Raw genomic sequence first — 243,793 nt, 5'->3', positions numbered from 1 at the left:
CCGCGGGAGAGGGGCCGCGGCGGGCGGGCGCGGGCCCCTGGGCCCCGAGGCGCCCCGTCCCCCTGCCCCGCCGGCCGCGCGGCGGCCCCCGACCCCGGCGCAGCCCCTGCCCCACAGGCCGCGCCCGGCGCCCCGCGGGCCGCCCAGGCCGCCGCCGCGGCCCAGGCCGCCGCCGGCGCTGCCCGCGCCCCCCGCGCGGCGGGGTCCCCGGAAGGCCGGCCAGCGCGCCCGCTCTCCCCAACAGGAAATCCTGGCTGGGCTGGGCGCTGCGGAGGGAGCCGCGGCGCCGGGTTCCGGGGGAAGTGGAATTATTTTTTACCAGCGAAGAGATCAACTTCCACATCCGGTAACAGGGCCCTATACAAAGGCGCAGACTGACCTGGAAAAGCTTGGCCGGCCCGGGGGGGTGAGGGAGAGACGGGGCGCGGGGATGGGGCCTTACCGTGCTGCCGGCTCGGCCGCCGCCGCCGCGACAACAACCAGGGGCGCCGGAGGCCGCCGCTCATCGGCGCCCAAAAGCCCCACACAAAAGTCCCCGCTGCGCCTGGCGGAGGGACACGGCGAGCGGAGGGGAGGGGCGCTGCGCCGCGCCGCGCTGCCCCGCCGCCAGCTCGCGCCCGGGCGTGAGGCGGCGCGGGCCGCCCGCGCGCAGCGCATCGAGGGGCGCCCGGCACTTACCATGGGGTGCAGGTATTATCTTATTACACAAATATCCCCGACAAAAGGGGCTTGGCGGAGGGATACGGCCTCTGTGCCGCCTGCCGCGCATGCGCGGCAGCGCGGGGAAAGGCGGGGGAAGCGGGGACTGGAGGGGCCCGCCATGTTCTGTTCCGTCCCGCTTCCCGCCCGGCGGGGGGCAGGGCGCTGCCCGCCCGCCTGCCGCCCTCGGCGGGTGGAGGCGACCTGTTAGCGTGCCGGGGGGGATCCTCCCGAGAAGCAGCTTAAAAAATAAGAAAGGCGGTTGCCGTCCCGCACGCCGGCCTTCTTGGGGCTCCTCTGTGCCACAGGGCGGCGGGGGTTGCTCTTCCCGCCTCATGGCTGCTGGGGCTCCGGTTGTGCACCCAGGCGAGGGTGCTCTGTCTGAGCAAGGACCTTGCTGCCTTGCCTAGGCAGGGCTTCGGCTATGCCTTGGCATCATAGAGACAGGATTTGATGTGGATGACAACTCCAAAATGATCCTAAGCCCTTGCTGCTCTATGGGAGAGCTGTGGCCTTAAGCCCCAAACTGGCATTGGACCTGACTTCCCAGCCCCTGAAATGTTTCTCCTGGTTTTGTTTCAACAATGCAAAATGGTCACACTCACATTCTCCCCAAGGCTGTTCGGAGTCACAAATCTTCTGATACCACCATAAAGCACAGATCAAATAATCTACATCCTTCAGCAAAAGGTATCAATCACAAAATTCCACTCTGTTATTTTGGAGTATCTACTAGATAATCAGAGGAATACTTGTAACAACGTTGTTTACAGATCCTTTGTTTGCCCTCGACTTACCTAACACAGCTTTGGGGAAAATACAAATAACCAGATTCCAAAGAGCGAATATCACCTCCCAAATATGGCAGAACTGAATCCTTGAGTTATTGCTGAAATAGACCCCTTCGGTCCAGGAGAGAAAACTTATTTCCCGCACGCAGCGGCAGAACAGCCCTCCTGGCTGAGTGCGATGGTGGGGCTTACACCACCCTGGCTGACGGGACTCTCTCCAGTTCTTCCAGTATTTTTGCTCTGACTTAGGCTGCAGGGAGAAATTCTCCATGTGCTTTTTGGAAAGCCAGTTAATCCTTCTTTACGTGTTGTCACCTGGCTCGGGGACCTGTTGGCTTATTTTTCTAGGAGTGATCATCCAGAAGGCGGCACTAGAGAACAAGTCCAGACACCTCCTCTTGGGCTGTCACTTGTCACCAGGATACAGAAACCTGAAATCCAGCCTTCATCGCATCTTTTTTCCATTGTTGGAAAGTGTTCTGTCTCTCTCAACAAGCATTTAGCTTGCCATATTATGGGTTTTCATTTACACAGTAACAGTAGATACAGAAAATGTTACAGTGTCCTCACAGGCTTGTGCCAAGGAGCAGGAATGCCTTGTGACATTAGCTGCAGTGCTATGGAAAAGCAAAATGTTCTGTATTATTGAAAGTCTTTTATAGAGGTGAAGAATGCAGCCTGCATTTAGTCCATTAGCACTGTATACGAGTTTTCATTATTATGATCACAACTTCCATCTTTAAAACAATCATGTCTAATGTTGGGTTTTTTGACAGAATTCACCAAAAGTACGTTTAAGGGAGAGACATTTGCTGTCTGATGTAGGCAAGTCAAAACATGTTTCACATTGGTAAAGTACCTGGTTTCTTTTCCTTTATTTTACCGTGCTTTATAAGATAGTAATTCATACTTTTTGTTAACTAAATAATCTAATACATTCTATTAAAAAGCACACGGATTTCTACTGTTTAAAGTTCTTTCTTTATTTATTCAATACTGCTACACAGTAAAATACGTGCTGATAGGAAAATGTCTTTTAACCTACGGCAACACCACAGCATGTTATAACACAACCAACATATTAGCATGTTTCAACGAGTTCTTGAATATGGTAAAGCTAATTGTACAGGCAGGTCTTCCTCGACACCTTTCTATATATGGTTGGGGTTTGCCCATACAAGTAAGACCAAAAGATTTTATGACACAATTTCTTCATATAAGAGAAACAGTAAAAGGGACATTTGTGAGTCCAGTTTGGAGAGCAGCTAGTATGATACTCAACATTAATTTGCACACTTAGATCCCAAGCCTTGATATCAGTGGACTTACTGCTTTCATCTTGTCCTAACTTTCTGGCATGACCCATCTTGGCTAAAACGAATGGAGCAGTTCTGAAAAAGGCACTTAGAAGAGCATTGTGTTGTTAGTATTATTCAGTTCAGTTTAATGTTGTTAGAGTGTATCAACTTACTTCGGTATTAACCTCTCTGACTGTACAATATAGAAGACTTAGAGCTGTACTCGTTTCTCCCAGAATCTTTTACATGTCTGATCACTTATATGCACCACCAGTTAGAGATGGAGGATACTGTTTGAGCCTTTCATGTACCCAATACCAACCAGTATTACGGTACTGCTACATACTGTGATACAATTAAGCCTCTTGGGCAATGAATCAGCAGTATTTTGGAAGGCTACATGAAGACAGGCATCTTTCTCATTTTGGCTTCAAGACCTCCCTGCTTCCCAAAGTGGCCAAGGGAAACTGCTCCAGTTCACAAGACATTTCCATTGGCAAAATGGAGCAGTAGGTTAAAGTACCTTAATTGAATCCCCCACCTTGACACAGTTAGGGGACAGAGTGGGACTGTGGCAGGACAGAGCATCTTTCTGTTTCTGTAAGACCTCGATGACATGACCTGCCTCACCAACTGACTGTAAACAGGCTCAGTGCTACCCTCCCCTCCCTTCTCCCATGTTTTAAATCCCAGTATGACTCTATGGGCACGTCAGCACGTACCTGCCATCCCTGAGGTACGATGCTCGTAGTAACACCACAAGCTGCAGAGAAAACACAGCCATCAACAAAAAAACGAGATCCAAACTTACAATGTCCCCAGTCAATGCAGTTTTCTCCCGGGAAAAAAAAAGGATATTTTCGTAAGAGGAGGTGCCTTGCCTTCCCACACCGGACTTCACAGTGCCTAAGAAGGGCCAGTTTAACACCCCGTACAAACGCTGGATGTCCCACAAAACGTCACAGACCTCAGAGCCCGCTTTTAGTGCCTTGGCCTCGATAACACAAAGCGCCCGGAAACGCAACGAGGAGCCAGGCCAGGCGGGGCGCCAGGCCCACGGGGGGCTGGCAGGGCGTCCTCGGCCCTGCGGAGCGCCCGGGTGGCAGCCACGGCGGGACGGGGCTGCGGGTAACCCCCCGCTCCCTGTGAGCCCTCTCCAGGGCTGATCCTGAGGAGCCAGCGCGGGTGGCGTTGATCTGAGGTGACCTGCCTCTCCCTCCTCCTCCTCGCACCACCCCCAGAGCCACCCCCGGCTCCGAGGGAGCTCCACGGCGGGAGCGGGACCCCGCCCGGCCCGGCCGCGCCCCACAGGTTCCGCAGGACCGCGGCTGGGCGCCAGGCTCCCGCCGCGTCCCCCCGCGGCCCGAGCCCGGCCCCGCCGTCCGGATAGGGCCGCGGAGAGTCCCCGCCCCCGCGGGGGAGCGGAGGCCCGGGAGGGAGGAACAGCGCCGAGTTCCGCCTCAGCAGCCATGGCCGCGTAGCGTCTTCTCGGCAGCCGCGCTCGGACATGGGCCTGCCCCAGGCCGGCGGGCTGAGGCAGCGAGTCCCCGCGGCGGTGAGTACGCAGCCGGGTCCGCCGCGCTGGCCGGAGGCGGCGCCGGGACCGCCGGGGGAGCGAGGCCTGCAGGGCAGGCGGACTCGCTTCACCTCCTCCTCCTCCGGCCGCGGCGGGAGGGGGCGGGCGCCCTTGGAGGGGAGCCCCGGGCCCGGCCCCGCCGTGCAGGGGGGGAGGCGGCCCTCAAGGGGCTGTGGAAGGTGGGGGGAGTCGGGCTGGGCTGCGCGGGGGGGAATGGGGCCGGGCCTGGCCCGGCGGGCAGCCCTCCGCCCCGGTGCCGGCGGTGTGACCTTGGGCAGCCCGCAGTCCGCCCCCAGCCGCAGCCCGGCCGGGGCGACGCCTGAGCTGGGCTGGGGGAAGCCGCCCCGGAGCCCTGGAGCGGCCGGAGGAGGATGGCACGGGGGCCGCGCTTCCCAGAGTGCACTCCTCCGGCCGGAGCGGGCGAGGCGGCGAGCTGCGGTGTCATGGAGACTCCCACAGCCCCGGCCCTGCCCGCGGCGGCGGGGTCCCGGGCCCACAGCCGGGCGCCGCACAGTTTTAACTGCCCAGTTAAAAACTGGGAGGAGTTCTCAGCCTCTCTGTCACCGCCCCGGCTTCTTACCACTTACACTGTTTGCGAGCACTTTGCGAATTTTCATTTACCTAAATAAGAACACAAATAGCTTCACGTCTTACTTAGACTGAATAACTCTCAAACTTGCTGTGTAATAGCCAACTTATTTTTTTAAGCAACTTAACTTTGTAGTGTCCTCCCTCCCCATCAGTATCAGTTAAACTGTCGGACGAGTGAACCGTCAGAAAGGATTTTTCTCACTGTGCGAAGAGAGTTGTTCCCAAGCTGGGCGGTGCGGGCAGTTTCAGCATGGTACACGGCCAAAGACTGACCTGCGACATGTTACTGCCGTGACGACGGGTGGTACCCTGCAAAACGATGAAAGTTTGGGTACTCTGTGTGAGCATGATGGCCTTGCTGTAAGAAGCCCCAATAGTTATAGTCAGCCTGTGCACATTAAGTTACAGGACCAAGGCCTGTAGTATTAACAGTACCAGAGCCTGAAAGAAGGCTAGAGGGCTCACAGAGATAAATAGGCTGATTGTATAGTTCGGTCATGTTAAAATACCATATCTCTACATTAGTACTGATAATCTTAACAAAACTAGCTCTTGTGTACAGAGTACAGACAGTAAAGCTTAGTTCCAAGAGAACTGAGGAACTTAATGCTTGTGAGAAACCCATTTCTCATTTGGTCAAGTCTGAGACAAAAATAAGTAGATGAATAATACTTTATTACATACCTGAATTGTTGATGCACAGTGCTTAGCCTGTCAGTTTATTTCAGGCTGTGTTAGTGTATGCTGCTTGCAATATAACTGCTGCTGTGCGTTGTTCTTGCTATGGTCATTCCATTTAAAGCTTACTCATATCCTTAGTGAAACAGGCATGATAATTAGATGTTGAAAAACCTGTTACCAACAGGTATGTTTCCCTGTCAGTGTAAAACTATCCATTCTAAGTATTTTAAATGCCCATAAACATCCAAGCATGACTTCTCTTACATTTTTAGGATATTGGCCTGGTTTTCAGCACTCATAAGTATGAAAAAGGAGCCCGAGATAGTACCTCAGCTGGGGGCGGAACAGATCCATGGTTTCAAGTTTGATCTTAATTTTTAAGAAGGAAGTTGACAAACCTGAAATAGGTTGTTTTCTCTTCCTCACAGGGTTGACTAATAGTAGATTTAACTATTACAGCTTCTTCAGTCCCTTGTATTTATGGTTTTATGATCCAGTTCTCTTTTCTTGCTGGGAAAGAAGATAGCTCTCTTCCATAGAGATGCAAGATCCACATGTGTAATTGGAAGGGTTCATCGATGCCTCAGTGTTGCCATTGTATTGATACGGTCATTATAAGTGTGGAGGGAAATGGAATGCTTGGCAAAAGTGAGCACAATCTAGTCAATACAGCCTGGAGCAGCAAGAGTTTATCCTGATAAAATGGATGTGATTTGATAAGAAATTACAGTTCATTGCAGCTCCTCTAGTGGAAACAAGTACAGACCTCGTACAGAACTTGCAGTAGCTGTTCTATCTCCATGCATTTTGCTGCTGTATGTTAACTAGTCCTGAACGTCTCTGCTTGTGCAACTTACTTTACTGGGGGAACCATTGAGATCAGGTCAGTTAGGAATTGGGTATCTGCAAAAATTTAGGTTCAAAATCAGCTGATTATATTTATATATGAAGGAGCTGATTTGGATTCTGACATCAGTGTCTTCCGAAAGCCAGCTCAGAGAAGGAAAAAACACCCTCATTCATTTGAGTATAAGGGAAAAATCAAGTTACAAGCACATCTTAAAATTTAGTAGAAGCCTAAGGAGTTTTAAGAGTTCTTCTGAGCTAAAACTGAGCTGTCAGCTGGCAACTAGTGGTCAGCCTCTAGGTTATAGTTAGAGAATTTCTGCTGCATAAAACTGAAAATGCTCGTTATAGTTCCATAGTTGAAGTTCTGTATAGGTGAATGAATTGGAAACTGCAACTGAAATCTCATATTAACTTATGACATATGCTGTTTGTAATTCTGTTAAATAGGCTGTTGAGAATTTGATTTTTTTTTTTAGAAAATGTTATTCCTAATCCATTCTTACTCATTTTACTGCAGCATATTGTATGAATTATGGTGTTGCAGGAGGTGAAAGAGTAATACCTTATTCATCAGATACTGTGGTTAGTAGCTCATGTTTTGTAAAAAGGTATAGAATTTTCTTCAGATCAGGAAATAAAGGTAAGTTCAGTGTTGAACTTGTCTGGCAATTTAACGACCTACCGTTATAACTTACTAACCATAGCAGAAAAACACGGAAAGCCAATTTTTGTTCTGGGCCAAAACTCAGATTTGGCTTTTATCCACTAGTTCTACATTTGTGTAGGTAAGGTTCCAGAAGAACTGCCCATGTCAAGGTGTGTCAGCAACACTTGAGAATTTGCTAGCATCTTTTGCCTTCCGTTAAATGGTTCATCTTCCACATAATCACGTTTTTTTTTCCTCTTACGCACACAGACACAGTAATGTTATATTCATGTCTTTTTCAAATGACATTTAGTTATAATATTCTGTCAGAACACAACCAAATGCTGCCACTTAAGATTAAGAAAATACTGGTTACATAACAGAGCAAACATTGAAGATATATTTGGAAAGGACTTAGCTTCAAAGAAAAAGTCTATTTACAGTTCCAAGGGGAAAAAAAAGGCAAGGTAAAGACATGCTCTGAAGGCAGGATTAGACAAGCAATGCTAAAATCTTAGTAAGAGTGAAGCTTTTCTTTGTAATTCTGCGAGGTTGTAAAAAGTACGTCTTTGTTTTAGGCAAAAAAGCTTTTAGGTTGGAAAGGTCCTTTACTTCGGGGCAGGGCGTGTGTCTGTGTTTTGTTTCTACTGAATGCAGTTGTTCTAATGAATTTTCTGCCTTGTTTTCAGCACCAAAATATCTCCCTGAAAATTAAAGTGGAACATAAGACACCTTATATGAGGAAGACAATGTTTTAAGATGAGTGGGGTATGGGATATATTATTAATTTTATGTATTAAAATCAGTATTTAAGGACGTTATTATGACTTCCTAGAATTATCTGAAAATTAGTCTCCTAAGGAAGGATTTTTGACAAGTTTATCAACTTTGAAAAGTTGCTATGCAATTGGAAAATTAGCAAGTACAGCATCTGTGTTTAAGCAGTAAGTTACCTAGCTGGATATTGTTTAGTCTGACCTTGACAAGCCAGACCTTAAACCAAAGACATGTCATTAGACATGTATCGTATCTTATTTTTGCATTTATTTCCAACATAGACTTACCAAAGATTTGGGTTAACTTAGTGTCTTTATTTGATAACCAGCTCCTACACCAAGAACAGTCAACCTAGGGATACTATAAATGCAGTGATACTTCAAAGAATAACAGCTATGTGCCATGGGAGGGGATCACGTTCCATCTCTCGGCTTCTCATTCTTGGCTGCACACACCAAGTGCTCTCCTTGCACAAGATGTGTAGCCATTCTGCCTCTTCAGCAAGCTGAATTGGCTCAATAAGAGGTTGGACAAGCATGAGAAAGAGGGAGGGAAATCAGGACCACCTCATTTGGCAGCAGTCAGCTACAGATCAACTCAGTTCTGTGAAACTTCACTCCCACTCCGAGGTCACTGGCTGATGGTTTTTTGGTCACACTTGTCCCCCTGATCATCACCTTGAGGGTGGAAGGGAAACGCCCTACCTTCATCTCATTAAAGGCCACGTGGGTTTTCACTACTAGGAAATAATTTATTTGTTGGGATCATTTGAGCGTCTTTCTTCTAATTAGTTCCTCTTGATTTCTTCGGTATTGCTAGCACCTTAATGTCTCACCGCTTGAGAGCGAGCTCAATTCCTCCCCTGCCACCACCCAGGGCTAAAATAGCTTACCGTGTATTAGATTCGAAGATTTTTAGCTAGACTATACATATGAGACTTAATGGACTGCTCTATGCAGAATATTAGATGAGATGATGTAATAGTAGTCCCTTCTGGCCAAACTCTGCTTAACTATATCATGGCTACCTGGAGAGCACTTCCAAATGAAAGCAGAAAGACAACAACACTGAGGAGTTTAAGACCTACAGTACGTCCAAGAAGTTTCAAGTTGACTTTAACAGTAGGAACCTTCCTTTTCTCAGCGTGTCTCTTACCAAGACATTAGAAGTCACACTTCCATGGGTGTAGTGTGTATTTGCAGAGGTTTGTGCTAAGGTAGCGATAAAATAATTATACATTACTAATTTCAGAGTACAAAGTAGTCAGCTAATTTTTCGTAATATACTATACTTACTGGTATAATAGTTGAACAAGTTTGCTGGATATGATTATTTTGAACATTCTTAAGTCAGCATTTCTTTTCTTATTATTTTCTTATTCTTCTGTTAGCAACATATTGCTAACATTCTTGATAAATTACCCAGAGTGGTTTCATGTCATTCTGTCACTTTGGGAGGATTAGTTTACACTGTTGTTTGCATCAGTAATACTTAGAACTGATACAAGAGGACCCTTATGGATAATTAACATTTAAATAATTGCAGTTTAAGCAGCTACATTATTCTTCTAAGTTCTGGCAAAGAAGTTTTCTTTGACTTCTGGAAATACTTTTTTCCTTTTATGCTTGTATTACAAATAATTGCCCTGAATAAGTGACAATTTTTTTCTTTTTGCTTTAAATATATATATATCTCTCTTTCTATGTAAGTAATTCTGGCTTAATAGTAGTAATATAGATCAATATCCAAGACATAGGTGTATTGATAAGTACTGATGCTGTAATATTTTGCCAGATTGTAGTGGACCAGATCAGGTACTACAGCTCCAATTCATTACTTACAATTAAATTACATTTAGAATTTTTCATTATAACTTAATCTTTTAACTGCATAAATTCCAGATTGTTTTATACTCATGCTAATTCACATAAAGTGAGATAGATTAGGTAATAACCCCATACAGGTAACTATAAATGCATTAAGAGTCATTGGAATATAATTGAGTTCTCCCTACTTTTTCCCCCCCCCAGAAAAATATTGATAGAGACTTCTAAGAAGCCGTACCATCCTAGACAGGACGTAAGTAACAACATTAACATGCCTGCTGTGGCATCTGTACCTAAGGAGCTATATCTCTGTACTTCATTGAAAGATCTCAACAAGAAGACAGAAATAAAACCTGAAAAGACAAGTACAAAGAGGTATATATATTTTAGTTGATTTTGGATTAATATTAGAAGTATTAGTGCTACTCTGCTGAGCAGGTTCCAGAACAACTATGTTGTGGATCTAAATTTCCTCAATTGTTTTGTTAGATATAGAATCTTTGATAGTCTTATGTATAGATCTGTCAACTATCACATCGGATATGCTTACTTTCTACAAAAGGCAACTTCACACTGCCAAAACATGACTCGGACAGAGCACAATGCCCATGAAAATTTTGTACTTTGAGAAAAGGCTGCATAAATGCAAATTCCTAAAAATGATAAAAAGTTTAGCAAATGTGTGAATAGCAAATATTTTGCCTTTAGCATTTTTAGACAATCAGCAATTTCATTTTATTATGAATTAGTTTTTTCCTCAAAAATATTATTTTTGGAAGGGAAAAGTACTTTTTTCTGTATCTCAGTATGCTATTTCATTATGGAAGATTTTATATAAGGCTAGTAAACAAACTAGCAAAGAGAAACATTATTTGGAGGATCATGATTATAATTCATATTTAATTAAAGCCTTATATTAAGATGGTAAAATCAAATGCTTAATACCTGGGCAGAGGCTGTGAACACTTAACATGGCATCTGGTAATGAAAAGGTGTTTGGGGACAAGTCAACAATCACATGCTTTAATCTTCTTTTTTTGATTTCAGTTATGTGCAGAGTGCCCTTAAGATTTTCAAGGCAGCGGAGGAAAGCAGATTGGACCGAGATGAAGAAAAAGCTTACATCCTATATATGAAATATGTGACTGTTTATAACTTTATTAAAAAGAGACCTGATTTTAAGCAGCAACAGGTATAAAAGCTTTCTGACTGACCTTTTCTGCATTGGTAGAAGTATTAACAGTACAGAGAATTACACTAATGCACATTCAAAGGATTACACTGGTATTAAGTAAACTGTCTCACTTAGGATGATATTTTTTCCTTCCTATTTTTGGCAAGTCTATTGTTAACTGCTTTTACAGTTTGCCTTTAAAACACATAAGGTATATAAATCGTCAGATCTGTGAATATTTTTTCAGGGAAAGGTATTCCTGTCAACTTTCCCATTCATACTTTTTTTGATGCAGTTGCCTTTCCTAGCCTTTATTTATTAGTGCTATGGAACAATTTTACTTACAAACTCATGTTTGAGAGGAAAATATTTTGATCCAAAACAGTTCCTTGTGTTGGCATTAATATCATTATAATACCAATTCTGTGTACATTAGCAGCTCTTGATATGCATGGGAGTAGGCATTATTAAGCTGTACTATTAATATGTGGGGTGATGCTTGTAATTCTAGGATTATTTTCATTCAATTCTTGGACCTACAAATTTAAAAAAAGCTATTGAAGAAGCTGAAAGACTCTCGGACAGCCTTAAACTCAGGTACGTGAAAATAGTTAATGGATAAGGTATTATTCATTATACCTGAAGCCTGTAAATGTGCAATTGCAGGTTTTTATGCTATTTACTAGTAAGGGATTGCACTTGAGTGGACCTTACATACCCCAAAACTTAAATTGTTTATCCACAAAAGTCTGTTATTAGAGATAATTTTCATCATCACATCCTCCAATAACTTGCCACTGTATACATTGTCTCTAATTCTTGGTGACTGTGATTAGTTGATATTGTCTCCTATTTCTATTTAATGACTAATAAAAAGAAACCACAAGATAGAAACTATATATACACTAGAGATGATCAAGAGCCATTTCCTCCTTACCCTTTTCATCATAAGGTCATCTGAAACCAAATATACTAATGAATGTTTCTTATATTTACGTAGGTTAAAAAGTCCTCCTAGTGTGTATTTAGTTTACACTAACAGAACACATTGTTGATTCTTTAGCTAGCTGCTGCACCTTTTCTCTACCTCTGCGACATGCAGACATATATATGGAAATGCATAGTTTTGCCAGTATGTAACTGAGCTGATGCTAACGGGCTTTTGGGTTGCTCATTTGCAACAGTTAAGTTACATGCCTTTGTGCCATAAGCCACGAAATTGTGTTGGTAAGAAGTTGTAAGGTGATACTTAGTGCAGTATATCTTGCTTCCAGCATTATCTGCTTCTGCATCCTTAGCGATTATCTTTCTCACCCTTTTAACTCTTTCCCTTCAGCTAGGCACATTTCCTTTCCCTTCCCATGTCGCCTGCCTGCCCTCTGTCCCCCCCCTGCCTCCCCAGTATTATTGTGAAAGCACCCTTTGAATTACTTAATCCATAAAGTTAGTTCAGGTGAACAAGGAAATAAGAGTGTAGTTACACATATGTGGAAAGAGACTTTCCAAAGTCTCATGATACCATGCATGAAACAATCTTTACATTTTCTTCATGTTTAGTTAAGAGTCTTATAATTCAACAGAGCTACAAATTCACTGTAAGAATAAACACTGATAGAGTTGTAGAAAACGAAAATTGTTTGGAGACTTATTGTTGAGTAACTTGTGGCTTTTTACAAAAGGAACAGAGTTTTGAAAGTTGACACAATTAATAAATTCCAACTACTCTGGGCAAAATGTATATTTATTTAAAGAGAATACAAATGAAACATGACTCCTCTGTAACTACAGAAGTGGTTTCAGGGAAATTATTTGTATAATGTCTTCGCCAGGAAGTAGGCCAGCAGATAGCTTAAATACTAATTGTTAACTAAAAGTGGAGCTGCTGAAACATCATTTGTATAGGAGCGGGAATACCTACATGAATGACCTACTATGTGCTTCAAAGGCATAAATGGGAAATTGATGGGCAAATATTCCATATTGACTGAATGAAATTAAAATCTGAAGTATGCTTTAGTGCTGTTAACTCCAAACGAGAACAAAATGCTCTATTCTAACTTTGTCAAATCAAGAAGCCTGTTTAAAAAATAAAATTAACAGGCTTGCAGCCTCCTTCCTATTAATGGCCAATTAGTGGCATAGATTTTGAGGCAGAATTTGATTTAATGATCTAGTTTATTAACACAGTACTCCTGATATGACATAGAGCTGTATTGTGGTTATTTTAATCATGATAAGGCAATATCTGATTAAAATGAGCAATTTCTAGTACAGTTGAGTGTTCATGTTTCACTGCTTGGTTCAGTCATCAAAATTGTTAGTTCAAAACATTTTTCTTTTTATGGATCACTAGTAACCCTTAAGCTTCTCAGTTACATTAAACGTAATGTAATGCTATTTAACAGTGATGTAACTATACAAACCTGCAGTTGGTGATCTAAAAGCTGGAGTTTGGAGGCCACCAGTTTACAAAATTGTGATTGTCCTTACAACTGCAAAAGGCTGGGAGGTTAATTCTGAAGTCCAAGGCTTTATGAAAGGACAGCTGTATGCAAGACCTAGGTCCACCAAAGCTCTTGAGTATACGTGATTCTTGCATTGACTTCACTGTAGCCCCAGTGTTTGAAACAAACAGGAGGGACACAGGTGAGGACATAACTATTATAAAGTCAGCTTACATCGTGAAGGTGACTGCTTCCAAATAGGTAGTTCTGATCTGACTTCTCAGAAAAAGGAAATTTAGGTAACTGAGCTAACTTATTCCTGTTATTGTTAGCTCTGTTGCAAAACCAAAAAAAATACCTAGGATCATTGTTACAATATATTGAAGTTCACCCATAAGTCACCAATACTTACTCTTTCCTCTACAAAATGAAAGACCTATTACATTTAGTGACACCATAGCTAAGCATGACCCCTGGTTTAGAGAAAAAACTTAGCGTTAAGAGCAGTAGCTATGAAACAGGACCCAAAACAGGAATTAAGAAAACCAACCCAAGAGTGGGAGAAATAATATCATGCAGTCACAGAGGAAAATGGGCTTTGTTGGAAATACAAAGATTGACAATACTTTAACTTTTTTTAAATTTTAAATACTTTTCCTCCTGAAGACTTGATGATTCTAATGTTAATTATCCAAGGCTAGCCAATAATGCAATATTGAAAAAAAAAAAAAGCTTTTTTCCCCCCCCAATAGATATGAGGAAGCTGAAGTTCGGAAAAAACTTGAAGAGAGGGACAGACAAGAGCTGCAGAAAAAGCAAGAACCAAAAGATGATGGAAAGAGTTCAGCCAAAAACTCCTCAGAAAGTGCTGTGGATTCCAAAGGAAAAAGCCAAAGGGTAATTGAAGATGTTTACAAACTCTCTAATTCAGTCTAAACATACAGTTTTAATCTAGCATTTGATCTCTACTAGTAGCTATTTCCAGCTCAGAATCATGTTTTTTAAAATTAGTTTACAATCCCCATAACCCTTCTGTGAAATTTCTTTGGAAGATGTTGAGTCCTACCAACCTCTCAAGTCGTAAGATAGACTAGTTTTTTTGTGAACTCAAATTCTATTTTATGATAGAACTAGCTAGTGTAAGAAACCCAAGGTAATGATGATAAACCAATGTTACGGATAACATGTCTCCTCTTTATGAGAGCTGACTTTTCAGCAATAGTGTGGAAAGAAACTTAGTTCTCTGCAAATGCTTTATGAATTTCATCTAGCAGATGATGCTGTCCTAGGTTGTATTGCCTTTTTAACTGTTTTCTGTCTAGGTCGGGCAGCAACTTTTGTATCCTTTTAGTACATCTGTCAACACATCTTTAATGAAGCTTCCTTTTTCTACGTTTCTTCCTGTGGCTTACAGTCTGACCAACTTCCTTCAAGCTCTATGAGAGTCAGTGTCTGTTGGCCCCCTTTGTTCTGAGTATTAGATATTAAACTAACTTTTTTTTCCCCTTACAACACAGATTAATGGTGAGAGGAAGCATTCACTGGAAAGAAAGGATCAGTCTGACAGTCTGAGTGGTAAGAGATGCAATGTTCACACAGGTGTGAAAAAGGTCTCCATATACCTATGCACCTTAAAGGAACTGCAGCTGCTTAAGTGATAGGAGTTATTTCACAGTCAGAGTATTTTGTTGACATTCTTTGTCTCCTCAACTGCTAAGAAAAAAATTGAGGCAAGGCTGAAATGTGTCAGCTTTCTCAGTTAAATAAGAAAATTCTCCTTTCCCTTACCAACCTTCTGGTTTTTGTTCCTGTAATAAACATGTGACGACGTTCTTTAGAGTTCTTCACTGGAGAGGAACATCTGCAGTATGTAGTTTACAAATGCTTGCCTATATAGCTTGATTTAAATGAGACCACAAAAAGTTAAAACTAGTTTATCACTGAAGTGTTGGACTATTGTCTAATTCAGCAGATAAGGTGCTAATCACTACAGTAGTAGGAGCAAAAGGGCCAGTGTGTTTATTTTCTAGTGTCTCATTTCCATGATTTCTGGGACTTTTCTGTTGTTTCATCTGTTTGCAGTCTTGATTGCACCAGTCAGATGTGATCATAGCTATCTCCATTTATCATGTAGCTTTTTGCATCTAATAGCTTCTGTATTTCAAGGAGCAGTCACAGCTGAGAAACTGTTTGCAATGATGTCGGACAAAAATATTGAATTGATTATAATGGATGCTCGAAGATTGAAGGATTATCAGGAATCCTGTATTCCAAGATCTATCAGTGTCCCAGAAGAAGCTATCAGTCCTGGGTATGAAATAACATTAAATGATAGTGAAATAGTTAATTTTATAAAGTGACTGAGATAAGATTATATGCCTTTAAAGCTTGTACACTCAGGTTCGGAGTCCCTGATATATAGAAGTGGGTGAGACTTATCTGGACAGCTCTGTTCTTGCATGTACTGACTTCAAGCCAGAGCATATATATTTTATCCAAGCACATAAACATAATATGGATTATATATTGTACAAAATGTTACGTGTATATTTGCCTTTAAATGCATGATAATACATTTCAGAGTTACTGCAAATTGGATTGAAGCTAGACTCCCAGAGGATTCTAGAGATCCATGGAAGAGGAGAGGATACTTTGATTATGTTATACTGCTAGACTGGTCTAGTTCTGCCGAAGACTTAAAGCTGGGAACAACTCTTCAGAGCTTGAAAGACGCACTTTTTAAGGTTGGCAAGTTTTACGTTTTATATTAATTCATCTCAATAAATAAGAAGGTCTTAAGGCACCTGTAATTACAAAGTACATGGAAGACTTATTGACACTTTAGGCAAACACTAGGTAGTCTGAAGTTTCACGTTCCCATGCTTGTGCTTTAGTAGAGGACAGTATAATTTATTAAATAGGTAAACAGCAGAACGATTCAACTCCCCTCCTCAACAGCTAGCTCATAAACTTAGAGTTCTTGGAGTTATTTGGGAAAGTACTTAGTACTGTTTGCCAGAAACATTGTCACCCTCTTTCCTGTATTAGCAACTGCAATTTCTTACTTGTGGAAGCTGGCTGGCCACCTGCATAGGCAGGCTAAAGAAGGGTAGCTTCTTTGCAGTCCTATCAGCCAGGGACTTTCTAGAACGGAGAAGTTTTGTTGAAGAAGATCCCAGAAATATTTTGAGCATGGTTAACTTTTGTGCATTATTGAAAACAACTTTTAGAAACATGAATTTAAATTTGAGTTTCATCAGTGCAAAGAGCTTATAGACTCAGTATTAAGCAGATGCTCAACATTTTCAAGTCAGAACTCTGGCTATGGCTATGTTGTCCCTACCCTTTATATAGGTGGCTCTTGTGAAAGACTGCACATCTTTCTGTTACATAAGCATTCAAGACTGGGGTTCAGAGATAGTTCAGGTAGTTCCTACTGTTTATTGCTTTACAGAATATTCTCTGAACCTCTGTGCCTTGCTCATGTTCTAATACTGAGGACCTCAGGAAGAGGCCAGTCTGGAGCCTGAACTCTCAAGGGTTTTTCAGAAAGTTAATGTTACGCTTTCTAAAGCCAATGCTCCTAATCACTCAGTAAACTTATCAGATAAGAAACTGAAGCAAATACTACAATAAAGATATTTTTCTACATGGAGGATCGTTACCTGAAGTAATAGTGATTCTTTTTGTACTGGAAATATTCACACCCTGTTGTAGGTAGAGCTAGGAGCCTCCCTATGTTGGGCATTCTCCAAACACAAATAATGTTTCCTGTTCCCTAAAGGGTTTTTGCAGCCTGTTTAATTCTTATTTAAAAATATCAGAAATAACCTTCTAATGTAGTGACTAGACACAGAAATTTCAACAACACTGTTAAGATGTAAAAGTTTCTTTCCTATTTTTAAATCATTTAATTTCAAACTTTTTTTTCTTATAGTGGGAAAGCAAAACTATACTGCAGAATGAACCTTTAGTTCTAGAAGGAGGTTATGAAAACTGGCTCCTTTGTTTTCCTCAGTACACAACAAATGCTAAAGTAACTCCACCCCAACACAGCAGGAGTGAAGCAGTGACTGTTTCTTGTAAGTATAAAGGATGACCCCTCCTCCCCCTCAAGTGTTTATAATTACTGGATGTATCTTGAATTCATTAAAATATGTTTGGGATAGCCTTGTTCTGGGCTAGAGCTTCTATCTAAGTTTTGGGGTCTGGTGGAACATGGGGGTTATTTTGCTTTTGTGTTTTTAAGAACTCTCTCATGCTTCCCTCCTCTCCCCGCTCATAAAGTGGATTTTACATATCCATCTCTGGAAGAGCCAGCTCCTGTTCCACCTATTGTTGCTCTAAAGCCATCTCCAACAGAAGTGATTGAAAATGAAGAAATAGGAGATAATTTGGAAGAGAGACTAAAATCACTTAACAGACCAAATGTACAGGATGCTTCTGTTCCAAAATCTGACAGTTCATTTGTAGTTAATCCAGTACTGATTACAAGAAGTATCCCTGAGGTAAGCTCTGTTTTCTTTTTTCAGCATTAGTATATGGTTACTCTACTAGAGACCCACCGCACGCAGAAGCCTAAATCCACAAAGAAATGTACTCAGTATTTAAGGCTTGTACGCAAGTATATTGGTACAGAGACTATTGGTGGTCTGTGAAGCCATCATAACTACTCTACAGAATTTTATGCAACTGAATATGCTTAACATAATTGCAGAACTTTTCATGAGTATTTTGTTTTAAGTACCTGAGAAACTGAAGGTCAGCAATTGATCATTAATTTAGAAAGTCTATAAGCAAACTCTCCTATTGAAAACATACATATGAGGAAATATAGGGAGGGCAGTTAGGCCATGGCTTACCTTGGCTATTCCAAAGGTCTGCTTTCTAGCAGTTTTATCTTCCTTCAAATAAAAAAACCATTTAGGTGGCTTGTCACTCTTGGCCCAGTAGTGAGAGTATACAGATTTGTTTCTTCCTTTCATGGGGATAAAACTTTCTAAAGACACCTTTGGAGAGTCCTTGCACTAAAATAATGTTTTCCTTAGGAGACAGGGCTAAAGTAAAAATCTTCCCTTTCACCTTCTAGATACTGCCTTTAATACAGATTTCAGCCAAGGGACCCTCAGCTGTAAAAAAAAAAAAAAAAAACCCGTATTTCTGTTCTTTCCTGACCTAGACTAGCTTTTATTTCTTCAGAACTTCCACTCCAGCATCAAAACCAACTTGCTGTCCTAGGTTTGAGCATAAGCCATTCTTAAATACCTCTTCCCATGAAGCAGATCTGCCTTTGTCACATGCTCTGTCACATGATTGAGAGTGCCAAGCCCAGTGTAGGTTGCCTGATTACCCTAAAATGTTCACCTTTGAAAGCTTGAAAATAAAGAGTTGTAGTAATCAGCGCTTAATGCTGTCCTTATGGTTCTGTAGGGCTTGTTGATTCTTATTTCACATCTGGAAGTTAAGTGATTACCTACTTCTACTAACAAGCACTTTGAATTACCAGGTTTAATGAAATTGAAAGTTCACTATCTCTCTGGCAGAAGTCAACTTTATATAATCTTTATTCTCTTATAAATCTCATTTAGAAAAAGCTTAGCTAACAGAGCAGTAATAGCTATAGTGAATTGTTGTGCCACACTTTGTGTTACAGGTTGATCGTACTAAAAAGCCTTCACTGAAAACCCTTGATGATAACAGACCAAAATCTGAAAGTACTGTCAGTGACAGCCAGCCTGTTGAGAATGGAGGAATAGTTCCGGACCGGTCCACAAAGCCATTACGTGATGGAAAGAGCATTCTGACAGAAGAAGAAAAAAGTCGTGTACATGCAGAAACTGCCGCTCTGTTAGAGAAAAGCAGACGGGAAAAAGAACTTCGTGAGAGGCAACAAGAAGAACAGAAAGAGAGACTTAAGCGAGAAAAAGAAGAACAAGAACAAAAAGCAAAAGAACAACAGAAAGAAAAGGAACACAAAGAAAAGCTACAGCAATCTAAAGAGGACAGAGAACAGAAGGAGAGGGATGAACAAATAAAAAGAGAACAGGAAGAAAAGGAGCAAGAAAGAGCACGCAAAGAAGCAATAGAAGCAAAAAAGCAAAATAAAAATGATTTAGGAAGCAGTGATGGAAAAAGGATTGAGATTGACAAAATATCTATGGAAGAAAGAGAAAAGGGAACTCGAACACCAGAAATGCAGAGACGGGCACTGGGTGATGCATCTCAGACCTTTGTGGCTGTTTCAGGCAAGGTTAGTGAAAAAGAGAAAATCATCACCAAATGTGGAGTAATTATTCAGGATGATTCGTGAGTGCATACATATCTAAAAATTTTAAATAGATCATTGGATTTTTATTTAGGCCATTTTTACATAAACTTAGAGGAGAAAGTTAAAACCAAGACAAAGATTTTTTTTTTTTTTGGCAATACAGCCTCGATTCTTGCTTGTAGGTGGGCAGCATGGAATCCCCACAGGATAACAAAACTTGCCACTGACATGGAGCTAGAAGGGATGGTTCATAGGCTGCAATCCTCTATTTCAAAATTAGAGGCATGGAGACATTTTCTCTTGTACCAGCCCAGTACTGTATATTATACTGTTTTAACACATGCTAGGGACAGAATTACATTATCATAACAAACTCTTTAGTGCCCCCAGCTGCATAAACGCTGATATAACAGGATTTTGTTGACTGACATAGGAAGTAAAGCAGTACCCTAATCTAGTATTTTCACTGAGAACAGTCCAGTTCCAGCTCTTTTTTGGGTGGGGAGGGTTTGCAGTTCCTTCTTTCCTCAGATTCTTGAAAAAAAATTGCAAAATTTCTGAGAGTGTAAAAATCATCCGATCATGAAACAGGAGCCATTTGTGAAGTGGCGTTAATAATGGAACAGTTGTCTTGAAAACCATTTCTTAAGAACGTGCATTAGGATATTGTTCTATCTCTTTGCAACTTCAGTTGTTATTTGACCAAACTTTGATGCTTGTGTAATGCAGATGCACAAGGAATCCAAAATAAGTCTTCCTGGGCAACCTTAGCACAGTCATTCTTGAGCTTTTGTTTGACGGACAGAGCAACATACTCCCAAAATGACTGCCCATGATAAAATAAATTCATAATGTTGGCTTCACAATTTGCCTTTTTCACAGAGAGGCTCTGTCACAGTGAGAAGTAAAAGGGGAAAAGGCTTTCATTTAAAAGCAGATTGTAAAACCCACAGCTTTTAGGGGGGGAGAGTAGTGTAGGTGGAACTTCCGCACTTCATTTCTGAGCTCTTGAAACTACATAACAGACTGTCTTATGTAATACAACATTCAGCTACAAAAGCTATCCCAGCAAATTGCCTATAGTATAGACTAGGCAGAATAAACATGTTGTATAGATACCTGCTCTAACCACTTCGTTGTGGCACATGCATTTCACAACCAAAAAAGAAAATATAACTCTGCTTTTCGCCTATTTTGCTTTATCAGCATTCTTTACTGACATTGCAGATGAAAATTGAAAGCCTTCTCTCAAAATCTTTTGCAGCAAACTGGGGTTAAAGGACAACCAGACAGTGGAGCTCAAAAGCCAGGACCCCTTAGAGAGGATTCTGAACAAGATACTGAAAGACTTAAAGTAAATACAATGTGTTGTATGTAGCCAAAACCAATCAAGCGCAGATGCTTTATGATTGTGATATTATGTTAAATTCCACCTCATTTCAATTTTTAAAGTCATCATCTTAAGAAAAGACTATGCCATGTTTACAGCTGTTTGTTTACTTTTTTCATTTGTCATATTCATTTGAAAAAATATTTGAAACTTTCACTAGAAATCTTCATGTGTTTCTGATGGCATTAACAAGCATTCCACACTTGTTCGTCATCTCACACGTACTCCTTCGCATACCAGTTTGAAAGGGAGACGAGATCATCCATATGTGTTTGAGAAGCACATATTCCTAATAAAGTAGCTGCTTTAGGGAAAAAATTGAGTATTCAGACCTTTGTGAGACTGAATTGTCCTTTTTTTTTCTGGAGCGTGTCAACAAATGGGTTTTGTTTAGATCGAGCGATACAAAATAGTAGTACTATATTACTGTAAAAATAAATTGTATTTCCAGCTATAATCAAGAATTTCTTATTGAACTGTTTTGCATTAAATAATGTAACTATATAGGGAAGGTCACAAGCAGCTTGCTGCTCTGCATAAGTAACTATACGTACCTCACATTTCTGTTTATTTATTAGTCTCAGCGGGAGCCATTAATGAGAGCACGAAGTGAAGAAATGGGAAGGATAATACCAGGACTGCCTCCAGGCTGGGCAAAGGTAACTCTAGCCTGATGTTATAATCAAGTTGCCGTGTGCAGTTTTGTAATGCATTTCAATGGTGTCTTATTTCGAAGTTAGATAATTTTATTTTTTATTTTTTTCCCCTCTTCAACTTCCACACAGTTATTTTCTGAATTTTAACATTATTTGCAGTGAAACTAGGAGAACTCATTTACCGTTTCTGGTACTAAGCAGTTGCTGTTTAATATGCATTTTGGTGAAAGTAGTGTCTTCCAGTAAATTTAATCCATTAAGTATCGAGGCCAGTCATGACAGTTAATGTCTCAATGTTTGAAAAACTCATGTGCTGTTCTTACAGTAGTTTAAAAATAGGTAAGTAAGTTAATGATGGAATTTTACTTGTTTTTGAAACAATTTGTTTTTTTCCCCCCAAGTTTCTGGATCCAATCACTGGAACCTTTCGTTACTATCACTCGCCAACAAATACTGTTCATATGTATCCACCAGAAATGGCTCCTTCATCCACTCCTCCATCAACCCCTCCAACCCATAAACCCAAGCCACAGGTGACTGTTGAACGAGAAAGAGAACACTCCAAACTGAAGCGCTCCTACTCTTCCCCAGATATAACCCAAGCCATTCAGGAGGAAGAGAAGAAAAGAATTCCTGTGACTCCTGCAGTCAATCGTGACAATAAGTATGTTCAATAAGTTATACCACAACTTATGCGATGTGATAGCATATAGGACTTTCTTTGTGTCTAACCAGCTGAAATTCATTAATATTTTCTAAGTAGGTTTGCATTCTTTTGCAAGAGTGATAGACTTAAACTTCATTGCTAATAGTTCAATGTATAGGGCAGTTATCTTTTGAGAATTAATGTAATTGTTATATATTAACATTCATCTCAGAGGTAACAGTAATTGGACAATAGTTGCTTTTTAAGGAATGGTATTTGTGTTAACATATTAAATGCCAGTCTTCTGAAAGCTTGTGAAATGCAGACTTTTCAGTTTTTAAACTAGGTTAAATCAACAGCTAATTCTTCATCTGTGAATACATAAAAAAAAAAAAACTACAACAACTGATGGAGCCTATAGCTCAGCCTCATTATAGGCCAGTGTATATGGCTTTCTCACTGTTGCGTTGACTGGTCTTTGGTATCTTAAATGATGGCATTTGGTGATGTCTTGTGCCAGGATATTTCATTCCCTGTGATGGAGGGTGGTTCTGTTGGCTTACGTGCACAGCCTTGTCAAGTCTGAGACTCCTAAAAAATATTTTCTTCCTTACAGACCAGTCTGTTACACTAAAGCAGAAATTTCAAGACTCTCTGCATCACAAATTCGGAATCTTAATCCTGTGTTTGGGGGATCGGGACCAGCTCTTACAGGACTTCGTAATCTAGGGAACACTTGCTATATGAATTCCATACTACAGTGTCTGTGCAATGCACCTCACCTGGCTGATTATTTTAACAGAAACTTGTATCAGGATGATATTAACAGGTAACAATCTCTTATTCTCATCCTTTAACTTATAATTGAAGGAAAAAAATCTGCCCTTAACATTGTTAATTCAAAAAAATTACTTAGTGCGGTTGGGGGAGGGTGTGCGTGTGTGTTTTTTTAAGTAAGAGACAAATGCTAACTTCTAAGTGTCTTGACATTTTCAAAATTTATGTGTGTGACAAAATAGGGTTTACTGGACAGTCTTAATTAAATTGTGCTTACCACACTCATAAATATAAGTGTACTAGAGCCTTCTAAAACCAAATAGAATATTTAAATAGCTGTTTACAAAACAAGCTGGGAGCAACTGTACCTTCCATCAGCCCAGTCTTGAATATTGAACCAAATTACAGTGGCAAAGTAGACAAAAATTTTAGCTTAGACTAACAACCAGTTTTTCTTGGTCAAAGAAATTACTTTGAAATTCGGATAACGTCTTTATTAACAATAATATTTTAAAAAAGAGAGTAATTTGAATGGCTCACTATTTTTTTTTCTTGTCTGTTTAATTGTATAGGTCAAATTTCCTGGGGCATAAAGGTGAAGTGGCTGAAGAGTTTGGTGTAATAATGAAAGCTTTATGGACAGGACAGTATAAATATATCAGTCCAAAAGACTTTAAAATTACAATTGGGAAGATAAATGACCAATTTGCAGGATATAGTCAACAGGACTCCCAAGAATTGCTTCTCTTTCTAATGGATGGCTTGCATGAAGACTTAAATAAAGTAAGCAATACACTGTCAGATGATCAAGAGAAACAAATTTTAAAAAGACCGTCTTAGTTCATAAGAAGATTATGTTATTGGAACCTCATATACAAGGAAATGCTAGTATTCAGAATTAAAGTACGAATTTATTTTGAAACAGTATAAGGTACTGAAGGAGTAATGGGAGAAGCTTAGCTAGATACAAAGTGGATGGCTACACTGCCATGTTTCAATATCCTTGCAAATATTCAATAGTATGCTTGCCTATAGATGAGACTTCCTATTTTTATATATGTTAATATATGGCTATGATATTTAAACTTCTGTTATCCAGGCTGACAACAGGAAAAGATACAAGGAAGAAAACAATGATCATCTTGATGACTTCAGAGCCGCAGAATTAGCCTGGCACAAACACAAACAACTCAATGAATCCATTATTGTGGCACTCTTCCAAGGCCAGTTCAAATCTACAGTGCAGTGTCTTACATGTCACAAGAAGTCTCGGACCTTTGAGGCTTTCATGTATTTGTCGTTACCACTTGCATCCACTAGTAAATGTACACTGCAGGTACGCTGGCACTAGACAGAAACAGTTCTTGAAGTAAAAACATTTCTCTGTGACTTGATTATGATGTTGCTTCTGCTCAGCCTCTTGCTGACGGAGTTGGTCAATACTCCAGCTTTATTTACACTAACCTGAAACATGAACATATGTGAGTCTTCATTATTTTTTTAGTTCTTCTAAAGTTTAAAAAAATTGTTCATTCCTTAAAAGGTTTAAAGTACAAGCAGGATGAAAATACTTAAGCCGCAGTAGTAGAAAAGACATGTATAGTATTTGTTTTTGTAGGTCATAGTATAAATTTTTTGTGTTTTTAAACAAAATATTGTAAGTATGTTTTGAAGGACTTGCAGCAGATTAATATACGCAGTAAAATTTACCTCCACACATGGATTTAACTCACTTTTCTTCATCTTTGTAAAACATAGTATGCAGATAATTGATGCAGGTCAACAACCAAATAGGAAACAGACATTTTTGCTACACTTGCATAAATACCTGCCCTTCAAAATCTGTGTATGTATTTTGTTTTAGGAATGCCTTAGGTTGTTCTCCAAAGAGGAGAAGCTGACTGATAACAACAGATTTTACTGTAGCCATTGCAAAACTCGGAGGGATTCTTTGAAAAAAATAGAAATTTGGAAATTACCACCTGTTCTTCTTGTGCACTTGAAACGGTAAGAGGAACGGTGATCAGTGAAAATTAATTAGGATGAAGTGACCAGGCTTTGATGGAAATTGATTGTTCCAGTGCAATAGCTAACCATGTTTAATTAGAGAAAGTTCTGGGTATATTTCCAGTCGTAATGTTGCAAGAATCTTTTTTTCATCTGACACCTGTTTTATTAGATGAAGCGCTTCTGCAAGTAATCTCTTTTCATTTGAGCTAAGAAACACATATGCAAGTATCAACAGAATTGGGGGCCAAATGCTTTAGTTGAGATCATGTCCTGGTTAAAAGCAGGGAAAACAAAACGTGCTTAACATTCTTAAATAGCTTGTGAACAACCTGTAACTAATAATGATGCTTTTTAATTCTCTAGATTTTCCTATGATGGAAGATGGAAGCAAAAGCTTCAAACTTCTGTAGATTTCCCATTGGAAACACTTGACCTTTCACAGTATGTCATTGGTCCAAAGAATAACTTGAAGAGATACAATCTGTTTTCAGTATCAGTAAGTAACCATGTCGCATTTCAAAGTTCAGCTGGTCTTTATGCCAAGACTTGGGTTAGCCTGTGTGGTTCATCTAGGTTTCCAGGCTGCTGACCTAGTTGCAGATTAAGCTGTATTCTAAAAAGAATGATTGGTATTTAGTAAAAAAGCTCACATTATAGTTTATTTCCCTAACCAGGGAAGAAAGGGCAGCTTTTGAGGCCATCAATTCTTTTCTTTTCTTATGTTTACAGAATCATTATGGCGGGTTGGATGGAGGGCATTATACAGCCTACTGCAAAAATGCTTCAAAACAACGCTGGTTTAAGTTTGATGACCATGAAGTATCTGAGATCTCAGCATCATCTGTGAAATCCTCAGCTGCATATATTCTCTTTTACACTTCTTATGAACAGCGAGCAGTGGATATGGCCACATAAAGTAGTGTGGGTTAAGGAAACTGGTTTTCTTTTTATAAGAGCAAAGTAGGTATGGGAATGCACATGAATATGCAAAACTATGACAAACATAGTGATACACAGATATGGGGATGGTTGCAGCAGCCTTTCTGCAAGCAAACTCTTTCTGGTCAGTACCAGTGCTTAAAATTAGAAGACTGATTAATAATGCTTGTGGTAATACTGCCATCTGTGAAACCATTTAAAAAGCATACTTGCATTACCATTTATTTAAAAAAACAGCTATATTTTTAGTCTGCTCCAAAATTAAATTCTAGCTTAGTCATCTGAGATCTATTAACAAGTAGTTTAAAATGTCTTAAAATCCCAAGGCATATCTTGATTTTTTTATTTTTTTTTTCTTTCACTGTTATGGCCTTTTCACATTTCTAACCTTAAGCTTGATTCTACTGTGAATACTCTAGAATGATGTAAACAGTTAGGAATGTAAGTGTACATATTGATTGCATACTTGCACATCAGAACTATGTATATAATAAAATGTTGTCCTTTTTGTGAGAATCTCTAAGACTCAGAGGATTGCGTTTATTTGCCAGCTCTAAGTAATTGCAACACTACTTAATAAAAAGCAGAGCTGTATTTTTTTTCTGTTAGCTTTTGTCAATATTTGTGCACTTCAGAGTTGTTATTCTAAACAAACAAGATTTTCCTTTTTAATTTTTTAATATAAATTTTCATGTACACATGCATTAAAAACCTTAATGAAGAAATGATTTAAATATATATCCTGTTAAATGTATGTTTGGGTTTGGTGTTTTCATTCTCAACTAGTTGTGTAATGGTCAGGATTCTACATAATGACAGTCTGAGTCATATGCACACAGTTTAAAGGTTCTTCAGATGAAAAAAATACTACTTTGTGTAGCACTGACTAGTTTAGAAACTATTTTAGTTGCATCTTGTGTATTTCCCTGCTCTGGATTTGGGTTAGCTTTCCCACTGATTAGGTTGGCATTCAAAAATCTTAAATCCTCATTCTGAGCTTCTATACGTTTACGTGCATGTGTCTTGCTGATAGAGTTAAGACCAGGAGTGATTGTTTTCCAGAAGCTTACAAGCTGCAAACAAATTTGCAGTGCTAGAGGGACAAAAATGACAGTACTATAATAATGCCTTTTTCTTTCTCTTAGATTAATGGTCACTTCATCCCCTGCTCTCTTCTGAAACATATACCCTCAGTGGTCTGGTCGTTGCTTTCACCTTAGTATCCTACTGTCAGTTTCTGAAAGGCAGCTTAAAACAATGTAATTTACTTAACCAACAGAGAAACAGGAATTTTCAGGTAAGTGCATCTATATGCTCAGCATTTGTGTTCTTCTGAGGGATGTATGAGGTTTGTCATGGAAAACGACCATTAGACCTTGTACAGACGGAGCAGATGCATGTTCCTTAACAGACTCTGAAGCTGTAACTCTTCTCTCTAGAAATTGCTTCCTGAAAGACCACAACAGATGATCGGTAATGCAAATGCTCTAGTTTATTGATGAAACAGGACTTCGCTGATGCTGCCAGTGACTTCTAATTGCTGGCCTACTCACTGTTCATTTTCCACGGCTAGCGGATTTTTAACGGGTGCAGAGAAGGCCTTGGCAGGTGTAGAATAGGAGATAAGCTGTGTCAGTCTGCACTGAGGAGCTTGGGACCTTGGTGATCTGTGTGTCATTAAAGCTGTACCAGTTTTCGGTGAGTGAGTGCTTGCAAAATGCGGTGTAGTGGCCGTCATCCAGAAAACCAGAGTGGTTCTGTAACAAACAACACAGTCTGTTAAAACATAAGTCTCTCTCTCCTTATGGGCAAAGCTAGGACTTGGCAATCATTCCCCCTTTTGGGGAATCATATCCCCCTTTGGCCTACAGTGAAGAATATTAGTTCAAATAAATGCTTTAAAACAAGAGCAAATAGATGATGATTATGCTTTGCTATTTTGCAATATTAAATTTGCAACCCAGCTACTAGCCCCGATACGGGTCACTATAAGCAGGCCCCACTTGCAGCGAGTGATGGAAAAAGAGATCATTTAGTCCTTATTTAGAGACAGGATCCATGCCGGATCAGCTTGTGAGTTTATGCTGAAAATGCTGAGGAGGCTCCTCTCAGGTATTATGTGCCAGGAGAGGCTCCAACCAGGTATTATGTGCCAGGAGTGCATGCTTTTTAAAATCGGGATGTGGGGGGAAGAAGGAAAGAGAAGTGATAACTTCTCCTATCTTCTTTGGTTACATACTGTTACTGCATTATGTCCATGGCAGGTAAAAAAAATAAAGAAAAACACTATGTATAAAGTCCAAACTAACACAGGCTTCATCTGCTCAAGGAGGCAGGGCATTATGAATAAAAGCAGAAAAGGCAAAGCTCACCACTACAGCACACAGGCTGTACTCTGCATCCTTGGCGAAAACTGGGGAACTGTAAGGAGAGAGATCCAGATTGCTGAGTGGATAGAAGATGTCAGTTGAGAGTTTCCTTTTGTGTTTGCTTTGCCATTCAAACCTGAAATAAAATGTTGAACTATTTTAAATAACACTCAACTTTTCTTGTATTGTTGTGCTTGCTTAACTGACTTTCCTAGGGCAAGGGAAAAACAACTGACTACTCAGCATTTTGAAGTAAAGATCTGTATTGAGTACTACTGTAAACTGACAGAAAATGCACTAAACCCACAAGAGGTGTCCAGCAAGAAAAGCAAAGATCTTGCTTCATGATCCTTCTGTCTATTAGAAATGGCAGAAGCCAAATCTCTGCACCGCTGTCACTGTGTCCTAAATGTTTTGGACTGCACTGTTGTCAGCTCTTCTTTCATGCCAGGCTCCACCCCTCTTTCTTCTGTAACTTTTAGTACAACACTATACTTTTAAACTTTTATAACGTGGCCAAGGGCTGCAGCTGAGGACAACAAGTTCATTTGAGTGCATCAAGGAAAGCAGATGCTGAATGGAAAATTAAATAACTTTACTAACACAGTTCTGGGAAGCCAAATCCTCCCAGACTAACTTTCTTCATAGGTGGGAAGTTGTTAAGAAATTTCAAAGAATAAATTTAGCATCTGGCCATGCGTGACTAGTAAAGTCTGCTAGTCAGAAGCTCTTACACTGATGCAGTGCTCTGTTTAGTAGACCCAGTTGCTGAGACACGATTTAGTTAAGGGATAAACAAAAATACAGTGTTTCAGCTGCAACAGTGACAAGCAGAATGCCCTGTTTCAGTCCTGTGCTGAGAACCCAAGCCACAAGCTCTCCCACTTGCCCCAGGACCTTGTATTCACAGGGATGGCTGACCATATGAACCGCCGTACTAATCTGTAGTCAGTCACTCCTCAGTGGAGTTTTTCTTCCCTTTGGAGAAGAAATCCCAAATGTTGTGACTGGAATTTGGTGGGCTGGAGTACAGAGTAAGGCAGAACACATTTGAGTTTTCAGCAATGCAACTTGCATGTTGGACAGGTATATTTCTGTAACTGCCCATGTAGCTTCCAGGTATCAAAAGTACTAAAACCACCCAATTGCAGTGATTTTTTTCTTTTATACAAATGCAAGTGACTGTCCTTCATGTCTCACAAAGCTTAAGAAACAGCCATGTCCTACCCCATATAGACTGTACCTCTTCAGGTGAAAAATAATGACCTGCGGTGCCTTGGTTATGGTGCCCTTTACTGCAGCATCTTGTTTAGTTCCACATGAGGAACAGTGGATTTGGTTGTTCAAAGACAGCGTGTCTTGCTGAAAGAAGCATTTGAGACAGTCCTGTAAAAAAAAAAAAAATTCATTTGATCAAACAGATTTCCACACCTGAAGATCCTAAGCAAGGTAAGAGAAGGGTTTGCCATATTTTGGAGCTCTCTTCCTAATTGAAGTGTGATGTAGCAAGGCTGACATTACAAATACATTTGGAAGAGAAAGCAGCCAACATTGGCTTCCTTTTTCCCCGAAAAATGAGGAAATACTTTGATGAGTGAAAGAAACCCTCACGGTTGCTATTGAACAATCTTAATATCCCTGATCCCATGGCAACTCAGGAGCCTTGCACCTTACAAGCCTCTGTGGAGCCCAGAGCAGTGCAGAAGCCCCACTTCTCCTAGGAGCAGCTCAAAGACTGTCTTGTCCATCAGTGCCCAGGAAGCCAAAGTAACTAGAAACCTGCATCTTTTTAACAACACATACTAGCCTCAGCCACCTATTCCCACACAAAGCAGAAAGCAGCAGGGATGTATTAGAAGTCGTACCTCCAGCGAGCACACGGTCTTAGAAGGGATGGGCAGGGAAAGAACAGTGAAGCTCTCGGGTCTATCAGTGGTGGTCTTGCATTCCAGACATGTGATACCGTAACTGAGTTGTCCCTCAAATAACTGCGTGATAATAGATGTTTCACTGACACTCTGTCTGCTTATTTTTGCATCGGTTACGCATCTTTTGCTTGACTATATAGAAGAAAAAAAAATTAATAAAATGTAGATAACCAACTGTTTCAGAAGTGCCTTCACTGGGTCTTAATGGTCACTGCCCACTGCCTGTGTAGGCTAGTAGTCTTGTCACAGAACTTGGCTCTAAAATGCTATTACTTTACTTGATGCTTCATACATGCAAAGTAAGCTAAATTCCTTTTCTGAAAGAAATTAAACAAAAATAGAGTATTCTGGACATTAGACAGGAGTGATTTAATTGCTAGACAAGCTCTTTATCAGTGGATCTGAAGAGGAGAAAGGCAGACATGAAGATGTCAGGCAGATGAAAAAGGGGAAGAATGTAAAGCGTGGAAGGAACAAGGAGAGGGAGAGGTGAGGATAACGGAGCTACAGACAGCATTATCATTTAGATGGGGGCTGCAATTTGATGTAGCATTAGACAAGAAGCAAATGAATTGTTGTGGGTATGAAACAAAGGAAGAAAATGACAATTTTTAGCAGCCACATCACGTAGTTCAAAAGAGGATAGGCAATTATTACCTAGAATGCTAAATCACGAAATGTAAAGAGGAAACAGTTACAGTCCCCAAAACACCACAGCTGGGCTCTTACCTTCTTGAGAGCCTCGTGGAGCTCATTCAGCACACAGATCAGAAACTCCTGTGCGTCCTGCTGAGTCCTCTCGCTAAAAGTTGGGTACCGCTTCCTAAGGACTGAATGAAAAACCTCCGGGGAAACACAGTCGAACTCTCCAAGCCACATATCGGACATCAAACAGCCAAAGGCAGTCACAGACTCGCCATTCTCCCTTGGAAAAAATAAACATAAATTTCAGGTAAAGTATGAAAAGATGGTGGCTCTACCTTCAGATGGGAGCGTAATCCATAAACTTTGAAAACATATGCAGATACAGAATGGCTCTGAGAGCCTGTCATTTGGTTTGAGGGACTCTGCAGATACTAGAAAGTAGCAGGAATCATCATGGAGACAGCAATGACAGTAACTGGTATTACCATCAAAATGACAAAAAGGAAGTATAATGCTTAAGTTACCCAGCAAGGAAAAATGACTCGGGGTCTCAGGGGAAGGAGAAGGAAACCAGCTTGTAGCCAATTTGACTATAACTGCCTGCTGGGGCGCTGGTAGGTGGCTGCCTCGGACGTTCTCATGGCAACACGTAGCTTTTGGATGGAAAGCGGCACTGCCAAGCAGAAAAATATAAGTAGCGTGAATAAATCAACTTACTTGCGTAGGGCTGCTTTGTACTTTCCTGAGAGGAAATACTCCACAAGCGGTGGCACGCTGCAGAGGCACTGCAAAATTGCGTTCATGTAGCATGTGTTGCCCAGATTGCTCAGGCCGGTGAGCCCTGGGCACTGGCTGTTCATCTCCATCGGTTTCTTGCAGGAATACTTCACGCTTTCCAAGCAAATGGAGCCATACTTCCACCTACTAGGAAAAAAACCCACAAGAGTGGAAAACTAAAATGCTATGGTGCTTTTCATGTTATGTTTTTTAGAAAGCGGTACTGTCTTGAGGAGACGTTTCCTGCCGTTTCAGGATCTTCTTCATAAGTCACATTCACATTTACTTTCATCAAGCTAATACTACAGCGATAGAGTCTCTATCTCCCACCGTAAGCTCTTCCCAACAGGGTGAGATACATCATTAAGAAGTATTATTTCAATAGCTGGGGTTTTAAAGTTATGCCTATAATTCCACTCAGTCTTTGACTCCATCCACTATTACTCAAAAACTATAACCAGCTGTAAATAGCTATCTTACGCATTTCTCCCTACAGAATGCATATTGTATCTCATTTCCTCAGTGGTCTGGTACTTACATGTTTTCTAAAAACCATAGGTTGCAGTCCAGATACTACTATAAACAGGTTGTTCTTTAGACTTTTTCCATAAAATGTTACTTAATTCATGTTAAGAAAAATTTAGTAGGTTTGTTTTCTTGCTGCACAAGTCTGTCCTGGACCAAACTGTCCCCATCCCCAATTAGGCAGAAGAGAGGTCTGAACACAGACCTTGCACAACCCAGATGTGCTTGCTGAAGTTGAATTTTTAAAAGCTGCTATTTTATTCTGATGTGGAAGGAGGGAAAATTCTGAAACCTCAACAATGTTTGTAGAACAAGAAAAGCCATTTCTTTCCCTTCAGCTCCACAACATTTGCCCATGTTCCTGTTTCCGAAGACCTCCCAGGCCGGCAGCCGTTTTCTACCATCTGCTACCTACAAAACTACTATAAAACTGTTTCTTCTTAAATTTCAGTAACAGCAGAACTAACGTTTCCAAGTAGCTCTGCCTATAGACCAACCTCCTATGAAAACGCTTAATTCTATCTTTTATAGCCATCTCCGATAAACACCGACTCGGAGGAGAAAACACAGGACTGCCAGGTACGGAAGATGGCTCGGACGCCACTGGCAGCCTTGCAGGGAGCCTGTGCTTGTCCCAGCTCAGGGAGGCTGCTCTTACCCTCTTTTCTTCATATTATCACCTCTTCCGTCCGGTTTCATGGCACAACTAGCACGGTCCCACATGTCCCGTCCCGTCTCCTGGGCTCCCCTCGCTCCATCACTTTGTGACGCCGTTCTGTTCTGTCAGTTCTCATCCAGGGGAACGTGCCCAGCCCGACCTGCCTCCGTCTCCTTCCTACACACCACCCAAAACAACCTTGGGAAGAGACGGGCACCTGCCGATTCCACCGGGCAGAGAGTTTCAGCCTGACCTACATTTATTCATATTTGCTCATACTTGTATTAGCGTTTATTATTGTCATGCTCTGACGGAAGGGCAGTGACAACTGAGGGTGTTGAACATAAAAAGTTGGAACTAGCTCAAAACATCATGCTAAATTAGTTCATTGGTGTTAAGAAAATTTTCCTGGGGAAAAAAGGGTAGTGGCAGAGAAGTGTCTTTTTAATTAGCTAATGAGACAGTGTAGTTGATCTCTGAATTTCATACACCGCTGAAGAGCAGCAGGTTTTCCCTATTTAACATACAATTTGGGAAGTAACAAGTATCCACAGAAGAGACCCAGGAATCCATTAAAAAAACTCCCTAATTATCTTACTACTTAAGCTTCAAGCAAAGGATGTCTCCCAGTGCTCTTTGGACAGCTTATCTGCTGTCACTGCTACTGATCTCCCAAACTGTGTATCTGCAAACTGAGATATAAAAGCAACACCACCCCCCCCCCCTTTCAAAATCTGATCTACATTTTGGTAAATGCAACTGTAATATTGTACGTACTTTACCAAGAGTTTCAAATGTTTTCAAATCTAAATTATAATCCCGTGGGTTAAACCTAAAACTTTTAACGCATATGTACAAATGACTGAATATGTACCAATACATAAGGATATTCACAGTTGGTTTTTTCCCCACCCTGAAATATTTCATTAAGTTTTGTTGACAAATCTCAACTAGCTAGGAATTCAATTCTGCCTTTTTCTGCAAATTTATTCAGTTCAAATATGCAAGGTATAAGGTTGAAATGCAATGCGTCTTCCCCCATGGGGCTGTGATTGTTTGTACCTAGATGGAGGTACTTCGTCAAAGGGCTATAGGTAAAACACAGAGGCAAGTACATGTTGCAGACTTATGAAAAGTCCTGCTGCAGAGCAACTGCAGTTGCTTGTTTTGCTTTGGATAATTGAAATACACCAGACATTCCCCAGCACACATGCAGAGTATTTATGCACTCTTATTCTTATCTCTGTGCAGGTATAGATTGAAACCTGTAATACATCTGTAGTCTGTACAGAAGTATAGGACTTCTGTAAATTCTCTGAAAGCCTATTTTGATGGACCCTTCATTCTCATTTCTATGAGAGCACCTCCAATGTTTCTGTGGTTCCAAGCCCCTTGCTTATTCCTGCAGCCCTTCAGGGAGAAAGAAAGTATGAATGAACTTCTAATAATGTACACATACAGAAATAAAATTAAAACGGAATTAGGACAGTTGTAACATGGGAGAAAATATCAAAAAAGGACAGGAATAGTCAAGAATTCATTTTACTTTACTGGAATTTAGCCACTTACTTAGATAAATTGTATTCAATGGGATGACTCTCCATAGTTTCCTGGTTTTATCTTCTTTTTGACAAAAAGAGTCATGGTAAGTACCCGTTCCTAGTTTGGAATACAGGGTACACTGCCAGCAGCTTGCATTCTTCTCCCAGTTAATGGATGTTAGATGCTTTTGTGATTTTTCTCAGTGTCTCCTTTATCCTTGATTTTAGCAGCTTTTCCAGTCTAAAAACCAAACCAAGACAAGTCAAAACCGAAATTGTAATGTTTTAGTGATGGGATGTATAGCTTCATATTTTCTTAGGGTAAGAATGGGCTAACGAGGCTTTGGGTCACTAGATTACCTGTCATGCAGTTATAAATATCCCTTCAAAGAAAGATAACCAATAATATAAATTGGTTTTATTCTTCTGTCTTCCCATGAACCATTTTTGTCACTGGCAACTGACATAAGTGCTTCCAGTACTCGTCTATCCATGTTCCTCATTGCTCACGGCACATCTCTCCTACCCCTGGTCTCTCTCACGACCGGCAGGTTTGATTCACAAAGCCGCATCCTGGTTCCTGCTCTACACTGCTGCTCCTTTCCCACCACCCGTTCGGACTCAGGAGATCTCCCTCCCCAGTCTCCACACGCAAGTGGAAGAGGAGTCAGATGATATTAGTTATCAAGTCTTACTTAGAACAAATACCTTATTTTCTACCATGGACTTAACAGAAGGACATACTGACTGATTGATACTCATGTAGGATGGAGGAAGTCAGATGTTTCATGCAAGCTTAGGGCAAGGCTGAGCTAAGGCTATGGCAGAGGCTGAGGAATGACCACAAACATCTCACTTGAAGAAACAAAATTCTAGCAAATTTCTGCAACAGATCTGCTCAGTTGCAGCAAGGGTGTGAGGGATGTGGAAGCTTCCTCCTGCCTAGCGTCACCTTCCAAGGGCAACTTTTGTTAGAAGTTAATTGCATTTTTGTGGAAACAAGAGGAGAGAAGGCTGCCGCTGGTTGCAATGGTCATTACTCACATCTTCTGAAAAGGGAAAGCCTGAAGTTTCAATCTCAGAAAATAATCAGCTCGCCATTTTTCTTGACTCCAAAGCTCCCTGCAAGAAAGAGTTTTTCAGGTACTGTTCAAAAAGCAGTTTGTCCTAATCCTCCTCTTCCTGCTCTGGAACACCCCTCAGCAATTGTTGGGGCTTAGTTTCCACTTCTACTACTACTTATATCACTATCTGTATCTCGTACTTAGCACAAAACCAACAATCTAGCAGCACAGTACAAACATGGAAAAACACTACCTGGAATTTTTTAAAATTTTTTTTTTTTTTAATTAACTTCTGGTGTAGTGCAACAACACATGCTGACATGTCTTCACCCTTCTACGTGGTTAAATAATACTAAGATATATTTCATTATTACTAACGAAACAGTAATTAGCCCTGTACCCCCGGCGTATCTTACCCTTCCTGCCCACTTCATCTGGAATTTCCATGTCAGGAACTTGCTCCTCGATTTTCTTAGTAAGCTCCTGTTACTGGACTAAATATTCTTATCATCTGCTCTAAAAAAAAAGCACATGGCACAAAAATAAATTACAACCCCAAAGGCTTAGCAGCTACAAATTGTTCACGAGCTTTATGTTTACAGTGATGTGCTAGCGCATGCAACCACAGTGTTTTCTGGAGTAATTTGATGCACTTAAGTTCTGCCCCCACCGTAATGGACATGAAGGAATTGTGTCTTGATTTCACTCCATTAATGACAAGCATGAGCAAAGCCAACTATTTGTTTAGAGCAAGAGCACCAAGTAAGGTATGTTGTAAAACATGCTGAGAAGAGTAGACAGAAGGAAGGAACCAAGTAATTTGTTTTTCTTATACAGGACAGAGAACAATGACACTGCAAACTACTTAACAGTTGGCAGCATTAACGAGAGCTGTTTCAACTTCTTACCAAGAGTCCTTGTCTTCCTACAGAAGGGGAACACATTAAAGAAAAGAAGGAAGATAACTTGAAGAGACATATTGAAAAGTACTATGGTCATATACAGGCTGATGGAAGCATTAAAAAACACTCTTTGAAACCATTATTGGGAAACAGTAAGTTAAATTCAACCTGTAATAGCTGTCATGCAGGTTGAACAAAATTTGTATTGAAAACTATAAATCACTGAAATCATTAAATATGTTGTTGGTATTTTTAAAAGACTATAAATCCATGTAGCTGAATCTTACTCTTGGTACTAAAATCAGCAATGCTAACATGCATCATTCAAGAAGGCAAAAGCATATGCCTATTCCTACTTTTTGCGAAATCCGAATCAAGACCTTGATTTACTATTTTAACATAACACAATATACAAATCCACATCAGTGCTACCTAGTGCAAGCTCAGGGGCTGAGAATTAACTTACCGTTACTCTCACCACAAAATGGATTACCTGCAAGGAAAAGTGTTAAGTGTAAAAAGAAAGATTAAATCATCAGAAGTCTTTTCAGAAGCACTGTTATATTTAAAAAAAAAAAAAAGTCTTTTTTTCCAATTGATCTTTTAGGAACATTCAACATGAACTGTTATTATCAAGTTTTCAGCATTTCCCCCCTCCAAACTCTTGCAGTGTTAAGTGTTGTGGCATTAAGTGAGATGCAACCACAAAGAACGAAAGTGTAGGAAAGCCGCCGGCTTAAAAGGCAAATCCCTCCTCTTCCGAATCACATGGGTGCTGAGCAGCAGCTAGGAAACCAGCTCCCCAGAAGACTCACCTTTCCATATCTGCCACAATGTATTTGGGATTGGTTTTCTCCGAAATGTTTCAACACCTAAATACTGCAAGAAAGCAGTTAACAGTGCTAAATTGGCTGGATTAATTAAAAGATTAAATTAGCGCACTTGTATATTTGAGGATTTTGCATAAAGAAGTATTGATGCTGGAGGAAATTAAAGTGCATTTTAGAACAGAAGTTAGATAAGCAACCAACACTGGTCTACAAGTACGTGATATTCAGTTTAACCTGTTATTCAATGGTTTTTCTTCTAATGAAAATATCCTGAGGATGGTAGTAGGGAATCAAAACTATCTGTCAGGGAAAACAATGTCATACCTATTTCCCTAGATGAGAGATACTCTTACCCTCTTAGTAGGAAAGTGACTGAAGTATTTCAGATTTCTACTAAAAATAATTAGAGGTGGTTTGAATTATATTCCTGTACTTAAAAACTAGGCTCTAACAAGATACACTGGTATTTTGGTTTTGGATAGTTAACAGAAGTTCCAGTGCTGCTTCTCCTTTCCTCTTCTTCAGTAATCTAAAGGCAATTTAAAAGCTAAAGGATCACAAGTCTTCTCTATTCATAGAGCACTTCAAGAGTGACAAGGCTGCAGCAGAGGAGTGACACTTGATGTTCTCAATCAAATTAAATTACATGAGGTAATCTTCATGTTCCTACAGCCTGCCATCAATAGGAGATGGTATTATCCTAACACAGTCAGGCTACTTCAAACCAACTTGGGTTTGTTATTTTTTTGCCACCGCCCCTTTCCAAGGCCTTCCCTGAAGGACACTCACATGTATAATTTTTTTCTGCTAGTGTGAAGGAGAATTTGTTAAAGTTGTAATTTTTACCCCCCTCAATTTAGACATAGGCTTCTCATATGATTCTAGCTGTAAGTCTCACAGAGTAAGCTAGAACTCATGCCAGAAGATGTACAGAAATACGTACAGTGTTAACCACTTCAAGTCTTACATACATTCCCCAACCCTATTTGTCCCTTTTGGTCTTGGAAAGGCTTCAGGCCCTTGTCACTGCAACACGGGGCAGAGGGAACACTCCCCACTATCACACACATCATAAAAGTTGCATCTGTTTATTTTGTTAAGAAACGAGTCACAGGCAATACTACTGAAGGCCAGTATCATGGTCGTAAAAAGTAACTGTGGGTTGTTAAGTATTTCTCAGGAAACAAGTTTCCTAACTTTTACTTGGAATTTTCGCAAAACGTTTTTCCTATTTCATACACTGAATTTGGTCACATTTTCACAACACCTGAGGCTCCTCTAGAAATCCTTCCCAATTTGAAAAGCCAGTCTCAGCTTACAGATTAACTGCTGCTGTTACTTGGCTAAGAATATAGCATTAAAAAAGTGTAAGTACATCTTGAATAACTGCCCGTTACCTCACAGCAATAGAAGGGGATGCAGACAGGCATCCACAAAGCAGCTCCTAATTCAAAACAAACATTGTGAAGAGCTTTAAGATATTTCTGTCTCATTTACCCATTAACCCCGTCACATATGTTTGTCTACTGTGAGAGTTTTCACTTCTCCCCCCCACTAGTTTCTGGTGTTAGCCAAAGTTGAGATACCTCAAAGGTAGACAACTGCTTTGATCCAGCATGGCAAATTCTACTTTTCCGCATAAAGTGTTACTTAAATCCACCCAAATAACCTTTCAGACTAAGACGGACAGCAGAAGTCTGTAAACAAGAATAAATTTATTTTAGATTCTTTAAAGATTTAATGATATACAAAATGTATACAGTATTATACCCTTATAACATTTTACCTTTCCCCGTCAAACATAAAACACCATTTAAACAGCTATTGTGTTCGTGCCTTAGGTCTGTATCTATAAGATACACTACTGAATAAAAAATTTATAGAGCTATATACTGCCCTTTTAATTAAAAATTACAAATTAGTACCTATGTAAAAAAAAAAAAATCGCAGCATGAAACTTCAGTTGGACGACAGTTTTTTCTTGCTGAATGCTCAACAATATTTGGGACAGTTAAATTACATTTTATTGGCATGAAGGTGCATTGCAATCTCCCGTACTTTACATAATGCTAATCCAACCCTAGTCTCTCTTAAATAAGTACCACAAATAACATAACATTAAAGATGTTTTCTACACAATTTTAAATACATTTAAAAGTTATGTGTACATTCGGTTTTGATATACTGGTTTTACGAGATCTTTGGAAGGCATAACTTCTGAAGCAGTCACTACGTACGAGGAAAAGCACTTCCAACTTGTGTTCTTACAAGGCAACTTATTTGGACCAGTACATACTATTTCTTCTATTAAATATGATTATACCAGTCTATCATGGCTTTGTTACTATTCGATGGTGACTTGACAAAACTGAAATGTATAAAACAGGAAATTTCATTATGCACAATTAGGGCTCTATTCCACAAGGGGGGGGGGGGGGGAAGAAAACACAATAAAACCCAGCTTTACAGCCATGAAGCTGAATCCTGATTCAGGAGACTTTCTCTCTCTATTGGAACAGATCAAGTTCCTACCTTCAACCTCAGCCTACTGGCATCATACACACCTCACTTGGCTCTGTCCTCTTCAAAAGGCCAGGTTAAAAGACATCTGGTGAGAAAACATTAGTGGAACACTTCCAAAAATGCTTGAAGTATACTCTGGCATTACAGAGGTAGGTACTTTCGCCTGTCTTTTGCTGATTGACAGTAAGACAGCTGCCAAACAGACAAATGCTTTACCTTAAAACATCAACTACCAAAATCCTTTTGGTTGAAGGCATATTGCACACCACAGGACTACAGAGAGAAAAATCCTCCACTAAACCAAAACAAAATAAAAAAAAACCTTCTGCTAAAAAGCCCCTTTAAAAACGTATCTTAAATACTTGTCATTATTCCACCTGCAAAATGGTCAGCCGCCAAGCTGTTCTCTGTAGATGGTTATCACAAGTTGTTAGGTCCTTAGATTATGGACCAGCCAAAATTCCACTTAGACAGCAATCCTTGTTTTGACATGTTTCTTTTAATTATAGTGAAGGAAAGGTAAGTGACAACTTTGTGACATTCCACGAAGTTTGGATGAAGCCACTGATTTGGTCACATCATTAGAGCATCAGACGAATAGAATTAGCTGAATCGGATTCTTTGGTGCAGCTTCCAGGCTGAATTGTCAATTCAGGGGAATCATCCTGAGGAAATATGATCTTGTCAGGTGTGTAATCATTCCTCTTCAGATCTGTACAAACAAAATGAAGTCATATTGATTACTATTTCTTGACCTAATAGAATCAATGGGGCATAAAAGTCTTTCAAAGAATTGGGTATACACATGTACTTATAAAGAAGAATTCCTCAATATGCCCTGTGTCAAAAAAAGGATGTTTTTATCATACATGTAATCAGAAGCCTACAGCTCTGCTTTAAAAAGTGATGGAAACTTCAGAATTATTTTATTTATAGATATTATAGCAAGTATTGAGTCAACTTTCCATGAATCTGTTTTGATGTTACCAGGATTTACAACTCAAATTTAAAATAAATTACTTCTCTTCCTGTGAGAAACAACCTGGAAGAAAAATGTGAAACAGGCAGGAATCATGCAAGCTCCTTATGCTGTTCTGCTGGAGTCTAAAAGTCTGATACAGAGAAACCATTTCAAGGTTTGAGATGAGTGTAGTGTAGTCCATGCAGCAGAAATATCTGGAATTAGAAGTTTTTAACAGAATGAATTTCTACAGACCTAGACATGTTTTTTTTTAAAAAAACCCCAAACAACAACAAAAAAACAAACAACAAAAAAACCACACAAAAACCCAAACACCACAAATAAAAAAAAAAACCATAGACCACAAAAAAAACCCCAAACCAAACACAAGCCTGAAGGTTTGCAATCATCTTGACCTGCTTTTCCTACTTTTTCTAGGAACCTTCATTTTTTTACTGTAGGTTCTGAAGTCTTGATCAATCTAGTCTACCTTCCTCAAATACTGTGCATATGGATACAGAACACACAGACATTCTTAATTCCTTCATTCAGGATTTTATCTTAAAATGGCATATCATCTTAAAAGTAATATGACAAAACTGCTGTTTATTACTTACTCCGCTTTCACAGCATGACATAACTATTTTGTTACATATCATACATTTCATGACATGAGTGTCGCAGAAGAAGAACTACAGCAACTCTTACCAGGAAGTTTAAGCTTCCTGCAGCAGGAATTACAGTGATGCTTCGCTCTGAAGTTTTTTATTGCATCCTCTCCCAAATTGGCTGGACCGAACACCATATCATATGACCTTAGAAATAAAATGTACATAAACATGGGTTGCATGCATTTTCTAGCGAACATTTTATACTACTTCTCTTTAAACCCTTCTTTAACCTTACCTTTTTTCTCCAGCTTTTATCACAGAGGGATCTGTCAAATTTTCACCAACACCTTCAGACAGCACATGAAGAAAAAGTTAAATCTGATACATTACGTAAATGCATTAATATTGAAAAGCCTTGGCATCCTTAGCTATGACTTCTCAGCTTCCCCAAGAATAAAAGCAGGGGGGATCAAATGATATGTGATACTCTTTACCCTTCCAAAAATTGCTCCTAAACAAGCACTTCGTACTTCTCAGGTTTCTTCTACCTATTTTTACATCTGCCTGCAATTCCTAACTTTAGTTTTCACCCATGAGAAAGAAGTTTCCTATATAGTTATCACAGCCAGAGTATCTGACACACAATTCAGGAAAAACACAGCTTACCATACTGGCACCATACAAATGTGCCAAAAAATAGACCTTCTTATGGTGCATACCTTAGGAAAAGATGTATGCATTTATATTCCCTGTGTTGCTGTAAGATTTAATGCCATATTTAATAAGACAACCATAGATTCAGATCGACTAGACCAAGACACACTAAATAATGCTTGCTATTTATTACAGGCATATGAATTCTTAATAAAATGCTATCACAAGAGAAAAATCCCCATACATCTACCTTGGTCCCAATCCCAATTTTAAAATACAGACATTACCTTGCAGATCTAGTACTAACAATTCTCCTCTTGTATACTCATACGTCCAATGGCTGAAAGCTAGCATAACCTCCTCTAGCATGTTAGTTGGAATTATTTCATCACCATTATTGTTGTTGTATTTTCTAAACTCTCCAGTCATGCACTCTTCAACTGCAAACCACTGGCCAGCAGAATGGCAATATAACAGGAAAACTTCCAGGAACCTAGCAAAAAGCATACTTAATGAATGTATTTCCAAAAATAAATGGCACATATATCATCACTACTAGATTTTTATTTGATTTACTAATAATTTAAATAATTTGCAACTCTTACACAAAGCCATTTATATTATCACACTAGGCTAGAATTGGTGCAAAAAGTATCAATCAAAAATACTGCCAAGGATAATTCTGCTTGACACATTCATAGTAACGTTCGAAACATATATCCACATATCAGTACCCTAATATACTTGATCCATCTGCTAACAACCCTGTAGGCCTTCTTCTGTGTCAAAAGGATGCAACACAATGAAAGCTGAAATACACTCACCTGGGAGAGTATGGAATGGATTTGGGCTTCATTTGATTGAAAGCAAAGGTGAGCTTCTGTGCCGCCCTCTGCTGTTGGATTTCCTACAATTCAAAGCCCGTATTCCATTAGCTGCATTTTATGACAGGGAACATGAAGGAGCCAAAAAGGCAGCAGGAACAGTAAATGTCTATTCCCCCAAGACAGTGTAACAAATGACTGACTTCTTAAATTATGTCTACGTTTTAAGAGTTTGAGCTCTTTGATGAAGTAAACCATACTGGAGCAGAGTTTTTCACCCTTTAGCTCATACAGAACCCCAGACTAACAATTACATACTAGTTGGGGGTGGGGGGGATCCTTTTTAATGTATACTGCCTACGTTTAATAAGTGACAAGGATAAAACTTACTCTCAAGCACAAGTGTAACACAGTGTCCTCCTTATAAATGCTTGACCAAGTATTCACAACTTCAGGAAGGAAAGACTTGATGATATAAAGATGTCCTGATTTCAGGATATCATATTCTGACCACGTGCATACTACTTTAAGAGCTCGACGTAAACCTCCTCCCATCTCCTCTTTACTTAAAAATTCAATTTTAGCACAGAGTCCTAGTTGTGACCAGGAAGACATGCTGTTGTTCAAGATGCTGGGAGAACTTTCTTCAAGGCGATACACAGTGACTGGTTCACCTATGTTACAACACAAAAAGCAATTACTGCATTTCATTTTCCAAGTTTAAAATTAAAAGCACTGAAACCCTATAGTTTCTTAATATTGCAGCATATTGAAATCTAAGTTGTTAATAACAACCTGAATTAACAAAAAAATTTAAATTACCCAGTGGGAAGACCCCTCTCCAACTTCTTTCATACAGCAGTAAAGTAGGACAGTGGTTTTGTCCTCCTAATTAGAACTATTAATGACACTGTTCAAACAGCATTAAGAACACTGAATAAATGTTTGTTTACACTTTATTCAAGTCAAGACAACTTAAAGGGATCCTTCCAGAATAGTTTGTTATAAAAACTGTTAGTACAATACTATCACCACTGCATCACCATTTCTGAGGACAACAACAATTAGATCTGGATTTCATAATCAAGTGAGCTGCCCTAGAAAAGGTGTCATACTCATTTATATTTTTGAGTGCTGCAAGACAGACACTAGACTTCTTTTAGTTCACTAAAACTTTAGTTTCACTTGCCGTGAGCAAGTGTGAAATTTGGCTTGATCATTCTATATTAGAAGGAATCTGTACAGAGCTTACTGTGTTTTCTTCCCCAAAAGACCACAGTGAACCAGAAACAAGAAGTACAATTCTTACCTCTGGGAGGCACAGGAGTGAATGGAATGCTCTGTGATAATCTCATCAAGTTATTTCTTTCTACAGCTAGACAAAAATTACAGCATTTATTAGAGTTTAAGGATCAAATAAATGTTATTAAAAATATGAACATTAGTTCATAAGAGGAACTGACCTGAGTAATAGTAATTGATGTCCATGATAGGCTTGAAAGGAGAAGCAATGCCTGAAAGATTAAAAAAAGAAAAAAGAGATACTGCCTGCTACCTATATTGTGTATTAAAATTACCACATGCAAAGAACACTTGCCAAGTAACTAGAGTTTGAAAAAGATTTGCGGTGCAGAAAGTTATGCATCATGCTTAGCTCTTCAGTATTACAGGGGGAAAATAAAAATTAAAAGACTGTAGTGCTCAATGGTAGGCTATTTATTTAAAAAAAACCAAACCAAACCACGCTATTATCTGTCCATTAAGTTCCAACTTATCAGTAGTTAAATACATTCTCACACAAGACCCAAACAGTTGCTTATATGAAAAGCTCCCAGCTTTTTTATAGCAGAGACAAACTTACCATTCAATGCATCTTCTTCAGATGGCCTGTGAAATGCCACAAAACCAACAGTCATTGCTTCTTAAAAAAATTATTTTGTATTCACCGATTTTGACACTTCATCCTAGGTCACCTTGTTAACCTCACAGTACTGCTTTTATCCTATTTTTTCAAGGGCAGTACAGGTTTCTTAATTACGGAACAGTAACGGAAGGCTGTTAAGTAATCTCATGTTTTTAGAGCTATACTTTAAATACCACCAAGTCACGCACATTATGTAAAGTTTGCATCACAAGAGCTCATTCCCACAGAGGTGCTTTAATTAAAACTTGTTCACAACAGCTTAACCTTCTGTTATCAGATTAATAAGGTAATGGCTTTAACAGTTAACTCAGGGGATAATTGTTAACAAGAGCAATGTCTGCACAACTTCAGAGAAGGTTTACAGTTTGAAAGGTTGGGTAAAGACCTTTACCAGGAAGCTAGCTCCTTAGTAAGTGTCAACACAGTCATTTTCATTTAAGGGCATGTTTTGCCCTCTGACATGTGACCCCATTAATCTAAATAGAACCTGTCAAAGCATTCCAGGGAACACATTCAGTTATTTATTAGAAAAAACCCTTAAACCTTGTTTTTTCATTAAACACAACTGAATACCACTACAGCCAAAGACAACAACCAAAAAGAAAAACCAATCAAAATACAGAATAATAAAATTGCTCTATTAGTAGAAAGCTCACTTACATTTGACTGCTGTTTGAAGGTCTACCTTGTAACCAATCCTTTAAAACAAAGAAGGTTTCAGTTTTGTAAGGAAAACATGGTGTATTTAATTGGAGATGGGGTGGTAATATGTTTTAAGATCTTGCAGTACAGCCTGTTGTTTATCAGAAATATTTCACCAGGCTGTACTGAACTACAGTTGAATGGAAAGACTCAAATACAACTGAGGAATGGTAACTACAGTTAAAATAATAGATAAGGTTAAAATCATAGATAAGGCTATTATATTCACTACTGTTTTACGGATTATATAAATAGTTCTTTTCGTAAACAAAAAGTTTTGGTTTTTTCCATAAACAGGAGGCAACACGTTTTTATAGGGAGAATATGCACGATACATAGTAGAGAACATGCACAACTTCTTCCCTCAGTCAAAACAGGTCTCCTTCTGTTGCCTCCTTGAACAAATGAGTCCACAAATCAGCATTATTCTTTACACAATCTGTTCCTTCTCCTTTATTTGTTCAGTTTCAATTTCTGCTTAGCAACAAAAAAAAGAGGATACAAACCGTCAGTAAGGCTGCTTTAGAGTCTACTTGCTGAGTGTCTTCACTCGATGCTCTTCTACTCTTGCTATATACTACGAATGAAAGAGATCCATAACTGGGCAAAGAATGGCACGTGTCATTGTCACTTACTTATTTTATATCAGAGTGAGCAACTAGACAGCTTAATGTGGCTCTCATAAAAAAGTCTGATCCACAACTAACTGATCTTTACAAGTTTCAGCACAGTCCTGACTAGATCACTTAGCTTTTTATGACGCTAGCTATCTGTGGCAAATGCAAGGTAAGAGAATTAAGCTGGCATGACTAGAAGAACCATGCAGGGGCAGATACAAGTAGCACCAATCACAAAAATATTTCAAGATGCTTTAACTTTGTGTGTTTCCTTTGCATTATCTTAGAGTATGCATTATCAACACAATTTAGAGATAAAATTAGGTCACCTGAAAAGACGACACACTTACGTTGTTCTGAATGGACTGCCAAAGGGTCAGTAAACCCACCGCAAGAACTAGATTGTCTTAGACCACAGTCAGTTTGAAGACCCTACCAAAAAAATACATGTATCATTAGTCATCGTTATCATTGTTTTCAACTGGTACTATTTTGGCATACCACCTGCCCAGTTTTCTTTTCTAGGACTATCTAGGATTTTTTTTTTTTTTTTTTTAAACTTCTGGATGTACCTCAAATACCTTGCTGCACAAAAATGTACAAGTTGAGTGTATAATTCAGTTGAAATGCTCTTTACAGTAACCATCAGCTCTAACATTTTCAGGTGCATGTTAAGACTACTGGCCCATACTGAAAGAATTCCATTAAAGAGAACGTTACAGTAAGATACAACTACAGAAATGTACATTACGCTGGATCTCTACAAGCATCAAGTTCAGCTATTCTGTAACATGCCTTTGTTAGCTATCAATTCTCATTCAAGAACTTGGCTCTGACAGAAACTACAGTTTGGTTTGAGCCCACTGAAAATAGGGAGAGAATGTAGAGAAGTCCTGCCACATAAAAACCTAGAGTTTATGAACAGAATTTCCTCATGGATGCATTCCTTAGTAACAATTACATATTTTCTGAATATCTACTGAGGTAGTCAGCTTTTGACAACAAAATATTTCTTTTGCAAAAAGGAGAAAGCCAGCTTCATCACAAACTAGAACTACATGTAGACTGGCATAGGGCTGGAATACTCCTCACAATCAACGTAATAATTTCAATGGTTACCTGAATAAAATGTAAAAATTCAAGATTTTAAAGAACAAAAACTAGAACTTGGAATACTATGCCCTGCTTTGATTCCAAGATATAGACATATATAGATAGATATATATATATATAAAAGAAAGACTATTTCTTTAGATCCCTAGACATAAATACTTCACTGGAATGCAACACAGAGAATGCACCTGCTGACCGTGTCTTCTGAAGTCCCTTTTTTGGGTCTATATGCATTTCAGTGTTCAGCATACATCTTCACCATCTTACAATCAATGACTGTAGTGCCTACATGAAAGGTAAGAATCAAACCAGTCCCACCAGTTAAGATGGGACAACTCTTATTACTAAGTGTCTAAGAACAGTGGTACTGTCTGGAAATGCTACTGGAGTTTGCATCCCAATAGTAGCAAATCCCGGAACTATTTAGACCTACATCAAGGAGACATCCAGCTGTATTTGTACAAAGGTTCAACTGTACAACTTTTTTTTCTTTTTTTTCTTTTTTTATATCATGACCAGGGTTTATCTACAGATAATGATATAAAAACAATAGAGTTCTCTGCCTTTGCTGTAAAGAATACATTCGGTATCTGGTGAAAATAATGTCTCTAATAAATAGAAACCTTCTTTACTTACTTGAAGTCTGGTTGTCTCTATGCCCTCCAATATAGCTTTTTTGAAGTCTTCCTGTTGCTCCTATTAAAAAAAAAAAAACCACAAAGCAAATTGTAAACATTGTTAACAAAAAACCCATGCCAAAGAATACACACACAAAAAAATCTTTTTGGTCACACAGTATACTTATCAGAAGGTCCAGAAGGAGCAACTCAGCAGAACACTGACATTGCAAATGGTCATAATGCAATTCTCAAGTCAGATTCTCCCCCAGATGAGGGATAACTGCAAATGGTAACTTGAATTTATTAACTAATCTTAACAGCTACAGTGAGAAAACTAGTTTTTTTTATATATACTACAGCACTTGGAGGACAAGTTTGTTATGATTAATCACTTTCCATTTAGTTTTTTTAATTATTCTTTAAGAAAACGGAAATTATACATCATTTTAGTTTATGACAAGTTTATTAGAAAGGCTTTTTCTTCTTGGAAGCATAACAAACAATTTTTGTCACTTTTTAAAAATCAACCTTGCTCTATAAAATATCATGTAAATCACTGACCTCCTCCTAAACACTGATCTTGAAATTTATGCGTCAACCGTTTCATTAAACACTAATTATGGGATACATAATTTTATCTTAATTCACAGTTGTAGTCATCTCAGCTTTCATAACCTCAGATCTTGTTTAATATTTCATTGGTATCATATCATGAAGCAACAGTCCTTGATGTGTAGTTAAAGTTGCATGAGTTTTCACTAGATTTTTTTTTTTTTTTTTAATCATAAAACAGATGCAAAATGCATCCTGGAAGGAATGTGTAAGTTCTTTGATTATATTTGCTCTTAAGACTTTTTCAAAACTTATTGTGATGTTACAGTTAAAAAAACCCAAAACTTGTCCCCACTAATATGTTTGACAAAGTCTTCCATGCTTACCTCAATATCAGCACTTTTTTCTTTAATTTTGCTTGCTGCCTCTTTAAAACGCTGTAACTCCATGCTGTCTCTGTGACCTTTGACACAGTGAATTGAAAAAGAGTATTCAAAATCAAAGGCAACCTCCAATGTTCTGACCGTGCCAATAGTTTGCATCACCATAGCAAAGGGTTACAAACCATCTAAGTTCTGTGTGCCTGTTTGCACTAGAGAAGACTTTCCAAACACACTGAAGTAAAAATCAGTGTAACAAAATATTATCTATGAAACTATTGCTTTTCCCGCATTAAGGCGTGGATTACCACAACTCAAAAAGTAAAAGTAACATTTTAAAATTTTACTCAAGCATATGCTCCTCACATGAAAGGAACAGGGCAGTCTGAATTACAGTATTTTAATGCAGGTATGACAAATGAAGGAAAAGCAGACAGTTTTCTTGAGGTAGCTTTTACAATATACCCTTCATCCTCCCAGTTGCAAGAAATACGTTCAGAATTTTACCAAGCATGTGGCTTTATAATGAATGAAGATCTACTTGGCTTCACAATGGAAAGCTGCACTGCATCACAAGTTTTATAAAACATGGACGGTAAGAATGAAGAGTATGTTCTAAATGCTAGAGATGTCAGAAAACCATACACTAAAAATTTGGCTCCAGTAAAATAAGTATAGTTAGTATTCAAAGTTATTAGTGGTGAATTACATTTAAAGATTAGATAAGAGTTATACAATCACTGTCCATTATTTGTTTAGTCTTGCTTTCTGAATTTAAAAAAAGTTTTCTTTTTTTTAAACCATGAGGAAATTATAAACAAATAGCTAGTGAGTGTACAAACGTGTAGATACTCTTTCCTACGCATACACAAATCTAACAATGCTAGTGCATGTAGGTAACTTCTTAGAACTCCAAGTTTCACAGCAGTAGAATAAATTCTGGTCTAAAGATTCAAATTTTTACATCCTCAGCAAACCTTTGGAAAACACTGAGACATCCCTGAACAACTGGGGCAAGATAACACCTCTGCAGGCAACCTGACAATTCCAGATTGTGATCTTCTGCTATACACTAAGCATACTTAAAGTATTATCTACTTTACAGAAATCAGTTAGTAAACCCACACCTGTGTTTTGCAACGAATCTGCCACTGTTTTACCATTCAAATACTTAGGTAACTAACCAAAAACGTGCACCTTTTTACTGTTAGGCAAAACTTGAGGGGAGGCATAATGCTGTATTTAATAAAAGGACTTTGAAAGCTTCCAAAATGTCTGTCAAAAGATAGGTTAGCCTAGGCAACAGTGGAAGATCCCAGTTACAACAGTGTTTAGAAACATAGTATAGGAGGATCCCTCAGCTTGACACAGATACCACAAAGATATTTGTCCAGGATTCCATCAGCCTAAGAAGTCTTCTGTAATTACGTCAGGAAATAGACAATATTTTTAATTTACGCAATGAGACGGTAGGAACTTTATATAATGAGTCACAAAAAGTTTGTCTACAATGCCCATACCAAGTTGTAGAGCTGCTAATTGCACGAAACTGCTGTACTCAACAACTGGCTCATGTTTTTCAGAAAAATATTGTCTATGTGACAGAATTATAAAGAAATGATAATTTAAGTAAAAAAAAAATTCAAGCAACATAGGGAAATTAGAGATGTTAAAAGCAAAAAAAAGCAGAGCAAAATGGTAGAATAAAGTCACCTGCAACCGGAATACACCCAAAATACTATACAATTCTTGATAAGTCAAACCTTGTGGCTTAGATTTGGTCCACAGTTTATGAAGTAGTCCCATAAGGATGTTAGAACATAAATCTTGGTTTTGTAGTTCCATTGCATTGACATGCTGACTTTTGGTAAGTTCATCTTTAATATTCAATTTTCCATGTGAGCCGTCACAGTTGACTGTTGATGTCAAGTTGCCAGTTGACAAAGAGAACTTCGTTTGGGGGTTGTTCTTCGATAAGTTGACAGAGGACTGGTGATCACATTTGTCAACTCTGCAGCTGTAGTTATCATTAGTGTCACTCTCATCATGAATAAAACCACAATTAATGTATCCTCCGTTTTCAACACAAGGTTGGGTGAAAGCAAGGCAAGCAGAGCCAGAAGCAAGAGGATAAGAGCAGCTAATAATGACTTCAGGACATTCAGAATCTACTTTGTTATACTTACCCACAAATGCACCAAATTCTACATTATTATCTCCTTCTGTAGCCTTAGAGAAAACAGTCTCTTCATGCTTTGCTGAAGAATCCAGCTGACTTTTGCAACTGGGCCGAGATGGAGTGCTAACAAAAAATTTAGCTGTTGGGGATGTTACATGAGGCATGCTGTTGGACGAATTGCCTAATTTTTTACTTTTACTAATACATTTTGAGATCTCTGTAGCCTGTATTCGTTGGCGAAGTTCTGGAGGGGAAACAGCATTTGAAAGTAAGGCACTGCCTGAGGAACCTGCCTCTTGAAAGTTTTTTTCTTCTCTTCGGGGAACTGGAGCTAACTCCTGACCAATTGTCTTCTGTTGGACTTCTTTTTCATCACGTATAGAAATGTTACAGAGTAAAGCATTATTACTTTCAAGGCCTCCTTGCGGAAAAGAACCGAAGACGTTTCCAATGCTGTGCTTTTTCCACACAGAAGATCTTAGAGAGCCATCCTCAATGAGGTTTTGTGCCAAATGTTTTGAAATGCTCAATTCCCGTGTGATTTCATTATGAACCTTGCTGGCTTCTGAAGCTTTCTGTGCAGTCAGTGTTTTCAGAGTATCCACAGTTAGAGCAGAGAGATCCTGTAGGTGGCCAATTTGTGAATCTAAAGACTGTAATGACCGTTTTATGTAGTTGACACGATCACCAACTTCCTTTATCTGAATGCACATTTGTTCCACCCTAAGAAAAATCAAATTATGAAGTAGCTATAAAAGGTATTTTTCTCAATATGCAAAAGAAACATCTTCACAACCCTTTCTGCCCATTTAAGGAAAAGACCTCTGAAATTTCAAGATGGTATACACTATAGTGTTGGACTGTTTTGTAATACAACATTTGTACATACTTCTGAATCACAGAATTAACATGCATATCAATAGAGACCCTACAGCACTTGTTCAAATTTATCAGTTTATTAAAACATCATGAGAAGCTAAGTATTACAATTGCCTCAGCTTACTGAGTGCTGCTACAGCTCAGGAAGCATCAATCACATTATTAGTTTCTGCAAACCAACGGAAAGACATTATCTAAAGTTTGCATAAATACTTATTTTCTTGAGCTGCATTGTAACCCCCCTTAAAGCACATTTCAAAAACCTGCAAAAGTTCTAAGCTTCTTTATTCAGAAATTTTATTTGTAAATATTTTACCGTTCAAATGTGACTCGAATCCTCTCCTCACTTCCAGAATGAAATTTATCATCCTTTTCATTGAAATACATCTCAACACACAGCTCTTCAAAATCATGAAGTTTCTTTTGATCTTCTTCTGTCAGGAAGAGTTCTAAAGAAAGATTAAACAGTTAAGAAGATGCATATGTAATGAAGTAGAACAGGTGCTGGAAAATAATTGCCACAACTTTATAAAGGGTGTTAAAAAATAAAAAACAAAACAAAAACAACAAAAAAACCACAGTGCCACCTAAGACCCACCCTTCCTCTCTCCTTGCTAGAAAAAAGTTCAAGGTCAAATATTTCTGCTAAAACAAAAATCAAAATAGTAATTCTGAGAGGATCTGTGCACAATATTATCATTCCTTACACTCCTACCCTCCAATCCCTTTTTCTTTGAGGCAGAAACTAGTCCTTAGCTGGATTTTATCATCTGTGGAACATTTTTTTTTCTTTTTAAATTTTCAAAGGGTTCGCAATAAGAACAGAAGTTTTCCCGAAAGAAAAGAAATCTTCCCCCATCAACACCAACATGAAATCTAATCTCGGTTTTTTGTTTATTTTTGTCATAAGTTAGTTTGACTGCAGATTTCTAAGGGCTGTGCATTATACCCTTCATAAAAACACTGGACTTTGAACAGAATTAGAGTCTTACTCAGTATTAAAAACATGGAAAATTAAGACCTACTTCGACTTTCTTGAGAATATACATTATAACCAAGAACATAGCACTTTTCTGACAGTTTGCTTTAATCATATCAAAAAAGTTACAGCAATTTTTTGCGTAATAACTGTTCATACTTGGTCCATCTGAAGTCTTGTCCGTCTTTCTTCTTTTACATATACAACAGAACAGGGAAGCCATGTGGCTAAGAATAATAAGTGGTGGAGGCAGAACAGGTTTTTCGTGGTAGGCCATAATGAAATGATAGCGTTGATACTTCCACACAATGTTTGAAATTGCCTTGACTTGTAAATACACGTTGCTGAAAGGGAACAGAAAAGCATTAACACATCAAGGCAGGGGGGAAGCTGGGCAGCAGGGGGTGGGGGGCTGTTTAGGTGTTTTTGTTGTAGTTTTGGGTTGGGTTTTTTTTAGACACTTTGATAAGAACCTTGAATTCTGAAGCTAGTTAAGTAAGAGACAAAAGCACATACTTGTCTTTTACTGCAAAATTATTTTAGTGGAAGTTGGAAACACATTCAAGAAAACACCATGATCCAAAGCAAGGAGAGGGTTAAAAAATTCTCTCATCTGGTATCTCAGTACCTTTATTATTATTTCTAAGTAACCCCAGATTTTTGTATCAGACCACTTAATTCTGCAGCCTGCCATTCTTCAGAGTTAGTGAGCTGCTTATTCCTATATATCAAACACTTGCAGAGAACTGTAAAGGACTATTTAGTCTACAATTCAACTCAATCAACTAGAGAATGTTAACTGAATTTAGGAACAACAGTCAATATAAAGATGCAGAAACAATTTTGTTTGTTTTCTGACAAAGAGAAGTTACAAAGTGCTTTCGAATTCTCTTAAAACTTCCAATTTCCCTGGCACATACCAGTCACATCACACACTTCCCTACTTAGTCACGGGCTTGCAGTGAGGAGGAGACCAAGACCAGCCTTAGAACCTGAAAATACTTCCAGCAAATGGGATTGCTTTAAAATGGCATCAGTTGTTCTTATCTTGTCATCTTATTGCAGTGAAATAGAAACTTACCAAAAGATTAGCAAAAATTAACAATTATCCATATACTTACTTGAAAAATGCAATAAGAAGATTAACCATAATTATGTACTGTACAAAGAGGTAGACAGCTTGAAGAAATGGGGTCAACCATGTTCCTGGGCCACAGAGATGAGCAACTTTTTCATCAGAATTATTTGCACATACTGTGTTGGGGAAAAAAAGACATAGAGAAAATACATACAACTTTTAGAACTCCCAGCGGGGCCGGGGAGGGGGGTGGGGGGGGGTGGGGGGAAGATCACTTACAAAGATTGCAACAACCAACTATCATGCACTGGTTCTGCAATTGAAAATGTCTCCATGCATTTAGGAATATGGTAGAAAAATAGAGGAGACTGTTTCTGGTTAATACTGCGGTATAATCATATTATCGGATTAAAAAAATAGCATAATACACCACCACAGCCAAAATTTTTGCATGACAGCCATGGGCGAAAATTCCAAAATCTTGCTAGGAATAGCGTTATGAGAAATTCTGCTTAAGTAGAGTTTTGATTCTAAGCCATTCAAGCTTTAAAAAGAATAATGAAAACGTCAATTCAAGAAGTTACACATCTGCAACCCACAAAGAGGAGATAATCCAATGAATGGAATCAATGTCAACAATACTGGGCATTTCATTTCATAAAATCAGAATTTCGTAAGACCTTGAGAAGATGTTATCAGAGTAAGTTTTCTCCTTGCTTGCTTCAAAATTGCAGTGTCTTACCATCAATTTCATAGGCATACACTTCACCAAAAATCATCCAGTATGGATGAAACACAATATCTCTAGCAAGAGTCCAAGAGGGTGCCTCATCAGGATACAATATTGCCTTCCTGGGAACACCAAAACTAAGTAGTACAAGTGCCATAATCACCACAATGTAAAACATGTTGGCCACCTATTAACACAAAAAAAGTCAGTTAACCCACAAGGTCATAATTACGATTTCACAACTTTAAACACTTCTACAGTGTCAGTGTAAGCTTGATGAATTCTATGTATTATATAAGGAAGAGGGTCTAGGACACTTATATTTCAGTCAGAAAATTTTGTTAAGTGACAAACCCTGTAAAAAAATTTGGGTTTTTTCTGTCCTTTCTTACAACAGTATTTAGTATCTGCAGCCAAAGGCAACTAAGAGTATTTCCTTTGTAACTCAAATACCTATTATGTGGATGAACAGCAGCTGATAAAGAGAAACATGCCTTCCTAAACGCACTCAATGGTTGCACAAAACAGAGGTAGTTTTCCAAGGGCTGAAACACAGAACCTATGCCTCTTGCAAGAAATCAAAGTGAGAAATGAGCAACTTTATGCCCTCATTTTTAAGGAATGACACGGTTCAACTTTGTAGGAACCATTTTATAGGGGGAAGAAAAATAAACACCCCTTCCACCTTCGTATGTACAGTTCTCAAGCCTTAAAATCTTGTTTTAGTTTTACTGTCAGTGAGCTATTCTAAGTTTTTTGGTTTTAAATTTAAACAAGTCGAGTAATTTCTGTGTGAGAGAAGACAAGAACAGAGCCACAATCTATTCCCAGTTTTCCACAGCACAAAATACGAAGGTGCTTTAGGACACTAAATAAGTTAAAGTCTTGCACTAGACAGCACAAAGGCAAGAAAACCAAAACTATAAACAAATCTCAGACCCAAAAGGGAAGCAATGCTAGATGAATCAAGAAAAAGGCACCATCATATTCATTCAAGTCTCTGACATCTAAGAACAAAACAGACCAGAGAAGGAAGATTTGCCAGCTTTTTACAGATATGTGACAGAGAAAGCTCCATAATAGAGGAAGCCTTCTAATCAGTGCTTGTTTTGAAACACATTAAGTTATATTCCAGCTAGCTAATTCTGCACACCGAGTCGTTGATATATCACACTAGGATAAGCAACCTTTTTCTAAATAAAACTTTGAGAAAATTTGTAAATGGATGCAGCAAGAAAAACATATTTCAATTGGGGAAAAAAAACAGTAACAAAAGTAGTACTTACCATTTTCCCAATCATCATAACATAAGGGCCAGCCTGTTGATTTACAGCTAGAAAATCCAGTAATCGCACATACCAAAAAATTATATTGAGACAGTATGTTATTCTTCCAGCAACAAAGACATAATTTTCTCTGTAAGTGTTTTCACCAAAATTCCCCTTTGCTCCAAATCTTAATGCAAACCCGATGAAGAAAGTGACAATGGCAACTGTGTCGCTGATATTGAAGTAATCACTGAACCACACTTTAATCTTCTGATTAATCTTCCCAGCCTCTGACATAAAAATCTGCAATAAAAATGAAAGTCAGGTCTGCCCACATTTATTGCACATGGACCAACACTGAACTATCTGAATCAGTAACATTTTTATACCTGCAAAAATAAAATGTCTATTCAAGTTGGTAACTGTTTTACACTGAAGAATCAAAACCAGTGTTTAACTGTGTCAGCTTCACAAGGACACAGAGGATGTATGTTTCCTTCTGTCTGAACAATTTATGAAGGAATTTTGGTTTTGGCCTTATTTTGGTGTTGTTTTTTTTTCTTTTGAGGCAGTTACTGTTACGAAAATGAGCCCTACCTTTCCACCCCTTCAGCTGTGCCTGAGGTACCAGGTTAATGAACTAACTTTCTCTCTCTCATTTAAAAACTCTTATAGAACTTCTCAAAAGTTTAAAGTCTCTTGCTGACCAGCAATGTTGTAGTTGTGATAGCTATCCTGTCTCGCTAAAGCTTTTTTTGTTTTGTCATCTCAGTCATAGCATAGCGATAGAGTTTGACTAACACTAATAAATAAACACACATTTCACCCCCCAGAAAAGTAAGGTTGTTTATTTCATTACAACTTGTAGTCAGTGAATTAAAGAAAAAAAAGTCAACTTGGGAGTAATTTAAAAAAAAAAAAAAAAAAAGACCAGGATGTCATTGCCAGTTCCTTGCAATTAAGGAGGAAAAAACCCACCTCCTTTTAATAGACCTCACCTCTTCCCCACTGGAAACAGAAGAAAAGCAAGCTAAGTCCAAGCAGTAGGCCAAGAAACATTGGTATTGAAACTAGCAGCCTATACCAAAAAGTTTAAGATAAAGGTCATCATGCACTCTGATGCTTGAAGTTTCTCTTTTTTATAAACACAGTTTAAAGCATACTGTTTTAATTGACAAAGAAAACTAAAATCCCAGATTGTTACAGGCATACCTCACGAATTTTCTCAATTGCTGATGTGAAAATGTAAGCAATAACAATCCACTCTTGAACAGACGGTAATTCTTCCATTTTTACAAGAACCACAAATGTGTAGAGCATGAGGAATCCTAAGTATGCCAACTAAAAAAAGCAAAGAAAATTATATGTATAATTACTGAAGGGTTCTTCATAGATGTGCATGGAATCATTTGATGTGGTATACAATAAAAGCTTCAAGTAGGATTACAGTACTATATTTACCCCTTTAAGTAGACAAGTCATTATTTATAAGGGGATACAAACATTTTCTTCTTAAAAGAGGAAAAATAGCTGTAATAAACTCTTTATTATTAGCAAAGCTTTGTTGTTACTACAGCTATTTTTCCTTTAATACAAACTTTAGAGTTTCTATTACAGTAATTTAAACAAAGCTGTGCATGAACACTTTGGCCTAATAAATTATTATAGAATTCCTGCTACCAACTGATGAAATTAATTACTCAGGCTAGAATAAAAATGTTCATGCTAATTACTCTCTTAGCTTTAAAAAAAAAAAGGGGGGGGGGGGGGGGGGGGGGAAGTACTTCTCAAAGTCAACACCATGAACTTCAAAAAAAACCCCAAACCACAAAGCACTGCATGTGCATATGCAGTTTATCAAAATCAAGTACTTGTCTTTTCCAGCTTAGCAAGGTAAGGGGTTTTTTGTTTATTTTTTAAAAAGTGCTTAAACTGTGATTCAGGTCACAGAGCTACATGTTGGGAAAAGAACACAAAAATCTGCATTAGATTTCCAAATCAAATATGCATTACACAGAAAAAAACTCACCGTATTAAACCAAAACTTCACAATTGGTGCATGATAAAATGCATAAAATTTCTGTGTAATTGGAAGTCTTTTAGGTTTTGCTGGAGTCTCCATATCATGCTTTTCTGAGGTACTGTCCAAGATCCTTACTTCTTTAAACACCTCCTAAAATGAAAGGACTGTTAACCTCACATACAGAAATACATGTTTTTAGACACTCATTTTAACTCTTGCTTTAAATTTAAAAATGTAATTAATTTAAGTTAGAAATATTGTTTGTAATATCTCCCTCCGCCTGACTTTACCATAGGTATTTCATCTGCTGCATTCTGAAAGTTGTTTTCACTGTCATCCATTGCCATTTGATGTGCATCCTGAGATTGAGGAATATGTGACATTTCAGCCTTGGTCTTATATTCCAACAGCAGTATAGCAGGAGGGAGTAAAATACTCAGTATCACCTGGAAAAGATGAAGACTAAGTGCAAATAGTTCATAGCTACATTAAAGTATCAGAATATACCAACACACAGAATATCCTCTGAAAATACATTATCCAAATTTCACTTGTTTGTTATTGAGAAAAAAAAAAATGTAGAAAATAAATTAGTTGTTATTACTTATATACACACTTAAGAAGCTAAGATCACATATACAGAGTGTTCCTTGACTTGAAGATATAGGAAAGGGGAAGAATCAACAAATTCCAAAACTAACAGCCACTAGAAAGAATGTACGCCAAGCCTGAAGATTCAGAGATGTTCTGTTTACACTCTCTTCTTTAATCCACTCCCAGAAACTCTGGAATTGTGTACTGTCAAGGTGTATTTAAAAAGCCTATACAAGTCGCGGTTGTGGCTTTGTTGATTTTTTTGGGGGTGGGGGTGGTATTTTGTTTAGCTTTGGTTTGGGTTTTTTTTCCAACTTACAGTAGAAAAATCAGCTAAGGTATGCGTAAAGAGAGTAAGTGAAAGCTATTTATGTCATTAGCCTGTTACAAAGCAAGCAAGAAAATGGTTAATCAGTTATCAAAGAGGATTTTAGTAGGTCACAAGTTAAATGATGCTTGTAGATATTTTGTAGATAAAGTTTTATTTCATTATATTCCTAGCAACAATTAGGTTTTGGTACACCATCTCAAAGAAATATGCAACTCCCATTTTGGTTCAATTGATCTATATTAGAAAGGGCACCTATCCCTGATTTGCCTACTCGTTTCATTCTGTGCCCTGCTTTTGCTCAGTTTCTTCCTCCAAAATAGGACATACACAAACCTTTTCTACATCATGTCGTATACGCTGCCTGTAAAAAGCCAAAATGCATGAAACTATATTCTTACAGCAAGTTTTCTGTCTGTTAACGTTTTTTACCACTATGTTTTTAGTAGTGGATTAGTATTCACATGATCTCTTTAAGCCTCTGATTAAAGGCTACTTGCCTGGTTTTTGCCTTCTATATTTCTGTACCTTATTTGAAAAGATAATAGAGTGTCAAAAGAAGAGTTAACAATAAATACTTCCAGTTTTGATTATGTTATAGGAGACTGGTTTACAGGATTTATTAACATCAGCTACTTTTGATAGCTTTATATTAACAGCATTTAAACACATGCTTTCCTTCCATTTAAACATAAATTCTGTTGATCCTTTTTACACCAATAAACTGTGACAATGCTTACTTTGTACCATGAATTCTTCCTCATGTTCAGCCTTCCCATCCACATATCTGATAATAACATCTGTGTACAAGTATGCGCTACAAATGGACGAAGCCTTGATGACACTGCTAGCTTCAGACAAGTTGAATTGCTCCAGTTTTTAAGCTCATAGGTTAGTAATTTCATTGCCATAGTTTCATCTTGTCGGAAGGACTGTTCTAACAGTTCAACTGCCAGTTGACCAAACTCACTAGAATGAAGAAAAACCAACAAAACACAATTTAGTAGCTATAGAAATGACCTTGAGTTTAGGTTGAATTTTCTTGTACGATCAAATTCCCAGTAGCACAACTTGAAGGGACTATAACCTGTCCTTTCTGTACAGATATACTGTACAGTAATTTGTAACTATAACATGTGAATCTGTGACTTCTATTAAAAACATATGCAGGCTACAAACAGCTATTACAACATGCAAGGAAATTACATGGAAGTAAGTAAATGGCACATTCACTGTCATTTTAATTTAACTATAAATCATGACTGTTACAGCTCTCAAGAGAGAGCAATATCTTACATAAAACTTCTACTAGAGTGCCACTTAATCCTTTTTGCAAAAAGGAATTGTCTTCAAGTGTGCTAATAGAACAGTTTGGGTTTTGTTCATATATAGCCCACTACTTTTATTGTAAATTTGAAGAAAATATCTTTAACTATATAAATGCAATTTACTTGGAATACTGTTTCAGTTCTTCTGAAGTATCATCAACAAGGTCACTTTGTTTTGCTTCATATGCCATTGAACGATACACTTTGCAAGCAACTAAGGCTTTCGCCATGGACTCCTCCCCATGCTGCCAGAAGAAGAGGGCCATCTTCTGCCTCTTCATTAACACCGCCCAAAGTAACAGCTCATTGAGAGGATAAGCAAAGCGTCTCGTTTCAGGATCATCTATGTCTACTATTTCGTCTTTGGTTCTTTTCTTTTTTCCCTCTTCTGCACCAGTGTCAATCTTAAAAATAAAATGAGAAAGTTACATTTTAAATCTCTAAACTTGGTCATCACATAACTTGAAATAAAATGCTGAGTGTTCCAATATCAAATTGTATGTAATTATTAAAAGAAAAATTAATTTCTGAAGACTTGAAAAGCAGCTGGAACTTCTGTTCAAAAACTTCAGTACCGTCCAATTCATTTTAGTAACTGGGAGACTGAATTACTTTGATTTAGAGATCGGTTCAACAAGGTCAAGTGCTGAGTCCTGCACGTGGGTCACAACAACCCCATGCAACGCTACAGGCTTGCAGCAGAGTGGCTGGAAAGCTGTCCAGTAGAAAAGGACCTGGGCGTATTGACTGACAGCCAGCTGAATATGAGCCAGCAGTGTGCCCAGGTGGCCAAGAAGGCCAACGGCATCCTGGCCTGTATCAGAAATGGTGTGGCCAGCAGGAGTAGGGAGGTGATTGTGCCCCTGTACTCGGCGCTGGTGAGGCCGCTCCTCGAATCCTGTGTTCAGTTTTGGGCCCTTCACTCCAAGAAGGACATTGAGGTGCTGGAGCGTGTCCAGAGAAGGGCAACGAAGCTGGTGAGGGGTCTGGAGCACAAGTCTTGTGAGGAGCGGCTGAGGGAACTGGGGTTGTTCAGTCTGCAGAAGAGGAGGCTGAGGGGAGACCTCATCGCTCTCCACAATTACCTGAAAGGGGATTGCAGAGAGGTGGGTGTTGGTCTCTTCTCCCAAGTGACAGGACTAGAGGAAATGGCCTCAAGTTGCGCCAGGGGAGGTTTAGGCTGGATATTAGGAAAAATTTCTTCACTGAAAGGGTTGTCAGACACTGGAACAGGCTGCCCAGGGAGGTGGTGGAGTCACCATCCCTGGAGGTATTTAAAACCCATGTGGATGAGGTGCTTAGGGACATGGTTTACTGGTGGACTGGGCAGGGTTAGGTTTACGGTTGGACTTGATGATCTTAAAGGTCTTTTCCAACCTAAATGATTCTATGATCAAAAGAAAAGCAGTAACTAACATACCTACATACAAATGAGGAAACTCATGGACACTACTTATGGTAACACATGGCCAAATCTTGCTCCAACTACAAAGCCATGTGAGTCCCCCTCGTTGCTAGAACTGTGCCAGAGATAACTTTTTGGCTCCCTAACATATCAAAGCTTACCCAGAAGACTACTATACAGAAAGATAAACACTCTTTACAGAATCCTGTAAGCATGCTAGACGGTTTATAAACAAGTACAAAAACAGGGCTGAAATTCCAGCTTTATCAAAGTCAGTAAAACTGCTGCTACTCACACTTCAGTGGCACCTGGATTTCAACCAGGTTCTCCACTCTTAACTACTTAAAATAAACCCCACCATGCTCCCCTTACACATCTGTACCTTTGGTTTGTATGGCTGCGCTGTTTTGATGAAGTGATTATGGCGCATTTTTTCTTTCTTGTCTGCCCTGTTACCAAAAGACTCATGGCTTTTACACATCTGAGGAGTAGTACTTGAAGGATTTCGCCCAGATCTCTGTAACAAGAATAAGTGGAAGGAGTTTGGTTTGGTTTCTTTACTCTTACCTACTAGGCATTGTAAAATCATCTGGTTTATAGCTAGATACTTAGTTGAGCAATTAAACAGTTACTTTGCCACTGAAATGGTGATGAACTTATCTAACACCAACAACCAGAATTTTCACTGGATATTTAACAAGTTTTTGTTTGCCCTTTTTTTTTAAAGAAGTCACAAAGTAGGCAGCTACACTTGTTGCTTTACAAGAAGCTAAGATATCTGCATCCCAAGCCTTGGTGAATCTGCATGTTTAGTGCCCATTCTTCCCTTATTAATAGCAAAAGGGGGAATTACAGAGAAGGAATTTAGATGTGCTAGAATAAGGAGCAGGGGGAAAAAAAAACAGTAGTTTTTTTTAATTGAGAACACATGAATTAGCATGTCCTATTATCCAACTGCCACATACCCGATTGTTCCCACTGAGACTATTGTATATAGCTCTAAAGCGTTTTCTTGTATAGGTGCATCTATAGGTTCCTCCCATCAGATACTCAATAACCAGTCCCACATCAATCAGGTTGATTTTATATCCCGGAGGAAGATTTCCCTAGGAATACAAAAGGTATTTTTAGTTTTTCAAATTATATTCTTAAATTTGCTGAAGAGTGTTTCTACATGTTACATCACAGCTCTAAATAAAAAACTAATTAAACCTTTCATGATTAAAAAAAAAAAAAAAATCTACATGACTCAATATTTATCAGTTTCCAAAAAGACAAGGTTATAGCTTCTTTTCTCTATGATCTCCCCCAGCAGGGTAGGTATTCATTCTGTTGGGAGGGGTGCAGACAGGTTTTTGTCTATTGTTTTAAGAGCCAAAATTGCTCCTAGCTGGGACTATCAGCTTTCAATCCCCCCAAAAAGCAAAACAATCACAAGTAAGATGAAAAAGACAACAATCATTGGGTTTAATACCTTTCTGGCAGCAGGACACTATATTGCAGCAAGTATTGGAAACAACAGAATGACTGACGAGGTAGCTTACTGTTTACCATAAAACCTAATTAATAAACCTAAAATTAAATTGACACTAAAACATAAGAAATCATCACAAAACTAATATTGTTAATTTGACAGATTTTTACATTTACAGCGTACCTGTTTGACATCCCGAACAAGATGAAAGAGTGTTGGGTTAGTTGGGCCTTGCTTCTTTATAAAAAAAGAGGGGGGAAAAATTTGGAATGAGAAATTAGAGCGCAATGACAACATGAGAAGATTACAGTAGAAGCCAAGTATCTCTGCATATTGGCTCAAGAAAAAAAAAATCCCTAGTTTTTAAACAGTACCCATGAAAGAAATGCAAATATTTCAAACTACTGTATTAGCTATAGACTATTTCCTTTTTTTTTTCATTTTACTTCTGTTTTAATTTAGGATATAATTTATACACCCATAGTTTGTCCAAAAATAATGATAAAAAAATGCAAATAGCAGCATTATGGGTCTTTTATATTATTAACATATAATATTATAGAGACAAGCTTTAACAAGTAAACTTTTTAATTTACAGGAACACACACAAACTGATATTCGTGTTTACAGTATTGCAGAATCCACAGTAAAAGCTCCCTTACTTTTTACATTTTTAGTCTGAACAGTCCCTCTTTTTACCCAAGTGGATTTTTCTTCCTTCTCTGATTTCCTGTGAGTGCATGAACTGTTACACTTTTGGACATATGGTTACCCTAGCTCCCATACATAACTCAATCAAAAGCACATCAAGTTTGTAAAAGCAACACCATAAAAGGTTAATTTAAAAAAACCCAGCCACAAATAACAAAACCTGATCACGTGGGCTCCTTTACAGAGCTTTATTAGCTAAAGAATTCCTTCTTTTTTTTTTTTTTTTTTTTTGTTGAAAGCAGGTAATGAGAACGTTAACGTAAGCCTAAGTCATATTTGTGTACTACTCACATTAGCTACTTTTTGGTAGAAGGTTTTTTGTTTTGTCCTGTTAGATACTTAAGTGTTATATAAAACTACCTTAAAATTCTTAAATCAACACCTACAGCAACAAAATTTTTCTAAGTAATATTTGTAACTATGCAGGTTCACAAAATAGACTACTTTTACAATTACTATAATATTAACTGCTACAGACAGAATTAATCTTATGAGGCCCTAACAATACTATCTATAGACCTCATATTTTGTGCACAAGTTTCACCCGTCTGACTTCCTCTTGTTCTCTTCACCGCTGTAGTTTACACATTTCATATGTTCCACAACAAGGCTGCAAATTTCTGAAGAGCCAGAAAGCAGCTGTGGCACCACAAAGCAGTCAGACAGCATGCACTTCTCAACTCTAACCTCACATCAGGAAGCCTTCCCTATCAACAGCCCATGGCCTTCAGACTAGTGCACATGATCCAGTACACAACACACTGAGCAACTAAAAAGCTGTTCTAAAAGTAGCTTAAAAAGCAACCATTCACTTACTGTGTTGTAAAGTTCTTCCAGCCTGGGAATTGTAAGAAATTTGTGCATGCTTACTCCATTTTCAATCAGAAGTTTCACAAATGCAACTCTATCCATCACAAGGGCATCTAACATAGCCTGTTCCAGAGAGCCAACCTACAACAAATAAGTAACAAGGTAGAGCCTGGAAAGAACCAGTAAAATGGGGCATCACAAAAGTAAGTGTACTTAGATTACATGTCAATGTCATTCGTTTACAGGGCTGGGGAAACCTTCTGTGTCTACAAGTACAAAGATGTCACCCTTGGTTCAGAAAATCCCCTGAACTTCACACAATTACAGGATGAGAGAATATTCTGAAGACTTAATCAGCAAGTCTGATACTCGTCCATAGGTATCTCCTGCTGACACAGTACATGGGACTAAGTAGACGTTTGGTTTAACATAGTTAAGCTGTTCTCATAGATTGATATTGGATGAAACACAAAGACGTAAAACATTTAAAGCACAATATGCTTCAAAGACAAACACTCAGAACCATCATTGCTATCAACAAGCCTTACACTATGTACTTTTGACTGCACACTCATGTAAGATGGTGTTTTATCTTTACAGTAATATGGAAAAAAGGCAAGATCCACAAGGTAGTTTTCAAACTAATTTGCAGACTACAAGAAACAGACCTTTCATCCTCTCCCTCAAAAGACACTGCAGTGCTGCCAACAGTGCATTTTACTAGATGTTTCTTAAGAACTTTCTATGACCATGCAATTGTAAGGAAGAAAGAGCATCTGACTAACATGAATTCAGCTTCCACCTTTTGCAATGTCTTTTCTCCCCTAGTTATTCACAACACTTAGCACATTTCTAAAGTTTTTGGACCATTTTCAACTACACAATAACAAAACAGCTGTAAGACTATGCAGTATGCAAAAAATACTGTCGGTATTCTACAGTCAAAAGATTAATTCTTTACAGTAAGTTGAGTTTCTTGACTTTAGAAAATACCATTTTGCTTAATCAGACCATTACATACCAGCCATTGTTGCCCATAAACAAAAACATGATTTTTGGCTATGTCAACTCTATCCCACGCAAGTGTAAGAACAAGCTGGTCAAATGCAGATGCATTCGTGCCTTAAGAAACAAAAACAATGAAAAAAAATTTAAAATTAATTAAAATAAGATAATAAACATTCTTGCTTCCCAGAATGGCCAAAGCAAGCAATTCACCACAAAGTTATACAATATATTTCATCATTTATGACACATTATGGTATTATACAATGAGAAAACATAGTAGATAATTATTTGCTTAAAAACTAAAGATTCCTACAGATTATAGTATTTTATAAATAATCCATCATATAAACACCAAACAGCAATAGCTGCGGATTCCAAATGCTCTTAAAAGTCTCACCTTTTAACAATGCTGTAAGTATTGCAACATCAATGTCCTGATGTTCGTCTGACCCAATATGAAAAACCGTGATCTGTCCAAAAGGGTAAAATAGCGAAAACATGTTTTATTTTCAGGCAAGGGTGATTGGCTCCAGTCTTTTATGTCAGGAATTTAAATACATTAAACAGCCACCTTATCTTTGATGCAATTTAAGCCTACGCTCAATTTAAACCTACCTTTAGTGTGCATTCTGTTTTGTTTTTCTAACTGGGTGCCACACAAGACAATCCTTTATGAGAAAATGCATAGCAGGTACCCTTTACACTCTTCAATCAACTTGAACTTCTTTTCCCACTATGATTACAATTCTCTATTGTCAATAAACACCACAGAGTACTCTGTTTACACCTCCAATTAATTCTAGATTATGAGATTAACCTGCCAGCAAACACATTTAGCCAAATATAATAATGTTAAACACCAGAACAGCACAATATGATGTCCAAATGAGACAGCAGTACCTGAACTCAGGCTACATATAATGCTCTATAAAGAGCTTTTGCTTTAAGCATGCAGTGATAGTAGACCTTTGTCAGTACAGTCATAACTAAAAGATTAAAAAAAAAAAGCAAAAAAAGTCCCAAGGTTTTCAAAAATCAAAGCAAGAAAAAAGGACAGCAACCCAAATACAAAATACATGCACACTATAAACAAATGAGAATCCTGTCATCTGAAAACAAATAGGCTTGGCAACAACAACAAACTCAGATTACCAGAAATAATCACAAGGATTAAGTCTCTCTTGGCCATGAGATAAAGTATCTTTATTAAAGATAAATACAGATGAAAACTGTATTCGACTATCTTCTATAACTAGAAGATCCACTATGTCCAGAAAGGATTTTTTAATGACTCCTGATCATATACAACATTAAGATACAATTTAATATTATATCCACAAATGCATGCACCTTGCATAAAAACACTTTTATGGCAAGATCTACTTACAAGTTCTTTTTTTTTCATGCATTCCAGCAGCGTCTGAAACAAATGAACTGCTTCACTTTGACCAAAGTTAAATGTCTTTTTGATGGTTGAAATGATTTCAGGCTCAGCACCCTCAGGAACATTCCTGAGATTGAAACAAACAAACAGGAAAACACATTGTTATACATGAACAGTAAGAACAACAATGCATTTAATTAGTTTCAACATGTCCATTCAAAGTCCTGCTATCTATAAGCTTATTACTGTTTCAGTGGCAACAACTTGGGTAACCTTTAGGAAGAGGTATAGGTTGCTTAATCTACGACTTTCTACTACTGACTCCTAAAAGTAACTCACCTTCTCTCCCTTTCCTTCCCATATCCAGTTCTGAGATACTCTCAACTAAAAGATTCTAACACGAAATACTAAGTACTCACCCCTCTGAGTAAGACCTGCTTCTGATCTCACTATGGACAAAGCTATTTTGTTTACTGCTATGTTAGATCCCTGCCTCCTGGTTCTGAGACAGTCCCTGCAAAAACGACCCAATACGTTTAAGGATTTATGCAAGTCTGACAACTAACTAGAAATCACTAAGTAATGTGGAGCCCAAGCACATCCATTTATTATTTGAAACTACACTTAAAACAGACAAGTGTTTTCTATACTAAACAGAAGTGTGTAAGAAGTTCAGTTTTAAGACTACTCAGAAGAAACAATACAGCAATTCCTTGTGAACCCTTTTCTGAGAAGTTACTACTATGCAACAGCTAACTCCATGAAAATATTTCCATTCAATGTACTCAAGTGATATTTTCAAGCAGTTTGGTAACATACTATTCTCTATGTTATTCTCACATCTCTGGAAGTTCTGGTCAGCTCTGACTTCTGTTGAGCAAAACTGTATTGCACACACTTAAGAACGGTCACATTTATCACTTAAGTTACTGTGGCTTAGTCAAAATTTGAAGTTGAAGCAGACAGAGCATTTAAACTGAGAGTTGGGTCCTCCAGTTATAAATGTGCAACAAAATTACTGCACATAACTGAAGTTACACAAGAGATGTTTCCCCTAATTTAGGATATAGGTGTGTACAATTTTCCTATCCTTTTTGTACATATTGCTAAAGCAAGCATACACTACAGAATTTGGTGCAACTGGTACAAGGTATGTGGGATGAACCTAGAACTAGAAAAGAAGGCTTGGTCTTCAGCCACAGCTATTATTGCAGCCAACCTGGAAAGCTGCATTGCAGGCAAGATTACACTCTCCACTTTTAGCCTCAATCTTTCCACATGTAAAGCTCTTGCACAAATTCATTAAGGAATGGTCTCAAAACCCATCTGTGTACGACCGATAGTTTGGCTAGCAGTGCTAGGACTTACCCTCCCTCCTCTGTTTGCTTGTGAACATACGCCAATATGTCTGCAGCTCTACCAGTTCCTTCACATACTACCACCGGCACAGGAGGACTTTCTTGAAGGAAGTCTAAAACTGTGAGTATGACGTTGGGGCCACCTTCAAATACAAGTGCCACCACAGGCACACCTTGGCCAATTCCTATAAAGTTGCGAATAAATAATAAAAATCAGATAATGTTGTAAGTGTATAGGGAATGCTAAGATTGATTTTACAGATTTAATAAATCAAGTATATCCCTTCTATGGAATAAAAATTAAAATGCTGCCTGCCAGACATTTTCAGTGTTGCTAATGCACAGTTTCAAGCACTGTTTATACTGTGGGCTGGGGGGAAAGCATTGCAAAGAAACTGATAAATACAATGGAATGCAGTCTACAAAACAAGAGATTCTTCACAGACTTATTCCTGAACTAATGCAGAAAAGTGAACATTTTTTTCTTTAGGGAACTCCCCTTCTACCTTCCCCCCCAAATAGTTTCCCAAGATGACAACACATATACAATTTGAACATAGTTACATGGAAACCCTCTACTGACAGGGAGTATTGCAAAAGCATTCCTAGAAGAGAAAAAACATACATATGTTGCTCTGTAATTCGGAAAACACCAAAAGAAGTCATGGCTTCTTTGCACAAACACAGATGATGTTTTACAAACTCAATTGCCCTATTGTGAAACTGCAAGTGATCAGTGTCAAAAACATCAATCAATCAGACCAGTAAGGCCTGATAACGTACTAATAACTCAAGTGATTTACATTTGCTTTATCAAAGCAAAATTGACAACTTTATTCAAAAGAACCCTCCTCTCTGGTCCCAGAGAAATCCTAAATCTAACAGCAGTACCTAGGGTCCAAAGCAGCAGGTGAAATTTGCAAAATAAACAGACTGGAAACATAAACAAAAGACTAATTTTTCTATTTTCTCATGCGAATGTTTGGTGCAAGCACCTTTTTCATTAAAGCATAGTAACGCTCAGCCCTCAGGCATCAGAATTACTTACTTGCATGGATCCGTTGCAAATTAATAGTTTTTTCCAGTTCTCTCCGCAATTTAACTTCTGCTCCATACTTTCCAACTGTTCCATCATCCACCAGAATGAAATGGGAATGGAGGTTATTTAGGACATTTAGTTTACTTAATGGGTTTAACAAGGTTTGATATGGAGCAACCACCTACATGTAAGCACACAACAATGTATTTTACTTGTAAAGATTCAAATTTGTTTCTGTGAAACTTAACTTTTTGTCTAGACACAAGAATTGATGGCTCAACAAGAAGCACTGACACATAAGCATGCCTTGGGTCAAGATACACCAACTTTGTGCAGGAAAGCAGGTAGCTGTATCACAAAAGAATTCTGCTCTGGAGGATAACAGAAAAGATCCCTTGAAAAGGTGTCTTTGGGGAAAACTTGTGACTGCTTTGGCAAACAGTAGCATTGAACACTCTGCATCAAAATTTTTCGACTTATCGTCCTCTGTAAATGTGAATTCTCTGTAACACTCTGGCATTATTGTTATTTGATTCAGGAATATCGGGGGTGGGGGGGGAAAGGATTAAGAACTTGAGAACAAGCTCCCCCTCTAGCACACTTGCATTTTGCAACTTATTTACACTATTGATCTTGCATAAGTCACTGATGTCAACGTATCTTCATAGTAAAGCAAGTATTCCTATGATGTAAAGCAAGTGAAAAAACACGCTTGAGCAGATTTGTCAAAAAATAAGTCAGGCAAATCATTATTTCAATTAGGTAACTTATCCTTACATCTCTTCCAACAAGGTCATTTCTGTTTTCAATCACTCCCCACGGAGCAATCCCTATAGTGCAAATCTTTCGAGATGATCTGGAAGCATGTTCTCTTAGAGCATCACCAACATGTTTTGCAACACCTGTTTGCGCACAAAAAGATTTCCATGTATTGAATGCCGCATCTTATTAAGAAATACAACTGCTTTATTAGTTAACTAGGTCTTTAAGGATCTGGGAACTTATCTGACACAACACCAATGAAAAAGCACCATACTACACCTACTAGAAGGAAACAAAGTACTATGTATCAGTAATTCAACAACATAAATATTAGCCTAGTAAGAACTAAAGAGTTTCCAGTACATTATTGTACCCAAACCCAAACACACAGCCCCACACCCCACCCCCCCCAAACCCAATCAAAAAAGCCTAAAAAACCCCACCTTTGTGTTGTTTCTCTTTGCAGGACAAAACAGCAGTCCACTTCCAACTACACATGTTCAAAATGTATTATTTTAATTTCACTTGACTAATTCTCACTCAAATTTACTTTAAAATGAAGCTGTGCATCCATTAAATCTTTTGGCTCCTATAAACCATGATCCAATTAATTATGCACATTCATTGGTACTTTTTTACCTGTGTTCACTCCTCCAGTTATAATCCAGGCTCCTGTTGTTACTGCAGCTTTAATAAGACCTTTGCCAAGCAACTGTTTGATGCGTGGGTGAAGTTCAAATTTCTGCATGCCCCCATGTACAGATATAACAAGCTTTGGCAACTCCATCTGCCATTCTTTAAGCATAAGTTGCAGAATAGCTTCAGGCTTAGTGTCATATGACAATCGCACATACTGCAGACACAAGAAGAGAGTTAAAAGGTTCTTAAAAGAAATCATCACAGAATCAATGAGCAAAAAGAACAACCAGGACGTATTTCAGGATACATTATCCTATTCCTCGCTATGGAAAATGTAATTCACTTTCTCAAAAGATAGCAGATGCAACAAATGAACAAGCTTACTTTATGTCCTCCAGAATTAAGGACAAGACAGTTTTGAAAGCAAGTTTTGGAAAGGGAACAACTATAGAAAGATTATGTTATTCCATCCTACTGGCACAGTGACCTAGTAAAGTAATTCTTTATGAAAGCATTGGATGACCTCTAAATTAGATGAAATTCAGAAATATTTAAAAGGTTCTGCCATCTACTGGAGAGAGGCTTGCAAGAAGTTTTACAGAGAGACAGTTGCTTGTTTTTCCTTCTCTATTCCTGGTGGGAAGGAAAGCTACATTCTTTAATAGAAAACTTCCAACCTAGCAGCTTTTTAACTTGCTACCTTTAACAGCGTAACATTAAGTAGATGATTGATCTGTTAAAAATACTGCTACACCTTTAGTAAGAGCTATTCAATAGAGGAGGGGACATTATGCTGTAATTAAGCCCTTTGTGAATCAAGTTTTAACTAAAAAAACATCACTATTCCAATAAACTGGTTTTAGCAACCCCACTAGCACTCCGCAGAAGCAAGCACAGAAATAGGCATGGGCAGCTTGTTATTTCTGTACTCCTAGAAAAAGATTTGCACCAATTTTAAGCTATACCAAGTGTACAAAGGAACACATACACTGCTATTACGAACATCAAAGAATTCTGTTAAGAGCCCTTCTCTTCACAGAGATGATCTGACCTAGAGCACTGGACTCTCCTTGGAGGCTCTGCCGGCTGCATAAAGAACACAGCTCTCTCATTCAAGAACTTCAGTTTGGCCATAGGAGCCACACTGTATCTGAACTCCTTGCAGCTTACAATTGCATGAGCATTGTATCATTTCTACCACAACTAGAAATCCTTTACAAAAAGTTTGTGGAGAATATGTAAGAATTTCCAGTTTTCCAGCCTCTCCAGTACATGTGTACTGCTGAATTAAGAGTTGGCTTCCAAAATTTCAATTTACTGGTATGCTTGTTTTTAACTAACCCCCTCTCTCAAAAAACTTGGTTATTTTATCAGTATGATTATGCTTCAATAATTTTGAACAAATCTACTGAAGAAGCATATCCCACATCTGTCCATAATTTTAAATGATTTTTCAGAGTTTGAAAGTTATGAATAGAGGGTTAAGATAGCAGATGTTACATAACAGGTCCTATAAAAATTTAACAGCAGTGAGTAAGCAAGCAGCACAGATGAGTAAGCTGTATTTTCATGAAGTCTGAAACAGTGACACTGAATTCTTAATATAATGTTTTGCTAAAATGGTTATGAATTCTTATCACCATTTGCAATTTGAAGGTAACCCTGTACATGAATACGACTAATTCTGATAGATCCGAACAACTTTTGTCATGAAAAATAAATTTAAAAATTGAAATCAGAAAGAATTCAGATCACGATAAAAAAATACTACAGTAGTAGAGGGCACTGGTTTCTCACAATATGGGTGAAGTTTTCAGCCTTCAATTTCAAAAGTTAAATGAAGCATCCACGATCTCTATCAACATGCTTAGAGTAAGAAAAAAAGAAAATGTCATACATGCCTTAGCCCTGTAAGAATGAGAGCCACCTTGAAAGTTGATGACACCATAAGCATCAGTAGAGGTCTGTTCTGTATGTTTTTCCACTGACCATTCTTCTATTTCCTGATTATAGTTTTCACCCAGCTTCACATCGGAGTATTTCATAGCAAGACTTGCAGTAAAACAAGCATGTTGTCTGACCAAGCGGCCACAACAGCACCTGCACCCAACCATATCATTTAGAATACTTGAGTAAATACTATTATTAGAAGACAAGAGAGAGGAACTTTTTATCTATAACAGACATACGTCAGATTTAGACAGCAAAGATTCTGAATATTATATAAATCTCTTTTCCAGAGCAAGCCTTGTTGCCATAAATATTTATAGCAAGAATTAATTACAACACATAATTATTATGCAAAAAATTGAAGCTCACTGAGAGCGCAAGTTGGAGGCCAGAAGAAACTGATTCTTTGAAGCCAAGTAATTTATATAACATTTATAAATCTGTGTTCTACATAATGCAGACAGTTCTTTATTAATTTGTTATATTTGTTTTATACCTAAACTTTCACCAACTTGTCATTTGCAATATTGATCAAAACTTTTTAAAACCCTGTTATGAAAGCACTATTTAATGGAAAAAATATTCATAAATATTGTAATTGCAAAGAACTCTTACCTGACAAGCTGCTGACAAATCTGACATCCTGGAAGACATCTATAAGAAATATTGAAAGATATGAGTAAACTTCAGCTTCAGTTTGGGGGGGTGGGGGGGGGGGGCAGGGACAGACCACTCACACCACTTCATGTGCTTACAGAGAGATTAGTGAACAAGAGAGATCTCCAGTAAATGGAAAACATGCTGCCTAAGTTTGCCAGTTTTTAGCATGGTAACTTGTTTGTCTTTATTTTACATGACTATAGGATGCTTGGCAAGTAAAAACACATAAACATGCAAAAGCTTTAGTCCTGAGACATCAGATGGGTTTTCAGGCTTTGAACCATCAATATCTGAAGCCCAAGAATACTTCAGGCTGGATTATCTGCAGTACTCAAACTGAAACATTTTGCCAGATGCTGAGAAGTTACTTACAGAGCAGCATTTTCTTGGACTCATTCCAACTATATATTGTTGCATCTATTCTACAAATTCATCCTTCTAATATACATCCAAGTTGAACTGCCTGTGTGGGAAGGTTATTTGATCATTTTCGAGTTGCATGTACAGAAAAGATATATTTGAACAAACCTTATACAGTATTATATAAAAGAATTCCTCATTTCTACCTTCTTCCACCTTAAACATTTTCCGTGTTTTCCTGCTAACAGCTTTCTTAACATTTAAAATTAGCACAGCAGATAAATTTATACTGCTGTTTTCTGTAATTTTCATAAGCAGCTGTTAACCAATTATGGTTAAGAGCTAGTATGCAAAAGCATACAAATACAGTTGTTATACAGTAGTCTTAAACTGTTTTCAGACTTTGAGCATAAAAAATTTAATTTTGTCCTCTGCAGAAGTTACACTGCTATTAATAATCTGTTTTAAACACTGAACTATAGCTTTAGATCTTCCTTAACAGTTATTAAATTATAATTATCTATACTAAAAGGTACAGATCAACAAAACATACTGAATACTCCCATCTACATTTGATTCATTTACAAATAATTCACGAATAACAGTAAGTGATTCTTAGAAACTGAAGGACAAAATCTGATGGGGGAGTCGTAAAGTCCATTGTATGCTACAAATGGGTTAAACTAAAAGGGCAAGTGTTGAAGATCATTTTGTTCCTTGTGAAATGTTCTGGAAATTTTAACAGCTTCGTAATTACTTTGTTTGCATTTGCAAATTTTCCATTTGCTACAATCATGGCTATAAATTCTAAAAGCTTCTCATGTCACATGGTTTCAGGGAATGTGGTGAATTATTTACAATAACTTTAAAATTCTACAGCATTTACTTTGTTCTTTTTCTGCCTAAAACCAAAGTTCTTAAAAGAAAAATAATACTCTGCCCCAACAGAACAAAAGAGATTTATAACCTTTTTTATGGAAAAGACTGAAATAGATGTTTTCTGAAGTTCAGAAGAAAAGGTTTCTCAGCTGCTCTCAAATACATAAAGGTAAAAAAAAGCTGATCTGAAATCCATAATAACAATAGTAAACATTTTGGGGAGACAAAACTACCTTAAAATACCAGTTTTGAATCTATTTTCAACTTTACTTTATTTAATCTGTGACACAGATGTCATAATTACGCACATCAAATTCAATCATTATAGGAACTCTTAAATTATACCTATAACATTTAGTGAAGGTAAACGCTACTAACTAGATATGTTAGAGGTATCACTACCTTGCTTGATTTCACATCTCTAATTTAGCATAAGGTAAGAGCAGCACATGAGATATGCAAAATATTCTTCATTAGTCTCAGCCTCCCCTCTAGAAACATATTTCCCCATTTTTCAGTCTTATTTTTTCCTTACAGAATTTAAGGATGAAAAATTACTGGATTCCACATGAAATCTTTTGATATCCGAACTGTTCTTATTTTATCTATCTTCCCTGGAAGCAAATATTTCTTCAGCCTTAGTTTTGTAATCTTTTTCTCCCACCATGATTCCTGTTTTTCTTTATTCTTCTATGAATTCTTCATCCCTTTTTCCTGCACTGTCAGGTTTATTTTTACACTTCACCCTACACTCACACTGCTGTTCTTTAAATTCCAATAGAGGATGTCTCTATGAGACTTTCTGACTTCAGAACTATGCCACCAAAAAAAAAAATTACAAAGCCCCCACACTGTAGACACACCACAGACATCACTAGGAAGACTGGTAAGAAGCAACAAAGAAAACAGGGAAACATTTATTAGAGATTTCTGCAATGCCAAAGCACTTACAGAAAAAGAAAAGAAAAAAAAAAAATCCAAGCTAGACACAAAGAGTGACAATGCCCAGTCATGGAAGAGTAAACTAAAGACAGTATTTTATACAGATAGTTAGTCCGAAAACCTATTATACACTCACTTTACAATATTGACATTTTTTAATTTTAAAAGAGCAGCAATGAGTTCTTGCATCATTTCTCATTTACCTGTGGGGGTCTTTTGAACTTGGTATAATATACACACACTCCCTCTTGGTGAAAGTATTTTCTATCCAGGATTTCTGGGACTGAAAAATAAAAAAAGTGCAACAGTATTATAAAATACAAATCATATAACTTGGCAATGAAAAATGTTTTTTAAGGAAACAAGAATAAGAACACAAGGGTTTTTTCTAATTTAAAGATGAAGACAAGTAGTGTTTAACATAAAGAAGTTAAATTGTCATTTAATGTTTTGCTGTCTCTCAAAAACTAACAAAACCACATATAACACTATAAAAGCATCTCACACTGCCTAATGATTCTGGTTATCTCAACTTTTACGTAACTTATTTTATACACAGATCCCTCAAAATCCAAAGTAATATTTTTCAAAGCTAACATTTAAATAGCAAAAATTTGCAATATGCTAATAAAAATGTACCAAAAAACCCAAACCATTTCAAAATATACTGTTTACCTACCTTGCTAAGGGAAAACAAAAAGAGAAATCAGTCAAAATTTTTAAAAATTAACTGCACTACACTGAGATAACAGTAATTTCATCTATTCACCTCTAATAAAGTAAAATTTTTGTCTTGAAATTGCTGGTAAGGAAGTTCTCTAACAACACTGGCAATCTTTTCTAGTAGCAATAAATAGGTCATAACCTTTGTTCTTCCTCAAGAAACTTTTCATTTCAATAAACAAATTCAATTAGCAACTCTAAGCTGTGTTTTAAGCTTAAACATGAAAAATGTTCTGAAACATGACGTGAAGGAAGTTTACTTCTTCAAATGCTTACCTATTGTAATAGCTGGACATTTCATTTCAGTTGCTTTAAACAACCATTTTATATTATCTTACATGATAATCTCAGTATTACATGCTAAACAATATGCATAATGCCCAATGTCTACATCATGTTTCAGCAATACATTGAGAAAGGAACTCAGACATGATTTTTAGTAATTAAAAACAGGAAAAAGTCTTGGGATGCCAATTTGCACCTTATGCAATATTGCTTTAAATCCTTATTGAGATTACATTAAAATGTCTTCATTGCTAACAGCATGCACTGTTCTACATTTACATTTTACCTTTAGAAAAATTTGCGAAATTTCATACCTGTCCTATTTTACAATGAGGAGGAAAATAAAGACTGATGTATACTATTCACTGGTATCTAAATAGAGGCCTGTGGAAGCTATGAAGAAATCAAGATTTATTTTTTTTTTTCAGATCTATTCTAACAGAAGATTCAGTAAAGATGGATGTTTTTTCACTCACTGCAATTTCATCAGTTTAAGATAATACAGAGAAATTATTACAAGTAAGAATGTACCAGCTAGTCTTAATATAGGCCCCGAAAACTCCTCAACTGCCCACCCTCTTTCAAAACATTTCCCAGACTCAGCAGATCTTTCCCACATTATTCATTATGATATCCTTCCAGTATTTTGTTTTAGTGAATTTTGACTATGAATCTGTCAAGACAGCAACAAACTGCTGCTCCAGTTTCTGTCTTAATATTAAAAGGGCCACCAGTCTCTCCCAAGGAGTATGGGAAGTTGCAGGCACAGGCACTTCCCAAGAGAGCAAGGAGGGTAGGAGAAAGGTAGATGCACAATCCACAGGGAAGAATCATGGAGGGGAAGAGGAGCTGTAAACAACAGAATGAGCACTCACACTAGATATTTTGTATTTAAATTAGTATTTTTCAACACCTGGAATAAATAACCAAAGCCATTATTCACTACTGTCCTACTTCCTTTTCCTATACATAGGAAAGAATGGTGTTGCAAAGGAGAAGGAAAGAAGGCCTAGCAAGGGAAAAGCAGGCTATTAGACATCATATGCAAACATGGTGTTATGAAGGATTCTATTACATTTATGGTGCTTTTCCCTCCGTTTTTTTTGCCCCTTCTCCTCTGGAGCCGAAGATTGAAGTACCTGACTCTGAACAGACTTGTGAATGAGAAGATCTCTTCCTCTGCTGCCTGCAAAATTAATCTCTAATCTTTCAGTAGCTTTCTCCTCAGTTCTTGGATAACAAAACAGAAGCACATCACTTTCCACGACGGAGCTGGGTATTTTCTAGGACACTTGTGCCTTACATGAGCTGGGCTTAAAACAGCTTTATCTCCTCGCTACTCTTATCAGAAGATTAGCCGTGTTACAAAAATAAATTTGATATATGTGTATATGTACATTTATGTATGTATATTCATACTATATATGAAAATATACACATAGTAGGTAGTCCAAATTTTTAGCCTCCTCCTCTCATAGTATTTTTTTTAACACTATTAAGCCTTAAGCCTTTGTGATATGAATCCCAGTTCTGGAAGTTGCTTTCTGCTTAGCTGAGCGTCCTCACTGTTTATATGGGTATGTAATTTTTTAATTCATTTCTTAAAACCGAGGTCTTGCATAGATCATTACTTTAACATTGCAGTAGTTTAAGCTTACATACAAACTCTGCAGATCCTCCAGAATATAAAGAGATAAAGAACAGTAATTTAATACTTAAATGTTTTAGTCAGCTGGCTAAAACCACACCTTGAAGCAAGCTATCACAGGCATAACATGCTACATACTGAAATCTGAAGTATATAAACCACAAGTAATTGCATGAATTGCTCCATGCAATACTGTTTTATCATTAAGTGGTGATCAAAGCTGCGGACAAGGAACATTGGCTCACAATGCGCAACATCACTTTTCATAATAAATGGTTCTGAATATTTTTTTAAAAAATTATTATTTTTTATCTTAAAGAATGTACAGTTTTAAACACTCATCAAGGATTTCTCTCTATTCTTCAGTAGTGAAAGCATTTTCAGTAGTGCATGGGTACATCTATGCTATTCACGTGGAAGAGGCTCTGTAATGTTATTAAAACGTACCTGTAACTTTTTATTTGGTAAAATTAAATTCTCTCCAGAAGCACTCCTGTATGCTGATTAATCTTTATCGCAAGAGATTTTATACAGTACTTGCTAATTACAGAGTCTTGTTTTCAGTTGAGGAGAAGCGAAAAGATAAAAAAAAAAAGGCAAACCAAGAAGAGAACAGAGTGAGAGACGCTTCCCATAAATGGGTAAAGATCACATTAAAAATGTAGGAAGAACTGACACACGGTATTGCCTTCCCTGTAAGTAAGAACTATTATTACATAAAGTTCCTGTGATGACCAGAAAAAGGAAGACGACGTGATGACACAAGATAAATTAGTTGCAGCAATTACCTCTAAGAAACACTTCTTTATCAGCTAAAGATTAAGTTAAAACAGGAGATCAAGTCAGTAGTCAAAAATCAATACACAAGTTATCAGACTGTTTTTTAAAAATTGCCTACTCTTATTAAAGCTTTTTAATCACCTCTACAGCATACACAACTACACCACTTAAACTCTGCTTCCAGTAATGGGGCAACTTCTGCTGATGGGAGCGATGGTGATCTGTTTTGCTAGTGTATTTTGGAAGGCAAACCTTACATGATGATTACAAGCAACACGGATCAGGAGCTCTCAATACAGTGAGCTCTGTACTGCTGCCAAGAAAAAGGAAAGAAAAGGGGCAGGGGGGGAAAAAGGAACTATGAACCCTCCCCAAAAAACATATGGTCTGATCTTTCTTCCACAGGTGAGTTATCTATGAAAATTTCACCACATTAAGACCTCTATCAGTCAATGCTGGCAGGATCTCATCTGCACACCAAAAAAACCTTAACTTTTACTTTTTGGAAGATGTACTACAGTAACTACTAACTCCTAGTTCTCAAGTGGCCAACAAGGCTTTTGCTCAGTCTTTAAGCTGTAGAGAGTTATGCAAGATACCTTGTTCTGGTTGCACTGATTTCTGAGCAGACAAAGTTCACTGTGTCTTTCAGTACTTCTGAAAGAACTTCAAGAAACAAAAAGCACATAGATTTGATTCAATAAACTAGAAGAGATACACTCACCCCGGGATCACGATTAAAGGAAATACTTCAAACTATTTCCAATAACTAAGTCTTTTCATAACAGTTTCACATGTGTTGAAATAATTATAATTGCTATTTCAAACAAAACTTACACAAGTATTTGCTGAACTACAAACTCAAGAGAATGTGTCCGACCACAGTATTTCTGACTTCTGGAAGTATCTAAATGCTATAATAATCCCACAGCCTTTTACAACAGGTGGAATTTTTACCATAGCCACGTTGGTATCAGCTATTTTTGAATCAGCCACAGCATTAGCACTCCAAAGCATCGATAACAGAAATTATTTAAGTGTACCTGCTCAAGATGCAAGGAATTCCTCATGTTATCTTTACTGACATTCATGGTGGACATTTTTAGCAAGTCCCCTTGCAGAATAAAACTTTTAACACAAAGTTAACTGTAATTTAAGGTTTTGCATATAGCAGGTTACAAATGAAAAGAAGCAGTCAAAGTACAGTATGAGATCAGGTCTCAGAAAAAAAACCCAACCACCTACCACTCTCCCCCTTTCAACTCACGTAAGTGTTTATAAGAGCCTCTTGTTCAACATATTAAAATAATAAGATGACTAAGTTCTAGCAGGGCAGTAACTGATAGACAACAGTATAGCAAAGCCTTACCAAACTATTGTGAAATTCTCTGAGTTTATCCAACAAGTTTAGTCTGAATTATTTTCTGCATAGAAAGTAAGCTTTCCTGTTTGGTGAGATCTCAAATTAATTTACATGACTTTCAATGAACACGAATATGACAGGTATAAACATACAGTATAGCTGACAATCATGAACTTGTTCACATACAAAAGGATCCTACGTTTACTCCCTCTACTCATTTGTGATACTGTATAATGTTGGAGGCTCATAAGTTACAGAATATTTGTTACAAAACTAAACTTTAACTTATCCTAAATATATCGCTCTCAAACTTGCAACACTGCACACCATCCTAGCAGTTCTGCTGACAACTTTTCTATGAAGCTGACCTGCTGAATCAGGAAACTGACCTGGATTAAAAAAAAAAAAAAAAAATCATACTCCAAACTGTGACTTTCGTGGAAGGCTGATAATAGAGATTCCAATTACTGATTGCATAGACCTCTGTTTCAAATTTAGAAGTCGTATCACTTTCTATGGCACCTCATATTTCATCTTTGAAATCTTTGCTTACACCATATGTTCAATATATGCAATAGTTTTTTAAAGGAAAAGATCTTCCAATTTTCTTTGTGCTTTATTTAAAAATAAATAGACCCTACATCCTTTCCCCATTGCCTCCAATTTTCCAAAAAGCTTAAGTTTCCATTTGGGCAGAAGAAAATACATGGAAAGTTTCAGCAAGCCTGAAAACAAGAAGATACAGTGGAAACTGCCTGTAGCAGGAATACTCATGCTAGCACTGCCATAGAGCAGTTCTATCTGTCTAGGTCACCTACAACCAACAAGATAAATTTCAAAACATTTCTAAGAGACACTTTGTACTAAGAACGTCCTTTAGCTTGTCTATTCAAGGAAATGTCTGCTGACAAGCTACTGCTTCTTATATAACTATACATACTGCACAGACCCTTTTCATGATTTACAAGAGGATCTCTTACCTAAGAAACCCACTCCAGTAGCCAAACACGTGCTATACCATGGGACTGAACTGTGATCCCTGTCCAGCTAACTAACCCCTAACTGACCACTGGGCTCCTGCAGCTATAGCTGAAAGGCAGAAATTCCAAACAAACCTTTATCTTATTACTTTTATACTCGATACGTCAAATAAAACCAAATAAAGCCAAACAACCAGGATGAATATGATATCCAATTAAGTTAATGCACATCAAGTAGTTTAGCATTCATAAAACTTCTTGTGCGAAGAGGTGCCATAAATAAAATGCGTGCTAGCTCTCACTGCAAATATTTCCAGCAGGGGCTTCAAACCCTTAAGGCAGGAAGAACCATGCTGCAGGCAAAGTACCTGGACTTGTTCTTAGTTCAAATTAACTGAAGGATACTGAAAACGTGCATCCCAGGATGAGCTACATAATTAAGCTGCTGTGCATGGGGTGGAGAGTTACCTGAAAGACAGTTATGCCTACATTTCTCAAAGAAATTACCTAAAATTTTGTATTAAAAATGCTAGCAGAGCACAACTCAGTTCCTCAAGGAAACATATATCATTTGAGGAAAGTCTTCAGAATTTCAGCTAACATTGAGTAAATAAGCAGATAGGGGGAGAAAGGAAAGTGTAGGCAGTTTGTTGCAATATCATTGCTAATGTTTGTTTTAAACTCTTGGCTCAGCAAACCCCAGACATTTGATTTACTTTCTTTTCTTGCAATTTAAAATTACATACCTCTAATTACTATTTGGGGATTTTGTTTTGTTTTGCTTTTTTAAAGGGGGGGGGGGGGGGAATAAAGCATTTAGCCAGCTAGTATTACAAACTATATTTAAAAGACTCTATGCTGAAGAATAACAGCTCTGTCTGTCCAGAGAATGCACAACATATAAAAAGATTACAAAATTTCTTCCTGAATCAACAGAGTACTAGTCAACCTTACCAATTTTTTAAGTAACTTCTATAGAAAGTATGGATATGTGCAATACTAGAAAGACAAAAAGGCCCAAATATTATCACAATGCCAAATGATATTTATACAGAGTGCTTTAATGTATCCCTGTGAAGTATATCACTCTAAATGAGAAGGATTGTGCATTAAGTTGTTGTTCAATCCACTACAAATGAAAATTTTTGCAAGGATATTTTACCTGCAGTCCACATCAGGATTATTTTATTATTATTCTGAAACAACTATCAGCCTCATCTACAAGAAAAAGTTGTTTCATTTAGTTTTTCCCAAACCCACTGGGGCACCTGTTGTCACAGAACCCAAACAGGTCAGACACAGACAGACCCATCGTGCCCGGAAGGTGTCCCTGCTATGTTGAAGATCCTGTTCTGAGCAGAACCATTCAACCTGGCTTCACTTGGCTCGTATGAAACCAAACAGCTCTAGTTTTCTGGGTTGAAAGACTTCTCTAGTGAAAATATTGCTACAGTCCTGAAAATACATTGCTCAACAACAAAAGAATATTGGGTTTATTTTAAATAAAAACTGTTGAGGAAGAAGGGGAGGAAAAAGGGCAGTGAAGGAAAGTCTTCTGTCAGTTCTCCTGCACAGTGTATTCAGAAGCAGACCTCAAATGAGCCAGCAAGCAAAGATACGTATCTTCCTATCAATGGCTCCCTTAGTGCCGAAAACAAACCTTCAACAATCCTATTCTTTATTAAACAGTTCAGGAGATTTGCTCTGAACAGTTTTCACAGCAATCCAGGTCTCTAACAGAGTAGCTATTGTTTCATCAAGTTCTTCTCTGACGTAACGCAGTCACCACTGAACTCACCAAATCCACGTGCAGTTTTGGATGCAAAGAATACTTGGGATTTGTCAAAAGGGATTTTTACAGCTCTCTCAAACTTGACAAAAGTTATTCCAATGTGCTATTTGGAGAGTGCACTGGTTCTGTGGGAATTTTTTCACCAAACAATCACAAAGCATAAAATTGTTTAGGGATTTTTTTGTAGATTCATTTAATTCATAAGACTATAAATTCATATACAGAATTTAACATTCTGCAGTTGTTATTTTTAATCCTGATGCACCAGAATAAAACCCACAGGCCTAATATTTTTGGGACATTTTTACTACATTCAGACTCAATCCACTTTCCCCACATTGGGAAAGTTAGAAGGTAACTGCAACACAGGTCTTTCAGTAGGAAATTCAGAGCAAATCCAACATGTGTTTAAATAGATTTTAAAAAATTGCTGCTTTAACATCTATGTGAAGGTGCATGCTGTTCTGCAGTTAGACCAGTCATAAAATTACTCCTCCTCTTTAGAAAGTATTAAACCTTAAAATGCATACACCATCCATACAAGGCATAAAAAAATATTAAAATAAACCTAGAAAATATTTCACAACTGATTCTACAGTATGAGATATCTCAGGTCACAATGGAATAAACCATCAGTTGATTCCAGAAGACACGTGTACGCTGGTGTAATTCCAAAATGGTTTTCTCTTAACTGAGATAACAACAAACACCTTCAGAGTTAAATGTCCAATTAACAGATATAGTAATTAAAAGAGACTTGCCACAGCCAGAGATTCTTTATAAGACACTGTCAGCACAGCACATGGCACGCTGCTCCTGAACATGCCTTCAGAAAAGCAGAGTATCCTATTTGGGAGCAGTGGGGGCAGGGAAGAAATGTATTTTGCATTTTATTTCCCAACTCTCATCAACAGCATTTGGAATTTTGGTAGGAAAAAGAAAACACAGAAGAAGGTAAACCAGTTTCACTGCCATAAACAGGAGTAAGTAAATTGATTTCTACATAGTTTACATTTGCAATCCTCACGACTAACGAAATACCAAACTAAAAAATTTTAGCCCTTCTAAAGAATCTATAAATGCTTTCTATGAGGTCCCAGACCAATCAAATTTCGATGCATTCCATAAAGTATTTCAAAACATACACCAAAGCTATGATCTAGAAGCAAGAAACCAGGAATTAGTCCACTGAGTTTTCAAAGAAGATGAAAATAATTCTTTACCCCCTAAAACTTACAACCATGGATGAAAGAAAAGGATAGAAAGGGAGCCTGTGGTAATAACTCCAAGGAAAATATACCTACAGCTTTTCAGCTAGCATTTTTAATTCTAATACCCACTTTACTTTGTTCAAATGAAAGATTCCAAAAAATTACATGGAAGAAGTACATAGGAATGTTTTCAAACCTGTCATACAGTGCCTGCTTCTTTCTGCCAGGGTCCCTTGTTCAAAAACAATTCTTAATTATGTCAAGTCACCAATATAAACCAATCCCAAATCTCTTACATTTTTAAGCACACAGCCTACTTTTCCTTCCTTATCTACAGTGATACAATTGCACAGTCTGCATGCTCTTCACCTCTCTCAACACCAACGATTTAGCTGCAGTCTAGAGGCGTTCTAATCTTAACATTGATGCAGATTGCAAGCCTACACACTCTCTTAAATAAGACCAGCAGGAAGGTAGAGTCAGCATACCTACTCACCAACACACAACAGAAACGATGCCAAGCCTTCTTAAGCGGGTCAGATAATTTCTGTGAGTATCAAGGATGGCCAGTCAACCTGGTCCTTTCCGCAGGGACCAACGGGACACACTGTGCACGGCTGCTAAAACCTCTGAACTTCCTGGCTCACCACATTTACTCCACGTGAAAGAATTAGTTTGATTCATACCCCACATTTCTGGCAAGTGCTGGGCTTACCTCGCATGTGCCACACAGGGTGTACCAACAGTCAATTCTATAAACTCCGGGTTTATTTTTGGAAGGAATGAGGCTTGGGACATGCTACTAGAGGTAAAACAATTCACATAGCCTGAATCCGCTGGCTGTCCTCCCCAAGCAACTTCCAGTCCCTTCCCCATCACAGAGGGAATACAAATCACAGATGCGAGAAAGGAGTTAGTCGTGGCCACCTCTGGAAATACAGCAGTGGGAAAGGGCTCCTGCCACCAGCCAAGTAATTAATCCTACCCTCAATTTGCTTCCGATTTGCTCCCAGATGAAAAAAAGCTCAGCTCTGGCAGCTGCTATTCATAGGCAGCATACAGGCTCCAAGTTCACTTCACCTAGTGCAAAGGACATATTTCAGTTTTATTTGAGCTGCAGATTTAAAGAAGGTCCTCCCCTTTCTGGTCCATGAAGTGCAGGGACATCTGATTAATGCATTATGTGCTGAAGCACATTACAACTACAAAAGCAAGCTGGAAGGGCAGATGTTGTTGGTCTTGCTCTACCACTTTCTTAGCCTGTTCCATTTACAGATCTGCCTTAAAAAATTTTAATGTAGTACAAAGAAAGGTACTTCTCTATCATCACAGCAAAGATTTTGGTGCCTGCTGTGTTAAGTAGGCTATTATTAACTCACTGGAGCAATGGAAACTTGTTATCACTAAGGGATTTTTGACATAGCTAACCTCATACAACCCTTTGAATATCTAAAAAAAAAAAAAACCAAACCAAAAAACGACCAACAGGAAGCCTTATGCCCGCATTTAAATTATTACAGATCAATAATATTTCTCTGAATAGCATGGGTGAGAGGGAAGAGCAAAAGAACATACCAGTGGGCACGTGAAATAGGTGACCACTGCAAAGGATGATGAAATTTCGCATAACTTATCTTTAGACACAGTATCAGGGAAAACCAATTTATTTTTATAATCAAAACTACTTATACTAGGAAAGAGGCCCATCAGCAAACATGCAATCAAAGAACCACCTGAAACAGATCTGGAATTTTGTTCACTTTAACAGCGAGTACCGTAAAAAAAAAAAAAAATCACTTTGTAAAAGTTATTTTCAGAAAAATAATTAATTAATAATAATTAATAATATTAATATTATTTCAGAAAATTAATATTAGGCTGGTTCCAATGCTAGTATTAAAAAAGTCAGCATTGGACCTGATGTCTGAAGGAGGCAGACGATAGTCATACAACCCCTGAACTGCCTTCGCTTCCTTGGTAAGGGTAATATGTGCGTTACTCATGGACAGGATTGTGGAGGTGTGATGGCGTACACTGTCTTTGCTCGTATTCTCTAGGTTCTCCCTGCCTGTACACACGTGCACACCAATGTGACAGTATTTGCTAGCTATAGCAGGGGAAGCGAACATTTTGGTCAGCTGTCTACAGTCACCAGTGTTCTTGGGAGATTAGAATAGGAGGGAGAAAGTAGGATGAGCTGGGAGAAAAACAAGCCAAAACAAGAATTTGCTATAGTATAGTTCACCTACTGTAGAATTACAAAGACTTAAGTGTTTTTAAATTCAGCTCACTAAAAAAGAGCTACTGGATTCAGTTACACTTTCATTGCCTGTCAAGACAGAGAACTAGCTCGGTCCACAGTTGCTCAAGAGTACACGCTGACTACAGCCCTCATGTCCGGGCATAAGTAGCCTGACAGCATTCTAGAGAGATCCATGTACCTAAACTCTTACCAGAGGATAAAAGTTCCCCACCAGAACTATTTAAGCCATTTCTGTTTACTCTAGAAAAGCACAAAGAAGAAACTTAACTGGGTTTATTTAGGCAAATGTGAAAACAGCTAATTACAGTCTGAAATAATACGGAACGCTTATTTAGGCACTTAAAAATTTCCACCCTCTGTTTTTGAGGGGAACAAACAGTTGTTTGAGCTACTGTGTCTTACTTTGTTGATTTCTCATGAGGCTAGTCTTACATAAAAATTGAGCTTTCCATCACAACCTGATACTGACTGCTGAAATATACTTTTACACTGATTTTCCCATTAGCATTCAACCATTTTATTATTAGCAGGTTTTGAAAGTGTCAACTACACTCTTACATCCCTCTTCATTAATGTTTCCTTTAAATATTATAGCCAGAGCTGTAAAACCTACACAATGCAATGTATTCCTTGCAGAATTAACCAATTCAGATGGAAACTGGGCAGAAAACTAAGGCACAGGAAAGGACCACATGGCCATGATCAGGGCGGATACAAGGGAAGCAGGACATCCCCTTTGGTAGCAGTAAGATACTGCGTTAGCAAAACAGCTGTAACTGATCTAAGCATACTGTCTAGGTACATCAAAATAATCCCCCAAAGCACACTTACTCTAGGCATACAGGAAAAGACTACAGATCTGTCACACAAAAAGGCATTCTTTTTAAGCACCTGTATCCTGATGTTCAAGAAGGAAAGGAAGCCAAGACAGTACTTCTTTATTTCTCGGAGAGCTGCCAATGAAGCAAGAACGTATTGCCTAAGGTCACATTTTAGGTAAGCAGCTACCATGGGTTTGAGAATAGCATCCATTCTTATCTGCCACTGAAGATGTTTTTTCCTAATTCATGGTACAATTAAAACCCAACTAACTCCTAATGCGTTAATTACAAAAGATTTTTCTTGTCTTACATGCAAGGTCTTTACATTTGTCAGGAAAACCCTGAAAAATCCAGTAATGCCACCCAAGAGGATAGTCAGAAAGACTAACCTTATCTTAGCAGTGCTAATTTTTCTACATCCTCTCTGCAGAGAGAAAAGAGCTGCTCTGAATCCCCCTTAGTCTCCACTGAGCAAGCCTAGAGACTCACTGCCTAATTAGCTTTTATGAATAATCCTCCCCCTCTCTGCGAAGTCTACCTGTATTCTGCAGAGTGTTTTCTGGTCCCATGCATGTAGACATTTTTCTACAACCCAAAAACGGGAATCTTCTGAAGGCAGAAAAGCTTCAGTGTTGCACATTTTCTATACCAGGAAGAAAGCACAGCCCAAAGTTTACTATATCACGTGTCCAGCAAAGTACTGATTATATTAGTACCAAGTATTTCTCTCATGGGCTATGAAACACCAAGCACAACCAGACTGATGCATTTGAACAATGACTTGTTTGTTAGCAGCCTTCATCGCTGCAGAACGTTCACCTGTAACATTAGCTGGCAGCCCAAACACGACAAGGACGATGAGTGTTTTCTGCCCTCTTTCTCTGTATAAGCAACATAAAAAGACCACATGGTTTCACTAATGCATTTGAAACAATTATATAGAATTTAACAGTGAAGAGTCCCTGAGCTCTACATACAGAGGTAGGATTTATACAGAAAACTGCATGCGTACAAACTGCCTTTTTCCTACAGCTGAAAAGTAAAAAAGGATTTTTCTGCATAAGATTTTTATAAAAGAAACCAAGAATAAGACAGACCAACTGCTTAACGAGGCAAAGGCATAAACCCTTATCAAGAGCATTTCTGAAGGGGCACAAATTAAAAGGACAAAGGTTAGTTAACGGGGTATTTCTGCTTTTCAATGCCTCTGGCTGCAAAGCCAGTTAATGTCAGTTTAAGAAGTTAATGTCCATGCCAACCTCCACATTTTTGCTTAATGCCCCTCACACAGGCCAAGGTAGGTGCTGGCAGGGCTACTGCACGGGTTAGTCTGCAGCATAACCCCATGAACATTTTCAGCAGCACAATTAAGGAGTCAGTAAACTGTAGCTTGTGAAATCAGGAGGAGTGAGCCTCTTCCAACTAGTTCTGCATCCAGAGGCATTGCAACACCAGGTGATGCTAAGTTCCTAGAAAGTTGTCTAGGATGTTTGTCAGCTATGGTATTGGTGATTCATTACTCTTTCCCTAGTGTGAGATTACTACCATGAGCAGGAATTCCTTCAAGATCACTCACTCAAACTTTTTGCCCAGAAGATCACCCTCAGCCATGCACTCTTCTAATGCCTTCAGTTCAAGTTTTATTAAATTTGCTGTTTAACAGAATTCTGCAAACTACAGTTTAGACAATACTGCAGCCAGGGAACACAAGAGAAACTGGTAAGACTTTGACTTTTAAAACACCATTAACTGCACCTACTCTTGTAGATTAACTGATTTTTATAATTGAAGAGAGAGTTGATTAACAGTTCTGTAATTACACAGCTGGTATTTTTAGGCTTCAATCATGCGTCACTTAGGCACATGCATAATTTAACCTATTCAGGTGACTGAAATTATACCCAACTAAATACTTGCATGACCACAGCAGCCACGGGGACAGGCTTTGAAAGGAAGCTGAGCTTTTTCAGACTGGCCCTAGCCACAAACTAGTATACCGCATTGAGCTTACTACACAAAGCCAATATACTTGCAATTTTAACTACCTTGTACATCAGCATGACCGTCTTTGAACCTGGCCACATGGCTGCTGTGCTGAGCTCTATCAGATACGTTAGTAGAATGCAGCTTCGCTCCCTCCTACCCCAAAGGAACAGGTTCAGCTTCTTGGGAATGGGAATAGCACTAAAAAGCAAATAAGCAGCATGTTAAGAACATGGAGAAAAAAAATAATCTAGCACTATTGTGTTATGCGAGACAAGTTACAAGCAGTGGATCATTTGCCAACAGAAATAACTTGATGGGAGGGGTTAAACTCATCTTGATGCAGCTCAGTTCACAAAGACTACAGCACAGCATATCTGGTAAGAAAGTTATCTTAAATCCGGCAGCACACATTCAGAAAAGAAGGTCAATGAAAAACATCCTCTGTAAACAAGAATTTAGATACAAAGGTATTGAAACATAGCTACTATGTGCCTGTAGTACAATTAGACAAGGTCTGCAATGCAATTTGGTTTATACTTTGAAGAGGCTACAGAACCTGCCTTGTGATGGCACAGCTCCATCCATGCCTGCACACAAGGCTGTAAATATTAGAAAACACTCATGCAGAGTGGATGATACGCACAGTAACCGAACACTTACTAATGTGATGGCACAAATCAACTCTCAAGCACCTCAGAGCAGGCTTCCAAACCAGCTTCACAGCTGCTGCCAAGTTTGGGGTGCCACAGTCCCGTTTTCCTAAGCCTCTGCACATGATCCCACCCTATCTCATACCAGCACTGGTATTTATGCAGTCACGTGGAGAGCCGATTCAGGGAAATGACCAACAAAACAATTAATCCTCAGAAAAAAGGAGGCGATTAGATGTTTATTCAATTCAGATCACCGAAACAGTGACTGAGCACAGAAGGAAGCACAAAGGGACAGGTGGAAGGGTGACAGCCAGGACTTAGATGAGTTTAGACCGGATTACAACCACACCTTTAAGAAGAGTTTTGGCAGATTCGGGAGTGGCTAACAAAGATCCTATGGACTTGAACATCAACCCTGCCCCATATCTGAGATTATTATCCCACAACAGACACATCCACACCTGAAGCACTCCAGGTCAGTCTTGGGAATTATATTGTCAATGAAGTGAGTCATAGTGGGAAGACCTGGACTGCTAAGTAACACTAGCTCTAAAAGTGACCTAAGTCTAGAAATTTTTAGGGAATAAGTGCTTGTGAAATACAGAATTCCTAAGAGAGCAACTAGAAATTCATTTGCAGAAGGCATAAATATAAATTAATTTTTTTACTAAATTTAAATTTTGAAAGTCAAGTTTGTCAAGTCCACATTTCACAAAAACTGATTATCACTTTGCAGTATTAGGATTAGGAGGAGAAGAATTTAGCAGGTATTAGGATAAGAACTGTCAGCCAGGGACGTCTTGCAAAATTCCACCCAGCACAAGTCAGGGGACTACAAAGTGAAAACATCGTTTCTGTTGTCTCTTAGCAAAGGTGGCAAGAATCAAGTAGATAAGATTAAGAAAATAAGTACCTCTTTGGGTAGAGGTAAGTGGGAACAATGCACAGAACAAAGGCTGGTATTCAACTGCAATAACCATTGTGTTAAGACTGAGCTGTAACAGACACTTTCCCAGGCTCTGAAGATTACAGAGTTATATTATGGTGAAAGACTGAACACCTAGACTAAATTAATTTGGAGCTGTAACTGAGAAAGTATTCTCAAGCAGGAATGCATTAGTATATGACAGCAAAAACAGGCTGCAGAAATCAGCCAAAAGTTTGGCAGTAAAAAATAAAAACAAAACAAAACAAAAAAATCAGCAAACCAGGACTTAGTAGAAATATGCCAATTCTCAGAACCTGCAGCTTCTTTTTTTTTTTTTAAATCGCATTTGGTTAGTAGTAAACTATTAAAGGCAGAATCCAACAGCACTGGGAGTCATCCACACCAGGCTTCGGGATCCATGACTAGAAAACAAAAAGCCTGACCAGGCTGCCACAGACCTTGAAATAGCTCCAAAGCTCTCCAACTCAGAATGGGGCCTCCCCAAATTGTTGCTGTTACAATTACTAGCAATAAGTCTAGACATTGATAAGATTTACACATGCATAATTTCCAGGTGTAGACCAACTATACGCACACAGCTACCTGTACTCTTTGAAACTGTACATTAGCCAGTTGCACGCTCTTTGCAAAACATATGATGTGCATTTAAACAAAATAAGCACTTCACGTTGGACTGTATCTGAATGTAAACTAGTGATTTCCATGGACAGGTTTAAAATGAAGAAGAAATAAAGCTTCACAGAGGGTTTACAATAGCTGTTTCTGAAGTTGGATCATCTTCTGAAAACATCAGTTGCCAAACTATACACAACAGAGTACCAACTTTATTTCTGAATCAGCCTGTAAAATTCCGATTTCGCAGCTGTAGAAAATCAACAGATATGCTAGCACACATATCACATGCCATCCTCCTTCAGCTGAAATTAAATGAAATAAAGATGGCTTGGGATACACTAACTCAGCAACTGCACGTTTGCCATACACACAGAGAGTTCAAACATTTCAGAAAATCTGATGATAGAAAATGCATGAAACAGCTTGAGTTAGAATGAGTTTGTATGAGTCCTTAGGAAAAGAATTATATTGCTCTTAATAACATAAGTATTAAATAATCCGTAACTTCGGTGTGACTTTTAGGATTTTTTTAAAAAGACACAGAAATTCCCAGAATTAAGATTTAATCCAAGCTTAGCACCTCAGTAACATCTGAACTTTGCTTTAGTGAAGGGGAAAAAATGCATAACTTATAAACAAAGTTCAATCTGCTCTAATGTGCTGTCAGTTTGTTACCATGCTTTAAACTCTCCTTGGCAATCAACCACTACATTTATCTTACAGACTGTTCTTGCAACATCCTCATACCATATGTTGTCAAACCATTTTCCACAGTTAAGTATTCTAGTCCTTTCATAATGCAGCTTTCAGAGCTATCAGCACCACAATCAGCAATACAGTTATTTTTCTGCCTGTATTTCCCATACGTTTAGAAAACTTTCCACCCAGTTCTTGGGCAGGGAAAAAACTGATACGGTTAAGGATAACATCGTTATTTATCCCAGTTTCTCTCTTGTTTTTTATATTTCATTATCCCATCAGAAGTTCACTGGCCTTTCCTTCTTGGAAAGAACAGAGGGGTAAGAAATTTCCCCTGCTCGCCTAACAGCCATTAGACAACCTGCGTTATCCCCACTTCCATGCAAGAATTACAGCGGCTGGGGAGAAAAACAAACTCGAGCTGTACTGTGGTTCCAGCAAACCTGGTAGTTAAAGACAGTAGCTCACACCCCTGCTTTAAAACGGCTTACATCCACTTTACATGCTAAGCAAAACACAGATGTAAAGAAGGCTGAGAAAACCTCACCACTCCTCAAAAAAAAATAGCATTCTCTCCATCAGTGCAATGGCTGTGATGGAAACTGGCCTCCGAAACACCGCTGCTCAGGTCTGTGGTCCCATCCAGTTAGATGCAACAGTTCAGTATGCCAGGGCAATGCTGGTTTAATGGCTGCTACCAAAAAAGAAAAGTCACCTCCTGCACATCCTCTCTCCTGTCTTGCGCAGCAGCACTGATGCCCAGCTAATCCTGTGCTGAGCCAGGTCAGGAAGCGAAGCTTGCCAATACAAAGGTTTTGGGGGTTTACTTTTTCTGTTCTTTTGCTAGATTAGCTTTCTATTACTTGAAATAAAAAAAACATCTACAATTCAAGTAAAAGAAAAGCTAAGCTTAGAGTAATAAAAAAAAACCCAAACAGAAACCAAGGATTAGTTAGATCATTTTCACTATAGGTTCTATCATGATATATTAACATGACACCATTACTTGTACATTCTCATTATGTGAGCAAAAAAGATGGAATTAAACCAAAGGACAGTAACAAGATTGCAAAGAATACAATAGAGGAAAAAGAAGGTTTCAGGGCAGGGACCATGAAGAAAGCATGCAACAAACTTCGTTCAAGTTTTACCACAGGTCAAGTCAGTATCACTGACTTTTTTGTAGAAATAATGAACCATATAGACTCATTTGTCAGAGGCCACCACTGCTTGTCAGTATTGTTACAGAACCCAGACTTGGGACAGCAGTATCAGAAGTAAGAAGTGACATTATCTTTAACAATCATATAAGTATCTTATCCAAATACACACACAGAGTGAGATCATGCAGTAATTTATCTGCTGAAAAGCCAGCTGCCAGAATTTCAACCAGTGAAGCTAAAATGCAACAAGACAGAACTATTCACATTAGAAACAAGAAACATGACCTCAAAGACAAACTTGAATTCTGGAAAACACACACATTGATATTATTGTCAGTTTGCCGCTAAAAAAGTGGGACAAAAAAACAGAATTAATGTTACTTGTTTCAGCAAATTAATGTGGCATGCAAATATTGCCGCCAAAGTAGACACAGCTAAAGGAAATGAGGGATTCCAAAAGAAACAAGTATCTGTTAAAAAAAGGACATTTTCAGGTTAAATATATTGGCATGAGAAGTATCATTTCATTGTCTTGATTTTTCAAAGCATAAGCTACAATTTTAAAATCCAACCCCAAGCCTTTAAAGACGGGGACTTCAAATTTGGGCTTGTTTCAGACAGTATGCTGACAGTACCAGAAGTTTAGTAGAAGTGTCACTGCTAGTATAACTACGTATTAAAACTCCTAATGAGGCTAATCAGGGTCTTTCTGGGAAAGAAAATTAAACTTACTATGCAAGATCCTGTCAAGCACACAAATTGTAGACTATAAAAGCATCTCCCTCCCTTCACACACACTTTTTGACAAGTCCTCTTAGGGATTTATTTGCAACATTACTGGTGTAAAATCAACAAACCAATGCGGTCAAACCCTATTGCATCAGCATCAACTACTTAAGTTCAAAACAATATTGATTTGTTTAGAAAATAGTCATCTGTCACGACTGTCCACAAGGAGCAAACAGTTAATAGAAATGCACCTCATGAAAGGACATGAAAGAGAAGCAGGAAAAGTTTGGGTGTTGGTGCAAAGCTTCCAGGAAAGGGAAGCACAGCAAGTGGTAAAGATAACTATGAGAAAAAGAGAGGAGCTTGGATGCTGCAGTCTATCACCAGCAGAGCAGAGAAAGCAGGGCTGATGTGATAAGACAAAAAGGTAAGGTGGCGAGACTAGAGTTACCCAGAGCCTCAGCAACAAGCAAAGAAGTGAAAGTTTAAAACACAATAGGGTACCTCTCTCCAAGATAATCCACGTGGGGAGGCAGACGATCTGATAGAGTATCTTTAAGTGAGGTAACTGTTAAATGTAAGGTGATGTTTCAAAGTGCCTTTGTATGACAAGTGAAAATTACCCTTCCACTCCTGAGCTCAAGCAAGGAAAAAAATATCAAAGTAAAACATCAGGAAACTAATGTACAAATAGTCCAAACCCAGCCTAAACAGTTCCACATGTACAAAGGTTTTTTTTTCCCCACTTTAAATAGCAAAGTCAAGAATGGCCTCATACCAGAAGGTATGAAGGATGATCTAGCAGACACTTACCTCACCCACACAGACACGTTAAAAAAAAAAGACTGAACTCCCAGAATTGCCACACTGAACAACTCACTCTTTAGAATAATTCCTGATTTAATGTTGGACGCTGTCCAGCAATGCTTCAAAATTGCTAAACAGCCATGGAGCAGCAGGGAAATTTTTAGCAAGACGAAGTTGCATGAAATGTCCTATATTGAACTCAGGCAACGCACCTGTTAAACAGTAGTTTCAAAATATTTGATAACTACGTGGTAAGCATAAAACATTGCAAACATGTTACATTGCCAGAAAAACTGCTGAGCCACGATCAGTTTACAAACCTGTAATGGTTAAAAACAATCCATACATTTCCAGGTTATGTCAGCACCAACAAAACACCAGAACTAAACTAAAAAAAAAACCAACACAAAAAAAAAAAAAAAAAACTCCACAAAACTAAAAAAAACCGAAACACTTCAGTTGAGAAGAGCAAGTACAACACAAGTGGGAGATGCCAAGTACTCTTTCAAGTCACAAGAGAAGGTTGGACTTTCAGCTTCTTCCTAGAAGAGCGGTGGATTTGCAGATTCTAGAAAAAGACAGCCCACATTTCTACACAGGTCACAGATACAGTCAGAAATGGAAGATTCATGGGTACGAATCCCTGTGGTTTTGAACAATATACTGTGAGATAAAACACCTTTATTTAAAATGAACTAAAGCATCTGACTAGAAGTTTAAGCACACTGTAGAAATCCACAGATTTACACTTCACACTTATATTTTCAAAATTATTTGAAAGCACTTGATGTGACTGCTCACTAAATTCTGTAAATATCAATTAAAGGATAACATTACAGGAATAAAGAACCGATCAGGAGCCAGAAGAAGAAAGAGCTAGAATTAAAACTGTATTTTCTTTGTAGAAGCTCACACACCTCTTTGTAAGGGTTTATACGCTCCCTTGTATATAACAACGTGTAGAAATTGTAAAAGTGAAAGAGGTAGAAAGATTAGGAGGGAAAAACCGCTGCATGCCAGAGAACTACACACTCCGGCGTATAAATGGTGGTACCACACAAAACCGTAACGCAGGATTGGAGCAGTAGCCAGAGAGCACTGAACGAAAGACCACGTTTCTAAGCAGCGAAGTCCCCTCCGCCGCAGCACCGGCTCCCCAGAGCGCTGCTCCGAGGAGCGGAGGGGTGCGCCGGGCAGCGGCCGCCCCCCCGCGGGGCCCGCGGCAGCAGGGCGGCGTTGGCCGGCCCCGCGGGCACCACGCGAGGAGACTCTAGAAATGCCGAGCGGCGGCGGGAGCCTCGCCCCGGCGGCTCGGCTCAGCCCCGGGCGGGGAGGGCAGGGCAGGGCCCGCCGGGCCAGCAGGGTCGTGGGCGGGCGGGCGCTCGCGGGGGCGCCGCCGGGGCGCCCCGCCGGCCGTCAGGGGCCGGGGCAGGACGCGCGGACGGGCCTGAGGCGCCCGAGCCCGCACCTCCCCTTCCGGCCCGGAGGTGACAGCCCGGGCACCCCGGACGGGGCGGGCAGGGGAACGACCGCCGCGGCACAGGCGAGCCCGGGTGCGAGAGGGGCCGAGGCGGATCAGGGCGGCGGCGGCAGCCGGGACCCGAAGCAGCCGGCTGGGACAGGTCCGATCCGGCGGCCGGCGCCCTCGTCCCTTCCCCGCTCCCCGCGCCCCGCCGGGGCGAGCCCGGCCCCGCCACCGCGGCACCCCGCCGCCGCCCTCACCATTCTCCTCAGGGCCGGGCTGGGTCTCGGCGCCGACTCTGGCTCTCCTCGCGCCGGGCAGCTCCTGCTCGTGGTTCGGCGTCGGCGGTGGCGGGGCCTGTCTCCATCTATCGGGGCTGAGCTCGGCGGCAGCGGAGGGCTGGGTGGGGAGAAACCGGGCGAGGACAACGCTCCCGGGGCGAAGGGGAGAGCGGGGCGAGGAGGACGGCGACGGCTCGACTCCGCACCGGGACCCAGCGCTGGCGGCGGCCTCAGCCCGGCGGCTCTTTCTCATAATTGTGCGACTCGGCCGGCGGAGAGCCGCGGCGCTGCCGCGTCAGCGCGCACCGCCCCCGGGAGGAGGGGGACGCCGGGGCGGCGCGGCGCTGCCCGCTCCTGCCCGCCTCAGGGCGGGGGCGGGAGGGACGGCCCCTCCACACGGGCGGGGAAAGGGGGAGCCCAGGGCAGCGTCCCGAAATACCCTGAAAAGGTGTGAACGGCTGCCAGAGGGCGGGCGGCCGTGCCCCCCGTGTGCTGCTGGTGAGGCAAAGGCCGCAGAGACGTTGAAAACGGAGCTTTCGGGGAGAGAAACCAGTCTGACTGGAAAGGCGTGGTTCAAAGAGGGAAGCTCTGCTGCCGAAAGCCCTGTCTCTGCAAGAGCATCAGCCTCAGCATCGGGCTTTACAGCTTCCCCGCGGCGCTGGGGAGCGCGGGCGGCGGGGCTGGGCGGGCGAGGGCAGAGAGCGGCGCAGGGGCCTGGATTTGGGGGTTTGGCTCTCTGCTGCCCCGTCGAGGAAATGGCACCTCAGACCGGAGCGCCGGGGGACCGCGCACTGCTCAGTCACAGGCAGCCGGTGCCTCGAGAGAGAAACCCAGCGTTATTCGTTATTTAAACTACATACTAGGGAACGGCATTAGTTAAGATTTCGTTTGAGCTTTTCTTGCCAGTCGTCCTTACACATGGAAGTGCCGCCATCGTCACTGTGGCAAACACATTCTGTAACTTGGTCTGAGGCAAACTGGAGGAAAGTTCATTTTGGAGGGATAAAGGAAGATGCATTTCTTCCACTTCCATCAACTCTGTGCCCAGTTTAGATTAGGAACTGCCCAGGGCAGGAACCTTGACTTCATTTATCAGCAAAACTTGAGAATCAGTATCACTAATAAAAAGCCTCGTACAATAATTCCTGCTACATAGTTCAGTATTTATCTTTTGCAACAAACTGTATGCTAGAATAAACTGCATTTCTAAAGGAAGAAAAAGTAATTAATTAAGTTTGGCTCCAATTAGTGGTGTTCCCTACATATGAAAAAAATCAAGATTTCCTAGAAAAATGTATGTCTAATATTACTGTTACGCCATTAATTTTTATTTAAGATATAGGGAGTTAGATAGTTCAGCATCTCCTTTGCAGTGAAAACACGGTTCAAAAGTGAGTTAAATCTGGCTCAAAGGTCCTGGTACCATTTCTAAAATACTATGGCCATAGAAGAGCAGTAGTTTGGTATAAACTAAATCAGAACGTTCAAATTCATTTAAAAACTTTGATTTTCATTGTCAGGCCTTATTGTTTGTCTGAGCACTTGTGACATTGTGTTGAACCAGGTATCATCCATCTCCCCTTGCTGCAGAAAGCCAGCATTAACTGTAGACTGTTGGGCTAAGCTGATAGACCTGAGAGCGTGCGCTCACACCTGAACCACTGGTTTGTGCATCACAAAGTAACAAAGGTCTGCACCTACTCACAGCCAAAAACTGGTGAGCCTCAGCATGACAGAAACAGCCTCTTAAGAGTCTGAGGCTCAGTACGCTACTAAATTTACTAGAGCTACTCCAATGATTAGAAAGGGATGAACAAAAATCAAACCAAGCATAAAAAAAAAAAAAAAAAAGGGCAGCCGAACTGGCAGCTGCTAGTTTGAACTGAACTGTAGACACTAAGAATCAAAACGTCCTCGCATTAACAGCCATTCTGCAGGGCAAGTCCTGAAGTACATTCTGGTAGCAGAACCCGTTTGCTGCAAACAATAGGTGCAAACTTGAGAAGACCCATGCAACTGCGGGCATTCAGCTCCACATTAAGGTGTTGCTGCGGGGAGTTCCTCAGCTGCAGAGGAGCTCCTAATGCTTGTTTTCAGTTAACTTCAAAAGAATTTGTGCTATCTTGCATAGGTATGAAAATGAGGCTCCTAGGATTCTTAAGTTTCCATAGAATAGGAAAATCAGCCATTTCTAGGGAAAACTTAAATTAGTTCTGAATACAAGATCTGCCAACAGGCTAAACTCACTCTCTTCCTGCAGGAGAAATCCCAAGCCTGCTGATCAGCAGCTACTTGTTCCCACCTGGATTCCCCTGTGCCAGTGCTAGTTCTTGGCTTATGGAGCAGAACAGAAGCAGCAGTGGAAGCCCAGTAAGATTTTTCTGGAGATGGTTCAAGAACTTTCCAAAGGAAAGCAGAGAAAATGGGGGATTTCTGAATTCTTCAGCTAACACTATAAAGCATTTCTGACAAACTACCACATTCCTGCTTCCTCCCTTCCTTTTTCCCTAATTAATTAATCTAAACCTCCTCACATCCCACTTGAAGTTAATAACTAAGTTCTCCTATGACTAGGTCCTTCATCTCATCTCACAGCAGTATTTGGGCTATACTGACTTCATTCTCATGGTTATCATGTTGGCCTGTAAGTTAAATATCCAAGAGCTAGAAGGAGCAAGGGAATTAGAAAGAAGTAGCTGGAAGCCAGCCTAGGCACGAGACTTCTCTTGTACAAGCTATTGGTTTAGAACATGCTTGAGGTGAGGAATTTTCCATGCCTTTTTTCCTGTTGATCATGGAAAAACGTAAAGAGATTGACATCAAATTATTTCAGAGTTAAACTGTTTGTGATAAGCTTAGATGGAGAGACAGCACATTGTTTCACTGGAACAGCTTGTGAAGAAAATGAAGGTAAAATGAGTCATCAACATCCTCTCTGCCTCACTCTGTCTGGGGGAGCGTCAGCCTTCAGAAAGCATGTTGTGAAGGGGGGGCAGAACATAGCACCACAGTGAAATACATCCCCATGACCTGGGACTGATGGCACATGGCATAAGGAAATCACCTTATATCCTTTCATTATGTTGATCAGCCATACAGAACATGATGTGATTTGACCCTAAGCTAGCAGCATGTCATCCAAAGAGAGTGAGTTCTTGTACGTTCAGATGCTAAACTTTGTTTTCATCGCTGTACCTCAACCTTAGAGGGCTAAGCAGTACAATAAATATTTGCTATGTGTCACCCTGTTGCCTTCCAACCACACCAATACTCAACTCAAAATTCTCTGATACCTTCTTCCTAATCAACAACTGTCAGCTGTGAATTAGAAGGAAATAATGAAGCATTATTTTATACCTTGTTGCATTTAAGGACCTTTAACCTGAAGCAAGCTTCTGTTATCTAAAACAGAATATAACTGGTTTAAACAAAACTCCTTTTGCTATGTGGTTCCTGTATCTCTTTTTATATCTCAAAGCAAACTATCAGTCTGTCACTGGCTCTTTATGCTGAGTAATTATTTGTTATGTAATCATCACCAGAACTAGTAAAATCTGTGATGTTAACCTCAATAGGTTTTACATCACATTAAACCAGCTGTAACTTGATCTCAACACAATAAGAGCTAAAGGATTATAAGAAACCTCTATAAGGAAGCCCTTATCTCAGTATTGCAATACCCAGTAGCCAGGATGAGGCTGTTTGATTGCTCACTCACCCTTATGTAGCTGAAATACTCACTCATGCACAGAAAGAAAAAATTAAAATACAGCATTCCTCTTCACGAGCAATGAGTTCTCATTAAATAAAAGTAATCTGGTTTTGACTTTTTTTGTTTCTTTGACTTTGCAATAAGTTTTACCAGAGATATACTGTGTTATTCTGCAGCTGTTCTTTTAAAGTTGTTCAAAATACGTGCTGGAGTTCATATAGTTAAATCAGATGCAAATGTCAACTGATAAGGAGATCCAGTTAATATCCTACTCAAGGTCAAACAGTAAGGGACAAAAATGGTTTCTACACAGAATCTAAAGTTACCTTTGGCAGAAAAGAGGTATTATTGATTCACTTTTCTTACTCTTTTAACAAGGGTGAATTCTCCCAACCCCTTTTTTTTTCTCCACAGGTTTGTCCATTTCTGCTCTATCTAGGTAAATCGGCTGTCTAGCTGTGGCTAAAATGGCCACTCACCAGTTTTCATTCTGACTGCTACTCCTCAACACTCAAGATACTTGGTTTTTTCAACATGAAAGTTTAAAATTTGTCAAGTAAGGCAAAAAAAGGTTAGGATGGCACAGGTTAATGGGACCTGTAAGTCCCCTCCATTATTTGTGAAGGCTTTTTCTAGTGCTGGAGTTGCAGAGTTTCTGTGAAAATATTTTGCCTGATACCTCTCGGCTAATACAGCAAATAACATTACAAACACGCAACTTCTCAGCAATTCAAAATACGCTATTTCAAAATGGGATAAAGTACAAACAGCTTATTGCTGTTAATCACAACGCTTAGGAAATATAACCTAAAAGAAGGAGGCTTGTTTCCATTGAAGCCAGGGAAAGTAAAACTCAAAAAAATGTCTAACTTCACAGTTTTTAAGCTGTTTAGAAATTTTGGTTACTTTGTCAGTATGTAGTACACGCGAGTTATACATCTTCTTCTGAAGAGGTCCCAAAAGTTTAGTAATCTTTTTGCACTGTACCAAGGTTCTTCAAAACCAAGAAGTAGTTAGTCTGAGCAACGTGTTAGCTTTTAACAGCTGAGAAGCTATGTATTCCCTCAAAGGAAACAAGTGCCTTAGCCATACATTCAAGAAGTAGGTTATAAAAATCTAGGGTAAATTCAAGATACACCAGGAGAAAAATAATGTACAAAAAGTTCATTTTGCATATTTCACAGTCATAAAAAAATTATCCCCTGTAACTGATTTAGACTCCAATCTCACAAGCAATGTATGTATTTAATTTAAAGTAACAGAACTGCTCACGTCTTACAATTGGCAAAATAGCATTGACATCTTACTGTACAAAGTAATTATAAAAAGGGAACACAGAGGTAGCATGCCTTTAGAGCTAAGAGAGCTGATTTGGGATCACCCAAAGGCCACCAGTGCAGTTCAGCTCCCCTCTAACCAGGAGACCCATCACAACAGCACGAGGGTGTTCTCACTGCATTTAGCCTGTTAACTTACGGCTAGAGCATTATTTCACTTACAAAGCCAGCCATTTACTTTGCAATGCAGATGCAGGGAAAGCTATGTGAAGCTTTTCAGTTTTTCAGTGCTTCCCCATTTTCTGGGACTGGCAAATTCCCACCAACGCTAAGAAAGGATTGTAGCGTGGGCTTTCTCATGGCAGTGCAAAGGGCCCGATGACCTAAAGTGCCCAGTTCGGGTGGCAAAACCAGTAACTCAGCTTCGGCTTTGCGGTGTGGCTTGTCACATCCAAATTAGGCAAATGAGAGTGTGGGTTTTCCAGTTTTAAAATCTGCATTAAAGATATTTCATATTAATAGGAAGGGATAGTCAAGTTAATGACCTACTTAAGTTGAGCACACACAGTAGTTCTGAATGCGCGATTTTGCCTTTGACGTGCTCTGTAAGTGGACAAAAAAAGATACATTACCCAACCCATCATCGAAAGTATAACGTAAGCATATCCTGTATTTGGGAATATGATACATTACTTACTGCTCAGAAAACCGTTTGAGAGCTTAACCAACACAGGCCAAAGTCTTGCACAAAACTGCCAAGGCTGTGCCTCCAAAGTCTCTGTTTACATGTGTAAAACCAGTAGCTGCCAGGAACAGTACAGGGACATTTACACCATAATGGTGACCCTTTGCAAGATTTTATCAGTGCCTGCCTTTAAAAAAAATAACTAAAGCGACTTCACCTCAGTTTTGTTCCTTCTGAACTTTCACCCCGTAACTTAAAAGATTTTTAAACCTCCCTGTGAAAATTGTTCCTGCTGCAATCTTCGGGCTTACAAATTCTTGGTTTGAGTTTTAGCTTGTTAGCAGCAGATCTGGTGCATGGTAGACAGGTAGTGAGGCAGCCTTTGCATAGAGATGATCCATGTGCAAGAATCAGAGGTGCAGCATCACCTTCCATGACTGCGCTGCCCAAACCAGTGGGGGAAAGCAGCAGCAGCAGACGGAGGAGCTGCTTCTCCGTGCTGCCAGGCAGCAGCAAGCAATGCGGCGTAGTGCAACAGTCTGAACAAATTGCTTTAGAAGAACAGGACTGCAGGTCAAACCAACTGCCTCCTGAATTTTAGAAATCGGAAACAAGTTCAGCGGTACCTTTCCTTACAGAGCTCTATTTCTTGAATTTTTTTTTAAATCCAGGTATAGGTACCTCATAATCAAAAGGTTAAATTTTAGGTGAGCCTATATACAGGTCTGGTCTTAATTGTCCAACTTTTCTTATTTGACAGTGACCCCGACAAAAGTATCACTTTGTCCTACAGAGGCTTGCTGTTCCATTTCTTAGAGAAGAAAGGTACCAATGGGTATCCATTTGCTCTTCTTACCATTGTTACTATAATGTAAATTTACTTTTAAAATTTATTTTTGAAATCAGCTACCAGAGAAATACTCACCTACCAGAGAAATACCTGTTTGCTAATTTTCTGCAGCTAGTTGCCTTAAATCCACAAGGATGGATCAATTTCCCAGCATAGCCTCCATTACCTTTTGAAAGAAACATTAATTAAAATGACCTCACTTTTCTTGTAGCTTTTACAGGGACACATCACAACAAAGCTTGAAATGAAAGTAACTGAGTTATTGTTGAACTTTTAAATGTACCAATACCTGTTGTTTTTCCTTGTATTCCCAAGCATGTACAATACAGAAGTTGATATATTCTGGTAGCCTTTCTGCAAAACATGGGGAGAGCCAGCATGAGCACATTTCAGCCTCTGATAAAACTGTAAAAAAACTTCCTGTACTTTTTTGTTTTTCAAATCTAAGCCAGGCTGTTGCACCAACATTAATGCAACCCCAGAAAGTCAGTGGGACCGTAACACAGATAAGGACGCGCAGAAAATAAGCTATTGTTTTAAATTACTTTTGCAGGGTAGGTTGAGCTGGTGGGTATGACTGCTGCATTTATTTTAAGAGAGTCCAAAAGATTAAACCTCCTCCTGAACGCTGGTCTCCATCCTGGAACAGAGGCAGATATTATTGTCCAAGATGAAGTAACATGCAGAGACACTTTAAAACATGCTGGTATTGCCCTAAATAGAAAAAAGGAAGAAAGGAGGGGAGTATGTGCACTAGCAAGGAGAGAGAACAGCAAACCAGACAGCAGAATACCTGGGAGCACACCCCTAAGAAAAAGCTGAAAAGGAGCTCTCTTTCTTTGATCTAAACACTTTCTTGGTTAAAAGGTCTTTGAGCTGCAAGCAAAAAACCCCTATTCTCAGCTATTTGATGTCCTCTGTGTTCAGGGAAACAGGATCTTGCACATTCTTTATAAATAAGAGGGATTCCAGAGATACTTGAGCCTCCATCATCAGCCTCTCTCAAGAACACAAAACCTTGAACTTTGATCACTCACTCCTGGCAAAAGGGGTAACAATCTGAGTTGCTCTCCTTCTTTCCTCAAAAATTAGATAAATCATTCAAACAGTAAGACGTGCTATATAGGCTACTTGAAAATAAAAGTGCTTTAGCTTCTGAAAGCATTACAAAACCAAAGACAACTTTTAAATATGCTTAAATCTAACTAAGTTTAGTAGAAGTAAATTATTGCAAGTGAAAATCAAACCCACGTTGTGGTGATAAAATTTGCGGTTTTCTATGAAGAAAAAAAATAATTGCAGATTATTCAAGCTGGAAGATGAGCAGAAAAATTACTTAATAATCACAGCAGTAGAGTTGGAAGGCTCCTCTATAGATTGCCTAGTCCAACCCCCCCCCTGCTCAGAGCAGGCTGTCAGGCCTGTGTCCACTTGTATTTTGAGTATCTCCAAGGATGGAGACTCCATAAGCTCTCTGGGCAACCTGCTCCAGTGTTTGACCACACTCACAGTGAAAAGCTTTTTCTTATGTCTAAATGGAATTGTATTGTAAAGGTTAGATCGATCTAAACGGGCAAGCACTTCTTAATGGTAATCCTGTTCCCTAGAAGAAAATGCCTCTCTTCTGCTTGCAATTTTGAAGCCCCTGAGATTTGTGGTTTTGCTGAAATATCAAATGTACCAGCCTTAACAACAGAATGCCTGGGGAACAGACAGTGAAAAACAAGTTTCCTGATTGCAGCTGTGTCTATTCTTCCTAACTTCTCTACTTTTTAAAGTAAGTAAATTCAAAGAGCATTTTGGAGAGTTTTCTCCCAGTTAAATACAAACACACTATCACAGGGTTCTAGGGATGTCTCAAGGATCACATAGCAAGCGTATTGAGGTTCAGTGATTTTTTTTTTTCCCCCCCTGCCAACATTTCCAACCCAGCCTGGGTTTCAAGGCTGAAGCTTGGCTTTTTCTTGCCCTTCATGTCTAAGGCTAAGTACATTCAGTTGAACAATGCCTCTACAGCACTATTTCCTAGGCTGAATGCAAGTAAGCTTGTTACCATCAAGAAATTGGCACATTAAATTTCTAACTCACTGTTTGTCAGGTGCGCTTTCACAGAGCCCCATGACTAACAGCTGTGCAACAAGCATTTGCTGAGTTAGACCAGTAAAATTGATGTAGCTCAATTGACAGACTTCAGTTCTCCCCCCCGCCCCTGAAAAAAAAAAAAAGAAAAAAAGGAAGAAAAAGCAATCCACCAAACCCACCACATAGGTTTTTACAACCAGAATTGTAACTTTGATACATCAGGCAGGATGGATAAAAACTGCAACTACATTATTTATGGGGGTGTATCATAAATTCTTAATTTACTTGGTATGATGAAATGTTAACTGTTTTGCCATAAACGCTCACAGTAAGAAAAAGATGAGTCAGAACAAAGCAATTACTCAACTTTTTTTTTCCCAAGTAACATTTATTAATAACATTCTTAAAGTGATAACTTAAAGAGTCATAAGGAAGGGGGCTGTTGTCAGTAAACATACAATGAAAAGGCAGTAAGATTTTTATATTAAAGTATGACTAAAAGGGCTTTTAACATAGTGTTTAGCTCAACCAAATTTAATATTAAAAACATTCAAAATTGCTAAAAAGTGTTGCAATCAGTTCTATTGAACTTAGAAAAACCTCATTTCAGTAGTCAATACTAACCTATTATTTATATAAAATTTTAAACTCCATTCTTAATTTTTGTAAACAAAGCACCTAAGCATTTGAAAGAAAAAAGTTAGTTTAAATCCCATTAAACTGCAGCACATGTGTGAAACCTCAGGCATGGAGCGTAATTAGACACAGAACAAGACAGTTTCCACAGCCAGCTGCTGAATACACTTATGTTGCCAAAGGTCTTCTTTATTTATACTAATTCCATTATCATTTATAGCTGAAAATGTAATAAATCGTCCATGCAGAAGATTTCAAAAGAGAAAAAGGAGTCATATTACATAGCTTTGTGAAGCTTCTGAGGGCTTTGAGTGGTACATGACTTTGAATAGAGTTATGACTTTTTCAGGAATTTTCAGAAACTTCTTCATAACCTTTAACTTTGGCAGATACTGGGCTTGTCAAAGAGCTTGACAGCAGATCAGAAGACAAGTTTTCAGTCTGCTGTTGGAACATTGAGATATGCTGTAGTTTATTAAGTGCCAGTCAAATAAAAATTGAAGATGGTGCACAAGATCATTGTATTCTGAGGCTGTCAGTTCAAGCTTAGGTCAAGAAAGTCAAGAGGGGCAACTGCTAACATATGAAAACTGTTTGCAATTTCTGTTTCCTTAGGGAAGTTGCAAACAAGGTCGTTATGTTACCCATATCAACTGGCACCACAGTCAATCTGTGTGAATGGCAACAACAGATACTCAGGCTGTAAGTTTGTCTGCTCCTGACTCTTCCAAGCAGAAGTTTAAACTTGACATAAATTATGTGAAGCGGTGCATTTGCAGTAAGCCTTTGTTAACTGCCAATATAGATTTACAATTGTCTTAATTAGCATACTTCCAAAGTAAATCTAGCTAAACTAGATTTAATCTGGGTAAGTTTTCCTGAGCCGACATGCCCCAAACTAACTATAAATGTCTAAAGGTGACCTTCAGACGATCACTGAGGCACTTACGTGATGCACTGCAGGAAAGCCTGCATTGCCGTTTCTCTGCATGTGCTTATTGGGTTGCTTTCTCCAGGGTTCTTGAACTTGTACTAACTATAAGAATGACATTCATTTAAAGAATAGGAAAAATGTTTTAACAACTACCTGACGTTAGCACTAAGTGAACTCAGTGGTTTCCTGTTGTTGCCTGCTCCAATTTTCTTTGGTGTAAAGTGTTAGCATTACAGCTATACAAATTTTCTATGCCTAATCCCCCACAATTTGCAGTTTCCTGAAAAAAAAAAGAAGTGTCAAACAAACTCAAACTCTTCTAAATGCAAACTAATGATTTAAACTATTTCTCCTTTTCCCAGTCTTTAAAAGCTAAAACAAATTAAGATTAAACAAGTTAAACACATGCATTGGCCTTACCTAACACAGGCACTACTAGCACTATTCAAATCTGTTGTTTTGTCTATCAACTGCACAGAATTTTCAAAAAGTTTCCAAAAAAAGTACGGTGTAGATGCAAAAGCTCAAAATAAAATAAAATCTGTCCTGTATTCCCCCATCCCTTTGAACTGATCCACAGCCACATGAAGACCACAAATATAGACCTAGTCTCAATGGGTAGAAGAACCAGGCCAGAGTTAATATTTCACCCCACCCCCCCAAACAGCACTTATTGAGCAAAAACCCTCTTGCCTTTAGCACCATCTTGTTTGTCAACTATTCCAGGAGCTGCACCTAAGTTTCCAGGACCACTGTGTAAGTACCTCCCCCCCTTTTATTTTTTTGGAAATGGTTGGCGATGTATATAATCCAAAGACTTGCATCAAAGCTTAACAATTTTCACAATTAAGGCATAAGTCAGTGATACTATAGGGGTAAAAAAAGAAAACAAAAACCCAAACAACAAAAAAAACAAACCAAAAACTCACAACCCCAAGCTAAATTTACCCTGTTATCTATTCTATGGCTTACAATGTACATAGACTAACATACACACTGTTTATTCAATTACTTGTAGAAATGGAACTATAGTTTCATTCTTTAGTTGCTATAGTTACATTACTACCAATCTTTGCATTCAAAATCTTGAAAGGAATCCTATGAAGGGTAGTGTACTTTTTTTTTTTAAATGAAACTTGACTAGTCTTAATCAATTTTAAGAAAACATTTCATGCATCAAACTGATATGGGCAAGAAACTTTTATAAAAATATACTGTATAGAAACACATTTGGAAAATTGCATAGAAAATATCCTTTTATTTAAATTGAAATAAGGCACGGTTTTACTAGCTATGGTTTGGCTGTAAAAATGCAAGTCTATTTTGATTACTTTTTTGTTATTAACATTATTTTCCATAAAAATATAGGTGGAGTAAAAAACCCTTTTACAGAGAGTAGGAAATACTCTATTGTAAAGCTTCACCAAATTTACTGTAATTCATTTGTAGAAAATTTGAATACTATTTTAAATCAGGATCCTACATGTTATTGTCCTCCAGGCTGTTCACTGGCTGATGCTGTGCTTTCTTCATTTCCTGTATAATCCAGGTGTTCCATCATCTAAATGTAAAAAGAAAATAAAAAAAAGAAAAAAGAGAGATGGCTCTTTATAAAGAAATACGGCTTCTTCCCCATTGGTCCCAAGTATTTGTTAGCTAAGAGAAATATAATTTAACATGTGTTAGAGCGCATTTTAGCAGCATACTGACAGGAAGTCCTCTATAGATCAGAAAAGTATTCAAGCTAAGTAATCAAAGCTCTCTTAGCTAATGCTTTCCACTACAAAAGCATTCTCCAACTAAGGATCCAAGTCCTCTACAAGAAATTAAACTTATGAGTCAAAAGTATCTCAATTATCAAATACAGAGAACAAAGAAAACCAATTAGGGTTAAGCAAATTTTTCGAAGACATGGTTTGGAGAACTGGAAATAGACCCTAGCATCCTACCTAACATTTACAGGTAGCAAGCAACAGCTTGAATAGAAAAGACTAGCTTTCTCTTTTCATGACAGTAAAAGCTAGCTATATTACAGTTAGTAAAAACTAACTGTATTGGCAACATTTCTTTGTAAATTTTCCTGTTATTTTAAATAGGATAAAGGAAATGGAATTGTAAATTCCCACAACAGAAGAGAATCTAAACCAGATTATTATATAGACTGATTATACTTTCCAATTAATGTAACTGATTAAGTCACCTGAACAACAGAAGACAACGTTGTACTTTTCCTGACTAAAAAGCAGCCTGTTTCCCTATCCATTGCTGAATTCCTAGGGGGCAGTGAAGGCTCTGGTTTCCTCCCTGGGACAAGGCATAGAATAAATTACAGAGGTAATACACACATTTGTTAGCATGACAAACTGAGACCCATCAGTTTGAGGGCTTCAGAATTAAGCATAGTTAACAAGAGGCCAAGGATTGGACAGTTTTGACAGCCGACAACCAGAGACAGAAGATAACGAAGTAGTAAAACTAATGCTGAAAAACAGAACATGTCAAGGAGATTATATGCCCAGCGTGGCAGGATTATTAGGACAAGGGCATAATGCTTTCAAGCATCAAAAGGCAGAAAACCCTACATACGTTCTTCCATAGTGGCATATCCTGCCTAGTAGTAACAAGGCTCTCTGTCTTTCTGTAAAACAGCTGCTCACTGCGTGGCTTCTAAGTTGGGCAGATTTCCATGTGATGAGGACACGACTCCTTTCTTGTCTTACTAGCACCTGCTGGAGGATCCTTGGCAAGACAAAGCCAGGCCCTGACACTGTTGCGTCATACGCTCTTTAGTGTGGTATAGTTCTATATATAGGGCAAAGAGAGTAGTTCCATTAACTTCTCTCTTCTTCTCTAGCCATGACCCACCTCTGTGCCATACCCTCTTTTACACCAACACAACTGTTTCATTGCAAGGTATACAAACATACCTCACTAGAAGGAGGTTTGCTTAAACAAGCTGTTTCTCAATCCAAATGTACCAGCATGCCATGCAGGAAGTTGAGATGACCACCCCAAGGCAAAAACAAGTCACTGGGACTTGGGTAAGGTTTAGGAGAGCCTAGTGGTCACAGTCTCAATCTGACTAAAACCAGAAAAGATCTTTCACATCCCTCCCTTCACGTGTCAGAATTAAGACAAGCACTAGTCTTGCCGATACGCCTAAGAACTGAGTTATAGCAACAGCACACACTCAGTCCAGCAGTGAATACCAAGCTCCCATGCTAATGACAATCTTGCATTCACTTCAGTGTATCTAGAACTTTCCCCTGGCACTGTGACCAAAAACCCACATCAAAAGTCACCCAAAGCAAAACACTCCCTACAATTACAGAAGTCAAACTGTCATTTTGAATGAGGATTGAAGTATTTGTTCCGGGAAAAAACAACAAAAAAAAACCCCCACACAGTACCACATTACATCAAGTAATGCCATGTACCTTCCTTCATCTTAGGGACGATCATCTAACAGCTGGCGTAGAGCAGGTAGTTTTGGTAAGCATTTTTGTAAAATATTTCCGTATTAAATTGACAAGATGCTTCCAGAAGGAAGAGTTAACACTATTTGCAACAATTAAGTATATCCCAAAGTCAAAGATTCTTCTCTTAGTCCTACAACAAGGTAAGTAGCACAAAATGTACTTATGCTGGAGACACCACCTGTATTTACATTTTAAAGTCTCTGCTTACTATATCAGATTTTTAAGTTAACTTTAAAAGCAAAATGGCTTGTAAAGCATAAAGGATGTTTGCGGTTTTTTGATAAGACATAAATGTTATAAGGCAAAAAAACCAAAATCCCACCCCACCCCCTTTCTAATCTCTCCACAATACAGAAGAAGGATAGCCCACAACTTGAAGTCAGGGACAACAGATGCCTTTCTAAAAGCATAAGATTGCATTAAGCAGCTTTTTCCACAAGCGTATTTCAGTTGTAGGTTTTCTCAGCACAACCCCGTCCTCAAAGCCTCAGCAGAAGCTACAGGCATCTTTATGACAACGAGCAGCAAGATGAAGGCACCATGCTAAAATCCTGGACAAAGTTGTTGTTTCAAGCCTTGAAAGAACCAAAGGAATCAGACCGTACATTGTGGAGAGCCGATGAACATTTTTAAAGCGGAAGAGATTCAGAAGCTTTTCTCCCACATCTGAATTCCTGACAGTTTAAGGCGGGGTGTAAAGATAGCTTTGTAACTAAAATACATTTATGTTTAACCTACCTCCTAACATGGTGAACTATTAAAAAACAAAATAAAAACCAGAAAAACACCCCACACAGAGCCAAACTAAAAATGGCAATACAAACTTCTACCTGTAACACAGCACCTATGCACACACTTGACTGCAAGATTCACTCTGATGATGTTGCAGTCACATAATTCTTAACAACTTACAGATAGGATTAATTTGCAAGTATCTAAAAATGCAATTTAAAATTGCAGTACTAAACAGCAGGTGCATGCTGTTTAACATGCCAATGAAAAATCCGTTGATATATTATTTCAAAGAGAGGTAAGAAAGCTTGCTAAACACTTCAAATTGACAAACTTTAAAAAGTTGCAAGACTATCATACCTAGAAGACTTCAAAGTTGCATTAGCCCACTAGATTTTTCATTATGTTACTAAAATGATTTCATAGATTGTACTGATAAAAAAAACAAATACTATTTTAAAATTAAATTAATAACTGGGAAATAAGTATCAAATTAGTTTATCATGCAGGCATACATGAGGAGTATAAGCAATCCAGAAAACGTAGAAAAACCTTTATTATACCCTTCACTGCAGCAATACTGCCCATTTGGTGGTAGGAAACTACGTACATTACTCTCCCAAGAAATCCCTGGGCTTCAGTGAATAGTTAAAATGTTTTTCTGTGCAGCAACTCACTACAGCTCAAGACTACTCCATAAAAAAGCCACACACAGCATAACTAGAATTTAAGACCGCATCATTATGTGAAAACAGAAATGCTCTCAGCTAGAATTATGGGATCTCAGAGCTATCTACGGAGTCAAGTATTTCCCATAAGTAGAAACTGAAAACCTGATTTTAACAATCCTGTCCAAGAACTTGAGTGCACAGAGCAGGACAGAAGAATTTTAAGTTATAAAAATACAGACTGGCCATCTGATTTTAATTTGTACTCAACCCCCCTCACTTCCTAACCTCTTCTTGGGTTTGTATCCAATTTCTTTATTATTAAGGCTTTTTAATGAGATTTAAATTGTTAAAGTAGTCTTTATTATAAGAAAGAAGCTAATGAGAGAAAAGTACTTTTTAATTCAGCATTTAAGACACAGGCAGGCAGAGTTCACCATCTCAAATTGTCTTCAGCATACAGGGCAGACAAGCTACGCTTTATGAACAGATGCGTAACTAGACTGATAACTATAATTCGAGACATATTTAAATGCTTAAATTCTTCAAGAAGTTGAAATTTGAAAGCTTGCATTACTCTCTCCATGCTGTGCTTGAGACAGCAGACAGCTAAAATAAATACCATCAGTGTTAGCAGTTATGAGCTATAGCTTATTAAGGTTAAACTTTCTGGCAGCAGTCTAGAAGCTGGGCAGCAGCAAGGCCACTAAAAGTGGACCGAATCCTTGCTCCCTATCCCACTGCAGCATTGCAGACAGTACAGGATAAAGTGTACTGTTGAGTAGTAAGATGACAGAGGAACTGTAGACGTGGTTACTAAAGGCAAATTATAATGCTGAACATCATAACCGAGGACAACAAAATTGTTGTTTAGCACTAAGCAGGTTTTCATGTCAATGCAGTGGCACAGAAAAATTAGGGGAAGGACTTCCATATAGGTAGCAGTAGAGGAACTAACACCAGTTCTAAATATTTGAAGACATTCCTAGGGATTTTGGAAATTATAGAGATGCATACAAAGCCTGCCTTTGGGTTTAGGAATCATGGCTCCATTGGTACTTTATATTAAGTTTTCCTGTATTCCTTTAAAGAAAGAAAAAATCCACCCCACCTATTAAGCATAAAAACAGATTCATAGCTTGCCTTAACTTCTACCCTCTCCTATTGAATCAGAAAGAAAAATTAAAAAGAAGATAGATGCAAAAAAGAATGAAAAGAGGAAGCAGAGGGGGAAAAAGAAAAAAAGAAAGCATAAGATGATTCATAAAGTTGCATTAAAAGAAGGCCATAATCACACCTTGTAGCAAAGGCGTCCTGGAGGGGTCCGATACCTAAATAGAATTCATTCCATTATTAAAATAATATAGAACAAAAATCAGAAAAACCCAAAACTCAAAAAAGCTAACTAATGGACTATAAACAAACAGCAGCATTCATGATGTTTAGTCACCTGATACACTGTACATGCTCTTGTACCCCTATTCTTAGGACATTTTGCTCTGACAAGTCTGCAAGGTTTCTCTGTTCCCATGAGGACAAAGCAAACCTCTACAGAAGTCTGGACACCCTTGTCAATGAGGCAGCTCTGCTATGGTCCAAATCACCATTGTTGTAGGAAAAAATAATCTTCTGTCACCTTTCTGTACCTTTCCTCCTCAGAATGAGCACTGAAAGGTGAAGATTTCAGCCTTGGGGGGTGTGTGTGTGGTGGTTTGGGTTTTTTTGTTGTTTTTTTTTTCTTGTTTGTAAGTTCAGTAAGGACAGTTCAAAATACAGCTTTATGTGGGGAGGACTACATGTGAGAAAGATCAACACTGCAGCATTCTGAGAGTTCAACTTGAGTAATACCCTCTGGAAAAAAATTAGTATAGGAAAAGTTCTTCAGAAAGTTATAGAAAAATAGGTGTTACTAAAGTTACACAGAGGTGTTCAATCACAGACAAGTCTAACTCTGGGGTGGTGGAGTGGGGGGTGGGAATCAATATTTTAAATTGTGCCAGAAATGAAGTAATCTGACCTCAAAACAAGCTGAAGTTCAGAGCAGTTTTAATCCTCAGGAAACCAGTTAAAAAGGACATGAAGTAACTACTATGGCAACATAATTCTTCCAAGTATGAGTTTTGCTTTGAGAAGTGCAAGAAATTTTTGTCACTAAAGAGACTTGCCAGATTTACTTAGGCCAATCTTACTCAGAACTCAAGTGAGGAAAATAAATTACGACGCTTTCTCCCCCCCAACAGTCCCAGAGTTACTGGGCTTCATATATGTGACACTGTTTATTTTAGAATAGCGAACAGTCACCAATTTATATAAACGCACAGTAAGCCAAATTAATTCTGGCCTACAGAGAAACATTATCTATTCACTGCACCTATGAAAGGAGAAGAGTTGTTTTTGTAGACAAAGAGACAGGGTATCTACTTAAAGCTGAAGATCTCCCGAGTAATTTCATACCTAGCCAACCTCCAGCTAAAGCAGGTGTAGAGTATTAGATCAAGAGAAGACAGCATTTAGCTGATAATACTATAGGAGCTGCATGCCTGCTGTTTTACATTTACAAGAATTACCACCACCTTGACGTCCACTGATCCACTTAAACCTCGCAATCCAGAAGCTGGAAAAGCAGGGGCTGCTCCTTTCCACCATCACCTTGGCATCACCCACCTCCCCCTGCATCAGACTATCCATTCTCTGAGCTGAGTTCAACACAGCCTAGATACAGGCAATAGTTGCTGAATTCAAACAACATTGGACTTGAGGTTTCAAACAAAATTCAGAAAATCAAGACTTACGATAAACACTAGCTCACAAGGGCTACTGGCACACTCAGTTACTACAGCAAGTGAAATCACGGGAATGTGCACATGTCAACAGACAGAAGCAGACAGCTGGTGGGGTTTTAAGGACTGCAATTCCTGGGTAGCATTAGAGATAACCAAAGGGGAAATGCAGAACACCCAAGGCAGTGGGTACACAGTGTGCGCTGTGATAGAAAACGGTTATATAACCACCCAGCTATTTTGTTGCTGAATGCTCCATATAATCCTGATGATGCAGGACACCAGCAATACATAGAAAGTTTCTAAAATTCTAGTTGATCGCCAACTTTTTTGAACTGTCTCTTAATACAGGACTAGTGCAGATTGGAATCTGCATGCTTAGTTCAGTGACTCATGTTATACCACATCAGGATGACAGTTGAATGTTAAAACATGAAAAAAATATTTCAAAGAAAATAAAACAGAACAAATGACTTTTTCCCTATGAGTACTGAACCAGCTATTTCATCTCCCTTAAGCTTTCTTCTGCCATGACAACTACTAGAACAAGATTTTCTAAGAGTAAAGACTATTTTTCCTTATTCGTTCCAGAAGATAACCAACATTAAGACTAGCAAAAATTGGATTGTGGGCGATATATTACCAAGTACTTAGAGAAGCATATACTTAAAGGAATTAACAACAACAAAATACTCAAGGCATCCAGCCTACCTGGTAACTGCTTCCTTTCCAAAACTTCTTCATCTCTTTGCGCCTCCAAGCAACAAGCGAGCTAGTAATGAGTGTACATGGTACAAGATAGAGTAGGGCAGGTTGTCCCATCTTCATTAACGCCAAAACAATGAAAGTCAGCACCATACCAATGGCATAAGCTATAAAAAGATATTTATACATACACAATCAAGAACAGCTGAATTTTTAAGTTAAGTCATTCATTTAGTAAGCCAGAATTATTTTTTTTAAGTAATATCTTCCTTGTTAATGTAACTGAAGAAAAGAGGGACAATAGGTTGCTCTGTATTTGCGAGCTTTCTCAAAGCAACTGACTACTGTAAAGAATGTTCACCTTAAATATGGGCAGGCACGTTAAAAAAAGATCATAAAGAGATTCTTGACAACATTGAACCTTTACCTGAAGAAGACTATCTAGTTCTGCCATTTAAAAAAAGCTAGCATGAAGATTAACATTTCTGATTTACCTATTGTACAGGAAACGTAGTATACGGAAGATGAACTTGTCTGAACATCAAATCTTCGACAATAGGCAACCAGAAGCCCTTGACCACGGGAAAAAAAAAAGAAAAAGTAGTATTTAGCCATGATTTTTTTTCTCCCCAATTCTCCAAATCAAAGCAGCGTAAATAGAATTTATAGTAAGACTTTCCATTACTGTATGCTGTCGTCTTCCCATTCATTTCTCGAAAGCCCAGAACCAGTTTAAGAAATCCTACGGTAAGTCTTGAAAATCAAAACCATAATGCAAGTATGAGCCAAGTGAGCTTGGTATTAAAAGGTTTTGTTTTTTTAAGCAGGCTAATTACATTGTGGTATTTCCAATTTTGAAGGCACTAATACAGAAGAGTAACAACCTAGTTTTAATACTTTTCTTCAACAGGACTTTAATGCTCGCTCTTAACAATCAACAATTTTGCCTCAGTACATATCACAGGAAAAGGGCGAGCATGCTGTTCACAAGATGGTGTTCTGTACCTGACTTCAGTAATTTACTCAAAGCTCCAACTATGGCAAAATTCAGCTCTTTCTGAGAAAGACGGAAAAACTTGGTAATATATTTTCCATTACCTCACCTCTAATGAGGTAGTCTAGGATATGAAAATACTATGAAGTCACAGAATACTTGCTTTCTGTGAGATTTCAATAAGATTTAATTAATACTGACAACTGGATTTCTCCGTGGGACTTGCATTTACACAATATAGTGCAACAGAAAAGCAAAAACTCTTCACTATTTAAGTGTTCTGTAACATACTAAGCTTTCTTACATTGTGGCTTTTGTTGTATTCTGCACTGACAGATCAAGGCAAACTACTGCATTTCATTCATTAACTACTTTGTAGAATAAACTCTAATGTAAGTCAGCTGAGAATCGAAACTGAAATATTGAATCCTAAGTTACAATTGCCAAAAACAGTTGCTCACCTGGGACAATAATGTCTCCAAAACCCAACAATGAAAATGGCATGTCACACAGTGTCGATGCAGAGTATTCAAGTCTAGGCACTCTAATAACCACAGGTAACTGTAAAACAGTATTTTAGAAGCCCACATAAATCTAATCTAAAGCATCCTGGTGGTTTGGATTTTTTGTTTGTTTGTTTGCTTAAATTAATAAACAGGTTTAATGTAATTAACTCATTGTTAATGCAGAACTTCAAAATAGGTAGAACCTAAAGTAAAAACCAGAAACCAACATACAGAGTAGATAAAGCTTAAGGCAATAGGTAAGCTGGAATTTCAGATTTACAAATAATATGCACACACCATAAAAAAGTTAAACCAACATTTAACCATATAATGAGAACAACAAGTCTGGATTATTAACCTAACTATAGAGTATTGATCAATGATATCCAGGCCCTGAAGAGAAATTTGGACAGTCAGGTTTTCCCCAAAAGAATAGTCTTTTCAGAGGGAATCATTTAAAAATCCAGTATCTGAAATACAATCCTTACTTTCTCATGGGGAGCTGAGCGTTCAGTAGGGACTTCCACCAAGTTTCCATCATTCTAGGATCAAACCCAAGTCAACAGGTATTTAATACTTAAAAGAAAATAGCAGAAGCTGGCTATATTTTGTGAGAAAGTTATGCCGAAAAGCACACTACGAATTAGCTACACAATGTCAGTATTTTTATATTGGACATATTAAAACAACTGTTCCTACCTTTTCACTGTTTCCAAAAGGACCAGCTGCAACTTCAACCATTATACTTGCCCCATTCTGAAATTAAGGTTATTTTTCAAAAGTTAGTGGTTTAATATACCAAAACATTCATAGTACATTTACAAAAACTGCTTGTACCTCATCTTACAATTCAGGATTGGAAAAATCCTGAATATCAGAAGGAATGCACTACTATTGTACAGTATTATACAGTATTGTTTAGCATTAAAAACATATAGTCCAGCCTAAAATAACTGTTTAAAAAAACCAAACGAATCCACTAGATGTAGCTGGAAGTTTAGATAAAAATGCGACAGCTTTTTCTGCCATGAGCTTTCCACTTCAAAATAAAAGAAGGTACTCTTGCATACAGTTCATACTACACTGCAAATGAGCACTGAAGAAAGTACTAGACAATGTTCCAACATACAGGTGTTAAAAGCAAAAGAAGGCAGAAAACTGGAGGACAGTAATTTCTCATCATCACATTGTCACACAATTGGGGACAGCTTACTTCTGGCCATGGGATTGCTGAAAACTTAGTCATTTAACAACATTTATGGCACCTACACAAGCATTATGCTCTACGGCCCATACAAGATGAAAATTTAGGCCATTGCTGTCTTAAATGGCGAAAAAGGAAGTCAGCATTTCTGCATCCAGAATACTGAAAAGACTAGTCTGTTTGACAAAAAATACTGCCCAAATGACCAGGCAACATTTTTAGTTTTATTTTGAAGATAAATTCACAGACATACCTTTGTGATAAATGGTGTTATGAAGACAAAAAATACATCGTATAGAAGGAGAAGGCCTAGAAGTATCACACAGGACTGGCAAAAAAAAAGAAGAAAATATTACTGTAGGTTTTCAAGGACTGCATAGTTAGATTCTGGTACCATTACTGTACCATCATGTTAAAAAAAAAAAGGAAGAAACACCCACCCCATCCCCCATGTTTTTATTCTGGCATAACATTTAGAACAGGATTAATTTCTCTTAATTATTAAAAGTAGTAAAGATTTTGTTTTTAAGTATATATTTAATGAGTGTTGAAAGCCTACTTCCTGACACTAAACTTACAGATTCATGGCATTAGAATACTTTCTTAAGGTAAGCAACTTACAGTACCTTAAAGTTGGGCATTTTCAGTGTTTTAATAAAGTTTAGGCAGAAAGCAACTCCCAAAATATCTTGCAAAATCCAAGCCCACCTAAAAATAAGAACACATTTTTACACGTTGTTCAAACTACTGCTGGAATGTAAGTGCAATAATGATTTTAGATTTTGCTGGAAATAGCAAGATCGCAAAATGGATCAGAAAGCGAGAAATTAGTTTTTAGGAAGTATTGTCACGAAACCCACAAAAATACTAGTTTCAAGATGGTCAGTTTACACTAGCCTCTGATCATAAATAGGTAACTGTTCTTTATCAGTGTACTACAGAGAAAATGAGTTGAACAGAGGCCATAAGAGGGCCTTGGTGTTCACTTGTATGATCGCTCACTTGATTGGAAGCCCTACTTAACATCTGGCTCAAGACACTGCTTTGGATTTTACCATAGTATTTGTGGTCCTATGCTTCCACTGGACCATAGGAAGCATTGGTCCTATGGTCCCAATGCTATTTTTGCACTTTTTACCTCTGTGGCAGTCATTAGCACTCAAGCTATTTCTTCCTCATCTTCATAATTTTTTGTAACTCCCAATTATCACACAGTTCATTTGTATAGCTTTGTTCTCTATTATTCCCATACTTGTTAAGCTTCATAAATACTTTCATGACTTTTTTTTTTTAAATCAGCACTGGAGTTTAGAAGGATGCCATGCTCCGGGATTAGTTATGTGATGGGATTTCATTAATGACGATTATTCATATTACTCTCTTAAGTCAGAATGCTTCACTTACCTATCTTCATTTCGAAACACTGCCCAGACAACAGCTGCTGCTATGCAGAATACAGCAAGAAAAATAAGCCTCACTTCAATGTTTTTGTTGCAACACGCAATCCTAAAAGAAAATAATTAAATTCAAAAAGAAAGCCAGCAACAGCCAAAACACATGCCTGTGCTATCACAGGTCCTTAAGCTGACAAGGTGTTCTCATCCTTAGAGCTTCTCCTTTGCCTGTTTGTTCCATCCAGTGGCATTATTCTTGCAACTGCAGTACCAGTCTGTTTCTGGGCTGCATTAAAAACATGCCCACAGATAGTAAGCTGGTTGGACTTTGATGGCTAGCCCTCGTTTTAGCAAACACAGCCAGGGAAGGCAGCAAGCAGATGAATTTATTTAATCCATTTCTGTCATGTAACAATTATGCCACCAGAACTATGTCAGTGAGGGACAGTCATGTCATGATTCCAGAAAGGGGTGGTGGTGGGGAAAGAAAAAAAAAAATAAATTTTAGGACACATAATACAAGATTAAAAATGGACTTAACTATGTAATGCAAAATTGTGAGCCAGTATCTGTTTCCACTGCCTACTCAATCTTCTGGGACAGTTCCTGAACTGATATTAACTGACAGAAGTAATGCCTGTCCTGCAGCTTACACAAAACCTACTGCCTTTTCTACCTAATCTCTACCTTTGATGTGCTACTGGATCACCTGGCACTAATATCCTGTACTAAGTAACATGCAAACATAGTCTTAAGCTTCCAATCTTATAAGCATTGTTCTTTTGGGGGAAAAGAACTATTTGTTGCATTAAACATTAGGGTTCTTTACAGTGAAAATACAGGGGAGGAAAACAGGGACATTCCCATACTTACCAATACCTGCAGGATATTTAACTCTGAGAAGTAAGAAGAGGCTATCTGTATGCTGATAACCCACTACCCAAGTTAGGACTGTAACCTCTAACTTCTAACACAGAGGACATGAGCAATGTGTTGCTTTCGCAAGAAAAAATTAAAACTTGGTCTATCACAGGTACAGTACAGATTAAGATGAGGGGAAAAAAAAAAGACAACTATTGCCTATAGCATAGTACTTGCTCAAAACAGTCCACTGAGAATTGGAAACTATTTAGCATTCCCGTTGCCAAGAAAATGAAGTATGTGCAGGTTCCCCCCTTACAGAGTTAAAGTGAGCACACCTTAAGGCAATCAGAATTTTGTAAAAGTGAGCTTAGATAGGCAAGCAGAGCCTTACAAGTTTGACTACAACAATGCTTTAAGTAAAGGTAATGCAGCAAATCTGCCACAACACTATTTTAACTGTTGATTATGCTACGTATACCTTTAATAGCTATTAAAGGAGCTTGTAATTTTCTTTCCTAACAATCCCGCACTATAAACTATACAGTAAACAATTTTTGAAACTGTTCTCATATTTTCACAGTACCTCGAGTAGCAACCAGAAAATACCAAAAAGAAACCTTACATTTATAAGATCTGAAAGGTGTACAATACCTGCACTGCCCAAAAGGTATTTCTCCTATTAATGCCGCAAGACAGTTGTATAGACTCATTGCAGATGCCAAGCAGAAGACTGATATTATAACATACACTAAATAAATGGAATGGAAGATGGGAATCAGTGACAAAATACAATAGAAAAAAAATAGCAAACAGGAATCAAACACAACAATGTACATTTGATATAAACTGTTAACAGTTACAGCACTGGTTGATACAGTCACTGGAGACTATAGCCAGCTGATTACAGAAAGTGCTGAATTCTGAGTGTCTCTGCCATGACAAGAGTTCTCATCAAGCAAAGACCTGAGCTTTAATTTTTTTTAATTGAAAACCTTTTTAATTTTTCTCCCTTTTCTTTAAGAAGAAATATGTCATCTGTTACTGCTTTCATGTACTTATTTGGTTATGGCTAAAACCAAAGTGCTATTTTACAACTACGAGCTTTCTCAATTTCTGATAAAACTCCTCACTTCAAATTTTCCTTTTAATCACTTTGTCTGCTTATGCATAAGAATTTCAGCATCCCCAAGATCTGACTGATGGTTTAGGTGGCATTTTAAGTTACTAAACACCCCATCCCTTTCAAAAATTTCTATGTAGCTAGGAATCACCTAGTTAGGAAAAAACTCTCTATTCCATGTTCTAACCTGTAGTATATTGTGTATTCTAACATATGGTCAGCAGCCCAATAAGTGGACAAACAATAAAACCAGCTGTTTGCTAGTTGGGGTTTGGGTTTGGTTTTTTTTTGGTAGAGAATTCTGACACCTACAAGGAGCTTACTGAAAAAAACAGGCAAGAAAGGTGGATTTTATAGTTGTAACCAAGATCGTGTGCCATTATGATCTGTTAAGCCCCCAAGAGGCAAAACAAGAACTTTTGCACAACAGGTTCCTCTGAAATCAGCTGTTTAAGGAATCTCAAATTTTGAGGCAACAATGCAGAATTAATATCGCCTGTATCTCTTTTTGTAAGTATGCAGAGATCTCCATTACAGAGCCCAGCGTTGCAACTGGCCTTCTGCTGGAAACACTCCCTCCCTAATGCTTCAGCTACAGAATTGATCTTAACTCCAAATACTGATATTAGGACTTACATTCACACACTGTAGTGGTGACATATCAAAGTGGGGGGTTTTTGGTTGCTTTTTTTTAACTAAATGCAGATTTTTTTTTTTTTCCCTGGGACAACATGTCATATTGTGGTAACAGCTTCTTCACCTCCAAGAAATTTCATATATGCCTGCTCCAAAGTGCACAGAACTAAGGCTTCTTAGCAAAAAGCTAGTACATTTTCTTTGAACCAGTCACATTTCTTCCTCCCCCTAACTAATTTGTTACTCCTCTCCCTTTCTCCTTTAAGAAGCCTCTTTCTTCACTTCTTCCTAAATCTTACCTGAAACATCTCAGAGTAAACAGGCAACATTTCTAATCTAAACATTTTGATCACATTAAAAAGTTCATCAGTCTTTTAGTGGGACAAGTTTAGTAAAGGTAGCATTGCCCATAGTCAAGATAACAAAAGCTAAACAAAATCAGAAGTCAGGATGGTGATGTTTCTTTTGCAGAAGCAGAAGGTTAACTGGTAACAAATTCTAAGAAAGAATGAATTTAGAAAGCTTTCAGAATGGAAGTTACATTGTTCGTACTAAAAAGTGTAATTTAAAACAGTGTACATTTTCTGGTTGCATAATTTGAGGGCAGGAAAAAAAAAATCAAACAACAGTTTGGAAACTATAGTTTACTGGAATTACATAATTCAAGAACTTATCTTATTGCTAGTATGCCTGAGTTTATTCCATTATGGTAATGCCATTTCGCCCGATACTTTAGTTAGGGCACTGCAACCACAAACTCAATGTCAATGTAGCAATACCTAACAAAAGCTTTCACTCTAAACACTACTACGCTATCATTGCCGTCCTCCCAAGAACATCGACATACATCATATACTTTTTTAATAGTTGCTAGTCACCTCTCCTCCACATTACTTCATTCAGAATAAGCACTGTCAAGGCAGTCTTTATAAGAAAGGAGAAGAAAGCTTCTCTCTTTAAGTAGCAACTACATCTTTTCAACCATCAACTCATACATGGAGATAACAGTTAAAATAATTACATTAATTTTAGTTTAGAAATGTAGCTTTTCAGACTTAGACACCTAATAAGACCATGCAGAAAAATAAGACAAATGAGATTATCCATTGTTTCTTACCTAACCATTTATAGAAGAAATAAAGTAAGACCAGCATAACACAACAGATGACAACAAACAAGATAACTGTTACAGGGGTGAAAGTAACATTTTCTTCCTTCTTCCGTCTTGTTTCTCTCTCCCCAGGACTTGCTATTGCTTTCAAATTCTCACTGTTTTAAGAAAACAACAAACACATTTACCTCAGATGAGAGATTATGAAAACGTTTTACCTGGACCAGAATTGTTGGTTATAAAGCATTTAGACCGGCAGCATCTAGTCTAATGCTTCATACCATTATTAGACTTAAAAATGACAGAAAAATGGTATGCTTATTGTTTGAGTTTCTCTCAATTTTTTAATGGAGATATGCACTTCTAACCTAGCATGGACCACAAGGGAAAGATTCTTCACTGCCCTCCTTTTCAATCATGTGGCCATTGCCAACTTCAAGGAGTACCCCCAACCAAAACTCTGACCCGTGTGAGGAAAAATAGTCCGATACCAAAACTCTTCAACTCCTTTTCAGGCTGCACACGCTCAACTCTATTAGCACATCACCTCTGACTACAGTATTTCTTTGGCTAAATGTAGTCAATCTGATAAATATGTCTATGATAAATCAAAATCATGGGTGTTACACACTGTTTTAAAACATCAACTATAGACATTAAGTGTCTGCAAAAACCATTCATGTTAGCAGAATGAAGCTAGCTAAGTACTAGTTCTTTTACCCTTACACCTCATAATTAAAAAGTAAATGAAAGAGAGGGGGTGTAATCGGGGATTTTCACTGGAAGGAAGATTTCTGAGGATACATACTCCATACTTCTACCTCACCATGCAAAATAAGGAGACTTAAATTGTTGTGTTTGTTCTTTGAGTAGATAGCCCCACTACTCTTTAGTACAGACGCTAGTGCAACTTGCCCATCAGATAGCATGTTCCTGACGAATCCCAGGACCTACCTACAAAATGCTGAATTCAGCACTGAAACAGCTACCTTCAAAAGAGAAAAACCCACAGGAGTAAGACACTTCGTTAGATGAATCACCTTCTCAGAGGACATGCTTTGAATAAGCAGCTTTTTTTAAAAAAGCTCACCCTAGATTTATGAAAGTGCACTTTAACAAGTGTAATATAATTACATCTAGGTATTTTTCAATACGGAAGACAGCATCACATTTTGTTATTTTAGCACTCAGTGCAGCCACACCCTATAGCACTGCAGGGTAAAAAAGAAGCATAATCAGATCCAACCTTTAAGAAAAGAAACACACACCCCATCTTTCTACTTCTTTAATCCTTTAAAATCACTAGATTTGCATAACTAGTGGGAAAGAGGAAGCTGTTGTTATCACATACAATACTCCCTGTTGTTCTGGGGAACAAAGCAGGAGCACCACTGAGAATGGGAAGCCCTAGGTACTAACCTACACTGGTCCATTCAACGTACACAGACATCCAAGAAATACTGCAGAATAGTACCATGCTCTGAAAGGCCAGCTATATCCAGTTTAACCCCAGACTAAACATAGTTCTGTGCATCGAGTGTGTTTACTTCACTAAATAAAGCCACACACCCCTCAAGTCCAGTGCAGAAACCCCTACTACCCCTCATTTCTCGGCATTTGCTATATTCTACACTTCCACTCCCTCCCCATCCCTGCACAGGGACTGCTGCTGCTTCCTTGCCCCTGCCTAGTCCTACAGCTGCCTAGCTGTCCTAGCCCCTGGCTCTGTTGCTCCACCAGATAAAACACAAAGCTGAAGCAGATAAGCCTGGTTGGACTTTTAACTGTGTGAAGCCACCCAGACACAGCTGAACTGCATTCCCCAGTGCTCCTAGTGACAGGAGTGCAGTAGAGAGACATCCCAGAGGGTGCTTGCTGCACAGCCAGCTGGGATGAAGCAGTTGTGCAGATCCCTGCCCACACAGACACTACATACAACTACATATGTACCTCTTGGATGACTGGATTTTAAAGGTGTCACTAAAATACCTACTTTCTAACATGGATATCAGAGTATTACGATGATAGTTCTAGAATATTTGGTGACTTGTCAAAATGTTAACTCATTCCTCCTCCCGAGAGCTGCATTATCGCTCAGGGACCTTTACAATCTACTACTCAAGGTTCCTCAAAGACCTACGGTGATTTTTCAAAGGTTGCAGTGCACAAGCATTTCATGGCAAAGCAGCTAATCACACTTAGATCTTCTGATTTTTTAACTACCAACCTAAAAGAACATAATTTCTCACTGATCATCGTCACAGTTTTCACAAATTTGTAGTTCACATAATTTAAGCAGTTCCATTTAACAAACTTACAGTTCTGCTACTCCACTCCAGTAGCCTCCTAGTGCCACCGTAAACACAGCAATTAGGAAGATGACAACCATACTGCAATCAAACTCTGGCAAAGGTGGTGAATACAGAGTCACATTAACTTCATTTCCAAGCGTCTAAGAAAAAAAAAAACACACAACCACCAACATACAAGTTGATCCATAGGACAACAAAGAAATTATATTGCTTATTTTCCAACAAGATGCACATCATGATTTCCCGCTCTTAACCTACACAATGCTGAGAGCAAGTTTTCAACTTACTGCACAAGACATCCCAGATATTTGCCTTGGTCATTGTAAAGAAGCAGTGCTTTCCATGCTACCTTTCAGGATGGTCAGGTTTGAAAACAACCCTATTACTACTGCCATGGAAATATATGGATACTACAAGGCAAAATGGTACTTCTTTGCATTCTTTCAACAATTCTGAGAAGTGTCTTTAGCCCAAAAGCTTTTCATCCCCCAAATATACCAAGTACTATCAAAGACTTCTGCTCAGCAGGAAAGCACATCTGAGTCAATCAACTTGAAATACAAACTCACAGGTCCACTGAGGTATCAGCGGAGGTCTACCTCTAGCTCTTGAAACCACAAAACTCACAGTTCAGATATAGGCACGATGCTTCAGACAGGACACAGTGAAAACTCAAGGTGGCAGAAAGTTACTTAACAGCTTTACACGAACATGATTTGAGATGGATTCAAAAGAAAAGAAAGCAATTTCACTCTACCTAAAAAAAATTAAGACCAAAGTAAAAAAAAACAATCAGCTGAAGGACACTGAAAGAAGATAGGAGGGAACACAGTGACATAACTGATACTGAATCGTACAAAAATCTTGAAAGCAAAACCAAGATGCTTCCATTTGACTGAAAGGTGAGATTTAAGAAACAAAGGATGATGATTTGGCAAGAAATGGAAGGTGGTAGGGAAGAAAAGTTTGCTGTTGTAGTGGAAGTAAATCAAGGCATCTAAAGCAATCCTGCAGTGACAACAGACTTCAGAGATGCAGCAGAAAAACAGATTTGTTAACAGCCTGCACGTGGGATAAAAGCAGGAGAGGAGATGAACATGCCAGGCAGGTTTGGCTACAGGAAGATCAAACTGGCAGTGGAAAGACTGAATGGAAGCTGAGTAGTGTAGTGGAATACACTGGCCGTATGTGAAGAAAGCTGATCCATTTCAGCATCTGCATTATCTAATTACAGATATTAACCTTACTGCAGGCTAAGGAAGTTAGAATCATTCCTTTGCCTGAAGTTATGGAAGTTCAAAAAACACGAAAGAAAATTAAATTCTAGTGAAACACTGCAGTTGTATGAAGTGGAATGTAACATCAGATAAAGGCAAAAAAAACCCTATTCAAATTACAGCATCCTGTATGTAAAAAAACCAAAACAAAGCCCCAAACAAACCAAAACATAGACAAAAAAAAAGCAAAAAAACCCCAAGAAACCTAAAGACTTATACATTTTTGGTATTAAATTCCAACATGTCTTAATCCAGTTTTTCCTTTAAGTTTCATAAATCTTATAAAGTATAATTCACATTAGAATCTGGAGTGATTATTTCCTTCTGTTCCTATTGTTCTGTTCTTCACTAAAAACTTGCAAAGTCTCAACTTCCTCCACAAGGAGCACTACAATCAAATACATCGCAGCAGATAACAACTCTGCAAGAGAGCTGTCCACTTACTGGAAGGTTTGTGACACTCTGCTATTGCTGTCAAGACTCATAATCTACCTGACTCGAATGGTGAAAGCTAACAGCGATGACATCTTCTAGGAAAAAGTTTAAGGAATGCTTATACAAACTAGCTACCCTCAGACTAGTGCTGTCTCTCTCTTCTAAATAAAAGGAGAAAGTTGGAAACCTTGAAAAGAGTTAAAACAGAAATACAGCTGTAGTAGGAAGAGTACTATGGCTGCCACCTTCTAAGCAGCACGTATCATTCAAAACAACAGCTGCCAGTGACATGACAGAAGGCTTTAGCAAAAACTGTATCAGAACTAGGAAAGGATCACTTGTAGTCCAGGCTGTGTTCCTCGCTACTTCTATGAAGGCAGCCTCATGATAAGACAAAAACAAATTCTTTGATTCAACAGCAGTATGAGATGTCATCTGGCACACTGATCTACTAGCAAAGTTAATTTGGTGAATTACTATAGCTATACAGAAGTAATTCTACATGACACCACCCCAAGCAGCACTAGGCAATAAAGTGGTGCAGAGAAGATTCAGAACAGATTAGGCATTAACCTTGCCCTAGCTCCCTTTCATGTTAGTAGGGCATATCTTAAAACCACTCAACTAAGCAAACAACACTTGTCTTACTTGAAGGAACAAATTTCAAGAGAGAGGACAACCCAAACCAAAACACAATATTCATCAAGACTATGGCAAACTGAGGACAGTCATGTCAATGCTCGACAAGAACCAATCTTTAATGGGAACAGACAGAAAACAAAGTCCTCTACAACTAGGCATGGTTTCAGTTTGCATACTTACCTAAGACAACCTCCCATGGTAGCTCTGAAGATTAAGAGCAGAAATGGTGAAGTGAGCTTGCAAATTCAATCCAAGAAGCTAAGACTACACAGGTTAGTGCTAGCCTCCGCTATTCATAGAAAAACGTGTGCAGTGCAACTCCTGCCTAGCAAAGCTATTTAACACTAAATAAAAAACAAACAAAACAACAACAGAAAAAGCCACACCAAAGAAAAGATACTGTTTTCTTTAAAACCCTCTGCAATATTCTGTATCCTAATATTACACGTCAAGGAAAACAAACTCCCTTGGTTATAAAGTGTAGGAGATACCACAACTGCCACGTTTTAATGACACACCCTTGGCATCTCACCATGAACTCATCAGCAGAAACTCAAACTATACTGCCTAACTGCTCTGTAACAGATGCTGTCATGCCATATAAAAGAGAACTCATCATCTGACAAAGACAAAATACCCTCACACCTTCCTCAAGATCCAACCTGGTAAGGTACTGCTTGCCTGAAAGATACCATAGCAGTAGATACAAGCTCAACTGTTCTAGCTTCTGCACTAAAGGAACAGCCCTCTCAGGCTATAGCTCTTGACATATGTCAGGCATCTGCAATTGTATACAAGTCTACAAGAAGGCTGCTTATCTTGTTTAGCAGGAAGACTTCTAAGATTACCCTCCCCCCAGTTAGGTATTATGTTTCCCATTCTTAGTGTTCTAATTAAGCATTTTCTCAAATTAACCTGAATTAGGAAGACTAGCACTTCCACAACTTAATATCCATCCTCTTCTGTGAAACTGAAAGCAGTATCTATGCACATTCAAATCAGGTAGACATCCATATCTGACCCGAAATTATTTTATTTATTCATTCAAAAATGTAAGTTTATACAAACCATAGCATGCTGAAATTGTATTACTTACCAGCTGCATATCTACTATGTCATTATATCTTATAAGAGCAACTGGAAGAGTCACATCTTCAAAATCAGTCTTGTTATCTGAAAGAGGAGACTAAAAAAGAAAGTGTCAGTGATAAGTATGTTAAGCCTAATTGCAAAGCAAGTTAGATCCCTAAAAGCAGATTATCCCTTAAATTTTAGTGTATTTACAGGAAGGAAAAAAAGCTCATTCATCACCTTTTGCAAAAGGTTAATGAAGAAAGATGTACTTAAATCAAAACGGGTGATACTACCAACACATCTGGATTCATAAAGTTCTCGTGCTTTTATAGTATTACAAGGGACAATCAAAACACTGGTTTTATTCTATGCTTTTAAAACAAGATTAACTTTTCATTATAATCACACAAATTCATAAATTGCAAATATTTGTCCATACACGTTGCAGCTGTAATAGAGAACAAAAAAGCAACAGAAGTATCTGTAAAGGTATATCAAAACGCCTTTTTTATTTCCAACTTTGGATTACATTTTCCTAGCTTATTTTTGTCACATGTCTAAAGCAAAGTATCACCTAAGATTACAGCGAGTTCAGAGTACATTAAAATTAGGGAACGATGAAGACAAACATTTGCATTCAGAAACGTGATTAAAGACACAAGGAACAGATTAAAAATACAATTCAGCTGTAGATACTTTTAGGCAATGTAACAGCGTTGCACAGAGGTAACTCGGAATGACCCTTTTGGTGTCAGGAACAGCACTCGCACCAGCACAGTGCTCTGTGGGGAAGGTTAATGACTCATGCTGGAATCCCACACATTGCCAGGGTCCTCTGCTTCTGGGGTTTCTCCCAGCTAACCCTGCACAACACTGCATGGGACCAAATAGATAAGACTATTTCACTACAGAAGAAAACCGTATGTTGTAACTTACTAGTCTAGGTTTACTGGCAATCAACAGCATTTTAGCACCCGAACTTTGTGCAATTCTTGCTTTCTCCAAAAAAGTGCAGTTTCCTCTCATCACCACAACTGCTTTGTCCTTCATTAAACCAGAAGGAACTTCAGAAGAATTGCAGAGTACCGTAGAAGTCAAGTTTTCCAAAGCACTGAAAGTCTGCAGAGAGAAGAGGGAGAAGAGGAACATGATGAAAGCAGGAAATTTGATACTGCTTACTAATCTAGAAGATATTACTATGCTCCCTAATTTGAGGTTTGCCAGAAGGAGGCATAACAGAAAGGAATCATTAATTCAGGAATATAAAATCAGAGCAGCAGTTTCTGCAGCCTGCAACACTGAGGAACATTTAGAGCAGCATATAGCTGAAATATCTGGCTGTTTCTAAATGCAATTTCACAGCAGTTGTTGCTGTAATTTAAAAACAGATGAAACTGCTTATATAGAAAAATCACTGCTTGTAGTTCTGGGGAATCCACTGTACACTCTGTGATATTTCCAAGCTTCACAAACCAGAAGAGCACTGACAGATATAACATAACCAGAGTTCTGAAATACAACACTTGTTCAAAAACAGTGGGCGAGCCTGATAACATACTACAAAAGAATTTTAAAAAAAGATTTCTATCCTTATTTCAAAGTTCAATTCCATATTGACAGTTATTTTAAAATTATCGTCAGTTTTCTTTAGTTAGTCAAGACATCCCAGCAGCCAAAGGAACACAGCAAAGATGTTGGGGCTGACAAATGATTTTCACTCCGTTTTACACTGAGTTAACCTGCTAATGAATGACAGGAGGGAAGGGAGAGAAGAGTGCCTTGATCACTTCTAAACACAAGGTATTTCCTGTTTATAAGAAGAGTGTCTAAAGAAAAAAGAAAGATTTGTTTCTACCTCACACCCTAGTTTGGCTCAAAGACACAGACTCAGAAAATATGGCATGATGATACATTCCAGGTAATCTCCTATTCCACCACATGTTTTCAAGACAATTAAACAGAAGATCAAACTGATGAATCAATATAAGAAATCTGTTTCACAAGTTTACAACATTTTTGTAAACAAATAAACAGAAGTTTTACTCCCAAATCTAAAACTTGGACATACCAATAACACCTGAAGAAGAAAATTAACAGTATCAGTTGAATATATAAACATATTTAAAACCAGTTCTAAGAACAGAGAGAGTCTCACCTTTGTAAACTTTAGAAGCTGACATTAAAGTACAGAAATGTTCACTATAGAGGGTTGGGGTTTTTTTTTGGGGGGGGTGAGGGGGAGGGACACGGGATGGATCACAAAACCCAAAAAGGTAAGTATTCAACGTAGCACCTGTTTAACTCAAAATTTTGAAGACCAGTTATAGCTGACCCAAATTCATATTGCATTCTATTTTTCCTAGGGAGCATGGTTATAAGCTACTTACAGCATTGTCCAGGGTCTTTGGAAGAGATATCCAATTAGAATTGTAAATTATGCAGTAATCCTTTGATACTGGAGCCACACCATTTCCAGAAGCGTGCAGGATCCCCTCATCTGCAGTTACCTGCAATAAACCAGGGTGTTCTGAATTAAACGAAGTTCAGACTATCAGTATACAAACATTCTTCTAAAAAGCTGTTAGGAAGAGAAAGAGCTGTTCAGAGAAAAGGAATTTATTCAGTTAATTAATTTATATAATGATTGATTCCATGAGAGGTGGGTAGCTTGAAAGCAGGATGGAAAAACAGTAAAAATCAAGTCACTGTATAAAACTATTTATCCTCATTTCAAATATACTTTGTATTTGTTACATGTACAGTTCATGTCACCAAGTAGAATACCATCAAGGAACCCAGGCAAATGATTTCAGGTTCTGTATCCTATACTTTCCAAAAAGTGTAAAATGTTTACATAGAAAGCAATTGAAACAGTACACAGAAAAGTGGATTAAAGTCTTTCCCTCCTTGCAGACTCTAGAATTTCCCTTACTAATAAAGGTATTACATGGCAATTCCTAGAACATTTTTTATCAAATAACTGTAAACACAAAGAGATTAACTCATGTACTTCAAGAAGAATTTGTGTAGTTCAGGAAATACTGGTGTCTCTTAAGATTACTCTCAGAGTCCCTCATGTAATATGATTTCTCTTTTTTACTAATACATATGAATTTTAAAACTTCTGATAATTTTAGGGATATATACTTCTCCCCAAGCATTAATATACTAATAAAGGTCAGGTATCTAAGTGAATAAATGAACAGACTAAGGATTAGATGTAGCTACAGCTGCTAAGTAGTGAAAACAAGTAAGCGTCATTTGTATCTCAAAGAAGTATCACCTTAAGAAAACTGGAAGATGATCTCATTTCGACTGTTTTTCTTGAGAGAGAAACTGACCTCAGTATCAGGAAGTATCAATAGATTAAAAAAAAATTAAATCCTGTTGTAAATTCCAGTTTTGTCTGAAAGAACATTGAGATATTAAGCTAGAAGTAGGCATGGGTAAGGGGGGAAAGCCCAAATATTTGTCAGATGTACAATGCTAATCGCTAACAGTGCTATAGAGGCATTTCTCCTCAGGCTAGCATATCAGTATTCTGTGGTAAGTGAGAACTAGAGAGAAAAGAAAAACATGTGACTATATTGTTTCAGAGGTTTATGTCTGCCTGGTTTGAATAGCAAAAAACCTTCTTCAGAGGAATCCATTATATTGGCCATAGCGCATGAACATCTGCTGGGAGAACTGTGTCAAAGGGCCTGAGCACATTAACTGTTTAACATATAACAGTTCTTCAGCTGTCAGCTAAAATAACTCGTTCCATGATTCATGACCAGCACAAAAATTATCAAGCTTCCCTCTTAAGTGCACTCACCTAGAAGTATAAGCTAATGGCAAATTAAAAGCAATAAAGACTTCCAACAGGTGCAAACCCCACATGTTTCCATCCATTAAAAGCTCTTTCTGCTTCACGAAGTAGAATAATATGTGTTTTCTGGGTTCCCGGAAATCAAGTGTTAATGCTACACAAGCGTAAGTCTACCTAGAAGAAGCAATTACTTGCTTATTTGATACGCATGTTTTGTTTGGCAAGCTTCCCTTTTCTGGGGATGAATCAGGGAACACAATTCCTGCTCACGAGGCGGGGGAGGACAGACCAGAGCATGGCGTTCACCCTCGCGTCTTCATTGCTGAGCTCTAAAGACAGCATTTAGAAGTTAAAAAAGAGGAGAAACGTTACACCTCACTTGGAACATCCCCATTGAAATCCTGTTGCATCCAGCTGAACTTTTATTATTTTCTAATTGCTTCAGTATCCTTCTTTCACAACAGACAAGGGCTACCAGTTTGGTTATGTGGCCTTGCAGTCAGCTGTGCTCCGAATAGTGTAAAACAAGTCTTACTCTCAGCATACGTGCAAAGAAAAATTTCTTACTGAGCACATTTTCAATTTTGTTACTTAAGTAGAAGAATAAAGAGCGTGTCCACAAAACTGCTCCTGAAAAGATTAACCTGCTCCCATAGGCTGACTTGCTCCAGCATAAAAATGTTCCCATGTGGAGCAGAAGCGTAACAGCTGTCCTTACCTAAAGGGGCATTGTCATCGCCTTTCGCTTCAGGTTCAGACAACTCCCAGCAGCCCCTCACTTTCAAACAAATTTCTTCCTATTTTTGACAGGTGGCTCCCTCATCATATTTCCTTCCTTTACCATCTTTAAACTTTTATTGTATAATTCCTTATCTTTGATAGAGAAGAAGACGTCTCGTACTGTCTCTTAATCCTTATTTTTCCTAACACTTCCCTGTCACTGCAGGGATATCAGCTTGGGCTGACTGTTGAGCTTTGGAGCGCACTGGTAACCCCACCACGTAGAATACTGGAAATGATATGAACCAGTGGATACAGAGACCAAACCAAGCCTATATTTACAATATTCATCACAGTTAGCATCTAGATAAGACGTACAAGAAACTCAAGAGCTACAAAACAGGGAGAAAGTATTTTGTACGTAGCAAGTAACAACATAAACCTCACAGAAACGTGAAAAGGTAGGAAAAAACTAGACATGAACCGAACAAGCATCATCTCGTAGTATTGCCAGCAGCCCTGTGACACACACAAACTGTGCCTTCTTCCCTCCCTCCGGGCATTGCAAACCAGGGGAGCCAGTGCCTGTGCTCAGAGAGCAGCAGTGGTCCTTCCCCAAACACCTACTACCACCCTGAGCGCTAACTCCCCATGCTGTTAGTCTCAGGATACATTTCTGGAGGCTGAATGACCTGGTCTAATGCTCACCACTGCTACAACTGCATTGGCAGAGCAAAGGAGGAGGCAGGACACGGGGCCTGGAGTCTTACAGGAGAAGCCCCTTCCCTTGTCAGCAGCAGCAAACTATTGGCGCGAGGCGCAAAGCCGCTCTTCAGAAAATCCCAACACAACGACAGCTACGTGGGACTCACAAACAGCGAGAGCGCGCTTCATAGAGAGACACAAGCTACTTCACCCAAAGGCATTCTCAAGGCACTAATGAATTGTGCTCTGTGCCTACTCTTGAGCACATCCAGTGGTGCCTGCCTACCCAGAAAAGTACTCTGCATCCCGCCTTACCAAAGCAAGGTAAAAATTACGTTAAAAACAAGCGAACACACAAAAAAACCCAACAACAAAACAACTCAGTGGAGCAGCATTTAATGAAGATATGCCCTTCATACTGCTTAAGCAGATACAGAGGTTTCTGGCTTCCCCATTTCACCACTCCATTTTAGGCAGAAAGCAGTCTCCCAGACCTCCATAGTAATATACACCTGTGTGCAGAGAGGAGTTGCAAAGATGTCCCACACAGGAACCAAAATGGCCCTTAAGCCAAAAGCCAGGACACATACACACACCACGAGCTTCCCCCCCCTTCCCCGGCATCCTAATTTAAATACCTCTGGAAACAACATCAGCGTTTATCTACGCAGGCACCCGGCAGATTTGTTATCCAAACCCTCCAACGCGTGACCGGAGCCCGGGCGCGGCCTGCGCTCCGCGGGCACAGGGCAGGGGCTGGGCGGGAGGGAACCGAGGGGCGCTGCCCGAGGCAGGCCCGGGATGCCCGAAACCACCCCGGGTTACAGTTCGGAGCCAAACCGCCCCTGAGGCGTTTGGAGGCGGGGGCACACACCAGCCCAGCCGGAGCAGACGAGAGCTACGCGGACCGTGCCCGCGGCGGTCGGGGTCCTTCAGGGAACGGTTCTAGGGGGGATAAGGTGGATAGAGGAAGCCCCTCGGCCGGCAGAGGAGGGGGAGCGACAAGCGGCCCTGCCGCCACCCCGCACTCGCCCGGGCCACCACAAGGGCCGCGGCCCAGGCCGGCCCGGGAGCCGAGCCCCGGCACCTCCCACGGCGAGGGCAGCGGAGCCCCTTACCGGCGAGAGCAGCAGGCCCCACAGCGCGGCCCACAGCAGCCCAGCGGCCCTCATCTTCCTCAGCGGCCACCGCCACCTGCTCGGGGAAGGGCCTCGGCGGGGCTCGGGCTCCCCACGCCCGCCACGGAGCCTTTCACCGCCGCCGGCTCCCGGAGAGGCGCCACTTCCTCTTCCGTCCGCCGCGGCCGCTGGGGGCGGCTGCTGCTGCCGCTGGCGCGGCCACCGGGACGCCGCGGCCCCCTCTTCGCCTGCGCGGCGGGGATGCCCGGCCCCGGCGGCAGGGCGGTGCTCCGGCGGGGCGGCGCCGGGGGGACGACCACCCCGTCCCGCCGCCGCCGCCGCCGCGTGCCGGCTGCTGCTGCCGGGCCCGCCAGGCCGGGCCGGGCCGGGGGGCGGGCGGGTGTCCCCGGCGCTGCTTCCCGGCAGGACGACTGTGAAGGGGGCAATGGCGAGGAGAGCCAGGACGGCCCACGCGTGTTCCTGCTGACAGCCGGGGCTGCCCCGTGCCCCCCCCCCGTGTTTCTTTTTGCCTTGTTCCTTCGCTGCGGTTTTCTGGGTGGTCAACAGCCGTCAGCTTGTCGGGTTTGCCACCTAGCAGCTCCGAGATGTGCAGGTTGTAGGTACTTAGGTGCTACCTGAAAGCCCTCACAGCCATTACAAATAAAAGGAGACGGTCGGGTTTGCCCCACGTCTCCCGAGACAAATCTGAGCGTTTCACCTCGCTCCGGCTTTCAGGGTGATGCGGCACACGCACAAAGCCGTGGGAGAGGGGTACAGTGAGGGTACCAGTACATCTTAACCGAGACCAACAAGTACAGGAAACAGCAAAACATGACCAATGACAAAAGGTTGAGGGAATTCGCATTGTTCGCGCACTGGGGAAAAAAAAAAAAAAAGCATTTCAGAGATGTCTTCCGGCTTTGAAAGCACTAGAAGGGCTGTGATGCACCAGATGTAAGAGCCAGCAATGATTTGCAGGAAGGAGATAGACTGAAACAGCTCTGATTTACCGCTTAGGAAGTAAGTTGTGCAACGTCGTTCGCTGGAGGTTTTCAAGCAGCGGTTACGCTGTCCCCTCCCGAAGGGCCAGGGCCTGCCTCAGTGCCCGTCTGCGCAGGGACGTGGAAGAGGCGAAGATAAGAAAGATTACCAGAGAAAGGAGGGGATGTGGCCATGGGCGAGATGGCGGAGGCGTGGGGGAAAAGGGAGAGACAAGAGGATGAGAGTTGAGCTGCAGTCCAGCGTTAGTAAATCAAAGCCTTATGTGGGTGACCCACTTGCTTGAGTTGCTCACGAGCTAAGTGGTTATTAGTTATTACTACTGAGGAAGGAGGTTCCTGCATGCATAGTCTTCCCTCTGTGTGAAGTTAAGGACAAAGCCATGTAAAACATCTACAGGGAACATTTCCCACTGCATTATGGCAAATTTTCAGTAAGCTGTTCTGTTGCCATAGAAGTCTTCATAAGATTTACCTACTTGTAAATAACTAGTGTTTTGATCAATACAGATATTTGATAACAGACAAGCTTTTTTTCATCCCCCAGTGGCAATCTGCAATTCATCTTTATATCAGCAATAGAACAGGCTTACGCATCTTGTCAATTTGCTAGGCTACAAAAGTGTGTCTAACAATTTAATATGCTTAAACAGTGAAAGATAATGGCACACCATGACACAGCTAATAATTCATATTCCATGAAGAATTGGTATTTACTAAAACAGCTAGTACATTGTCTATCTGTGTTTTTCTATTTTGGTGCTGTTGTCAGAGTAACCACGACACTTTATGCCAACTGCTATCTCTTCTGAATCTAACAAGGATCTGGATGACAAATTAATACAGATTACTTCACTAAATCTATCAATTCTGTGATCTGTAAGGAGCTATAAAGGTATGTACATGACAGTGTGTTTCAGGCATGGAAGAAGTGTTTAATTTGAATTGCAAGTGCATAGCTGCTCATAGGATCAGATTCCACAGGGTGTCCTGCCCTACCAAATACTAAGGTGTCTCTTTGTGTTCCCCAGGAAAGCACAGCAGTTTTTATTCTGGGGAAAAAAAAAAAAAAGGACGAGGAGAAATACTAGGAGTGCAATTTCCTTTTACTTAAAGTGTATGTTTGGTTTGATCTCCCCTGCCTTGATGAATGTTTAAAGATACTGTCTAAACATCTCTTACATTAAACACATTCCCTGCAGTCCAGCAGGACTGTGCAGGTTAGAAATACCTGCAGTGAAGAGCCCTAATGTTAGCTCAGGACATGGGCAGCTCACATTCAGGACATCAATAAAAACTTCTTCGGTGAACTTTAGTGGCAAATTAAGTAATCCCTAATTTCTACCATTAGCTTTAATGTGTAACCATAACTAAAAACAGATGATCTAGTCTCAAATTTCAGCACTGAGAAAAACTAGATTTTATTCATATGTGTTCTTTCCAATCTCAGGCAGAAGAAAACTAGGTTATAAAGACATTCAGAGCCTGAAGAATGACTTCAAAGCCTATAAGATTTTTTTTTTCCAGTTTTAAACCTGGAATTCCTTATTTGGAATGAACAACACAGCTTCTACTCATAATCAGTGTAAGATACTGAAAATCTACACCAAGAATTGTGTCCTTTCTGTATCAGCATCATTATTTCCATCAGAGAAAAGAACAGAAACAACACTCAGAATCCCTTTCCCAACGAAAACATCAACATGAAATAAATTCTGTAACTCAGCTCAGGCACTCCTAAAGCATTTCAAAGTGTTAAGGAACAGAGATGTTTAATGTAGGCTTTGAGCACATTAGTTAGAAAGTGGAAACTGAAGCTAAATAACGATTAGCCCAGAAAAGAAACTGGTTGAATAATACTATACCTATATTGAAATCCTTTTCAAAGGGATAATGAAATTATCCCTTCCTTCCTCCTGCTTGTTTTCCACCACATACACTTCTAAACACAAATGATTTGACTCACAAGGAAAAGACATACAAAACATCTTCCATTCCAAAGCCATTCTCCTGACTCTCCCATTGCGTTAAGTGCTACTTTATGTTTTTTTTATATTTATCAGTCTCTCGTCTTTTGAGTAAACTTATTCCAACCAATCTGCCTTTTTCTGTTCCTTTCCCTAGATCTCCTTATCCAATTAAATTTGCTCTTCCGTTAGCTTAAATTTGAATTACTGTCTAATTCTGTTAATTTTGCATAAACAGAAAATAGTTGCCTTGTTAGGTAGGCAGATTTGGAAGGGTGGTTATCAGCACTAGGTATTTAAGAGAAAACATATTGCATAATTTTTAAAGGACTGAGACTCTAAAAGAGAATAGACTCTGCTCACTAAATAGTTATGTCATACAAAAATCAGTAAAGACTGGATTTTGGGTTCATTAACCAATACATAAGCTTCAAAGGGATGAAGGAATTTTTAATATGTTGTATTAATTTCTAAAAACTAAGAGAGAACACTGACCCAAATACTGAATGTAAATATATTTCTAAGAAATTTAGTGGGCGATAGAGTAATAAGGCAGAATAAAGCAGGTGACAAGGAAAAGGAAGTGGCTTAACCAAAGAAAATTTTACCCTGTCCTATAAACTGCCTCTTTCAGTGCTTCATATTTTCATGGCTTTTTGGCTGGAGCCTGGAACAAGACAGCAAGATAACACTGTGAAACCTCTCGATTAAAGTGACACGGGGAACATCGTTGTTACAGAAACCTGCCGTCTCTGTGAGACATACATACGCACATGGCAAAGATGAGGACACGTGCAACAGTCTGATGGGACTTCTATCTCCTGGCAAGAAAATTATCCAAAACATAGAAAGACTGGTATTTAAGAATTATTTATTAATACAAACACACGTCTAGCAACTTTTCCCCATGCACTACCCATAAATATCAATCTATGCAAGCAGGAGATACCCTAGTTCACAGATACTGTGCAGCGGAGAGAACAGCCAATTCAAATGCATTTTCAAAGGTGGTGTTTAAAGTAGTTGAAAGAAACTAGTGAAAGCCTTCCTCATATGCCATTATGCAGCAAGGTCACATTAGCATGCATTAATGAAGGACTGTAAACCTTACTTTTGAATTACATTTTCAAGCTTGTATCACACCCTCAAAGGTATTGAGTCACTTTTTAATATTTCCTGGTGGTAGAGACTGCAAGGGTAAACATGGGTAACTGCATTTAAAGGCTTATTACTTTCACCATTAATATGCAGTTTCAGCACATGTTGAGACTGGACTTTCAGACTTACATATATTAGATCAATTTTTTAAAAATAGATTTCTGCCTAGAATAAGTGCCATTGCTTTGCCTGATCTACAAATCCTTAATTTCAGACAGGTCACTGTGAAGAGGTTAATTACTGGTTATCAGTATAGTCTTCATTCACCTTTAGACTCAGCTCAGGTAAGTTATGTAAAATGTACATGTCTGTCTTAAGCACCAGCAAGATCAGATGCATGTAAATACAATATTATATATAAAAAAAAAAAAAAAAAGCCCTGTAACCAAACACTTTTTCTAGCTCTTTGATGAAGAATCTGGAATTAGTTAGTCATCCACTTGTACAGGCCAATGTCAGCTTTAAAAGCACACCAAATTCTCTCTCCGTAGTTTAAATGTAGATTTTAAGTCCATTTTTTTTTTAAACTTCCAGTAAGCCAGAGCAATCATACTCATTTCAGTCTCAAAGAATGGATTATTTCCTTCCACACTACTTATTTAAGATGAAGGTCTAAATATATACATATATATTAAAACATGTATATTAAAACAGTAAAAGACATAATTCAACTCTTTTTTTGCCCCTGAATTAGGGTGGGCCCTTAGTAATAATACCCTTGATTTTGTTCAGTTTGGATTTACATGCAAATATCAAAGGAAACTTAAAATTTCTTATAAAGAGAATATTCTTCCCATTTACATTGTTTTAATAACAAGAAAAAAATTTAAAAGGTTCACTGAGTAAAGTAGTTTCAATACAGCTTTGTGGCCTTGATTTCATTAGTAATTTACTGTAGCAGTCTCAACAGACACCTCAAAGTTGTTCCTGTCCATCTGTTACCATTCTTTTCTAAACGGGATTTAAACTAGGTTAAGAGAACTTCCTCCCATTTGAACTATGTTTTTGGGTTTGGTCATGCGAATGGGATGCACAGAAACAGGATATATGGAACAAGTGACAACCACAAGGTGTTCAGTAGCCATACTGCAATGCTTGATAAGCCAGTTAGGGCTGGGTTTAGGTGATACAGATGCCAAAGTATACCATGCCATGGGTGCCCTTCCACACCCCACTCTCCCTGAAAGGGCACAGTTTTTATTATAACATGAGTTTGCTCATCTGTAAGTTCCCAGGTGAAGACAGCAGTCCTCCCTCAGTATCAAGCACCTCAAGTTGCGAGCTTTTTTGGCACAAGAACACATACTAGTAGTGTCCCTGCCTACTCAAAGTGCTTTCACTATTTTCTTTAATGTTTCCTTTCTCTACATAGCATCAGGAGAAAAGATCTCAATGGAAATCTGGTGTAGCCATGGTGACCTCCTGGCATCTCAGCCTGCAGAGTCCAGGAGAACATCAGTCAGACCTCCTCAGGCACAAGGAAGTCTTCATGATCTTTCAGTTCCAACTCATCCATAGTCTCCCAACACCCGGAAGCTGAATATCAGATGGATCTAGTTCATTTCCCTGAAGTTTTGGCAGCATGGTGGACTGAAGGCAAATACCATTTTACTACTGCTATTTTGTATTAACTCTAAGTTTTATTTGTTTTGTCTTCCATGGAGGTAATGTTGGGTGCAGCAGACCTCAGTATCTAGAGCATCTGCAACCTCACATTCATCAGAAACAAACAAAAAAGCACCATCTCATCTTCCAAATGTATATATGCCATCAGTCTGCAACTGCTGAAACCAAAGCTAGCTTTCTGGGTGGCTCCACACTTTCTGAACACAGTTTTGTAAGCCACTGCAGGAAGACGATACTACCATCCATTAAAGTTACATTGGCAATCTGTGTCTCAAAGTCCCAGCTTAGTCATGCATTTAAGTGCCCAATTTCCTCCATATACCAATTATGCACACATTACGAGTATTTTCCAATTGATATCAACAAAGCTGTCCTGTGCATTGCAGATAACAAACATTGACATGCACATGTTCTGCTCCCTGCTTTTTCCTCAGAAACATATACCACACTGCCTCTCTGTGGCTTCTAAACCTGCTTTACTTCTGTATCCCATTTTTCTGTAGCTCCCGACTGACCTGTTAGCCTCTCTAACCACCTTCCCCTGGAGTACGAAGAATTAAGCAATAACAAAGAGACTTTATGCTTTCACATAGCAAAGTACAAAACTGGCTCAGAGCTGCATGTAGTGATAAGTTTAACTCCACAGCTTAAGGCTCTGTTGAGGAAACAACTGTCCAACAGGCCAGTTTCTAGAGAAGACCTATTCTGCACAGGACTAAGAAGCTTTTTACACATATACACTGTAACCACATGAATATCAACAGGAAAACCACTGATGTAAGTAATTTCGGGCCTTGTGTGCCAGACAAATTATTGTGTATGAAGAAAGGGCAGTTTGTCTGCAGAAGCCCAAGTACCAACCACTTAGAGCATCTCCTTCGGCACACAGGGACTTCAGCTGTACAGGTAAGTATCTAAAATTTTTAATTTCAAGCATTAACTGCTACTTTGGGTCTAAACTCTGTTGATCCAGCCCCTGTATTAAGACACAAAGGTACACAGTAAGAGTGGTACTACAATTGCAAGGAGTTAAAAAGGCAAGTCTCCACTTTTTAAATATAAGTAAGAAAGATATATTTCAAGCAGCCTTGTTTTTAGAAAAACATTCTATTTATGGTTAGTCTTTGTTTTCTGCCCTGAAGCCAATCTGCAATCTAATGAACGAGATTTTTTTTTTATTTCAGGACTCCACACCTTTGACATTAACCCTTAGTGTGCGATTCACCTCTCTTACAGATTTTAGAATTGAAAGTCTACCTTCAGGAGCCATAAACTAGAAGCATAACCTAGTAAAGCTGAGTCCTGCGAGTACTCTTTTTAATCAGTCCCATTGAAGAGTTTGTTTTCCTGAGAAAAGAAGATATAAACGCTAGGAAGGAAGATCTAGCTTTTACCTATTCCCAGACTGCCTAACTTTATCTGAATGATTTCATAGTACAGTGCTTTAAACAACTGAGATTCTTGACTAACCAAGTTTGCAGAACTACAAAGTATCTGGAAGCCTTACAGGAACCCACTCACCAGAGATCCTTCTGACACCACTGTAACACAGCACTATTTTCTTCCTGTAGTTCATCTCCTCTACCTCCACAGCAATTATCAAAGGCGGACAAGATTGTTCTTATCTTCAGCTGTTGGGTTTTTATGGCAGTGCTGATAGCAAAGTAAATCCAAACACAATCAAGAGCAGCCATGTGATCATCTTTCACTGACAGATTTGATTTTTTTTCAGTGTAACTGTATTTAGTAACATAAAATGAATTTCATAAACACACCTCCATGGAATGTAACATCAAATTGTGCTTATTCTTGCTGGCACAGTAAGATTAAGGGTATTTATTAATCTCTCAAACTTTTTTTTGTCTCTACAGAGTGGCAGCTACAGAAGCACCTGATAGTCCAATATGGCAAGACCATACAAAGGAATAGCACTACATGCCTGGATTGCAAGTTATCGTATTACAGGCTAACCTGGAACATAGCATGACCACATAATTGTTATAAAGCTGCTCTACAGGAGGTAAAACGACATATTAGGTTGTGAAAAATACCTTTTCTATGTATTGACTGCAGGTTTTTGCAGCATTATGGGACAGTCAGTAAAGCCCAGCAGCAACATCAAGGGATAAGACAGACAGTTATTTAGAGTAACAGTTATACCCCACCCCCCTGACTTTTTTTTTTTTTTAAAAAGGAAGCAAACAGATAACAGTGCTGAGACTCTGCTGGACTACATATAAAAGACTTGATCCTGCTCCACTTGCAAGTTATTTTACTTCCGACTACAAAAAGAAAAAACTAAACATAAAATGCCATCAGGTCAGAGCAGTAATATTTCATTGCCACATTGTGTTGATATAAGGTCTTCACAGCCTACAATGTAGATTAAAAAGTTTGATCCTTTGGTCTTATTTGCTGTATTTTATTCCAGTCAAGCTCAAAAGCCACCAAACAAACAAAAAACCCCACAATGGAGTAATAACTTGCATAGAGCAGACAGAAAAGACTTGATGTAAAATTGTGCTCTCTAGTGGAGAAATTTGATTTTGTGCAATAGAAGTTCAAGCCATGCTGATCCATCCACTTGACTAACAGGTTTTCAGCGTAGAGAAAATACCAAGATTTTCCACAATATGAGAAGAGTACAAGTGCCTAGTTCAACAGTTTTATTATAACCAAGATAGATTTATACTGAGTTACGACAGATTACAGCTAGATAAGGCTTCTAAATATACAACAAAAAATACCCAAGTCCTAAGACATGCTTTTACATTTATTTAGATTTTAAAAGTAATGGCACATTTAATGCAGTAGCAAAACATTTCCTTTTAATGATGTGACACTTTAATATGGTTCTTTATAATACTATATAGTCTGATGAAAATAGGTTAGGTTTACAGCAGATGGTAATCATGCCAGTTCTCTCTAAAAATAAATCAACAGAGAATTTTGTTATTAAACCCTTATTTACAGAAAAATCCTACTTTTCATTATGTAAACTAAGTAGCACTATCTCCTTTATTTCTAGTTATGCATACACCACTAATCTTTAACATACTAAAGGGGTGTTCAGGAAGTACTAACTCCTGTTCAATTTGCTTCCTTACAGTGTTAACAAAATACAACGCATTTTCTTGATGACAGCTGCCCTACCGCTATTTTTCCTGGGCAGGTATGGACCAATGAATGCATGAACTCAATTTAATAGCAGATGAATTAGAATCTATTCTTTAAAACAACTTGGCCACTTTATGCTTCCTCAACAGTATACAGGATTTAGCTTATTTCAACACTGTATCTTAACTAGGGTGTTGGAATAAATCTGAAGTTAAAGGACAGAAATACGAAAGACTTAAAAAAGCTAAATGTACAGCTAACTCATGCTAATTTTAAAATATATTAAAATTTGGCATGTATTCTAATTCAAGAGTAAGTATCTAACAAGGCATGGATAATAGATTTCTTTTATGTGCTTGCAGAATGTTATGATCAGCTGTTGACTGTTACAGAAGGTTAACATTCTGTCTTCCTCTTTGGCCTTTAAAGATGAAATATAGGTGGGGAGGGTTTTTTTGAATGCATACAGAAACACTGAGCTACCTTTCATGTTTTAAGTTCCCTAGTACACTCGGAAACTCTAACAATTCAGCAAAGCCATCAGTCTAGATTTAAGAAGTATCACAAGCCACAAACAGAATCATATGAGTTAAACAAATTGCCAGCTAGATGGTTTTTTAAATGGAAAAACATTCATAACTGATCTTATGCCTAGAGCAAGAAGGAGAGCGTTCCACTGACTTCCGGCATAACTGCTGCTGATATGGCAGCAATTTTAACACTTGTATTTAGTTAATCCCATGACAACAAGCAGATTTCCTATGTTTCTACGCTGGTAGTCATCTGGAATTTTGAGCTAGGGAACAGTTGTCAGTGACTGGATAAAAGAAAAACGTAGCTCTCCTTCAGCAGTTGTCACATCACTTACTAGAAAAATTAATAAGAACTAAGTGATAAACTGTAGCTTGGGTATGGCTATATATCCATATTTATGAAGTGCTGGAACTCTGCAAGATACGGTTTCTATTAAATATTCTCCTGCAAGTTTTCACAATATTCTTTAAATCTGTCCTTCACATGGCTGTGTCACGTAAACCATACTTTTTATTTAAGCCATATGCAAGAAAAAATTCAGTCCATCTAAAAAAAAGAAAAACCAACCTCACAGTCTTGAAATTAAGGAGCCAGAAAGACAAGTGAGATATCCCTTGCAGTCCTGTGTAGTTACTGTTACAGGTAGGTAGCAGAGAGAGTCATCTTAAATACGTTTAGTTTAAAAATCAATAGTAGTCATGCAAAACCAACACACAGTTTTAAGCATATTGTAGCACCACTTGAAGTTAACTGGTACATATTATTAGCTCTATTGTAGTAATACCTGTCAGTCACACTACTGCACATATGGAAGGGAGGCAGCCCAGTAATTGAGAGAAATGTCTGTTTTTCTAAGCCTCATTCAAGAGCGGGTATGTTTGCAAAACCTCCGGTTTTAGCTACAAAAGCATTATCATGGCAAGGCAGAAGTTTCACTGGATTCTGCAAACTCAGCTAACTATATTACATTAGAGTTTGTTCACCATCAAAAGACATTAAAAAAAAACCAAAGGACAGCTCAGTAGATTTATGCATTAGGTTGTAAGCCATATAAAAACCAGGTCCAAAGTTACATTACAGGCTACAAGATCCTACTTAGCAATTCAGTTTAGCCCATGTAAGAAGTGCAAACATGTGATATCTTCCAATTAAATCAACCTCTGCATTTATTGATGGGAGAAGACAGATAAAAACCCCAGACAATTCATACTGACTTCCAATCCCATCCTACAAGACAACTTTGTGAGGTTTTTGGGACACAGCTAGGAAGTCATCCACAGTGACAAAATTACAGTTGCTACTACAACACTACCATGACAGACCATTTTAAAGATAATTTACAATAACTCCTTCAGAAGCTATTGTGCTAAGAACACCAAAGCTTGCACTGACCTATTTATAATGCAAGTATTCTCCCTACTCCATGATAAAGAGGTTTTAGAGAATATGAAAGCACAGTCCAGGGGGTCCTCATAAGACAGAGCAGATTTCAGCCTTCTTTCAGTTTCCTATATCTCAACAGTTGCAGAAGGGCCATTTGTGTAGCCACCTTTCGACTTCATGTGGTCCTGAATTGATACAGCCTAGAAAAAAAGTTTATTAGAGCATGCATCTTATAAAGTCTGGTTGCCACAGCAATTACTGAAAGCATCAATTTGAAGAGGCAGGTGAGCTGTACATTTACAGTGCTGGGTCCCAACAGTAGTAGGGAGAAATAACAACTAAACCCAGGACTGTTAAATACTATTTTAAGTCAGTGCATGAGATGGGTCTCGCTATCCAAAATCCACTTATTCTTACATCCCTCACCCTGGCACAGCTTTGACTTCAGGGTAATGTGTTATCTGTGCCTAGTATCAAGTGCATCCACAGAATCCTTATCCAAAAGGTTCTTATTGTATGCAAAGATACTGGGGAAATGAGCACTTCTTGCTGAATATATCTTCCACAGTATCTTATGTTTACAAACCAAAGGATAGTTCCATTCTGACGCTATTCTATTGATAAAAAAAAGTCAGATTTTTCTCTCTCTTACAATTGCCTAGTATTTTATTAGCTACCTGCTCTATAGGTTACTGAGTGGAGATTTCTGCATATCCAAGAAGTGTACACTTACTGATGAATAGTCACTACTCATCTCTCTTGCTCCAACATGCGCAGTGTGTACAAAGTTCATTGGTTCTCCTATCATATTCCGGTCCAGTCTCCGACGCCTCTTCTGTAAGAAAAAGGTAACTTAGGTCTCTATTCAGAAAACATGAACAGCTTTCAGATGGAAACAAGCAGCTGAGTTAAAAAAAAAAGTCAGTACTGACCCCTAATGACTCCTCACAGCAACTGGGCTGAAGTTTCAGACTGTTTGCGGTAAGAGAAGGTCAAAGTAATTTTTATTACTGTATTACTACTAATTGAATTTTAGCAAAAACTTTCTTTAATGTTGGAAAGTCAGGGCCCAAGAACTGCAAACAGTCATATAGCCAAAGTTTCTGGCAAAACACATACAGTTTAAACATAGTTTAACAGGTCTGGTTTTAGCTTGTGCATTACTTAGCCCAAATTCATCAAGACAACATGACAATGAAAGTGTTTTCCACATAAATGAAAGACAAAATTTCAAATTTGATAAAGGATGGCAGTTGTGCATCTACCTACCGGCTGGGGCTGTTCACCATTGCACCAATTAAAACAAACCAGGAATTCAGTCATTATATTTTTCAGTAGGTAATAAGGTCTTGTTTAGTGTAATTATTTCTCTGGGAGTTAAAGTAGTTTGAGGACCAAGATGCAGTTCCTAAAGTATGTTTAGGAAGGAATTGCTTGTGCAGATTCACTGGTAAAGATCACAGAAAGCATCTGATGAGTACACCTGCAAAGAGATTATTATTTAAGTTTATACTAAAATATATCAAAGTCTTGTAACAGTTATTGAGCAATAGACATTTCAGAAGACTAGAACAGGACTGTAAAATTCTTAAACATACCTGGACAGAAGAGTAGCATCAATTTAAAATCAGTATGTTCATATCAGAAATTGGGGTTAACAACTCTGCATATTTACTCCCAGACAAACAGTAGTGTAAGTTCTGGTTTCTTTACAGAAACGTAATAAAAGCAATGCTAGAATTAAGTCAGGTCTCATTTAACAGTCTGTGATCTGACTGTAAGCAGAGCTAGCCAATGCTTATGAACTATTTAGTATTTCAAAAGAAAATAGCTTTGAAGCACAACAGATTGAATGCTTAACATTTACAAACAGGTGCAAAAAAAAGTTTCCTTCTTACATCTGATAGAGTTACTCTTCTTAGACATAGAAAAGGTCCAAGTAAAAAGTATTCTACAACACCAAAAAAACCTTAAAAGAGGGGGGGGGGGGGGGGGGGAAGCGCTTTGTAGATCAGCAACAGAAACCATTCATCAGACAGAGCCTAGAACTTCCCACAATGTACAAAACTATTAACACAGCACTCCTGAACTGGAGACACAACCAGGAAACTCACTGACTTTAAGTGCCCTGAAGCTATGATAAAAACCAACTTTCTAGTGGTTACTGACTACTTTTCTTTTTTCTAGTATCTTCCTTCCAGTCAAACCCAAGGCTATAGTGTAGCCTTTCATATCAACTTTTTCATACCCCAAATCATTAAAACAATATTATAACATGCTAATCTATAAAGAAGGGGTTTTCTTTAAAGCTCACAGCTTAACAGAAGTTACAGCTTCATCAATTCAGCCTTTCTGAACCCCCACTGACGTTTTCACAACCAAACAGCATAAGCTTCCTCCTTCACAGGCACTCCTTATGTAGTCACGCAATTATCACATCTATTTCTTTCACCTTTGTGGTTTTCTTACACTTCAAGCAGATCTTTTAAATTTCTGCCATTTAGCTTTCAAAGCATTTGTTATGTTTGCCTCAGCTTTAGGTGGCCTATATGATACATTATTGCACAATGTGTAATATATTATTCCATTTTATTCTGGGTGGTTTTAATACAACTCATTATCTGGCTCAATTGTAATTTTTCACCTCACTTCATCCTCTCACAACGGTCTTTATCACCATTGATGCCCTGTTTGGGTGCAGCAAAGAAGAGACAGTGGCCCACACAACCATAAGAACATGCAGAAGCTGAAGCTTTTGCCTATGCTTCACATTAGTTGCAGATTTTTTGGGTTTATTTCATGTTAAGGAGACTGTATCAAAGCTAGGATTTTCTTAAAAATCATGAAGTGTGTCGCTGTACACTAATAACCTATTCTGAAAGAAGACTGACTGAGAGGAGCATCAAATTAGATAAACATCACCATCCCAAAATAACGGTTGAATAACCACTCTCCTCCCACTGTACCCCACAGCATTTGGCCATCTACCTCCATGGGGCTCCATGCATACCTGGGTGTTGCCTGTTGCTCCCAGGGAGTCCCGACGGGATGGTACGTCCTCATTCAAGCACTGGCATGAAGCCAGCTCCTGTCTTGGCAACTCCAGCGCGTTTACAGTTCATATTCCTGGGTTATATTTAATCCTGATTGCTAAGCAAGAACTCTTCACTGTGATCCCATACCCTGTGACAGTTCCTTCGCTCTGTAAGGTGCTGCAGAAGGCTGTTGTGCGCTTCACGCTTACCTACAGGTGTCAGAAAAGCAGAACGGAAACCAAAAATAGTGCCCTAGATTGGCGTCAGATTTGTGCAGCCGTGCAGTTTTCTCAGCACTATCCACACAGCCTGTGGCTCACTTCCACCGCTGCGGCAGCTTTGCAGGTGTCCTCCTGGCACAGAGCAGCGCTGGATGCCTTCCTGTTGTGTTTTACAACAGAACTCTTCTTTTCCTCTGCCTGAGTCAGAGTATCATCCTCCAGGACAGGAATATCTGTGCCAGGGCATGGGACACCACCTTCCTCCCAGAGACTCAAGGCGTCCACACTAACTGGAAGAATTAAAAAAACATCTTAATGTGTTCAGGCTCGCCCAGGACTAATAAAAGCCAACAAGAATCCCCAAACGGAGGAGAAAACAACATTTTGTCATTGTTGGCACACAGACCAGAATTGGACAATATCCTGTTGTTCTTTCTCTCTATTTTTCACCATAGCAGCAGTATTATCCAGGAGACAGAGACAAAGGGCCAGGGAAATGGCTAGCATGCGCAGACACAGATGTTGAATGCGATGGACAGGATGCACAGCCATTCTGGAAACTGTAGCCTTAAAGCGCCTGAGAGCATTATGAATGTTTAGATATACTTTACTGAGCCTAACACTCAATTTGTTCTATCATTGCTGTGTATTAAAAAGTATTCAAAATATTCTTGTATTTTACTTACAAAATACCAATTCTATATGCAGTAGAAAACGTTTGCCTGAATCAAAAGAATCCTCCCTTTCTACAGACAAGAGAGATGCACGGTAATCTTGATAAATAACATCCACTAAAGGTATCTATTCTTCACAACTGGCCTTTAGACTCAAGATCTGATCACAACAAATCCTTGACTCTGAGCTGTTAGTGAAAGACAATGAGTGTAAAGTTAGCATATATTATCACACATCAGACACAGGCTACCACTGTTCTTCCCCAACAGAGTTGTTAAATTGTGGTAACTTCTGAGTCCGGTTGTTGCCATTTTCATTCCAGCTCTGTCAGTACTGAACTGATGCGAGAGAAGCGTATTTCAGCCTAACTGCCTTTCTAAAAACCGCTATGCTTCTCATTTGTTCATTACCCTTACTTTGCTCATTTGATATTTACATCATATTAAAATCCTGAAACAGTTGTACATTTACATGTTGGAATGGCAAGGTATGGTAAAAAACAGTGGAACTTGTATTTCTAGATCAAAAAGTAGTTTTGAACACGAAACTTGAAGAGTGCACCTTGCGTGGTGAAAGGTGAAGAGTAAAAAACAATAAATTACCAAGACTTTGGAAGAACCTTGGAGCCAAACAGCTGAAATCCTGCTGTAGAGTGAGCTTAACTGCTTGGAAATAGCATCCTAATTTTACTAATATATGTACAGATTACAAATTTAGTTTGAGATGTAGTCCTCAAACTACATAATAACACTATTATGTAGTATGATTATATATTGGCCTTCTGCCACCCTGAAGCTTCATAGAAAGCTGAGAATAGGGTTTTACCTGAGACCTCCATTAATCTAGGTGTGTTGGTATTGTTATTTTAAGGAATTTGGGTGTAGTCTCTGAGGAGATTTGAAGCTTCTCCTTTTAAAAGCTAAGTAGACACACACATTAAAAAAAAAAAAAAAAACAAATACCAAAAAACCACCAAGGCAGCTCCTCTATTTCAAAGTGGCAATGAGCTTAGTCACAAAACAAACAAAAAAAATGCATTTTTAACTAACTGTCTGTTCCTCCTCAAAAAAGAAAAGCCCAGAGACCAAATTATGTGTTCTGTTTGGAAGTTAAAAATAACTGTGAGAGAAATCAACTGAGATTTGCCTGGAGTCTTACCAGAAGAAAATTAGTAAAACTCACAAAAAGATGAGAAGCAAGCTGAACAGTTGGCAACACACCAACCACTGGCATTTATTTGTAAACATGTTGGACTGAGTTACTAGCTTGTAAATTATGGAATTTAATGTTACTAAGAATAAACTCGGATTAAAAAAAAAAAAAGAAAAGGCTGTGACTGTAAGTTTTATTTCTTCATAGAAGGGAAAAAATCTTAACAAGAAGAGGTAAAGTCGCTCAGGTCCAGCAGAGTTTCCAGTCCTGTGTCTTCTGCAGTCTGCAGGAGTCCCAGCACTGGCAGTCCGCAGCCGAGGGACAAATACAAGTGCCAAGAAAATGCGTGCTCCTCCAGTCAGAGGAGTAGGGAACCGCCCTTCTGTTGAGACCTGGGGATTGTAGGAGATAAAGTCTCCATACTACGTTTCCCAGTCAAATTTCTACGTGCCCATTAAAACTCCCCAATTTCATGGCCTAAGGACGGATTTTGACCTTGAACGCAGACGCCTGCACAACCGCTGGAGCATTTCGCTCTGGAAAACTGCAGGGGTCACCCCGCCACAGCGCAAACCACACCGCTCGCAGGAGTCCCTCCCAGCGCTTCCCACTCGGAGCAGCCCTGCCCTACTGAGCCAGGCCACAGGGGAGGCGACGCCCGGACGGCCCGTCCCGCTGCCTTTCCCTTTCCCGCTCTGCCGAGGCCCTCCGGGCAGCTGCAGGCCGCAGCACGACGGCGGCGCTTGGCGGGCCGCCCCCCACCAGCGGGGCGAGGCGCTGGGTGCGAGCGCAGCCCCTCACTACCGAAAACCGGGCCGCTATCCGGAGCGGGGCGCAAAAAGCGCCCGGAGGCCTTTCGGATGGAGCTATTAACGGCTCCGTAAGGCGAACGACCACCTCCACGTTACTGCTAACACAGCGAAGAGCGCAGCCCGGACGGGCCCGCCCCCCGCCTCACGCCGTTACTGCCGCCGGAGCCGCTGTAACAGCCCCCGAGCGGAGGCGCGGCGGGCAGCGCCGCCTGAGGAGGCGGCAGCGGAACCGGCACCTGCTCCGCCCTCCTCAGGGCGCGGGGCTCGGCCTCGCCCTCCTCGGGGCTCGCCCCCTCGCAACCACCGCGAAGCAGCCCAGCGGGACCGAGCCGCCCGGAGGCTCCCGCCGCTGCTGTCACTGGCGGCGCGGCCGAGCGCCCGGAGGCTCCCGCGGCGCCCGGTCTCTCAGGGCCTGAAGAGATCGCGCGGGCCTCGGCGCGGCGGACCCGCACGGCGCTACCGCCGCCAGACACCCCACCGCTCCCCCAGGCGCGCGATGCCCCTGCCATTGGCGCAGCTACCCTCCCCCCGCGCAGCAGCCAATGAGCGCCGCCGAACGGCCGCGCTGTAACCCTATCGGGCGTGAGTGAACGCGTCCTACCCAATAGCCGCGAGGCGTCCGCGCCGCGCGCTCTCCATTGGCTGCGGCGGCGGTGGCAGCCGCCCAATGGGCGCGCAGGAGCGTGAGGGGAAGCTCCATGCAGCGGGTGCCGGCCTCCCTTTGCGGAGCGCTCTAGCGCGGCGCGGACCAGCTCTGCTGCTGCTCCCTCCTCTTCCGACCATGGCGTTGCCCAGCAGTTGACGTTGGATTTCTCCCCTTTCTACCTTCTCCTCTTTCTCCAGCCCCTTTCTTCCCCCCTTCCCCGGGTCCCGGCTCAGGCACGTAGGCGGCCGGTACCGGAGACACCGGGTCCCCAGCGCCCCCCCGCCCCTCAGGAACAGGCTGTAGGAGTCAGGCCGGGCGGCTGCCGGACGCGCCATGAACATCATCATCGGCATCGGCGGGTGAGAGCCGCGGGGCGGGCCGGGGGTAAGCGGCTCGGGGCGGGGGGTGGGGGGGCGGCCGCCGTGGTGCTGGGCCCGGCCGAGGCGCGGCCCGGGCACGCTTCCCTCCCCCACCCCGCCTTCCTCGTGCCGCTGCCGCAGTGGCGCGAGCGCGGAGGACGGGGAGCCGGGGGGGCGGGGGAGGAGACGGCACCGCGCGCGCACGTGGCCCGCGGCGCTTCCTGAAGGCTGGGCGCTCTCGCCGCAGGGTCACCAACGGAGGCAAGACCACCCTCACCCGCAAGCTGATGCAGGCCCTGCCCAACTGCAGCGTGGTGCACCAGGACGACTTCTTCAAGGTGAGGCGGGCGCCTGCCAGCCCGGCCGCCCGCTGTGGGCCGGGGAAGGCGCGGGGTGACCCCCGCCTGCTTCCGCCCTCTCTTCTTGGCGCCCTGCCCGCGCTTCCCAGCTACCGTAGGTTCCCCGTACCGTCTGCGGCGGCTCCTCTGCAATGCTTACCTGGGTTGGCTGTGCGGCTGGTGGATAAGCTTGCGCTGTAACGTGTCCCGATGACTTTCCATTTTCTTGGAGTGCTACATGGTGTGCTTGTGTTGGTGGGAAGATAGAGGAGCAGGCTGCTTTATCTTAGCCTCGTTACTACTGCTTTTTATCTGCATGCAAAGAAAACTGGTGGAGGGTTAAGATTCCTCTTTGTAGCTTCAGGGTTCGGATCTTGAATCTTGCTTTGAAATGGGTATCAAGCTTCCCAGTAGCAGTGCTGACCAAGCAGTTTTTTTCTTATCGCTGTTTCAGCCCCAAGATGAAATAGAAGTTGAAGATGGGTTTAAACAGTATGATGGTAAGGCTTTGTTACAGTGTTATCGAAGTTTAACTCAAAAACTTTGAGTGTATTTTGACTCTTTACCTGCACTTTTTTTGTACTGACTCTATTCCTAGATCATACTTAATTACTGTTTAATGATAGTTGTCTGTTTTGTCTTAGTGATTAGTGCATTAGATATGGAAGCTATGATGAGTACCATAAATGCTTGGATAAAAAACCCAGTCAAGTTTGAACGTTCTCATGGGATTAACAACACACTGGATGCCCAAATCTTAGAAGATAAGGAGGGAGGAGATGAAACAGTCCACATTCTTATTGTTGAAGGCTTCCTACTTTACACCTACAGGTAATCAAATGTGACTTCATATATTTCGACTTTTACATGATTTTACATGACAGGCAAACTTCCAAGGGAATAAAAAGACCTGTTCTAAACCAAGAGTTAGCAGCTGGTATTGACTACTGCTGAGTTTAGGTGTCACAAGTCTGAAGATAGCTCTAGGTACAGGAAATTGATGTAGTTTTACCTTTCCATTTCTTGCTACTAATCAAACAGTCTAGCTGTAACCAAACATGTATCTCTTTCAGGCCATTGATTGACGTATTCCACCATCGGTACTTTCTTTCCATTCCATATGAAGAGTGTAAAAGGAGAAGAAGGTAAGTTCCCTTGCTAGCCCAGTAACATCTTACTCTGTTCAAGACTTTGTTTCTCTTTAAAGCCTTTAGATAAGAAAGGATAAATACTAGTGTACCTGCTGTGTTGGAAGACTGTAGCTTCCTTCACTCAAAGAAACAGAAAAGCTTTCTACCAAACTATTGTGTATGTGAGACTAATGCTCAATTTCAGCACAGATCTTTCAATAGGCTTTCTCCCTTTCTGGTTTTCCAGTGATACGGTTCCCAACTCTTGAACTATCCTGGGGTTTTACATTTGGCTGTATAGTAGCATACATACACTGTTCTTAATGCAAATAAAATGTGTGGAACTTGCAAGTTACGTTTCAGAGGAATAAGCAGAGGATGCTCTTCATCAATGTTAAGATCAGTCTGTTAGGAATCCGTTTTGCATTTTGAACACTTTGGACCCGCACATCAAATTCCAACTTTTTTGGGGGTATTTTTGCTTGCAGCTTATGCTAAATACTGATTTTTTGGTAAGCTCAGAAACTACCTTGGAGGCAACAGGCTCAGGCTAGCATGTAGAGAAACTGAATGAACTGTCATTTCCCTAAACTGTAATTCGACTACTCCTGAATAACAATGTTTTAATTTGTAGTTCAAGGAATTACACTGTACCAGATCCACCTGGATTGTTTGATGGCCATGTTTGGCCTATGTATGTAAAGCACAGGAAAATAATGGAGGATCTTGGAGTTGATGTGGGTAAGTCTTTAATGACAAAAGCACTTTTGAAAGATTGCTTTATGAGAATGCTTATCAAAGCTGGGACATGCATACTGGTTAGATGCATGAGAGGAACTGAAGCAGGTGGATGGAATGTATTTCTCGGACACTAGTCAAGGGCATGCTCTTTAAATTAGGATCTGGCAGGCTTACAGAAACGTTCAATTATAGCTCTTGTATTTTACTTTCTTACTTTAAGTGCACTTGAATGGAACAAAATCAAAGGAGGAGCTGTTTAATGATGTGTATGGACAGATCCAGAATAAGATTGAAGAATTACTTAACATGCAGGTACATGTTCATGCTTATAATTGCAACTCAAAGGTAACCCTTTGAAAGGTTATGTTGAAAAAGGATGAAGCTATTAACTTGAAATATGTTTACGTATATCTTTTCTGTTTAGAAATAAGCTGCTGCTGATGATTCTTGTGAGCGAAGAAGATTCCTGTTTGTTCTGTGCTGTCTACCTGACTGCCACTAAAGTTCCAGCTTCTGTGAAGACTCTCAACTCTTAAATTCAACTTTGTTCCATCTTCCCTTGAAACTGAGTTATACATGGTCATAATTAAAAAGCACTTCCCCCTTGTCTGTCATCTTAATTTGTGCTTCAGCCTAGTATGTGGCCTCAGATGATCTCTGTCTTCTCCTAAGCTCCAGTCTACTAGGAATTCTTTTCACTATGTTCTTAACCTGTGAGAGTAAAACATTATAGTGGAACTGACATGAAGTGGCACAACTCCTAGGAGAATGTATGTATGTGTTACATACGTACATACATATACACACAACCTACTTTGAGTTCTTCCTTTCAATAATGCATGAGTTTCTATAATCCATCTAATTAGGCACCAAGGTATGCTTCGTAATCAAGAAAGTATGATTGATGCTGCTTTTCAAAAATGAGAGAACAAGAGGAGGTTTTCAGGCCGTTTTATTAGCGCTAAATTATTCTCTTAAAGCCAGTGCATGCACATTTTTCTCAGATAATTCAGTTTAGAATCAGGGAAAAAATTCTACAGAGAAAACAGCTTTAAAATTATTGCTTGCTCTAGAGGATGTTTTGTAGGTGAAAGTCCTGTGTATGTACATACAGTAGTTTAAGGCCTTAGTTTACATAGAAGAGCAGTGGAAGAGCATATGAAGGCTTAATCCCTAATAGGGGGAAAAAGTAAATTTAGGACAAAAGCTTGATTTAAAAAAAATGATTATTCTACTACGTGGTTGTCCAAGAGGAAAGATACGTATTGATCCATTGCGAGACCAGTCCTTTTTCTTCAAAAGTGTTTGACCAACACAGAAGCAGCAGTTACTTCAAGCCCAGATGCATTAGCTTCCTGATAGGAGCTGGTCCTCCCCAGTAGCCCCTAGAAATAGAGGAAGTTGTTTCATCCATTTTTATGTATGTATTAACAAGGGGGGGGGGGGGGAGTGTTTTTTGTTTACTCCCACAAGAAAAACCCCTAACACTCATCCCTTAGGTAAAAGTATGTTTTGGAGACTCGTCTTTGGGCCAACCCTATTCTGCTTGAACAAACCCCTGTTACAAACTGCCAGAATCCTCAGAAAGTTGAGGTCTCAGTTATGACTAAGGATGCGCTTTGCTTCTTTTCTATTAAGGAACTAAGCCTGGCTTTTTTTTTGAATGATCACAGCAGCTCTGCCGGCTCAGAATTTAAATACTTACTTAAGTAGTGCATTCCAATAGAGAAAAGGCATCATATCAGCTTTCATATGGTACATGGTTACTCTCTCCTTACTCTGGTCAATGGGAAAGGTCTCCAAAGGCTGAGCGTTGTAGTCAAATTCTGCTAGAATCACCTTGTTGTAGCCTGTTACTAGCGGGCAGGAAGTATATCCATCGTACTGCAATGAAGAATACCCCCTTTTCATTAATCTAATTAAAGTCTAAATGCTGAGATATTACAAGCCATATTGTTAACATTCATATTTCAAAACCAGTTACTAGGAGGTTTATGCATTTATAGCGTTAATACCAGTGAGTTGGGAAGGCTGCTAAGCTAATTATGGCTTAATAACCATAATACTAAGCTATTTTATTTCTAATGTAGATTGTAGATTTGCTTAACAACATTGCTTAAATTAGAACTAACCTAGAACAATAGGACTTTGTGTCATTAATTGCTAGTTATTATTGTAACCAACGGAATAGGTGACCAGTAGATCAGGATGAGAGCTGGTGCTAGCTTTAACAAACAGCATGTAAACAGGATCTTGAATAGAGTTGTAAGAATTTCCAGAGGATTGCAGGAGTATGGATGATGATATTCAGGTTAGTACTCCAAGCAGTATCAATCCAGAAGCCATATGTAAAATGAAAGCCAGGTGTCAAAATTTTACCGTAGCTACAGGCTTAACATCTTCTGTAGTACAAAACCTTCAATTTAACTCCTTAAAAGATCATGTTCTGTAGAGGGGAGGCAAGTTTAACATTGTACAGATGTGTCGAAGTTTGCAAGGGTTTTCCTGGAGTAAGGATTACACTTCGAGTAAAACTGTTGACTAGTAAGTCACCTGCATTGGTGAAGAACCCAGACTAATCAGCCTTTAAACTTCAACTCAGAAGTCAGGGAATTAAGTAGATCATACTTTAACGGCAGTATCAAGAATATGAATTGTGCAACTAAATTACTATTACGACATAGAGTATTTAGCCATTTAGCACCCCAACTGTTGATGCAAAGCCCTTCCTGCCTTCCAGTTCACACTGTTTAGCTGCTTGCAAGACTTCCTGCGTAAGAATGGAGAAAACATTCAAAGTAACTTCTCCCTAAGACAAGATCTGTAGGTACCTTTTTAGTTGGCAACTGGTTCTTCATTACCAGGGAAATAGTTTTATCAAGCACTCCAGACTGGGCAGCTACATAAGAAAGAAAAAGAGAGTGTATTAAGGCTTTGTCTGAGGCAGCAGTTACTGTAATTACTAGAGCAAACACTAGTAGCCAGGCATTTTGTTGGACAATTCAACTGTATTTGAACTTACATGTCAAATCAGTTTGGAAAGTTTACAGTCCCAAATAAGAGAAAAAAAATGGAATAATGCTTTAGCCTCACTGTTTCCAACGTGCTAAAGCTTAATGAAACTTGACCTGTATGTTTTTAACCTATGCCCATTCTCGTATGCTAAATTACACTTGCTCAGTCTTCCCAAACACTAAGATTCTGGCACACTGAAGTTTTGTTTCATTTTGAGTGCTGTAAGGGAAGTATGCTAGACCCATTTGCTGGAATAGTTGACTATACTATTCTTCAAGTTGCACCAGTAACATACGGTATAGCCTTTCTTTTTTTTTTCCCCCCACACCAATAACATACTGTATAGTCTTTCTTCTTTTCCACCCTCTTATTTTCTTCTTTTTTTCAGTTGTGAGACCATATGCCTAAAGTGTTTTTATATTGGACCCTGTGGCTCCAAGTACAGAACATGCAATTCTTCAATAGTGACTTATCAGTTAGCTGACACATACGCATGAGCTGCTAAGATAGAGCAAAGTTTTGTTACTGAATGACGACGGAATGCAAGAGTAGTATGCTCATTTTATGCCATTTTGTGAACACAGAAAATAGAATTAGTTCATCTATGAGGCATTTGGAACAAGCGAACAGTGGGTTAATGGCATCAGCGTGGTCTATAGCTAATTAGTTGGCCCAGGAGACTTAGGTCTTTTTGAAAGCTGGAAATAACTGAAGTCAAGACCTCAGGAGTGACAAACTAAACAAAAAGCTTACTGTCACTCCCACACTTTTCATTACACACACAAGCACACACATGCAACTTTACCAACAGCTGCAGCAGTTTTTGATGTTGGAAGGTTGGTGCAGTCTCCAATACCAAATACATTAGGATACTTTTTATGTTGTAGAGTTTCCTTATCTACATCCACCCAGCCAATTTCATCCGAGACAGGACTGTTGATGAGTACATCAGGTGGCCCCATTGGGGGTGTGACATGAAGCATTTCATACTAGACAGAAAGAAAAGGCACTCAACAGCTAGTTTATCAGAGCAAATCATACCTGTGTTGATATAAGGCAACAAGCACCGTGTGGAAAGGAGTTCTCTTGTTTGGTTTGTTGTTTTGGTTGTGTTTTTTTTAAAAAAACACAAGTATATAGAATGAAAATTTGCTCTCAAATTTGAAGTGCATCCTTTTATTAACATGAACCTTATCAGGCAACTCCATTTAGACTGGCATAACAGCAATTTGCCTTCCTCCATATATATCTAAGACATTCCCAAGTTATACTAACAAGGCATACAGGACTCCAGGTGTGGTTTATGAAATATTTTTTTCTTCTCTCCACCTTAATTTCAAACTTTTTAGTCTTCTGCTAAAGTTATAGATGGTACTCTCAGGAGGAAACAGCAGTATACAATGAAGCAGACATTATGTTATTATAGTGTGGCAGTTATGTTACAGTATACAAGGAAAAGAAATAGGACCAAACTAGAGGTTTGAAAGCTCCTGACCTGATGAACTTCAGTCACTCCAGGTTTGTCCAAGTTTTCAAACACAGCTTCCTGCTTGTCTGCTCGAACTTCTACAAGGTTGCGCTTATAGTTAACAGCAATGTTCCTCTCCTTTATTATTTCAAGCAATGCATCAGCATACTTCTTAACACCAAAAATGACACCAAGTGAGGTGTTGAACATTATGTTTGCTTTGGAACGTCTTCCTGTCTGCACAGAGAGATCAAATTAGCTTGTTTCTTAACAGAAAACGCTAGCAGAGACAAAAGAACTATGCTGCACTACTAAAGAGCTGATAGAACTATTAATGCAGTTCAATTATTAATGAAGTATTAACATTAGAACTCTCGAGATACAGCTATTTCACACCATATTAGAAGCTAGACAAGATAACCTTTGCCCTTTCTGAGTGAGGTACTGAAGGCACCCCACACAAATTGCTAGTGAGAAGAGATGGCTTCAATTCACTGAGGAACTGCTGTATGCAGGTTAAGCACTTGTAGCAGCTTAGCATTATATAGCTTTCTGAAACCTTCAGTTCTACGCATTTTTCAGATACTCGCCCAGCAGACAGCTCATGAAACAAACTCATATGAAGCCTGACACTTCCACTTGAAGTTGTCTTTTGTTTCCACTAAGCTTGCTTTAACAGCCTGGCTAAGACTCCTCCTGATGCCGAGACAGTGCACCACAAGGGGCAAGCATAGCCACTTTTCAGACTAGTGGAAAGACAAACGGCAACAGGTATTAGGTAAAGTAACAAGAATTACTTAATTCCAACCAGCTTTATTTTAGTGCACCACCTGAAGTTATACATTAGGCTGAGAACAGTTATATCTGTAGCTCACCAGAAGCGGGGTAAGCAGTTCTTTCCTTATGGACTCTGAATCTTACAAGTTTCTCCAGTATTAAATATATGCTAAATATTTATGTACCATTCAGTTAGCTTCACTTATTATACATTAATAATAGAAAAAGCAACTCAGTCACTTTAATTTAATAATCCTGAGTCTCATTCCTCTCTTGTGGTTTTTTATTTGTTTTAAAGATAATATGAACCCCTTAGAACAAGCCTTTCTTCCAACTGTCGGAACAAGCACCGGCAGAGAGAGTAAAATACTTACTTTTCTCCAGTAGGCCTCTGATAAATACATGATCTTCTGAGGAGCCCCTGCACATTTCACCGGAGTATTTGGAAAAGTGAAGATAGCATTTCCTTCCTTGAAATCTTGTAAAGCTTTCCATGTTTTCTCTACTGTATGAACTGAATAATTGGAACCTATTTTAGGGTGATGAAAACCCTCAGGCAAGCCTTTGATCTAAGAAAATGAAATAAAGGTTTTAAGTACAGATGGCAAAAATTTTGTCATCATCATCAAGTATTAAATGCAGAATTGAGAAATAAGTATTTAACAAGCCTCTAGCAAAAAGGAAGTCTATACTTGCTAGTTGGCATTTTTGAAAATAAGCCTAGCAATCAAACAGCTATTTCCATTAGAATTTAGTAGATGGTTTAGTAGATGTAACATTTACTGAAATGACTCTGGTTTGCAACATCGGTAGTGTAAGTGTTCAGTGCAGACCCAGATCCAAGTTTTTGTAGATTACTGCATGAAATTCAGCGTAAGAATATACGAAGTCACTGCCATATCACTGTAAGTAAAAACCGTGTAAAAAAAAAAAAAGGCATTACGAAAATTCATAAGGTGAATGAAACTTTTCAGTGGTCAGTGGCAGACACCTGTATTTCCTAGGGTTATTTTAACTCAACTGTCTCCAATAATTATTTCCCTACTACTCCTACTATGCCTGAGCATCTGCTTGTGAGAAAGGGAGTTGTCCCCATTTCAAAATAATGGATTGCAGAAATTCTGTGACAAAACTGAGTCATGTTACATGACTGCAATGTGTTTTGGACATTAGAGTCTATACCAGGAAGTACACTGTTGGTGAAAACAAGTAAGAGAAACCATCCCTCTTTTTAAACTGGCCACTTTCATTTTAAAGTCCTGTAAATCTGTTACTATGAATTTTATTCATTACAGAATAATAGCGATTAACTGTATTACATGGCTTCTACTACTGAATACTGAATTTAGTTTCATCAGGTTGAACTGAAGAGATATATATGAAGACTGAGAGGGTCACTGAACACAATGCAACTCCTCATTCCACTGACCTAATCACCAGAATTTATCTGGTGTGACTATAGTTAACTAAGCTCTTGCTTTACGTATGCCTTGGGAGCTTTTCAAAGAGATACTCAAATATATTACCAGGTACTACATCATATTCAGGTCAGGTTAAAACCACGAGAGTCAAATCGCTCAAACATCTTGCATTTGTGTTTCCCTCCTCCTACATATCGCTATGGTCATTCTTGTGCCATACAATGCTATTATACAGTGGCACTCAGAGGAAAATGCTAACGTGTACAGGAAGCCTAATAGATGGGAAGGCCCCAGGGCCTATTTAAACACAAGCGTGGTAACTCAGCTGGTTCCTTTTGAAGTACATCCTTTAAGAAAGGTGAGGGTGGGTCAAATTAATTCTGCAGGACAGATTTTACTGACTGCTGTCTGTTTCTCACTTCTGTCTACATTAGTGATGCTTCGGACTACAGTCAGCATACCTTATTATCTCATTATTACAGACTGCCTTTAAGTTCTAGATTTAACTTGCTGCCACATCTGCTGATAGTGCCATAGAGATGCAACAAAGCTGTCTTAAAAGACCTTCCCAAGGGTAATTCGCGTTATTACGTAGAGATCTGTGAAAGGAGTAAAGTCATTAGGCTGTCTTCTGGCTCTTTAATTCGTATTAGTGTTCAATATCTTGCAGTAAAAAAAGCGTACTGAAAAGCCATTTGCTTTAGTGAATCATAAGGGTACGTGATGCCATTAAAAGCAGTAAAAACACAATTACTGTAAAACAAATACCTTTTCGTAATGCAGACTAATCCCAAGGGCAATTATCAAATACTTGTAAGATATCTGTTGTGTAAGGGGGGAAAAAAAAGAAGTATTTTAGACAAAAAACAGAGTCATAAGGGAAGGAGATATAGGGAGAATTAGTAACACAAATGTTAAGGTCTAATAATAATTTATAGTTAAAATGCTAACTGCATTACAAGTTATACACGCAGCCTTTGCTATACACAAAACCAAGTGTTTAGAGCAAAATATTCTATCTTTTGTGTTCAGTTCAGTATAAACAGGGAGAAGACTTACGATAATAGTATTTTAAGTGGATGTTATTCTAACCTAGTTATCTACAACAGTTTTTACTGGAAACAGATTTTAGGATCAAGTACTTCTCATAAGACTAAGTGGAATTTCCTGGCCTCCTAGATGCTGGAGGAAAGTCTTGCTCAACAGGCAGTTCCAAGGGGATCTGCAGGAGGTGGACAGACAACTCATGATATAGGAGACTCAGAATAACTTTTTTTTTTTTTTTTTTTTAAAACATTACCACCTTGGTATCATTCTCCAGCCAGACGCAGTTCTTATCTGGATCCAATGCTGTAACTCGCGATTTGATCCACTCAACACCTTTAGGCATTACACTTCCTGTTGGACGCGCAGAAGTTGCCAGCTGCTTCGCACCACCACCAACCAGGGTCCACAGCGGCTGATAGTAATGAGTCTGAAAGAAATGTTCACACGGACATTTAAGAACTGTTTAAAGGGACTTGAAGATGAAGGCATATCACTCCAAATAGGAAGAAATGTGCTCTTAACATTGTATTATTCGTAACAAAAGAAGCTGTATAAATAACGAAGAGTTTTGCATGACAAAGCTGAAGGGATGCACACACCTCTATCACGGAGCAACAAATTCCATGCAAAGCCTTCTAAAAGATGGCTAGTTGGCTTCCTCTCCACAGTTAAAAACATGGGGTTGGAGAGGGATGAGAATCAGACCAATCTGGTCACATCTGTAAAACGCTTATTCTTTTCAATGCTTTACAGCCAAGGCAGACTTACCTTACTTGGCTCAACAACAGCCACATTTCCTGCCCCCACTTTCCTCTTCATCCGAGCACTCATGGTGATTCCACCAGCACCTCCACCCAACACAAGTACTTCATAGTAATCCTTGGCAGCACACCTAGCTGCTGTATGTAAGCTGAAGGAGCTCATCTTCTGCATTCCTGGTTTTAGCAGCTGTACACCAGGATGGAGACAGGAACAGGAGGACACTACTCTGATGGCTGACATCTTTCAGTAAGTGGGAAGCTACAAGATAAGGAAAGGCACTAGTAACAATTACAGAAGGTAGAATTTATACTTGTTTATATGCCTGGATGAGTCTTCAAGGCAAGAATTATAAAACTAAACCTTTGCTGCAGCTAACCACTAATTCGCAAATGGATTGTAATCAATTTAGGGAAGAAAAAAAAGGAAAAAAAAGGTCAATCATGGCCTCTGCCAGGAAATTGAAATTTCATACAAGCAAATGAATTCTAACAAAGCGTAAGAACATTTTCTGGTTACCGTGGTAGGAAAGTGTATCTGATCCTATAGCATAGGCAATGCGTATGCTGTAACTCCAGCTGTAATATTACAGTCCTGAAGAGATGAGTGCCGCAAAAAGGAACACGAATTTGCTAAGTGTTGTAGATCACTGAATTACTGAACAAGGTAGTTGTATGAACATACTGAGTGCCATTCCACTAACTGTAATGTGTCAGCCAAACACATCATTACATTTGTATTTTAATGTTAGGATGTACCAGCATATGCACACATCAGACATACCCCTTCTCGCTGCCTCTCAGGGGGGCAAGCCATTAGGGTAGGCATGCCAAGCTCTACAGTGCTCTGAGCAAGGGCATGTGTATTAGTCTATCCTTGCAGGGGAAGTAAGTCCTAAGCTTGACAGGAAAACTAGATCTGGGATCTTTGAGTATACCCAAAATACTTAGTTCTCTATCCATGGTCACCTCTTAGCTTTTACATCAGCAAAGTAGCTGGAAACGAAGGTCAGAAACCCAATTGCGTTTAACCCACGTTTCCCTTCCTCAGCTAGAGTGAATAAGAGCTTTTCCTGTTCTAAATCCACTGTTTGCACACGCGGAGTATCAGTTTTTAGCTTTTCAGTGATAAAACAGGTCTAAACTCATTTTAGTTCAGTTCCTTATTGCCACATTGCAAATAAAGAATGAGTAAGCATTATAACCTGAAAAGCAACTTATGATAAGACTTTCCTGTGTTTTATACCTGCTCCCTTTTGTTTAATTCCTTGAGTCATCAGGCAAGAATTCCAGATTTTTCACTTAAAGGGTAGAACTAATTTACGGTACTTACAGACAGGAGTTTGAAAACTAAACTAAAAACCTCAAATATTTTAAAGAAAATCTTCCAAGGTCAGCTTCAAAAATTCTCCACTATGCTAGATGTAGTTGAGCAATTAATTCTGCACCTTCATGTGCTATCTTAACATCCCTCAGTTCTGTGTACCCCAAATTCTTTATGAAGTCCCATTATTAATGCCTACAGTACAATTAATTTGGGACAGAGAGGGAAAATCTCAGAGTTGTCCACTGTAAAAACAATTTTAATAATTTTGTTTTACAGGAGGTTTCCAAGATGCAGACGTATTCTTCCCATCCCCAGTAAAAAACCCCAAGGCAAGAATAAGTTAGTTTCACTTTAAAAGGCTGTTTATCATATATCTATCTAGGGCAGGCAGTTATTTAAAGATGTGGACAGACTGCTCAAGCAAGGGGAGGACGTTGTTCTAGCTGTAAAAGGAAAAGTTACCTGATGGACATGTGTCCTGCTTTCTCCAAGTGTATTGGGTTTGCGTGGCAAGGTTTTGGTAGCAGAGGGGCTACAGGGGTAGTTTCTGTGAGAAGCTGCTAGAAGCTTCCCCTACGTCCAACAGAGCCAATGCCAACCGGCTCCAAGACGGACCCACCGCTGGCCAAGGCTGAGCCCATCAGCCATGGTGGTAGTGCCTCTGGGATAACACACTTAAGGAGGGAAAAAACAACTGCGCAATGGCAGCTGGAGAGGAATGAGAATACGCGGGAGAAACAACTCTGCAGACACCAAGGTCAGTGAAGGAGGAGGGGAGGAGGTGCTCCAGGCGCCGGAGCAGAGATTCCCGCGCAGCCCCTGGTGAAGACCATGGTGAGGCAGGCTGTGCCCTGCAGCCCAGGGAGGTCTGCAGTGGAGCAGATATCCACGTGCAGCCTGTGGAGGACCCCACGCCGGAGCAGGTGGATGTGCCCGAAGGAGGCTGTGACCCTGTGGGAAGCCTGGAGCAGGCTCCTGGCAGGACCTGTGGAAAGAGGAGCCCACGCTGGAGCAGGTTTGCTGACAGGACTTATGACCCCACGGGGGACCCATGCTGGAGCAGTTCATGAAGAACTGCAGCCCGTGGGAAGGACTCACGCTGGAGAAGTTCGTGGAGAACTGTCTCCCATGGGAGGGACCCCAAGCTGGAGCAGGGGAAGAGTGGGAGAAGTCCTCCCCCTGAGGAGGAAGGAGTGACAGAGACTATGTGTGATGAACTGACTGCAACCCCCATTCCCCGTCCCCCTGCGCTGCTGGCAGGGAGGAGGTAGAGAAAATGGGGAGTCCAGTTAAGTCTGGGAAGAAGGGAGGGGTGGGGGAAGGTGTTTAAAGATTTGGTTTTATTTCTCATTACTCTACTCTGATTTGATTGGTGATAAATTAAACTAATTTCCTCAAGTCAAGTCTGTTTTGCTTATGATGGTAATTGCTGAGTGATCTCCCTGTCCTCATCCCGACCCATGAGCACCCAGCCAGGGTCAGCCCACCACACCAAGTCAGAGAGAGATGAATTGTGAAGAGTAAGTTTCACAACTTCCGTCTGCGACACAGTTTTAAGAGGGACATCCTGTTTCCGGAAGCTGATGAACGCAGGATTTTGCTTTGGGTTTTATTAAACACACGGAACAGGCACAGTGGCCTCCTGCTTGACAACACAAAGCACGTCTGGGCCAAGAGAACAAGACTTCGTTTTTGTAATGCAAACAAAGGTATAATTATCCTCTCTGACCAAATAGATTTTGAAGTAAGCATGCTTCTAAGCACACACAAGATGCATCTTAACTAGCAGCAGTCTAATTGATGAAAATGCAGTATTGTGTTGTTTCTAAGTTGTTTCAGAGTATATAGAAACAATCATTCTGAAGTGTCATTTGTAGACGGCTGTTTTAGGAAGAACAGCAAAATCCTTCATATTAAACTCCCAAGTTAAGACAGCAGCTGTACGATTGAGCCTGTCAACACCACATCAACCCTCTACTTTGGACACTGAAGATAAAGGAACAGGGGAATTACAGAACAAAGTGAAGGTAAAGGGGATCATTCAGCTCAGTTCAGTAGGCTAATTATGAAATTTTAAGCTTCTACAACAAGACTGTTTAACACACAGGAAACTTATCCATCATCCTTTAAACTATGCACAACAAAACATGACGGCTGATACTAGCCTTATGTAGCATGAAATCACATACCTAATGAAGATCCGTCCACAAGTCTTAGAGCACTGCCTAGAAAGGTAAAGCCTACAATACACTTCACCTCAGTGAGGGCTCTGCTTAGCCTGAGACAGTTCTGCTGTTTAAAACTAGTTCTGTCACCAGGAGAGGTAAGTCTGTTCTACGAATGCTTTCAAAAACAGTGGTTTGTTACAGCATCAGCAGCTTGTGTAACGCTACTGTGGCACAGCTCACCTAGCACCACATAAAAGGCAGGGCGATGTGACTCACAAGAAGTCCACAAAAAAGGTCATTTCTACCAGGAGAGCCAGCATTTCAAAGCTTCCCCCCCTCCCCTTTTTTTAAAAACAGGCTTTTTTTTAAACAGACTTCGTTTGAGGACAGTCAGTGACTGTCACATCTCCATTCATAAATCTCTTTCCCTTTTACTGTAAGGCTATTTGCTTTCTTGCTTTTAGAATAAGTCTGTTTAATACTGAAGAAAATGCACTTTAAAAAAAAAAAAAAATCACAGTTAAGACTGACCAGGAAAGCTCAGTATTATTTGGCATTTGAATGCCATTGAGCAGGTTAAGGTAGTACAAACATAAAAACAGTGACTTTTCAGTTTAAAAAAAATAAAAGGGAAACAGAAAACACTTTTCCAGAGTTAGTTGCTTATATCCCTTTGAGAGATTGAGAAAACAACACACAAGGAGCAATCTTCATTAAGCTGTTCTTAAAAAACAAATGAATGACATTTCTATAAGCATCACAGAGGAAATGAATTGGTTACCAACTTTTTTAAACTTTTCTTTAAAGAACCACCTTGCTGAAAAGAGGCTTATTAAGTAATGCACTACAATTTAATATTTTTGTTTATTTTAACCCATTCCACTCTCTACCCAAGAAAACAGCAGATTCAACAGAGTAGGATAAGTGCTCCTCAGCTAGTTCTGTGCAGAACCCAAACCAGAGCAGCTAAACCCCACCTAACGGCATTCATCGCACTTTCTGCTATAACCCACCATCCAGCCTATAAACAAGGTGAAAGTGTAGAAGTTATCTTTGGCTACCGTTCTCCATGTATGAACGGCCACAAGTAAATAAAATCAACCTCTATGCAATAAATACATGGACAAGTCAGAAATACAATGCTGGCAAATCACAAGAGAAGCGGTTAATGACAAGCACCAAACTTCAGTCTCTTCTCCCACGCACTTACTAGGTCCACTAGCCGATCTAACACGGAGGGCACTCTCTCACCGTTGATTTTGCAGTATTACTTACGTAGAGGGGGTATCACAGAACAGGTACACCCTCAGACCCAAGGGACACACGCAGAACACCAAGCGTTACAAGCCACTCTCTTGCCAGGTCTATAGATTCGTGTCCAGTAAATAAGCCTTGAGGGTCACAACTAGCGCCCAGAACAAAGATCTCACGGAAGCACGACACCTCACGCAGAGAGGCTCAGGACAACTCCTTGTCTTCTGCCGCTGCGGCTGCCGGCCGAGCCGGGCATCCCGAGGTATCAGGGGAAGCGAACACAGCCCTGGCAGGTGCTCCCTTCGGTGAATCGGGCTCCACGCCCATGGCGAGGAACTGCACAGCACCGCGCCTGCTGCTGCGGGGGACGCAACGGTTCCCAACGGCCATGGCCGTGGGTGCCGCAAAGGGCGCGCGAGGCCCCGGCTGCACCCCGCTTCTCCTCGCCCGCCCCTGCGACCAGCGGCACCGGCCCCGCAGGCAGCCGCACAGCAGAGCCCGAGGCCCGCAGGCTGCCCCGCCGGGCACGGCCGGGCCGGGCCCTCCCGCCCCGGGGCCTGAGGGCCGCCTCGCTCTCCGGCCCGCCCGCCTCGGGCCCCCTCGGCCCCGGCTCGGCCGGGCGAACCCGGGACCTCCGCCCCCTCGCACCACGGCCGGCTCCCTCGGCCCCGCGCTCCAGGGCGGGGCCCCGGCCTCCCCCCTCGGGCCTGGGCGGGCCCCCCACACTTGCCTGCCTGTTGCGCCGACGGCCGAGCGCTGCGGGGAGGGACCGCGCCGCCGCCCCGTGCGCGATAAGCGCCGGGTCCTGGCGGCGGGAGCGGCGGGGCGGGGCTCGGCGGCGCCAGGTGCTGCCGGTCCGGCGGGCAAAGGCCGGGGTCCGGCGGGCAAAGGCCGGGGTCCGGCCTGGGTGGTGCATGTGTAGCGGCCGGTGGTGGTGAAGGCTGTTGGGCGCTGCGCGTCCGCGAGGTGCTGTGGCAGGCGGGCAGCCTGTGCTGCTAACTTCCAGTCAGATACCTGATCTCACTGAAAGGTCCAAACCCCGTTACCCCAGCTGCTAGTACTCAAAGGAAAGCTGAACAGGTTTCAGCATCACAGCAGCTGGGCCTGCGGGTTTGTGTTAATCTTTTCCCCTAAATGTCCTTCCATCTTGAAACCAATTGCTCTTCCAGGTTGCCATCTAAAAAAAATAAATCAGACTTACACCTGGAATCCCACCACGTTAAAAATTATATGAAATATTAAGAAACAAAAATGAGTCAAACTACTACAGTCCTAACTTGAAATCAGGCTGTAACTCACCTGGATGCATGGAGAAAGAGGATTCTTTCAGCTGAAGTACAAGCAGAGAGCAGGGTTCCCAGTCTATTGTTTCTATTCAGCCAACTGCAGCCCATTGCTGAGCCAAGCCCCCTAAACTTTTCCCTTAAAGACCCCTAAGTTTTCCCCTAAAACTTAATAGCACCTTTAATTTATGGCATGGTGACAGCATGAAGTAATAACAGCTGTTAACCCACTAAGTCATGTTTGTCAAGCCAAAAAAAGTCACACGAAGATCAGTGCTGAGAGTGACGTACCAAGACAAAATTACTTACGCCAACTCATATGCATCAAGCAACCAATAGATCCAAACCATGTGTCAGGCCATTTCCTTCTCAGGCTCAACCTTCCCCCCCAAAGTTTCTGTACAAGCAAAACTGCTCAGCCAATACACAGCCAGTTGTGGAAAGCTATAAAGGATGGGGGAAAGGTGTCAAGTTAAATGGGAAGATACCACAAGGCTGTTCCACTGTCTGCATGCAACTAAGAAGCGGAAGGGAACAAGACATTCTGCAGGGTGCCCATCTGAAAAGTAGTACGTGTGTCAGTCCCCGGGCTCATCCAGGCACGCACACTGCCATCATATCCTGCACTTCCCAACAGGAATAGTTGCTCTGCCCCAGCTTCGCAGTTGTCATTCGTTCAGCACAAGCGCATTGCCACTCCTCACGGCCAGCCAGTGGCAAACTGGCTAATACTCTCAGCTTGCTTGTGCCACTTGTCTTAACACTTTGTGTTACTTTGAGCTTCTACATGTAGAAAAGAAACTTAAGTTGCTTTTCTCAACTTGAGACTGCAGGCCAATAGTCATAAAGTCAAGCCTGACAATTTACCTCTGTTCTCACAGACGCTCCCTGCCAGGTACAGAGGTTATTGGAGATGAGGCCACAGCACTTAACATCTGAATTACAACGACTCATTTTGCCTGCTTGTAAAAACCCACACTATCATTCCCAGTCAGTGGCTGTTCTCACAAAAATACACAAAGTAAGTCCAAGAAGCAGGTTTTGCCGAAAAACATCATTAATTTTCACAGGACGCAAGTTACCTTTTCAGAGGAACTTCTCAGTATTTAGTAGCTCCATACATGTATGTGAGGTTTCTGTAACGCTTTCCACAGCTACATAGAACCAGCTACACCAGACTAGGATGTGTAAATATAATAAAAGTAAAAAAGCCCGAAGTTAAAAGGCCTCTGAAACAATCCTGTTGCTTGCATAAGACTTGGCACATCTAGTACTAGTTCCACAGAAGTTCTGCACAACATTATTCTACACGAAAGCACTGTCACATAAATAAACCCACCTCACAATTTTAGTCGAATGCCTTGCCTTCTCTCACTTCTGAGTGCATCTGAAAACAAAACCCCAATACATGTGCTTCTCCAGGTTTTGAAACAAACTTCAACTCCATTCCTAAACCTGGACCCCTATCAAACCCCGATCTAAACCCAGCTGCATATTCAGCTGGCAGCAGCCTAGAAATCCCACCTAGATCCACCTAGCAGGGGTCACTCATTTCAGGCTGACCTAAACCAAAAAGACAACCACTACAGTAGCTGTAACCTAGTGACCACTGATACTTTGATATCTGAACCTTATCAGGTTACCTATAAGCAGCAACCCTAAACCTTAATCTAGTGGTCCTTTTCTAAGGACAGAAAAATAGCAAAACAGTTAAATTTTAATTAAAAAAAGCCCAATACACTTACTAGATCCATAATAAATTAATGACCTCTGATGGCAGTGCATTCCCATGTAGAGGCAAAGGCTCATTTTTCAAAGCTACTGAACACCTACACTTTCATGGATTTTACCTGACAGAAAATGTACTGGGAGAAGATATAATAATCAGTATCTTTAAAAATATGACACTGAGATTAGACATCTTTGTTAATATATCTATACAAGTGACTTCTCTAAAGAGAAAAAAACCCCCATGGTTTACAGTCACATCTTTTAAAACACCCAAACTCCCCATTTTTCTAATTTCTAAGAGCTTCCTGACTTCCTGTTCCCAGCTGCCCTGGTATAGTCAGAGTCCAGCCTTTTTCCACGTTTTTTGTTCCAAGAAGTTGATCCTCATCTCTGTCCATGAGAAAAGAAAGTTTTGGTTTTTGGATTATTTTAAACATACAATTGTCTTTAAATATTAAAATACTTTCTTTATGCTCCCATGCGCATTTTCCCATAGACTTCTTACAGCGATCATCCGCAATTTTAATAAAATTACCTAAATGAATACCTTTACTTAGGAAAAGAACACATAAACCAAACATGACGGAACTACTCACCCGTAGCACAGAGCCCTCCTGCAGCTGCAGGGAGCGCTGCCTAACCCACCCACAACAGCAAAGTCCAGGCAGGATGAGAGGCTGGAAGCTGCTGGGCAAGGGCTGGGCACACACTGCCTGCTTGCACCTCCCCTCAGGGCCACTGGCACCCCAGGGTGGCTGCGGGAGTGACAGGCAACACTCCCGGCAACTGGGCTTTCCTGGGAAGCCCTGTTAGTTATAATGACCCCTCCAGAGGACAACATCTACATGTCTCTCTAGGCTTAGACTGCGAGTTGTCCAGGATGGGGATTATTCTTCTGTGGAAAGTGCCTACCTGATAATGAGCACAATCTCAAATGAATTCTAGTAACAGTGGGTGATGTAGAAAGAAGAAAAGCAGTAATTTCCTCACATCATCTTTGATATATTTTCTTGGAGATATTCTTCTTCTGGCATACTTCTAAATCATAGCATCTGTAAGGCTAACAGAAAAGCAGCAGTAGTAAAAGCAAAGCAAAGTAGAAGCAGAAGCAAAACAGAGTAAGAAATACATTCTCATACACAGTTTACCAACATGACTTCTACCCAATTTTAAAGACTGGAAAACTTGCAACTTCAGTTGAGCGCTCAAGGGCTGAAACGTTGGTTTCTGGTAGTGGGGTGGCAAAGAGTTCATATTAACTGTTCTGTCATTACTCTTGCAGGCTGTATTTACATGGGAGGATATTACTCATTACATGAGTCCCAGGTAACAGAAGAAAAGTCTTGTTCATCACGGCAATAAACTATATTGCTAATTTATAGGTATAATCTTTTGCTGACCAGTACATGTACAGATGGTCTTGCTTTCACAGCAGTGCTGGGATATATTTTCATTGCAACACATGAAACAAAATAGATCAGCCTTATCTTTTGTCTTATATCTCATTGTCAATGACAGTGCTGTAAATTTCTGCTTTAGAGACTATTGCCTTTCCATGTGTCCAAATTTTGCAATTATTCTTTACCAAGCTTTAAATTATTTGCTTCATTAAGTTGCAAGTTTGTAAAAGCTGAGTACATTTGTTGCAACTTTTCTGTTTTCCAAGCAGGGTGTTTTATTTCCTTTCTTAAAGCCCATGGCTTGACATCATGGATATAAACAGATAGATAGGAGCAAAATCAAGAAGGAAATACTGAGTTATCAGGTATGGCCAACATCCATGCTTTAAAGCTACAGTACACTTCACGAACAGCACTTATATTATGGACTTGAGTTAGTTATAACCTCCCAGATCCGTGGTTGCCAACAGTTACTGCCTGAAGGAAAACAGTTAAAATTCTCCATGCCAGCAGTGTTGTGACACTGCCAGGTACCAAGAACAGAGCTGTTCTTCCCATCAGTTTTAGTTCGACCATCTACATAGAGAGTATTTGAGAAAACTGAATTTGTCACATCATAAGAGTTCTCGGCTGTGCTGGTATCACGAAGGACTGGTTTGAAGACATACAATGGTGGTGGTGGGGATGTGACTATCCAGTTTTGGTGCCTGTTTTTCTGCAAATCACTTTGCCGAGGACTGAGAAAAGTAAAGTAAGTACAAGTGTACTTCACATTACGGGAAAGCAGTTATATTTGTGCCAAACCCAACTGTTTACTTCAACTTAAACTTATGCTTTTATTTAAAAATAAATCAGGAAATAAAATCATCTTTGCTACCTTCACGTACTGCCTTACTAAGAAACTTAGTGCATACTGTCTACTTTGCCTAGCATGAATAGCCCTATTAATATTTACGCTGCCATAATTTGTATTCTTACAGACTTACATCACTAAGTCCAAGTCCTGCAAAATTTTCAGCAGTAGTTTAGTTATATTCACACAACTAAGCCAACAAAGAACCAATTAGATTTAATGAGGTTTAAAAAAAAAGTAAAATTGACCCCTGCAAGGTGAGGCATTAAAGCGTCAAGCTCGGAATTAAAACAAAGAGCAGCCAGCAGCGTTGCAAAGCCAGCAGTAGGTGGCAGAAAGCGTCTACTGAAACATAATTTGGAGTAAATCAGCCATACTCTCTCAGATGCTAGAATCCCAACAGAACAGCTACGGAAATTATTATTTATGCTATTATCACTTAGGTCACAGTGCACAAAATAAAACCAGATAAAATATTCTGTAGCCATTTTCCAAGAAGAAACAAATACTTGTCTTACAAACATGGCAAAGCTCCCACTGTCAGTGAAAAAGCCAGATTTTACTGAATTAGAAGTTGGCTCACGTGAAGCTGTACAGCTATAGGCAGGGGAAGCCAAATTAAGCGCTCAGGTTAAAAATAGTAAAAATAAAAGCATGGGAAACCAAGATTCCCCAGTTCACAATGGTTACTCCTAAATTTGCAGAATCTTACAAGACAGAAATTCAAAGAGTTGCTGCACAGTTAAGTGTCTTACTTCCACTGCTATGACTTGATGATTTAAAAACAAGTAAGTACACCAAGTATGAAACAATAAAAAAAAAAAAACTGTTTTAAAGCTGTCATTTTATCTGTTTCTAAAAAACACGCAGTTAGCTGTGCCTCCTCATGTAGATGGAATAAAAAGTCAGTAAGAAAATGTCTAACTACCACATTTTTCTGCTTGGTAATTTTTTTATAAAATCAAGCAAGACTAAATGTATACAGTATCAGAATTACTCACTCTAGCTGTGCATATTACTGCAAGCATACAAGTTTAGATGCCAATATTGTTAAATTAATCCAATGTGGCATTTACTTTTTATGCATTAAGACACAAGAGGAGCATTCAGGAGAACAATATCCTATGGAGATAATGAATTGTAGTTTTGAATTAATTTAAGAGCTCATTAATTAAAAAGTTATGTGAACTGACCCAACTTCCCCCTATATATGTTAACTCATTTCCGCCCCTTTATTACAGAAAGGTCATTTATTAAAATTAGTTCCTTATTCATACGAAAACCAGATTTTATTACGATTTTATGGGAGAAGTTATCAATTACATTTTTACGTATGTGTATGTGATTCCTCAGGCAAGCACTGCAAGCTTTTATTCCTTTGGTCAGAAATTATTCCAAAGAAACACTGAAATATGCAATTGCAAAAGCATCAATTTCTATGCTTAGAATTCTGCACTTTCAGTAAAAATAGCCATGATTTTTTAAAAAAAAAAACCCAAACCCTCACAGTTCTTTGGAAAAAACCCACAGTTCTTCACAGAAAGAGACAGCAACTTGAAACACTAAACTGGATTCTAGACAAGGGAACACAAATCAAGAAACACTGCAGGTACTTAATCCCAATTTGGATACTGAGGCATCTGGTTTCATGTTATACTTTAATAAGAACTGTTTAAATTCCCAGAATCTAATTTTGAAATTACATTACAAAATAAAATATTTAAACAACATTTAGTTATGTAAATTCTGCTCCAGAAATGGACTGTGGAAATTCTTTACATTTCTCTTAGAAACACATACAAACCACAGCACAGGTCAACAATCCTCTGGCAATTAACAGACACAAGTCACTTAAAGGAAAAATACCTGTGGGAAGTTTTAATCTATTACTGCTTCAGTAACAGCATTTCAGTGTCTCTTCAGACTACTTTAAGTAGTTTGTTCTCCTGGCCCCAAAACATTATCCCAGTTTACCTCGCATGTTGGATGGTTACTCATTAGAGTATGTCTTTCACAGAAAAAAACTACAAATATTAAGAACAGGAAATTAGGAGTTCAGAAAATTATAATACAGGAGAGTCCAGGCAGGTGTACCCTGTGTAAATCCTCTAAAATGGAAGAAAAAGTAAAATTGACTGTGCCCCACTGATACCTTACCATATATATTTTACGGAAAACTTTACATAGCTGACCCTTCATCTTACTTCACATGCCACTTACATTACTACTTAAAAAAATAACACAGATATAAAATAACTAGTTTGTTAGACTGTAGGAACAAATAGTTTAAAGCTCTTTTACCAGTCCACACAACATACACCAAGTGCTCCAAGAAAATAATTACATTCAGAGAAATGGATATCAACCTCCATTCCACATTTATCATCAGTATACACTAATCATCATCAATTTGGGCGAGGACAACATAACAAAAATTCTCTTACATAGCCCCAAAGTGCAAATGAATAATTTGTTAAGGAAGAAAATGAAATGCAGTAGTTTTTCCCACAGGTAACTTAATTCCACATGAAGTGGAAATTGTTTAGTTTTGGTTGTGTTTTATTTTGTCACACAAAATGAAGAAACTACAACTTCTAATCCCACAGAAATCTACCTAGATCACACAGTCTTTGTGTTGAACCATTACAGAAGCAACAGTACCCTGGTTTGCCTCAAATGTTTGTGGAAGCACAAATTCATTAATCTTTGCACTGCGCACACATCAGTTTTGAGAATCTTAGTGTTCTGCTTCCCCTGTCCCAGCAACCAATTCAGCTGGGAAATTATTCAGAAGTTACTTTAAAGCTGTTCTTAAGTTACTTCATGACAAAAAACCCAAGACTGCTGCAATAAAGTGAGCTTTCAGGCAAATACACTGGAAGTTTCTTCAGTTCATTAGAGATGAACCAGACTAAGGCAGCAAAAAAATTAAGTATTTACAAACCAGGGCACTGAAAAGAGATCCCAACTGCCTGAATCGAAGCAGTTTCAGTGAAGCAGGTGGCCATTGAAGTCCAGGGATGAGAACTGAACTTTAACTAGCATTCTGTATTTTGTCTGAAAAACATGTATGCCAGTCACCAAATATCTCTCAATTCTAAACACCAGAAGAACAGATGGAAAAAATGAACAGGTATTTAAAACTGTGATGCCTAAGTTCTCCTATATACACACATATATGTAATTTAACTTATAGTAATATCAAACTGCATAGCATTACAAAAGAAGGCAACTTGAATGGCCAAAATGAAAAAATCTGAATGTTACCAACCCTATTACTACCATTCTGGAATTTATAATATCCTCAGCTGTTACTAGTAACAGACACAGCCCAGTTTAAGCAAAGTCTGCCTTAGTTCCAGAGAATGCAGAAACGATTAATTTTGACAAGCTGCTGCATGCTCTGCTTTCATGTCCTCCTAGCAGGTTTTGCTGTTAACTGCTTCTCTCTTTCAAGTTCCTTCTCACGTTGCTGTTCTCGTTCTAGTTCTTCCTTCTGCCTCTTTTGTTGCAGCTTAAGTGCTCTTTTCTAAACAGAAAAGAAAATAATAGTAAGTTTTATAGATGTATTTAAGTTGGAGTGACAAACAAAATCCCTCCCATTGTCTTAACATTATCTTCTCCAATCCACCCTGCTTATGATTGAGTGTTGCATAAGCTGTTCATTTTTTCTTCCTCCCTCCCGCTTCCAACTCACCATTCAGAAACTGCAAGCCTGTGATCTGCACGGGGAAAATACAAACTGGATTCCCTTCAATCTCACTGAAAGTCATCCTTCGTGTATACCAGACAAGGTTGTGCAATTTACTGCCTCCAAGACAAAATCCTTTTGTTGAACATACTGAAGGACTGGTCTTGCCAGAATGTAACCAGAGACTGCCTACACAGCATGAAGTCAATGAACTTATGCCACTGTTAATGTTACATCAAATAGAAAGAGAAATTTTTACGTTTGTGACAATCTAGTTTTCATTAAAAAGGCACAGAAACTGAAACAACACGGAGAACTATTTGGAATGGAGTAGATTAAGCAACAGAACAAAGCATGATTCTTATGCCACCTAAACATGACGACAACACTGAGATTTACTAGTAGTTCAGATGCGTAAGTTGCTTGAGCACAGGTAGTGAAAGTTTAAAAACAGACATAGTTTGGCGCTACTGAAAACACCTATCTAAGAAAAGGATGGAAGATTCTATTTTAATCAGAACTCAGCATGCATCCAAAATAAAAGTTAGATATCTAATTCTGTCTGATTTGATTTCTATGTTGGAAAGTAAAAATATTTATCCCACTCACTTTTAACTTTGATGTCTTCTCATGGAGCATCATCATTTCATTTCTAATATTCACTAACTTGTTGTGATAGTGTTTAGCTTCTGAAAACTTAAAAAAACATAACCCTTAAAGCAGCAACTGTCGAGTCAGAATAGTTGTTTTACAAAGCTACACAGCAATCAAAAACATAGTGGTTACCAGAACAGTTTGATAATGGATTAAACATGTTGAAGTTTTATATATAAAAGTTTACATATTACATGTATTAATACAGAAAACTACCATATCTCAACAGGTGCACCCAGTAATCTACTGAATTAAGATCCATTAAACAGAATAAAAATATTACCATTTTATGCACCACATATCAGTGTTTCATGCCCTCTTCCTGCTAGTCTGGGGCGGTGCACAGAGCTCACGTCAGAGCCTCAGCCCTACCGAAAAATGGCATGCTATTGGCTTTGAACAACTAGACTCACTACCACAGGCTGACTGAGCTTGCTCTTTCCTCCCAGTGCCCTTCCTATTTAAGGGAAATATCCTGGTTCGGCACCCCCTCCAGCAACAATCTGTCCCAAATATCTGAACTGGTTGGTTCTCTTCCTGTAGGTCATTAAGAACAAGGAAAATCTGCAAGTTGCTACTAATACTTCAGCAAGAAAATCTACACTAGTAGAAATTTAAGAAAGCATTATTAGTACTTACCAGAGCATTGATATCAAGAATGGAGTTACACTCTTTGAACTTTGAAATTTCTTGTTCTAATGTTTCTAGTAATACCACTTGGTTCTGTCTGAAACAAAAATGATGCATAAAACCAAAGTAAAGCAGCGCATATGCTTTTCAACCAGCCCTTTAAATAAGTACTACTTTTGATCATAACAATAAAAATACATGCTTCCCCGTATCAGATTCCTCTTATGCATTGCTAGGTGATTTCAACAAACACACGAGTAAATGGTTTTAGAAAAATCCCAGCTGAGTACACACAAATTCAGCTGGCATCATACAGCATGATAAGATATCCAGGATGAATACCCGAAAACCCTGAACAGGCACTCTGCAAGCTGCAGTGAGTAAACACCCCAGGCTGAATGAAGGGAAAAACAATTAGCTCTTGACTTTCCACTCAGTTGCCTCTGCGTCATGCTGCAGGACTAAGTTATTTCTGTATAGAACTTGCGTGGATCCTTGGTGCTTATTAAGGATCTTCCATCCCACACAAATCAGCTAAAGTCTTTCCAGACATAGGCTGTCCTTGGCAGCAGCATAACCACATCATGCATTGTGAAACCCAAACCAATATACCCTGCAAAACCTGAGATGGCTCTGTGTAAAGCCCTTTCCAGTATCTTTGCCTCCATGGCAGATCCAGTCTGCACCTGAATATCAACTATTCTCAGTTACCAGTGAGATGCCAATGTACAAAGAATTCTTATCTGTTTAGCTCCTTAATTATATTTTCCAAGTGTATCTTTTGCAACACAGTTTAGAGACTGAACAACAAACAACATACCACGCTCCAAGCTGCCCTGAGTATGAACTGCATCTCTGCAAACAAAATAAATCTAGCTTTCAGCAGACTTTCCACTACAAAAGTGAACAAGTATTTAAGAAATCTGCATGTCTTCTGCTATACCTGGCTTAGGGTATTTTAGTGTTCTTGCGTTCTACATTCTTCAGTCAAAGTTCTGATAGACTACACTGCAGCTTATACACCCCCCAGTACTCCTGCAAATCACTTAACTATTCAGGATGCTATAGTTGGAACACAGAAATGCTACAATAAACCATATTTCAGTTAAGGGTAGCTAGAATATCATACTGAAAGAAGTGGCAAACAAAATATGCACATATAAGAAGTTGGTTTTAAAATTTGCTTACGTAAGTTCCTGTAGTGCTGATTTTGATCGCTGAAGATCAGGCAGATAATGAGAAATCAATCCTTCAGTTAACTGCTCCACAGCTTTCTCATCTATTAAAGGTAGATCTTCTACTACTCCTTCATCTGGAGATGCATCACTAGGACCTACACCGAAGAATAGCACGGTTGAATGTGACAGGTCAGCATGCACTTCACCTAGAGCAACTATATTTTCCTGTTTAAAAGTTAAAAGCATTTCAACACTGAACTTACAATTCTTTGCACTTTATCAACTAAACTGTGCTTCCTTTTTTCCTCCCACTCTTTATCCCTCCCTTATTCCCAGTCCTATATCATGAGCTTCCTGGTGAACAGTTTTGCCTGAACACCAGCAGAATAGAAAAAGGGAAATAGAGTATTCCAAAGACATCTCATTAAAAAAACCTCCAAGTACTGCAGCCTACTGAGGAAAAAAAGGGGCAGTATCAGTTGTTGTGGCTATGAATCAAGAATACCTAAACATTTAACACACACTCACCCTTTGCTTTCAAAGTTAGGGAATAAACCTAGGTCTACCAAATAAAGGTCTTAGCCTTCCACCCAAAACATATCAAGACCTCATTAAAACACCACACGCTGAACTCCAAAAGTTTGCGAGAGTTAGTTAACAGTTACTGTGAATTTCGTCTGGGTCAGCTATAACGATTTATTGTGCGCAGAGTGCTTGGAAGATAAGAACTTTTAATCTGAAGGCCACACCGCATGGGAGAAAACGACGACAGCGGCATGCATTTCGCTTCCAAGTGAAGCCAGCCGTAAGACCTTCGAGCGCTCTCCCCGGGGGCAGGCGGTGGAGCCAAAGCCCGGTCTCACGGCGGCGTGCCCCGCGGCCGGGACACGGAGCGCTCCCCGCGGGCCCTCAGCTCTGTCCAGGGCCGGGGCGGGGGGGGGGGGGGCCGCCTGCGGCCCCGCCGCCTTCGGGCGCACCTCCGAGCCGGGCTGCCCCGGCCCCCTCCTCGGACCTCCCGGCACCCGCCTTCCGCCCCTCCCGGCCGCTCCTCACGTACCCAGCGAGCGCACAGCGCTGGCCGCGGCCGCCACCTCCTCCTCTTCAGGCCGCTCCGCGACGCTCATCGTTGCCTCTCCCCGCGACGCCCCTCTGGCAGGGCAGAGGCCGCCCGGGCTGAGGCCGCGACTGCGCGGGGAGAAGGCGGGGGGCGCAGGGCCCGGCCGGGCGGCGGAGGGCCAGCTGCCCTCACCGAGAGGGGCGGCGCGGCGCCACCCGCCCCACGCCCCAGCGTCCCACCATAGAGTCTCCTCAGAGAGCCCCTGGCTAGAAGGGCCGCCGCTCCGGATGCGGAAATGAGGTAGCGACTGGCGTCCAGAGCGCCGGGCGGGGTCGTGGTGGCGGCCTCGGCGGGCCCGGGGCGAGCCTGAACCGCCCCGGGAGGGTGCGGAGGGCGGTGTGCTCCGGGGAGGAGCCGCTGGTGCGGCCCACAAGCACAGACAGGTGGTTACGTTACACATAGTGTACCGGGGGTGAAACGCGAGGTGAGGGGGGTGCCGGGGAGCGGGGCCGTGTGTCAGGGAGGAGGGAAAGCTGTGGTTTCGGCTCTCGGCAGAGACCGGCTCCCTGGCTGCCTCGGTGCACCGGGCCCGACACGGATGGAGGCAGAAGCGGCGAGGAGTAACTCGGCAGCAGTGGCCGCCGTGCTCGCCTTGCGGGGGAATAACCGCTTTCAGGCAGAAGTGCGCACAGCACAACGCAGCGAGTTCTGCTTCCGAGGGAAAAAACCAACTAAAACTCCTGCAGGGTGGTCCGCCTTAGGGACGTACTTTCTCCTGTATTTAACAAATCCGTATTTTAGTCTCCAAATACCATGCGGATTACTCACTACTTTTAGCTTTTGCTCCTTAGGAAATAACATTCTGAGAGGTAGTTCTTGTGTCTATATCTGTCTCTGTAACTCCACCAGTCTGTAAGAGTAATAATAACTTGCAAGTATATATTTTCTTAATTTTTTGATGAAAACCCACTTTTATATGGTATGGTAGGCTTTTTTTTTTTTTGTCTTTTATCTGGAGGGTCTTTTCGGGAAAGGCAGACACAACTAGGAAGCAAACCAATGAAGGAACCAGTCAGAAAGCATTTGATTGCAGAATTTCCACAAAATGCCAAAACTTCAAGATTAAATGAAACTCGGGTAGTCCCACTAATGCCTTTCGGAAACACACCGAGGCAAAAAAATGGACTTTTGAGATGACATGTCATCCTTAAAATTGACATTTTTAACGACAAGATTGTTGCAAATTAATTTATATTTTTCTTAATATGTATATTCTAATTAACTGTTGATCACAATTATGTCACTGTTCTGTCATCAGATGAAAAACTTCCCTGTTTTTCTTTCTTTTCTTGCTTTTGCTTTAAAAAAGAAGCATCAAGGCCCAGTCTGAAGCCCAGATTGCAACAACAGGAGCTTGTCCAGTGACTTAAACAAACTCGAATCAAATTCCCAATTACAACTGGTTAGCAATTTTACTTAAAGTTTCTTTCAGTGGGAGAAAAAGAAACTTTTTTTGAAAGTTTCACTGGGAAAGAATTCTCAGCTTCCAGATGGAATTTCTAGTAAGAACAAGTGAGATAATCACTCTGAAATAGTCTGACTTGAGATGTGGGAGTTTCAGATTTGTGCTCCTGCTTTGCCTGTTCCAGGCCCTCCCACTTCTTGCAGAAATAGACTAAGGATTGGAATATAAAATTGGTACCTGTTCTTCTAGACAAGTTAAAATTTAACTGTTTATCAACCCAAACGCTCCAAAAAAGAGATTGATAGAAAGCCTCTCTTGTTCCTTTTCCTCTACAAAATGTTCTCTGTTTCACAGTAACTTAGTGCAGTTATGAAGTTCATTATCCTGTGAAGGATTAGGTAAGGTTTTATTCTAAGAGGAAAAAGGTGTTTGAAAAGGAAGTTAAGTGAACCCTATAATAAGGAACATAAGCATGTGGTTAAACTAACAAAAAGCACAGTTACCTGCTAGTCTAAATACTTCATTTCAAGGAATTATGCAAAATCAGTACTAACATTACCATTGTTAGCTGAAAATAAGGCTACGCAACAACAAACTCCATAACCCATGGAGCCATACAATGAAACAGCTTTCATTAATCAGAAAGAAAATCACGCTGAGGACATCTCTATATAATTAGCTGAATTTGATTTATAGTCCCTACATAGCAACAAAGCTACCCAAAGGAGACTGTGAAGAACCTAGACTCTTTAGCTGATGGCTCTTCTACCCATCCATGGGCAACAATGTTCGTGAATCTGTGTTCAATGTCCTCGTACGCTTCCTTTATTTCTCTCCTGTTCTCCTACAGTCCTCTGTTGTATTCCTGCACTTATTTGCTACTCCTAATCCTGCAGCAATTCAATGCTCACTCTCTATCTCCAGATGCTTGTCCAAAGTGTACACAACTTTCTGGCTTCCTTGCTGAGGTCTTACCCTCCCAGCAAGACTGCAGGCTCATATGCTGGAAAGCTGTTAAATTTCAAACTACTGGCAAGACAAATGCCTATATATGTGACACTCTAACAGCAAATAATCACATTTCCTTTTCATTTTGTGTGGTGGCAGTTGTGTTCAGAAACTTTCAATGCAACATTGTCACCTACACATTCTGGATTTTATTGTTGTAACTGATTTAAGCAGTTACATATATAGTAACCTCCCCCCCACCCTGAGCCCTAGAAATCTGATTAAAGATAAAATAAGTTTGCTTGAATTGTATAGCAAATGGTATGTTTTAAACCATCATCAGCTTCGAAAGTGCTGTATGACTTCAGGGATGACAGTATGAAAAGGAAATATTTCACATTAATAGGTAGCTTCTTAAAGACTCTCTGTCTTTATTAAGTAAACAAGACTACAGAGGGAGTACAGCCTGGGCTGTCATAATAAAGAAGTGGAGTGTAACAGGCTGTTACAAAAGGCTGTGTTCAACAGAAGTTCATCTTGGCAATGTATGACTTGATTCTTGACTTGACAAAACTTCAGGAAATCTGGTCTCATTAGTAAAAACCAAACCGGCAAGCCTTGGTGCACTGGGTGTTAAGTCCCCCCAGCTTACTAGCCCTCCTCAGTACTAGAAGTTTCTGTCCCTGTCAGAGGGGCAGCAAAATGGAACATGAGCCTATTCTTCAATCCCCTAACGTAAAGCTCAACACTTTTAAGACAGAGTTTTACAAGTGGCTCCTTCCTGGCTAGTCGTTCATGCCTGTGTGCCCTGGCTCACTTGTGCTGGTACAAGTGGTGAAAGTGGTGAAACGCAGAGTGAGTTAAATCACCCAAAGAAGAACAAAAACACTAAGAACGGCTGAACTGGAACACAGCTGGGAGCGCTTCCCTAGGCAGCAAGGCTGCCTTAACAGGTTCCCAGCCTTGACTGCTCATTCTGACTCCTACACTGTTCGCTGCCCCCTCAGTTGTCATATGGATGTCTATGCACATTGTCATCAGGGAAGCAGTCTCAGTTACACATACAAATATATCCCAGCCCCCTCCAATATGTATTTTTTAATTCTGGACCATTTCGGGGACCCAGTTCATCGTCTAGCCCCAAAACAATCGTGCTGATAACCCTGCTGGGGGAATTACAAGGTGGGTGAAAGGGCCGGGGATGGCACCTCTTTAGCCACCTGAGGAAGAATAACTTGAGATTCCATGCTCCGGACAATGGCCACACTGTAAAGGGGCAAGGGAGCTCAGACAAAGCATAAAACTGTTCCTTTTTAGACGTAATTACAGAGAACAACAATAAGCAATCTCCACCCAAGGCCAGTTTACCACGCACAACTCCCGTCCTGCAGGGCCTGTTCCAAGAAGGGGCTTGCCCCACGTCCTGCAGCGCCGCCCCGAAGTGTGCCAGAATCTGCTATCATCCCTTGACCAGAAAGGGAGTGCCTTTCTCCAAAACCTAGCAGTTCTATACAACTCTCCGGTCTTTGCTTGGCAACTTCCTTCAACGAGGTCAAAAAACAGGATACATACTTTTCCTCAGGCAGGCGTGTTTTTCCAGAAATGTTTATGACTTAGGGAACTGAGTGACACAGTAACAACATTTGGCCATGGGTACAAACTGGCCCTGAATAGGTGTAGGCTGGAAACTAGAAGAAAAAATTTCTAGTAATCAGACCAGCAAGGAGGGGGAATAACTTGTCAACAGAATTAATAAAGGCAAAAATCTAATTACTTTTAAGTTAGAGCACAGTTATGAAAGGAATTAGTAAGACAGCAGGGCCTCTGAGGTTTCTTTCTCCCTACATCGTTTAAGGAATGTTGAGAAAAGTGCATGTGACTTCCTACAACATGACACTGCCCTAATGGGAGTTCTTGGAAAGGCTGGAAAGAACTGTGCCTTTCACAGGGAAAGAAAGCAGGAAAGCTGCACAATGCAAACTTGTGACTTGTTAAAATTTGAAGCCAGAGCACGGAACTCTGCAGTTCAGGCTTCCAGTGCGCATGGAAACCGCCGCTTGTCTATCAACAGATCACATTTGGATGTGGTGGCTGTTGCAGTGAGAAGTCTCTGCCTCGCGTGACATGTACCCACCGAACACACAGGCACGCAGGGACGGGAACAGCCTGTCGGGCTACCGCGAAACAAGCGCGGGTGCCGCAAGGCCGGGCGAGCCCCCGCGGCGCTCCGAGCCCCGCGGCCGCGCCCCGCCCAGCCCCGCGTAGCGCAGCGCAGCCCCGCCACCTCCGCGGTCAGTGCGAGGCGCGGTGAGACGGCGGGAGCGGGGCTCGAACCTGCAGACGTCCGGGGCGGGCGGCGCAGGCGCAGTGCCGCGGCGGTCCGCGGGCGCGCAGGGGATGCCGGCTCCCGTCTGCCGGCCCGGCCCCTCCGCGCCCGCTGCTGCCGTCCTCCGCGGGGCTGGCCCAGGGGCAGCGCCGGGCGCGGGAGCGCGCAGGGATTTCGGCTGAGGCGCGGTCCCCGTCCGCGGCGATGCCCGCAGCGCGGCGCTGATGGCTGTGACGCGCGCGGCGGCGGCGCTCCCCCTGCGCTGGCAGGGAGGCGGCCCTGCGCCCAGCGTCGCCTGCCCGGCCGCGCCGTGACCGGGGCTGCGCCGGGGAGACGGGCTCCGCGGGGTGGCCCGGGGGCTCCGGGGGTGACGGCGCCCGGGGCGCCTCACAGCTCGGTGGCGGGCGCGGAGGCGGGGGGCTGCCAGCGCCGGGAGGCGGCGTCGCGGATCGGTACTGCCGGGGCGCTCCGCGGCTGAGCCCCGCGTTGCGTTCCGGCCGGCCTGCGCAGGGCCCGGCGGGGCGATGTAGTGGACATGCCCTGACGGGACGGCGAGCGGACGGGCGCCGCCTGCGAGGGGGAGCTGCGCCAGCGGAGCCGCCTGCCGCGGATCGGCCGCCCCCCGGCGGGGCCCCCCGGGCGCCGCGGCTATGGCTGGGCCCGGCCTCTGGACGAGCATAAAGTCCCTGCTGCGGAGGAGCGAGGACCCCTTGTTCCTCAACGACTCCAGTGCCTTCGACTTCTCGGACGAGGTGGGGGACGAGGACTTCCCCCGCTTCAACAAGCTGCGAGTGGTGGTGTCGGACGACGCCTCGGAGGCGGCGCCGGAGACGCCGGTGAACGGGGCGCCCCTCGGGCTGCCCTCCGACGACGACTCCCTGCTGGACCGGGACATCGCCCTGCGCAGCGCCCGGGCCGGCCGGCCGGACCCCTGCAGCGGCTGCAGCAGCCGGCGGGAGCGCTCCAGGCAGAGGAGGGTGAAGAAGCGGCTGACGCTCGCCGCCCTCCTCTACCTCCTCTTCATGACGGGGGAGCTCATAGGTGAGTGGGGGCTGCTTTTGCCGTCTCTGTGGCCCGGGTGCCTCGCGGCCTGCTACGCTGCTCCGGCCTTGGTTTTAAATATTTACTAAGAGAAACCGTCTGTCATTTAGAGAGAGCAGAGAGATTAGCTGCAAGTTCAGAGAGTGAGAAGGAGCAAAGTCCATCTCTATTTTCCATGCAAGAAAAGAAAGAGGAATTTGCAGCTTCCCTTACCTGAATCTCATCAATCCCCCCAAATAGCATAAAATACGCAATTTTTGGTATGTCTAATGGCTTTTTACTTCTCCTTGTAAGTTTCTCTTACAAGTTTGGAAGGTGTTTTTAGCAAGGGAGAAGTGGCATTTTATTACAGACATAAATAAAAGAAGATGAACAAGTTCATCCTCACTAGTCTTTAATTACTGCCATAAAATCTTGCAACAAGAGGAGGGAAATACAGTTTCTAAGTGTGACATTTACCATAGTAACAAAACTAATATTGGGGGGTATTTGTCCTTATTCATCAGATAAGAGCAACACACTCTTGTTACTTACAACTGAAAAGACAAACCCTGAGCTATCAATAACAATCTGGTGAAGAAGCCACTCTCTTGACAACTTCCTGATGTCCTGCTGTGCTCTGGACTAGCATATGCTCCATCGAGACACGAATCTTATAAGCAAGTCCATTAAAATAATAGGTATTTTAACACTTCCCATTACAACACATAAGAATACCAGGTAGTTCGATTAAATACTTTGTGGTTTTTGTTTGTTAGTACTTGGCAGAAGTATGGCAGGTTTTTACCTGGAAATTCGTTCCTATATAAGCACCTGATTGTTGGTCAGAATGAACTGGGTGCTCAAGTTCAGCTTTTATTGCTCCCTCATACAGGCATGCTATTATTTGCTGTTCAGGTTGAAGAGAAACTGTACAGCAGCCTGTACAAAACGACTGTGCTTTATTTAATCGGCTATAGCAGCATAGGCTTGAAATGAAATTAAATTTGAAGGTCCCTTGGATGCATAGATGAGCTATTAAATGTTATGCCTTCGCCATTATCTAATCATTTTTACGAAGGATAGTATTTTATCTTTTCATCTCTGTTCACTTACCAATATCAGTGTCCTGTAACCATCTGTCTTTTGGATACCTCCATGCCATTCAGTGCAAGCGTCTGCTTGGTGCTGCTCAGCCTCCAGAAGAATGCTTAAACTCTCTCGTCCACTTGCCCCTAATTTGTAGTGGGGAGTGTTACAGAGTGCCAGTACATTGACGTTGAGCCAGTCTAGCAACTAAAACAATTAATTGCTTTTAAATTGCTTTCATTTTAGCATATGAGTCTAAATCAGAGCTAATCAGATGAATTATTGGCCATAATTGACCAGGAAAAAAAAAAAAACACAAGTCACAAAAACTTTCTGGAAGTAAAGAACAGATGCCTCAGGTATAGTAACATGGGACCTACATCCTCCTCCCCTGTGCTAATTTGGTCGGTAAAGACTGAAGATCTGATGTTTGCTCGTTTGAAGTGAGCTCCTGCTCTTGGATCACTTGTCCTAGGACAGTTGTGAATTGTATCTTTAAGACAGAAACTTCTACAAGATGGATAGGAAGCAAAATCATTGCTTGAGTATAAGTAATAGTTTGTCCCACATGCATAGAAAAAACCCCCTAGGAGAAATGGTCTGTTTTTCGGAGAGAGACCAGAACACTGACTATATCTGCACTTGTTTTATTTGGGGCCTTATTTCAGGAACGTGGCTTAATGAAAAAAATGGGTTTGTCCTTCAGTATCTCTCAGTGTGTGGTTAGTCATTAGTAACACTGCCACAATACATCAGCTCATCACGGATAAGGCACTTTGCATCAAATCTGTTGCAGGCATCTGGTTGAATGCCTCCATTTGCCCCCGGGTCTGTTTTATTCTGTGGCTGAGATTGTGGTTCAGCATGAACTCAGGTAAATTTGATAACCAGTCTAGTGTTGTATCTCAGACGTAGACATCCTTTAACATGAAAGTGATTTTATTTGATTGTATTTGTATCAGAGTTCTGATATACACTGAATTTAGTTCATCTGAAGGGCCCCTTACTGAATAATGTCTGAGTGGTTGGCAGCTTGATGCTGAAGTCACTAAGAGCGTATCTGTCAGGGGCTTCGGATCTAATTCACTCTATTGTAGACCTCTCCATAGCTAGTGCAGGGAGAGCTCTAGAAATAATAGGTATTGAGAGTAAAAATACTGTCACCCCTGTCACATCATCTGTTGTTTCTCCCTTACAGCCAGGACTTCTGCAGGCTCAGCTCAGGGTTGTGGATTTGTCTGTACAAAGTGTTAGTACTGTAGTGTGGGCTCATCCTCCTCAGGTTTGTGTATGCTATTAACAGCCCTATTTCATTATCTGGGCACTGAGGCAGACAGCACAGAGGGCCAGACCCATAAAATATTCAGGCATCCATCTTCCACAGAGAATAAATAGAGGACTTGGGTATCTCTGTACTTCTGTGGATCTTGACCTGAATGACTTGTCACAGGGCAAGTAATCAGCAGCAGAACGAGTAATTTAAGATTGAGCCCTCAAGTCCTGGGTCAGTGCCCTACCTGTTTAATTTTTTTCGCTCCAGCCCTGTATTGTGTTCTGTCTGGTTTGTTTCAAATTTTGGAACTTTAATTGTTCTGTAGCTCAGGTATTTGGGAAACTTTGTTTGATCATATAGGACATTTAACTGACTTCTTTCTATGATCTTTGATAGATCTGAGTTTCCAAGAAAAAGGCAGAAGACCCTATCAGACAATTAATTTGTTCAGTAAAAATCTTTCTGCTGTCTGTTACCGATGTCAAGATGAAGGAAATCTTGTTTCAGCAGCTTTTTTTGGAAATCTTGATTGGCATTTTTTTTTCCAAAGTATAGCCAAGCTCATTACTCCAGCCCACCTCAGTGTTGTTTAATTTGATGAACAGTCATTGTAAAAGTCAGGTAACAACTTACACTTTGTGGGAATCATTTTGCATCAAGAACTGAAAAACATATTGCAAGTCCTAGTTAGCTTTTCTGACAGGGTTTTGATGTTTTCAGCTATGTTTAGAGATTGATAATTGATCGTCCATGAGGAGGACTACTGTCCTTCACGGGTCACTGAAAACTATGGTGAGCCATCAAGCTGTCTATTTGTAAAGGTTATAGATGTCTTTTTTTTTTTCCAAGTTGCCAATCGTGTTTAAACAGCCCTTAGGCAGTACCTTTAACCAAGCAATGAACCAATACATTTGGAAACAGAGAACCTTTGATTTCAGAATTTCATAAATCTCAATTATGTTTTCTTAATCCACATGCTGCATTACGATTAGCTTTGATACCTGAATTCCTTCTTTTATCATTATATTTTTAAAGTCTTTAAAAGTGAGACACTAGCTGAAATAGAATTGACTCATCTTGGACTGAAGTCATTCTCAAAATTAATACATACTTTAAATGATCATACATGTAAACTACTGAATTGAATGTCCTTAGTTATAAATTATTGTTTCTTTTGTGTTGACTATAAAAGAGGCTGAGTTGCACTTTTCTAAGTCATATTTGTTTAAATTATGTGACAACACAAATTAATTCAGAAAGGAAAGGCATAACTCATTTTACTCAAAAAGCTGCAGAATTGCTACATCTTAAACTCATTATTTTTGAGCTCTGATGGCCTTTGGAAAATTTCAGCCTCAGAAGAATTTGACTTAGAAACTTATGAACAACTGAAGAAGGGGGGATGGAGGAAAGGAACTGGTTGAAATGTGGTGCATTTGTTAGTAATCCATAGTACAAGCAATACTACAGTATCAGCCATGCTGTTTGTGTTTGGCTGGGGAAGACAGTGTAGCTCTATCTGCAGGTGTGTACATAAAAACACCCACAGCCATACACACAAATTTTACGACTAGTCTTGAAAGCGATCAGCCAGTTGTGAATTTGCCTTTGCTGTTTCCTCATGGTTAGCCTCGTCCCTAAGACAGTTTTAATTGTATACGAAGATACCTTTACTCGAAATGTTAGTTGGAGCCTCAAGCCTGCCAAATGGCACACCAGCTGCATGCTTTGCTCAGTAGAATTTACAGGCTGAATGACAATCTCAAGGTAAAAAGAAAAACGAAATCATAGCTGAGCTGACACTAAAGATGTGATCTTTTCTGAGAAAATGTGCTTACCTTCATGCATATGGAAGACAACACAGCCTGTCCTTGATTTCCCTTTGGATAAGGGATGCTTAAGAGAGAGGTGCATTGTTTAAATCCCTCACCCATCCAATAGTAGCATTAGCAATTGAACTGGAACAAAAATATTAACCTTTGATCTGAGGTTATTTGTCTCAATGCAGCTCATAATTATGAGAAAAAATTATGGTAATAAATAACAAAGAAAAATGCTGTGCAAGTGAAAGTGACTGCAACATACATTGGCAGAACTTATACACCCCTGCCAGGACAGGGAATAAGGAAGGTTAAAAGATAATGTAATAAAAATAAGAGGGGGGCAGGGTAAATTTCCTCACCATTGAGTCATTGGATTTCTGTCCCTGTTCCATAATGTCAAAATATTTATCAGATGTAGCTTGATAAAAGGATCGGCTGATTAAACACATATGCAGTAATATATAGAGAAAAGATAGAAAACTGTTTTGGGCCTGATCTTGCAAACATTATGATGCAAGTAGTCTCTGTGAGAATAACAGGAGTGAATCCCTTCTATGTTACTCTTAATAGAAACCACACTTCACTGCACTTGAAACTATGGTAGCTTTCAATTATAGCATGGCATTTTGATTGTAATGGCAAAAACCCCCCTGTGTAGTGATTACAAGAAGGGCTGTCATGCACTTAATGCACTGTTCTGAAAATAAATAACTGTAAGCTGTGCCAAGAGGATATTATCTAGAATCATTAATGTCATATGTCCTGACGTTTCCAACTTTTGTTTTCAGGTGGATATGTTGCTAACAGTCTAGCAATTATGACAGATGCACTTCATATGTTAACTGACCTTAGTGGTATTATTTTGACCCTGCTTGCTCTCTGGCTGTCTGCAAAATCTCCCACAAAGAGATTCACTTTTGGATTTCATCGTTTAGGTATGTAGATACCAGCTTTTGCTATTAACAGAGTATTTTAATTAACAACTGTAAAGATTACCTAATTCTAGAAGAATAGTTAACTAGAAAGAAAGTAGCAACAAACCTAAAAGTTGCTTTATGTTTAACACCCTGATTCCAATGTCCTTCCACTGGCCGTTGTGGATCCACCACATAGGTTGTATTGCCATAAGGGAATAGATAATAAAAAATTAAACTTTTAAATTTTAAACCTCAGCCAAAAGTGAAGTTTGGTGACAAGAGTTTCACTCACTGGGAGCAGGATGAGTCTCTCCATCTCTGTGGAGCTAGGACTTAGCAGATTCGGAGTTAGGATGCTTGATTCATCTTCCGTCTTAAAAAGGAAGGTTGGGGAACTCGGTACACGATGACATTGTAAATATAAACTTCCTACAAATGAACCACGGCCTAAAAAGTTTAAAAAGGGTTCAGAGGAGGGAAGCTGTCCCCAGCAAGAACAAGAGTGGATACGCAGCTGTGTTTCACAGCCCATCCATAGTTACTGGGCTGTTGCATTAGGTCAGGCCCCTGTGCACCTTTGTGCTTTGGAATTGAGGCTGTTGAGCAAGAGAGAGAAACGTTCTTTGGTCACTCACTGCTGTACCACTGTTGCTGCTTGTGTGACACACTGAGGAGCTTGTTGGTGCAGGAGCTGTACGTGTCAGTCAGTTGTTGTTCACAACAGATTATTGCCAGTGCGCAGGATTTATGAAGTCCCATTGACTTCAGTGGAATTATGACACTGGAAAAAGGTCCTATTCAACATGAAAAATGGTATCCTAATCCAGAACTAAAAAGTTCTGTAGAGCATATTATCAGAGAGCTCTGCCCTGCCAGGAGCTGCATAAATTAGTATTCCACTTGCAGTCCCCAAACTACACAAGGCAGAGGTCAAAATATCCCATGGTTTGCAATACAGTAAATTACTTAACCTCTGCCTATTTTAGGTGTCTGTAAAAAGAAGTATAAACAGAATTACGTACTAAACCTTGGAAGTGTATTTTCAGGATTCATTACTTCATGTTTGGAAATGTAATCATGATAAAGGGTGTTTTCCTCTGGTTGCTAACTGGATATAATAATTCGTAATATACAGCTGCAGGTCTTGTAGACATTTTACCAAAAGCTTCAACCTTTATTTTTCATGAAATAGATTATTTCTAGTGTCACAGTTTGCTACCTCCGCTCTATACATTCTATAGCGTATATTTTTCAAGGAATTTGAAAGTCTTGTGTAGTCATTATTTGCAATTCTTATTTTGGCTGCTAGAACAGCAGTACAATTCAACAACTCCATCACTCCTAGTTATATGTCATCAGTTAGTCACTAATGCATGAATGCATAACTGTACACTAGCAAAGATCTTTGGGGCTTTAGCATGAAAGCACTGACAATGCCAGCATTTCCCATTACAAACTTTTCTTTCAAGAACTTTTAATTTTGCGATAGGAGCTCCCCTAATACTGAAACCTGATCATGCAGGTATGCCCCTGGCATTTGCTCATACTCTCCAGAAGGATGTTTGCTAATATTTATACATACTTTAACCCTATTTAAAAATAATTTGAGTAGTTTGTATGTCTTTCTAACTTTTCTAAAACCAAATAGTACATGCATTGAACATGCCATGGCCTATCTTAAAACAGGAGTTAACCTTAAGAAAAATAAAGGGAACTTATTTAGCCATTAAAATCTTACTCAGTTCTGTAAATTTTCACTGATTTTTCAATGAATTAATTTGAGGGCTCCATAGCACTTTGCAAACAGAAATCCCTGAGGATTCCTGCCACCTCACTTTCTGTATCTTCCCCCCCCCCCCCGCCCCCATTTTACTGCCAAGAAAAATACTGGCCAGACTGAGCCAGTGGTGGCTCACAGGCTGGATCTGGCCCATAGAATTAGTCCGTATTGCTTCCATCTTCTCCTTGGAGAAGACAGGGAGCAGCTTCTCAGTTCTGCAACAATTACTCCTTTTTTTCTGCTGCCCATTGGCACTAAGTGGTCAAACACTAGAACAGGTTGTGGAATCTCCACAACTAGAAATACTCAAAACCCAACTGGACACAGCCCAGAGCAACCTGCTATAGTTGACCCTGCTTTGAGCAGGACTGCACAGTCTCCAGGGGTTCCTTTATACCTCAACCATTCTGCGTGAGTAGCAGCAGCACAGCTCTCTCGTAGGCGGAAGAGGACTAGAGCCTGGCGGGGGGGGGAAGAGTTTCTGTGGCTGCAGTGAGGAAGGGGAAGTCGGTAAAGGCCCTGCAAGAGACCTTTAGACCTTGACCTAGGCTCTGCAAGTACAGAAGACGGGATGGTTCAGAATTGCTATACACAGTTTTTTAAAGTCACATTTGTGAAATTTATTTGCCTGATTTTAGGCACCCAATCTGAATGCCACGGCCTGAGGGCCCAGTTTCTCACATCAGTGAATGCTGGCAATGGAACAAAGCTGCTTCTAGGGTATATCCTCGCTGTAACACATTTTTCCAAATAACCTGTATCTAAGAAGCTTGTCAGCAAATGATATGAGCTCAACAATAGCTTGAATTTCGTGAGAGAGATGTTAAAACATGACAATGTTAAAAACAGGGTACAGATTGAGCATCTGTCATAGAAAAAATATGGAGCATTTATTTAAAGCTGGGAATATGTGCAAGAACTCTCTCATGGCGGACCTGCTTTGCATTAAGTTTTAAGATAATTGATACAGTAAGCATGAAAACATTCTAACAAACAATGTTCCTGGTGCTCATTATCACTTTTGTTTGCAGAACGATGAATTTTCAATCTTGTTCTCGTAAAGATACATTGTAAATACAACAGACCTATTAGTTGTCTCGTCAAATTCCAGAAGGAAATTAGCACTAGTTTTCATTTATTTGAATTCTCTTTGAATACATAATACATATGCTCCGTCTTCAGTTTTATTCCATTTTCAGTGGTGAAAAGCAAGCTGACAGGTTCAGAAATGGGTTAGAAAGGTGAAGACAAAATAATGGGAATTGCAGTCATGCCTAAAAAGGATTATATTCTTGAAGCCAAAAATAGTTCTGTTTCACCACCAAGTGGAGATACCTCTTTCTCAGCAAGACTCTGGGCAGATTTAAGCATAGATATGGAACCTGGCATTCTTCCATTGCTGCAGAGACAATGTTAGTAATGACAGAACCAGTCAGTCCACTGAGACAGTGAGTAGTTAATTTCACAAGAAGTGAAAGATCTCAGCACACATCTACAACGCTGACATAACAATGACTCTGTGAAAGAAACTGCAAGGAAAACTGGTTTCCATTGCAGAGAACATGGTTTTAGATTGTAAAACCACAACACGTTATTTCTCTGGTAAACGCTAATGTGCTACGGCTTCACAAATTTTTTATAAAGCATTCTGGAAAACCTTCTAAGCAATGTATTTTTTTTTTTTTTAAGGCTGTTTCCCTAATAATCTGCTTGCTTTGTAAAGAACACTACCACTTGTATGGATGTTTCCAGGATTTTCATGTTGCTCTGAAATCATCTAAGATTGTGACAGTTGTCTTTCAGAGCCTTGTTACTGCCTGGTAATGCTGGTACTTGTCCAGGCATTGACACACTACTGAACAGCTGAATGCGTTGGTGTGAGTTTCTTCTCCCATAATGACGTTAAAAATTCTGTCTATGGATCAAGTAATTTTGGTGATATTAAAATGCTTATATAGCTGCATGATTTTTGCTGTAATATTCAATAAATAAAATTAAGGCAGTTCTGCGTTAGAAGTGACACCTTCTGCAGTAACCCAAGTTGTACTACGCATTGACAGATTCAAAGCAGAGGGAGGAGGCAATTCTCAGATGAGTATTCTTAGAGCTGTAGTATAGCCAAGAGCAGAATTTTGCCCTTACGGAGGAATAAAATCAGGGCAACATGTGTTGAACAAGGGGGAAGGACAACCATTACAGTTCCAAGTAAATTAATTCCAACTATGATCTTTGAATTCCCACAGGAAGGCTAAGATCCCAGTGATCCATCTGGCAAGTGACAGTAATAAGCATTACACGTAATGATTACAGATTACTCAGGAATGGCTGTGGATTTACATGCAATACAGTGGAGCTAGCATTAAGGTTCTCCCAGTGCTTTTTGTAAAGCCCTGTATTAACTTGCTTATAACTGAGACAGTCTTTTAACTGGGCCAGTGTTTTCCCTGTCAGTATCTTGTTGCTGCCTCTTTTTTATTTTTTATTTTTTTTTTTAAGTTCCAGCCCCAACAGGGCAATCATTTTCATAATATGAAGCTAGAGGGTAAAAGTGCATTTATGTTAAAAGGACTCTAGTGACCCATTTGGAAGTACCTATATTCTTTATAGTAGGACCTTAAAACTGTAATGTGGACTTACCCTCCTTAGGTTTAGGTGTGCTATTAGCAGCCCAATTTCATGACTTGGGTACTGAGGCAGGCAGCACTAAGGTCCAGATCCATAAAATATTCAGGCCTATTTCCCTCACGTCAGAACAGCAGGAACCTTGTAGAGAGCTGTAACCACTTTCCACAGATGTAAATGGCAGCGGATGGTGTAGGACAATGAAATATTAAGAGTTTTTATTAACTATCTAATTTTCTCTTTATTTAGATGTATGTGCCCTTTTGAAAGTCCTTGCTGATCAAATAAAAATCCTAGACCAAAATGTTGGTCATAATACTCTTTTGTAAAATACGAGTATTTGGTAAACATCAGATAATGTTAGAACAGCATATTACAGCAATACAGAAACTTACATTAAGCAATCCTTCATAGCTGAAATCTGCAATAAATAACATTTATGTACACATATGTCAAGAAGCTTAGGAGTAATATGTCTGACAAGTTTGTACTCTTCGGTTCCTTAATATTTTTATAATTTTTTTTCCATCCTAAATACAAAAGGATATATAAAAGTAAGTTCTAAATCCAGCTTAATACTGTGGACACTTGAAATCAAGCTTTCTCTTTATTTGTAGATGGGCTGGTGATGTTTGAGATCACCTATCTTCCTCTCCCCTGGACAGGGCCTTCTGTCTTTCTCAGGCAGAAGTTCTGGGTTGTCTGAAGAAATCACAGTCATCGCTCATGCAGAAGTTTGTTTCAGAGAAAACATAATTTGAGGGATATACAGACAGAGAGGTGTGAAGGAGTTGATTAGAACAAACTCCATTTGTTAATCCTATTTTATGAGTTTTATTTACTGCACCACTTTTTAGTTGTACATTAGGGTTATAATACACATAAAATAGTTAAAATAATGAAGGCTCTGTCCACATTCTAATTTGGAAATAGAAATAGATCTGAGACTCACTTTTGTAATGTTGTTTCCTTTCTGTTTACAGAAGTATTGTCAGCCATCATTAGTGTATTGCTGGTCTATATCCTTATGGCATTCCTCTTGTATGAAGCTGTTCAAAGAACTATCCATATGGACTATGAAATAAATGGCGATATCATGCTGATTACAGCAGCCGTTGGTGTTGCAGTTAACTTAATGTAAGATCTCCCTTTCTCTCCATTAACGCTCATAAATGTATTTCTGAATAAGCTGCTAATTCATTCATGGCCTGTAACTTTCTCATGGGATGTAATTTTGCTGGACCTCTTCATTTTCATCAATAAGACAAGAAATGATACTGAGTATTACTTGTTCAGTTCTTTGGTTTAAAAGGAAAGAAAAAAAAAAAACACAACAAAAAAACCCCACCCACCAAACCCTAAAGCCTGTTTCTTGGAGTGTTTTTCTTCTTTCACTTTCAGAATGGGTTTTTTGCTGAATCAATCTGGCCACCTTCACTCCCACTCCCATTCCCACCCTCACTCTCACGTACCTCAGTCGAACTCTCCTAACACAGCCCACAGCAGCAGCCATGGACACAGCAGCCTTGCCGTGAGAGCAGCATTTGTACATGCCCTTGGGGACCTAGTACAAAGTATTGGTGTGCTCGTAGCTGCATACATCATACGCTTTAAGGTAAGGAATGGATAATCTTTTGAGGCAGGGTGGATTTTTTTTAAATTTCAACTCCAGTGATGAAATTAAAAAGGGACTTGTTTTTGTAAATTACTAAAAAAATACTTTGTGGTATTCTATTATAAACTTCATACATTCATGCAAAATAAGCAAAGACTATCTCTGTTACGTATTTTGTAACTATTCAAACAGAAAGAAATATTCATGAAAGTTGGAGCTAGAAGTAACTGCATTTTCTGAGTCACATTTTTATAAGTGAGCTTATTTTCATACATCCTTTAAGACTTTGGAACTTCCCTTGCAGCCAGAATACAAGATTGCTGATCCTATATGTACATATGTATTCTCCATACTGGTGGTTTTGACAACAGTTCGAATTCTTTGTGACACAGGAGTTATTATTCTGGAAGGTAAGATCTGTGTACAGTCTGCAGTACTTTACATGTCAAATACCAGTAAGCATTGACACTTTCTTGACATGATCCCCATCTCTAACAAAGTGGATTGTGTCTAGAGACCGGTTTATCCTGCTGGTGCTTTAGTCTGGTGGTTCTTGATGGCTCATGTAAGTTGCAGCAGTCTTTAGGCATCTTTGAGCTCTGCAGTGAAATGTACAGAACTTTCTTGCGTGTCTGCAGTGGCTATCAGCTAAACTAAGTGAACATTTGCCCAGACTCAGTTCTACACCTTAATTATTGTAAAGTTAAAGTGAATGTGAATGCATGTAAAAGGAGGAAGCAAGTTTAGGCCAAATGGCTGGACAGGCGGTTCATGCCTGTCTTGTCTTCCCCTTTTCCACAAGTGTGGTTGTACTACTTGTGTGCTTTCTACTGTTACTATAGGGGAAGCCACAAGTAAAGAGTGGTGTAAAAAGGAAGAAGAAAAAAAAAAAAAAGGAGAGAAAAAGCTGAACATAAGCTGAAGAATCTTATCTCATGTGGTGACTTAGAGGGAAAGATGCCAGCAATATTCTTTGCATTATTATAACTAACATGCCAAATATCATTGATTACTTTTACCTTCTGAAAGTGAAAATGTTAGGGATGAGAGAAGAATCCTAGGTTTTAGCTGCACCTTCGTAGCTGTCTCAGGTGAGCTATTACTGACTTTACTTTTATTATGATACAACGTTAAATCAAGGACCTCAAAATCTTCAATTTCAAATGCTTTTGCTACCATTTAGGAGGGAAAAAAAATCCAATTAAATGGAAGTTCACTGGGAAGGCAAAAATGGTGAAATTTGCTTTAAGAAACCTCAATTAGCTCCAAGGCAACAGCTAAGATTTAGCTGAAGAAAACAGATAAGACAAACTAATGGTGTATCAGATTCCAGATGTTTGAGTTGTAGCTGTTTGCATAGGTATCCCAGTTGTCATAAAAATCTCCACATTAATGATTTTATTAAAAGTGGTGATAGGTGGGCTTTATGTGTGCTAGGGAATTTTTCCAACTCAAATTCAGGATCTCTAGAGAATGGACTTGGAGACTACTACTACAACATCAGGGTCCTTGGAGTGGTACCAGCTTTCAGTATTCATTTTAACTTAAGTTTCATCATTATACTAGGAATGCTAAGTTAAAAACTTGAATTATTATCTAATACAAGCAATGAGATTCTAGCTTTTAATATAGATTTATAAGGTGGCATGGAAGTCTGTCAGTAGCATGAAGTGAGATATCAAAATTTAAATTCATGTTTCCTGGAAGAAAGAAAGCTGTAGAAATAACACCAGGCAGTTAGCTAGTTATTTATCAGCTAAATAATTTTCTGTTAGTCTCCACTACACGGAAAATTTTGTTTAATATGAAACAATCCTAGACACTGAACTTTCAAAAGAGATGGTACTGGAACTAACATGATTTAAAAGACAGTAAGGCATCAGGTTTAGAGAGGAGTCATCCAAAAATTCTGAAGAAATTTGAGAAGCAAAGTGGCTGAACCCCTCATAGTATATATAATCAAACTCCATAAAACTGGAAGATAAGCAGTAAAAAGCTATGATAGAAACAAAACTATTCAGAAACAGAGTTTATTCAGTAAAAATACTGTACTAGTTTTTGTGCCCATGTTGATCATCTAAAAATTTTGATTCTGCTCTTTGTACAGCTAAAGAGTGGAGTAGGGAAGCTATAGAGGTGCTGTAGCTGCTGAAAATACGACGTCCAGAAGGACTTGGTCAGTGCAGTCATTGATTTGCAAAGATGCCCCGCTATAAGACAAAAGTCGTATGTGTTAACCACTGCAGATGGATTACTATCAGCATTTGAAAATGGTATCAGTTACCTGAACAGAGAAGTTCAGGAGACAGCAGGAGGCAGGCCCTAGCATTTTTTTTTCAGATTCTGACCTTAAGAGTCCGGTCTAAGCAGTTACTAGGGGTTAGCAGCTGCAGTAAAGTTGTCTACACAACTACGTTGCTCCAAAGAATCTAATGCTGGCTATTGCCAGAGAGTGGATTCTGGACAGGACAAATTACATTTGAGACAACACTGCAATTCCTGTACAGCTGCTGTATCCATGCTGGACTTAACATGCCAATTTGCATATTCTTCTCTATTGATAACTTGGAAGTTACTCATCACTTCCAACAGCACAAATTATAAATTCTTTTAACATTGAGATCTGTCATGACATTTTAAAGGCCACTGAGAGTTTGCAGAAGACAAAATTAATTTTATCTCACATTTGGTATCACAGGAGTTCCAAGGCATTTAAACGTGGATCGCATTAAGGAAGACTTGATGAAAATTGAAGATGTTTATTCTATAGAAGATTTAAATGTTTGGTCTCTCACTGCAGGAAAAACAACTGCCATAGTCCACCTGCAACTAGGTAAGCTGCTGTATAGCATAATTCTAAATTAAGTGCAGAAAAAAATCACCAAAACACTTTCTCTTTATATTGTTATTTAAGTTGAACCAGGAAATAATCATTCTGGGGAAGAAAAAATAATCTACTAACTATGGTTTTGTACAGAGAGATATAGAATCCATTGGCCCAGAAAGACACAGTGTAAATGAAAATTGTGCAAAGAAAATATATTCGTACTGAAACATCCAGTACAGATTCTTTGGGTAATTAAAGAAAAAAAAAAAAAAAAGGATTTCTCCTTGGAAGTTCCCTTATTTTGTCCAAGGAAAGACAGGGTGAAGTTCTAATGTGGAACAATTTGACATATGAAAAATAAATATGTTTTGCCAAAACGTGCTGATTTAGACATCTAACAGTACCATGAATATTAATTCTTAATAAGAAAGCTCAATTTTGGGGGGTGGGGGGTGGGTGGGGGATGGTGCCTAACAGACAGTTTTATCAAGATGTGATTTTAGTTAGAGAATATAGACCTAAAGGTGTAAAATAATATATAGAGAGTACATAGTGATCACAGAACAATGTTGAATTAATAAATGAGTGTGAACAAAGATTATTCTAGTTGGTAGCACTGTGAAAAATTTGAGAACAGCTGGATTGTCCAGGTTTCTTGAGGAGTGAATTCTATTAATTATTTTCTTGATTTTCCAGTTCCTGGTAGTTCATCTAAATGGGAGGAAGTTCAGTCCAAGGCGCGACAACTGTTGCTGAACACATTTGGAATGTACAAGTGCTCTGTCCAACTTCAGAGCTACAAACAGGAAATAAGCAAAACCTGCGCAAGTTGTCAGAGTTCCAGTGCCTAATTTCATATGTTTTGGGAACTACTGCCTTATTCTTTATCTTGTAGTCAAAGACTGAGAGCAATAAATGCAAAATGAAAATGATCAAATAGAAACCATTAATATGTGGATTTGTACCATGTAACATGCAGCAGGGAGAATTGGTGCTGCAAAAAGTGCAGCGGTTGCCCTACAGAACACATATTTCACTCTCTCCCTTGTACTGGATTATTCAATTTATTATGATTTTGAGACACAGCTGTTTTCAGATTATTGTTTACAAACTGCAACATGGCTCTGCAGATACCTCACAAATTACAGTCCAATATTGTCCTTTAATAACTATGTACCACAAAGTACCTGCACTCCAAATGGAGCATCAAGTATTCAATATTTCAATTAAAGTCTCTAACACTGATCACGCCAGGGTTCCATAATATGTCATGATCCCTGAATTCATTATACAGTATGTTTGCAATAGTAATTTTCATACAGTATCTTAAATGACAATGTATACAGTGCTAGTTGAATTCTTTCGGAAACTGTCTCTTTGGAGACATGGCAAAATACAGAATTTACTGTACCCAGACCAGAAAGTTAGCTTTAATCTGGGCATCCAGAGATCCAGACAGGAAGATCCTTGCCCAGACTTCTGGTATTTAACTAGAGACCCAACACTGGACCCAAAGTGTTTTAAGTGATCAGTTATCTTTAATGTATTTTAGAATAGGGTTTATACATTAGAAACAGGTTATTTATTTTACAAAGTTTTGACTTGTAAGTTGAATTTATTATTAATAATCTTGAATGTCTAAACCAAAATTTGATTCACATTAAAAGGCCAGTTGATTAGCATGCATTCTAATTATAATTAATAAATGTCCTGTAATTGATAATTTTTCCATGATTGTTTTGTTTTAAAAGAAAAATCAAATGATAGAAACTATGCTTGACATGGAGATACTCTCAAACGCAATCTACAGCCATGAAAAATACATGCATCTTCTAGCAGGAAAATGCGGAGCAGAAGTTTTAGATATGTACTGTTCCCTCAGTCACAGATCTCTGACCTTTTCATCTTCGCTTTGAGCACAGTATGGCAGTATCCTGACAGGAATGCCACTGCAATAGCAGTCCCTCACTACTTAGCTTTATGAATAAAGCAAAATCCAAGCAAGCTCAGTAACCTAATGGTGTTGGACAACAATATAATATTGTGTTGGACAACAAAAATGTAACAACCTACAGAGGTAGAAAGGCATTTTCTTATTTACAGAGGGATGAGGCAATTCAAAAAGACTATTTATTCATCTTCAAAGTCAACAAAACTGAATTGCTTAGCCTCCTGGTGGAATCACTGTAGTTCGAATGTACACAGGATAATAAAACGTGACAGTAAGCTATCATACACCTCCAAGCTCAGATTTACACATGCTTCTGAAGTCATCTGCATTGAAGAAGCTAAGGGCAACAAGAATATGACCTGCAAAGTTAAGAAGATGGTAAGAACTTGGCTTCAAATATTTTTTTCTCATTCTGTACTTTGATCTTTATGCAGAACTTACACTGACATCAAAAGTAGTTCTGTATGTGGATCAGAAGGGAAAATTTTTGCCCAGTCATGGATATTGTGATACTCAGCTGTGAATACTTAAGCTATTGTCTGTTTTGAAACTTGCTAGGGTTTCACATATTCATCAGGCTGATTTATACCTGCAGTTGGTGGTGACAATCTTGGCTTCTTTTCTTACCTTTTTTGAAGGTAGGGGTCACACGATGAATTTTTTAGAGGTGAAAACTGACAGCACAGTATTAATTTAGACAAAGTGCACGTAACACTGGATTATGTTTGTATCTGTTCAGGCAAGAAATGGGAATACTTGCACACAGCATGGGAGCACATACAGCTCAGAGGCAAAGTAGCACTGTACTTGGGAAGTTAATGCTTCAATACAAACACTATCATTAAATAAGCCATATCACAGTTGATGAATAATGTGCATCCCATCCTTTCAAACTTACTGGAAAGAAAAATACACAACCAACCAACAGGTATTTTGCACATACTAATACTCAAAACAGGTTTTAATTGAATTGGGGTTTACAGTTGCTGTAATTAGAAGTTGAAGTACAGTAGAATGTATTGTATTTGGAGTTTTTATTGTAATAATTTACTATACATTTGTTTAATTGAAGAAAAAAGCAGAAATGTGTTGCTTTATTGTGGGTTTTATTAAATCAATTATTAAACTTCACATTGTTGTCTTACAAAATATTTTTGTATTGCTGTCTCTTGTCATCATCTTGGATTCTTACAGCAGCTGTTTTTTGAAGTGTCTGAACACTCAAGCTTAACTCAGTTTGGAGATGCTATATACAGAATGAATTATGTCTCCCTCTTTAATCAGAACAATTTAAGTCTTGTTATTTCCCATGCAATAATTGCACTTTAGAAAATACAAGCTGACAAAGCATGGTGAAGGAGCAGCCATAAAACAATGGGCAAAACATTCTCGAAACCCTACATTCGCCCTTGAGGGGTCCTTGTTATCAAGGCCTATAGACTGGGAGGAATTCAGAGAAAAAGCAACAGAAGATGAAAAGAGAATGAAGCATAAAAGAATGAATGCAGTGAATGACTCTGAAGTGTACGTGCCCTATTTTAAGATCTAACTAAACCCACATGGAAATTTATATCTGTGTGGCCTACCTCTAATTCTTTTCTTATTCTTTGTAAATTATTCAGGGCACAGGTTGTCTGGCACTGCTATGTTTAATGTAAGAAACCAGTATTCTTCTGATTCTGCTAGTCATCAACATCAAAAGCAGTATGTATATTATCACTTACAATACTCGTAGTGATGGAATAAATGAGCACAACAGAACTATAAAAATAACCAAGTAGAAATAACTAGTACACTTACTTATAAGGATAGAGAAATATTCAGAAAATAACACTGAGGAATTTATGACCTAATACACAATTAACAGTACTCAGGAAGTACAAGTGCCTATAAAAGACGACAATTTTTTGTAGACGTTGCAAGGTGATTTTCAGTATCATCTTAGAGGAAAGTGGCCTTAGTATAAATAAGAATCAGGTCTAATGTCTTTCCAAGCAGCTCTCCAGCACATCCAGATTATTTCATTTACATACTCTTACACTACTCTTTTCCTTCTACAAAATCATCTGCTTGAAATTAAAAAGCATTTACTTAACGGGATTTCTCCCTCACCAGGAGACTCCTAAGATTTGAGCCAGTTTCCACAACTAGTATCCCTGCTTTCCAGAGCTGTGCTGCAATACTCTTGCTGACTGAACAGCTAAAATCCTCTGAAAATTCTGCCACCTCTAACAGTCTATGTTTGGAAGAGATTTTTCCTTTCTTAATCTGTGATTGTCACCCATCCTTTTCTGAAGCATGGATACAGCTTTGATGACAACCTACTCATATGAGTCAATAAAGCATTTTTATATCAAGCAGACTGCAAACCCTCACATCCCACTCTTCTGAAACATTCTTAAGAAGAAAATTAACAGAAACCTATTTTATTTCTGAATGTTTTCCTTGCTTAACTTCGTGAGGTTTTTGTTTTGTTTTTAAAATTGTGTTGACATTTAGTCCTTTCAATACCAGCAGCATTTCTTTCTACACCAGCAGAATTACCATTTAAAATATCATACCTGAATCTGGTCTTCAATTATTTTACTACTGTACATATCTGCTATTTCTTGCAGAATCACTCCCAATTGGCAGAATGACTAAGAAAAGCAGCAGGCTGGCATTTAGAAGCAACTTTCTGACATAAAAAAACCCAGAAGACACCCACCAACTAACAAATGAGTAGTAAGTCTTTTGTTCAGGTATTTTGGCAGAATCTTATGAGGACGCTGCACTGATGCTGCATAGAGCAGGGCTGTTAAGTATTATTTCTCTCTACAGATACTAAAAGAATTTCATAAATGAAGAAAGGCTGTTGGGTAATTAAACATGATACATAATGCAGTAGCTTACTAATCTCCAATAAGCTAGTCCATTGTCAGAGAAGTTCCCTTGAGATCTCGAGGGGAGACAATCCACTGTAAATACCAGCTCATTTCCCTCTATCTATCCAAATGGCATCGCCAAGATCTTTTTTCTTGCTGGTTGCTCCAAGCACATTCAGTTGTTCCAGCAGTTAGCACACCTAGCTCAAACATCATGTTTCATCAGCATTTTGCATAATGCCACTGCACTCTGCTTCTCTCACTTTGTTTTCTTGCAAGACCCTGTGCACCTACTGCTTACATGGTCACTAGAAGCTTCTCATGCAGCACTGGGTGTGAAACACCCCCAAACGACGTAAGGCCTGTTCTATTGAAATACATGCCTGCCCATTGTCCATTTCTTCTTCGATCTCTAGATGAAAAAAATTTTCTAGCCACCAAGTTGCTAACTCACAAGGAAGACCTAATCTGAAAGCCTCTAGATTCTACTTCTACCTTAAAAAAAAAAAAATTAAACAAATGTCCTCCACCTTCCCCACCCTTAATGCCCTTTCCAGCCTCACTCCATCCTCCCCCTCTTTGCAACAAATTATGCTGGGCACTAACCAACACTCTCTGTGCTCTGGAGCTGGCAAATCCTCTTCTGTTCTACTCTTCTCATTCCATTTTCCATGGCTGAATGCTCTGGGAAGGACCATACATGCTCTTCCGTTCCGTGAAATACCTGACACAACTTTGGAAGCTGCTAGAATAAATACTGATCCTTTCCATTTACTGCTATCCAGCTACCACAGCAATCTGCTCTTAGAATGCATGCGTACCTGCCTCCTATGTTTACAGCTGTAAAATGATGATATCCAAATCAATATTTTTGCTCTTTTATCTCTATTTTCCTTTTCTCCATAGTGTTCTGCTTTTTCTTCTCAGTATCATATAGTTTGAAAACTGCCAGTGCTAAATGTACAAGACAAAATAACTTAATCGCTTTTATTACAGTTATGAAGCATTTACACCTTTTATGGCACCAATTTCTGTAGAAAAAATAAGCCATTTCATAAACACAAGCATAATTTTATCCATATGGTGACTGCTTTATGATTTCCTTATTACTATACCTGGTGAAAAGATAAGTTGTTTTTCCAGGATTGTGACTAGCCTGTACATGAGGGTACATGAAACCAGTTTATGCTGTCTGCCCAGAATGTGTTTCATATCAGACTCAGTGCTGATATATACAGGGATTTTTGATTCAGCTGATGAATACATAAAAGCAGCCAGATGGCAAGCAGACAAAAAATTTGCTTTTCTCTCAGGTTCATTAAGAGTATCCAAGTCCCTGCACTCTTCCTATTTATTTTTCCCAAAACACACACACAGAAATTATCTAATAAATCCCGAAATAAATGGATAAGATGTAAACATATAAAAATAGCTATTTAATTCTAGTAACTGGCCTTTTAAAGTCAAACAGAATTTTTGAGAAAAACACCATAACCAAACATTTTCATAGTTAAGATGATGCTACATATTTGAACCTATTATATAATTTCTCTTGATTTTCTATAGGTTTCATGTGTTTCTTTTTCCAAGCCCACTGTAAGAACAAGTCTGACACAAAACTGTACGGACAAATACTCTCCCCTCTGAACTGTCAACCTTCGAGGCCTTTCCCGAGTTTACCAGAAGATGGTGCACTAGTCCCAGCTTTAATAAAGAGAGTTGTGTACTTAGTGTAACTTTTGAGACTTCTACATGTCAAAGGAATATATTTTGTCGCAAATTTTTAAAATGTCTTATTAGCAGGTAAAAAAAAAAAAAAGAAGTCTTAATTTTCCTAAGGATAACACAGGGGATTTAACTTTATCAGGGACGCAATAAGGAAAAGCACAAACCTAGCACAGATTTGCTAATCAATTACTGAGAAGGGCTTAAGATACTTCTTAAAAGCATATACAGGTAAATATCATGGAATACAACGCTCAAATGCCTCCCTCCAGTTCCAAGTACGTAATAAAAAAATTACATGAATGGAAATTAGTTGTGGCTATGGGTATCTGAAATGCAATTACAACAAATTTATTCATTAATGTAAACAATACAAATTATCATGCAAGCCCTTTGTTTCTAGGAAAATAAGTATTTCTTCTTTGGGGTGCTGAATTAATGTTTCCAGGACAACATACACTTGCATTTGAAACATCCTTGACTGTCTTTTTTATACAGGATCTGATGACACTTTCAATTAAAAACATACACTGAGGGAAGCAATTTTGTTTCAAAATAGGCAGATACAATTATAAATGTAGAATATCATTGTGTTTACACTACTGCAATTGCTAGTATAATGTTGTCTTTTGATCTAGTTGAACAGGCTGCACAGAGAGAAAATACAGATGACAGAGGCTGAAGAACTCAGAACCACAACTTCCTTCCAGTAAAGTCTTCTTTCATTTCTTCAAGCTATTAAGCAATTCTGTAATTTTTAGCTTCTGCAGAAGACACACACCTTCAACTGGAAACGGAAATCGCCCAACCAGTTACACACAGTGGTTTCTTTCTGCTTAGATATTTGCTTTAAATATAACCTAGATGGAACAAATTATGATGGTTTTCAGGCAATCTAGCTGCTTGGACTTGCCACAGAGCAAAGGTCAAGTCGTATCATAGAAAACGTAAAAGAAAGTAACTCTTTGCATATCAAAAGTTAAAAGGCCACATGCAGTAAGCTGTAAATGAAGGCATGTTTTAGATATCCTCACTCGTGGATAGCTATGCAGGTTATTACACTATATTAGATCTATTAACTGTCTTTGTAAAGCAGCAATGAAAGCAAAATATTATTCTTCCACCCTCAGACTTACTACATTTGAAGTTTCTCTGGAGGAAGGATCGAAGGAGGAGGTAGTCCCTACTTTTAGCTGTCAGAGCTAGAAAGAAGCAGCTCACAGAGCAGGAGTAATAACAAAATTAAATCCTACTAATAGGCCCACCAACTGCTATGGCTAAGTAAGGGTATTCATACTGCAGGGGTTTTTGTGTTTGTTTGTTTGGTTTTTTTTTTTTAAGAGTTCATACTTTGTTGATGATACAAGGTGTGTTTGTGTACAAAAGAGGAAGGAGGAAAGAAAACAGATAAAGCGAGATCATGTGCATAGCGCAGATAGCAACTGAAAAACATTATACTCCATTACATTACCATGTAGCCAACTATGGAGCATACTAGTATTTCTGGACCAAATTGTGGTGGTCACAAATGAAGTCAATACTAATTTCATTTACAGATTACAGCATTAGTTGATCTGTTGTACAGTTCAACTAGGATGTCTGATGACTGGTTTTACAGTAATTTTTCTCTTAAGCGAGGTATGTTTTACCCATCTAGCCCACACCACACACATTCACTAATGACGTTAAGAAAAAAATACAAATAAATGTGTGTGTTAGTATTCCTTATTGAGGAATGTACGTTACATCTGTGGTACAGCCAAACAGACAACTGTGGGGATTTCTAAAAACAGGTAAGAAGGTCAAACACTTTGTTTCTTTATTGAATGAATCCATCTATGACTTCCATGGCAATTATTTAAAGCACTCACCCACAGAGGGCGTATACCTTGGTCCTCTACACCTATCAAGAAATGAAACACTCAATGCATACCTCAAACAGCGACTTCCATATATCACCCTGTTTTGCATACTACAAAAGCTTCCTCTTTGAACTAATACACATACAGGAACTTGAGCAAAGACCTACCTGATTCTTAAATGTTTTTATTCCTTCTTAAGAAGAGAGAGAATTTTTAAAAAACACATTCTAGTACATATACACAACCCCTACAAGTTTTGTTATATTAATTCCATGCCTCCCTGAAATCAGTATAAAAACATTTCCATAACCTCAAACTAATTTTCTTCTACATCTACTTTGTACGACATGGTACTGTAGCATTAAAATTACGGCTAAGAGTTTGGCAATGGGGCAATGAACAGAACTGCAAGTCATTATGACTAGTATTTTGCTGTGAATTTCTGCTTTTGGCAGTAGGGCGGATACTGCAGTCTTTAAGTCAAATTCTGTTTTCTGACCATAGCATGTTTCATTCAAAGCACTTCACAAGAGGAAAAATAAACACAGTAAAAGCAGTATAATGCTAACATACCATTGAATAATGCCAACAGCACTGGCAGCCTAATGCTAACAGTACTTGAAAAAAATATTCAGGCTTTACTGAATTATAAAAGAAGTCATACAGCAGCAGGAAGAGATACATCATTAAATGAAACATTCTTAACAGCTTTAATAAAAAAACAGCTTTCCCTTTGTTTTGATGTAGTGAATCGGTGATTTATTACAAGTAGATGACTTTGCTTTTCTTTGGCAGACTGATAAGATTTTCCTGTTACTACCAGGGATTACAACTAATCTGTATTTTCTGCATTTACTTCCTTGTTTGTGCAGCAGCTGCATCAAGTCTGGTAAAGGATGGTGTTTATTAGTTACCTACCTACTGCAAATACATTTATGTCAATTAAAGAGATGGCACACAACAGGAAATCAAGAATGAGAAAGTTTTGCTAAAATTGAAAGCTTAAACACATTTACTTACACTTAAGAAGTTTTTCAAACTTGTGTGGCTTTCTGACCTCTCAGCTTAACTGTTTGCATCCACAGTTACGCCCATTTGCCCTCTATACATCACACAGTGTAATATTGTGTTGAAATAAACTGCATCTGTTAATGCATTGTGTTGACACTACAAGAATTTTGCAATTAAAAAATCCACCTATTCTACAATACTGAAACAGGAAGACGAAGAACGCCAGCTTTGCACAAACACTTTGCTGTTCACAATCCGCGTAACAACCTAGTGGGGTGATAAGGTGGGCGTTCCTCGCTTAGACCTCACAACATGCATCAGTCCTTTCCAAAGATGAAACACAGTTCTGTGCCGAAGGCCGATGAAGCACTCGAGCCCACAGTTACTAGCAGTCCACCGCTCGTCTACCAGAACAGATTGGTCTCATGCCAAATACCATACAAAAGAGTGAAATGATAAGAAAGCGCCTTGAAAACCAAAGAGTTCTAAAGAACAGCTGTAACCATAAAGCAGGATGGCAGGCAGCTCTGCCTTGTGATTGCACCGTTTAACGTATGCTCCTTTAGACAATGCTGACTGGATTGCTACAGAGCTCTGGTCCTCACAGTCTATTTTTGGTGCTGTATCCTATCGACTTTTCCACCTGAGTCTGTAGATTCTGTTTGCCACCAGCTAGTAATAACAGTGTCTGTGCGGAATTCCCACTCACTTCAGCATGGAATTCTGTTTTAAAAATCAATTGCTGTGATGAAGTCCCAAGTTTAAGAGCTATCATCTCCTGCCCCTGCTTCAGCAACATTTGGGGTCAGTGAAGTCAGCAAGTCTGGTTGAGTGAGGGCTAAGTGAGTTTGAACTTAAAGAAATTATGTTTTCCAATTTACTCAAAAAGAAAAAGAAAATACACAAATGAAAAAAGCTCTTTCACAGCTTTTGGCTGGGCTGCCACTATCATGGTCTGCAAGACTACAGGAATCCCGATGATTCATAGTGCTCAGGATTAAAAACCGCCAGACCACTTCAAGTTTGGAGTTACAGAAGACAAACAAGTTATTTTGCCATTTTCTTGTAAGGAAACAACCAGATGAATCAAATTCCAGTAAGAGAACAGCCCTTACTCAAAGCAAGAGGTATTTTGATAGAAGTGGGTAAGGAACAGTCTCCCATAATAATATTATTAGCCTTTATTTTTCTGCAGTAGCATAATTAAGAGATAGCTTTCAGTGGAGTGGATCCTACCTAACAACATAATGTTAGTATGTTAACAAATTTAAAGAAAAACTGCAAATGTTTTTAGGTGAGTCTGTTGAAAGACAATGCATGCTTATGTATATGACCTGATTTCCTTTTTTTCAAAATGGAAAGACAATTCTTAAGTATTTACTGTTATTTATGCATGTACTGAAAATCCACAGACTTTTGCTTGAAGAGTTTACAGACTATGCATCCTTACTGTTATTAGTAAGGCTCCTCTTTTTTTTAAAAAATCATCCCTATGGTGCATTTATTACAATACCATCAGTATAAATAAAGCAAAGCAGAACAGGGAAGAGGGAGAAGGAAGACAAACATTACAAGTGGGGCCATTTTTTCTTAATTTCTGAGTTTAAACCACCAGCCTACTTATATTCTGATCTACTCATTTTACGTGCGTAACTTTCTAGAACACAGTGCAGGTGTACTAATAAATAGTATTAATAGTAGAAATAAATTAGGCCAAGAAAATTTCAGGTTTTTCTGATGTCTTTGTTTTGGTAGGCGAGACAGAAAGACAGAGATTTGGCAAGAAGAAAAGATGTGTCAGCAAGGGAAAGAAGGAAGGAGTTTCAGTAGAAAACAGGGAGGAGGGTGTGAGAGACAGAAAGTAATACCAGAGTCTAGTATAGTCCAGATCGAATGTTTCAAGTTGAACAGACTGGTTTTCTTACTGCTTGACAACTAGTGAAATTGGAAGCACATTTATCTGAATTTTAACAGACATGCACAAGCACTTTTTAAACCTTATAGAAACACAGTCACAAATAGCTTTGTCTTAGAAAAGAAGTCTAAATTATTTATACAGAACACTTTTTGGGGAACGTTTTGTATGTGGTGAAATATTAGCCAAGAGCAGCAGAAACGGTATCGTCACCCAGGACAGGCGCACACTTGCAAGCCCAGCGTCAAGGCACAGCTGCGGTGGCAGGCCCAGCACCATACGCGGCCCAACTCTGGCCCTTGCTGTCACTGGCTGCTACGCAACCTGGCCGCTTCATCGGGAGCCACAGACCACACACGCACAAGCCAGGACACCTGCCTGACGCATCCCAGAGAGTACAGACACGCAGCCTGAAGAGCAGAGGCCTGCTGCGAACAAGGGGGCTGAACGGGAGGGCCATGGCCATGTCCCACAGCACCTGTGTGACGCATCAGGCCAAACCTTGGAAGTCATAAATGAAGAGAAAACCAAAGCCAAACCACAACTTCTGTGCATGCTCCCGTTGCTAACAAATGAGGGGTTTTTGTTAAATTACTTTTCTAGCTCGGCAGCATCCGCCAGTACATCATCCATGTCCTTAAGTCCAGACAAATCATTTCCTCGCTTGCTAACACAGCTCCACACCAATTAAAGCTCCGCCATCCCCTACACCCGAGTTACCACTTCCTCTCAACTCCCTCATTTGCCACACAGACAAATCCTTTACTTTACACACTGCTGAACATCTAGGCAGCACACCACCATAGAAAGGCAGCTCAACTCCTCTAACCACACACCTGGAAATCGGGCATTGACACAAAACCCGGAGTGGGAGGTTTGCTTTGCTTGTACCTGTTTTTTTGGCAAGAGACAAGCCTTCTCCCCGCTGCAATCATCAGCACTGCGGAGGGCTCACAGGCTGCAGGTGGCCCCACAGGTGGTATGACAGCGATACCCTCCTCAGCTCCCGGGACATGAGGGAGCTGCCTCCGCCAGGCTCCTCAGCGGCGGCCGGGGGGAAATGGAGGTGAGGCCCTAAGAAAAGACCCCCGCCCCTGCGGGCGGCCCGGCCCCCCCTCCAATGAGAGGCCGCCTCGGGGGACGGCAACGGCGGGAGAGCCGGGCGGCCGCCTCGGGCTCCCCTAGAGCCGCGGCCGGCAGCGGGCACTGCCGCTCACGGGCTGAGGGGCGGCTTTTCACTCCTCATGGCTCAATTTGCCACCGGCCCCGGGCTCTCCGTGCTGTATGAGGGGCCCTTAGAGGGGCTGTACCTCCCTCATGAGGCCTGCAGGAGGACACTGCATCCCCATTAACAGCTCGGGCCAGAACATACACCTAACAAGGTTATCTCAAAGTAAAAGCTAATTAAACCAAAATCCTTTGGTCATCAGGTCAAGGTAGAGCATAAATAGGGTTGGTACTGCCTCCATGAAGTAGGCTGTAAAGGTGTGTGATCTTTGATCGGGGCGAGGCACCACAGGAGAGCAGCTCTTTTGTCTGCTCGCTCTTTGGACTTCCTTCGAAGGGTGCAATTAGCGGCGATGGCCATTTCATGATGGGAGATTGCTTTCAGCAAACAATCAGCCCACTCTCTATTCACATCAGCACCTGCAGGTCAATAGTTACTTAGTACAACGGCAGTGCCTCGAGTCCACTTCCTCGCTCATGTTTTTTTATTTCCATTTCAGTTACAGTTTTAGGTGATCTCGTTACCTTGTGTGCTCGCCGTATGGCAGGGATGTGCTGTAGAGTGAAGACTTCGGACAGCTAATTAAAACTGTGCTGAGTAGCATGGCCATGTTTGTTTAATGTGAAAGCTTTTTTGGGAAATATCCAACATCAAAGAGTATCCAGATCCAGTGAATCATTCCCAATGCTCTTGTTTGTTTACTACAGATAGTCCTAGAGACAATAACCTTCTGCACTGAGACAGATGACAACTGCAGGATGAATAATTTCCTTTAATGATTGCATCAGGCTCCTCTTAAGTTACTATTTTCTACAACTAGTAACACCTTGCAGTACAGAAATGGGGGGGGTAGGGGACATAAGACAGAAATGCTGACAGCAGGGCTATCAAATACAAAGAAAGCCAAATGAAAAACTCAACACAGCTCTTGGATAACCGCAGATTTGTATTGTTGTGGTTAAGGCCTTTAAGAACTACTATAAGAACAAAAATTAGTAATTAATAATTGCATGTGTACTGCAGAAAGCAACCTTCTATTCCTCCAGAAAACTATTTACAAATACAGGTACTTAAGTTATCAGCCACTTGCAGTTAGAAAAGCTTGACTATGGATTCTAATGATGCATTACTAATGGTGATTAGAACAATTAAAAAACATTTCTAATGGTTTCTAATCTGTATTTGAAAATCTAACAAGTGAGCGAACATTTTAATTAAACTGTGTAATTAATATGAAAGTTGGAACCGATATAGTTCCGTGGAAAAGTACTAGACAGAGTAAGAAAAGATAGGGATTGTTTAAAACAAAACAAAACCCCAACCCCGAAACCAGGAACAGAATGGAGTAGGAGACAAAATGGAGAGAACAGAATGGAGATAAGGAAGAAAGTTGTTCCATTATTTCAACAGCCTCTAAAGTGTCCATGGAGTAAGAAGTCATGGGTTTGCATAACATAGGATGTGGAAGTCTTACTGTTCTCATAAAAGTCAGCTTATAAAATTCAGCCAATTAAATCTTTACTGTCTTAACGCTGATGTTTGTAGAACACGGAAATAATTTGTATATTGCTTTATAGATTCACGTTGAGTAGTTGGGGTGAGGGGAGATACAGTAATTGCTGTTGGCATGCTCTGCTTGCAAGAAAAAAAAAAAAACCATTCATCTGTGCAGGAGACAGAGTATTTTTAGGGACAGCCTGAGAACACACAAAATTGTCCCAAGAACTTTAACAATACTCAATCTTTTTGAAGTGCAGACAAATATTTTGATTTCTCATATTATGTGAAAATGCTCCCCACAAATCTATACTAAAGAAAGAGTAGCTAACAAAACAGAACATTATTACCTTTGCTATATACTTCAGCACAGGATGAGAGAAGCAACAATCTGTGACTGACGGCAATCACACTGCTTCATGTGCTACTGGAAGACACCACTGAAAAGTAGCTAAGTACAAAAATTACATAAAAATGACTTACACTTCTTTCCATAATGTGCTGAGTCATCCTTACTTGATAAACAAATATATTTACACTGCATCTTCACACAAGTATGGGATAAAATAACATTTTAACTTTTTTTTTTCCCCTAAGCATCAATAAATCTGAAGAAAACAAAGCTTCTGAAGCCAAGCTACCTTGAAATTCCAAAGACAGTTTTACTAACTTAAGTTTTGTCTTTGCTGCAGCAGAGTAACCTAAAGCACTTCACTATTACTCACTTACGGGGACTTTTTCCAATTAGCAGTTGTTTCACTTTTGCTTTCTTCCTCTGAGAAAGTAATATGCATTCCCAACATCCATTGTAAAAGAAACTGTATAATATATTGTGAAACTGCTTGGAAGGGGACACTTACAGAAAATATCCACAAAAGACTGTTCTACCACTGGATGCGTATACCGCCTCATTAATTTAACCGGGGTCTGCCCATTACATTCCTTCCCTGGCCAACCCGTAAGAAAACACAGATGCTTAAAGAGGAACCGTCTCTTCATAGAGTCATTCCTAATTTTAATCTGGTATTTTCTCTTTATTAAAGCAGATGTCCCTAATTCCACGTATCTAAAAATGTTTAAAAATATTGTTAACTGTGCAGTACAATTGAGCCTGCACATGACCTGCCTTGCACAAAAAGAAGAAATTAACGTTATGTAATTAGTTTTGGATAATATAAGTTTTCTAATTCTAGTAAGTTTTTCTAAATTAAAAAACGAACAATATTTAAATACAACAGAAATGATCTCATTTCCAATTCCCTTTTAGCCACGCTTAATTCTTACGTTCTAAGCCTGTGATCTCAAATGTACCCTCAAATAACCTATTGGACTCCTCAGTTGGTTAAGGTGAGCACATGTGTAAGTTTTAGTATTAGCAGTAAAACATTAGTTTTGACTTAAATTGTCATCACATCTAATGTAGAAAATGAATGCAAGTATACTTTATGACCACATATGTTGCCATACAAAGACATCCTCTGGATATGATGACTATTTGGTCCGTACACAGCATTGAAATACATTATAGAGAGGGAGCAGACCAGGAATCCCAGTTTAGAAGGGCTTTTCGGTAATCTCCATTTATGGAACTTACATGGAATATTGTAAAAATTTAAAATGTTTTATTAGAAACATATAAAATGACAATATTAAGGTATTTCGAGAAAAACAAAATTCTACAAAAAGTGTGAAGGCTTTTCCATCTATAATTACCATCTGAATATTCAACATTTGACATCAAATGCCTACTGAAAATGAATATTTGAGACAGATTTTTGGACTGTGTGGATGTTGTATGCCAACTTCTAAGGCAACATGAAACTCCTCCATCCAGAGTCCAAAAAATGTAGGGAGACCCTAAAAATGTAGCAGAAGCATTTCCGCACACTGATTTCAGTAGTCAAGTTTGTGCAGAAGTGATTCCACTAGATTCACAGGGTACCTTTTTGAGGCAACAAACTTGTCACTTCGTAAGCTTTCTGACATTTTCCAGCTCTTCTATAGGTTTCCATTTCTGATGAATTGTTAATAGCTGGAAGAAATTAAAAGGCAAATATGAAAGAAATTAGCAAAATCCCAGTACACATTTACTCCACTCCCATCCTCCCCATATCACACATCCACTTAGCGGTGAAGAAGGATTTCTAGCAGCTTTACATTCTCCTTTCAGAAGTAAGCAAAAAGAGCAACTGATGACATATTTAATGATTTGTTGAACAAAACAGCTTGGATATTAAATAATAATGCCAAATAATTTTATTTTTCCCTTATCCTAGATGCTCTACTAAACTAAGATTTTTTTCCTTCAGGCTGCAGTACTCAAAAACCTTCTTAGTCAATTCCGTAATTCAGGAACAAGGCAAAGGTAAAGAGCGTTTACTCTATACTCCAGATTTCCACTGCTATCAATGGATGTCGGGGGTGGAACACCAACCAGAAGTACGCTGTAAATTCAGGATCAGACCTAGAATGTAATAGCTAAATCCCTATCATTAAGTAATACAGGGAAGATATTTTACATAAAGTAATGAATTAAGCAGTTATTTCCACTTTTAAATAGATGTATGTCAGCTTTATGTTTGTTTCCTCATTAATATTTTGCTAGTTCTAACATATTTAAATAAAGTTGTTGTGTTGGAAATGTATGCTATTTGTACTGACTATATTATTTGTACATATTACCTTCTGAGGCTTCGTAGGATCGACCGTTTCCCACGGTTCTGGATTGCCACTCTTGTTAATGCTTTAAGAGAAGATAAACCAAAACAGGTACTATGTTTTAGGGTGTGATCTTGCATACATTTTTCTTATATGAGTAGTCTATCATCAGTAGAACTATTTATGTAAGTAGTTCCCTGAAACACAAGTTTGCAGGTTTGGGCATTTCTGTTTTAAATTCTGGGTAGGAATCAGTGATGGCTTGCTTTATTCACAGCTTCCAAAGCACCAAACAAGCCAACATTGCTCAAGTATAATGTGTTATCGTAAGGGAAGCAAGCTGAAAAATCAAAACTGAATAGAAACACAGAGAAAAAGTAAGGGGATTCTTACCCAGACAGCTAAAATGCCTATTCCAATCACTTTAAAGTAAATATAAAAATTCCCAAAAGCTTGAAGAGTATAGGACTTAGCTCCAATTATTAGCCAAGCCATTAAAATATTAACCTATTGTAAGTTCATATTATCAAGTGCTGTTCTTTATATGCAAGTCAGTAGCCTAGTAGCAACATATCTGCATGTCATCTACCTATCTGGTTATTTGAAATTCTTCATAGCAACATTTAAAACCTTTTACACCTAAAGCAAAGAAAAAAATATAATCAATTAAATCAAAAGTTAGGAAATAATTTGGACTATGCTCCAAGTTAATTAATTTTTTCAGTATTTACAATCTGCAGATATCTTAGTCACTACTAGTAATCTGGAACATCCACATGGATTTTCTTTTTTTTGGTGCAAAACATGATGGTCAAATGCCCCTGTTGAACAAAGAAGGTTAGGGTAAACTCCAAGTAATAAGTACTTTGCTTACATCACATCGGATTTGCTGAATAGGGAATAGGCAGAAAAAGAGAGCGCCCCAACTGCTGCAAAGGACACTACTCCCACCAGGGGAATGAGCTGAAAGACATAAAACGGAAAAAAGAGTTTAAGAACTTGTGTCCTGGCTACAGAGCCATGAATAGGGGGAGTGAGAGTTTCAAGGAATTACGGTGTGACTACCTGTTAAGGTGCGTTACCTCTATATTACTGTTCACACCACCTCACTTTCAATGCACAAATTTCAACTCGCACGCCTCCCTTGCTATCACAATTTCCTCTGTAAGGAGGAACGGCAACCCCCGTGCACCTGCGTGGGCCAGCCGGCATCCCCTCGCCGAAGGGGGTTATCACAGAACCAACGTCTCTGGCAAACTTACTTCTTTTTTTGCTTTTAGTATCTGGAAGAAGCTCGTGTTCATCCTCGCTGTGGCTGCAGACCTGGAACAAACGGTTCCCTGTTACCGCACCCCGGGCCGGGACCCCCGCCCAGGCTGTGGGACCCGGGCTCGGCCGCCAGCCCCGGGGGAGGAGGGACGATGCCTCCGTTACCTGGCAGAGCGGAGAAGGACCGGCAGCGCAGCCGAAGGGCACCAGCGCCGGGGGAGCGTGCTCTCCGCGTTATATACGCCCAGCAACGCCCGTGAACGTTGCCTGTTCCCCAGGTCACGTAGGCGGGACAGCCGCCCGCCGCGCAGCGACCCTCAGCCCGCGCCCTGCGGGCAGGGCAGGCAGGCAGGGCGGGCGCCCCCCGGCGGCCGGCGCGGGCGAGGCGCCCGCGGGCGAGCAGCACCTCCCTCTGGCCCGCGGCGGGCAGGCGCAGAGGAGCGCGCAGAGGAGCGCACCCAGGAGCCCAGGTCTCACAAGGGAGCTGCCCGAAGGCAGCGGGGGATGCGGTGCGGGCTCCTCCCGCCTTCTTTCCGCAAATCCTTCTTTCTCTGTTACTGCATTACTCAAACCTTGCTTCCCCATGTCTCCTTTGTCCCCTTCTCCAGCCGGTTGCCTGAAGAACAGGTACTCAGGCAAATGTGCAGGCCAGGCCTTGGCCTGCCTCTTTTCAGAGCTCAGCAGCATGCACGTGGTGACCAAACCAAAAGAGGAGCCCGATTTCTCTCTGTCCCCTTTTGCTGCAACAAAAGCTTAACCCTGGCCCAGGTTCCCACCACCCTACTGTGTTACGCAGCTCCCATCACATCCCAACACCCCTGAGGACAACTCCTACCAGGGGCAGGCTGGACGTGTGTGGGGCCAGCAGACTACTCCTGTTAATCTGTTCTCCCTTTCCCTCTGGTCCACTGGAAAGCAGTAACAGGAAGGAAGGGTAGCCTTTACTGCATGCTCAGCTGGCTCCCTGTAGCAAGGAGGGGACATGACAGGGCACAGTTAGCTCTCTTGGTCCTTGTAGGAGTTAAGCAGCAGCATCTTTGAAATGAGGGAGCTGACAGCATTTTGCTGTCCTAACAAATTTCAGGTGTGGCAGTTCTAAAGCAGCACTCTCAAACACTGGAAAGCAAAACAGAGAGTTACCTTGAAGGTTTTCATACTTCATCTCCGGCACTGCTGCTGAGAAACCTTTGGGTATTTGGGAAATTCAATGGCATTGGCCCACATATTGCCAGCAATAAAACAGCAGGATGGTCCTTCCTTACAAAATGGTGATCAAAGCCACCAAGCTGTAGGACAGTCATTTATATCTGAACCCTTTCCTAAGTTACAATGGCTTCTACTACTGCCCTTTGCCCTCCGCAGTCGCTAACTGCCTTGAAGCTTCCTTTCGTGATCCATCTCACTGTAAACCGCACTGCAGTACAGTCCCTAGTGTCCCTGTTATGAGAAAAAAATATTTGTTAATAGGTTTACAACTTAAGAACCTCAGCTGAAATAAACTCCACTGTCAACAGTGGAGTATTTAGTGCACAAACATTTTCATGGGGAAAAGGAGAAAATAATTAAAATAATTCAAAAATTCCTACTCTGGTAAGTTAAAATGCACACTTATATACATGTAATAACAATTTCCTTTGATATATCTGTGTATTTTAGAAGACAACCTACAAAAATATATTGACAAAGAATGGTTGAGTGGGGAAAAGAATTCTGCGGAAGCTGTTATAAAGCGAACTCTCATCTCTAGAGAAGAAATTATTATAGTTTGAATTGTTTGATTACAGACTTACTTAGTATCTGCTTACTCAATCCAAATGTTTGTACAGTAACCAGTAACTGATCTAAAATTATGCCAAAAAACCCAGACTCCCAAATCTACAACAAGGTATTAAGCACTGACCACCTTTTCACTGCTACTGTATTTTGGCATCTGCTTTTAAGAAAGCAAGCCTGTAGATATGGCACATATAAAACACCTTACATTTTACATAGTATGGGACTTACTTCCTCCTATTTAATATTCTGGAAGCTTTTCTATTTTTTAAGTATTCACTGTCCTTTGGAAACTTCACAACATATTTTAAATTAAATGTTCTTATTATGCCAGCATTTGTACTGAAAAGTAGGAAATCTACAGTAAAACTAAGCTGTTCCACAATGCTTTACTTAAGTATCTCCATTACTTGTTTCATCAGATAGAAACCTAGCCAAAGCAAACAAGATTTTAATTTATTCATTATTTGAGATCACAGATTTTTCACAAATGAAATTTTACTGTGTTTCATACACACTGAAAACTACAGTAAGTACAGGAAAGCAGCAAAGATCTAAGACATTGCAAAGTCTTTGTAATATATTTAAAAATACCTATGCCACATTACTCCTTTTTGATTCAAGAGGCTAATTCTTGATTATAAAATTTTTCATAAAATTCCAAGTCTTTCATGTTTAAGGATGGTTTTACAGTCCTCAGGGATTTTACAAAATGCTCATGTTTTACAGCAGTTGCTTCAAGTCCATTCTCTTGCAATGCCAACAAAGCAGCCTTTAAAAGAAAAAAAGAAACAAGTTGAAGTGCTTATAATGTTTGAAGTTGCAAAGAAGTTACTGTAAGTATTCTAAAATATTTTACATGAAACCTAATTTTAGGTAAAGCATCTGAAAACAGCATTGTATAATTTACGGTTATTTAACAATAGATAAACATCAAATAATATTACTATAATTTTTTCATTCACTTTTTTGTCTGGATTAGACAATATATCCTTGATCACTTATATTTTTTTATTTTCTTTCTAGTCTTCTCTCTTTTATAGAACTTATCTCAAATGCTTACAGATTTCTCTTCTCAATTTTCATCTCTCTAACCTTGACAGGACACGCTAATTTCAGCTAAAAATGCTGCAGTTGCTTGCAGTACATAGAATACAATTCATCTAGACGTGAACTTGGATTAGAAAGGGCCATGTGAAACAAAGGGTAGTACAGTTCCTTAACATCTAGTAAATTCTCACAGAAAGCCTTTATTCTTATTTGGCTTTTTTGTTTAAAGAATTAACCCTTGTTCAGTTCTTCTGTTTTACTCATATCTTTGTATTTTCCATTACAAACTATGAAAGAATCTGTACTACAGATGGCTTGGTAACATCTATGAGTTAGCTCTCTTTTTTCATTGAAAGGTTTCATTTACAGTTTATTTCACAGATTAACCATGAATATTTCTTACCTCCTTGCACAGATTTTCAATATCAGCTCCAGAGAAGAGGTCTGTTAGGACTGCCACATCTTGTAATGACACGTCAGTATCTAACGGAATTTTTTCTGTGCAGATTTTCAAAATAGATAGCCTTCCCTGTAAGTTGGTGCATATTTCAGAAGAAAACAAAAAACAAACCAGCCAATAATTAATCCCTCTCCAAAGCAGTACCAAATCTGAAATCAGAACTAAGGAAAATCCAGAAGAGTACCAAAACAACATGTTTTTTGGTGGAAGAGTGAATAAAATGCTATTAACAGAGATAATACTTACTCTTATGGTTATGTTTATCTCCTATATAAAGTCTGTTATTCACATTTACTCAATACTTCATGTAAACACAGTATTTTAGACTGAAGACTCCATATTTAGCCTGCTTTGGGTCAACTCTTTCTATTTTGGAAAGCTCAGGACAAGTAGGTACACTATTCTTGGGAACAGGGCACAAGAATGATTTGAAGCAAGGACAGACAACTTGTTATGGTACTTCCTAAACTGCAGCTTGATTTTGTAAATACAGAATTTTGTCTGTTTTCTATATGCAATAGTATAACTAAATATAATAGTAAAACTTCATACACCAGTTAAAATGTTTAAATTACAAATGTGATTATTCCTTTTTAAACTTCTTCGTTGTAACTTGAGTTTGGTGACTGATTTTCGGTGAATCATCCATCAATTGTTAAACATGTTATAGGAATATGGCCCCTTTGCTCTTAAAGTAAAGTATACTGGCAATCAATATCTCTCCATTTAAAGCCATATACGGATTTGTAATACATCACCTGCAGATCTGGAGGTGGAATATAGATCACCTTGTCTAGCCTTCCAGGACGCAATAAGGCATCATCCAGCATATCTGGTCTATTAGTTGCAGCCACTACCATGAAATCTTTGTTCAAAGTTTCCTGAAACTCTAGCTGAGTAAGAGATGATATAAACAAGTTAGTGCAACATGGTTAAGATACATATTATTTAAAGACATTAGTTAACTACTAATGAGAAAAGGGGAAGGGCGAAAAGATGATGTATCTCCGCATGTAGCTATTATCCTTTCAATATTAATATTTTAATTTTCTTGGAGTAAAAAATGCCTTGGTGCAGGCCAGAACAGATGACAAGGAAGAAATACAGTTAGTATCTGCCTTAATGACAAATACAGACGTTTCTTTGGCCAGATTGTAACAAAGACCTTTTATATGCAAAAATTCAGTATCCTGCAATTCTGAAACTGTTTTCTTCATTTTTTTCCCCAGAGAACATCATAATATGAAGACGGAAATGTAAACACCTAAAAGCTAAATATTAAATGTTGTGAACAATTCACTGAAAAGTCCAGCTTAAATAACTGTTCATAACTGTCCTGGTTTTGTATGAAGTATGTATGAGAAAGCACTGCAAATGAAGTAGGGGAAATGCTTATAAAAAGTAAGTTCAGGAAGGAACCTGTATAATAGTAAAAATAGCACAATTAGTCTAAAAAATTACCCTAGTGTCAAGCAAGAGGATTTTTGTGACAGAAGATGAACAGGAACTAGTAATGCTCATTAGCTTGTGTGGGTATTTTGTTCAAACAAACTAAGTCTCACTGAAGAACAGTGTATGTAAAAACAGCTGGCAGCCTATATATGGTATTGTCTAAAAACTAGAAATTATGACAGAGTAGAAGAGGCTCTTGCATATTTTCAAGCTCAAGGATTTTAGGTTTAAAAAATGTGAATGCCAACAACTAATTTTTTTTTGCGAACAACTGAACAGCATTTATCATTCTTCCAAAATAGAAAAGGGAACAGAAATACCTTTCTTTCCTTGTCACCCTCAAGCTGTAGTTTGCTTTCTCTTCTTTCTGTGACTTTCAGCCCAATACCATCCAACTCATTGAGAAGAACAGAAAGCAGCCGCTCTGAGACACCATGGCCAGTTTTGCAGTGTGACCGAGATCCCAAGATAGAATCAATCTCATCTAGGAATATTATTGCTGGAGTATTTGCTCTTGCTTGGCGAAAAACCTTTTTTTTTTTTAATATTAATAAAGTAAAACATTAATGCATATATTCTATCAGGTAAGGTGAAAACACCTATTTACATATACTCTGTATTTTACTTACTTAATTTTAAAGATACATTCATAAAGATTCACAAAAGCTGTTCCAGCTTACGTTTACTATAGTCAAATTCTGCTTCTTAAATTCTTAAATGAACTGAAAACAAAAGGGTAGAAATACTTTCAGAGTTTAAACCCGGTGTAATTTTAGGGCTAGATTCTCAGTTTATACAAATGTCAATCTGTAAACCATTTCTATTTAATAATCAGATGAGAGCTTTAACTATCATCTTTTCAATAAGAAAATTTAGGCCTAACTAATACTTTACAAAAATCAAGCAAAAATGAACTATAGACCTTACACAAATTAAAAACTGTACCTGAGACAAAATCTTCTCCGAATCTCCAACGTAAGGTGAGAAAAGGTCAGCACCACTTACAGAAAGAAAGGAACAGTGACAACTTGTGGCCACAGCCTTCACCAGTGTGGTTTTGGCACACCCTGATGGCCCATAGAGAAGAATACCTTTTGGATGAGACAGGCCCATCCTAGCAAATGCCTGAGGAAATTTCATAGGCCACTCAATACTCTGTCAATACATAAAAAAGGGATGAAATTCTTAGTAAGAAAACTGGAATTCATAGGCAATCAATAAAATTGATGAGCACATTATTTCCTCTCCTTGCTACAAACGTTAATTTGAAATAACAGAATACTAATTTGGTCTTCCTTCATATAATGCCTCCCTTCTTAAAGTTTCCTCTCTGTCTCAAACAGAACAAAAGGTAGTCCTTGAGAGATGATACACAAGAGCTATCTCTGGCTACAAATTCAGGAATGGACAAATTATCTGGCAACAAGTGTTTTTCAGCTACTAAAAAACATGTTTATTTTCCCATGATATTACACTTGGTGGTGATATCATGTGACTGGAAGATTTCTAACTCATAAACATTGTAATATATTAATGTAGTATAAAAGATGTTTAAAATAAAATTTATAATCAGGTAATTTGCAAGAGAATTAATTTCCATAATGTAGCATACAGAACACCTTGGAGGACATGCTTATTAAACTAGCCGTTTATCTAAATTTGTTTTATACGTTACCTGTTTTAACTTTAATTTCACATCTTCAAGACCACCAATTTGGTCCCAAGTGACAGGTTTACACTCTGTTAGTCCAACTGCACTTCGAAAAGAGGATGGCTGAATTTTTTTAAAAGCTTCTTGGAAATCTGCCATGTTAATCACCATTTCAGCTGAATCCTGAAGAAACCCAGATAAAGCATATTAACAATATTTTTACATAATAACTTATAATGCTGCATTAGTATGCAAAACATTTCACACAAAGGCCAAATGCAACTCATAAAGAAGCAAATTCCTGCCCTAACAAGATTAAGCACTGCAGGTGTAAGATGTAACGCAAAGTAGAATATATTCTCTTTAATGGCAAGTTTTTACATAGGAAAAACCAATTTTAACAGAATTTAATGTTTTAGTGAAAATTACTGTTTTTCCCTAAATTATAGCACCATTACACAGTGATCTGCTAAATCAGATGGTTGCTAGTTTCAGCGTTACTACACACCAAATCCTAGAATCTCTTGAATAGAAATAAAAATGTTCTAGCATCCATTTTCACCACATACCGGAGAAAGTAAGACACTTTATCTCAAACAGGCTAAAAAATACCATTATTAAACTACAGATGCGGTAACAGAACTAAGATGTATTTTACAAAGGTGCTTGCAGTTCTCAAGGCAACTAGGCCATCTACTTATTAATTATTTTCATTTGTCCATCTATTTGTTTCTGGGATACCAGGCTCAAATTATTTTGTTTATTATTTTCAATATTTGTAAGGTATCTGGAGGAGATGGAAGCTCTAGAAATACGATGCTCTTTTTTTTTTCTACCCCTGAGTGAAGACAGAGGTTTCTAGCATTCTCTGTAGATGCTCTGACTCTGGAAATTTTGCAAATAACGGCTTTAAATTTCTGCTCAGCCATTACAGATGAAAAAACACAGCAAATTATATATATCACAATTCTTGCAAAAGTCAGAATAAATAATATTAAGAAATAGATATTATAGATATGGAATTAGAGAATTGCTAAGAAGTTAAATTTCTGCACATTGGGCAGTTGTATACCTTGTGTCTACAACAATGTTATACCCAGCCATACAACCCAAATGGTAATCATTATTATCACTAGCAGTTATATATTTATGTGTTAACCTAAATTTTAATTTAATAAACAGTTATTATTAAGAAGTAGAATTCTAAATCACTGATAGCTTCAAAAGAGAGCTTTGGTGGACATTATAGTTTAGTTTGCCAAAAAAAGACTAAAATCTCTGCTTTGCACAATCCTAAAAAGATAAGGAGAGGATAAAAACTTTCAGCAAAGCTTTTCACCTAGAAAGGAGAAAACAATCTTTTCAGGTGAGAACTGATAGGACTAGCAAAATGGTGTATTTATGTTTATAACACAATTGTTTTTTTTCAGTATTTTAATTTGTGAGTTCTTCAACTTGTTGAGCTTTTCAAGTAAAGCCAAATATTAATGGAGAAAGGGTGGTATATACATTAATGACATTCTTCTTGACTAATTTGCAACCATACCAAAGAGCTGTGGAACACAGCCTGCATAGCAGCTTCTCTGCAGAGTGCTGTAAGGTCAGCTCCAACATACCCAGTTGTCATTTCTGCCAGTTTAACCAAATCAGTGTCTGTTGAAATCGGCATACTAGCTGTAAGCAACTGCAGGATGGATTTTCTTTGCGTAAGTGTTGGGGTCCCAATAATAACCTAAACCAAATAGAATAAACAAAAATTTTCAGTAGATATTATGCTATATTCCTTTTATTTTTTAGACCTAGGCAAGCGTCTTTTTCTCTGCTTCATACTACTTACGGAAGATTTATACATACTTACACTGCAACTAAAGAATTTTACAAGAAACTTATCACCAGCACTACCTGAATGAAAAATATTTAAAATACCCTTCATTTACACTTACTTTCCAAGTGAACAGTGTTTGTATAAACAGTTGTTCATAAGACACTGTCAGCTAGTGTCCACCAAGTCCTATTTTAAGGTAATTTCAATGCAAGACATAACACTGAAATAATAATTTCCTTGCATCACAAGGACTGAATTAGAGTCATCCAAAAGGAAAAAAAAAAATCAGTTAGATAATCATTCACACATTATTAAAAACCTGGTAAAATACCACCATAAAATAGATCTCAACAATCTATAAATCCTGGAAAATACTAAAAATTTTAATTGTGAAAGCATAAAAGCACTTGACTAAACTTGATGACCCAGGAGTGCATTTAGCCAGCAAAATAAACAATACAAGCAAAAGCACTGTGTGTTGCATAACTGCACGTGTTCTTTCTTCTTTTGACCGTTAGGTAGCAGAAGTTTTCCAGAGTAGACCTAGCCTCTGTAACTGAAATCTGAATAGAATTTTTGACACAACAGGTTACTAGTTCCCTGTCACAGTAAACTTTTAAGGAGAGATGCATATATCTTCAATCTGGGATTTAAATGAGAAAAATCTAAGTCTGTAATGCTAAGCATCTGTAAGCAAAAGAAAACCCTCAAGAAGAGGTCCATGTCTTTGTGATAAAGAAATATGAAGACTCCCCTTGTCCATTTTCGAGTATTTGGAGCTCCCAGTTTCCCCGAGTAAAATGTGCTCCCTACTTCAGCCAAGCTGCAGTAAACTAAAGAAACAGGACACGTGTCTCAAGCCTGTAGAATCCCACTATGAAACATGACTAGTAGGCATAAAAAGAAAAAATTTAAAATTACTTTATTAACTGCCCCCTGCTCCACCTCATAAAGGAAGGAAAAAAGAGAGCGTATGAATAACAGGGTTTGCTTACCTCTCTGTCAAATCTGCCAGGTCTTCTCAGGGCAGGGTCTAAGGCATCAGGCCTGTTTGTTGCTGCTATAATGACCATCTTACCCTCACTACCTACACCATCCAGTAGCGTTAGCAACTGAGCAACAATACGATCTTCAGGAGCATTGTTTGAACTTCCTCGCTTTGGGCATAAAGAGTCAACTTCATCAATAAAGAGAATGGTTGGGCCTTCACATGACATTTCTCTGCCCTTCTCAAAGACTCTTCGCAAATTCTCTTCACATTCCCCTGGTCTTGAACCATAGAGGGCTGGGCCACTGATGCAAAACAGATATGCACCTGCTTCTTTTGCTACTGCCTTTACCATAAGAGTTTTCCCTACACCTGGGGGCCCTATTAATAGCACTCCATTAGGGACAGAAAGCCCTAGTGCCTTAAAAGTTTTTGGAAAGCGGAAAGGCAGATCAATCATTTCTTTCAAAGACTTTCCCACATCATCTAGTCCCGCAATTGAAGTTTTGGCAGTGTCTTCTGATAAATGTCTGTACCATTCAAAAGTGACCACCTCCTTAATTTTTATGCTTGTTTGGGGGGTTATCAGTCCAGCTTCATCCATCAAAAGGTCTACAGACAGTATTTCAATATACACCACAGGATTTTCAAGATTTGGGGCAACACTAACAACATAATGAAGTGAAACATAAACATTTCTTAGCACTTCTCTGATTGTCTCCTGCAGCACTGCTCTGGGAGTCGACTTTTTCAGTGCAGAGCTCTTAAGGACCACTTTCACAGTCGCTTTTTTTAACTGGCGATACGGCAGAAGCTTCAGCTGGCCGACATTCAGCGTGAGGCCCTTCAGGTCCCTTGCAGTTACACCTGCGGTTCTGCACGTCAGATCAACCTGCAGGTACCCGTCCGCCAAATCGTGCCTGGGCCACGCCGTGCACAAACAGCAGCCGGTAGGCAGAGAGATCCTCAGCGGGGCGCCGATCCTGGCCCCCAGGAAGGAGAGAGTGGCAGGTCCTATCCTGCACCTCTGGGTGCCTTCGTCTCCCGGGTCCAGGAGGAGCAGCTTTAAGGCTGCCGCCTCCATCGCGGACTTGCGCGGCACCCCTCCGCGAGAGAGGGCAACAACTCCCCTTCCTCCTCTGGGCGGCCCGGTCCAGCTCCTTACTCACCCCGCCTCGCCCTCCCGCGGGCCTCACGCTCCGCCGCCACCAGGCCTGCCAGGCCTCCCGCCGCCGCCCACCGCCCCGCGGCTAACCGACCGGGCCAGGGCAGCTCCCGCGCAATTGCCGCGCGGCACTGACAGGCGGCACCTACCGCACAGGCGGCACCTACCGCACAGGCGGCACCTACCGCGCACGCGCCACAGCGGAGCACGCGCACTAGGAGGGAGCGGGCTCGGCGGGGCGGAGCACTGCCTTCCCTCACGCTCCCGCCCCAGCCGCCGCTGAGGGCGTTCCTTTTTGAAGGGCCCTCAAAGCGCTGACTTGTGAGGTGAGCGCTGCGTCCTGGTGACAAGCTGCCCAGCTGCAAGCCGCTTCTCGGCTTCTTGTACCCTCTTCCCACAGGCGAAATGGATTGACCCCCCTCCTCATTGCCCCCCGGCTTGTTCTCCACAGAGCTGGTCGTGGCGGGGCTCGCTCGCCTCCCTCATTTCGTCTCCTCAGCGCCTCCCGCTTGTTGGGTTGGCTCTTCTTAACCATGTTCCCAAAAGTTGGGCTCCCCCTTTCCCGTGTCCCCTGCCAGTGCTTCCCTTGACTTAGGGTTGCACCTTTCTCACCAGCAGTTGGGGTTGAGTCAATTGTAGGTGCTGGTTAAGAAAAACAAGTGGGGAGCCACACAATTGACTTGGGAAGCTGCTGTTACAAGTAATTAGGACACAAATACTTACTCAACAGTTGGTAAAACTATAGTAGCAGGTTGCTCTGACAAATGCTCAGTCAGCATTTTAAAAAAAAATAGTTGTATAAATTTTTGGTCCGCTGCCTTCTTAAATTGTGCCATGAATTATACAGTACTTTTATGAAAACATTCCAGGAGATCTGTCAGCATTGTGGGATGTAAGGTAAAATCATGATCGGTAAAATTTAGTATGTGCATAATTTTATTCTTGCAAGTAGCTTCATTGTAAGTAAAGTTACACATGTACTGAATACATACAGACTTCATTTGAGACCACATACATGCAAGAATTGGGATCTCAAATACATAATGCCAGTCAGACGTAGTGATGCTCACAGAAAACGCAGAGAGGGTGGTTAACAGCACAACTACAAACTGTCCAGCATATATTTTTAAGGCCTCTGGAGGGGAAGAATAAGGAAATCTTTTTGGTGGTGTCCTGCTTAATCACATTCCTTACTGAACCAAGGGCTGTATACACAAAATATTTTGGTAAGCCATACGAACAAAAGCAGACAGTGTTAGCAGAGCCAGTTCAGCTAACTTTAAATGCTGAGTAGGAAGTCAGAAGAAAGGTGTAAGGCTGAGTGGTGTGAAAACCAGCAAGCCTTCTCTTTATGCCAATTTATGTGCAAAAGGGCCTGTGTTCTATTTCCTTTCAGTTCATGACCAAATTTTCTCCTTTCAGTGTTTATTTTCTGTTCCTTTTCTCCAGGATATCTACTTAATGTTTCTTTACATAGCACATTTTTGTCCTGCACATACATGCAAATGCTTATATGGAACATGCTTATATGGAATATGCAGACTTACTAGGTATTTAGTGTGGGACAGACTAATGTCTGTCCAGAGAATGTACAGACAAAAGATTATAAGGAGCTTTCATTTCAAGAAGGAGAATGTATTTTCAAGCCAATGTCTTATAAACACATTCTCTTGTTTTATTTCTTTCCCTCAAAGGTTCTCGTAAACACAAGTGCTCTCGAGTACGTACTCGATTAAACAAAAACCATACTCTGTTTGAAATGGCAGATTTGTGTTTCAGAGTTCCAAACTGTAAGTGGTAGACCCTCTGCTTGGTTTTAAAAAGTTGTGTTTAAGAAAGAAAAGTATGGAAAAGTGCATATTTGAAATGAGCTCTGTGGTTTATATTCATATATAGTTGTTCTTTGTAACAGACTTACTGTAACATCTGGAAAATCTGATTTCTTATGAAAAGGAAAACACCTGCAAATCCAATCTTGCGTGACAAAGAATTCCAAGTAATAGTTGTTATAATTATTGATCTGAGCTTCTGTTGGCTTTAGTGAGGACAAGTTTAGGTCTTCTTGCTGATTTGCGTGGAAGAGGTGCTTTGTAGTAATCCATCTATTTTTCCAATTTAAAATTTACTTTGATACAGATTTGCGTAAATATAATTGGATAAGTAGCACAGCAACAGTTTCTTTTCCTTCCTGCCTTCTGTTTATAATAGTTCCATGATCAATTTAGACAGAAAAAGAGGGGGTTCCCACCCTTTATCTGCGTCATTATATAATTCCTGTCCTTCCTTTTAATAATAAAAGCATGAGTATGGCAAAGATGATGAGCTTGTTTGGTGTAGTACTATTTTTTTTCTTGGTGAGTTAGTTAACTGGCACTAAATCTTGATTTTGTGCATTGCGCTGCCATGCAAATGCTTGTGGCAGTGCAAAAAATGGCTTGAAATGGGCAGCTGGCAGAGGAGGGAGGGCTGTGACCTCTTTCGGTGGCAGTTCCAGCTTGTATCATCACATTGATTGTGGAAATGCAGGCGATGGTTTAGGAGAAAAACAAGACAAAGCCACCAGCCTGCTTGGCAGGTACCCACCAGTAATCATTTCTGAAATATGGACGGAATACTTCTTGTTTCACAAAAATGTGAAATGGGAATGAAGTACTAATTCATGAAACACAGTAGTCTTACATGAGAATAGTTAATTTGACAGTGTTGATGCACACTGCTAGTATTTTCGGGTTTACTCTAGTTATCTATAAATTAATTACTAAGTGTAAAACATACATATAACAATAACACACTTGGTATCCAACATAAAAACTATGATACTGTTGCTTGATGTGCACATCTCAGTCAATGAATTTTAACTTAAACTTCTTCAATTTTTAACTGTAGTGTATTGTTGTAGTACGGAATTTTTTACTTTAAGACACTGATAGTTCAGTTCTTTTTAGTATAATGAGGTGGAGCCCAAAAACCACTAATATGACTTTTTGAAAGTGCGCAGGATTGGCTTTTTTGGAGCAAACTGTCGGATCAAGACCTTGTTTATATATTTTAATAGAAAACATCACTGAGTGACATTGCTGTGCTTTGGAATGCATACCTTTTAATAGCCATGCTCCTGAATAATTTACAGATCCCAAAATTAACAGTGAGAAAATGGCAAAAAGGTATTCCACCAAGAATCTAGTTTAAACTGTCAAAAAACCCAGAACAATGTTAAACAGTTTTCTTACCATTCACTAGATGGCAGCTGATCTTCAAGAATGGCTGTATTTCTTCTTTCAGATCTGATAATTTGAAGGGAGTAGTCATCAGTTCTTGGAGCAATCAAATATTGTTCAGCATTGTCTTCACTCCGTTTCTAATATGAAACTGAAAAACCAGCACAGTGAGTGTTCAGATAATTTTCAGCTTCATTACTGTTTCAGCTTTTTCATGTTGGGTTTGTTGCTGTTTATTTCTGGGGAAGAATGTTCCTTTATTCTTTGCTTTCGTATTTAGTGGGCCAGATTAACTTCTTTTTAAGGAGAACGTACAATACTCTAATAATATTCTAGAAAGAAAGAATAATATTTCTGTTTTTCTTTTGTATAAACATATTGGGTTTTGGTAGAATAAAATAATGTTCAAAATTCCCAATTATTATAACTCACAAAATAAAAATAACTTGTGTCTTGTTACAATAATACCCTGAATACAAAGTAAAGAAGATATTAAGCTGATGATATTTTTGGCAAGTTTGACTATATTTAGTATCAGAACTGAAATTTTTATTTAAAACTGTCAAATTAACAGTGTTTTTAACATAATCTTATTTTAATGGTAAATGGATTTGAAAATGTGCTATGATTGTCTATTAATCAAATAAAGATAGCTCAAAGAGAGTAGATGGCATGAATATACTGTAGGGCAGGATTTTACTATTTGTGGAGGTTCTGTGACTAAATATAAATGCTGTATTATACTTATGCTAGATATTGCACATTTCAAACACCAGGGTCTGTTCTAACAAAACTTCATAGATAAATTGTAAAGACGTTCTTAGAAAAGGAGTGGAAAGAGCTTTTGTATGTCTGCATGTCTTTATAGGAGGGCCACTCTCAATGTGTTTACTTAATTTTCTAGTGAACATCCAGTCTTGTATCTTTACATGGAAAAAGTTCCCATTGCAGTTAGTAGGAATTTTGGATGTGCAAGGCATGTGAGGTTAGGCCCGGCATTTCTCAAAGAAGAGTGCAGAAAATCTCTGCCAGTTGTCAGAAAGCTGTGGTGAAGTTACTGCACCGTAGATAACATTCATGCTGCATCTCTGCTGGACGTTACTGCCGTCACTGCAGATGCATCAGAAAAAAATGTGTGCCTGCACCTGAAGTCTTCCAATGGAAACTCAGTTGTCTTAGCTTAAGTTGCCAAGGAAATGATTTTATGCTAAGACACTACATTTTCTTGGGAGTGACTTGAAGCCCAACTACACATTGTATTCTCTTGGCACTTCTTTGGGCTGGTAGCTTTTCCAAGAGGGGAAAAATGGACAGCAGCAGATAATTTAACAAGACACATTTATCAATTTGTCAATATTTGTCTTTAGCGCCTTTTGATTACTGCTTAGAGATGCTTGGTTCTCTGTTTCAGCATAATACATAATCCAGTGGTTCACTAGATCTTATTTTGCATATGGAATAGTGAGATCCTTGTGTAGTATTCAATATAGGAATGAGAGCAGACTGTGGAGAATTACAGAAGAACCATACAAGACTGAGGGACTTAGCAGTAAAATGACAGATTAAATTTAGTATACATAAATGTGAACTGATGCAAAAAGGGAAGAGCGATCAAAGGGAAGGGTCACTTTTATAGCGTCGGAATGGATGATTCCATGAAAATGTTAGCTCAGTGCTTGATGTGCAAAAAGCAAATCAAATGTTAGCATTAACTAAAAAAGGAAGAGAGAACAAAAACCGTCTCAGTGCCACTGTTTAAGTTTGTGGTTCACCTGTACATTAGATATTGTGTGTACTTCTGATCTCCTCTCCCCAAAAATCTGTACTAGAACTGGGAAAAGTTCAGAGAAGGTGACAAGAATGATCAAAGGTATAGAATGGCTTCAGTGCAAGGAATGACTAAAAGTAGGCTGTGTCTCCTCGACACAGAAGGAAAACTTTGAGTTGTCTATGACTATGCAAAATTGTCGTTTGGATAGAAAATGCCTGTTATAAGGCCTGTTTAATGCCAGAACAACTGATGCTACTCAGACCTTTGTTCAAAACAAAGAAAAAGAGGTAATCCATCTGGGTAGTAGATCTGTAGAACTTCACTGAAGGATGCTGTGGATGCAAAATTGTGTGTAGGTGCAAGGGGAAACTGGACAAGTACTTAGAAAAGGATGCTGTTCATGAGAGTCTTCATGATTGAGGACGTCTGCATGAGAAGAGAGCTCATAGAGGTTTGCTGAAGAGCCACACTCCCATTGGTGTCAGAAACTTCTTCAAGCTGAAATCATTGGAAACTGGGAGGGTATGAGAGAGGAAGTGTCATGCCTGCTTATTCTGACTATTTCTGACCACTGTTCTCAGTTTTTTCTTTTTAAAGGCACATTCTTAAAACATCACATGCTTGTTTCTTAAATTATGCCGAGAATTCTATAAAAATAATTGGTTTCAGGCATACAAAATATTAGGTACATTTTTTTATAGTCACGTTTTCCCTCTTAGAAATCCCACATAGCAGTTATACAGATTAGTGTATAGTTTATATAGAATTGTCTTGCAGCTTTCTAGGGATTTTTCCAGTGCTTTCTAGGAATCTTCTCAAATGCTTTCAAGGAATTCCCACTGTGGTTTCTAGGAATTTTCCTTGTGCTTTTAAAGATTTTTCAAGGGTTGTCCTTAGGCTTAATAGGAATTTTCCTGATGCTTTCTGGAAGTTTTCCTTCCTTGCTTTGTAGGGATTTCTGCCAATGCTTTCTAGGAATGTTCTAATTTATCTTCTGTCTTTTAGGGATTTCCTGAGTGTATCCTAGGAATTTTCCTGGTGATCTGGCACGTTCCCTATGCTTTCTAGGAATTTTCCAGGTGCATCCAGGAATCCCCTCTGTGTTTGCTAGAAAGTCTTTCTAGAAGAAGAATTTCTAGGAATTCTCTCTGTGCTTTGTAGGAACATTCCTACAGTCCAGGAATCTACCTGAACCATCTAAGGATTCTCCCCTAGCCATCTAGGAATCCTTGCCATGCTTGCTTTGAAGAGCAGGTTGAGCAGGAACAAAACTTGAAGAACTTGGGTATGAAACTAGTTGTTCAGCAGATCTGTTTTCTCACCCAGAATTTAGCTTGAAAAATGTTTAACACTTTTTTCAGACTTCCCTTCCTCCATGCAACAGCTATGTATTGTACTTTTTTATCTCTCTTCTTTCCTCTGGTTCAGAGAGATAGATTTTCTTTTCCTTTTTCAGGTTTTATGATAGGTCATATTGCTTTCTTCAGAACTACATCACTTCTTCACACATTCACAGAGTATTCATGTCAGACTGTCATTTAGACTGATCTTTAGAGTAGGACTGTATATATCATTGAGTCTTAACTTGAAAACTTCAGATGAGATCATGTAATTTACATTTTTTATTGATAGAAGGTCAGTAAAAGACATTGGTCTGCAAACAAATATTTGTAATATAGTGATAGTGCAAAGACTACGTACTGAATCAGAAGGTAATTAAAGTAATTAAGAATGAGTTGTATGTGAAACACCTGTATTACCCTAGCTAGCATCACCTGTACTCAGGTTGGCATTTTTTCAGATACTTGCTTTGCTTAATCCACTAGTCAGTATACCTTTGGCTCCTGATAATCAGTTTTTATATTTGGGTTCAATGCTGTAAGGAAAACAATCTTTTGTCCTTATTTCAAGTATTTTTATGAAATTTTAAATCCATTTTCTTTGGAGACAGTAGCATTAGATAAATGCATTAGCAATGAGTCCAGTTGTGTTAGCATGGGGAACAATCTGCTTTTAGGAAGGGAAGCTCAGTGGTTAATTATTTTAGAAAGACTTTGGTGGATTTGTTTTTGTTTCCTTTTGTTTCCCTGAGAGGCCTTAATTACCCTGTGCACTCTCACCTGGGGCCTCCACCCACACCTCTGCCCATGAACCCAGGAGCTCTATTTAAACCCAGGCTTAGGCCTTCCCTCTGTGATGGCTTGAGCTATGTTGTAGGTCTGCTGGTTCTCAGAGCTAGCTGTGGTGTAGCTATGAACCTTGTTGTCTGGGTCTGGCTTTCTGGCTTGCCCATGGATCTGTCTTGTTGCCCTAGGTTTGTTTGATGGCCTGCACTTCTGGCTGTTGTTCTTGGCCTGGTTTTGTTTGGGTACTGTGGGCTTGGGCTTGTGAGGCTGTGCCTTGCCAGACTTGTTATCAAGTTTGGATGCTCATTTCTTATCACTTGCAGAGCTGCTGGTCCTTGCTGTTCTCTGGTAAGACCTTTTTCACAGCACTGCTTACATTATCAGTAGTATGTAGCAATGTGGACATCGAAATTATTCTTTATGAATATGGACTTTCTTGTTTGGGAACTGTCTCAGTTACCTGTAAGGTTTTATATTTTACTTACTTGTTATCTAAGTTCTCAATAAACAGCTGTCAGTTAGTATGGGTGTCTGCAACTATGTTGAAGTTCCTGAGTAATATCCCATGCTCTCATCTCTTGTTACTTCTTGTTGCAGTGTCCTGTTTGTATACCTTTATTCAAGCTTTGAAGAATTTCTTGTATTTATACATACCATGAAAGCCAGATCATAAGTGATTTTTCTACTGTCTTTAGGTAGCTAAATTATGTAAGTTATGGTAATGCACAATGGTATATGCTGGTCTCCTTTTTTTTTTGTGAACTTTGACTTGCTTAGTGTAAAATTTTGTCTATAGTGCTGGCTAAGTCTTACTTAAACAATCTGAGACAAAAAAAATCACTTATTGCACTTCTAGACTAGGACCCCGGAAGCAGTATACTTGAACCTTCTGGATGTTAAGTGTTTAATAATAATTGTACATTGCAACACTGACTTCTCATTTACTAGTCTCATGTCTGCTGCTGATCATTGCTGACCTTGGGACAGCTGTTCTGTCTCTCAACTTACTCATTTAATATAAACAACTTTTTTCCAAAATTTAAGTTGATTCTTTAAGTCTGTCTTGTCTTTTTTGTCAGATGCTGATAGCTTCAGAAGTAGAAGTGTAAATAGAAGTTCCTTATCTGAGGATGAGCCTCTTAAAGAATAACCACGAGCAGCACTCCTTTAGAACCGGCTGAAAATCTGAAGAAAATAACACATTATGTGTAGCAATATTGACCATTAATAATGAGACTAAACAAAGCTTAAGGAAAATCTAAAAGCTACTGCAAATTGTTGTTGTTCAAGGTTTTGTCAAAAGATACTTGTACAAAGACTTGCAATGCACAAGTAGTTATTAAAATATATAAAATAAAAACTGTTCAGCAAAGAAAAATAGAATTGTAAAGAGGGAGATGGCTGACAAATGTAGAGAGAATATGAGAAAAATAATCTAATATAATTATGAACATCCGTTAAACTTCATAGAGGTTGCTAAAGGCTGGTCCCTATAAATACTCTTTATTACCTTCCCCTTTTTGTTCTCTTTGCTTAAATAGCCTGCTAAGCTTCTCATCTTTCACTCCTATAAGGAGCAGGGACATGAACCAAAGTTATCTTTTTTTTTTATTTTCTTTCAGCTGTCTGAAGAAGTACTTAATTTGTAAGCAATAGTTTCATGAGATGAGCTGTTTTGAGCTTAACAGCTTTCCATTGCTGAAGGGGAGGCAGTCTTGTTCCCGTCTGGGTTCTCCCACTGCTTCCTTTGGTCAGCCTTAATACTTGTCTAACTCCTTTGTCACTTGATTCAATATACTAAACTGACAGAGTTTTTCCTTAACTTTCTCTTTTTGTGTGTGTGTGTGGTGCTGGTGATGAATTGGCTCGCTAAAGAACAAGGTCAGTGCATGGTGGAAAGCTGGGAGGTGAGAAAAGCATAATTGCTCCTTTTGGTAGCAGTGAGCTGTTGGACTGGCTTTAGCTACTTGCTGGACAGTACCTGAGAGTCTGAATGGGTATCTCTTCACCATTTTTTTTTAAATTTCTTCCCTTTCCCTTCTAATAGCTCAAAATTTTGAGTGAGGGAAAGCAAGTGGAACTGACTAAAGCATGCTGATTAGGTGAGTAACAGCTCCATTTTGTGGCAACTTGTGAAGTTTAAAAGGAACACATAAAAAAACCAGCTTTCTTATAGGAGAATATTAAATTCAAAATTGCAGCTCAGAAAAGATAAGCACAAATCTTGGGCTCCTCTTTTCCACATGTTTATTGCCCAATATTCTGTCTGTGTGTGTCTCCCTTTTCTCTTGTTCTAAAACTGTCCCAGGAATGGTTTTGTGAAAATCAGTACTTTTCATGAATAATTTCAATTCAGTAAATATATTTTTGTAGCAATGTCTGACCAGGTCTATAGATAGTTTATGTAGAAGCTGCTTTTTGACCTGGGGTTTTATTTTGGACACTTGTGTAATTGGTGAATGTATTGATTTAAACTGTAATATTAATAGTGAGTCTTGTTACCACATTTTCATTTCATACTTGGGAAAGGTAGCCTCTCCAATACTACTTGTATATTATTTTTGTAGTGCTTGTCTTGTCAGAGAAACAGTTTTGGACAGCAAGGAGGTGGTAGTTTCTGCTTAGAAGTAACTGGTTTAATTATCTCACTGAATGGAATGCAGAATATTTTATTCCATTTTTAAAATAAGGAAACAAACACATTCTAAACACTCTTGTGATTAAAGGTTATTATTACTATTTTTTGGAGATGCACTGAAACTTATGTGATTTTCCTAATGTACAATGTCCTTACAAAGTATGTTAATATTGCCACAGCAATGCTTTTGTGTTTTATTTATGCTTTTATACAAATGTTTAGGAAAAGTACAAGAAACAAAGCATTAAAATAATAATTCTCTTGGAAGGGAGTGTTATTGTATGGACTTAAGGGGCATAATCAGAAGTTGCATCTAGATCATAATTTTGATTAAACCTAGTGAAACTATTCTTTACAAGTTAGTCAATTCTCTTTTTGAACTGCTCTATTATACGTCTGGCTTCTACAAGTTCTGGAACTTGGGCAAGTTCTGTGCTCATGTGTGTAACTGTTTTTTACTTTTTTGAATTTGACTGCATGTGAAGTTCTACAAAACTGTTTCCACTACTCCTTAAAGTTATCGGTTACCAAATAATAAATTTCCAACAAATTTTAGCAAGGGTAAAGCATCAATTTAATAGTATTAAAATGATTACATGTCTAAACACCATAGGTCAGTTTAATTTATAGTTCCTAATATCTGAAGTGCTTTTGAGGATATATTTCATTGTCTGAAATTCTGGAACAGAAGAATGGTGTTCTGTTACTTAGAAAATTTTCTAAGGGCTTTGTTTTTCACTTATGCAGGTTGTCAGGATCTGCTTCTGTGAAAAATAACTTGATGCAATAATGCCTTGTAAAGAAGAAATTATTAGGTAAGTTCTTTCCCGTGAGTGATTTCTGTATAGGGTGAACAAATACTGTGTTTCCAGTTTCAGTTACTGGATGGTAAGCAGTTAATGTTATTGCTGATATATATATTAAATATATATTTATATATATATTTGCATTAAAAATTGATAAGCAGGCTTCTTTACTAAAACAGTATGCTGAAAATGCTGATGTAGATTCTGTTTGGTTTCACAGAAATGTACTGCTGGAAAAAATATCTATTCTGTCATTGCCTGGCAATTCAGTTATAAATTACTTCCCTCATTCTTGCTTTGGTTCATACAGGAACATACTAAAACATCTGTTAGAACAGTTCTAAACTGAACAAGATTAAACAAACTTTCACATATGCTTTCCACTTTTTTCTTGTAAAAGGAGGACAAGATTCCTGGGTGAGCTAATACTATGATTTAGTTTTATAGATGTTTATTTTTGTATTAAGTGTACTCGGTCACAAACATAGTTGATTAATGGTAGCTACATTAATTCATAGCTCACAGTAGCCTATTATTGAAAGAGTTGAAAATGAGAATTAAGCTGGCATTGCTGCCATGCACTTATCATAGGAATGTGGCCACAGTTGCTCTCTGCAGGAAGAGAATTAAGCATGCTGTTTAGAAAGAAATACAAAACAAAAAACCCCAAGCAGCATAATTGTGGGAGATAGACAAGCACCTTCAACTTCCTGTGACTGTGCTCTTGGCATTACCTAAGAAATGCTGATTATGTTGGAAAAATCTGACTTCAACTTAGTACCAGTAATTTGATACAGATATACCACATGCAGTGGTAAATTTTGAATTCTGTTAGTTGAACTATTGTGTTCTGAACAGAGTACAATGTATTTGTGTTTTCTGCTATACCAATTGTCTTTCAGGCATCAAATACACTACAGTATTAATAGAAGTCATCTGTGTTACTTAAGAGGAAGAAATGACAGTCAAAATAGAAAGGGACCAAGACAGCAAAGAAAGGTCAGGAGTCTTGGAGTAAGTTCCACAAGGGTAGTATAAAGTAGGACAGACAGTATGAAGGGAAAACCTGCAATTTTTCTGTCCTTAGAGTGATGCATTATTATTTATGGGAGTGTGAATGGTTCTACAGATATTATTGGGTTGTTTATAGATCAGAATAACTGTATGTTTTATCCACACTTATGCACATCTCTTGTGCTTTAGCTGAAGAGAAATTTTTGAAATGCTTTGGAGAGAGAGTCAATCCAACTGCTGGTAGGAGCAATTGTCTTTAAGTAGCATAATAGCTTTACCCTCTGCCTTTGGGAGGAGTCTTATGCCTTCAGCATTCCTGTTCCCTCAAACAAAGATCTTGGAACATAATCATGCCCAAATATCAACATTTTTTCCCTTGTCATCATCCCTTAAAATTAGATTGATTATTCTAGGCTTGTATGAATTTTTACATCTGTGTCTATGTTTTTGCCTTTCTGTTTTCAAGCTGTGTTATTTTCACTTATTGCTGTTATAAAATTTTTAATGTTTCTGGAATAAGTCACCTTTTCTACTCCCACTCCAGCCTTTGATTACTGAGCTTACTGATGTGTGTCTGTTATGACTTACAGAGGAAGTGGGAATGATTTCAACACTGAGAAGAGTTCATTAGCTCAGAAAATATTACAATGTGAAATACTTAAGATAATGAAATAATCTTTTAAAAAAGATACTGACTTTCAAATACTGGCAGTTAAGTAATGTCATCCAAGTGCTATAGTGAACAGTAATGAAAGAAGACTATGCAAGAATTTTCAGTGGCTGACTTCCTTAGTTTCTGCTAGGCCTGACTATGGAAGTTGGGATATCTGTTTTTTTAATAAGATGAGGTTGAAAATTCACACAGAAATAATGACTAAGTCAAATTACCAGATTTCTGGGTGTGATGTGAGGTTCAGTAGACTGGGCCTGAATGGAAAGTGGTTAGGTTATTGCTCATGCTGCTCCATCTTTAATGTGTTTGTTTCCGTTTGTGCTTTTAGCACTTGCATCCAGTTGTGTAGGTGGATGGATATATGCTGAAATTTTCCTTGATGAGAAGTATTTGCTTTTTCACTTTAAAGTCAGATACCAAGTAGCAATAATTTGTATCTTTGCTGTTTGCTTTTCTTACTGAAGTTGGTGTAATCTGTGCTGGCTATGTTTCCTTAGTGTTTCACATGCGATGGAACAGTAATAATGTCCAAGGTTACTTGCTGTAAAAGCTTTAAAGCATGATTATTTCAGCATCTGCCAATATTCAATCTAACTTAATTCAACTATGTGAGCTATATGAAGTGGTTCATTATAGTGATGATTCCCAGGAATTCACTGTCTGAGATGCACAGATCCATTACTGTCCAAATGCCAGAAATGGTTTCAAGTCTAAGATTCCAAACTAAATAATAACCCAAACCTCAGGATATTCTCTCTGTAGTTTTGATTTGATCCAAAACAAGAGAGCACTTGAAAAATTCAGCATCAGATCTTGATGTCCAAAGCTAGGATTTGAATACTCTTACGAAGTCATAATATCATTGTCTTGTCTAATAGAATTCCTCCTATTGAAAAATGAACCAACATTCTCAATAGCTGTAAACTTTGTATGTTTTTTCTTGTCTTAAAAATACTTTGTATGGTCTCCAAGGGATTGAATCTCTGGCTGGGATATTATCTACAAAACAAGTTAAACTGAAAATTGAAAATGGTTTACAACTTTCCTACTGTTTAACCTACCACTCTGGGGAAATGATGCAGCATGTTCAAACAGTTATATAATCTCTTTGGTTGATATTTCACAAAACATTGTTTTGTGAAATGTTATGTTATTGTTTTGTGGTGTTCAAACAGGGTGCTGCAGAAGAATGATGAACCAGTTAAGATAAGTATTGTGTATTCTAAACTTCTAAAAATTGGTTTAGATTGTCAATCTGTTAATAAAAATCAGTCATGTTTGCCTTCTCAACCTGTGTACTATAGTTGTCTTGAATGTTATTATGTTTTGATGAAAGCATCTGTTGCTTGGTTTAATCTGTGTTTCCCCCTTTATAATCTTTGAGGATGCAACAACAGAATTTTTTCAAACATTGTCACATCTAGCAAGAGTCAACTAGTATATACAAGCTTGGTTGCTTAGAAGCAGCCTGGTCTCAGTATTGGTTTGGAAAAAGGGTAGAACTGTATTTAAAGGGTAAACTGACAGTACTAGGAGAAATAAAATGCCAAGATCTACAGCAGTTTTCTTTGTTAAAATTTCCCTATGAAAACTGAGAGGGCTAGGCAGATACTTGTTGATGACAGGACAGCTTAAACCCTGATATGAAAAAAGTCCAGATGTACTGGTCTGGTTTTCAAAATACAGCTATTAGCTAGATTTGTACATGTGGTTAGAATTGGATGTTGCTTAGATGTATTTTTCTTTACTTACAAAGAACACATAGTTATTTTTCTGAACGCGGCAGTCTAACATTAGGAGATGGTGTTCATAGTACCTACAATTAGTATATAAGGGACAGAGCTTTTGGATTTTCTTGAGGCTATAAAAAGAATTCTTACTACTTAGTGATATCCCTCAAGAAACCTGGTGAACCCTGTCTAATAGCAATCGTTTGATTTCATGAGCAGCCTACTCTTGCCTTGATTTTAGGATAGGGACAGGTACTCAGTGTCTTTTACTGTAACCTTAACTGAAAGGTAGCAGTGGATGGGCCTCAGCCAAAACTAATGCAGTCTAATCTAGGTTCAGTGTAACCTTTCATTACTGTTCATAGTGCGTTAATGTCACCGTGGTATTGTGAATAAAATGACATCTTTATCTTCAAAATGGCATTCTCTTCTCTGCAATCATAGTGTTCTAGTTCTGTCAGCGGCAGGTATACAGTACAGTGTACAGCACATATTAAAAGAAAGCATCTTATTCACATTATGTTGCCTTAAGGTGATCATTCAAACTGTTCCTTTGAAACAATATCTGTATCATAAAATAGACTTTTCAAACTTAAAATAGTGGCATTATATAAAATGCCACTATTTTATCATCTGATGTAGTTATTGAATTTCTAGCTATTGCATCAGTAGTAGATGTAACAAAATACCTAAGTGCATAATTTAGCAATGGCTGATACCTTTTAGAAGAGCATCAAGTCTGCCAGGCCCTCAATACTTGGGTATGTTGCTTAAAATCAATTCCCTGTTCCTTTAGTGCTGTGGAAGCTGAATTGAATTTCATAGCTACCAAATAATTGGAAAGAGGTGTTTAGGTTTGTAAATCATCATCATTAGGAATAACCTGAAATCTGTGTGTATGTTTCTCTGGCCTTTGAGGCAAATTTGAACTTGGAGACATTTCTAACAATAAAGGAGGTACTGCCT

General features: G+C 39.4%; 11 protein-coding genes across 19 annotated transcripts; 3 read left to right on the top strand and 8 right to left on the bottom strand.

The window, feature by feature from the left end:
* The first annotated feature begins 7,709 nt into the window (after positions 1-7,709).
* Positions 7,710-26,792, top strand: USP8 (ubiquitin specific peptidase 8). Of its 2 annotated transcripts, XM_009817605.2 has the most exons (20): positions 7,710-7,899; positions 9,939-10,109; positions 10,782-10,926; positions 11,420-11,505; positions 14,105-14,249; positions 14,870-14,927; positions 15,519-15,663; positions 15,934-16,096; positions 17,290-17,434; positions 17,640-17,860; positions 19,006-19,602; positions 20,885-20,974; positions 21,589-21,669; positions 22,068-22,330; positions 22,929-23,141; positions 23,662-23,872; positions 24,189-24,425; positions 24,954-25,096; positions 25,463-25,595; positions 25,829-26,792. In XM_009817605.2, the coding sequence occupies exons 2-20, from the start codon at positions 10,006-10,008 to the stop codon at positions 26,012-26,014; spliced, it is 3,366 nt and encodes a 1,121-aa protein (XP_009815907.2). In that variant the 5' UTR covers positions 7,710-7,899; positions 9,939-10,005; the 3' UTR covers positions 26,015-26,792. The 2 variants fall into 2 exon arrangements, with proteins under 2 accessions (XP_009815907.2, XP_059680180.1); XM_059824197.1 differs by lacking the exon at positions 20,885-20,974.
* A 33-nt stretch (positions 26,793-26,825) lies between these two features.
* USP50 (ubiquitin specific peptidase 50) lies at positions 26,826-33,005 on the bottom strand. The gene is made up of 7 exons (XM_009817607.2): positions 32,941-33,005; positions 31,698-31,901; positions 31,065-31,260; positions 30,273-30,467; positions 29,651-29,793; positions 28,411-28,543; positions 26,826-27,795 (listed from the first exon to the last, which is right to left on the bottom strand). The coding sequence occupies exons 1-7, from the start codon at positions 33,003-33,005 to the stop codon at positions 27,619-27,621; spliced, it is 1,113 nt and encodes a 370-aa protein (XP_009815909.2). The 3' UTR covers positions 26,826-27,618.
* Positions 33,006-39,026: 6,021 nt separating this feature from the next.
* On the bottom strand, positions 39,027-96,738 carry TRPM7 (transient receptor potential cation channel subfamily M member 7). Its single transcript, XM_059823938.1, has 40 exons — positions 96,715-96,738; positions 75,729-75,808; positions 73,300-73,338; positions 72,636-72,834; positions 70,735-70,948; positions 70,111-70,235; positions 69,343-69,514; positions 68,305-68,479; positions 66,940-67,063; positions 65,950-66,022; positions 65,566-65,666; positions 64,551-64,685; positions 63,207-63,260; positions 62,515-62,655; positions 61,932-62,066; positions 60,268-60,548; positions 59,557-59,785; positions 58,185-58,340; positions 57,901-58,044; positions 57,084-57,212; positions 55,890-56,174; positions 54,616-54,790; positions 53,917-54,049; positions 52,955-53,139; positions 52,133-52,265; positions 50,945-51,660; positions 48,765-48,841; positions 47,843-47,902; positions 46,444-46,525; positions 45,983-46,053; positions 45,435-45,472; positions 44,712-44,737; positions 44,314-44,364; positions 44,160-44,225; positions 43,241-43,524; positions 42,851-42,933; positions 42,314-42,519; positions 41,668-41,719; positions 41,470-41,576; positions 39,027-40,512 (listed from the first exon to the last, which is right to left on the bottom strand). Exons 1-40 carry the CDS (start codon positions 96,715-96,717, stop codon positions 40,382-40,384), a joined length of 5,670 nt encoding a protein of 1,889 aa, XP_059679921.1. The 5' UTR covers positions 96,718-96,738; the 3' UTR covers positions 39,027-40,381.
* Positions 96,739-103,566: 6,828 nt separating this feature from the next.
* Positions 103,567-135,285, bottom strand: SPPL2A (signal peptide peptidase like 2A). Of its 5 annotated transcripts, none has more exons than XM_059823663.1 (17): positions 135,199-135,285; positions 131,232-131,351; positions 129,781-129,963; positions 128,867-128,956; positions 125,423-125,556; positions 123,111-123,262; positions 120,889-120,985; positions 119,384-119,485; positions 118,606-118,687; positions 118,233-118,307; positions 117,475-117,531; positions 117,264-117,317; positions 116,731-116,830; positions 115,770-115,847; positions 115,282-115,442; positions 108,395-108,472; positions 103,567-103,613 (listed from the first exon to the last, which is right to left on the bottom strand). In XM_059823663.1, the coding sequence occupies exons 1-16, from the start codon at positions 135,250-135,252 to the stop codon at positions 108,398-108,400; spliced, it is 1,614 nt and encodes a 537-aa protein (XP_059679646.1). In that variant the 5' UTR covers positions 135,253-135,285; the 3' UTR covers positions 103,567-103,613; positions 108,395-108,397. The 5 variants fall into 5 exon arrangements, with proteins under 5 accessions (XP_059679646.1, XP_059679645.1, XP_059679648.1 ...); XM_059823664.1 differs by lacking the exon at positions 103,567-103,613 and adding an exon at positions 113,088-113,121 and having other exon boundaries at positions 108,402-108,472; XM_059823662.1 differs by lacking the exon at positions 103,567-103,613 and having other exon boundaries at positions 105,722-108,472.
* A 10,821-nt stretch (positions 135,286-146,106) lies between these two features.
* On the bottom strand, positions 146,107-147,304 carry LOC104252618 (CDC42 small effector protein 2-B). The gene is made up of 3 exons (XM_009807166.2): positions 147,251-147,304; positions 146,715-146,816; positions 146,107-146,181 (listed from the first exon to the last, which is right to left on the bottom strand). The coding sequence occupies exons 1-3, from the start codon at positions 147,302-147,304 to the stop codon at positions 146,107-146,109; spliced, it is 231 nt and encodes a 76-aa protein (XP_009805468.1).
* Positions 147,305-152,592: 5,288 nt separating this feature from the next.
* LOC104252418 (nicotinamide riboside kinase 2) lies at positions 152,593-155,697 on the top strand. Its single transcript, XM_059823908.1, has 8 exons — positions 152,593-152,881; positions 153,129-153,219; positions 153,674-153,719; positions 153,864-154,050; positions 154,293-154,364; positions 154,984-155,090; positions 155,311-155,402; positions 155,515-155,697. The coding sequence occupies exons 1-8, from the start codon at positions 152,856-152,858 to the stop codon at positions 155,518-155,520; spliced, it is 627 nt and encodes a 208-aa protein (XP_059679891.1). The 5' UTR covers positions 152,593-152,855; the 3' UTR covers positions 155,521-155,697.
* A 489-nt stretch (positions 155,698-156,186) lies between these two features.
* SQOR (sulfide quinone oxidoreductase) lies at positions 156,187-168,588 on the bottom strand. Of its 3 annotated transcripts, none has more exons than XM_059823927.1 (10): positions 168,347-168,588; positions 163,587-163,838; positions 163,075-163,245; positions 162,540-162,593; positions 160,725-160,919; positions 159,601-159,810; positions 158,911-159,094; positions 157,922-157,989; positions 156,796-156,974; positions 156,187-156,475 (listed from the first exon to the last, which is right to left on the bottom strand). In XM_059823927.1, the coding sequence occupies exons 2-10, from the start codon at positions 163,818-163,820 to the stop codon at positions 156,418-156,420; spliced, it is 1,353 nt and encodes a 450-aa protein (XP_059679910.1). In that variant the 5' UTR covers positions 163,821-163,838; positions 168,347-168,588; the 3' UTR covers positions 156,187-156,417. The 3 variants fall into 3 exon arrangements, with proteins under 3 accessions (XP_059679910.1, XP_059679912.1, XP_059679911.1); XM_059823929.1 differs by having other exon boundaries at positions 168,515-168,539; XM_059823928.1 differs by lacking the exon at positions 168,347-168,588 and adding an exon at positions 168,282-168,320.
* Positions 168,589-174,874: 6,286 nt separating this feature from the next.
* On the bottom strand, positions 174,875-180,902 carry BLOC1S6 (biogenesis of lysosomal organelles complex 1 subunit 6). Its single transcript, XM_059823953.1, has 5 exons — positions 180,803-180,902; positions 179,756-179,900; positions 178,577-178,664; positions 177,893-177,979; positions 174,875-177,121 (listed from the first exon to the last, which is right to left on the bottom strand). The coding sequence occupies exons 1-5, from the start codon at positions 180,867-180,869 to the stop codon at positions 177,002-177,004; spliced, it is 507 nt and encodes a 168-aa protein (XP_059679936.1). The 5' UTR covers positions 180,870-180,902; the 3' UTR covers positions 174,875-177,001.
* A 5,289-nt stretch (positions 180,903-186,191) lies between these two features.
* SLC30A4 (solute carrier family 30 member 4) lies at positions 186,192-203,589 on the top strand. Of its 2 annotated transcripts, XM_009816540.2 has the most exons (7): positions 186,192-186,582; positions 191,535-191,681; positions 197,049-197,202; positions 197,467-197,680; positions 197,985-198,090; positions 200,379-200,513; positions 201,204-203,589. In XM_009816540.2, the coding sequence occupies exons 1-7, from the start codon at positions 186,192-186,194 to the stop codon at positions 201,356-201,358; spliced, it is 1,302 nt and encodes a 433-aa protein (XP_009814842.2). In that variant the 3' UTR covers positions 201,359-203,589. The 2 variants fall into 2 exon arrangements, with proteins under 2 accessions (XP_009814842.2, XP_059679719.1); XM_059823736.1 differs by lacking the exons at positions 197,049-197,202; positions 197,985-198,090; positions 200,379-200,513; positions 201,204-203,589 and having other exon boundaries at positions 197,467-197,533.
* A 12,909-nt stretch (positions 203,590-216,498) lies between these two features.
* Positions 216,499-218,670, bottom strand: C13H15orf48 (chromosome 13 C15orf48 homolog). Its single transcript, XM_059824184.1, has 5 exons — positions 218,653-218,670; positions 218,481-218,541; positions 218,093-218,181; positions 217,243-217,303; positions 216,499-216,592 (listed from the first exon to the last, which is right to left on the bottom strand). The coding sequence occupies exons 2-5, from the start codon at positions 218,520-218,522 to the stop codon at positions 216,524-216,526; spliced, it is 261 nt and encodes an 86-aa protein (XP_059680167.1). The 5' UTR covers positions 218,523-218,541; positions 218,653-218,670; the 3' UTR covers positions 216,499-216,523.
* A 2,098-nt stretch (positions 218,671-220,768) lies between these two features.
* AFG2B (AFG2 AAA ATPase homolog B) lies at positions 220,769-228,773 on the bottom strand. The gene is made up of 8 exons (XM_009819232.2): positions 227,694-228,773; positions 226,420-226,605; positions 224,898-225,056; positions 224,168-224,377; positions 223,543-223,752; positions 222,529-222,663; positions 221,714-221,839; positions 220,769-221,032 (listed from the first exon to the last, which is right to left on the bottom strand). Exons 1-8 carry the CDS (start codon positions 228,768-228,770, stop codon positions 220,880-220,882), a joined length of 2,256 nt encoding a protein of 751 aa, XP_009817534.2. The 5' UTR covers positions 228,771-228,773; the 3' UTR covers positions 220,769-220,879.
* Positions 228,774-243,793: the final 15,020 nt, after the last annotated feature.

This window comes from Gavia stellata, chromosome 13 (genome assembly GCF_030936135.1).
Source record: "Gavia stellata isolate bGavSte3 chromosome 13, bGavSte3.hap2, whole genome shotgun sequence".
Taxonomy (NCBI): Eukaryota; Metazoa; Chordata; class Aves; order Gaviiformes; family Gaviidae; genus Gavia; species Gavia stellata.
The sequence above is the reverse complement of the archived record's forward strand: the minus strand, read 5'-3'. Positions and strand labels throughout refer to the sequence as shown.

Excerpts from the sequence above, each read along its gene's own strand:
- LOC104252418 (XM_059823908.1), top strand. The coding sequence starts at position 152,856 with ATGAACATCATCATCGGCATCGGCGG. Across the intron at positions 152,882-153,128 it reads ATCATCATCGGCATCGGCGG|GGTCACCAACGGAGGCAAGA; the intron begins GTGAGAGCCGCG and ends CTCTCGCCGCAG. Across the intron at positions 155,091-155,310 it reads GGATCTTGGAGTTGATGTGG|TGCACTTGAATGGAACAAAA; the intron begins GTAAGTCTTTAA and ends TCTTACTTTAAG.
- USP50 (XM_009817607.2), bottom strand. The coding sequence starts at position 33,005 with ATGTGGGACCGTGCTAGTTGTGCCATGAAACCGGACGGAAGAGGTGAT. Across the intron at positions 30,468-31,064 it reads TCCACGAGGCTCTCAAGAAG|TCAAGCAAAAGATGCGTAAC; the intron begins GTAAGAGCCCAG and ends TCTTCTATATAG. Across the intron at positions 28,544-29,650 it reads ATTATTTTTCACCTGAAGAG|GTTTGAATGGCAAAGCAAAC; the intron begins GTACAGTCTATA and ends ATTTTATTTCAG.
- BLOC1S6 (XM_059823953.1), bottom strand. The coding sequence starts at position 180,869 with ATGAGCGTCGCGGAGCGGCCTGAAGAGGAGGAGGTGGCGGCCGCGGCC. Across the intron at positions 179,901-180,802 it reads CAGCGCTGTGCGCTCGCTGG|GTCCTAGTGATGCATCTCCA; the intron begins GTACGTGAGGAG and ends TCTTCGGTGTAG. Across the intron at positions 177,122-177,892 it reads AGAAGACATCAAAGTTAAAA|AAAAGAGCACTTAAGCTGCA; the intron begins GTGAGTGGGATA and ends TTTTCTGTTTAG.
- SPPL2A (XM_059823663.1), bottom strand. The coding sequence starts at position 135,252 with ATGAGGGCCGCTGGGCTGCTGTGGGCCGCGCTGTGGGGCCTGCTGCTC. Across the intron at positions 131,352-135,198 it reads GGGGCCTGCTGCTCTCGCCG|GTAACTGCAGATGAGGGGAT; the intron begins GTAAGGGGCTCC and ends GGTTTATTGCAG. Across the intron at positions 115,443-115,769 it reads CTACGTTTCCTGTACAATAG|CTTATGCCATTGGTATGGTG; the intron begins GTAAATCAGAAA and ends ATCTTTTTATAG.
- LOC104252618 (XM_009807166.2), bottom strand. The coding sequence starts at position 147,304 with ATGACTGAATTCCTGGTTTGTTTTAATTGGTGCAATGGTGAACAGCCC. Across the intron at positions 146,817-147,250 it reads ATGGTGAACAGCCCCAGCCG|AAGAGGCGTCGGAGACTGGA; the intron begins GTAGGTAGATGC and ends TTTTTCTTACAG. Across the intron at positions 146,182-146,714 it reads TGAGTAGTGACTATTCATCA|GCTGTATCAATTCAGGACCA; the intron begins GTAAGTGTACAC and ends CTTTTTTTCTAG.
- C13H15orf48 (XM_059824184.1), bottom strand. The coding sequence starts at position 218,522 with ATGAACACGAGCTTCTTCCAGATACTAAAAGCAAAAAAAGAA. Across the intron at positions 218,182-218,480 it reads TACTAAAAGCAAAAAAAGAA|CTCATTCCCCTGGTGGGAGT; the intron begins GTAAGTTTGCCA and ends TATGTCTTTCAG. Across the intron at positions 217,304-218,092 it reads TTCAGCAAATCCGATGTGAT|CATTAACAAGAGTGGCAATC; the intron begins GTAAGCAAAGTA and ends CTTCTCTTAAAG.
- TRPM7 (XM_059823938.1), bottom strand. Across the intron at positions 44,738-45,434 it reads CCTTCAAACAGCAGTCAAAT|GCCATCTGAAGAAGATGCAT; the intron begins GTAAGTGAGCTT and ends GGCATTTCACAG. Across the intron at positions 44,365-44,711 it reads TGAAGAAGATGCATTGAATG|GCATTGCTTCTCCTTTCAAG; the intron begins GTAAGTTTGTCT and ends TTAATCTTTCAG.
- AFG2B (XM_009819232.2), bottom strand. The coding sequence starts at position 228,770 with ATGGAGGCGGCAGCCTTAAAGCTGCTCCTCCTGGACCCGGGAGACGAA. Across the intron at positions 226,606-227,693 it reads CTGGCAGATTTGACAGAGAG|GTTATTATTGGGACCCCAAC; the intron begins GTAAGCAAACCC and ends TATTTGGTTTAG. Across the intron at positions 221,033-221,713 it reads TTGAAAATCTGTGCAAGGAG|GCTGCTTTGTTGGCATTGCA; the intron begins GTAAGAAATATT and ends TTTCTTTTAAAG.
- SQOR (XM_059823927.1), bottom strand. The coding sequence starts at position 163,820 with ATGTCAGCCATCAGAGTAGTGTCCTCCTGTTCCTGTCTCCATCCTGGT. Across the intron at positions 157,990-158,910 it reads AAAAACTGCTGCAGCTGTTG|CTGCCCAGTCTGGAGTGCTT; the intron begins GTAAAGTTGCAT and ends TTTCTTATGTAG. Across the intron at positions 156,476-156,795 it reads TATTGGAATGCACTACTTAA|GGGCTACTGGGGAGGACCAG; the intron begins GTAAGTATTTAA and ends CTCTATTTCTAG.
- USP8 (XM_009817605.2), top strand. The coding sequence starts at position 10,006 with ATGCCTGCTGTGGCATCTGTACCTAAGGAGCTATATCTCTGTACTTCA. Across the intron at positions 14,250-14,869 it reads CCAAAGGAAAAAGCCAAAGG|ATTAATGGTGAGAGGAAGCA; the intron begins GTAATTGAAGAT and ends CTTACAACACAG. Across the intron at positions 16,097-17,289 it reads TGAAAGACGCACTTTTTAAG|TGGGAAAGCAAAACTATACT; the intron begins GTTGGCAAGTTT and ends TTTTTCTTATAG.
- SLC30A4 (XM_009816540.2), top strand. The coding sequence starts at position 186,192 with ATGGCTGGGCCCGGCCTCTGGACGAGCATAAAGTCCCTGCTGCGGAGG. Across the intron at positions 191,682-197,048 it reads TTTTGGATTTCATCGTTTAG|AAGTATTGTCAGCCATCATT; the intron begins GTATGTAGATAC and ends TTCTGTTTACAG. Across the intron at positions 197,203-197,466 it reads GGTGTTGCAGTTAACTTAAT|AATGGGTTTTTTGCTGAATC; the intron begins GTAAGATCTCCC and ends TTTCACTTTCAG.